The sequence below is a fragment of the Pogoniulus pusillus genome, chromosome 2 (assembly GCF_015220805.1).
Source record: "Pogoniulus pusillus isolate bPogPus1 chromosome 2, bPogPus1.pri, whole genome shotgun sequence".
Lineage (NCBI taxonomy): Eukaryota > Metazoa > Chordata > Aves > Piciformes > Lybiidae > Pogoniulus > Pogoniulus pusillus.
Genome location: NC_087265.1, coordinates 42,041,874 through 42,285,666, shown reverse-complemented (window position 1 = coordinate 42,285,666; position 243,793 = coordinate 42,041,874). Strand labels below are relative to the sequence as shown.

The window sequence follows — 243,793 nt, the reverse complement described above, 5'->3', positions numbered from 1 at the left end:
TGTTGTAGTCCTGACCTGGTGTGACAATCCTGGAGGCAGCCAAGGCACAGACATGGGATGAGGGGGTCGTATTTGTCAGTCACATTCTCTGTCTTCCACATTCCCGTGGGAGGAGGACTAGCTATAGTGGCACACTCCTCTCCCCTCCTACTTCTGCGAACCTCCAGCTTCTCACACCTACACTAGTTTGGCTATTCCAGATGACTCCCAGCACTTAGATGCTGCTGCTGCTAGTGCTAACACTCCAGGTGACATGGGAACAGTGAATCCTATTTCTTTGAAGATTACCATCATCTGGTCACTTTAGTAGGAATTCTAGATTAACTTAGCTATATTGCCTGTCACTGCAGCAGCAACCCTGGGAGGAACTTGTCCTTCCAGAGCTGCAACCGTGGCAGCATACCACGGTGCCAGGACATCCTCCATTTGCAACTCCAGGGCCATGCATGTGAACGGAAAACACCCAAGCTCAGTCCAGAAGGACCTTCCCAATTTGGCACGCTTAACCGACAAGCACTTTGCCTCAGTGGAAGGCCATCTTCTCTAGCCAGCCTAAGTCACCCATGGCTTCACGCCAGCCCCACCACGGCTGCTGGAGCTGCGAGCACGGAGTGCGCAGGCCGCCAGGGGCCGGGAGCCCAGCTCCTCAGAGAGCCGGGACGGGGAGGCGAGCACGCTGCCTGGCGCACCCCCGGCCCGTGTGGCAACGCTGCCGCGGGCCCCACGTCTCACCGTCCCACGGGCCGGCAGCCCGGCCGCAGCACCTCGCCCCCTACCGGCGGGGCGGCCTGGCTGTCCGCTCCCTTGAGGCGGCGGCGGCCTCGCCTCGCCTCCCCCGCGGGGCTCGGCGCAGAGCGCGGGGTGGCGCCGCGGTGAGGCGGTGCGGGGGCGGCGGCTCCTGCTCTCCGGCACCAACCGGAAGCGCAGGGGACGGAGCGGGAGACGCGGTCGCGCCGGTTCCAGCCTCCCTCGGCGGCTCCGGGATCGGCGCTGCTCGAGTCCCGCCAGCCCGGAGTCACTCGGGGAAGGTGAGGAGGGCGAGGTGCCCCCTGCTACGCCTGGGGCGGGGGTCAGCGCCGCGGTCGTTGGCAGTTTCGCAGCGTGGAGGGAGGTGGCGGGCAGCAAGCAAGGCGCAGCGCGTCCGGAGAGCGGGGCCGGGCAGTGGGTGTCCCCACTGGGTTTGACGTTTCTTACCCGCTGAAGCAACTTTGAAGCTAGTGGAGGGGAGGCGCTCGGGCCGCCTCGGCGCACGGCCTGACCTTGCGTGGCCTCGGGGGCAGCCGCCGGCCGGTCCCGCGGCACTGGCTGACCACCCTCCCAGTCCTCGGGAGTCAGCGGCTCCCACGCGCGTCCGCGCACCGCGTCAGGGATCCCGCGGGTGCCGCCGGCAGAGGGGCCGTGGCTCGCAGGTCAGGGCGCGAAGTGTCCGCGAAGGGGCACCCAGGAAGGCGAGGAGTGCTGGCTGTGCGAGACGGCCCCACGCGGTAACGGTGCCATCAGCTGTAGTCTTGCGTGGGGGGCCGGCTGTGGGACGTAGGCAGCCGGCGTCCACTATCCTCGCCACCCCTCCACTCCTCAGCCCGTGTTTCAGACACGCTCGCTATATGTGCACCTGCTATGTTTTTCTGCTGGTTTTGAGCCTAAAATCCCTCAGGTTGGAATTGGAGGTGTTGCTTTCCTTCCTCTCCATTTTCTTCTTTCCCTGCTATTGTTTTCAGTGAACTGGTACTCTTTTTTAGGCTATCTTTGCTCAAGTTAGTTTCTTGCTACCAGTATGCCTCCTCTTTTTTTCAGCATGCGTGTGTGAGCCATCCATTACCCCTCTATCCGTTATGCTTTGCTGCGACTTTTAGTGGCAGAGCATTCAGGAAAAGCCATGGATCATTACTTTTTCTGAACTCCAGCAGCAGGAACAATTTGAAAGCACTAGATGAGCTGGGTCACCGCCTGAAAATGTCATAGCTTTCTGCTAGAAGCATGTGGTTTGATGTTTTCAGGACTTCTGCCCTGAGATTTGAAGTCCTCAGAAGCCTACTCGTTTTATCTATCAATAATGTGCTTTGCATAGTGGCGGCATTGTGTGAATAATGCTAACCCAGGAGAACCCATCTGACTTAGGGAGAAGACAGAAACACGGACAAAACCAAGGCCCGGATCTTGCCGTCATGTGTGTGCAAAGATCCGGTGGCTCTTGGGGCCAGGGTGCAGGTTTAGCTGCCCCTGCTGTTGTTCGGGTTGTTGCATGTGTATTCTTGGCAGGCACCGCTGACAAGGTGTAATGTAAGCAAAATAAGCAGTTTAGGGTTCCTTTAAGATAAAATGATTTCTATTTAAAGCAAAGCCTTTAAACCCTTCGGTCTCTTCCTTTAACACCAGCCAGCGTTGAAAATAGTTTCTTTTCCTGAATTACTCCAAGTGTTTAGGCTGAGTTGAGATCTTTTTCCGTAGCGCTGATGCTTATATAAATTCAAATAAAATTAGAAATGTTATTAATGGAAGTTATGCAGAATTCTTAGGTACTGACAAAGGACAGGCTCAAATGTTGTTGCTTCTGTAACTAAGGTAGGCAGGCCTCCAATCTCACCATCTGCGGGGCTGCTGCTCAATCTGATTAAGGAAGTTTGAGAGTTGTAGGAGTTATTTGCTTTATTTTGACTTACTGGGAGATTAGAAGGTTAGAATGTATTTAATTTGGAATTGTGCTTGGAGTTTGTTTGCATCTTATCTATTAGGAGTGAATGATAAGATTAAAGGATCTTTAAAACTTCTTTCTGCAGTGTCTCTTGCAGCTTGGGATCTCTGTAACTCCTTTTCATTTTTCTGTTTATACAAGGCAGTAGTTAACTGTTCTTCGGTGTTTGAGTTTTGGTGGGGTTTTTTTGATGGATTCTTTTTGGTTGGTTGGTTTGAGATGTTTTTTCTTTTTTTTTTCCTTTTTTTTTTCTTGTTTGTTTTTTGTGTGCATGTGTTTGTTTGTTTTAAAGGCTAAATAAATATGCTCCTGCAAAAATCCAGGTTGAAACGCTCAAGGACTGTTGAATACAAAGGATGATTCGGATCTAAAAATGGATGGTCCTGAAAGCAAATGGGCTGTTTTCCCAAATAAGGAAACTTGGCACATTCTGCTGTGTATTTTAAGATAGCACAAGTGTAGTGTGCTACTACTTTATTGGCAATATGTTGGCAGAATGCCTTGCTGAAATAAGCACTGAATCCTGCTTTGTGGAACTGCATGGTGTAGTGGGGGCAGCAAGCTCTGTAGTTAGTCTCTTTGATAAATTACAAAGGGTTTTCCTGAAGTAATCAAATATTGAATCAGTGTCAGGTGCATGTGCAAGCCAAAGGATGCAATTAGCAGTTCTGCAGCCACGCATTGAACAAAATATGAGTTGCAGTGTCTGTGCAATTTGTATTAAATTCTTTCCCGTCTCTTGTGAGTCCCTCAGTGGAAGCTCTACATGCTCCAGGAGTAGTACCTGAATGACGGATAATAGGGTCTTCTGTCTTGTACACGGAATAGAGTTGAGCATGGCAGCATTTCTCCTGCAGCACAGGGTGGTTTGGGGGAGCTGGCAGGTGCAAGCCAACGTGTTGAATTCTTCCAGTGTTGCTATGCTAGGATGCAGGGCAGGGCAAACTGCAGGCGGGAGGATTTGCAACACATCTGCCTGGGTGCTTGGGCGTTTCCTAACCCTGGGGAGATCTAGGAGGAGCAGCGTGTGTGGGAGCTCAGCAGGGTCCTAGGAGGGCAACGTCATGCAGATTACTCCCCTGAAGTGCTGTGTAATGAGAACAGGTCAGGATGGCTGATGGCTTCCTATGTGGAGCAGTTATTACTGTACTGAACCAAGGTTGTGGCTTTAACAGATTGTGGCAAATTGACTCTGCATAACACAGTTCTGACATGCTAAATAATAATATTAAATAATGATAAATAATAACAAGTTAAATACTGCAAGATGCAGCTTGCACCTGGGATTTTTTGTGTGTGTGAAAGGAAGAACTTCTTAGAATATGCTTAAATAAGTTACTATGAGGAAAAAAATAATGTCAGGGGAAAAGATGAAGTACTTGTTGCAAGATTACAAGCTCATGTTAACTACTAGAACTAACACAAAAAGGAGAAAATGACTTTTTTTTTTTTTCCCCTAGAAAAATCCCATGCAGATAATTGAAATAACTGGCGATCAAATTAGTTCTCGAAATGCCTGCCATTCAGTGCTTCTAGACTGTCACATTTCATCAACCACAAGCACCAAAGTCAGTCAGTGTTAGCATTCCCCGCTGCTGCGTGACAGCAGTGATTAAATAGTGGACGTTGCGCTAGTGGAGGAGGACGCTGCAAATGCCAACCCTTCCATGTGCTGCGCGGTCTGCCGTCATGCCCCCAGCCCCAGGCCTGGAGGCTGTCACAGGGCACTTGTTCTCCTGGCTGAAGAAGCGTGAGGTGTTGCAGTGACACGCTTGCAAATGTAGGACCACGGAGTTTAATGAAATACTGGATTTATTTTTTTCCCCCCTTATCTAATGGTGTAATCTCAGATTGTTAAGTATCTTTTAAAACAGGATGACAAGTTAATAACCGTGTGTGGATTTGTCACATGCAGTTGTTACACTAAACAGTTGTTTTCTCAAACATAACAAAGAAATCGATCTCTCTAATTGAGGATTAACCACCTTGCTGCTGAAAACATGAAGTAATATTTGAGCAGGTCTGTTCTTTCATCTAGAAGGAGGAAAACGGTGCACCTCACTTGAGCTGTCATTAATTACAGATCTCTAGCTTAAGCATGTCCATTGTAAATTTCTTATACTTCCTCTGGAAAAAAAAATCATCTGGAATAACCTGGTGAAAACCAGTGGAGCATTATTTAAATAATATTCCTTCAGTGTACACTGAGGCCTAAAGCATCTGCAGCTAATAGACCCCTGTAGATAAATTTGGAATCAGAAAGGTGTTAAAAGAATGAAGAGTAGCTTCTGCAATTGCGTAGATGTTTGGGTAAAGTTTTAAGCAGCATGGAGAATCCATCAGAAAAGTACTCATTCATCAAGCCTCTGGTGTCCTTATTGTGCCTTCTCGAGGTCTGTTTTCTGTAAAGTCTTGCAATCAACGCCTTGTTCTATGTTAGCATAACTTTTGGAAGTCAAATCATTTGCTTGTTTATAGGAATGATTTGGTTTTTCTGGGTGAACAGTAAGTTTAAAATAACTTGATAGTTCTTCAGAACTATTGAATTCAGATAGTGAAGGCCAGAAATATTTGTTTTCTGTGAGTTATTTTTCCTTTTGCTTGGTTTTCTGTTCCTTTTGCTATCCCAAACTATCTGTTACTGGCTGTTCAGAGGTCCCTGTTAAATATATGGTCCAGTCAGTGCATATGCTTTTGCCTATAAAGTAACATTACTGTCCTGAATAATTTTGTTGTCTGTAAGGAGATTATTCACTGGAGTACAATTATACATGTGCATAAATCTGTGCAGGGCTCTGGCCTTGAAGCATGAAGTCTCTGGGCTGGGAAACTGACTTGGTGTTTTTTTCCTCTATAAACTGTGACATATGTTTGAGACACAAGTACACAGCGTTTACTTGGAGCAGCTGCTGGAGTAAACAAGGCAAACGAACTTTTGTTTCTGAAGACTTGCTAATTTAGCAGCACTGGCAAAGACTAAGAAGTTAAAACTGACTTTGCTACCCTCCTAATATGCAGGAGAGACCAATTTTCTTTCCTTTGAACTTTTTAAAACGCTAATGTGTGCAGGGCTGTGCAAAAGATGGCTCCAGGATGGCAGGAAATACAATGTCAATAGCAGCAAGGTTAAAACAAGAACAGAAGGTCAGCAGAAGAGTTCAGACACTTTTACTGGGGAAGGAAGCTGGCAGAGTACTGGCGAAATGAACTTTATTTCATGTCCCACAGAGTAACCCCTGCTCTGACTTGCAGAGCTGTGTAAAGAGCATTTGAGTTCTCTTACAAGAACTTTGCAGGCCAACTGTCAGTGAAGGGCATGCTTGAAGCCTGCTCCTTCCTAAATATGATGCCTTCTGTAAGCATAGTAAAGTTGTAAAGCTGTCATGATCCGGTCAGTGCTCATCTTCACCTTTATGGGTAGTGAAGAGATGTAGACTGAAGCAGGCAGTTTCAGATAAGGCTCTGAGTTGTCATATGTTCTATGTAGAAACATGTTGATGTCTTCTCTTATTTGAAGAACAGCTACAACCAAGTAGTGCCAGAAAAGTCTGGTTAAATGATAGTTAAAATTTTTAATCACATTAGCTGCACAATCAGGAGAGCTGGGAGGAAAATAATATCTTTATGTTTGTTACAGAAGGGACTGGGATGCAGGGATTTTGGCAGTGGGCAGTGCTAGGTGCATTACAGGTGCATTTCCCAGCTCTGGACAAGACTTAATGTGTGAATTCCCCCTCCAAAATCTGTATAGATTAGAGGCTTCCAGAAGTAACAGTATGTTTTGGTACTATAGTTAGACCCATACAAACGGAGGTGTAATTTTCACCAACAACCCAAACCCTCTCTTTTCTGGAGGAGACTTGCTTTATTCAAACTTATCTCTTTAATCGTATACTAATAAGTTTACGTTCATGAATTGTAAGCGTACTAACTTTTGGTGGCAGTTAAGCTGCTTTGTGTAAACTAGCACATCTGAAACGATCCCACATCAGGCTTGCAGATGGTTCTGTAGGGTGCGCTGGGTGCTGCAGTCCCACCAAAGACCTGAGGGCTTCCTGGTCTTAGACAATAAAAGAAGGGAAAAAAAAGAAGCAAATGTAGTCATTGTTCATGCAATTAGGTGATAATGTTTCTTAAAGTTTGCGACGGGCAGAAGCTTTATTGCTGTGGAATCGCCGCGAAGGACGTTCTGTTCCCCTGGCAGCACAACTGGGATCATCTCTTGCAACTGCCGACACCGACCTTGGCACGGACTGCAGAATTTCACATATTGTAGCCCAGATGAATTACCGTGTATTTGTGCTTTGTTACAACATGCAAGCAGAATTGAGTCACTCGGAAAGAGACTTTTTACCATGCCCAGGTTTTTCCACATCCTTGTACCAAACGCTCCTACCTCACCCCAAACGCCGGCAGCAGGCTTGGTGCGTGCCGAGGCGCCATGACCTGCCTGCGGGAAGGCTGCCGGCGTGGCTGGGGTGGCCACCGCAGCAGGAGAGCCAGCATGCCTGGAATGCCTGAACTCCTAGGCAAGCTTGTAGCAGGGAGCATGCTTCTCATCCATCGGCACACTTCACATGCATCGGGGAAGGCAGTGACGTGCTTGCCTTTCATAGAGCCACTTCCAAGGTGTTCAGGAAACTTCAGTATTGCTCTGAGGAATGTCTGTGGTCATCTTTTCCCCTCCCAGTCGCTCCTAATAGCTCGTGCAAACTGTGCAAATATTTGCACAGCGTGTTGGAGTGCGAGTTCCCAGGATCTTTTCCTCCCGTGTCCCACAGATTTACTGTAGCGCGTTTATGGCAGCCGGGTCTTGTTTTGGCGTGTCTGAGCACGGGTAGTAAACACCTTAAACCCACGGAGCACGTGTGTTAATGAAGGCTTTTCTCTTCGCAGGTTTTGCTGTGGTATATTTTGTCATTATGAGATGTCGTCTACCAGTGCTTCATTTGTGCAAATTAGATTTGATGATTTGCAGTTTTTTGAGAACTGCGGTGGAGGGAGTTTTGGGAGCGTCTACAGAGCCCGATGGATTTCTCAAGACAAGGAGGTGGCTGTAAAGAAGCTGCTCAAAATAGAGAAAGAGGTAAGAGGGCTTTTTTAACTTTTACTTTACTTTGTAAACAAGGATAGCAGGTTTTTTTCCTGCTGTCTTCCATCCTTTAGATACCTTGGGCTTTTTTTTTTGGTTCAGCCCAGGGTGTCTCTGATTAAAGTGCTATCAGTTTGTTGTTTCTTTACCGTTCTCCTCCACTTCCCTTCTTTAGCACCTCCTCTCTGCTTTGGCCCTGAGGAAAGAGTTAGATTTTTAGGTTTATCTTCCTCTTGATCCTCAGCTTTGCTGGGCCTGTACAGAAACAAAATGTATATGATCCTCATATTGCTCCAGTCTGCTTGCTGGTCACCACTGCCGAAGCAGCAGTAAGGACACACCAATGTGGTGATAGACAGCACAGTTACTGGACTGCTGTTCCAGCATCCCTATTTCTAAGTTATGCATGATATCCTCAAAGTGTATCCTTGTTGTGTTGTTCTTAAAAGAATGTAATCGAACTGGAGGGGCAGCCCAGGGGGATTGCAAAACACTCAAAAGAGTGGAAAGTGGGAGTGCTGTGGGAGCATGTGTATTGAGAGGAGGTACTGGACAATATCTATCAGAATGACTTCACAGAAAGGGAGTGAGTGTCTTCCAGCACAAAACTGTTTATTTTCCTTCAGCCTTGTTACTTGCAGCGTAGACTAACAACAACGTGTTACAGCTGGGGGGCAAGTTAGAGTGGGCACTTTCCCTTGAAAGTTTTCTGAGGAGGCAGCAGAGAGGCAAGTGGTGATACCTGAAGTCCAGAAAGTTTTTCCAGAGCTTTGCTCACAAACCCTGCAGAATTATAAAAGATCCTCAGCTTTGCTGGGCCTGTACAGAAACAAAATGTATATGGTCCTCATATTGCTCCAGTCTGCTTGCTGGTCACTACTGCCGAAGCAGCAGTAAGGACACACCAATGTGGTGATAGACAGCACAGTTACTGGACTGCCGTTCCAGCATCCCTATTTCTAAGTTATGCATGATATCCTCAAAGTGTTTTAGGAAGATAGAAGCTGGAGAGCAGCAGCAGCACTAGAGATAATTCACTTAGCAAATAGTAAGGTACCAAAGTTCATCCACTGCTGCAGCAACTGGGTTAGTGTGGTTACATCATGGTTAGCGATGTGATAAGCGTGTTTGATTATGATTAAGCAAGTTACTGTCTAAAAGGATTGTGGAAGGATCTCATTATTTTGTTGGGATAGTAGGAGGTGTGTACTGTCTAGTGTCAGTTTGAACCATTCCCTTTGTATATCTCTTGATATTAACAAAGACTAAAAATAAAGGCAAGTGAAATCAGTGCTGTGAAGTATGTGGCATGTGAGGTCTACTCCTGCTAGTAGACCTCAGTAGTGATTGGTGAAGTATCATTATTGAATGGGTCTGGTTCTGATGGGATTGTATAGGAGTCTGTGCTAGACCTGTTGCTAGATACTGAAAGTGTTTTGGAAAGAAAATTAAACCCCAATATTGCTACATCTTGTGATGGCGTAAACCTTAATTTATGGTTTGGGATGGGAAATGGTGGAGAAAGTAGGACAGTCCTTATGTATTGCTTGACACAGTTGGACTATTCAACAAAGTTGTCTTTTTTTTTAAACAGACAAATACAACACTCATCTTAACAGTAATGAAGAGTAGGGATTGCACACTAGGAAAAGGAAACCATACGCTGGAAAGAATTTAGTATGATTTAAGGGTTTATTCAGCGATTAGGGAAGACTTGCAACTCATTAAGAGCTTATGTGGTGGTACTGTTAGGCAAATTAAGTTAATTCCCCTTGCATATCCAAATAAGGAACAAGTCATTTGTAAAAACCCATGCTTTAGCGTGGTATGTGGCGCTGAGGACGTAGGTGGTAAGCGGTAGGTGCAAACCTTGTTGTGTTGTTCTTAAAAGAATGTAATCGAACTGGAGGGGCAGCCCAGGGGGATTGCAAAACACTCAAAAGAGTGGCAAATGGGAGTGCTGTGGGAGCATGTGTATTGAGAGGAGGTAATGGACAATATCTATCAGAATGACTTCACAGAAAGGGAGTGAGTGTCTTCCAGCACAAAACTGTGCCTTCAGCCTTGTTATTTGCAGCGTAGACTAACAACAACGTGTTACAGCTGGGGGGCAAGTTAGAGTGGGCACTTTCCCTTGAAAGTTTTCTGAGGAGGCAGCAGAGAGGCAAGTGGTGATACCTGAAGTCCAGAAAGTTTTTCCAGAACTTTGCTCACAAACCCTGCAGAATTATAAAAGATGTTTACAAAGTTGCGTTTTCCTATGAAGAAAATGCTCTGCTTGTTTAATCTAATACAGAAAGTTATTACAAAGTTGAGATCTGAAGCCAGACAAATTGTAATGGGAGACAAAGCACAAATTCTAAGGAGTGAGGATGAGTAATGCTTAGAGCAGACTACAGACAGGAGGGGCGAAGGTGGAGAATCCTTTCCATCTCTTGTCTTCACATTAGGGTGTCTTTTTGAACAATTGTTTTTGTCAAATTGTTGAGCTCAACACAAGCAGCTTGCTGAAGTACGGTGGCCTGTGATGTTCTAGAAGCTAACTTTATTGGCCTAAAGGTCTCTTCTGACCCTACTGGCTGTCGGTGTGTTTACATATGTGGTGTGTTTATCTGTAGTGATGACAATAATGAACATCTGTGACTGAACCATGATGAAAGTCATGGCAAGTTAACGACTTTCCTGACAGTAATCAAAAAATAACTTTCCATAACTGTATGCATCTGTGTTTAGTAGATATTGGGATAGTCTAGAAAACTAATTAGTGCTCTTTCTGGTGTATTTGAAAAGAAATGTCCTTTTAACTCCATGACTACTTGTCTCATATTTCTGTTCATGGCTGCCAATAATCCATAACAACTGATTAAAGGCAAAACAGGAGAGCTGGGAAAAGCTTGCTCAGAGGAATTTTGTGTTAGCTGAATCCAAGGGCACAAGCCAAGTCAACAGAACTGTGGTATCATTCTGCAAGTATGTTGTATCTGTTTTATTTTATTAAACAAGCCAATCAAACCCAGCAAAGATCTTGAAAGCTCTGTGTTAGCCAAGTGGCTAACAAGTTCTAACATGTAAAGCAAAGCATTTTTTATTACAGTATATCATACTGAAATATATGCTCAGAAAAGCTTAGAAACTTGGAAGGGTGTTGCTCAGAGAGATTTCTTCAAAACTCTTTAAAATTTGAGAAATGGGAAGACTTCTGCAAAGCATTAACCCTTTACAAAAAGCAGTACAATGTGAGTGTGTGGGAAAACGTGTGTGTATATGAATAAAATGCAGTTAAATAGGTGTGCTGAGAAAAATATCCTGCAAGGCCTTGATTAGACTATCATATCTGAAACTCTGTAAAAGACTTCTGTTGATTAAATGAACCACAGGAGTGTTTCTTATATGATTAAATAACAGAAAAAGAGAAAAGGAAAGGACATTTTGCTGTCTAGTCCAAGCACTTTAGCGGTTTTAGGTTTTAAGCAAGGCACAGGAGTTCCTTGTGAATTGTTTTATGGGAAGTCAAACTGCTGACGTGACATTTATGATGCATGTAGAGGGAACAGAAATGCCTCCTGTAATAGGATGCGTGGCTGTTCCTTCTGCCCTAAGTGATAATTACGGGCACTCCTTGAAGAAAATAGTGCACCTACTACTCAGGATGTTAGTTGTTATTTTTGTGAGCAATTTCTGTGAATTATTGGATAAGCCCATCATTTGGTTCACAGTGAAATGGATGGGAGAGATTTGACCCAAAGGCCTTATTCTGCAGATTGCCAGCAGTTCTTTTAGCTGTATTATCTTGAGCAGGTAACTGCTGAAGGGAAGTGTTACAAGTGTTGTTTTATGCCTTGCCACGTTAGCTTTTCGCTGAATAGCACTCACCTCCTTTGCTTGTACATCTCTGAAGCTCACCTGGTATTTGTCACTGCTTTTGAAAGCTGTGCTTTTGGTGGCTGGCATCTGAACTGGAATGTGGCTCTTCCCTGGGAGATTTAATACTGATGAATTTTTACCTGAAATGTAAATTTATTTTTAATGCCACCACTCTTTGGAAGTGCCCCCAAGATCCATGAATGGCCTCTGTGCCATTGATGGACAGCAGTATGGTATCTGATTTGCTTGCTTCAGCTGTTACAACCATGATACTTAGGTGCAGGTTTGTTTGGTTTCACACAGTAGAGTGGTTTCTGGAGTTCTTCAAAATGCTGGCAGCGATCTGTGCAAACTGCAGCAGAGTGATGGAAAAAAAACTGAATAAACCATAACTGTCATCTTACTGGGAACTACATCTGGTGGACTAGCAGGACTAGCTTGTTCATAAAAGATGTTCAGTTGAGTAGGATTAACTGTAGATGCTTTGTTCAGTCATGCCTGTGCAGTGTGTTTGAGTTTTATGAGACTCAAAAGAATAAGAATATGTTTTTGCTTCGTATTTGTTTTGTTGCTGTGTTTCTGGGAGTCTGACTGTAATGGAAATTGGTTTTATGTTGTCAGATTTTCTCATACAGTACATGTACAATAATGAGTCTTCTTGTGCTTTGTTAAAACTTTTCATATGGAATATAATGCAGCTTGCCCACGTTTTTTTTTATTCTATTATCCCCTTCTGGAGGGGACTGTCCAGAAGATATGAATTGTGTTTGTGCCTTATGAGAGGGATGAGTTAAGTATAATCACATGCATGTCACTGGACTTAGCTCACTCATGTTTGTAGTCCTAAGAGGGAGCATGTGGTAATTTTAGTGTAGTTTATTAAAGTAAGGACTGGGAATGACTTTCAAGAGTAACAGGAGAATAACAACAGAGTAAAATAGAGCAAAACATACCAAAGTTGATGCTTAGCCCTGACAGGAATACAAATAGTAAGTGTTCTTTTTGCTTGCGTTTTATAGCTGGTATGGGTGCTTGGGTGTCAGCTTTGAATGACTCCACACTGGGACTTGGCTGTAATGAGGGGCAATTTCGATGCTTTTTTGTTAATTTAGGAGCTCCTGCTCCCTTGTCCCTCTTGTGTCTGAGTCAGCAATTATTGAGAGTGATTCAGAGTAACAGCTGCCAGGAAATGCCTGGATTTACCTGGCTCCGGCTTGGAGCAGGGGAGAAACAAACCCTGTGCTTCCAACTCATGGTCCTTAGATGCAGGTGTTCTTGCTAATGAAAGGGCCTAGAGGTACCAATATCAAAGCACATAAGATCTAGATGTCAAATATATGAACCTTCCAGAGACACCTGCACTGATACTGGAAAATGACAAAGTTCACAAAAAAGGAAAGGTTATATATTCCTAGAATAAGTGATTTTGTGGGAGCCTTTCCAGCCTCATATTAATTTTAAGAACCAATGCTCTATCTTGTTAACAGCTATTAGGAAAGAAAACTATATTTATCACAACAGAGGGGGGGATAAAATGTTTTTGCTTCTGTTTTAGAGAGTTGTTCCTGGTTTATATTTTACCAGTGGCTTAGGGCACTCCTCTTGGTGCTGACTAGAGTATTCCCAAAAGGTATCAAAAGAATGCTCAATAAACTTTCTAGACTGCAGAATTTATCAAAAGGGGCTCAGGTGTGCCCCAGCTGTTGTATATTTCTGTATCTTGCAGAAAATAGAGTTTTGGATGGGACAGAATTCTGCAGTAAGCCTCAGACCGCTTTTGAGTTTGCCCTATTCTTGGCTTTCATTCAAGGGATATTTTCTGGAGGACTTTATTTTGTAAATGAACAGTAGATTTTCTCAGTGGGTGCCTTGAACAAGGCTACATTGTAAGTGTTGAGTGGAATGTGCAACCAAAATTATACAAGAATCCCATCGGTGTTTGGGAGATATCAGTATAATGCAAGAAGATGGAATACAGTAACTCTGAGGAAGGACAGGTTTTAGTTGTGTTTTGTCTGTCTTAAGAAGAAACTTTGTTCCTCTGTGTCTCTGCTTTCCAAAACCACCTCAGACACCTAGCAATCCCAGCACAGAAATCTATTTGTCTGTGTTTTGCTACATTTTACTCCAGTGATTTCTTTCAACTTGTGTATTGAAAACATTTTTGTAGCAAGTTTTTCGTTAGATGAGTAACATCTTTCAGAGTTGCTTCATGTAAATCATGACTCTTTGTAGTACGAATTCTGTGGCTTACTGAGGTTTTTTGAGCAGCTGAATTTGAGATCGTTACTTGCAGTGGTTGTGTATACACATTCTTTTAAGTCAGACCAGTTTTGGCTTAATTTGATGTAGACATCGGTTTTGATGAAATTGACTTGTTAGAGCCTAGACTAGCAATCTGTGGCTTCAAAGTTACTTTAGGTCACTTGAGATTTAGTGACTGTCAGTGTTGTCATCTTAGCTTTTGATAAATGAAAAGCAGTTTCACAAGTGCTGGGAATCTTGCTGTATCTATATTTAAGAAGTTATTCTATCCTTTTAGTAAACTCCCAGATTTTGTACTGAAATTGTAGAGTTAGGTGCACACATCCTTCTGCTGACTGGTGGTCAGCTTGGAATGACTGCTGCGTAAACAAACTTGATAAATGGGAGAATTCATAAGCTAAGATGCACCACATTTGTCTGTTGCTTCCTCTACCTTGGCTCTTGAATTGCCCTGCACTTTGTCAGCTTGAAGCAAAATTACCTTGCTTATGCTCTGGTGAAGAATGCATGTGCAGTTGCCAGAGCTTTCTGGAGGCTCAGGAAGTTAGTGTTACCTGATCTCTGGGTTAGGAACATGTCTGTGAGGTTTGGACCCTTCAACCTCAATTATGTTTATTTTTTCAGAAGGTATATGTGCTAGTTTGAAGCAGGCTAGAATGTTTTGGTGAGAAGAACTAGATTACAGGCTGTGGAAAGAAAACAGTGGTGATGTCTACTTCGCTCATAGGCTTGCTGAGATGTATAGAAACATAAGTCAAAACATAGATAAGACACTCGGCATCACTCTCATTGGGGCTGTTGGCTGAGCTGCATCTCTCTAACCTCACCCTCCATTTTGGACTAATCCACTTTGCTTCCTAACCCCCTGGCTGAACCTCCATTCTTCCTTGGGACTGGGGTAAGCTTGAGAGGGGTAGGGGGGAAGGTGAAGGGGCAGTTGAGAGCCCCTCCTGGGGTCTCAGGTTTCTGGGAGGGCTGTTGTGTTTCTGTATTATCTTTTATCTTGTGTATTTCTGTCTGTAACTGTATATACTGCAAATATCTGCTTGTATATTGTACTAGCTGTAAATACAAGCTTCATTCATATTTCCAGAGCCAGCTGAGTCTAGTCTGAGTGATTTCTAAAGTGGGGGGGGGGGAGGCAGGGAACACCCAAACCATCACAGTATATCTTCAGGTGTTTTTATGCCAGTTTCCTGCAAGTTATGAATACAAGTTGCTTAGAAGAGGGAGACAGTCTGTCTCATTTAAAAATCATTCCTTCATATCCTTTTTGCTCTCCACAATATGCAGTCTGTTAGGATATTACTAAATATTTTTTCGTCTCATAATTAGTTTAATTCCATTGTGTATTGTCTTAATTGTTCTGTCAATCTGCTGCTTTGAGAGGAAGTTACCAGTAGATAAATAGCCACAATGAAGAATATTTTCCCTTGTTTTTCTTTAATTGTGCTTTAGGTGCAGTTGTTATTTTGTAATTCGGAGGAGAGGTTGTGTTGCTTATTTCTTCATGCCGGCAACCCTTGACATCAAATAGCAGTTCTTTTGTTTCCCCTCCCACGACATTCTCTGACCCTGAGCTTCTGTTGAAGTGATCAACTGCAAAATAGTATTTTTGGATGTTTAAGCTGCCCTGAAGTTTTCTTTTAGAAGTTTCATACATAGGGAAGAAATCCTTTTCTCTGAAGGTAGGCTGTTGCAAGGTCAAGCAATTGAGGGTTGGTTCAAGTTAGTCTTATTTCTACATATACCTAACCATGAAGTTTTTCTTAAAACAAGATTACAATACAAAAATCTCACAGCAGATGAGATCTAGTGGTAACTTTAGAGTACAGTAGTAATTGCATGTTTGAATCTCTAGCTTTTAGGGACAGTGGACAATTTAAATGTCTTTGACCCACACTGAAATCTGCTGGTGTGGCAGTCACTGGAGACTCTTAAATAATTCATAGAATCAGTCAGGGTTGGAAGGGACCACAAGGATCATCTACTTCTAACGCCCCTGCCATGGGCAGGGACACTCTACTCTAGATCAGGCTGGCCATATTCTCATCCAGCCTGGCCTTAAACACCTCCTGGAACATAGAGAATGGCAAATTATAGTGATGCTGTTAGGTTTATAGAAGTATTCTTCGAATCAAACTGGCTTGCTGAATGCATGTAAGATGATTGAAAAAAAAGTCAGGGGTCTGTGCCGGTTTTGATATGATCTCAGTCTGGGACCATCAGTCTCCTGCAGGGCTGTTTTTCACAGATGTATACAAAGCTGAACACAAGGGCCATGGTCTTTGCTTGGGGACCCCAAACGACTCACCACACACAGGGTAGTAATGGAATTTTAAACAACTTGTTTTCTCTTAAGAGGATAGTAAAACACTCAATAGGACTAAATATGCTCTCCTTTACTTGCCTTTTTTTGGTCCTTAATTTTTGACTGGCTGCACATAAGTCATACAAGGGGCTGGGGCACAAGATCTCATCTAAACAGTTGAAGAATATATATATATATAAAAAAAACATATTCTAACTTTAGGAGAAGCATCAAAATGAATCTTTTTAATTGTAATGATGCAACTAAGGCTGTAAAAGTTACTTCACAGTTACCTACTGCCCCTTCTTAAGGTGCTGATAGAGAAAGTTTCCCTTTTAAGAGGATAATATAAACAGTCACAAGGAAACGCTCAGATCTGTTTATGTTAGCTGGAGTCTGCAGAGGAGCCCAGAGAACAGCTTCAGCATTAATTCTTTCTCTTGTACTCAATTAATTGTGTTAACACACTGGAGAGATAAGACCAGTAAAGGTGAACATGGAGCTGCTTTTCTGATCCATCTGCCTCCAGACTACTCTGTTTTATGTGCTTGATTTGCTACATTTTGGCTACTGTGGAAGAATCTTATTTGCAAATACATGCTCATTTATTAGACTAATGTTGAGTGAATCTACATTCTGCATAATTTCTGTATAAGAAAGCCAGTTCCACTGGGAAACTGAGCGACTTAAGTAACACTGACCATTTATGTACCTCCTTAGTCCCCTCTGCAGCTTGGCTGCCTAGAGATCAGGGCAGTCTCTTGTGCACAGGAGGGTGTCACCCTGCAGCTGCATCTCCCCAGCAAGGTAGTGCTTGGCTCCCAGATATCACTTAAAGGGGACAGTACAACATGTCTTCATTTCTTCCACATCTGGTTGCTCATTTATTTTACTCCAGAGCTTCTGAAAATTGATTTTTTTTTATAACTAAATGCTGCAAGCAGGGGAGAAAAAAAAAATATGTCATGATCCACACCTGACTAAATATCTGTAGATTTTGTGTGTCTAAGTTTCCAGTAGCTGCATCAAAAATAAACGTGGCTTGTAAAAACCCCTGAGCTGCTGTAGGAGACATGAGGAAGCTACTGGTAGATGCAAGAAGACAGCTTTAATTTGCTTTGTACAAAGGTCGTTGGAGGGTGGGAAAACCAAAAGGCAGTCATTCATGCTGGTCAGGTGCCTCTTTTCCATTTGAGACTGCAAATTTTTGTCTGGCAGGGGGAACGGGAGAGGTAAGTTGTTGTTCTGGAAACTTGTTAAATTAATCTAGTTGTTGCACCTTCAAGTGAGTGAGTGACATTTTCCAAGAGGATATTTTCTCTTCCTTGGAAACATTGTGGAGCAGAGAATGTGTAGTATATGCTGTGTGCAGTTATATAGGGATAAGCACAGAAATCACTGTCTAATCATTTAATAACCTTAGTTTTAGTAATGTCAGATGTATTAGAGGCAGCTCTGTTAGAAGTCATGGCTTGTAAGTAGCGATTGGTGGTTTTCCCTTTTGGTGAACTGTGTACTTTCAGTCTCCTAAAGCAGGGAAAAGGCTTTTTACTCTGACCTCTTTGTGATGTATCTGTGTATGCCGAGATGCTGCACATGATTTAGGTATGTAGCAACAGAGGGGTCAAGTTTTGAGCTACTGAATTGCACTTCGACCTTTCTAGGACCTCCTGTAAAAGTTTGTGAGGGCCCTAAATGCAAGTACAAGATCCATGCCCCTCCCCTCATTAATACTGCACATTTTGGTGTTTTGCTCTTAACTTTTGCTTTTTTTGGTTGTCTATGTAGTTGTACCAACGTCTCTCCTGCAAGTCAGTGTCTCATCTGCTCTATGCAGAAGTTGGCAGTAATGTTGTTTCTGGCATGGTTGCAAGTGGTTTACTGAGTTCCTACTGCAAACTGCTTTCCTGTTAGTTCTGCAGTTCTGGAAGGAGTCCTGCAATTTTTAACTGACTGAGAACAAAGTTTAGTCCTCTTGGGGTAAACAAGCATGACTGTTGTTACTTAATATATTTGAAATCTGCAGTATGAAGGCTCCTGCCTTTTCACTGCTGTGTTGCTGAGCTATACTGTGAGAAGGGAGAGATTTCTCTGCCCGTTACGGCTGTTACTGACATGAACATGGAGTAACAGCACTAATGAAGTGCCTGGCTCAAGAAATTCAGGGTAAGTGACTCTTGATTCTGTAACAACGCCGGTATTGACTGTTAGCTCTAGTGACATGGTCGCTGGCTTGAAACTGTGACCTGAGTTTCCATTTCAGGGAAGAAGAAACCCACAAACTCATTTCAAAGACCAGGACATCTGCTTTGTTTGTCTTTTAAAACCCATGTTCCTGCCTTTCTGCTTGGTCAGTGTTTAGAACCATTAAAACAGTAAATGTGACATGAGGACTGAGATCCTGCAGCTAGAGCTCCTTTGTAATTACATATTCAGCTACAACAGTACAAAGGAAAATGAGAGTCCCTTTTCCTTTATGTACCATATTTCAGTTTTCCCTTAGTTTTAAATTGGCATTTTGGACTATGTTCGCTGGAGCCACTAAAGAGCTTATCAGAAAAGGAAGGAAACAGAGGGAGGGAAAGAAAGATAGATTTCCAAATGACAACCTTTTGAATAGTCCAAGTTCAATCCCTAAAACAAAAAGTGGAATCTTTTTTTTTTCTAAATAATATGCTCTACAGTCTCACCTCTCATCTCGAGCAACATGAAAGAGCAAGTAAAAGAGATGACCCAAATCACAGAGTTCCTTTGAAAGAAGAAATTCAGCTGTTTTGAACACTTACAATCAAAGGAAGTGGTTTCCCTAATTACATGAACTATGTGAAAGCTCTCAGAATAGCTCTTCCACCCCAGGATTCCTTGCACTTTAGAAGTTTGCATAAAAGCTCACATGGAGAATCAGATGCAAAGTGTTTGATTCAAATTTTATTAGGCAGAAGTGAGCACACATTCATATCTCTGGGTTTGACAGCTGGTTGGGTTTGGACCACAATCCTGAGTTTGATGGATTTCAGTCCTATACTTTAAAATCTTTCACTCTTCAGGTTCTCCAGTGAGACACTCCTTTCAAGAGAAAAGTGGTAATGAAAAAAAATGAAGAAGGTAAAGAGGGGGGTCCCTTTGTGAATTATCAGTGAGGATTCCTCACCCTGATTAGGCTGTTCATCATTGTTAAAATCCATCCCTGTACACAGCTTTTAAAAGACTGAAAAATTGTACTTCCTCTCATTTTAAAGAATCTGTATACATTAAAATATATATTTAGAAGAATTGGGTTCTATTTCAACTGATGAAAATTCTGAATTCAGTAGAGACTTGGAACAAAAAGGCAGTGTTTTCAGAAGGCTGTTACAGCTTGTGTTCTCTTTTTGCACATATGCAATAATAAAGTTTTGTTAGTCTAAGTGAAACACTGAGGACACATATGAAATTTCCTTCTTAAAATGGAGTTTTGCTCTTTTATTTTTTCTTTGGTAGTTTGGAAGTAATGGGAGAACCTGAAGCAACATCAAGATCATTGTCAAACATAGGCAACTTAATTTAAATGCATCATTGACCTGATTGAAATTCCCAGTTTTCTCCAGAGTCTTAATTTTGGTTTTACTGTATAGAGAGATGTGTCTCAGACAGTGAAACTTTGTGATCAGTATTGCTAGAGAATGAGTTTGCTTGGATGAAGGAGGCTGTAGCCAGGTGGGGGTCAGTCTCTTCTGACAGGCAAGCAGCAACAGAACAAGGGGACACAGTCTCAAGTTGTGCTGGGGAGGCATAGACTGGATGTTAGGAGAAAGTTCTTCCCAGAGAGTGATTTGCCATTGGAATGGGCTGCCCAGGGAGGTGGTGGAGTTGTTGTCCTGGAGGTGTTGAAGCAAAGCCTGGCTGAGGCATTTAGTGCCATGGTCTAGTTGATTGGACAGGGCTGGGCACTAGGTTGGACTGGATGATCTTGGAGGTCTCTTCCAACCTGGTTGATTCTATGAAACCTGAAGGTGGCATGGAAAATGCTATTTGCTTGTATCTGATCCTTGATGGAAGTTGATTTCTCCCTATATATTCATACAGGTTTTTGCATACCTCTTGGCACTGAAAAATGGGAAGCCGTGATATATATATTTTTCTTCCACCACAAAGGAAGTACTGCAAATTTGGCACTCCTAGGTCCTGGATCCAGCTTGTGAGCTGTTATTTTTAATAAACTTAGCTAATCTAATCCTTGTCCTTGGAGCATAAATGAAACAGTCACTGTTTCACTGCTAGAACTATGGGCATTGCTACAACAGGAAGAGCATCACCAATTCTTTTTGCGGCACTCTGATTCAGGCTGGACTTGTCATTAATTGCAGCGTGTTGTTTCATCTCTGTCTTTTCAGGTAGGGCCTGTTGGAAGGAGGTTTCATTGACATGCTGCACAGCAGGGCACCCACCCTGAAATTTCTGTGGCCTGATGTGATGCAGCGTTTCTGCTTCCTTTTTGCTGTTTAATTTATTGCAGGTCCTCAGGAAGCACAGTGCAGGGTGATGGAGGAAATAATGCAAGTCTGTTGTTTTGTAATGACAAAGATGATGCCTGTTTTCTATCTAGCCTTTGAAGTGTTCTTAGTACCCCACTGAGGTATGTGTGTGGTATTCCTCTCATTTCTAAAGTGTCTGGGATTTTTCTAATAAAATTATGAAAGAACTCAAATGAAGTCTGAGGGTGAAGATTAATGGAAGTAGAAACTTACAAATGGAGAAATACCAAAGCTGAATGTGATTGCAAGATGTTCTTTCTCTTTACATGTTTATCCTAAAATGCACTGTGGTTACATAGCAGAGTGTTGTTGCACTACTGCTACCTTTGCATTCAACTGTCTTCTGCTTATCACTTTTTCCTACATCTGTTCTTTTAGAAAGGTATTTCTGAGAAACATTTTGTTTGTGCTGGAGAATGGCAATCAGTGGCATGCATGATGCTAGCATGTGTGATGCTGTGATTCTTCCACATTCACAGTTCTCCTTAAGAGGAAATGTCCCTGGCTTGTACATCTGCTGTTAGACAGCAGAGGGGTTGTAGCAAGTCTCATGCATTGTGTTATCTGTTTGGCTTGTGATTAAGTTTTGCTCTTTCTGGTGGATTTGAACTGCAGAGCTAAGGTTGTGGCACAGAGAATGGTAGAGGTTACAGTACTTCTGGTCATTCTGTCAACTGTAGGGAAGGAACTGGCTTTTCTGCTTTTCTAGAAACAGGCTTAAAGTGAGTGCTCATTAAGAATACAACATTTCCCCCCCCCTTTGTTACATTGCAGTTTTCATTATCAAGTTTGATAAAATACTTCAGTGAAAAGATCTTAATTGCTTTAGAGGAGCGGCTCAGGATCCCTAAGTATAATTGCTGCTGTCTCTGTGTAATTGTTCAGCAGAAACCACTGTATAATAAGGTTAGACTTGTTCTTCTAAACTGTCTTATCCACATTCCTTACTAATACTCCACAGACCTCAGAAAAATCCCTGCTCCAGCTGACTATGAACATTGCCTTTCTTCAGATAGCATTTCTCTCTCATTATTCTTTCCTCTGTTGCTCCTGAGGGCTGCAAGAGACTCCTCGAGAGGGGATTGGTTTTACTCATCACTACCTTACCAGAATGTCTTTTCAATGAAGTGCTCGTGAGACTTACAGTGACATTGATCTCAGATACAATCTCTTTGTATATTTTCCCATTTGTTGGATCTGGAAAGATTCAGGTGCTGTGAATTGGCCATGATATCCACTCACCTGTGGAGTAAGCAAGGAGTCAGAAAGCTTTATGCTTGTTATTCCTTTGTATTTTAGAGACATGGTGGGTTTGGTTACTGTATTGTATAGTCAGAGCAGGCTTATGTTCAAAATGATTGTGAGCAAATGGGAAAATTTCCCAACATTGAGAGCAAAACCTGATTGCTGAAAATAAACTGCTCTATGGAAACTCAGGTATTTCAAACCTACTGTTGAGTCCACTCATCTATGGTTTCTATTCAGTTGCTGGTATTGCTCTGCAGCTGGAGGCAGCTTCTTGCTCTAAATCTGCCTGAATAAAATATTTATAACATTGCAGGGTATTGCTCATTCCTGAACTTTTGTATCATTACAAATACTTTGTTTATGAGACTAACCCTAGTGGAGTGTAAATTACTCTTCTTATTTGTGGCAGATTATCATTTATCAGGTACCTTAGTATTAAACGCTGATACATTCTGCAGCATATAGCTTAGGATTGTAATGTTCCTGTCAGATATGTCTGAACATTGTGGATTTCTGTGTGAAAATGAGCCATTTGTCCATTATCTTTGTGCTTTGGGTTTTTTTTTTAGTTGTTGGGAATTCTGTAAATGGCAGTGTAATCGTAGCTCAAAATGCTGTTTTCATGCTTATTAAACCTTCTGTAAGGATTTTCTGCAGGAAGTGCCTTTGTCTATTTTTATCCTAAATGCTCTGACTTCTGTTAACAGCCTTTTCTATCAGTGATAGAAAGTTTTTAACCTCCATCATGAGGAAGACCAACGTTATGATGCTGCAATGGCTAAGATTCCTGCTGGGTGGGCTCCTTGTGGTTATTACACTAAGCTGATGCTTGTCAGTGGCAGTACTGAGCCGGTTAATTGCTATGACTCCCTCTCTCTGTGTAAGGCAGAGGGTCTGCTGACACATCACAAGGGCATATCTCCCTGTGGTTTTTGGAGGGACCAGCTTTCCATGAGCTGAGCAAGCCTTTACAGTGTTTTGTCAGGCATGTTCTGAATTCACTAGATAATTCTAATCTCATGGCCTTCATTTTGTCCTTAAAACTACCGAGTTATGTTGAAAGGTTGCTATAAAACATTGCAGTAGAATATAAAACCTTCTCTTTTCAAGTGGTCAATATCCAATCCATTTTACTGTTAATGTGTCCTACAGCATTCCTTACCTCCAAAAAGGTTTGTACTCATTTGCATGGTGCAAATAAATTACATAAGACAGGGTGAACCTGTAACAGCACATAATAAATCTATGCCCATTTTCCTTCATTGCTGTACGTTATGATAGTTCAACAGAATTAAAGTATCTTGGTAATGCAGGGTTTTGTTTTTAATCATCAAGATTGCAAGCTAAAAGTCAATATCAGATATTTAAACTATGTGTTTCTGCCACAGTATTTAAAAAACAAAAATTTTTTTCTGTGGTGATATAAAACAATGGACTTAAAATAATGATAAGATTATTATTTAGCAATGATAATTTGTTTGTTTCCTTTATATTTCCACTTTTAATCTCTGGGACTTGTAACAGTGCAGGCCATAATTTTGGATGCAAATTTTGTGCTTTGAAACATATGCTGAATCAAAATATTTTTAAATACATGTTTTGTACATCATTGTAGATGTACTTAAAAGAATTTAATTCTCTTTGTGGAAGTGCTGGTGGCATCAATCTGAGAATGTAATTTAACTCTTCTTTTCTGCGTGGTTTGTGAAATACTATCCCTATAATGCTGAATACGTGGCTGTGATTTGGTCATATACTACTGACTGGCCTATAATGCTGAATATATATATACACTGGATACTGGCCTATATATATTGGCCTATAATACTGAATATATGGCTGTGATTTGGTCATATACTACTGACTGGCCTATAATGCTGAATATATATATACTGAATACTGGCCTATATATATTGGCCTATAATACTGAATATATGGCTGTGATTTGGACATATACTACTGACTGGCTGATGTATTAGGCTTATAATACTGAATATCTATATACTGAATACTGGCTTATATATATTGGCCTATAATACTGAATATATGGCTGTGATTTGGACATATACTACTGACTGGCTGATGTATTAGGCCTATCATACTGAATATATATATACTGGATACTGGCTTATATATATTGGCCTATAATACTGAATATATGGCTGTGATTTGGACATATACTACTGACTGGCTGATGTATTAGGCTTATAATACTGAATATCTATATACTGAATACTGGCTTATATATATTGGTCTATAATACTGAATATATGGCTGTGATTTGGACATATACTACTGACTGGCTGATGTATTAGGCCTATAATACTGAATATGTATATACTGGATACTGGCTTATATATATTGGCTTATAATACTGAATATATGGCTGTGATTTGGACATATACTACTGACTGGCCTATATATTAGGCCTATAATACTGAATATATATATACTGGATACTGGCTTATATATATTGGTCTATAATACTGAATATATGGCTGTCTTTTAAGGCACAGCAAATGCTGACAGAGTTTTAACTTCTTAAAGGGCTATAGAAAATAGCTTTTATTTTCAGGTAAGTGATCCTCTAAATTAATGCTGAAAAAGGACTCCAAACTTACACATCTCTAAGTGATATGCAACTATAGTTTTAAGAGCTGTGACTCCCTCTTAAAAGGGGTGATAACATGGTTGTTTTGGAGGGGTGCCCATAGCACTCATCAAAGCATGTGGCAACTCTGCTTATTTATGAGTTAAAAATCTCACTGAAGATTCTTTGGCTTTGACATGTTCATGTGGTTTTCTTACTGCTTTGTTAGTATCAAAGACAGTTTAATAGTTTTAACTGGGTAATGAGCATGCTTTCCTTGTTTGCTTCTTGGGGACCTCAAAGCACAAGATTTTTTTTTTTCTTCTTACAGAAGTTTGTGAGAACTGACAAAGCAATAGTCAGAGTCCTAATTTTTTTTTTTTTTGTATCTGTTTGATACTCTTTTAGTGTTTAAAAGCTGCAGTCATTGCCCTGTACTCAGCACTGGTCAGGCCACACTTTGAATACTGTGTCCAGTTCTGGGCCCCTCAATTCAAGAGAGATGTTGAGATACTGGAATGTGTCCAGAGAAGGGCAACAAAGCTGGTGAGGGGCCTGGAACACAAACCCTATGAGGAGAGGCTGAGGGAGCTGGGGGTGTTTAGCCTGGAGAAGAGGAGGCTCAGGGCTGACCTCATTGCTGTCTACAACTACCTGAAGGGGCATTGTAGCCAGGTGGGGGTTGGTCTCTTCTGCCAGGCAACCAGCAACAGAACGAGGAGACACAGTCTCAAGTTGTGGTGGGGAAGTATAGGCTGGATGTTAGGAGGAAGTTCTTCCAAGAGAGAGTGATTGGCATTGGAATGGGCTGCCCAGGGAGGTGATGGAGTCACTGTCCCTGGAGGTGTTCAAGAAAAACCTGGATGAGGCATCTAGTGCCATGGTCTATATGACTGGATAGGGCTGGGGGATAGTTTGGACTGGCTGATCTTGGAGGTCTCTTCCAACCTGGTTGATCCTATGATTCTACAAAAACCCTGCTGTAAAACTCTTCTTAGTAGTTTTATATTTCTGCAATTCTTTATGTACCCCTTAATTCCTTGCATATTGAGAGTAACATTTGTTAGCAATGACACAGCATCAATTATCTTAAACTGTGGCATGATAATAATCCAGAAAGAGCCAAATTACACAAACTGTTTCTGTATCCTGCTCATTAAGAATTGTATTCAGTTTACCTTTCAAAAGGACAGAAACAATAAATTACCTGCTATGCTTAATTTCTGGCTTCTCTCAAAAGCTTAATGCGATTTTAAGAGTCATCATAAGGTTGTATATTTATGTTAAAGCATGTAAACCATGTAAATACTTCACAAAAAAAACAGGCAGGTTTTTTTGGCTTAATGATTTGTCATGTAATTGTTTTAAAAAACAATTATGAGCCCACTGAATTCTAAGATGCTTATTTTCCTACTGTTTTGTAGCTGAACTATAGCTTTAGATGCTGATTGTTTTAGTACTGCACCTGTCAAATGATTTTCTGGGCTCATTTACCTAGAGAAACCAGTGCATTGTAAGAAGCATCATCCCCTATTAGACATCAGTGAATTCACTGGAGAGTGTTCCTGGAATGGGCACAGATTGAGTATATGTTTGATTTCAAACAAAAAAAAAAAAAAACTAAAGGTTTGGGTTTGGTTTCTGTATCCTTTTTTTTTAACGTGGTTGGCAGTAAATAGAACAATTTTAATAAAACATCATCTGGCCTCTTCTAGCTGCCCTTATATTAGACTGAGCTCCCTGGAAGTAGCTAAGTTGCATCTCACCCAAGAACCTGACAAAGGTCAAGGCCTTTAGAATGCTACAAGAAATATATTTTCAGAGCTTCCTCAAGTGTGTCTAAATATCTCCTTAATAAACGTGGCAAATATTTCTTTGCAAAAGTAAATAACCAACTATTGTGCAGTGTAACAGAAAATATTATAAGGCAGTTAAGGAAGTTAAATTAATCACATTCCTTAAGTAGCTAACTATGTCTAACCCTGTAATTTTGCATGGAGTGAAGGTGCCTCTTGCTGTGCAATTAACTGATTTATTAACAAGAGAGCAGTTTGGATTCTGGCTGGCCCAGTGGTCTCACAAGGGGCTGTAGCTATTTATTGTGTTAATCCTAAACAAGCATGCTCAGACCCAGGGGAGGGATGGATGTACTTTGCTCTCTCTGGCCAGCAGCTCCAAAGGGACCTTGCAGAAATGGTGATTAAGTTGCTGTGGATCTGGTTTGCCTGGACCTAAGCAAAACAATATTTTGATACTGAAAAAAATCTCTGGACAGATGTTCCTTTGCAGATCCAGCTGTGCTGCTGGAATAGGCTGCTAACCCAAACCCTTGATCACTTCTCTTGACACCAAGTGTTAGTCTGACAACTTTCTAGCATATTTTAAGGGAGGACTGGAGTGACTAAAATATGCTGAGTCGTGTGATCTTTGCTAACTTTAGCTGCCTTGGGACAGGGAGCTCTAACAAGAGCAGCTGCGGCTAGTATGAGTAGCTGGCAGGCAACAACACAGCTGTATGCGAAGTGCCTCTGTCCACATCCTTACTGCCTTTGTGGTGGCAATTAAAGATCTGATGATACTGCCTTGTCTGCATTCCTGAGTAATGCCTGCTCAGCATCAGGCGGCTGTTGCCCACATCTGCAGTCTGTGCTGACCTTGAAGATCTCATCAGAGCTAAGCTGTGTTTGCTGTTCTTGCTGCTCTGGCATTGGATGGAGCAAAAGCTAAGACTTGTGTCATCCCAGTGAACTGAGGCTTGTGCTGCTCAAAATAAGACCACACTGTCGAGGTAGCTTACTTTATCCCCTCATATGCTGCCAGGTACATTCAAAGTCTATGTTAGTGGCTTCTGTTCAGTAGTTGCTGAACACAGACAAGGCCTAAAGGAAGACTCTGCTTTCAGCTGCTGAAAATACTGAGGGAATGAGTATTCATACCTAGTTGTTTGTATTAGAATATTTAGAGCAGTACTAGCAAGTCTAGAGGCAGCTGCAGGGCTGTCAGTCATTGATGATGCAATCAACATTTTCACATGTCAATAAGCAGAGATTAAACAGACATAAAAATAAATTAGCCTTTAAGCACCGTGTTCCGTATCATGCTTCCCACATTTAACTCCTCTGCAGTCACTTTGTGTGTCTGCCTGTGTCTCTACAGCATGGAATTTGTATTCACATGTAAGAGGTGTGCCATTCCTTCAACTAAGCACATTCTAGTTCTGCTTTCATCCAACATTTAGAAAGAAACCAATAAGTAAAATCTTTCACACACACACAAAAAAAAAAGGTGATATATTCAAGTACCTGAAGACTTGTTACCTATTACTGTGGCTTTAGGAAGAAAACTGAGGCTCACTACTGTTCTGTAAGATAGATATAGCTTTACCAAAGGGACTGTGTTGTGCCCAAGCCAGTGAGGGCTGAGTCCTTTAGTGGCCTTCTGGCATCTGCATGTCAGAATTTTCTTCCAAGCGTTTAGACATTTTGCATTTAAGTGTGAGTTCCATGCCTGAAGATGATTCTAAATATTCTTGTAAGTGCCTAAAAGACCTTTGAAATACTGGTCTTTAACCATCACTTTGTAATTTGCTATCTGAAAGCCAGTCTTTCATCGAAATATGGTGCCTTCTTGTCAAGAAAAACTACAAAAGCTTCAAAGATGTGCATTGACTTGCATCTGGTTCTCACTGTAAGGAATAAGTGTCTTTAAATTGGCTAATAGAGTTCACAGCTGATCTATAGCAACTGAAAAGAACAAAACATGAAAGGAATAGTCTAGAATTGCTAGTGCTAACAACAGCAGAGTGATTAGAAGTGTTTAGAGGTTATTTTTTTTCAGAAGTAATAGTCCTTAGAAAGAATTAGCAATTTTTGCCCCTCTTAATTTGGGATATTAGTGAGCAATTAGTAGGTACCTTTCCTTGTTCTTAGCTGGAGGCTTGCTTTGGTGTCTGTTAAATTCCAATTTAGAGTGTGAACCTCAATGTAAAGATCATAGAATCATAGAATCAACCAGGTTGGAAGAGACCTCCAAGATCATCCAGTCCAACCTAGCACCCAGCCCTAACCAATCAACTAGACCATGGCACTAAGTGCCTCATCCAGTCTTTTCTTGAAGATCCCCAAGGACGGTGCCTCCACCACCTCCCTGGGCAGCCCATTCCAATGGGAAATCTCTCTCTGTGAAGAACTTCTTCCTAACATCCAGCCTATACCTACCCTGGCACAACTTGAGACTGTGTCCCCTTGTTCTATTGCTGGTTGCCTGGGAGAAGAGGCCACCCCCCACCTGGCTACAATGCCCCTTCAGGTAGTTGTAGACAGTAATAAGATCACCCCTGAGCCTCCTCTTCTCCAGGCTAAACAGGCCCAGCTCCCTCAGCCTCTCCTCATAGGATTTGTGCTCCAGGCCCCTCACCAGCTTCGTTGCCCTTCTCTGGACATGTTCCAGCACCTCAACATCTTTCTTGAATTGAGGAGCCCAGAACTGGACACAGTACTCAAGGTGTGGCCTGACCAGTGCTGAGTACAGGGGCAGAATAACCTCCCTTGTCCTACTGGCCACACTGTTCCTGATGCAAGTGTTGGTGTTAGCTTCATTCTCCTTGAGTGTGATTTTAGTGTGTGATATATTGTAAACAAACTAATCTTAGAAAAGAATTATATTTGTATTTTCACATAACAAAAGCACTGTATGTGAGTATGTCTTCTGCAGTGAAGGACTCTTGGCCCAGTGCTTCCAGCTTGCTTATTCATTCCGTGGCAGCACTAGGTGAATTAGTAGGCCTGGACTTTGCTGGTGGTGTGGCTGCTGTGTAGCCTTTCCTTGTTGTCCTGTGGCTTTGGTGGAGTTTTATTGGATCCAGCAGCATCTCGTGTGAGATGAAGGATAGTCACTGGGTTCTACACATTGCTGCAGTAGAATAGGGAGCTAGGTGTGTTCATCATGTGGCATTTTCAAATGTTCTCCAAAAAGATTCATCTAGTGCTACTTCTGTATTCAGGACCTTAATATATTATAGCACAGGAAAAATTAAATGTGAAACCAGTCCATTTAATTCTATTGACCTGTTGAGATATATGTGTTGTAAACATCAGCAGGTGGTGTGCACAGTGCTTCAGAGACATTGATTTTTAAGAACTATACAAGAAGAGGAGCTATTCTGCTCCTCTTGACCAAGGTCTTAAAGAAAACATGGTCTGGATATCTTTTCTAATGCTCATGGCATGGTATTCCTATCTCATTTCTGACATTCATGTAGGCAGCCAAGGAATTATGCAGCAGTAATGCTGGTAGGAATTAGAGGATATTCACTGCTTTAATATTTCCTAAAGAAGAGAAAAAGATAACACCAAAGTCTTTGAAGCACTGCATTTGCTAGCCCATGGAGATGGAGTTTTGAATGACTGGGTGGTCATCTGCATCCTGCAGGCTACTGAAAGAGTTTAAAGGTACAGCTTGTGAAACAGGCAGTGCTGCCAGCGCTAGAGAACCCTGCTTTGAGCGGCTGATGGGGCAGCAGCTGGAGGGCACAGCTCCTTCTACCAGCAGACCCCTTGCTGATCAGACAGGTCTCTTCTCAGTTCCCTTGACTGGCTGTGGGAGCGTTGCTGTTTGCCTACAAGTGAGTCTTCTTACATTTGCTTAGATAGCTGCCAGTTAAATTACTTTGTGGACTTTGCTGAAAATAACATATATTTAAACCCTTATTTTTCTGGTATTGTGAAAAAAGATGGCTCGCTTCAGGGTAACACTCTTTGCCTTGCTGAGCAGGTTAGGCAGCATGAAGAACTAATGCAACCCAGGTTAACTTCAAAGCCATAGTTAAAGATTTAATTGAATGTGTATAAACGTTGGTGCATCAACTAAGGATAAAGGTCTTCATCTGAAACAGTGTTGAAATTACTCAGAAAAGGCTTTAAGCAACAACACCAAAAAATGGAGCCATCTGACACCTTTATCTGTAATCGTGGTTACACACATGCATCCTGTACCAGCTATAAAACATAGGCCAAGCAAATCCAGCTTTGCTGTGCCTATACATTTATTGCAGCAGCACTAGCTGATGTACCACTGCTTTCTGCATCAAAGCTGCTACTGTCTCCCTGTTTTCTGTGAAGCTACAAGGCTACAAAATAATTTAATGGGCAACTATTTAAGCAAACGTGGGAAGACACCTGCAGGCAAACAGCAACACTCCTACAACCAGTCAGTGGATCCAGAAAGGAATCTGTCAGATCAAATACTTTGGATAAATTCAGAAGAATTAGTTATCATTTTGTCCTTGTTAAATGCTCTTTGGCTGGTGTAGAGTTAACACAATCTCACAGTCTTAAAGTAGTGCATTGCTGTGGAGAAAAATATACTATATATGTATTATAGATCAAATATACAATCTGTATTTGCATAATAAATATGTGTAAATAATGTCTTTTGAGTGTGTATTTAATATACTACAGATGTGAAACTCTTGAGAGACCTTGAAGGAGGTATCTGGCCTTTTGTCTCAAAAACCCACAAGGACTATGTCTTAACTTTCACGGATTATTCTCTTGCAGTCTCTTTCTCCAACCTTGAGCCATTGTTCAAGTGGAATTGGAAGGTTTTGTGTATTTCTCCAGAATTTTGAAACATCTGCAGTCTGCTCTGAGGAGCAGTTTCAACTGCACTGCTGGTGATTTGGCAATCTCAAGCACGCTTGCTGTGCGTGTTCGAACAGACTCCGCAGTGCATGCCTGGAAACTCCACTTTTCCAGTAATTATTGGATGGAGCTGTGTGTGCATGGCATGCTCTGACAGCCTGCAGCGCTGGGCTTGCTGAACCCAAAGTGCTTTGTGCATAAACACCAATTCTGGATAGGACTGCTGCAACTCAGCCAAAAATTCCAGGACTTTCTTTGAACAAAGTTTTCCAAGGCGTTCAGTTTTTCCAAAGCCTTAGCTTTTACATCTGTGCTTTGGCCATGAAAGAATAGTTTGAAAAGTTTTAGGGTTTTTTTCCCTAAACATACAAAGTAAGGGCATTGTAGCCAGGTGGGGGGTGGCCTCTTCTCCCAGGTAACCAGCATAGAACAAGGGGACACAGTCTCAAGTTGTGCTGGGGGAGGTCTAGGCTGGATGTTAGGAGGAAGTTCTTCCCAGAGAGAGTGATTTCCCATTGGAATGGGCTGCCCAGGGAGGTGGTGGAGTCACCATCTCTGGAGATGTAAATGAAAAGCCTGGCTGAGGCACTTAGTGCCATGATCTAGATGACTGGATAGGGCAGGGTGCTAGGTTGGACTGGATGATCTTGGAGGTCTCTTCCAACCTGGTTGATTCTATGATTCTACGATTCTATTCATCTGCCAAACTCTCACGTGAGGTTTTCAAATGCCAAGCATTTGTGTATAGTTATATATTGTGTATCCACTTGGGTATGAAATAAGATGTCATAGTAAACATCCCATTCTTAGCCGTCTAACTTGTTCCTTCGTAGTTGTCTAACTTGTTTGCTTATTTGTTTCCAACAGGCAGAAATACTCAGTGTGCTCAGTCACAAAAACATCATTCAGTTCTATGGAGCTGTCATTGAACCTCCAAATTATGGCATAGTTACAGGTAAAGATTTTTCTCTGGCCTTTGTTTGATTCTGTGAAACTGCAGTGTTACAAGGTATTGATGATTGTTCTGTGCACCTTTGAATGTTAGAGTGCTTGGCACCACCTGCCTCAGTGTAAATGGGAGTGCTGGAGGTGGGCACTAGACTGGGAACGCGGCCGGTAGCGGCAGAGGCAGTTGGAGCCTGGGGCATTCTTAGAGCACAGACTCAGCCATCCTTTGTGTAGAAGCTTTCACTGTGTTTTCTTACCCTGTTCTGTGAATTGTTTTTGTATTTTAACTGATCTGTGACCCAAGCAGAGGTTTGCATGACAGGAAATTCTGGCATGTTCTGTGAAAAGCAAAGGTCTGCTCAGAACAGATCACCATGAATTCTGCTTCTAATGAAATTAGAATTGGGAGCTTCCCAGCTGTGGAAGGGAGCTTTGAATAGAGTCATTAAACATCCTAAGACAACTCCTTTTATTGACAGGAAACTAGTTTTGATTTGTTCCAACATTCCTAGAATTATGCAGAGGTTGGGTTTTGTGGCTTTGTTTTGGTGTGGAGTTTTGGTTTGGTTTGTTTTTTTTTACTATGGCTGTAAGCTTCCTTCTCTTATCTTTGGTTTTGGTCCAGATGTAAAATTACATTACAGATAATGTAATTTCTCCCATTCCTGTATGGGAGAAACTAGGTAAGGTAGTAGTAGAAAATAAACTCAAAGCAAAGAAATCTTGGCTAAAGATTCTGAAATTTTCTACTGAAACAAATACTTGGAGAGGTAAAAAACATGAAAGTGTGTATTAGAAGGCATGTTTTGGCATGCTGTAACACTTCAGAGAGCTTAATGCAGAGAGTGGTCTTTGCATGTGGCACAATATGATACCAGGATGAAACACTGCCATCACATTTTTATTAATTCTCAGGTGGTGGACAGAACCTGTGAAAATTCAGTTATTTCTACCTGTCTCTTAGACATCTGATTATCACAGCAGATGGCAGTGTAAGCCGGTGGGAGCACGGCTGAGACGCAGCACTGTTCAGAGTATGGGGATCTTTACTTGCAGGAGTATCAGCCTACTGGAGGTTATGGTGTTGCAGACATTACTCCAGAGGTGTGTGGGGGTGACCACAGTCTATACCAATTAAGGGAATCTATTGGTGTCAGTATATGGGTAGGAACTTGAATACCATCCTGAAGCAATAAAAATAACAGAAAATTAGTAAGTTATGTAATTTTACTGTAATTTATGACATAAGTGTAATAAGTCTATACCAGCAAGCAGAGTAACAAAGAAGATGCACCATCAGGAACTCAGTAATGATGTCTGGATCAGAAAGCCCTCAGTTTGATCTCACGAAAGGTCAGTGCTCAGAGGATGTTTGACCTGCTTGCCAGTCACAGGACAGACAGTAGCTAAAGTAGTTCATTATGTCATTTGGAATGAGGACACTTTAACCATGTGTGAGAAAGAGACTATGCTATGTAGTCCAACTAGTGTGTTACTTGAGGAGCTCTGATTCCATCTTGGCTAAAGAATATAAAGCTTTTTCTCAAAAGCTGCATCAGTTCTCCCTGCAGCTCCTAAGGAGACTGAAGTCCCATGGGTTGGAAAGAAAGCAAGGCTCCATTTCTCCACACCATTTTCACATGAGAGACTGACTACTGGGAAAATAAATGTTAATTGCACTTGAAATATCTTTTAGAAAGATTTTTACTTTTCTGGATGGCCTTCAGTGTTACAGACTTAATCTTGCACTTAGTCAAAGATCCGTTTCTTAGGGGGGAAAATCCCAAGCAAGAAGAAATCCTGAGAAACTAATGTGTCTCCAGAGTGATGGAGATCCCTGGAGGTCTTCAAGAAAAGACTGGACAAGGCACTTAGTGCCATGGTCTAATTGACTCGATAGGTCTGGGGGATAGGTTGGACTGGATGATCTTGGAGGTCTCTTCCAGCCTGGTTGATTCTATGATTCAACAAGCATTGGCACGTACCGAGTGTTAGCTGCACATGAAGGCTTACATGGGATGGTCAGAGAGTTCTCCAAGGAAGGCTACATCTGCAGTAAAAACACATTTTCCTGCTGAGATGTAAATGTTAGAACTCATCATCCTGCTTGGCAAGCTGCTAACATGGATCACATAACTCTAGATACCACTGGCTGTTTTTTTCCGCAGTCATCTCAACACAGGTCATTCAGATCTGGGTTTTTTGGGTTTTTTTGACTAAAGCTGCCTCTTCCCAGAAAAGTTCTCAGAGCTTCTCTGCCCCCCAGTCTGCACAGAAATGTAAGGTGTATCCCATAGCCTATCACAGCATGGGTCCAGTCAGGCATTCAGAGCTTTTCTTTCTAAAGCAAATGCCTCTCTCATGTTTTTGACAGAAAAAATCCTCACTATATAGGTTCCAAATCTGTAAGTTCCTAGTAAAAAGCTGTGGCACAATAAATATATAAAAGAAATACTAAAGGATCAAGCTTTGTTGAGTGAAGCTTGCTTGCCTCTGTTCACACAGATTGGCACAAGGCTTGGGGAGCTGAGTTGTCCCTGACCCTGCTGGATCAAATTATGCATTGTAAAGGCATGCAAAGTGTGCAGCCAACCTATTCCCGAAGAATCCATTTATAAGACAGATGATGACATCATGGGTAAAAAAAGCTTATGTTTTAATGAGGAAATGTGCAGGTCAGCAGCTTACTCCTCTTTTGGTGACATCAGAAGCAATATTTCTGTCTCCTGCAGAGGCTCCTTTCAACAGGAGATCCTGCAGTAATGATCCAAAACTAACTTGACTTCAGTGTGGCTTTCAATGGACTTCCTATTTTCTCCTCCTTTCCTTTCATTTAGTGCTGGAATATTCTCATATGGCCCACCATGTTCTAGGCTGCAGATTCAGTCTTGTCCCAGAGCTTCCTTCCCCACACATCAGTCTAACAGTGGTGTTGATTTCCTTGATGATAGGCAATGTTTGGTCGGAATTCTTTTAGTGGATTTGGCCTATCATCTCCCATTCATTGATTTCACATTACAATTGGCAGCAATTTGGATATATTTGATGTTTATGCCTGCTTTGAAATAGCTGAAATTAAACATGTACTAGCTGAGTTTGCCACTTTAAGTAAGAAAGTAAGTAGGTTTTTATTTGTGCCCAAGATGCATACTGAATAGCCTTGGCAAACAGGGACAATAGGCTTGAAGTTGCTTCTTGAATCCCCTTGGTCTTTGTGCCGTTTGGCTACACTGGGTGCCATGTGCCCACTCTGTCCTGGCAACCTGATAAAAGCAAATGTTTCAACTCATAAACTTTGTGTTTTCAGTGAAACATAAATGAATAGTAAAGAAACTTAAAGCCTATTTAGTAAATATTATTCAAAAGAGCTACAGCTTTTAAGTGACTGAATGTGACCTGCAGCACATGGAAATCTGCCCTTCTTACCTCAGGGGTAGACCTCTAGTTTCATGCTTCCATTTTTTTTTCATGAACAAATAATCTGATTTGTTAAAATAACCTTTTTATTTTTTATTAATGGGGCTACATTTCTGTGCAGTGCTGCTTACCAGTGGGGAATATCTTTTTAAACAGTAAGAAGGATCTTACACAACCAAACTTAGTTATCTGTTCTTCTGATCATGGGCAGAAAAATCACTGTTATGGAAAGATATGTTCTTCCAAATATGGGAATATTTCAAGTGATGTCAAAGTGGCACTGTGGAGGTTTCAGTTGTCTGTGGTTTTACACTTAAATGTGTGTAGGTTTAACTAGCTTGTTATTCCAGCTCTGAGTCCTGTGAGCTCTGACAGTTGGACTGGATTCCACCTGCCATGGCTGCAAACACCAGGGGGCCAAACAAGTATTTTGTTTGTGCTAACAAAGACCTGCTGTGGATTTCTGTAGGTGTAGTTGAGGGAAGTTTGGAAAAAGATTTGTTGATCATCAACAAGGAACATCCAGAACTTTTTACTCTGGAATTTTAACTGCTTTGAGCTTTCTTGATCTCAGACTTTCCTAATGCCTTTTAATTTTGGTGTCTGTTGTTGATACTTGATACAGGTTACTGATTCAATGATTTTACTTTTGTTTGTTTTTTTTCCCCTTAGTAGTAGATTATGTCTGTGTTGAGATAATCAACAAACTACCACTGTCCTGCTATAGTACTAATATAGCTGCTGAACCTTTGTTCAGTTCTTTGTCATTAAGCTAGAGACTGACTACTTTCTGGAACTGGGAAGAGTTTCCATGATCTTTCAGTGTAGCCACAATACTTTAGAATGTCACATGAGTTTGCTGTTTCTTTAACAGAGTATGCTTCTGCTGGCTCACTGTTTGATTACATCAACAGTAACAAAAGTGAAGAGATGGATATGGATCATATCATGACCTGGGCAACTGACATAGCTAAAGGTAAGTATGATGAGCAGTGCATTACTGTCCTACACAGACAGCAGCGAAGTGTACAGTTGGAGATGCTTTCCCTATGTAGTCAGGAAAGCCTTCCTGTACTACCTTATTCATACTGGGGGAAAAACCCACAAGACCAACCAAACATTAAAAAAAGCAAGCACCAATCACTATGTTTTTTTAATATGTTCCTTGGTTACTATGAATCTAAGATAATTTCTGGAGTGAAAAAGGCTTCTGTGAGCCAGTTTTACTTCTGGCTTGCCCCTAACTCCCAAGAGGATAATTTTGCGGATGTAGAGTAATTATGAGGTAAAGTGCATAATTATCCTTACATTTGATTTGAATTGGGATGTTTAAGGGCTTACTCTCAGCAAACATACTGAAAGTCTTCATATAATAATGCAGAACGAGCTCTTTCATCCTCTGTGTGCTCTGTGACCACACGAGCATTTGTGTAAACTAATGAACAAACAGTAAATTCATGGCTTCTCTGTGCAGACACCACCTCAGAGGAAATAACTAAATATGACCCTACAAAGCATTAACATAGCCACTTGGATGCTCTGAGAGATATGTGAGCTTTGCTTAGTGTCTTTTCCCCAAAGTAGATCATGGGAAGCTTTGCTTCTCCCGCAGCGTTATCAGTATGATATATGGGTGTGCTGACTCCTGATGACTACAATTAATAGGAACCAAAAAAACATGACTGTTGGCCACGCTCAGCCTGCCTAACTAGATTGTTCCTTTGTTTTGTGCAGGAATGCATTACTTACACATGGAAGCTCCAGTCAAAGTAATCCACAGAGATCTGAAGTCCAGGAATGGTAAAGTAGCAAAAATGGTTTTGCTGTTACCTGTGAATATGATGTTTAAATCTGTATTTGAGCTTTGTGAGTGTACAGAACTAACTAATACCTTGACTTCCATCAAGTCACGCTTGTTAAGACACAGAAGAGCATGTTCCCACCTCTCCATCCTAAGCCTGTCAGTTTTGTTACAGTCCCTGACATCATTTAGAGCACAGTGGAGGGCTCTTTGAAGTTTTGTCTTCCTGACCATGATAGTACCCATTATATCAGCTGTCAGACAGTGCCTGGACACTCTTCATTTCCTTTTCCAATGTAAAAAGATTGAGTTCCAGGAAAGGCTGGCAGACAGCAGGTGCAGCAGACTGGATAAGGCCTGTTGTTTCTTATCTGAAAAATCTTGTATTTACTGTGATCTGGTTTGAGTTTTGACACATATTCATGCACTCACTGTGGCACCAGTCTGTACTTAGTGAACATTTATGACATTTGCTGAACATTGCCTTTTACCTGAAAGTTTGGCTACTAGTAATGAGATAGAAGGGTCACAGATTTTAATTACGCACACAGGGAGATAATAAGAAGAGTCTCAATCTCACCTCAGATGTAACTTTTCTCCTTCTGTTGATGAATCTTTCAGAGTGTTTCATATTAAGGCTAACTACATTGAGAGAAAGGGACTTTATTTTATTTTAGCTATAGTTATTTTGCTGTCTTAGAACTCAGTAAGGGCTGGAAGGTGTTGTATTTGTTCAGAGGCTTGCAGGTACTCAACAAATGTTCTCTAAAGTTTCTCAAAGAAACCAAGACAGTCATGCATGTTCAGGTGCTGGCTTACCATAAGATCATATTTTGCTGCAAAAAAATATTGTGTTTATTCTTGTAACCTATTGTTTGTTTTTTGTTTTGTTTTGTTTTTCCATTTTCAGTTGTTATAGCTGCTGATGGTGTGTTAAAGGTATGAGCACTTTAATTCTTTTTAGAGTCATGCTGCTGCTTGACTCAGATGTTTTGACACTTAATGAATGAGGTTGATACTCTAATATCTGGGGTTTTGTTGTTTTGTGCTTTTTTCCCCCCAGATCTGTGATTTTGGTGCCTCAAGATTCCACTCCCATACAACACATATGTCATTAGTGGGCACATTTCCATGGATGGCCCCAGAAGTTATCCAAAGTCTCCCAGTGTCTGAAACATGTGATACATATTCATATGGAGTGGTGAGTGTCTCTCTCCTCCCTGTGTGTAGTAGCATGACAGAAGCAAGAACATCAATTCTAAACGAGGGCAACAGAAGAGATCAGACTTTCTTTCAAGACTGACCCACAATTTATAATGATGTGCTTGCAAATGATAGGAAGATAGATAGAAAGATAGTGTCTTAGTAAGATTTTTATCAGATTGGATTAGCAGCATGCCAGTCTAGGAAGCACATGCTTTACCACAAGTAAAAGATCAGTACCTGATCGAGGGTAGGGTGTCCCTGCCCATGACAGGGAGGTTGGAACTGGGTGATCCTTGTGGTCCCTTCCAACCCTGACTGATTCTATGACGTATTCAGAATACATCCAAAGGCTTGCTGGAGCTACCAAACAATCTGTGTCACTCTACTTGTGTGTTTAGTGGAGAGAAGAGAAAAATGTTGTGTTGCCATTAGTGTAAATATGAACTGATTAGCATTTCACTTTCCATTAAATGAACTGTCACTGATTTGATATTAAAAAGTATGCCCCTTCTCCATGCTTACTTGTTTAAAAGACCCTGCTATCATTTGTTGGGAAAATAGAGACTGAAGGAGGTAGAGGCTCTGTCTGAGAGTATACAAAAAGCCATCATGGCTTTGTCATTTTTTCTGAAGAGGGAACTATCAGTTATGGTTCATCAGAATGTCAACTTTGTGGGTACAATAATGTGAATTATTTCACTTTGTCCACAGTTAAACTCTAACTTGGATTTGCTGTGCAATGCAGAACAGGCTAGAAGTAACCCTACTGGTCAGACTGATTGTGTGTCTAGTCTCACAGCCTTTCTCTGACAAGAGAACAGCAGTAAAGGAAGGGAAGCGAGGTTGTAGTTTCTATGCATACTTGGGTATTAATATTTTTTACTGTTGTATTCAACAGTGAGTGGTATAATGACAAATTCTTTCAGTATCTGTCAAGTACTGCCTCTTTCTGTTTGAGAGATGGGAGGAGATAGATGTGAGGGAGTCAGTATGGTTTTGAGCTAGCATTTGTGGCCATACATAGCTAAACTGATGTCCCAGTGGAAGATAACAGTTCTTTATAGTGGAAAAAAAAAAGAGAGATGATGTGGCATTGCTTACAAATGAAAAGAGAGAGAGAGAAGAAAAGCCTATATAGTCAGATTCAGAATCCTTGCTTGCTTAACTGAACTAAGTCACAAGCAGTAAGAGAACATAAGCTAACAGATGTTAATGTAAACTGTTAGTGGAAATAATCACATATTCTCTGAAAGGAAACATTCCAGTTTCAAAACAAAGCAAAAATACTTGAGGAGAAATTCCAAATGGTCTTAATAGCTCAAACTGCTCACATAGTTATCTTGGTGTAAATTGACTTTAAGTGACATAATAGAATTGGCAGAAGGTAAGAAACTGTGTAATGCTTTATTGTGTCAGGTATTACCAGAGCCTGGGGAACAGTCTGTTGCACATAGTTTATTTTTCCTTGTCTAAAAAACAAAACTCCTTTGACAGCTCCATGCTTAGAGATAAAACTCAGCTGCTCTCTCTATGAAAACAGTTTGGTGTTAGAATATTTTGATATGGTGATGGATCTGTAGTGCCACTATTGGTATACAGTGCCACATATAAGTATGCCTAATAATATCTGACCCTTATTTTCTATTATATTTGCTTTGAGATTGTCTTTTATTGTGGGTAGAAGCTTATGGTTTCATGATCACTTGGGAAAGAATTAATCTTTTTATAACTCCATTCTTGTAACATCCTTGTTTTTAGAGGAGATACAGGGGTAGAAATGAAGAGTGGCAGTGGCCCAAGTTCTGTTGATGAAATTGCTGATATAATGGGGTTACACCAGCAAGAAATTGTCAGCCACAACATTGAAAGTTAGTTGAAATCTCCCTATAGTGTTAGACATACAGAGAATTGGCTAGGAGACCGGAAAAAAAAAATCTTAGCAAGGATATTTTTGTCTCTTCAAATTATTATCACCTATGAAACCAAAATTGAATGAATCCTTTTTCAAAGTCTAACACTTGCCAACAGCTTTTGTGTCAGAGAGACAAATCTGATTTTCTTCAGTTAAAGTCCTGTTAACAAAGAACAGAATCTTTTCAAATGTAAACTAGTAAGATGCTAGGAATAGATACTCCGTTTGCAGTATTTGTCGCCTTCCCTGTGGTTTTCCTTTGTTTATTTTCTGCCTTCTTTTTGATTTTTTTCTTTTTTTTTTTAGACTGGCTTTTCTTTCTATGAACCAGTCTGTGATTTTAAATGTTCTGCTTAGGGTATGCCATAGTGTTGGTTTTTTTTTTCCATGAAGTATCAAAGTCCTTCTGCAACCTTAAAGGTCTGAGTTGGTCCTTTGCTGAAATGAATTTTCCTCTTTGTGAGCAATTGCCTACATATTTATAGCTAATGTTCAGATTGGTTTGTCCTACTCTTCATGGATGGTTAAACAGGTCTGTATATTCTCTTTGAGATACATAGTACATAATATAAAATACTGCCATGAAATACTGAAGTTAAACATTCCAGGAGATTTATTACAGTACAAAGATGGATCTTGCATTTTCCTTCTGCCATGCTGCGATTCTCTTTCCTAACCCATTTCCAAATTTGTTCTCCAAACAACAGATAACAAGTGTTACACGTGATCAACCCAGAAATCGACTAGCATGTCATTTATGTGGCTCAAAAATGACTCTCTGCTTCTCTTCCAGATACAAAAGTGTATGTGGAACCACAATGCTCACTCTAAAGTTGTTTCGAAATCATGAAGATACATGCACAGAATGCATTATCCTGACAAAATTGTTTACAGTGTAGTTCAATGTGTGTTTGTGCATCAGTATAAATGTTTTTAATCACAGAAAGCTCATACAGTGTAGCTGAATTATTTTAACAATTACAGGAACAAAAAAAGTAAACCCATTAATTTAGCATAGGTAGCAGCTGTTATGCTGTTATGCTCCTAGCAATAGTTTGTACAGCGCTTTGGCTATGACAACAGATGCTATTTATAGTGGGAATGTTGGCCAACTCCAGGGGTTATCCCTTACTCTTTCTGGAAAGAATTATGAGATCTTGAACTTCCACTTGGATCAATGCAGAGAAGAGTGACCTAAGGGCAGTACAAGAGTGCTCATGCTGTACTTCTGCTAATTGTTGACTCCTAACTCTCACCTCTGAATCACCTTCCCTACCAAGCAAAAACATTTCTTTCAGTGAAGGTATTGAGAGTGTTTGTTTTTTCTTAGATTGCTCATTCCCTATCCTATGTGACACTTTGAATCTTTGTTAGTTTTGCACTAGAGTGGGTATGCAGAAGGCTTGTTTTGGATTTTTTTTTCCTTTTTGTTGTTGTCTCATAGTTGAGAGGATAGGAATTGAAACACACAACTGCTCTGACAGAAGTAATGAGCTTTTCCTGAAGACAATATAAAACATATATAGGATAAACGCTCAAGCATTTGGCTCTCCTTTTGTTTCTTTGTATGCAAAGAAGAGCTGAACATTTTCAGAGGCCACAGCTTGCAAAGCACTATGTGAAATGATCTTGCTTTCTTTTCCATCGTTATGTCTAGTGTGACTATTTCTTTGTAAGCTCCTGCTGCTCCATCACAGAGATGTAATGGGATCAGGAAAGCAGGTGATCCTCACCATCAGAGATAGGAGGAGATGTGAACCATTCCTGTCTCAATTAAATTACACCAGAAATGGAAGACAGAATAATTTGCATGAGGTGGGCTTGATAGAGCCAGTTCTGAAAATGAACAGTGTCTCTCACAATAGAGTGGCTGGGGCAGATGAGACTGACTTGCTTTTTCTGCTGCTGAATGACCTTGGGGACAGGAAGAGACAAACAGGAATGCAGAGGATACCATAGCTCATAATTCAGGGTAGCTAAGTCAGGAAATGAGGTTGAAGCTCCTATAAAACCAAAGATAGAGGCATGTCATCATTAGAAGGAAAGGCTTTGTCTACACCTGAACATGAAACAACATTGTTAGAACATTTTCTAAACCTGTGTAAATAAACACAAGGATTTGTGACACACCACTTTAATAGCTTTTACTTCCTTCTACTACTAGTAAAAAAAAGACATTAAGAAAAATGTTTCATATTGTGTCAGATTGCTGTTTTTATCTTGAGCTATGTGCAGTCTTGAAGTGTTTTAAGATAGCACTGTTGGTTTAGGAAGGCAGTGATCTGTATAGGTAGTGGAAATAAATACTGAAAGTGTCATGATAGCAACTCAGTGCAAAATGTTCTGCACAGACTTTACATGCATGAATGAAACAAGACCACACTTAAAATTTACAGTCTTCTGAAAGAAAGCTAGCAGAGCATTACAATTTCCCTGCTCAAGGCTCTTGGAGACATTTAACATGTTCCATAATGTTCATTACTTGGCAGATGTATTTAGATACTGCTCTATCTGATGAACAAACTTGAGTTTCTTCTCTCTGGTACAGCCATAGAGATAAGGTGGTTCAGCAAGGCTGCTCAACTGCATGTTTGATTTGGTCCAGGGGCTGGTGTTTTGTACAGTGATCTTTTTGTCTGAAGTATATAGCACTGCTATATTTTTCTTTCTCTCCTAGTTAAATGTCTCTCACTACCAGCAGAGAGATGATATTTGGAATTACAAATCGAGGTGCCTTTTTCTTGTTTAGGTTTTTTTTCAAAGGAATTAATTGAGGCAAACAGGAGAGCTAAATACTTCTTATGATAGCTTTCCCCATACATTTCTTATGAGGGGAAACTCTTTTTACTTATTTTTCCAAGACACCCTTACCTTTGCTAATCAGTCTTCTGACTCAGGCAGAATTATTTAAATAGGTCTATTGATGGAGTATCCTGTTCACTTGATTAAAGGCCCAACTCTGCTTCAATGCATTTTTTTCTGCTTGAGCAGCATCTGCAGTATTCTTGCATTTTCTTTCTAATTACCTTGATAGCTGGCCAGAATCCATTCAAAATGATGTCGCTGGAATAAGCTGGGGTACTAACCAAAATAGTGAGGATATAGAGACTTGTCTAAGAATTGTAATGCATTGGATCAGAGCCTATATAATAAAGGATACACTTTTTGTTGGTATATGAGCAGCAGAAAAAGTTTGTATGTGGATCTTTGTAGCAAGATATGTAGGTGAAGTTCCAATTGAAAAAAAATAAAAGTAAGTTCACAGGTGAAGGTACAAAAGCGCCTGTCAGATTGGCTGAACTCCAATATGCAGTCCCACTGGCAGAAAAGCAAGTTGGATTCATTGACTTGAAGCCTTCTTGGTGATGCCAAACTCTTTTCTACAGAGTAGCTTTAGATTTTGGGGTACTGTGCTACCAAAATGTTAAAAGCTTGTGAGCTTGGGAGATCTTTTTATGTCTGACAGTGTGACTTTAAGATATTGAGAAGAACAGAGGAGTTTCCCATATGCTGTGTATTTTTTTGTTTAATATAATCATGTACTTGGAGATAAGCAATTATGGTTTTGCTTTCAAAATTCTCTGTAATATTTTCATAGGAGTAAGAGACCTTTTGGATCATATTTTGACTACCAGGAAACAGTATATGCAGTCGTACAGAAATATTTTTTAATGCAAAATGTCTACAAAGTAAAGATACGTCTAGTCGGGGCTGAGAAGCAGAGGAGGAGTTCATTGTCTTCCCAAGTCTCAAGTGCCAAATGTGAACTATGTAAGGTACTAAGAAAGTAAAAAGAATTTTCTATGACTCACAAAATTGCAGAGAGTGGACCCCACACAACCCAGTTTTTCATCTGGGTTTTCTGTAGAGGAAAAAGCAGAAACGTTCAAATTAATTTAGTGAGAGGATCTTGCACACAAACACTGGTCCAAGTTCCTGCAAATGGAAGCTAGTTGCCTGATAATTGGATACAGAATAGTGCTGTATCAAGGTTTAATAACGTATTTAAAATACAAAGTACAGAAATAAAAATTCTTTTCTTTTTTTCTGTTCCAGGTTCTCTGGGAGATGCTAACAAGGGAGGTCCCCTTTAAAGGCTTGGAAGGATTACAAGTAGCTTGGCTTGTAGTGGAAAAAAACGAGGTAAGACTACGTTTCTACATTCAGGTACATAGATCAGAAAACAGTATTGGGGTTTTGCAAAAGACTTTTTCATCTTCTTCAAATTGAAAGTAAGTTCACGCGTATGGAAAGATTAGCAGTAGGAGCTAACACAAAGGGTCAAAGTGATGTTATTCCTCATGAATGGACCCTTTACATCTAATTGTTGCAGCTTCACGTCGTGATGCTGTAGATCAAAAATTGTACAAGTACTGTACTAGTTTCTCAGTCTCAATTGTAAAACCTAGGGGTTTGTTCTTAGTGATGAAAGAAGCCATTGCGTCCAAGGTAGGGGAACAGTTTAACTCCATCTCCTGCGTTTAGGACATCTTTTTACTGGCCGGGAGTTGATATATCTGTAAGAGACCTTCAGCTACTTCAACTTAACTCTCCCAGCAGGAGTCACTATAGTACAAGAAACTGCCGCTTAGATGAAAATTTCAAAAATAAAAGAAGAAAAAATAGTTTTAAAAAAAGAGAGAAATTACAGTTTTGCCACCTACGTTCAACACTACATTGAAGATGAGCTCCTCACTGGTATCGGCAAGGCTGTGGCATAGCTGCAAGCCTCCTCACGCAGAGTCTTTCCATTTCAAAAGCACTTCAGTGGTGTAAACACCGTTTGTACAGTGTCCCCAGCCTCGCTTTTCTTCTTCTCACAAATTGAGGCTTTCAGTTAGTTGGACATGTGAGCATATATCTGAACACATAGTCCCTTGACATCAAAGACAGTAACTACATTTAAAAAACATTTAAAGTTGCGACCGTACCACACACAGACAAGCATGGAAATCCTCCACAAAGATGAAACCTCCTCTATCTAGACACAGCGGAAGCTTGGGAAACATTACAATGGCGAGGTAGTGGCTGTACAATACAGATCCCTATTATTCTACATAAACTATTTCTCAAAATGCTTCAGAGTGAAATGGAGGAGTTAGGTTTCCTCCTCTTAGGTTAAGTTTTTTCTCGGTGGTGGTTTTTTTTTTTTACCCTCTCTCTTTTTTTCTCTTCTATTTGAGGACTGGGTTAACGCCACTGAGTAATTCTGTGATGTATCAATTAGTTGGAAATGCTACACTAACAATGTGGAGATTAAGGCCGTGGTCTTCTGTGGTCTTTATCAGGGCAGGAGGCACATTAAGACTCTTGTAAATTAGGAAAAGCCTCCATACATCAATTTGAAGGAGGAAGAACAAAGCCTTCCATCAACAGTATTTATTTCCTATACCTACCATGTTCAGTTTTATGTAAGAGGTACAGAGTGGCACTGGGAGTGCTGTAAAGAGATTTAGTCAAATACTGAAAGATGTAGGGTACAACACTTTGCTCTACAGTTTTCCAGAGCAAGGAACTCTCCGAGATACAGTATAAACAAACTGTGGACTTGATGACTATTTTATTCATGGCTGAAGAAAACTAAAGGGTGGCATTTTCAGAGCCAGATGCTTCTCTGTCAGACACCACTAGCCTGATGCTATCATCTTCTCTGGAAAGGTGCCAGGGGGCTTAGAGGGCATTAACACTTACTTAGGTAATTTTTTTTTCTGCCCAGGACTTAGGAACAACCCCAGTGTAAGACTTGTGAGCTACATTTCTTCATAATTTCTGTGTCCCAAAGCAAGTGGGAGGGTCACATTCTGCTCTCGGTGCTATCTGTTGACATCAGTGGTGTTGCATGGTTCCAATTCAACACAGAATCCCACCACTGTTAAGCGTGTGCTTAATTTTTTGCACTGGAAGGCCCTTGTTAAAATGAGTGTGAGACTGAAGCCAAAGCCTAATTGCACAGGGTGAAAAGTCCCCCATTGCAAAGCCTCAGTCCAACAAATGAAGTGGATTTTAATTATTCCATATGAGTCTTCTGCAACTTCCATAATTTCACAATCCTGTTTTAATCTGGTAGAGTTTCTGTGTGACTACAGATATTTTTTACTCCACAAAAGAAAACCATGAGAGTTCAGATTACTCTACTTGTGATCTCATAATAAATTACCACTGAAAAATGTTATCTTTATCAGAATATAACACTCTTGGACATGCTATCTCTATAATACTTGCTAGGTAAAATTCTGCACAAGTGAGACACCTCTTAAGTGCTGATTGCAACCCTTCTGGAACAGTGAGGGTTACAAACAAATACTGTAGCAAGATGAGCCAGGGTATTTTTAGGCTAATGACTCAACTAGAGATGAAGAACCAGTACAATTTGTTTATGCATTGTAAAAATTTCTCTGTGTTTCTTCTTCTTGCACAGAAAGATTTGCACCTTAAAGTCTTTATTACGTTGTTTTAATAACCATACTGCTGCAGTCCCTGGCTCTGTAGGGCATGTTTCCAGTTTTCATGGTGCTCAAATGCTTGTGCAGCAGAATTTGTTAACTCTTACTTTGGCTGCTGTGGCTTGTAGGGCTTTTCAGGTTGCATTGCAGTAACATAGTGGTATAGTTTGATACAACTTGCTCTGCTTAGCTTCTGAAATGCCAAGAGTAGGACAGAACAGAGGATCTTCCTGGCAGCTTGATCTTAGCAGGACTGTACTACCTGGCTCTCGCCTGTTACAGGACAGGGAACCCTTTTTCCAGCTTGACTTCTCTTACATTTGCACCCATTTTTCATTGAGGAACTGAGATTTTGTCTACATATTTTTAAAATTTAGTATGAAACATCTGAAGTCAGTTAACTGCCTCAGCAATAGCACAGGCATCTCCTTATATGTGTAATGTTGTTGAGATGCACATTTAGTCACAACCAGAGAGGCTTCGGTGTTTGGGTGTGTGTATACGAGAATAGATTTAGGCTGCCCACTGTGAAGGCAGATTCTTTGAATTAAAAATCCTCTAAGACTGACCAAAGGAATATTTTAATAGTTTAAAACTCTCAACAAAGAAAACCAAATAAGCTTCAAACAAATTTTTTGTAGTCAGTGGTCCTGGCTGTACCCAGCAACTCCTTGTTTACAGTCATCATATTTATATGGGTTCACTGTGCTCTGTGACTGCTCTCTGAGATCTGCACATCCTCATTAATCCTTTTGGCCATAGGCTCATGAAACAACTCTTGTATCATGTAGAGCTTCACTTAACTCTTTTTAATTCAGTTACTGTTATCTATATTTCAGCCATTTGCTATGTCATACGTGATTATAATATTGTACAGCTAAATCTTCTGTGTGGGAGAAAGGAATTAAGGTAGAATGTATATTACACCTACCTATCTTGACAGGCATCTTAGAATACCATGGAGCAACCTCCACAAACTATTATGGTTTAGTATTAAAAGTTGTTTGCCTTATTTTCACCTCCTTGTCAGAGTTTTCTTAAACAGCTCCATTTGTGCATTTGTTCTATTCCTTCTTAATAGGTTTGTTAATGAACTTGTACATCTTGCTAGTGTTAGCAGATTTGGTTTTTTCACTTTAATATGTCAATTCTCAGGCTTTATGTTGCATTTCAAAGAAAGAAGAGTGGATTTACTTCTTTCCAATGCATTGCTTTTATGGGAAATCTGTTAGTAACAACTTAAAGGAAAATGCTTCTAATAACTGGAACATTCTCTCTCCTTTAGAGATTAACCATTCCAAGCAGTTGTCCCAGAAGTTTTGCAGAACTAATGCACCAGTGTTGGGATGCTGATTCAAAGGTACTTTAATTTGTGTTTTATTTCTGCACCACCTCCCCCATTCTTGTTTTGCTAAGTGTTTTAGTGTTTCTCTGTGGGACTAATGCCACTGCTGCATGCTGGTACAAATATAGCTGAGGCTGGGGAGGGTGTGTGTTTTGGTTGTTTTTTTTAATGTGTTTCTATGTTTGTACTTAAATGTCTCACTTTTAATCAAGAGTTACTATGCTGCTGACTTCCCTGACTACTCAAGACAATACCCGCAAATAGGGTGAGATGGCAAGAATGTAGCCATTTTGGAGCAGGTGAAAAATTGCTCTTTTTTATTTTCTGTCAGTAGTTAATAGCTAATCATTCTTGGATGTACATAAGCATCACATGAAATATCTATTTCAGAGTCCAGCTTTGATGACTTCCTTGTGTGGAAAACATGTAAGGAATCGGTTAATCCATAAAGTGTGTGTAAGAACAGCAGCAACAACACATTCAAAATTAATCTTAAACTTTTCCTAGGTTTTACCCTTAGAACTTTGAATTATTAGCTTTAGAATGATTATACTGGATTAATACAATAATAGAATTATTGTAATACACTGATTAACCATGAAAATGGAGTAAAACTATGAGTTAAAGAGCCAAACCATTGTCACTATTAATCTGCTCCTACAGGAATAAACCAAAATGGAAATGAAAGATAGTTTGTGTTTGTAGATTATGAGAGTTACCTTCTTTAAACTGACTTAAACAGAAAATTGACTGGAAAAAGCTTGTGGACACACTAAATTTACTAGCAAATATTAGCATCCACTTTCTTGCTTAGGAAGGTACCTCGGAGAGAGAAGGGTAGGTCAGGAAAAAAAATTAGGCTCCTTTTCTCAAGTCAAGGCAACAACAAGAACTTTCCCAAGGTGAATTACAGTGCTTCAGTGTCCTAAAGCTAGAATTTGTTATCACCAAAGAATAGTGAAGACCAATAAGAGAAAAGAAATTTGCCTTCTGGGTTTCTTCTTTCGTTTTGTTTTTGGTAGGAGCTGCTTTCCTACAGAATTGATGATCACTGTGTGGTTTTCACAGGAACACCCATTTAAATGCTATTTCTCTAATGTTTCTATCTTTATCCTTTCCACAGAAGGAAAGGGAGAAAAGTGCTTTGAGTCTTTGAATCTACAAGTAGGCTGTTTAAGTTCTGGGTCAGTAATTGCTGAAGAGCACTTTCCAGTGATAATTACATATCTTTAATAACTACTCCAGAGCAGAAGCATCATTACCAAATGCCACAGAATAAGAATTATTGGAGACTCTTTTCTGTTACTGAAGGACATACTAGATAAACTCACTCTCTGGTTTGCTTTAGCCATATATGTAAGTGTCCAGAAAGCTGTTGCTGTTTTTTAAGGAGAGGGAGGGATTTGCATGTCATAAAAGAAAGTTGCTTCATCTATCAGATTGAGTTCTGTCTGCCCAATTAATTCAGCTAGACTGATGTGGGCTGATTCCTAGGAGCATTACTCCCTGAGGCATCTCTCTTGTGGGCAAAGAATTAATCTCATGTTAAATGTTTTGGGTTTTTTTTTCTGACAGTCTACTTTTTACTCTTTTTTTTTCATGCAGCTTCTCTTCTGTTAGGCAATTATAAATGCTTTGTTCACATGACTGAAATGGAGTAATCTCTGGCCACAATTTGGGCATGTGACTTATTCAGTCACGTGTTGGGAAAGGATCGCTACTTCCAGCTCTCCAAATGCCTTGATAAAAGGCTGTGTGGCCTGCATGAGCCAAAAGATGGAGCACGCTCCTCTAAAATACTGCTCTGTGTAATGCTCTCTTTTTGCCAGGATTAGCTTTAGCAGATCAGAGAGTTGATGCATGAACAAGTTTCTGAAGGTCAAGTAGGGGTGAGCTTGAGGACGTCAGCTGCTCAAAAGCAATTGCTAATGTGCATGCTTTTAGCCTGCAGAGAGCATGACGTTTAGGATTCTTATCCCTCAGGAGAGAGAGAGGTACATTTACTATGGAGCTAGGGGACATACCTGGAGAGTTGCTGCAGGGCAGCTGGCATGTCAGACACTATTCACACTGTGACTTCCTCATGGGAGTGGCCCAAGTTATTAATTTTGCTTTGAATTCTTATGAATCTCTTCTTACATGGAGAAAAATGTCAGCAGTGCATTGTTCTGTATGAACTTTGTAATGGTAGTCTTTACACAGTTTAAACTGTTCTAGTTGGAACAGATCCTGGTGAGTTCAGAGCATTTTACTAAAATGTTAATTACTAATTAAGTAACTAATTATTACAGAACAATTTCTGTGGTAACTAAGTATCTTAAATAACTGCTTCCACATGTTAAAATCCCTACCAAACAAGATGCTTTTGCATGGGATAATTGTACAAACAAGGCTGCTCATCACTGATGCCTTTGTTTACTGGAGATACTTGCTTTTGAAATGCAGGTGAGTGGTTCTTTCTCATTTCACAGTATCACCAGTATTGGAAGAGACCTCATAGATCATCAAGTCCAACCCTTTACCACAGAGCTCAAGGCTAGACCATGGCACCAAGTGCCACGTCAAGTCCTGCCTTGAACAGCCCCAGGGACGGCGACTCCACCACCTCCCCGGGCAGCCCATTCCAGTAGCCAATGACTCTCTCAGTGAAGAACTTTCTCCTCACCTCGAGCCTAAATTTCCCCTGGTGCAGCCTGAGGCTGTGTCCTCTCGTTCTGGTGCTGGCCACCTGAGAGAAGAGAGCAACCTCCTCCTGGCCACAACCACCCTTCACGCAGTTGTAGACTACTCACTTGTCCCTTCAAGTTTATCCCTGTTCTATGTCAAAAATATGTGTAAATTATTTATACTTTAATAAAAATCAGAACCCTTAGGTCAGAGAAGGAGCAAAAAACCCCATATGAATTAAATGTCCTGAGTTTATGCAAATCTCTTTAGTAAGAAATATCGAGTGGAAGGAAACAGTGAAAATATTAGCTAGAATTATTTCTAGAGGGACATATAATTTAAAGATTTTTGTATGAGACATCACAGATATAAAGGGAAATAATTGTCAAAGACAACTCATGCCTTGATATTTTAAGAATGTTGTGTAAGGAGTGACTTGAGATGCCTGACTTTCTAGAAAGTGCTAAGCAGTCACCTACCAAAAATACATTAAAAAAAAAAAAAGGCTCAGCTTGGGTTTCCAGTTTCAACAGTCACTTCTTGCCAGTTTCAAGCGAGATATCAGTCTACATTTAGAGTGCATTTATTAAATCTGAAATTATCCTGGCCTGGGGGAAGAAAGAAAGCAACAAAACCCACATGGTAGTGTCTGCTGTGTCTTCTTATCAGCTCTGCCTCCAGGGAAAGCTGGTACCTGCAAATCTGGCTCGTGGCTGTTCACAGAAACTGAACAGCCCGAGGTGCCCAAGCTTTGTCAGTGCTGTGTGACTTATTCCGGCTCTAGCTGTGTAACTCAAAAGCTCCTTTGCCTGTAGTGTAGGACCCAAAATGTGTGTGTTGCTGCTCGTCCCTAAATGGTCAATTGGCACTTTTCACCCACCCTTTGTAAAAGCCCTGTTCTCTGTCATATCTCTTACTTGGCTTGGTTGTAGCTACTGCTGGCTGCGCTCACTTTGTGCCTTTCCTACCCTATACTTCCCAGTATACCCCTGAGAAAGAAGAAGCAAGCAAAACTCATGGAATTGTTTTGTAAGCCATAGAATGGTAAAGGTTGGAAGTGTCCTCTCGAGATCATCTAGTCCAACCCCACTGCTAATGCAGGTGCACCCAGTAAAGCCATAAAATATTGGAATTAATGCAGCATGGGGATGTTTTCCCTTCACCTGATCCTGAAAATCAAATTAGTTTAGTACAGGCACGTTACGCCCCAGCCAGTGCATTGGACAGTATGCAGCAGTAACAGTAACCCTGGTGTATTGCTGGGGACCTGCATCTCCTGTCTAACACTTTACTTTCCACTTGGGAAGCTCTTCAGTCACCTCAACAGTACATGCCCACTGAGGTGGTTACAAGAGACGCAGCTAAAGCAACAAGCAGGGTGTGGCAGCTGTAAGAAGGCTGCTGCAAAACTGCACCGGAGTTGTCCATCTTGGTGGCAGGGATGAATTTTGTGCTCTGTACCCCCAGCATAGCACACTCCCTGATGTCCTTCCAGGATGTGTTCAGAGGGTTTGATCAGCTGTGGCAGGTCCTATAGAGGGAGGACTACTACCTCCCCCATCTCCCCTGTAAATACAGGGAGACTCTTCTTGGGTGTTCACACTGGGACTAGATCAACAAGTGCGAGAAATGTGCTGCCGAATAGGCTCCTGCAGCCGTGCTGCTTGTGTGCTGCTCCATGGACGCTAGGCTGGGGGCCAAATTGTGTAAGCATGTGGTGGCTGGGGCAAGAGCTGTCTGTGGCAAGGAAATCTGCATAGCTCATGCAGCTGCCCACTGCGTGAAGTCATGGAGATGGACCAAAAAATGACAGACAGAGCCCCCAGTTACAGTCGAATAGTGCAGCATTACAGTATAAGAGAACTTGTCTCTTTTTTTTGTTATTCATTTGACACTTCTTCATGCTATTTGACATTTAAAATAAAGGAAGTGTCTTTCTTTTATAATGTGGAAATCACTTGGATCTTCCAGGGAGAGACACCTCAGCATTGTTCCTAATTGTTTTTGTGCTCCCAAATTAAAATGCACGTTTTAATTGCGGCATCTGTAATTTTAGCAGAAATGGTATAATTACAGGCATGATAGAGAGAGAATGTGCATCATCCCCTTATTATGTATCTACATTTTGTTTCAGCCTTTTGTCTCAACGTTGTCTGGGGTCTGTCAAACAGACTAACAGAATCAGCGCTCTCTCTCGAAACACGTTTGACTGTGGTTTTTTCAGTTACTATCCTACTTCACAGCTTCCTTTTTGGGACTAAGGGGAAAGCAGAAAATATGGAGAAGTTCTAACAGCTTTCTGTGACTAGGGAGCACAGTGGGAGACCCCTGGAACAGAAAGTTCAGTAAATGAGCCTGGGACAGAAGAGCGTAGACACTGCTGACATGAACTCAGCTGCTAGGCAAGACATCTTCATCTGAGATCACTCTTCATCTTCCATGGCAGCTCTGGAGGTAGCCAAGTGAGAGGCTTTTCCGGGAAGGCTGTCTTTCTCTGCCTGAGGGCAATTGCAGCCAGAAGCCAGCTTTTGATGAGCAGTTCAATAGCTCATTAACCTATTAAAGACTTTAGGTTACTACCTGTAAAAGGCCATCTCTCTAATTCTCTAATTGCCAGTTGCTAATGGGTTCAGCCTTCTCTTTTTGGCAGCATTTTCCTTCTTAGATTGAGGAAAACTTTATTCTAAAGAACCTTGACTGTTGTTGATGCTACCAATGTTGTCTGATGCTCCTGTTGAGCACCAAAGGGTTTTACTGGTAGATATGGGAAACTAAAGTAAGGCTTGAGTCCTACTAGTTTATGTGACTTCCCAAACCAACTTCTTCTTTAGGGAGAAAAAAGTAAAAAAACAGTTTAGAAATTTACAGTCCTCTTGTAGGATGCTGGATTCAGAAAGCAGCATCCCAGTTTCTGTGGCTTGCAGTCTTTCAGCCAAAAAATTCCTGCAAATACTTTTACACAGCAGTAGTTGCCTATGAATGCAAATGGTGTGTTTTGGTGTTTCTTTGTCTTTAGAAAAGACCATCTTTCAAGCAGATCATTTCAATCCTGGAATCTATGTCAAATGACAGCAACCTTCCAGACCAGTGTAACTCATTCCTGCATAACAAGGCAGAATGGAGGTAAGTTTCCTTCCTCTCAAGATGAAATGATGTGCTTTTCCTTTGAAATGCTTTAAGTCCATGTTTTTTTTTTACATCAGACTCCAGTGATGATTGGTAGAAAATATCTGTGCTTTCAGGTGTTTTTGGAGTGTAACTTAACTTTGCTGTTTTTCAGGATTTTCCAGAATGTTATGAAACATGTCTCAGGAGCCAATACACTTAGCTGTACCCTGTTTTTATTGTTATACCGGTTTAGGTGTCATGATAGTTATGGGTTTGTGATTCCCATCTTCAAACTAATTATGGATTTGCAGTCAGTAGCATGAGGGCGAAACTGAGGGCATACATGTGTTTGATGCAACTTCCACAGAAGGTTTGAGGTTTGAAAAGATAAACTGCATTACAAACATCTTCATTTCAACTCAACCCTCCGTTTGCCATCAGTTGTCTGTGTTGTGTCATTTTTAGTGCGTTCTCTCCCTTGCCTTGACTTTGTGTCCATGCATTCAGCATCTACCCAAGGCAGCCCTGGTTTTGCATAGTGCATTTGACTGTGATTTTTGTTCATAAGTGCTTATAAAAAGAAATAGGGGGAGACTTTACAGTAAAAGCTTCAGCCTACTTTCTCTATGTGCCGAGACTTCAACAGCCTGTTCCCAAAGCTTGTTTGTTGGTTAGAAAGCTGCTGCTGCACAGTGCGTCCTGCTGTTTGGAAAAGAAAATTGAGAACAGATCTGCATAGGCAGGAGATTTTTAGCAGACGATCCTGCCTCAGTCTATATTAAGAAGCGCTGGCTCTGCTCCGGGTAAGCGGGGAGCAGGGATACAGAAAGATTCCCTCCTGCAGCCAGCGCGGGGATCGCAGAAACCTGGAGCAGGGCTGGGTGCAGGGTGGCGAAGAACGCACGGGAATGGCGCTCCTGTCAAACACGGCTTCCCACGTTTCTCCGCGGACTTCCAAGGAGAAGCGAGATGTACGGTTCTAGTCGGGAGAGTGGAAAAAGTGAGCTGGCGATGGGCCGCTCCCCGGTCACATGGCGGAGTATAAATAGCCTGCGCCGGGACCGAGCCTGCTCCTGCCCGGACGCGGCGGCGGCCAGCGGCCTCGGGCGGCGGTGGCGCGCCACCTGCTGGCCACAGCGCCCACCTGCGCCTCACCGTCGCCGGCCCGGGGGCAGAGGACCGGGCCGCGCTCATCGCCGCTACCTCGCAGGGCTGTTGAGTGCCGCATCCCGGCAGTACCCGGCGCTCAAGTGTTTGTCAGTGATGTGCTTCTACAATACATAGGTGTGCCCTCTCGCCCCCCGGATTCACGTGCTAAAGGCCTGGGACAAACGGCTGGTATTTAAAGTATGAACAATCCTCCATTGGGCACTGTTGTTTGTGCACGCTGTGGGCATCGTACGTTGGGTTTGGTAGCAGGCACAATACAGAGAGCTGGAGGGAAAACGTTCCTCAGTGAGGGGTTTTATACACACCTCTCTATAGTAAAATATTTAAAGGATGAACACATACTCAAATTCTGTTAGGAAAAAGCAAATAACTAAATAGGCAGCACTGCAGGCTGGGGACAGAGTGGCTGGAGAGCAGCCAAGCAGAAAGGGATCTGGGGGTGCTGGTAGATAGTAGCTCAACATGAGCCAGCAGTGTGCCCAGGTGGCCAGGAGAGCCAATGGCATCCTGGCCTGGATCAGGAACAGTGTGGCCAGCAGGACGAGGGAGGTCATTCTGCCCCTGTGGTCAGGCCACACCTTGAGTCCTGTGTCCAGTTCTGGGTCCCTCAATTCAAGAGAGATGTTGAGGTGCTGGAACGTGTCCAGAGAAGGGCGACAAAGCTGGTGAGGGGCCTGGAACACAGCCCTGTGAGGAGAGGCTGAGGGAGCTGGGGGTGTTTAGCCTGGAGAAGAGGAGGCTCAGGGCAGACCTCATTGCTGTCTGCAACTACCTGAAGGGAGGCTGTAGCCAGGTGGGGGTTGGTCTCTTCTGCCAGGCAAGCAGCAACAGAAGAAGGGGACACAGTCTCAAGTTGTGCTGGGGGAGGTCTGGGCTGGATGTTAGGAGGAAGTTCTTGCCAGAGAGAGTGATTGGCATTGGAACGGGCTGCCCAGGGAGGTGGTGGAGTGGCCGTGCCTGGAGGTGTTCAAGCAAAGCCTGGCTGAGGCACTTAGTGCCATGGTCTAGTTGATTGGAGAGGGCTGGGTGCTAGGTTGGCCTGGCTGATCTTGGAGGTCTCTTCCAACCTGGTTGATTCCATGATTCTATGAAATCTTGCCAATATAGCAGTATAAAACCTGTGCTGGTTGACATTTGATAACATTAAAATTCTTTTACTAAACTGATTGATTTCTTGGAGTGTGACTCAGGTAGCCCAAGTGTTTCTCAGAAATGCTATTTTCCTGCACCTGAATTGCTGAGATGAGGAATGGCTAACAGAGTGTTAATGAAAAGGCATATAGAAACAAGAATTTCATAGAATGGTTTGGGTTGGAAGGGACCTCATGGAAAAACTTATTGTGGAGACTTGTGCAGAAGATAAATTTGGCATACTTTATTTGGAAGAATAAGTACCTGGGAGAGAAAGAAATATAAATATGAGAGACAAAATACGCATTCCTAGTGGGGCTTGATTTGCCTTAATTTTCTAAATTAAGCAAAAATTCAAACACAAAGTGCAGAAAGAACTCAAGTTGTGTGGGGACTTGCTCAAGCTGGGTGAGGGGGGCACCTTCTTACCTCAATTCCAATAATGGCTGCCTTCCCTAGTGCAAAAGCCTGGATTGTCATTACCTCATGAAGGGTAAGCCAAATTAATGGCAAGTGTGCAAGAAATATGCAAGTTAATGTAGATGAACACTTGTGTGCATAAAGTGATCCCAAAGGATAAGCTAAAGCAGACAAAGACCACTTCTGAGAATACTTGTAGCAAAGTTTAATGTTTTAACTTCTACATGGGAAAAAAAAACTTTGCTTTTCCTCATTGCTTTTTTTGTTTGTATGGGTTTTTTTTTTTATCCCATAGTGATTTGCAAAGAGATTTGAACTAGCAATAGAGAAAGAATGAGATATGTTACCATGAAATAGGGAATTTTAATGATGCCTGGCTATCAGAGCCCTGGAGAAGGGTGGGCTTGGGAAAAGCAAAGGTTATGCTTTTCCTTTGAGGGACCTCCAAATTAGTGATCCAGATACTGCACTTTCACAGAGGCACTGCTCTTAAGTAAGCAAATCAAAGCTCAGAAAAACTGGATTACATTTTTTCCCACTCTTAAGAAAAGTCAAGGTGAGGTTCTTTTTTTATAGAGACATGCAAAAAGTGCATCTGTGACAGCAAGTCCTCAACATCTCTGACTGGTGTGAAAACTGACAATGGGCTGATTCTATACATGAGTGACAGAGGTGATAATATTGAGGACACTTTGACATATCTTTAATGTGGCCTTACTTGCAGCATGTACTGCTCTTGATGTTTATATTAATAATTCATTTGAATTTGTCTAGTCTATAATTTCCTTAAAATAATTAAGTATCTTCACGTTTTTGTTATTTAATAAAATAGGGACACTGTTGTGACTAAATTGCACCATTCTGCCTTATGTTTAAGTTCTTATTCAGTGATGTTTTTGGAGCTCTTTCTCGAGTCACAGTAAAAAATGGCTATTGAGGTAATGATGTTCCAATTCAGTGAGAGCTCACATATATCTGCATTTAGTCACATACACTAACAGCATTTCTCCTTCCATCCTCTTCCCAGAAGTGGCTGTTCTAATGATTAAAATAGTCTATTAGCAATACTTGTAGTATCAGTAGTAATTGAAGACTTAGGAACAAATGCCAGGCATTGTATTTAATCTGTGACTGTTTATCATTTCTTATAATACAGTATGTGTTCTTTGATGTCACAGAATGAGATTATTCTAGAAAAGCCAGTAAACTCAGACTGCAGAAGTAAACAAATCCACATGCCCTGCCATGTATAATGTTTCAAGCTGCTTCATTTATGAAGTAAGACTCATTAACTGGGCAATGTACGGTAGCTTTCTCTTTAATTACACAGTTTTATTATAGAGTGGAATTATTTTTCAGAATGCAACTGTTTTCTCAGACTGACCTTTTATTGTAAGAGGTGTTTCTGTCTAATGAAGAGAGGTAATTATAGCACAAAGTAGAATTTTGACATCCAGGAAGCTATTGTTACTGGGACCTTCTTAGTGCAGAATGTTATTTAAAAGAGAATTTACATATGTGAAAAATTAGCACAGTAGCATACAGCTAGCAAGAGAAGAGAGAGAGAAACTAAGAGAAGCAGCACTTGCAACTATCCACAGATTGCTCTGGAGTTTCCACAGTAGGCATGTTAGCATAGAACATGTTGCTCCTGAGAGAATGGGTTCATGGTAGGGAAATCAGTTTTTGGAGAGGAGTCACTTTCTGATCTTCCGTCAAGCGCTGTTTAGTTTTGTTTCCTTATTGTGTCTTTATGAGGACGTGTGACCACTTTCTACCCGGCACAGAGATGAGCCTTGACCTTTGCATGCCTAAATATGACAGAATTTTGCTTGAAATCTGAGGCATAACAATTGTGAGGGGCATTTTTTCTGATGACCATGTTGAACAGCATGCTCAGCGGGATTTAAGTGTGCTAAATGCCCTTGCCCCAGGTGGCTGATTTTTGCAGTAGAATTAAACATGGTAGTAGAGTTTGTTAGTTATTCCAGCTTTGAATCATTTCAGTGTACTTTGCAACCATTCTGGGAGAGATGTATTATTAAAATATGAACTCTAGAAATAGATTTGAAATAATTAACCATTTTTTTGAAGTAAGGTATTTGGGTGTGCGTTTGTGCACATCAAGAGCTTGAACTCCTTTAGGTTGATACTTGAGAAGAGCTTAATTATTCCATGCTTGGACAGGAGATTTACAGGAAGAAATAATTACCTTTCTTTCTCACACAGACACACACCCAAAATAAATATGTATTAACAAAGGGAAAATGTTCTGAAAGCTTGAGGAGCAGATTTGGCATTGTGGAGTCCCAGTGGATGTCTTTAAAACTCTCTTTAGAATCTGTTTCCTTAGGAGCCCTCTCTTTCTTATAGGCTGGATATTAGGAAGAAGTTCTTCACAGAGAGAGTGATTTCCCAATGGAATGGGCTGCCCAGGGAGGTGGTGGAGGCACCGTCCCTGGAGGTGTTCAAGAAAAGCCTGGATGAGGCACTTAGTGCCATGGTCTAGTTGATTGGCTAGGGCTGGGTGCTAGGTTGGACTGGATGATCTTGGAGGTCTCTTCCAACTTGGTTGATTCTATGATTCTATGATTCTAGTAGGAAAATGAAATGCACTGGTATGGACTATTCCCACAAAAGTGAGTAAGAAACACCTGAAAGTCAGCACAGAAGTGGCAGGCAGCACACAGTCAAAGAAACCATTTGCTAAATATTAATACAACCTCTGATACAAGTGGAGCTTTTTCTTTGATTATACTGTAAGCAAAAGATGTGGCTGAAATTTAGTGACAGAATTCTTTTTCTGTACTTTCTAGTGTACAGCCATGCATTTGTAGGGCAAAACTTTGTTGAAGTTAAAAGTTTCCAGGAGCAGTTCAGTTCATATGTTTAAAAGATACTGTCCCTCAGAAAGCATGTCAAAAGAAACCGCTTTGTTAGGGCTTGAGGTAAGTGCAGTGCAGCCCAATCAAGGCAGTATCTGAAGCTTCTTACATTATTGCCTTCACTTCCTGCCTTTCTTAATTTTCACATTTTACTTCTTTGTGCAAAGCAGAGAAAAGTAAACCAAATCCTTCTATTAACCATTTCTAACTTGAGAAGGCTGTGTTTTTAACCATTTGCAGGACCATGCCATTGCTTATATTATTGCTTTTATATCTTCACATAAAGAAAGAGGAAGGTAAGTGAGAAAAACACCTCAGTACTGCCTCCTGTGTATTTGGAATATAAGTCCAAGTAATATTAAACTCAGGCAAATGGGCTTCTTAGGCTGCCCACATTGTGTTAGTAATGATCATCCTGCTAGCAGTTCCTGATGCATTTTCTTTATGGTTAAGGTCATGTTTCATGATGTTAAGAGAAAAGATGCTGTTATTATGTGGTGTTTTACCCTCTTAAATATTACTTTTCTTCAGCTGAAGGTATTATGGTTATTCTCAGGTATAAACGTTGCTGGTTGTTCTTAAAGCTCTGAAAGGCTTTGCATTTGCTAATAATTAAATGAACTGCTTGAGTTAGTATTGTACTTTTTCAGCCTTTCACATTTAATTAACATGCAAGAGGAAATTATGAACAATTTATATCTGTCAGGAAAAGACAAAACGTAACAAATTGTCTCCGTGCAGATGTGAAATTGAGGCAACCTTAGAGAGGCTAAAGAAACTGGAGCGTGATCTGAGCTTTAAAGAGCAGGAATTAAAGGAACGGGAGCGACGTTTGAGGATGTGGGAGCAGAAGTTAACTGAACAGTCCAATACTCCTGTAAGTAGACAATAATTCAACCTTTCACCTGTCTTCAGAAAGTACTCAGAGCTTTGTCTCTGTAAATCTAAAGACATGCCAAGGAAAGAGTGCCTCTGTTTTGTCCAGTTGTTCATTTGGGCTAATTAAAGTCTATTTTATTATGTGACTATACTGTTTACACAAATCTCATCTAATACATTCGATATCAGATATTGCTGATAGTTCACATTGTGCCAGGGGCACCAGAGTAGCTCCCCACTGATTTAATTACAGTTCTCAGCATTAAAAGTTGATTGCATTCAATAAATCCATTTTTTTAACTAGAAAGTTGTTGACTTTAATGGATGCAAGATTTGATCTTAAATGTTGAGAACGCTTTGTTTCTTGCAGAAGAAGGCTTGAGAAGCCTATGTAGATGGGTTTTTCTTGTCTTCTTTGAGAAGCAAATTTCCATTCACTGAAAAAGGGGGTCAGAATTTGAATTTAAAGTGTTAATTTAGGGCTTTTTTTCCATAATTATCGTTAACATAATTGTACTGGCCACTTATTAGCTGTTAGGATTGCCACGTGCCTATTAATAAATTGAATTTAAAAACTTCCTTGGATTATCTTGAACTTCTTAATGAAATATGATGCTCTTTGCAGATTAACACAGGGAAGACCACCAGATTAGTGCATTTCTTAACAGAATTGCTAAGAAAAATACTGCATTACCTACTTGGTTTTAAAGCACTAGCCAAAACAGTACCAATTTGAGATCACAATAGTTTGTGGTTCTTCTTATGCCCAGTTTTATCTTGCTTAAAACCTTGATTCCAACCAGACCCATTTACATGCAGCTTGTTTTTAAGGCATAGCTAATTGCTGTTGTTTGAACGGAGTATCACAGTAGTTTGTGGTTCTTCTTATGCCCAAATTTATCTTGCTTAAAACGTTGATTCCAACCAGACCCATTTACATGCAGCTTGTTTTTAAGGCATAGGTAATTGCTGTTGTTTGAATGGAGTATCACAATAGTTTGTGGTTCTTCTTATGCCCAAATTTATCTTGCTTAAAACGTTGATTCCAACCGGACCCATTTACATGCAACTTGTTTTTAAGGCATAGCTAATTGCTGTTGTTTGAATGGAGATGCATTCGTGGTCCAGCTAGGAATATGCAGGAGTGAAATAATGAAAAATGAATGTTTTCCTATGTGCAGATACTGTGTGTTCTTAGTAGATACCTGTATGCTTGCTTTAGCACTTGCAAACTTCCAGTAACTGAGCTGCGGGCCATCATCTATCCTGAGCACAGCATGAGACACTGCCTTAATGAGCAAACCTTTTCACAAGCAAGGCCCTAGGGTTTTTTGTGCTGTACTTGCTTATGACTTTTCACTTAGAGCTGGCATTGCTGAAAGAACAAAGCATTGTGCTAAGGCCTATTGTACTAAGCATGAACTATCTTTCTGCATAACATTAACCCTCCTATTGCATTTAAATGCAATTTCTTCTAATAGAGAAATGCATGTTTGGTGTTTTTTCATAGATCTGTAGTGAATGGTTACACAAAAACAGCTTTAAAAAGAGCCCCTTTGTTGGGGGGAGAAATTACTATGAGCAGAAATTGTCTTTTTGAAACAGGATTGTTTTTTGGATAGCAAGTGAAGTTCCACAAGGCACTAGTTACAAATCTGACTGTATTTAAAATTGATACCTGTAAATCATTAGCAAGATACCCCTGCTGAAAGTTGTAGCTCTAGGACTCAAGTGCCTGTCTCCTTCCCTTGGTTCAAAGTGTGCAACAGGGAGGTAGCTTGATTTTTAAGCTACCCCGACTGTAAAAACAGTAGTAAAGATACAGCAAATAGAGCAAGCAACATAGCTTAAGGTGTCCCCTAGGCTTATATCTGGTTCTTCACCAGCTTTAGGCCTTGTTGTGTCTTAGCTGGTACTGTCATCTGTACTTTAATGCCCTGCAGTCACTTCCTCCTTTTGCTCTACAAGAAAGACCAGAGGCCAACAGATACTATTAAAGTGGTGTGCAGAAGAGAAATTCAGTCCAAGTGAAAGGAGAACACCTGATTCTCTGCCACTCAATTTCCCAGTGTTTTAAGACTGACAGAAGCTTCAGCATGTGATCCTTCATGGTAGGCATCTATGAGTGGCAGGCTGCTCCTGCTCTAAAAGATGAAATACAGCTTTACACACATCCATGAGAGAAGGATAAGGCCAATCTTTTCACTTTTGTGAAAATAGTGTTTATTCCTGCTCTTGTTTTGACCCTATTTCTGCTGTCTTGCACAAGAGACACCTTTGGGTCTGATCTTTGCAGATTCCCTGTGTGCATATCTCTAAGAGCCATAGTTATGGTCCATTCACAGCTTACCCACTGCCAGGCACCGCACAAACACTGACTCAGAAACGTGTTCTGGAGGAAAGTTGTTTTGCAGCTTTGCTGATTTTTATAAGGTACTCTTCCCAGGTATTAGGTGATGCTTTTCCATGGCTTCAAAGTGACTAAAATTCCAACAGCTGATGGAAGCACCTACCTGGTACTGAATCCTATGTGGTGGGCATCTTGTTTCTGTGGTTACAGCTTGGTTTGAAAATACTACTTCTCTTTATCAGTAGGAGTTTCTGATGTCCTTCATCTGAGTAGCACTCTAGTGATGGTGTAATTGTTTTTTTTCTGTACAACTAAGACTACAGAAGTTTAGCTGCAGGTTCTTTCATCACTGAGCAATAGGATGCATGAGGAGTATTTAGGGTGCCCCGTCTCCCCATCCTCTTAGTTATTTTCTTAAACCACAAACTTTTGTTAACCACAGTGCTAACAGAAAGGAAATATAAGCAAGGTAGGACTTGAGAGGAGCAAGAGAAAGATACTGCCCTTTCCAACGATAGACAGTTTGCCAGGGTTAAGTGGTTTTGCCAAGAAATGGGCATTCTGAGCAGCTCAGCTGTGGAGCCTCCACTATTAACCAGTGCATCACCATAATCACCTCTGTAACTCATTGTGACCAACTGCTGCTGACTCTTGTCAGTTTCCTGCCCATGAATATTGGGCAGGGAGTTTTGCAAACAGCTTTGGAAAGAAAGGCAAGTCCAGGTGTTCACACACAGCTGCTTTAGCATGTAGTTTAATTAGACAATGAAACTCCTGAGTTGTTACTAGCTGTGGAGAACAGGCACCCATGTCAAAGAAATTCTGAGCCTGGCCACTCTGAAGGGACTCCTATCATTATTTAGCTGGAGAGAGCACATTTCATTTGTTATTACAAACAGACTGGGTCAGGAAAATGCCATTATCTGTAGGTGAAGTTTGCATCAGTAGAGATTTAAAATTATATAGACCAAATGGCAGTTATCTATGGAAAGCACTCAGAATGAAAATAAGGCAACACGACCAAGCTGAAAAAGCTAACCAGCTGAGCAGACAGCCCCCTTTCTACTGCCTGCTCCTCCCTGGGACAGCTTCCAGAGGCAAGGTGCTGGTGTGGGCTGGAGGCCAGTTCCTGCATCCTTTGCATTGGTGAAAAGCTCGTTTCTGATTGTGGCCGTTGCAGGGTTACCTCTTCTTCTCCTTTCAAGCATACGCTTAAAACCATCTGGCACAAATAACACTGATGCTGTTATTTCTGACCTTTAGTGAGCTGCTACTTCTGCACCAAACTTTGGGAGCATGTTTGGGTTCTCTCATCCTAACATGATTTGTTCTTCAATCCTGAAAAGTTCAGTTAAGCAACTCACTCAGACTTCTGTTGTACTTGCATTGCTCTGGGAACCAGTCCACCTGGCTGGGGAATATCACACTGTGTTTTTTGCTGTACGAAATGGAGGATTGAAGAGTTTTGAACCTTTTGTCATGAAAGCTCTGCTACCTGTGGTTCTTGCCGTGTGACTCAGTGATTTTGCACTTTTGTTTAAGAACAATGACCTCAGAATGAAGCTCTCTGGTTTAATGAGTTCTTACTTGATCTCTGTGTTGAAATGGACTAATCGTTGTGCCTTCTGTTGATTGCCAACTAATATGGTGGTGTCTTTTTTCTTCATTTTTAAATTGGTTCTAACTTTCACTTTTGCTCTGTCCTTTCCTCCTTTAAATAGTTTTTCTTACCTCTTGCTGCAAGAATGTCTGAGGAGTCTTACTTTGAATCTAAAACAGAGGAGTCAAACAGTGCAGAGATGTCATGTCAGATTACATCAACAAGTAACGGGGAGGTAGCTGGCATGAACCAAAGTCTGAAGGCCTTGATGATGACGGGCTTTGGGGATATCTTCTCTCTGAACCAAGCAGGATCTGTCCTGCATTCTGGAATGCAGATAAACATGCAAGCCAAAAAGAATTCTTCTAAAACCACCTCTATGAGAAAAGGGAAGAAAATCAACATGGCTTTGGGTTTCAGTGAATTCGACTGGTCAGATGATGAGGATGATGATGATTATTTTGATGACACAGATGAAAGCAGTGAATGAAGTCAGCTGTAGAATTAACTCTGACGTCAGTTTTAGCAGAACAAAACAATAAAGCTTTAGAACAAGAATCCTGTCAGATTGGTTTGTTTAAATCCTGTAAAAGAAGGGAAAAAAAAGGTTAAAAAAAAATAAGTGAGCTGTTTTCCAGCCTGAGCTTGTTTGTAGAAAGACATGTTTTTTTGTTTAGATTGTGATGGCTTATTTCTGCTTTGATGCAAGTTGGAACTAAACTTTACAAACCTATTGAGATTATTAGTATTTTAAGAACCATGATTATATCTGTAATTCTTGATGCCTGATTACAGAAACTCTGGCTTGATAAACTAAAGATCTGAAAACATTGGAGGAAACCTCAATGCCTGTAATGTACTTCAAATTTTTCTTTTGTATTTTTTGTTATTTCCTTACCCCTTTAATTGTCAGTTGTGAATATGTACTTGTCCTTCCAGATGTGCTGTTCTCTATAGTCTGTTCTCTCTTACTGTTGCAGTGAAAGGGTTTGCTGCATTTCTAATTTAATGCTGTTTTCAAGGTAGTGTTGTGAGACATCACAAATATGTTCCTAGGATGAGAGGAGTTTGGTTGATGGCAAAAGAGGGGTTAGTTTAATACACAGTTTAAAAACTGAATAGCAGCAGAATCCAGATAATCCCTATTAGTGGATGATTTGTATAAATGTTCCTCTTTCCCCTGGTGTATGTGCATGTGTATATAAATTCACTCCAGCAAAGCAAACTGCAATCAGACCTCTGCATCTATTATAAGATATTGTGATCTAAAAGCTAATTTTCAGTTATGTTGATGTAAATCCAGGAAGCCTCATTAACTATAGTGGGCTTATTCTTGTACCCAGAAGTAAAAATCAGTGAGTTTTGATTCTGTTGCATCTCTTAAAACGTGTGTGCTGCCCTTATGAAAGGACAAAGAGAAGTGACAGTGACATTTTGGCTTGGGTCCTACTACTGTGGCCTATGTGAAATTCTCCATGATGGCAATAACCTGAGGATTATTTAGTAGTCTCTGTGTACCTGTTTTACAGCTAAATCACTTCTAAAGTATTGCCACTGCTGTTGTGACTCACCATAGAACTTGGTGTAACAATCTGCTGCAATAATTGTCTGCCAGGCACTTATGTCGAGAGCAGTGAGTATGTTTCTCCTGATGACCCCTTTAGTGGTGATGCAGAAGGAGGGAGGGAAACCAGTGCAAACACAAATACAGGTTAGAAAGGAAGATGTTGTAACATATTTGCCCAAGGAAGAAGGGCAGCATTTCAAAAGAAAAAATGCTGCTGTCTAGTTCAGCGACAGTGGGAGTAAGGCATCAAAATTTCATTCTCAATTACTGGAGGGCTTTCTTTTGTGAAAACTTCTGGTGTTGAGTGGCTTCTTTAATTATAGACTTGCCTCTTGCACAGATCTATCCTACATATTATGGTGATTTTGTAGATAGCTTTGAGAAAAATAGATACATTAGATAACAGCAGGCCCGAAATCGTTACTTGTTCACTCAACAAAAGAAGAAGTTCTTTGAAGGAGTTTTTTTAGAGTGATGAGTGGGCATCTCTTGGGGTTGTGCAAGAGAGTTGTTTTATCCTTAAGCATCAGCATTGGTCTGGTAACCTGCAAGGCAGTGAGTGCTGAGCTTCAGGCTAGCCTCCTCCACTCAGTTTGCACAGAATTAGACCCTTCAAGATACTTAATTTCTGTAGGGCATCATCCCACATTCTGCCTTCTACCTAACACTACAAAATACATTGGCTTGACTTGAACCCTCTTGTATCAGGAAGCTTTGCTCATGACAGAATTGTAATTTAAATGATGTCGTAAGTTCATAGAACATGCCAAGGAGAAACTTGCTCCTTTGGCACAGGTAGAGATGGCTTCTTAGGTCTGTCAAAGCAACCTTACTTTAGGGGGAAAAAGGGACATGGATGGCCAAATAATTAAATGGAAATAAGAGCAAATAGGCTGTTTCCAGTGCAGATCTCTGCTATTTTTGTAAGTCTGTGTCTGATAACACCCACAGCAATCATACTATTTTTGTCACAGCCACTTTGCACCCAGGAAAATGTGATGGATTTCTGTAATCTAATATTTGCACTTTAGATCTTAAGATGTGTGTCATTGTGCGTGAATTACTGCACGCCACAAGCAGTGTAGCATTGTTCAGCTTTTAACTGAACACAAATTTGGTTCAGTACATTTAGTATCCAAAATCAAAACCCCCAGCTCTGTCCCTAGCACTGATGTTTTGCACTTGTTTAGCACTTGACAATCTCAGAGCACTTTGGGCACATTTATATTTGCATAAGTTTTAACTGACTTTGTAAATCTACTCCTTATGGAAGTAAAAATAGTAGTCCTTAAGTAATACGACACAGGGTTACATAGTTGCCAAACCATAAGATTTAAGTGTCCTCAAGGTTTTGTGCTAACCTAACCTCATAACAGCGAAATAGCATCAGGATTTAATGACATGCTCATAGAAATTTCTGCTTTCTACTTAGATCTGGTATTTTTAGTACAGTAAGATGGATTTTTTTCCCCCATCCCTTTTCCTTATTCATACTTTATTTGTCAACTATATTAGGCTATATTAAGGAAAAAATTAAACTCTTGTAAAACTTAACTGTGTTTTCAGAGTAGCAAAGGTGGTCTCTGGGTTCTAGAGAAGGTGATAACGTAACAAACTCTTCTGCTGTAGTTCCCTTGAGACAGTGTTATGTTTGGGATATTGGCTTTGCTTGTTAGAAAAATAACGGTATTGGTTGCATTTTTGCTTTCCTATGATGACTTTTATACCAGATGTCTCCAGTTTACAAGCCAAAAATCATATACAAGAATCAGGCTGCATTGTTTCTGCCTCTGATATGCTTCTCACTAGATAAAAGCTTTGACGATAGCTCTGGTGGGCAGGTGTGTTGTCTGGTGGAGGTCAGAGTATTTGATCTTCCATACCCAATTTTGTTCTGCTGTGCAACCCAATCTTCCACCTGTATCATCACTAGGTTATGCAGATTTCCACAACAGTCCACAGCCACATAGTGTGTCAACTTAAGAAAGCACTAACCAAACCCAGTTTCCTCTGCTGGCTGTAAAGCTCTGGAGGCATCTGCAGTAAAATAATATTGCTGCATTTGATGGTGGGAAATTAAGAACCAGGTCTGAACTTTGTGTTTTTATTGGTTATTGTGTTGCCAACATTGACTTAAGTGGATAAATGGCCAAAGAGAAGAACTGGCTTTTGGCTTGCTTAAAGATAGAGAGTGAGCTGGGACCAAGGCAGGATGTCCAATTCCCTTTCTTTTCCTTCAGCAGTGGGGACAAAATGGAAGGGGAAATTAATGGAGGAAACTTGCAATCTAGTAATTTTTTGTGATGATAACACCCCCAATTCCTTGGAGTAGCAAGTGTCCTAAGGTATGTTCTGTAGGTGTTGCTGAATTCCCAGCTGGCTGTGTGCTGCCAGACATGGAGATTGTCCCCTCTAGGTGGGAAGGGCTTCCAGGAGGAGAGGTCTGGCACAGCTTCTTGTCATGTAGTCACATTCTTGACATTTGTTTATTGTTCCAGTGGTTTTGTTTGATGTTGTGATTCCCTTTCCCTCTGGATTTTGAAGTGGTTGTTCTGAGCTAAATATCTGATGCAATAATAGTTGATAATGCTGTCAGCAGGAGTGGTAAATCCATAGGGTGCACACAGCTGTTAAATATTCAGCAGCGCCACTGTGTGCCTTTAGTACTGTGGTTCCTTTTTCTGTAATCAGGCAACTTTTACAGGGTTTTAATAAGACCTCTACCTTGACAGGGATTTCAACTACAGTCCTAGGTAGAATGTTCAGGTAGAAAAGTAAGTTCATGTAGTAATTTTCACAGCCCTTAAACTGCACTGGTAGGAATCTGGAGGAAAGACAGACGTTTCCCTTTCCCCCAGACTTCGACTTAGTGCCCACTGTAAAATCTGCACAGAGATTTCTGATGTGTGAAAATTGAACTTTAAAGCTGTAGAACCAACAACTTCTTTAACCATTTTATATTGTGTGCTAAATATTCATAATGCCTTTTCAAGTCAGATATAGTCCACTGCATTTCTTGCTTTTGCACTACTGAAGAAGTTTTGTACTGAATACTAGGAGTAAATGTTACTTACACTTCAAGTGTGAACCAGTGAAATTTGAATAGAAAATATTTTCACAGCGTTAGAAAAACTTCATTTTCCCTTCTGAGAAAAACAAAGCTGAGCGCAATGCCTGTGCCAAAACTCATTCTGTAAACTGAATATATCATTTGTGTTGAACATGTGATGTTACACTTCTGTGTGGTAAAACCTTACAGCGTCAGTTACTCTCTTTATTTCACTTGACATATTATGTCTTGGTTTTGTTTTGTTTTGTTTTTTTTCACACTGTGGATTTGATTTTCCAGTGTAAAACCAAAGCAAACAAACAGAAAGAAATCATGCAATGTATTCAATTTCCTCAATTGGTGTCATAAACTTTTCTTTTTGATGTGAACTTTTTTCCTTTTGCTTCTCTTTGTTCCAAACTTCTATTTTGCAATAAACATTTTGACAGTAAATTTCATGCATCTGTGTCCCTGTGTAAAACGCTGGTGTTTCAAGAGGTTCCTGACTGCCCGCTGGGTTTAAGTCACTTTTCATATCATTCAGTCTGTGACATTTCTCCTTTGTTCTCTGATCTTTCTTTTTAACATTCTGCAATAACACAGAGCATATTCTGCTACTGGTTATATTTAAACATGGGAAGAGGTGGAAAAAAAAAAACCTCAATTGTGTAACTAAAAATACAGTATTTGACTTCTGCGGTGAATGATTCAGTCATACAAATTGCTGTACCAGGCTCCTCCCGCAGCACCAGCTGGTTTGGCTATAAGCACCTACAAAAGGCACGACCCACTGCCTTCTTAAGGGTACTTACAACTATTGCTTGCCCTCCCTTGTGCTCAGATGCTTCCCCCAGCACTACTTTTGCCCCACAGCATCCTGCCCAGGCTGCAGGTAGATGTTAGCATAGGGAATGTCTGACTGGCAGCAGATTGGCTGAAAGCATGGTGTAATAGCAAGAAAAAGTCAGAAAGGTCTCTTTTTCTCTGGCAGATGCCTCTTCCCTTCTGCAACTTGACCCTGATGCTGTTGGCTCTGTCCCCTGTGGGGAAGCAGTGGGCAAAGGGATAGGTTTGAGGGTCCCCCATGTCCTCCTAACAGAGGTGACTTCAACTGGTCTCACGGATGGTTTGTGTCCAGTAAGGTTTGGCTGAATCACTGATGGAGGAAGAGAATCCGAGCAGTCCTCAGAAGTGAGATGGGCAGCAAAAAATCATAGATAAGGAGACAGAAGTCAAGGGGTGTTGGGCAGTCACAAATTCTTCCATGGGAGTTTCACGTGGATGATTCAAAGGGCATTTCACAGCCATGACTGAAAGGTGTGGGTAGATGATGCTCTACCTGTTCTGGTGCCTGGAGAGCCAGGAAAGTGCTCAGGCACATGTTGGGCATCTCAATCCTGGGGCTCAGCGTTCAGCTGGAGGCAAGCAGAATGAGTGCCTGCTGGGGTGGCTGTGGGGGTGAGGGCTGTGAGCTCACCGGTGGCAGGGCACTCTGGAGAAGGTAACAAGCCCATGGGGGCTGGTGGGTAACTGAACAGTCTCTCATAAGTCAGTGCTGTGTATATCAAATAAGTTTGCAACTACATGACTGTATTGAGCTTTTGGGAGACACAGTCCAAATACATACATGTCAATTAATGTTAACCCTTCAGCTGGATAAAAGTGCCAAGAAGGTGAAGCCTGGGGATCCCACATGCTCAGATGAGTAAAATGGCAATCAGTATTAGAGTGATGACACCTTCTCTGTCAGTTTTCAAATCATCCCAGAGTTTCACTTAATGCAGCCATTCTCCTGTGCACCCTCTGTGGTTTCCTTGTGCTTCAAGAGCTAACACCATCTTGCATACAGCAAAGCGTGCCTCTCCTGGGCTGCAGCACTGGGGGAAGCTGGGAAGTGCTGCACTCCCCCAGCCTCAGGAAAGCAGTTACAAAGTGCTATCAGGAGCCGAGAGACTTGCTGTACAGAAGTACTAGCCACAGTGGCCCAACTCCAGATCCTGCTTTCATTGCTGTCTGGTGACAGTTTTCCTTCCTTTTGCAGAAAAATACCCATCCTTCGGGAGAGAGGCATAATTGCAGCATGTCACTGCAGAAATCAGGTGGTACCCATTGTGCCACAAGCCAAGAGGAGAGGCAGCTAGAGAGCCCCTACCATCGGATTGTTTACTTCCTGAATTGTTTCTGTTGGAGATCTGCTGATAATTTTATCTACACAAAGTGAAGGAATTAACTTAGCACTGCCACCATGCTGTTGAAACCAGTCTGTGGTCAGTGGGAGTCCAAAGTTTTAGCGTATCAGTATGAGAGATGCAGTCTGAAGGTCTTGCCCTTTGCAGGGAAAAAGGAGTTGGATAAAATCAGCCACCAGAGTAAAATTTGTGTAGAGGGGAGGAAAATGGTCAGACGGTTTTCTTTTCAATTCATATCTCTCACACAGTTGCTGCCCTCCTTTGATATTTGTGCGTGGACCGAAGAAGATGTGGTGAGTATTTTGTGTTCATGTGGCTAGCATTGCACTGCTGGAGCCTCCTACAAATGGCAGTGGGTGCAGAGGGAGGGAGAGCCGGACCAGAGCATTTAGGTGAGGTTTTATTGCTATTTGTTTGGTGAAACTTGTGTCCCAGAAAGGTTTTCAAATGACCCCGAGTAAATAAATAAAGGACCCAAGTTACTTTTATAAAACAGCCACATTCTTCAGTGTCCAGAAAATAATTTGTACTGGGAGCTATCAGGAGTGATCATTTAAGGAATGTGGAAGTGCCCCAAGATCTGTCTAAGCAAGACCTGTCCTGGAGAGGAGAAAATGGGTTTGAAAGTTTTATCCCACCGTGTGCCCCCAAGATGGCAGTTCACTGAAAGCTAAGTTTTTTTCAAGGGATGTGGAATCTCTTATATATAATAATGGCACTGAGTCTTTTTCACCTGTTCCATTCAGTTAAAAGGCTGAATGAGAAACATCCATGATTTATGTTGAGGATAGAAATGTGTGATTTTGATGCCCCTTCTAGCACCTTCCTTGTGTTGTGCATCATGAGGTTGTTCAGCTAAAGTGTGAAAGCCATAACAGCCCTGATTCTTTTATTTGCAGCCTGTGACAGATCCCAAAGTTTCTGGTTCAGTCATTTCTGTTGTTCTTTCTAATGATAAACTGAGGAAGGTGGCTGCAAAGTAGAAGGCAATTACACAAATCTAAATAACAGTAATCACTTGCATTGCTGAATTTTGAGTCCTTTAACCCAAAGTTAGATATATATATTGTAAAATACCACTTAAAAAAGAGCAATTACTTGTGAACTCCAAAGAACTTTAATATAAAATGTTGGTAATGTGAACTTGAAGACTGATTCCTCTCTTTTTGCAGTTTTTCTGGATGCAACAACTTACTAGAAAAGGTAAAAGCCGTTCACGTGTACCTTCATATTCACATTGATGAGTGTGTATACATTTGCTCATCTTTCTCCCTCTCCAGTAAAGCACCCTATGGATTTCTGAATAACCTCTCTTATCTTAAGGTGATGCTTCTGGTGAAATGAGTGTGTATGCCAGCTTGTTTAAGGAGCATCATATCACTGGGAAACGATTGCTTCTTCTAGAAGAGGAGGATTTAAAAGACATGGGAATTGTTTCCAGAGGACACATCATCCATTTAAAGGTATTTAGCAGCATATGTTGAATGTTGCAGTAGGTTATAGTGTGTAAAGAAGGAGTGTGTGGGGTTTTAGTCATATTAATAACAACAACAACAAAAAAAACCCAAATATCAAATGTATTTGGTGTGAATAAAAAACCCAAGGTGCCACAGGTCAATTACCGTGGGTATTAGGGTAAGAGAATCATAGAATTAACCAGGTTGGAAGAGACCTCCAAGGTCACCCAGTCCAACCTAGCACCCAGCCCTAGCCAATCAACTAGACCATGGCACTAAGTGCCTCAGCCAGTCTCTTCTTGAACACCTCCAGGGACGGTGCCTCCACCACCTCCCTGGGCAGCCCATTCCAATGCCAATCACTCTCTCTGGCAAGAACTTCCTCCTAACATCCAGCCTATACCTACCTCGGCACAACTTGAGACTGTGTCCCCTTGTTCTATTGCTGGTTGTCTGGGAGAAGAGACCACCCCCCAGCTGGCTACATCCTCCCTTCAGGTAGTTGTAGACAGCAATGAGGTCACCCCTGAGCCTCCTCTTCTCCAGGCTAAACAACCCCAGCTCCCTCAGCCTCTCCTCATAGGGTTTGTGCTCCAGGCCTTTCACCAGCTTTGTCACCCTTCTCTGGACACGCTCCAGCACAGGGAGAAAGCCTGATGCAAGCAAGTTCCAGTTTATTACACCCCAAGCATGGGTTTATATACTGTCTTATCAGAAGGCTACATAACAGGGTTACAAATCCTGTTAGACTCTAATTGGTTACATACATTTATGTTAGGATCACACATTAATTGCTAGGACACATGAGTTACGTATTTCTTATCTTCTAACAACACAATAACTTTTCTTAACAAAGCTATATTATCTAGCCCTTCAGAGGATATATAACTTAATCCTAAGGAGACAGTTATGGCATCTAGGTAAGAAAACAAGCACCAAGTTGTGCCAAGCTGTGAAGGCCATAAAGCAATTAGATTAGAATAATAGAATTGTAGAATCAACCAGGTTGGAAGAGACCTCCAAGATCATCCAGTCCAACCTAGCACCCAGCCTTATCCAACCAACTAGACCATGGCACTAAGTGCCTCAGCCAGGCTTTGCTTCAACACCTCCAGGGACGGTGCCTCCACCACCTCCCTGGGCAGCCCCTTCCAATGCCAATCACTCTCTCTGGGAAGAACTTCCTCCTAACATCCAGCCTACACTTCCCTTGGCACAACTTGAGACTGTGTCCCCTTGAGGCCTCTTGTTTTACACAGACCACATCCCTTTCAGAGGCACTTGGATGCTACACTCACCCAGCTCAGTGGCCTGCTTTCAAGCCCATGGCTTGTGCTTCAGTGTACCAAATTCAGACGTTTCTACAGAATCTCTGCATGGAACATTGCTGTACCCAACACCAAGTTACAAGTCCATGTGGATCTAGACCCCAAAACAACCAAAGCATTTTATGGGCCATGAAAATGTGCTTATACTCTGTTGGTGGGAAGGTGGCCAGAGTCATGATGCTTAAAGCCGTGCTCCCTTTATGGCAGTGATACAGCATCTTTTATGCCAAACTTAGAAGAGGCCACACAGCTAACTTTGTTAAGATTGGTACATGTGGAAAGCACAGATAGGCTAAGGCAGTGTGTAAGGCACAGAGAGGTTTAAAGCTTAGAAAAAACAATTATAGGGTCAGCCTCCTGCGGGCAGCAGATCCTGCCCCCTTGCAGCTGGACGTGGGGGTTTGTTTCATCGCCTTAGCTCCTGCCTCCGAGATGGGCTCAAGGATATTCTTTGCAGCATTGGTTGCTCATGTTTATCAAATCGTGTCCTCTGTCAGCAAGAAATCCACCCACAATACTCCACTGTGGTACTTGTTTTTTTTGTGGGCTGGGCTGTCAGTGCTGCTGAAGATTCACCTCGCAGGGCTGTTCTCCTGGCAGAAAGCCTTGGATATCTTCAGAGAGAGTTCTACCCAAAGATTTCTTTTTAGCTGAGGGAGGAGCAGATATGAACACAGTTGCTTGAACTGGAATCTCTGAACTCCTCACCTTTCACATCTCATCTGTAGCAAAAAACATACTTTGACTAAAAAAACCTCTGTTAGACAACTTTAGAGCTGTCTGATGGCCAGGTCATTTTGCTTTTAAAGCTTTGTTTCACAGTGTTTTAACTATCTTAAGTTTCTAATGAGTTAAGGAAATAATGTTGTGGAAAACATGATCATGACAGTATTAATAGTATTATTATAGTATTAACACAGCAGCATCAAGAGTATTAATACTGTAGCCACAGTAGAGGGTTAAGTTTCCTGGCAGTCAGCTTTGGAAAAGGATTTCTGTAAAAGCAGAATCTGTAATTCTGTTGGATCTCAGTGGCTTCACACCACAATTTCCTAGTAAAGAGATACTTGCATCCTAATTACTAATCCTGCAAATTCAGCTTCCTAAGTCACACAGATTTATTCCCCTTTTGCTTATCAGCCATTTTTTCCCATGACACACACCATTACTGATATATTAATTTACATTTCCTGCAGGGAAAATTATTGTGACTTAATAAAGTGAATAATGCCCAAAATGAAAGATTCCAGCTTCCTGGGTTGATTGAGCATAAATAAAAACAACCCAAACAACCTCCTAAACACCTCTTTCTCTGATTAAGCAAATCTGACTCTGAATGTGCAGTGGGACTGACCTACCACAATAGTTTCCAGAACAGGCCTGTCTTTTGAACTCTTCTCACATGCTCTCTTTTATCTGTAATGGCAAGCACAGTGCACACAGAGTTGGATAGTTTGCCATTCTGAGATCTGCATGGTGAGATAGTGAATAACTCTCATCTGATTTTGTTAATTACTTTTTTCCTAGACTGCTATTGAGAAGTTAACCCAAGACTACCTGAACCTGTTTCATTTTCCACCATTAATTAAGGCAAGTCTCATTGTTTGTATAAGAAGTGCTTTTCATGTTGGTGTGAATGCTCTAACATTCTCATGTCTCAAGTTGCCTGCTTTTTGTGCAAAGGAGAAGCAGCAGTTTCTGCAGAGTGTTGTGACATATGCAGAGGGTCAGCAGAGGTGATGGGTCACATCAGAACAATAGGTTAATAAAGTTCTTTTCAAGGAGGTTCTCAAGATTTTATCATAGAACTTGTAGTATTGAATTAGAAGACTGTAAGTTGTGATTCCTTTGCTGTCATTAATCAGAAATTACCTTTAAGAGCCATTCCTCTGAACTACTACTGCCAAAGAACAGCAGACCCCTAGCCCATCACTCCTCAGTTTGGTAATGTTACAGGATAGAAGGATGATTTATTATGTCTGCTCACCCTTGTGTTAACATGTTGGTTTCCTGGTATCAGTGACAAGAGCCATGCGAAAGGGAGACACTGTTTGGGAACCTGGGGGTTGCCAGAGCAGATACTTTGCTGATTTAATTTGGTCAGCTAATCAAGCAGTTCTAGACCCCATAGCTGCTTTAGTCATAATTTATTACACAGCCATAGAATAAAATCCACTTAAATTGAATTTATGTACAGTGAAACTTCCCGAAGGGGGAAATGAAAGTCAGGGCTTCGCTGCCATGCCAAATGCAATTCCAGTGGCAGTGGCTGCCAAGGTCCTTGCATCGGCACTGTGCTGCGCCGCAGTGGCTCACCCAGGAGCAGAAGGCATGCAGTGGCTCAGCCAGGAGCAGAAGGCATGCAGTGGCTCACCCAGGAGCAGAAGGCATGCAGCATCTCCCAGGTGCCATTCACTGCATGCCATAAACCCATGCAGAAGCCCTGGCTTCTCTTGGAGTGGCATGACTTGGGCCAAGTCATGGCTCCTTCCTACTGCCTGCCAGACTTGTAGCATCTGAAAGGCAAATCCTTTCTGCAAGCAGAGGCCTTGCCCCTGTGTCCTGGAGGTTGTAGGTATGAACCATAGAATCATCGAATCAACCAGGTTGGAAGAGACCTCCAAGATCATCCAGTCCAACCTAGCACCCAGCCCTAGCCAATCAACTAGACCATGGCACTAAGTGCCTCATCCAGGCTTTTCTTGAACACCTCCAGGGACGGTGTCTCCACCACCTCCCTGGGCAGCCCCTGACTTTGCCTTTTTTTTCCAGGGTTCTGCAGATGAAGCTGAAGAAAATGTAGAGAAGGTCGTGAATCTTGAACTTGTTTTTGGTTATCACTTGAAGCCTGGAAATGGTCCAAAGGTAAGCTGGAACGACTACGTCGGTTGGTTTGGTTGAGTCACTACTCAGGGGGTCTGGTATCTTCTGGACACACACAAAAAGATAATATGCTGTGAGGAAATTCTTGTTTTGTAAAGTGTAAAATGATGGAGAACTGCATCCCAGAGCAGGTGAGGGGAAAAAAAGAGCACCACACAAAGCTGCTTTTTCCTTGTGAACAAATGTTTTAACCATAATTGTTGTATCTTGGGCCTTAGCTTTGTTTCTCTTATCCAAATGGGTGTGAAATAACATCCATTTGTGCCAAAGAACCATTCACCATTGAGCAGTGCCATATCCCTGGTGTTAGTGGGCAGTCTTGGCAGAAAGGTGATGTCTTTTTATGCAACTAAGAGGAGTCTGGAAAATGTGTGGTATGCATAGCTGCTGGCTGGAGAGGCAAGGACTGGTTCTGGTGGTGACCATTTTCACTCACAGTACTGGGGCAGGTGGGAGGGGTAGATAGAGCACATTGCAGGTGGCAAAACTTCTGTGCAGTGGTTGGTAAAAGGCAGTTGACAGCATGCCACACACTAATCAAACCTCAGCTCCAGGCCAAGCTGGATCAAGGATGCCTCTTTCCACCCCATCTAACGGGAGCATTAACGACTCCAGATGTTCCAGCAAAGCATTCCATGTTGTCTTTTCTTGAGAGTGAGGTTTGTCCCATTTTTTTAATCCAGCCTGCCACAGACCCCGAGTTCAAGGGTTTTAGAATTAATCATCTCTGTGGAAATGGTGTGCAAAGCATTTCTGAGTTCGAGTCAGGGGTTGTGACAGCAGGATTTGTTTCCTTTTGTATTTGATAAATCTGCATTGTGTGTCCACCCTAAACTTGTGGGTGGCTGACTTTCATCTTGTGTTGTCTGGCTGCTTTACTTTCAGGGTGTATTGTTTGCACAAGTCTCTTGATTTCTGTACTTGGTGATGCTTGCAGAGAAAGCATTTAGGTTTGTACTTAGTAGGAACTTGGACTCTTACTGAAATCGTTTCATCAATCTGAAAAAGCTTTTTGCTTTTTGTCTGGAGATTTCCCCTTTTTTTTTTTTTGGTTGTTTGTTTCTTTTATCCTAAGCACTTTTCTTTTTTCCTATGAAAATCTTCTTTATCACTATGTGAATTACTTAGAGCATCTCAGTGTTGTTGAGTGCATGTACAGCTGCTTTTTTTGTGGGTGTGCTTTTTTTCTATCCCATTTGCAACTCTACAAGGAACAAAAAGTCCATGAAATAGCTCATATCTCACTTCCATTTACAATATGGGTTGTGAGCCATAGTGCAGGGAGGTGGGCAACCTCCTCCAGGAAGGAGCAAGAGGAGAGAATAGACCTCTGAGTGCTGGAAGGAAATTCAGGTTGCACAAACACTGCCTGAGTTTGAGGACAAGTGTTTCAGCTGTGATGGCAGAACTTGCAAACGAGACAGTGTCTGTGGGACAGAAGCTGACTTCACAGTATCACAGTATCACCAAGGTTGGAAGAGACCTCACAGATCATCAAGTCCAACCCTTTACCACAGAGCTCAAGGCTAGACCATGGCACCAAGTGCCACGTCCAATCCTGCCTTGAACAGCTCCAGGGACGGCGACTCCACCACCTCCCCGGGCAGCCCATTCCAGTGTCCAATGACTCTCTCAGTGAAGAACTTTCTCCTCACCTCCAGCCTAAATCTCCCCTGGCGTAGCTTGAGGCTGTGTCCTCTCGTTCTGGCACTGGCCACCTGAGAGAAGAAAGCAACCTCCTCCTGGCCACAACCACCCCTCAGGTAGTTGTAGACAGCAATGAGGTCTGCCCTGAGCCTCCTCTTCTCCAGGCTAACCAATCCCAGCTCCCTCAGCCTCTCCTCGTAGGGCTGTGCTCAAGGCCTCTCCCCAGCCTCGTTGCCCTTCTCTGGACACGCTCAAGCATCTCAGTGTCCTTCCTAAACTGGGGGGCCCAGAACTGAACACAGTACTCAAGGTGTGGTCTAACCAGTGCAGAGTACAGGGGCAGAATGACCTCCCTGCTCCTGCTGACCACACCATTCCTGATGCAGGCCAGGATGCCACTGGCTCTCTTGGCCACCTGGGCACACTGCTGGCTCATGTTCAGGCGGGTATCAATCAGTACCCCCAGATCCCTCTCTGTCTGGCTGCTCTCCAGCCACTCCAACCCCAGCCTGTATCTCTGCATGGGGTTGTTGTGGCCAAAGTGCAGCACCCTGCACTTGGAGCTATTGAACCCCATCCCATTGGACTCTGCCCATCTGTGCAGGCGGTCAAGGTCCCGCTGCAGAGCCCTTCTGCCCTCCAACTCAGTCACATCTGCCCCCAGCTTAGTGTCATCTGCAAACTTGCTGATGACTGACTCCATGCCCTCATCCAGATCATCTATGAAGATGTTAAAGAGGATGGGGCCCAGCACTGAGCCCAGACTTGTTACAGGGCTTCCTCAGTGGGCCAGCACAGTGCTGATAGAACCTTTGGAGGTTTCTGACATGCCAGCTGAGGTCTCTTTTTTTCTTGCTCCTGCATTCCCCGTGACTTCCTCTCTGCTCTGTGTGCTGCCAGGCCCCTTCCTAAGGAAGCCATTTCCTCTGCAGTCAAGGGTGTGTGCCAGGGGTTCTTTCCCTGGCATCCAACCTGCCGCACTGCCTGTGTCCCCAGTGCTGTCCCACGGAATGGGCAGTGTGTCACTTGAGTTTGCCTGGGCTGGAAACTTCTGTCTCAGATCTGCTTATTAGCTCCTACATGCCTGTGCTGGTTTGAGGCTAATTTTTACTGAGAGAAATTAAATCCTTAGCTGTGAGAAGAAAGAAAGAAACCAACACATGCCCTATATCAGCATCCTTCTGCTGAGAAACACAACTAGTCAAAATATAGATGAGACACACACTGCTCAGCTCTTCACTTCAGGCTGTGCCTTCTTTCTGGCAGTCTGGTCTCTGGCTGATTCTGCCTTTAACTCTCTCTAATCCACCTAACCCTTTTTCCTCTAACCTCCTTGCCATCTTTTTTTGACATCTCACCTCAGATCTCCAGATTTATCATGTGAGATATACATGGGTTGATCTGGTTATTTCTGAAGGGAGGGAATCATAGAATCATAGAATCAAGCAGGTTGGAAGAGACCTCCAAGATCACCCAGTCCAACCTAGCACCCAGCCCTGTCCAATCAACTAGACCATGGCACTAAGTGCCTCATCCAGGCTTTGCTTGAACACCTCCAAGGATGGTGCCTCCACCACCTCCCTGGGCAGCCCATTCCAATGCCAATCACTCTCTCTGGCAAGAACTTCCTCCTAACATCCAGCCTAGACCTCCCCCAGCACAACTTGAGACTGTGTCCCCTTCTTCTATTGCTGGTTGCCTGGGAGAAGAGGCCACCCCCCACCTGGCTACAATGTCCCTTCAGGTAGTGAGGGGGAAGGAGGTTTGGGTCTGGAGCCCTCCTGGGGACTTTGATTGTTTCTGGGAGGGGTATTGTGTTTCTGTGTTACTTTCAATTTGTATATAACTGTATCTAATTGTGTACATCTGCTTGTATATTGTGCTAAGCTGTAAATACAGCCTCATTCCTTAATTTCCAGCTGTCTGAGTCTAGTCTGGGTGATTTCTCTTAAGTGTGGGGGGGCAGGTAACTCCCAAACCATCACAATGCCTTTAAAGATGTTGCAACTAAACCAGTATTCAAAAGTGGACTGGAGGGAGTAGATTGAGTTTTCAGGCAGGATGCTAGGGCCAATGTAAGCATAGAACAAGGGGACACAGTCTCAAGTTGTGCCAGGGGAAGTATAGGCTGGATGTTAGGAGGAAGTTGTTGGCAGAGAGAGTGATTGGCATTGGAATGGGCTGCCCAGGGAGGTGGTGGAGGCACCGTCCCTGGAGGTGTTCAAGAAAAGCCTGGATGAGGCACTTGGTGCCATGGTCTAGTTGATTGGATAGGGCTGGGTGCTAGGTTGGAGTGGCTGATCTTGGAGGTCTCTTCCAACCTGATTGATTCTATGACAGTTTGCACTGAACATAACACTACCAAAGGCTGCTGTGGCACATGCAATATAGAAAACGGGGCTTGCTTGCTTGCTTCTTCAGAAATCCCTGGATGCAATCTAATAGCTCCCCCAGAGGCTGCTTTAAGCCAACTGCTGCTGCCATCTCAATTCGTTCCCAAATGAGTTGGAGGTGCTGGGTGAACCAGGATGGAAGGGTTTAAACTGCTTTTACTTTACTGTACCGTTTTTGTAAAATAGTGGTGCCTGTTCCTGTAAAACTAGGTCAGCAGAATCACCTGAGGTTGTGCCTTCCACCATCTTTGCAGCTAAAAAGCTGCCCTACATCAGTTTAAAAATAAATTCCTCAAAGGAACTTTGCTCTAATCAGTCCCTGTAACCAGCTGCCTGGCTAAGAAGCTTTCTTCTGTTTTAGCCACGAGGAAAAAGAGGCAATAAGCTCAAATCTGGGTTGCAAGTTGAGAACATGTTTTTCCTGGGTGATGTGTAGACTGCTAGACCTGTGCACTTTAAATGAGAGTTGTTAGGCTCAGGTGAGAGCTGGTCTAGTGCAGCAGGACAGCCTGCACTGACAACAGGTCATGCTCTGAAATTTTACCCTAGGCTGGCTCTGCACTGATGTCCTGGGCTGAGTTCCCACTGTAGTGCAGCTTCTGTTGTAGCTGTACCCAGAAGCAAGCCTACCCATGTGTTTGGAGGTCACCCCACCAAAGCATGGGACAGGACAGACATGTAGGACAAAATCACCCTCCTGATGTGAACTAAAGCTCGTGCAGGTGCAGCCTCAGTGTGCAGCATGGTATACCACAGTGCCATAAAAGTACTGGATGAGCTGATCCAGGACCCAGAAACCATTTGACAAGTTGAGGTGGGTCAGGAATGTGTCCTCCCCCCAACTGTTGAAATTTACCAGACTGGCTCAGATGGCTTGGAAGTAAGATGAAGCTATATTTACTGCAAAGCAAAGTGGGCAAGCATATATATACAATATATTTACAAGGATTTACAGATTAAAAGTAACACAGAGTGCTAGTTTGAAGCTAGCTAGAATGTTTTGGTGACAACAACTAGATGACAGGCTGAGGAAAGGAAACAATGGTGATGTCTACTTCACTTATGGGCTTGCTGAGATGTATAAGAACAAGAACATAAATGTAGAGTAGCTCTCTGGGCTTTTTGGACTGCACTTTTCTCTCTAACCTAACCTGCCATCTGTGTGACTAATCCTTCTGTTTCCTAACCCCCCTGGCTGACCCTCCAATCTTCCTTGGGTGTAAGACAAAGTCTTGGGTAAGGTAGAGGGGTGGGAAGAAGGTGGAAGGGCAGTCGGGAGCCCCTCTTGGGGACTCAGGTTTCTGGGAGGGCAGTTGTGTTTCTGTATTACCTTTAACTGTATATTTCTGTGTATAAGTGTATGAATTGTAAATACCTGCTTGTATATTGTGCTAAGCTGTAAGTATAAAGCTTCACTCAATTTCCAGAGGGGCTGGCTCTAGTCTGGGTGATTTTCCAAAGCGTGGAGGGTGTGGGTAACACCCAAACCATGACATACAGAAATCCAAATTCCCTCCCAGACAAAAAAAAATGCCCAGAAGGGGCTCAAAGCTACCCTCTCTTTCCCCTTCTACTTTCCCATAACCAGCAAAGCTTAGGTTGTTGTTTGTTAGTGGAGAGATTAGAGCGAAGTGAAGAAGTGAATAGGAGCAGCCTCGCAGAACTGAGTGGGACAAATTATTTACATTTTGGCTTTTTATCCCTTTCAGCAAACTAATGAATGATACAGACTTCAGCATTATTTTCTTTTCACAACCATAGAATCAACCAGGTTGGAAGAGACCTCCGAGCTCATCCAGTCCAACCTATCCCCCAGCCCTATCCAGTCAACTAAACCATGGCACTAAGTGCCTCAGCCAGGCTTTGCTTGAACACCTCCAGGGACGGTGACTCCACCACCTCCCTGGGCAGCCCATTCCAATGCCAATCACTCTCTCTGTGAAGAACTTCCTCCTAACATCCAGCCTAGACCTCCCCTGGCACAACTTGAGACTTTGTGTTTGTGTTCCAGGCCCTTCACCAGCCTTGCTGCCCTTCTCTGGACACGTTCCAGCACCTCAACATCTCTCTTGAATTGAGGAGCCCAGAACTGGACACAGGACTCAAGGTGTGGCCTGACCAGTGCTGAGTACAGGGGCAGAGTAACCTCCCTCATCCTACTGGCCACACTGTTCCTGATCCAGGCCAGGATGCCATTGGCTCTCTTGGCTACCTGGGCACACTGCTGCCTCATCTTCAGCCTACTACCCACCAGTAGCCCCAGGTCCCTTTCTGTCTGGCTGCTCTCCAGCCACTCTGTCCCTAATTTCTCTCATTAAAATATTCCAATTAGCCTCAAACCAGCACACAAGCACAGGCTAATTCAGATTCGTTTGGCTAGTCAGAGTACAGCACCACCTCAAGGGTGGGGATGATTCCTTGGGGTGCAGATATCCTCTCCTTGGCTACCCTGCACCCCATCAGCACAGCACTGCACCTTCTCCATAGGTAGGCAGAAAGTTAAAGCCCTTAGGAATGGTAGTGCCTTTTGGCAAGGATCCCGATGAATCCATTTCACGATGGCATTTGAATGCTCAGCCTTGTTCTGCACACTGAAATCATAGAATCATAGAATCAACCAGGTTGGAAGAGACCTCCAAGATCATCCAGTCCAACCTATCACCCAGCCCTATCCAATCAACTAGACCATGGCACTAAGTGCCTCATCCAGTCTTTTCTTGAAGACCCCCAGGGATGGTGCCTCCACCACCTCCCTGGGCAGCCCATTCCAATGGGAAATCACTCTCTCTGTGAAGAACTTCTTCCTAATATCCAGCCTATACCTACCCCAGCACAACTTGAGACTGTGTCCCCTTGTTCTATTGCTGGTTGCCTGGGAGAAGAGGCCACCCCCCACCTGGCTACAATGCCCCTTCAGGTAGTTGTAGACAGTAATAAGAAATAAGTAATAAGAAATGCTGACTTCCTAGTTCACAACTTTACCAGCCTCAGATTTGTTATCTAATTTAAACTGCATCTTCTAGTGGGGGTTATGTTGGTTTCCACCAGCTGACCAATGCAGTCATTTCATTACAGTTTCTTTCCCTTTTTAGCTGCATCTTTGGAGGAGATGAAAGCTCAGTTGACCTTTGTGCTCTCTGAATGCAGCAGGAGTGAGCGTTGCAAGGCTAACCTGGTTTTTAGAGGTTTCTCTTCCAACTCTTGTAGCCCAAGTTATGTGGTTAGTTTCATTTACTTCTTTTTAATGACCCTTCTGTACACAATCCCCAGTGAGCTGAAAGGTGACAGATTTAGGCATTTTATAATATATATTTTTCCACAAATTAAAAAAAAAAAGAAGAGGAAGGCACAGAGCACACAGTACCACAGTATCACAGTATCACCAGGGTTGGAAGAGACCTCACAGATCATCAAGTCCAACCCTTTACCACAGAGCTCAAGGCTAGACCATGGCACCAAGTGCCACGTCCAACCTTGCCTTGAACAGCTCCAGGGACGGCGACTCCACCACCTCCCCGGGCAGCCCATTCCAGTGTCCAATGACTCTCTCAGTGAAGAACTTTCTTCTCACCTCCAGCCTAAATCTCCCCTGGCGCAGCCTGAGGCTGTGTCCTCTTGTTCTGGCGCTGGCAATTAACTTCAAGATACCAAAGACCCTAAAAAAACCCCAAAGCCTGGGAATTGTGTCTTGAGGTGAATCACAGAACTGCGGAGGGACTTTTGAATGGCTTTCTTACCCTAGGTGTCTCATTAAAATTCCTCAGTCAGGGAAAGGTGTCTGAGCTGTGTCAGCTCCACACTGATGGATGACCCAACCCCTTAAGATGGATGGTTGACAGTCTTTTAGTCTCCTGTTGGTGTGGTCCTCCAAAGGGCAAATTTCACTATGCCTTTGAGTGGTTTTGGTTTTCTACCAAGCGTGGCCCAACCTAACCTGTATCTAAACACAACCCTTGAAGCTGGCTCACCATTTTGCCTTATTTTTCCCCAGTTTCTCTCCCTCCATTTGACAAGGTAATGAGCAAAACCTTTTCAAGACCATCTGCTAATAGTGTGAACTATTTTCTAGCCTCGAATATCCAAACTGGGATATATTCTAATGCTGTTATTGAAATGTTGTTGATGGTTTGGGTGTTACCTGTCCCCTTGCCTCTTTTGGAATCACCCAGACTAGACTCAGCCAGCTGGAAGTTAAGGAATGAAGCTATATTTACAGCTCAGCACAATTTACAAGCACATATATACCCCAAGACATATATACAGTTATATACAAGTTAAAAGTAATACAGAAACACAATACCCCTCCCAGAACAATCGGATTGCCAGGAGGGCTCCCAGCCCAAACCCCCTTCCCTCTCTCTCTTTCCCTCCCTTCAGAAATAACCAGATCAACCCATGTACATCTCACATGATAAATCTGGAGGTCTGAGGTGTGATGTCAAACAGACTACAAGGAGGTTAGAGGAGAAGGGGTTGGGTTGGATTAGAGTTAAGGCAGAGACAGCCACACAGACCACCAGAAAGAAGGCAGAGCCAGAAGTGAGAGCTGAGAAGTGAGTGTCTTATCTGTATTTGACTAGTTGTGTTTCTGGGCAGAAGAATGGGTGATACAGGGGACTGTTGGTTATCTGTATTTTGACTAGTTGTGTTTCTGGGCAGAAGAATGGGTGATAGAGGGGACTGTTGGTTATCTATATTTTGACTAGTTGTGTTTCTGGGCAGAAGAATGGGTGATACAGGGCACTGTTGGTTATCTGTATTTGACTAGTTGTGTTTCTGGGCAGAAGAATGGGTGATACAGGGCACTGTTGGTTATCTGTATTTTAACTAGTTGTGTTTCTCAGCAGAAGACTGGGTGATAGAGGGCACTGTTGGTTATCTATATTTTGACTAGTTGTGTTTCTCAGCAGAAGAATGGGTGATACAGGGTACTGTTGGTTATCTATATTTTGACTAGTTGTGTTTCTGGGCAGAAGAATGGGTGATAGAGGGCACTGTTGGTTATCTATATTTTGACTAGTTGTGTTTCTCAGCAGAAGAATGGGTGATAGAGGGCACTGTTGGTTATCTATATTTTGACTAGTTGTGTTTCTGGGCAGAAGAATGGGTGATACAGGGCACTGTTGGTTATCTGTATTTTGACTAGTTGTGTTTCTGGGCAGAAGAATGGGTGATAGAGGGCACTGTTGGTTATCTGTATTTGACTAGTTGTGTTTCTCAGCAGAAGAATGGGTGATAGAGGGCACTGTTGGTTATCTATATTTTGACTAGTTGTGTTTCTGGGCAGAAGAATGGGTGATACAGGGCACTGTTGGTTATCTGTATTTTGACTAGTTGTGTTTCTGGGCAGAAGAATGGGTGATAGAGGGCACTGTTGGTTATCTGTATTTGACTAGTTGTGTTTCTCAGCAGAAGAATGGGTGATAGAGGGCACTGTTGGTTATCTATATTTTGACTAGTTGTGTTTCTGGGCAGAAGAATGGGTGATACAGGGCACTGTTGGTTATCTGTATTTTGACTAGTTGTGTTTCTGGGCAGAAGAATGGGTGATAGAGGGGACTGTTGGTTATCTGTATTTGACTAGTTGTGTTTCTCAGCAGAAGAATGGGTGATACAGGGCACTGTTGGTTATCTGTATTTGACTAGTTGTGTTTCTCAGCAGAAGAATGGGTGATAGAGGGGACTGTTGGTTATCTGTATTTGACTAGTTGTGTTTCTCAGCAGAAGAATGGGTGATAGAGGGTACTGTTGGTTATCTATATTTTGACTAGTTGTGTTTCTGGGCAGAAGAATGGGTGATAGAGGGGACTGTTGGTTATCTGTATTTTGACTAGTTGTGTTTCTCAGCAGAAGAATGGGTGATAGAGGGGACTGTTGGTTATCTATATTTTGACTAGTTGTGTTTCTCAGCAGAAGAATGGGTGATACAGGGCACTGTTGGTTATCTGTATTTGACTAGTTGTGTTTCTCAGCAGAAGAATGGGTGATACAGGGCACTGTTGGCTATCTGTATTTGACTAGTTGTGTTTCTTGGCAAAAGAATGGGTGATACAGGGCACTGTTGGTTATCTATATTTTGATTAGTGTTTCTGGGCAGAAGAATGGGTGATACAGGGCACTGTTGGCTATCTGTATTTGACTAGTTGTGTTTCTCAGCAGAAGAATGGGTGATACAGGGCACTGTTGGCTATCTGTATTTGACTAGTTGTGTTTCTTGGCAAAAGAATAGGTGATACAGGGTACTGTTGGTTATCTGTATTTGACTAGTTGTGTTTCTCAGCAGAAGAATGGGTGATACAGGGCACTGTTGGTTATCTGTATTTTGATTAGTGTTTCTGGGCAGAAGAATGGGTGATACAGGGTACTGTTGGTTATCTGTATTTGACTAGTTGTGTTTCTCAGCAGAAGAATGGGTGATACAGGGGACTGTTGGTTATCTGTATTTTGATTAGTGTTTCTGGGCAGAAGAATGGGTGATACAGGGGACTGTTGGTTATCTGTATTTGACTAGTTGTGTTTCTCAGCAGAAGAATGGGTGATAGAGGGGACTGTTGGTTATCTGTATTTTGACTAGTTGTGTTTCTCAGCAGAAGAATGGGTGATAGAGGGGACTGTTGGTTATCTGTATTTTGACTAGCTGTGTTTCTCAGCAGAAGAATGGGTGATACAGGGGACTGTTGGTTATCTGTATTTTGACTAGTTGTGTTTCTCAGCAGAAGAATGGGTGATACAGGGCACTGTTGGTTTTTTTCTTCTCACAGCTAAGGATTTGGTTTCTCTCAATAAAATATTCCAATTAACCTCAAACCAGCAGGAATGTGTGGTACCAGGGTAGATATAATGTTAAAGCTACTTTAGAGGGATGCTGCAACCAACTCTTCATGTGGAGAAGCCTGGGCTGGCAAAATGCAGCTGGTTCCAGACAGTACTGCAATAGTAGTTAGTTGTTGCTGGAATGCAATTCCACAAGTGCTTAAGGCTGCTGGTGCTTCTTCTGCCTCTCCACCTTCCCACTGCCTCAGCGTTCATGAAACCTTTCATTACTTTCTTAGAAGTAATTCCTAGTTCAGACAGACATGACACAATGTCACCAGTTTAATTTGGTGTGTTAGGGTGCTTCTCACATTACAAATGGGGGGGTGGGGGAGAAAGGCCAAGGTCTAAAACATGAAAATCCATTTTTGTAGTTTATCAGTGTCCCAGTTTAGGGCCACCAGCTACCTGGGACTGGAGGACAGAAATGCTATTTACTCCATCTGGGGAGTGAACATTAAGGTGTTGCACACTGATTGGAAGTTTAAAGGGAGATTCTGTTTACAGGTGCATATATCCAAAAGGCAATCAGGTAGAATGAATACATGCACAAACTAGGCCAAGTCTATCAGACTAAATTAGAATCCTCCACCCCTTCCACTCTCATCAGACCTAGGAGTAGGCTGAATCTGCCTCAGCAGGCCACATGATGCAGCTCAAAATTCCCTGCCAGCTAGAAACCATCTCCCCTACACAAACCACGAGATAATTAGGGATGCCTCTCTTCCCAGAGAAAAGAAATGAAGGGAAGACAAGCAGGGTGGAGAAGAGAGTGATAGCAGCCAATGTTACAACATCCTGGGAGGACCAGGTCCATCCCTCAGACTGGACTTTGTCTCTGTGGTCATCTTAAAGGAACCTGCCCCCCTCCTCACTACAGTCAGTCATACATATTCCTCATGCTCTGTAGATGTTTTAAATCACTAAGTAAAGCTGGCAGAGAAATTAGTTCTATCTGACCTTTCCTTTGCAAGATACTTGCAAGTACTGTCTAATGTGGTGGGTTTTAACCTTATCTCAAAACCTTATCTTCTGAACCCTCTCTAATTACATAGAATCATAGAATCAACCAGGTTGGAAGAGACCTCCAAGATCATCCAGTCCAACCTAGCACCCAGCCCTATCCAGTCAACTAGACCATGGCACTAAGTGCCTCATCCAGTCTTTTCTTGAACACCTCCAGGGATGGTGACTCCACCACCTCCCTGGGCAGCCCATTCCAATGCCAATCACTCTTTCTTGGAACAACTTCCTCCTAACACTCAGCCTAGACCTCCCCCAGCACAACTTGAGACTGTGTCCCCTTGTTCTGTTGCTGGTTGCCTGGCAGAAGAGACCAACCCCCACCTGGCTACAACCTCCCTTCAGGTAGTTGCAGACAGCAATGAGCTCACCCCTGAGCCTCCTTTTCTCCAGGCTGCACACCCCCAGCTCCCTCAGCCTCTCCTCACAGGGCTGTGTTCCAGGCCCCTCACCAGCTTCATCACCCTTCTCTGGACACGTTCCAGCACCTCAACATCTCTCTTGAACTGAGGGGCCCAGAACTGGACACAGTACACAATGCCTGTGCTTCTTCAAGAAGCACAATGCTTTCACTACTAAAAGACAATAGTTAATACAAGAGTAGCTGTGCCTGTGTGCCATTTAAATATAACCAGCACCACTAAGACCTGGTTCAACCTGCTGGCTGAGGAGGTGGATCAGCAGTCAGCTGTTAGAAGTTTAGAGCAAGTGATCTGAGCCCCATGTACTTTATTTCAGAGAGGCTTCTCTGGACCACATACTGATTTTACACATGATGGAGCTGGTACAACTCCACCGTTTCCATTGGGATTGTTCCCAGATGTGGCATCCACATGCAACTGAGGTCAAACTCAAGCCAATGCCTCCTTTTAGAGTCCTTGTGTAGGCAGTGATGAGCCAGAGACTCCTATCAGAAATTATTCCATAATCCTGAAGAGGCAGACAAACTTTTCAGCTAGTTACTTTGCTCATTTGACTTCCTAGACTTTTTAATCTCAAGCTTTGTTATACCTTGGCCACTCTGAATTAACTTGCTACTTTCCATATACTGTATCTCATGCATAGAGCCTCAGTGAAGGATGCATCTGCAGAAGGCCAGGCAAGTTCCCTGTGGTCTGTAGGCTTGGCATGTCACAGTATCACAGTATCACAGTATCATCAGGGTTGGAAGAGACCTCACAGATCATCAAGTCCAACCCTTTACCACAGAGCTCAAGGCTAGACCATGGCACCAAGTGCCACGTCCAATCCTGCCTTGAACAGCTCCAGGGACGGCGACTCCACCACCTCCCCGGGCAGCCCTTTCCAGTGTCCAGTGACTCTCTCAGTGAAGAACTTTCTCCTCACCTCCAGCCTAAATCTCCCCTGGCACAGCCTGAGGCTGTGTCCTCTTGTTCTGGTGCTGGCCACCTGAGAGAAGAGAGCAACCTCCCCCTGGCCACAGCCACCCTTCAGGTAGTTGTAGACAGCAATAAGGTCACCCCTGAGCCTCCTCTTCTCCAGGCTAACCAATCCCAGCTCCCTCAGCCTCTCCTCGTAGGGCTGTGCTCAAGGCCTCTCCTGACAAAAGCCTGGAAGAGGGGCCTTTGTCCTCAGCATGCACAGGACAATGTCCTGTGGCCCTGATGATGTGTTTCCCAAGTTCCTGCACACCCTTGGTCCCGTAGTTGACTGCAAGCCCCTGTGTGTGAGGTGTAGTGTCTGCACTGGCAGTGACATGGTGCCTGCACGGCCCCAGTGCTGTTCTCATGAGCAGCCCGATGGGAAATGCCACCGGAGCCCCTCACCAGGACTGGGTCAGAGAGTACAGGAGGGCACCCCTGTCGCCCTCAGGGAAGAGACTTGTGTTTTTTCATCCCTTACAGTCCCACGGTTGCAGGCAGGCTGCTCCTGTGGATGCTGATGGCTGTGACTGCAGCAGTCCTCATTGGCTTCCGATCACCTGGCAAGAGCAGCTTTTGGTAACTCCTCCAGCAAGGGCCACGACTGCCATCATCACAGAATCCTCCATCCTGGCTGTCACTCTTTTTGGGGCAAAAGCCCCCAGTATGTAGCAGCATCCCCAGTATGCTCCCCTCCAGGGCAGCGCAGAACTTCATAGTGCTGTGGAGCGTTCAAGAAAGGCACTGTCCCAGGACAGCTATTTTTGGTAGCGCCAAGTGGTCTGCAGAGGTGTTAAAGAGGCCCTGGGCTTCTGCAGGCAGAGCTCCTCCCAGTCAGAGCCTCCTGCCCTGCAGAGGAGCGAGGGCTCCAGCTTGCAGGAGAGGCACCCAGGCAACTGGTAACATAAATACATCTTTTGCTTGCTTTGTTTCTGTAGGTTTTAAGACCATCTCTCTAGGAAGGGCTCCCCTCCACCCCTCTTTTTTTCTGCCTGCACAGCTGAAACAAAACCGGTGGTGGAGCCACCTTCTCTCACTGGAGCCTAGCTGGCAGCAGCCTGCCCTGACCTGAGACACCAGCCATTGTTAAGGGTATAACACATTTACATATTTTGCAATAAAACATCAGTTATTTGCATTACTGTGTCAAGTTTTATTTGATTCTTTCACCTAAAAATGACTCATTTTCCTTTCTTGTATTTTAAAAACCAACTACTCTAAGCTTGTTTGAGAATAATCAAAAATTGCCCATTTAGCTAGAAGTCATTTTCTTTTCAAAAGGCAAATGTTATTTAATCTTTCAGCTGTTCATTGTGCCATCATAAATACTTTCTTTTCAGCACAGTTGTGGGGACTGAAATGAGCCCACTAATTGCCTCCCATTTCGACTGACATGTGGTGGTTTAGTGGAAAGAGAACACAGCGGGGAGAAGGAAATAGGAGGCTGAGAAAATGAGAGCTAATTATTTTCACTGCCTCATGTCAGGCTCTGTGTCAGCCTTGTTTTTACAAACTGGAAGGTTTAGCACTAAATAAAACAAACTGGCGTCATGTTTTTATATACTGGCAGTGTCATGGAAGCAGCTGCACATCTCAAAGACAATATAATGCCTGCATTCGCATGGACACCATCTGACAGCCACTGTGAGCCACTGCTAATGAGGATATCACAGTGGTGCCAAGTGAAAGGTGCTGAATTATGTATGATTCTTCATCAGTGCAGCAATAGTCCTGTACATCATTATGAGACATTGTTTTGCTGAAGAGATTAAAACATTCTTAGTTCCAGACCCTGCAACCTATACACGCTACAAGAGGTTATTAATGGAATTTTTAGGGAGAGTTTCTTGTGGATTTCTTTTTGGTTAAAAATATCCCATGGGACAAAGCCACGGTGGGTCATGACACTATATATATAAAGAAGAGAAGCAAATTAACCATAATTGTGTTATCTTCCTTTAAATCCAGAATAATAAAATATAGTGTGGCAGGGTGATACATAATGATAAATAACCCAAGTGCTGTCACTAGATGTTCAACTCTAATGCCTTTAAAACAGCAGGTTTCAGCAGCTGAGATAGATAATAGCTAAGAATGTAAAGGAGCTTCTAGGGACCTAAATCATCAACATGCTACTACTTTTAGTACCAGCATGACCAACATTTTTTCTTATTTGTTTCATCTTGCCTTACAGCTTACTTTTCTTCCAGTATCCAGTTGCCTGCTACGCTGCCGTTCCCATTTTTCCTTCAGCCTTTAAACAAAACAAAACACACACACACACACAAAAAACCCCACAAAGTTTATTGCAATCACTGATTTAAAATCAAATCCTGGGTTTGGACTTCCTAGAAAAAGGAGATGTCTTCCCAGCAAGAGTTTTAAGCTGTTGTTGTGGGGGACATCTGTTGTTTTAAAGCTTATTTTAATTTCCTCCTCTATTTTTTTGTTGTTGTTGCCGATGTCAGTGCATGTGGGGTTAAAGGAGTGCTGTCACCACAGTAAGCCTGAGACATAATATTGTTTAAAGTGTCCTTATTTTCTGTTTGGAAGCTGGAGGAGTAATGCCTCAAAATAACAGGTGCATTTGCTTTTCTTCTCTTCTTCACAGAGAGAGTGATTTGCCATTGGAATGGGCTGCCCAGGGAGGTGGTGGAGTCACCGTCCCTGGAGGTGTTCAAGCAAAGCCTGGCTGAGTGCCATGGTCTGATTGATTGGATAGGGCTGGGTGCTAGGTTGGACTGGGTGATCTTGCAGGTCTCTTCCAACCTGGTTGATTCTATGATTCCATGATTCTCCAAGGCCATTTGCAGAGCTTGCTGGTTTATTGGCTTTGCCAAGGTGCTACTGGGAAACGTTCTTCACACAAAGTTTTGCTGGTCGCCCCTCTCAGTTCTGAGAATAGTAACAAAAGAAGGTGATGCTGATGTTTTAATGCTGGAATTATAAGATGTCCCAGGAGGTCTCTTTGCAAGACTGGTGTAAATACATTTACCAACCAGGTATTTTGAATGAGCTGTTTCCAGATTACTTTCCCACATACGTCTGGGACTAAGTGCAGTCTCAGTCTTGAGAAATCTTGTGGCCCCAATTCATCAGAGAACTGAAATAGTTACCCTTGGTTAGTCTAGCCACATTTTTGCTTAAGTGGCTGAGCATCTCTCTCCTGTTTCACTGCTCAATAAGAACCCAGAAGTCAGTTTGAAAACAGGGGAAGTGTGTCCCTTTCTGCAGCACACAGGTCTGGCATTATTTACTGTGTGGCTGAACAAAATGGTTACCGAGTTTGTAGCCACCTACTTTGCTTGGATATTTCCTAAGTGCCTTGATTCAAAAGTCACCCAGCTCCCGCCTTTTTCCTTCCTTCTCCTTCTTTCTCTTTTCCTTTCTATCTTTTCTATCTTTTTTTTTCCCTCCCAGCCTTCCCTTCCTTTTCTCTCCTCTTTTTATTTCTCTTTCTGTCTTTCTCCTTTGCACTGATGATTTTACACTAATGCAAAATGAATAGCTTTCCAGAGAAAACACTACACATATCTTTGAGTGAGCAAGGAGAAGACACTCAAGTGTGGAAATCTGCCCTGTTGGTATCTGTGGTGTGGCTGGAGAGAGAGGACTCCAAGGAGGACTGAAGGTTTTGGGGCTGGATTTGAAGGGCAGGAGAGTGCATTTCTTTCTCTGAAGCTGCGGTTCAGAGCCGAGGAAGGCAGCGTTTGTGCAGGGCTCAGCATCCGCAGCTGCGTGGGGCAGCCTGATTCGTTACTGCATGGAGAGGGCTCCTGCGTTGCGTGGCGGATCTGACAAGGGGGTGGGCATTCCTGGCAGGTGCCCACCGCCAGCCAGACCCTGCATTTGCACAGCTTGTCAGCCTTTTCTTTAGAAACAGGCGTTTGAGTTACCTTTTTTATTAACACGAGCTCACATTTGTCAGCTCGGGTCTGGAGGGAGATGTGAGTGAACAGCACAAAAACCTGAGTCGTGAAGGCACAGGAACCCTGGCACGAGGTGCAGCTCTAGCTCTTGAGCGCTTGGCATTGGTCTCGCAGCAGGAGATGCGCTGAATGAACTGGAGGATAGGATTTTATGTCACTGTTTTTGTTCTTTCCTTGGCTTGGATGTTTTTGTAAAAGGTATAGATGTCATCTAGCACCTTGTCTCTACCCTTGGGTTTGACTGCAATGCAGAATCCAGGCAGCATGAATTTAGGAAGTCCAGCAACAAGGGCAGCGTGAGCCAGGGACAGGAGCACATTTTGGGAGACAAAGAGGAGTCAAAGATAACTCAGTTCACTGTTCCTGCTCAGTTACACAGCACATATGGTTCTCAGCCAATATCAGGGCCGGTGCACCTCTTCTCTGCGAAGGGACAGGCATAAACCTGGATTAGCTCACAACAGAAAAACGACCTGCAAAGAGATACAGTTCATGGTTAGGAAACAGGCACTGTGTGACCTTGGCAAACTTAACCAGGCTGCCCAGGAAGCCAGTGACAACTGGAACCTGAACTCAGTGCCTCCAAGACTCAGTGCAATGTGCTTGACCGATGAACTGCTGTTCCAAACACTCAAACTGGCACCGGGGCGATGCGAAAGCCAACTGTTATGTCCACTCTGCTCGTAAAACACAGAAGTGTTCAATGGGGATGGATGGACACACAGGGCCAAATGCTTTCATAAGCATAATCTGTTGATGCTGTTTGGAATCTGTTGTACTCCAGTTTTCTTTTATCTTGGAATTGTCAATTCAGTGCCTGGCTGAAAGCTTTGAGACTTCTGGGGCTGAGCTCCTACGTTACTTTTATGAGAGCCACACGTGCAAACGCTAGCAGATAATGGCATGTGCACATGGACACTTTCTAGGCTGCTGCACGTTTGTGTGTGCAAGCCTTTGGCCCTAGTGGCCATCTGTGTCCCCACCAAATGCTTCTGCATTTTCTTAGCAGAATGGAGGAGAATGTGAGAGTGCATTGGCCCAGACGGAGGCACACAATGAACACAGACTCTCCTGCATCCCCAGCAAGTCTGGAGGAGCTCCTGCCTCTGTAAAAGGCAGATCCCCTCCTGCCTGTATGGAGATGGGGGGCTGCTGCCTCACTGCAGCCCCCTCAGGGCATTGATTTTTGGAGGAGTTTATTGCACAAGACAGTATCTAATCCTTAGAGAGCACCTGCCAGGCACACCAGCAAACAGTGGCTGGTTTACACTGTGGAACAGGCAGTCTGTGGTCCCCAGTGGGAGCCTCCACGGTCACAGGTATGAACCCCCTCAGCCAGTGCAAGATGACCTGCAGGATGCTGCCAGAGCCATCAGCTTTTGCAGCCTCATACCCGTACAAAGTGTTAGATGTTGTGTCTGTGTTCATTTTATGGGATTACTTAAGGATACCTTTTATTAGTTTCATTTATTAAACTCACTGTGATTTTTCTAAGCTGAGCTTGCTTATAATTAATAGTGCCACACTGGGCACTCAGGATGCTCAGTGCCACACTGGGCACTCAGTATCTGAAATAACTGAACTGTAATAACCAGCTCATCCTCTTGCCTGTTATTTGAGTGACTGTCTTAGCAGTGATTCACAGACCCTCTGGTCATTTATTCCCATGATTACTGGGAAGATGTCCTTGGGGCTGGCTGCCAGCACAGGCTGTGACCCTGAGAGACAGTTCCCACCACTGCCCTCTGCCTCCACCACCAGGTGGGTATGCAGAGCTCCTATGCCACCCACTGGAATGGGCTGACTGTCCTGGGGACTTTTCAGAGATCCACACCTCTGAAAACATCCAGACCTGTCAACGTGGTGACTGTGTCTTGGGGACAGCTAAAAGGGAAGCAAGCAAGAGAACCCAAGGGGGTTTTTTCCATCACCACTTTTACTGGAAAATGTGCATATCCTAAAATATATAACTGTTTCTTTTCTTTCTTGTTGGATTATTTCCTCCCCATATATTGAGGATTAGGTTTTGGGTAGTTTGAGTTTTGTTTCATTTTGTGGTTGTGGGTTATTTTTTTTAATTTGTATTCTAACAATCCAGCATTCTGGTTTGTTTGTTTTTTTATTATTCATAGGATTGTAAATGGAAAATGTACATGGAGATGGACGGGGATGAAATTGCAATAACCTACATAAAAGATGTGACATTCAACACTAACCTACCTGATGTAGAGATTTTAAAGATGACAAAGGTATTTACAGCCTTAAAGCTTTCACGAATTCAGAGATCTCAAACAAAGACATTAAAATACCACAGCAGTCGACTTTTGTGCTTGTCTCTTGACAGCTTTTAAATAAAATGCACATTTTAAACAGATTTGTATCATAATAGGAAGTATTTTGGTTCTCTTTTAAGCTGACAATAATGTTAACAGTAGAAAAATAAGAGAGTGAACTGATTTATATTTTCTTGTTTTAATTCCATGCTATAGCCTCTGAATTTATTACCTCTTTTAAAGAAAAGAACGTTCAAAAACTACTTTCCTTTACAAGAGTTAAAAAAAAAAAGTGATTTAAATTTCCAGTTTGAAACTTCATGTGATTTGTCTGGCTCTTTTTTTTTTTTCCTTCTCTATTATTTTTCTTTTCTTTCTTTTTTTTTTTTTTACATGATTTGAGAACTTTTGCATGGTTCTAAAACTCCCTCTTTCATGCAATGATGGGTTGCAGAGACTGAACTCCATCTGCAGACAGTACAGCACTGAACATCTGTCATTGAGTGTCACTGAGATTTTACCTTATTTCAGAACCTGACTGTAAATATCTACAAGCCAGCATTTGGATAGTTTCTACTGAGGAGGCTCAGGGGTGATCTTATTACTGTCTACAACTACCTGAAAGGGCATTGTAGCCAGGTGGGGGGTGGCCTCTTCTCCCAGGTAACCAGCAATAGAACAAGGGGACACAGTCTCGAGTTGTGCCAGGGTAGGTATAGGCTGGATGTTAGGAGGAAGTTGTTGTCAGAGAGAGTGATTGGCATTGGAATGGGCTGCCCAGGGAGGTGGTGGAGTCACCATCCCTGGAGGTCTTCAAGAAAAGCCTGGATGAGGCACTTAGTGCTATGGTCTAGTTGATTGGATAGAGCAGGGTGATAGGTTGGACTGGATGATGTTGGAGGTCTCTTCCAACCTGGTTGATTCTATGATTCTACCCTAAGCCTCAGAAAGCTTTGATAACAAAGAGGGCATTCTTTTTGCTATTGTTTTAATTTGGCTCTATTTAACTTGCTGTTATTATTTTAGTTTGGTTTTATGAATATGATCCACTTGAAAATAGCTTTAAAAGAAAATGATTTCTACAGTAAAAAAATGTACAGCTTGGTCACTAATTAGAATGCTGCTTTAATGTGCACTGATAAACCACTCCAAACTCCGCAGCCCTTTAAAGTCTGAATCTTGGGGGTAAAATTCTGGGAGAAGGTTTGGTTTGTTTATTTTGTTTTCTAAAGGGAAAGATGAAAAACAGATTCTCAGCAGTCAGAATTTTAAGGAAAATAACTGTATTTGACAAAATTTGACAAGTATTTGACAACAAAGATTCTCATATTCAAGTCATGCTAAGACTATTTTTATAGTCACAACCCATTTGTGATCCTTTTGTTTAATTCTTCTCATTTTGTTGCAGGGCAGTGTTTTGTTTCATCTTCATCTTGGACTTTTTCATTTTTGCTTCAAAAAAAAAAAAGGAAAACAGAAAAGAAAAGGCTGAAAGCTAAATAAACCCAATAACTAGATACAACAACATTAAGTTTTCACACACTTCAGCATTTTTATATATACAGCAGGGAATATCCTCATGAATGTCTGGGTTATTTAGAATCATAGAATCAGTCAGGTTGGAAGAGATCTTCAAGATCAGCCAGTCCAACCTAGCACCCAGCCCTATCCAGTCATCCAGACCATGGCACCAAGTGGCTCAGCCAGGCTTTTCTTGAACACCTCCAGGGATGGTGACTCCACCACCTCCTTGGGCAGCCCATTCCAATGCCAATCACTCTCTCTGGGAAGAACTTCCCCTAATATCCAGCCTGTACTTCCCCCTGCACAACTTGATACTGTCCCCCCTTGTTCTATTGCTGGTTGCCTGGGAGAAGAAACCAACCCCCACCTGGCTACAACCTGTTCTTGCTGGCCTCTGTATGGCTAGCAGAAAAAGACCCTGTACATGTACAACAAAGATTTATGCCCCCATGGAAACATTCTATGTTGCCTTACCTATTGCCATAGAACTTTCTCCTCTGATTCCTTTTGTAAACACAGAGTAATTCTAAAATATGTTGTTTCATCTCATATGATTAAAAGCAAAAAAAGAGAAAGTATTGATGCTGACAGTACTGAAATGGATGAAAAGAGGCAAATGTTGGAATAATCTTGGAGTGTCAGGAGATGAAGAGCAACTTATAAAACTCCCAACATGTTTGGTTTTCTTTATTTTCAGCCACCCTTTGTAATGGAGAAATGGATTGTGGGGATAGAAGAACATCAGTCTGTAGAATGTGTTGTTACCTATGAGGTAAGCCCTAAGGGACAAGTGAAAACATTGTTTTATCCAAGATCAAACCTACATGGGAGATCAAACCTACATGAGAGGTGTGGAAATAGCATCCTTTGAATCATAGAATGAACCAGGTTGGAAGAGACCTCCAAGATCATCCAGTCCAACCTAGCACCCAGCCCTGTCCAATCAACTAGACCATGGCACTAAGTGTTTCATCCAGGCTTTGCTTGAACACCTCCAGGGACAGTGACTCCACCACCTCCCTGGGCAGCCCATTCCTATTGGCTTTGTTATATCCTATAATCAGGTCTCTGCAGCCTGCAATTCATTGTAAAATACAAAGTATAGAGCAAAAGCTGAATGAAGTTTACAGAGCAAGTGTCTTCAGACAGCTGCCTAGGATGGCTATGAAAACTCCTTTTACTTGAAGCAGAATGGTCAGTTGTGTTTACATGACTTGAAGAGAGCGGGTTTTACCTTCTCAATGAAGTGCTAATTAGGAGAGTAGAGACAACAGGAAAAGAAAGAAAACAAGAAGTCAAGAGTAAACTAAGATAAAATGAAACTCAGAAGACTATTTAATGTGATATAAATTAGCCTTTATAAAAAGAGCTTGCAGTTACTTACAGAAATGTTTTTGTAAAGACTGATGCTGCACATCACAAAGAGGCTAACAAACTTGCCCAGCTCTGCCCTGGGCAAGTACTCAAGCAGTGATGCGCTGGGGACCTTGCTTGCTTGTCTCAGAAGTGAAGAAGAGTAGTTTTCTTTCAGCCTGAAGTTTCTTACAGTAGCCATAGGACCTTAACAGCAAACTGGAGAGCTTGATATTCCAGGGAAGTTTTTTGGAGGGTCCCCCTGCAGAAATACCTGCTTAGCTTACCTCTTTTAGCAGAAAGCACTGCCCACTTGGCGCTCACATTTACCACATTTACAGAGCTAGTAAAATACATTTTTGTGTTCGTAGATTTTATCCACCACTTGAAACAGTTATTCACTACCCCATTTTTAGCATAATCACAAAATACCAGCCAAAATTATCCAGAGTCTAAAAATACTTGAGAACTGGCTCAGTGGTTTTGCAAAAGAGGCTCTATATTGCAAATGCTGCTGCAGCCCAGGCATTAGTGGAACTTCCTTCACAGGGGAGGTTAGTGGGTTGTGTGTTGCTATGTCCTCATATGTGTTATGTTCTAATGCATGTTGTGTCCTTCCTGAGCAGAGTGACGTTAGAGCTCCCAAAATGACCAGGCACATCCAAGCTATCTGCTGGAGCAAAGTGAAAGTGCAGGATGAGGTTGAGACAGTACAGCTCATCATACAGACCTCACTCCCCAACTCAGAGGGGAACACACGGAGCAGATCCAACTCAAGTAAGTCATTACCTGCAAACATTTATTGATGAAGACAATCATCAGTAAAGCAGCATGCTGAAAGAAGTCCATGGTGATTAGCTATAGCTCTTTTGTCTGTGACACTAGTCTCTTGCAGCTGTGCATCAACAACATACAGCTCAGATACTTTCTGCCCCAAAACCTGAAATACCTCACATCTTCTAGCAGTAAGCAGCCTTAAATCCTGACATATTTTCAACCCCTTCCTTGAATCAGCTTTGAATCAACCTTTCAATCTCCTCCAGTGACCTGTAGAAGGTCACTGGGAGAGGTGTTTCTGCCTGTGGTCCAGGCTTCTTCTCTTCTCTGTTGGCGCTGGCACGTGTGCACACATCCACAGTAGCCTTTCAGCAATGGAAGGCCTGCAATTCTCCAAAATCTTCTTGTGGACACTGGACTGGAGGATCAGCTGGCAAATCTGCCCTTCTCCTCCAAATATTCCCCTCTTCACCATGACAAGAGAGTGCTCAGCTTTGTGGAGCCAAGTGTATCAGCATAGCAAAAGGATTTGGACTGAATTATAGCACTCACACAAAGCATGCAGGGCCTGGAGTGAAGATGTGTTAGATGTCAGGAAGGCATCTGCTGGGAAAGAAAACAATCTCACACATCTCTATCCTCTGTTGGGAATAATCATTTTCCACATTCATTTTGAGGATTTGGGGAGCCAGTGCTTCCAGCAGCTTTTATCCTGGCTCTCTCTAACTCATCAGGAGTGTTTTGACCAGCTCTTTCCTCCTGCTTTTGGCCACCCAGAACATAGGCAACTTAGCAGAGATGTGCTTGCATACAGGATACCTCTTGGAAGAGATGTGTGGGTGCAGATTGCTCTTGCTCTTGCAGGGGAGGCACACATACCAAGGCCATAGCCTCAGAAGCTGCATGTAAGCTGGCAAAAAGTCCCCTGTGGGTGACACACCGTTTTGACAGGTACGTGCTGCCAGCCTGGTGGACTTCATAGGTGCACCCAACATCTCACTCTGCTGTAAGGAAGTGTGGAAATCTCACTGCACTCTTCTAAAGATCAGCATGCCTGTGCTGAGCCATTCCTGACTCACCATGGTCTGACCTTCGGAGCAGCATTTGTTACACCTTCTGGGGCTTGACTTGTTCAGTGAGACACATTTAATAATACAGTGGGCTCCACACTGCAGCCTTCATTTCCTAACTAAAGTATGCTGCTAACATAGTCAAATTCAGATCAGTTGACACTAGCACAGTCCTGCCTGAAAAATCTGCTGTTCCTTTTAGTAAAGGTGTTTGTTAGCCAAAGCTGTTTTTCTGATTGAGTTGACAGTAAAGCTGCAAAAATGTTTGGGATGGGACAGCTGAAGGGCAGCACAGGAGCTGGAACAAAAATACAAGTCAGCAGAGGGTGAACATCTTTGATTTTCAACACTACTGGCAAATACAGAAGAATGGCCTCATGAATTGAGAGGTGCTGGATTTAGGCTAACTACAGGCATCTAAACCAGGTGTTCTTATTCCTTAAGAACTGTGATGTGTTTGCAACACAACCTTGCTTTGTAATACAGATGGGACCCAAAGCGTGTCCTGAAAGGTGTATTTTTACTGTAGATTAGCTCTGCTGATGGAGGTTGCCCTGATTTTGGGGTGATAAGCTCTACAGCCATACCAAAGTGTGGTGTTGTATCTTCACAGGTTGGCTCTGCCGCAGTAAGCCGAGCAGCTTTCACTTTTTTGCAGTGAGCGGTGGGAGAGCTTGTCTGTCCCTCTGGCACTTGGAGAAGTTACACGTATTGTCAGCACCCAAGTGAATAGGCACAGTTCAGAGGAGGTGGGTTAACAGCCAGCGTGAAAGCTGTGCCTCAGCTCTAGCAAACCTTCTGTCTGTCTTCTTTACCAGACCACCTACCCCAGATTTAAAACACCACCAAATCCAGGCACAAAGGTAAGGGTAATACCTGTCTTGAGGTTAAAATAACCAGCAGTGAAGGTACTATAGAATCATAGAATCAAACAGGTTGGAAGAGACCTCCAAGATCAGCCAGTCCAACCTAGCACCCAGCCCTATCCAATCAACTAGACCATGGCACTAAGTGCCTCATCCAGGCTTTGCTCCTGGGATGGTGACTCCACCACCTCCCTGGGCAGCCCATTCCAATGCCAATCACTCTCTCTGGCAAGAACTTCCTCCTAACATCCAGCCTATACCTCCCCCAGCACAACTTGAGACTGTGTCCCCTTGTTCTATTGCTGGTTGCCTGGGAGAAGAGGCCACCCCCCACCTGGCTACAATGTCCCTTCAGGTACTACCTCTATAGCCTACCCCAGAGAGCATTTAATTCAGGGTACAGACTTGGTGGTTCAGAGACCACGTGAGGGAGAAGTCCCCCAGCTCACAAGAGGTGAGAGGCAGTCTCACAGAGCATACTGGGAGGTCCCTGCTGAATAACTGGTCCCTGGGCTGGAAACTGCAGCTAGCTATAAGGAGCAGTGACTGAACAGATTGAAGGTGCTGAAGGGAGCACTCCCTCCCGGTTCAGGACAGCATCAGCACTGATCAGCGTCAGCACAGAGCATGTGATAGCCACCCGAGAACTGAAAACAAATGAAAACTCAGGTCCAGAGCCCTTTGCTTCCAGGTTGGTGAGGTCTGTGTTTTACATTCACAGCCTCAGTTAGGAGGGCACAGGGGAATGGCAGAGGTGACACTGTTGAGCAAGCACATTTCAGCATGCATGTTCTTTTTGAAACCACGGCTTTCCAAGATGTTAAAAAGCAAAGAGTCGATTCTCATCTGTCTGTGAAAGGAGGTTCATCTTTCAGTGCAGCCGGAGCTATCTGCTGTGGTGGTGTCACACTTGCACTTTGGCAGGAAAGACAGTTTCCTTTTGACATATTTGACATTAGGTTGAAATTATTTAAATCACTTGGGATTCAAGCAAAGTATGGGGAAAGGAAGAACGTAAAAGAGCATCCATCACATCTTAACAGGAGTAATCCTACCAAGGATAGAGCCATTACCCAGCTCCCATAAAACCCCACAGCTGATGCAGTGTTGCAGCAAGAGGCAGAGGTCCCACAGTGTAGGGAGTATTTCTCTGGAAAACCATCAAAAGGCAAAAGAGGAGCTGGAGTCCTCTGTAGAAGACAGTAAAAGTTTTGGTTATGTTTATGCTGCTTCAAGCTGGCAGGATTATGCTTTCATGTTGGAATGATATTAGTGGTCTTGAAGGACAAATAATTCAAATGTCTGTTCAGCAAAATTATGTAAGCTGCTCCCCATGGGTTTTCAGTCAAAGCTGTAGCCTTGGACAAGAATGATTCCTGGTCCCTGCTCTACCCATGAAGCAGCAGCGCCTCTGTCTCTGCACTCAGCTGCAAGCAGCATGACCACACTGGCTGGCAGACATGCAGGTGGAAGGTGATGCTGCAGTGGTGCCAGCACCTTGGGGTGCCAGCTCCGCACCTGCTCTGGAGATCTCCAAGCTCTTTTGCAATGAAAGCTGTGGAGAAATCTACTAAAGCAGCCAAAAGTGTCTCAGGGTTAAATACTCTGGAAGGCACTTGAGAGAGGGAACCCGCCTGATCAGCTAAATGAATGATTCAGCGAGTGTCTTCTAGTCTAGGCTACATAATGTGCACTGGCATCAGTAATACTTGTGTCACTTGCTATTTTAAGAGCTCGATGCTATGTTCTATCATAATACTGAACGTACTCAAACCTAGAAGTATTTGCTGCAAGACTAGCTTGAGATATACTGAGGTTCTTCTGAGAGGGATTCTGGTACCTAACCTCACCCGCACCTTTGGTAAACGAGAGAGTGGTTTTCCATCGGTTCACAGAGATCTGACTCCATGTCGGTTTCCCTGCCAGGTATCGACAGCCAGTGGATGGAGACACTGCGGATGAACCAAATAGCAAAAGCCGTTTCTCTCCAGCACGGCCACCCGCACAGCCCAACCACCGTCACCCACTACCTGCCCTACCTTCGCAGCCAGGACACCTATGCTGCTGCTGTGCGGAGGACGCGCGGCCCCGTCACCTACCAGATCACATCAATCAGCCACTCCAGAAACTCCTCTCCCCTCTCACACAGCTTGATGAGAAACCTCTCGAATCTGCATATGAACTCGAAAGGCAGCAGCACTTCCAGCACGGCTTCTGACACCCCTTCGGAAAGGCACAGGTCTGCCGACAAAGGCAGAAACGCCTCTCACAGCGCTAACTCCCGCAGCTCCTCGGACGGGCGGCACAGCGGGACAAGCTCTCCAGTGCCTGCGCGGCACTCGGGCAGAGCCTGCAGGACTTCCTCGCCAGTGGGCACCCCGGCCTCCCAGCACCGCAGGTACCCCCGCAGCCCCTTCCAACCCAAGGCCATCCCGGGCATGCCCCCGCAGAGCGAGAGCGAGCCCCGGAGGCGTGAAGCGGAGAGCAGAGTCAGCGAGGGGGGCTGGATAAAGGTGCAGCATGCGAAAAAGCCCCACAGGCAGATCAGCGGCAAGTTGGCGAAGGAGAGGCCGAGGGGGAGCTGGCGGGGCCGGAGGACGTTCTGAGCCAGAAAGCTGCCTCTTTATTTAACAGACGCTTCAACCTGGAGCAGACACCGCCCGCTGCTACTTAACGCTCCCCTTAACTCGCCACCCCGAAGCCGGAGCGCCATGCCCCTCGCCGGCCACCGCGGCCGGCCAGTCCCAGGGCGGGGCTGCTTGTTCCACGTCCTCTCACAGTGCCCAGAAACTCGATTTTGGTTTTTCCTCCCTTCATTTGGCCGTTCGTGTTCTCAGCTGACCTGACAGCCACTGATTTGCTTCATATTTCCGTAATAAACCCAGTATGGCACGGCTGGGTGCCACAACGAACGGCTCGCTATCTCATTCTCAGGGAGGGAGTTGTGCTGCTCAGCCTCCCCTTACCTCACATACAGTCTCCAGGCACCAAGTCCGGCTCTGAGCAGGGTCTCCTCACCCTGTGCTCAGACTATACGAGGAAGTCATATTTTTACCAGACCAGCACGGTCTGAAAAAACAGGGTGACAAGGTGATTCTTCTTCAGGTCAGCTCCGGTAGCTTCTTCGCTTCTCCACTTCCAGCTTGCCAGCCCCTGTCAGGAATTTCTCACCTTGGTCTTTATTAAAAGCCTCAATACCAGCTACCTGACACCACTGAGCACAGTCTGCCACATACACAGTTGTTGAAATAAGAAGGAGAAACAAAAAAAAAAAAACAGGCATTATTCTTTTGAGGGAAAAGCTAAAAATGGAAGGAGAAAAAGGCACTGCTTTTATGATAGTTATATCTAACCCCACTGAGGTCTATGATAATGTTTACCTCTGGGCAGCAGGCATTTTTTAATTGAATTTTTAAATGTGGTCAGACTGTGTTGCTTTTGTCTTTCAGTCTTCAGGTAATAAAGACAAGGTCAGCAAAGTTTCTGATTAATGTGGTCTTTAGCTCCACTGAGAACAAAGACACAGCTGTAGACTCGCTCGTCATCAGAATGTTTGTTCTTGGCCTTTTCACTCCAAGTTGATTTCACACAATTAAAAAGAAAAAAAAAAAAAAAGAGGGGAAAAAAAAGTATAGGGTTTCCCAAGATACAAGAAGTAAGGGAAAAGAAAGGACAAGATGAAAGAAGATGAAGCCAAAGCAACACTTGGTACCTTCTGAAAGCCCAGAAACTGTGAATTAGAAAAGCCTTTGAACAAGGTGCTACAAACCATCCGTGCCAAACAGAGCCTGCTGGCACGCAATTGTGAGTGATGCTGGAGGAGCTGCTGGCACATCACCCCCTCAGTGACCCCCATCACCATAGCCCCATCGCTGAACATTCAAAAGGACATGTAAATTCCTGGCTCCACACAAAGACCACTCCAGAGGGTACATGTAGTTCTTTTTCCTCTGATTTCCACCAGCACTAGTGAGGGCTGAGCCCCATGGTGAGTTTCCCCCACCAGAATGAACTGGGGCTCACATTTAATGAATTCAGGGCAGGATCCACCAAAGCCAGTGGAGCAGGACTCAGCTGACACCACGTGTCAGGAACTGAATCTTTGCCATTTAAGCACATTCTACTCTTGTCAGCAGTTAAAAGCAGGTAACGCAGTAATAAGATTTACCTGGAAGTGAATGGAGCTGCGTGTGAAGCTCTGTGGTAACAAAGCATGCTGCATTCTTGTGCCTTCAAACCAGCTGAAAGTGTGTTAGTAACCCATCTTCTGGCCCTGGTTTACTGAACCTGACAACAAATTTGGAGCATGTGGGCAACCCACCACTGGATGTTTCTCCATCACAACTTAGTGGGAGAATAGGGTTTTGTCTAGATTTGGAATCCTTTCCTAACATTTCTTGCCATGTTCAATGTGGGCTGGAGAATACAAGCTGATGTCAACCACACCAGAGAGCATTTGCTAGAAATGTGCTTGGTTTTAAAATCTGAATATGCATCTCAGGAACCGAGATCTTGTTTCACAGTTGGGCCTGCACAAGTCCTTGAATGAAATAGCAAGAATTTGGAAGGGCACATTTCTCTTCCAAAGTGATGAGGATTGTGGTGTGGTTGCACAAGCTTGAAAACAAGGCCCTGCTCAGCAGACATTGTGGCCAGTGGTGGCAATTCAAGATCTATCAGCTGCCTGTGGTTGACTGTCAAGATGTCCATCAGGATTCCTCTGTTGTTTGTAAGCAGTTTAATGCTGTGCCCAGTTTTAATCTGCTATGTACTGTCTGTCCCCATCTGTTGTATTGAAGCGTTCATTAGCATTTAAAGGAGGAGCGGGTGGTATTGATCACACCTATCAAACGATCATGTCATAGTGACTGATTAGAACTCTTCTTGGTTAAAGCAATGGTAAGTGAACTCATAAAAAAAAAGTCTCAGTAAGGTCTAGTTTTCCATCTGATTTTTGTCACTCTTAATGTGGCTGTTTGCCATTGGAATGGGCTGCCCAGGAAGGTGGTGGAGTCGCTGTCCCTGGAGGTGTTCAGAAAAAGCCTGGACAAGGCACTTAGTGCCATGGTCTAGTTGATTTGCTAGGGCTGGGTGCTAGGTTGGACTTAGAAGTCTGTTAAAACAAACAATATTTAAGTACTGATATGCATAGGTCTGCATACTAGAAGCTGGACACACTGCCCTCCATCCACACCTCAGCAGTGCTACACCCTCCCTCCTCAGCTGACTCTGCAAGTAGCACGAAACACCACAGCTGTAGAGCAGCCTCTTGTTTTCCTGCATCTCCTTTCTCTTGGTATCCATGTCCCCATGCACTGATGTTGCTATTTTCTTAATCCTCAAAAGGTACCTTGGTTTTCCTTTTCAGCAGTTTAAAATGTTCTGACTTATATGAGACCAGCTCTGGGACATCTGCTGGAATGCATGATGAAAAGTGTTAAGGTGGTGGAGTTGCCATCCCTGGAGGTGTTCAAAAAAGACTGGATGAGGCATTTAGTGCCACGGTCTAGTTGACAGGGCTGGCTGATAGGTTGGACTGGATGATCTTGGAGGTCTCTTCCAACCTGGTTGATTCTATGATTCTATGATTGAATAACTCATGAAAGTAAATTCATAACTGGAAGTTTAAAGTGGGGAGAACATTCACAAAATCAGATGCAACACTCTTGACTGACAGAACTTAGACTCTGTTCAGCAGCATTTTACTCTGGATGTTGTGGGAATCATGAGAGTTGCTCAGCTCCCTCTGAATGCCAAACATCATCAAAAAAGGTTTCAAGGTGAACAGGAGCATCTCTCTCCACACGTTAGTTATTAACTCTGCCAGTGGGTTGGGAGGGTGGAAGTGGTGCTCACCTCAGACAGGAAGAGGAAGTTAACCTCAGCATTATGGTCCTTGGTTCCCTGAAACCTTATAGGCTTTCCCCCTGCAGCTGAAGTCCTGGTGTTATGAGTAAAAATGATACTGAGACAGCCTTCTTTTTCTGCCAGCAGAATGTATGGTTTCATTTTGTTAAAACAATGTGCAAATCCACTGAAGGTGATCGTTGGCAGAGGTGACAGGCCACTGAAGGGGCCCCAACAACATCATGAACAGCTCCAGGCTGTTCCTCACCCTAATCCCTTGTGACATGAATAGACCATCAATCCATCCTGGAGCAGCAGAGCTGAGGAAGTCACTTTTTTATGGCTTGGGCAAGTATTTCACCCAGCTCAGTGTTTGCTTTGGGAGGTGCTGTACTGTCTTGTAACATTTCTAGTTGTTGCTTTGGCCTTATATTGATTTCAAAGCAAACACCAGAATTTTATGCCTGTGCTGTGCTCATGAAGAAGATAAATGGAACTAATAGTCAGAGAGGGGAGCTGAGGTTCCCGTTCAACCTGTTTTCACTGGAGAACCTGGCTGCTGGAGTTTAAGCCTGTGCAACTGCTGCCACAGTACAGTACCTCTGTGCTAGAGAGGAACCTAGTTATACTGGGTGGGATGGGATGTCCATGGGTCCTGGTCATCATGTGCAGATGCTGCTGAGACCTTACTGCAGCAGGGGAGATGCCAGTTCCTGTCTGTGTGCCTACCTACACCCAATTTTCGGTGATGCTGTGTCAGCAGACAAGACACTGCCATGCTCCCAGGAAGAGTGGTTTGCAGTGCTAGCATTCATGGGTGTTGCTGCTGGATGATTACTTCTGTAAAATGCTAGAGAAAGCAAACCCAGTTCCCATTCAGTTGGGATGGAAGAGTGCACATTCACACCTCTCCCTGGTGCTGCCACAGCTGAGCTAATGCCCCGCAAGAGTCTGCTTCCTAGCTGGCACTGGTGTGAAACAGGGATGTGGGGGTTTGGACACAGTTTCCTTTTTAAAGAAAATATTTGGTACTGCACTTTTTCTAACCTGCTCCCACTAATTATTTTCTAGCAATTGGTCATATGTGACAGCAATGCCAGCCTCCCTGGGCACACAGCAAAACCTTATATGCTGACCACTGTCTGGAAACATACGAGGCTGATTTAAGGCGCAGAAGTCGTCCAAACCCTGTGTCCCACTTCCCTCCTCACTCTCAGCTTCTGTCTAGAGCACCTCTCACTGCTTCTTCTGCAGCTCAGCTGCCAAGTATCAAACCCTCAGTCAGCATTAAGACTTTCTATAAAATTGCTGCCAAGAATATTGGACCATGCATCAAAGATAAGCACTCGATTTTTGTGACTACACCAGAGAATGCACTTATTATTACTGTTCTTCTTCTTTTCTATATTAGTATCATTACTACTACTACTTTAGGCTGGGAAAGAAGGGCAGTTGCTTTTGTAATTGTGGAAAACCTCCAAACCAAGAGACCTCCTGCCACCTTGCATCCTTAAAATGATAAAAAATAGCAGTGCTACCTCTGCAAATTACCTCTGGCAGAATGTGTCTGTATATATGTCCACCATAGAAGGAGTTTTACATAATTTTCTGATCTAAGTGCCAAAGCTTAGCAGTTCAAGCCAGTTTGTTGCAAAAAGCAAGAGGTTAGGAGAAGTTTATTACGGCAATAGCACTAATAAGGCTCTGCCAAGATCATGTTTGAGTACATGTAAATATAGGGCATTTGTGATGAGCATCTCGGAGGATGGAGGAATGGCAATGGGAGGCAACAGCAGCCTAGGGCTGCTAAGAGCCAGGGGTAAAGCCTGGGGCCCCTCTCTGCAGCTGCCACCCCAGCACCACCTGCACTTCCTGCAGCCACATCCCACTGTTTCTAATCCCATCACCCGCCTGCCTCCAGGGTTGATTACCTCCCTCTACAAGCTTAATTTAGGTGGTTTCACAGGTGCTGCTGAACTGCACACATGAACACTTTGCTATGTAAAATTAAGAGGCTTGATAAACCTGGTGCTCAACACATACATTTATTTTCATGCCTTGGCAAGAAAGGTAAGGGCTCTCTGCAGCAGAGACAGAGCATTTCCCTTATGCTGTAAAAACAAACCAAAACCAAAACCAAACACAAGAAGAGCCTGAAACCTTGAAGTGCACCCTGGAGACCTCTTGGCAGATTGTAGCAAGCCCCTGGGAAGGCTTTCCACCTGTCCCACGACTACCTCCTTTCTGTGGAAGCTGCCAGGAGAAAGGCTTCTGAGGAGAAGGTTAAGCCATGACATGAACCCCCACTCCCATCCTCTCCCAGCAACGATGTGTTTTACTAAAGGCTGGTGGGGACAATGCAAATCAACATTCACAGAGGCAGAGGTGATGCTTACATAAAAGGAAAAAAAAAACCAACAACAACAAACCAGGCTGCAGTAAGCATTTTTGGTTATTTTCTGATATCCTCCTGTTTTCCACAACTGTGCATTTGCAGAACATTTTGTAAGCAATTTCTTTATGACATGTCTTAATCTATTTCGTGTTTTCAAAGGGAAATACCAATCAAAGCCCAAGATTGAAAGTGCCAGGATTTCAGCTTTTAAAAGTGACCACTGGGTAGCAACAACAGTTACTTTTGATCCACCTTTATTTTTTTAATGCATTTTGTGGAATGGCTACAAGATACTCAAATGAGCATTGTAATTACACTCCCATAATGTCCATTGCAGTGCTCTGGGCTCAGAAGGATCTCCTACAATGTATAGTTAGAGCAATCATTAAAATTTCTATCAAAATTGCCCACATTTCAGCCATTCTTATAGTGTGATAATGAATATAGGTTCCTAGAGGCATTTATCAACTGCACTTTTTTCTCTCCCTGACCTGTATGTATGCCTTTGGGTTTCCTTCTCTTCCACAGTTTGTATGGTCTCACCAGTTTGTGTCATAGTATCAAGTAGGAGTAGCCATGATCACCTTCAAGTCTATGTGTAAGATGTATTTGCTCCCAGCCTTTACTAATATGGAACTTAGAATCACAGAATCAACCAGGTTGGAAGAGACCTCCAAGATCATCGAGTCCAACCTATCACCAGCCCTATCCAGTCATAAAAGCACTTAAAGCACAAGGAGCTGTTCAGTTTGGAGAAGAGGAGGCTCTGAGGTGACCTCATTGTGGCCTTTCAGTATCTGAAGGGGGCCTACAAAAAAGCTGGGGAGGAACTTTTTAGGATATCAGGGAGTGACAGGACTAGGGGGAATGGAGCAAAGCTGGAGATGAGTAGGTTCAGACTGGACGCGAAGTTTTTGAGCATGAGAGTGGTGAGAGGCTGCAATGGGTTGCCCAGGGAGGTGGTTGAGGCCCCATCCTTGGAGGTGTTTAAGGAGGCCAGGCTGGATGAGGCTGTGGGCAGCCTGCTGTAGGGTAGGGTGTCCCTGCCCATGGCAGGGGGGTTGGAACTAGATGATCCTTGTGGTCCCTTCCAACCCTGACTGATTGTATGTTTCCACCAACCTGTTAACCCCAGCTACTTCAGCATCTCCTCATAGGGTATTGGCAGGCAAGTGTTTGCCAACTCCAGGAGAACAGGGCTCTGTCACAATTAATGGCTGCTTGGGAAGACAAATGCCATCACTCCAAACATTCCCCTTCCTTCTTTTTTCTCCCAGGTTTATATGCTGAGCATGACATCATATAGTATGGAATATCCCTTCAGTCAGCTGGGATCAGCTGTCTCAGCTGTGTCCTCTCCCAATTTTTTGTGCCCCCCCCCCCCAGCCTGCTGACTGGTGCAAAAAGCAGGAAAGGCCTTGATGCTGTGCAAACACTGCTCAGAAGCAATTAAAACATTCCCATGTCATCCACACTGCTTTTAGCACAAACCCAAAACATAGCCCCATACTGGCTACTACGAAGAAAATTAACTCGACCAGCACAACCTCACGTTATGTTTTGTGCAGTAGTGTTAGCCACTGGAGGGGGACATGAACAAATACATATGCTTGATCAGATCCTTTGCAGAAATACACCTTTCAAGAGAGAGGGAAAAGCAATTAGTGTGGGTTATAGGTTACTGATTTACAATTTACATCATAAATCAATGTCTGATTATTTTAATGCAAAATGTTTTTAGCTTCGTTTTATTGCACGAACAGTTTCAATAACACACTATAATTTGCTCAGATAAAGAGGTGATTGGACAGCTCTTGGAGAAATTTTTTAATTACTGTCATTAGTGGCTGCAATCTTACTCTTTTCTGTGAAGCTAACGTACATGTTCCTGCATTGTGCTGCAGGTACTCTCTGGGCATAAGAGTCCAGACTCTCCCTTTCTTCTGAAATGCCTGCATTGATGAAACTGCTGAAGTGCAAGTCTCATCACAGCAATTACTAACACCACACAAACATGCTGGTTTAGGCAGGCAGAAATGTACTTCCTCAATATTATAAAAGAAGAAGAAAAAGAAAATTATAGCATAAAGTGTGTTGTCCACAGTTAAGGGAAGAAGCACACAGGAGAGCCAAGGATGGGGCAGCAGTAGTCACTGCTGTGTTGCGATTCCAACCGCCAGAATCTGTAGGGTGACACAGGGAGCAGAGCTTGTTCCTCCTCCCAGCAGACCAAAGGTCACATTACCGTTTCTGACAACGGAACGGTTGTTGTCGAAGGCAGAAGTTCATGCTAGTGCTTCAAGCTTTTAATATGTAAACAACTTTGATTCTCCCCCAGATGAATGCAGAAAGTGTTGCAAGCCCAACCTACTGCACACCCCTCTACAGTATTAGCCAGTTCCTTTAGCAGGTCTTCCAAGGGCTACTAACAACTCACTTCAAGGACAGACAAGAATTTAAGATACTGCTTTCTTTTAAACACTTGATAAAATACTCTATAGATAATCTTCGTTGACATAGGAGCCCTGACAGCTGAGCTCTCCCTATAGCTGGGCAAGAGGGGACATGGAAAGGCAAAGTAGCACTGGACAGGCAAGACCCAGAGACTGGGGGGCCAAATGGGCAAGGATGTTTTCTTCCACTCAGGTTTGCCTAATCTCAGTTAAATGTGGCTGAAAATATGCTGCTTACCTGGATTCAGCCTTGCATGTCCTCACTGACAGTAAATAGCTGGACGTAGGACAGTGGTGCTGGCTATGTCTCCACAAACATTGAGAAACTTTTTCAGTCATGGTAAAGCCAATTAGGAACATTTGTTGTATCTACCCACCAAGGGCATCTGGGCCCTGCAGAATGGCACAGAGGCATAAATGGCATGAAGATGGAAACAGGAGAAATGACAGCAGCAGAGGTCACAACAGCCATCTCATGAGCTACGGACTTTGATATTCTGGTACCCTGCACTTTATCACAGAAGAGAAGCCCCTGCCCTCCACATACTTCCCATGCATCTTTTTCCTTTCCTGCCCCTTTCTGTCCACTCCTCTGTAAAATATGTGAGCTGACATGCACAGGTTTCAATTAAGTAATTTTTTCCCCCATATTACAATAAAAGAAGCTGAAAACACAGTTCACAAATTTTCCCAGGGTCAGTTTCCTGCTCTGGACTATTAATTTCAAAGCCACTTGACTAGATACATTGTTTGAAGAATGCTGTTTCCATTAAACATTAAATGGAAAATTAACTGCAGTCTGAAGTTTGGATTCAGCTAGCTCCACCATTCCATGTGATGCTTTTAAAAGCTGTGAAAGCTGGATATTTTTCTAGTAATATCCTGATTATCATGAATGGGCTGTTGCTGCTGAGAAACTGGATCTCCTCTCCCATGTAAGTAAACTAGCACTTGTGATTTGTTTTGTTTTCTGAGAGAGATAAAATTACATAAAAATCCAAGAAACAGTCACCCTTTCCAACCAAGCTGTCTTGGTTGGAAACTATCTGGGTGGAATCTGCCACTACTGTGGATTAGAGTGTGGATTGAGTGTGGAGAAAACTCTGTGTAGTTCGTATGCTTTTGTGCACGCACCGAGAAGCCAGTGGTGGAGGTAGGTGGGTAATTATGGGCTTATTTTAAGTGGAGATTCTTTTACACAACAGATTGCAGCACACATAGGAAGAACAATACCCACAGAAAACCTCTGCAAAGGCTCTTGTACTCTATTGTGCTGTAGCCTATTTAGAGACTTTGCCTTAGAGATGATTCCTGGTTTGCTTTACAGAGATGCAGGTTTGCTGCGGGCTGCACGTGTGCGGGGCCTCCCCTTGTGCAGACAGCAACGCGGACTCGCCTGCTGCAGGGAAGGCACCTGGAGACGCCCATCAGCTACAGTTGCACCGGTACTGAGCCCTGATCAAACCACAGGATGAATGGAGGATTATAGCAAACAACGAGGCCACAAACCCCACACATCTTCAGGGCTTCTCCTGTTATTAATGCTGCCAAATACTGGTCTCACAGCTGTTACTTTGCTGTTTAACATCTGCATTTGGTTTAATGCACTGTTACCAAAGTCACATAAACCGGTTTACAACGTAAGACTTTGTTTGCAAAGGGCAGCGCAGCCAACTTAACACTCCTGTACTCCCAGGGAGCACTGGCAACGGGGTACCGTCTGCAGTCTTACACCCAAGGCGGAGTTGTGTGCTTAGTGCCCCGCCAAAGAAGCACCCCACTTAATGGGGCAACAGAGGAAACAGTTCCCATTGTTGGGTGAGTTTCCTAGTGGCCTGCTCTTTTCCGATCACGCCCGGCAGCTCTGTGCTCTGCAGGGCTACTCGGTGTCCCGGGGACACGCAGAGACTGCCGCACCCCGGGGACAGCTGTGTCACAGGTCCCTGCCTGTCTTTGGCGGAGAACCCCCTCTGCCGCCGGACACGAGCAGGTATGGGGTTTTACACCAGAGTGCTGGGCACAGACCCAGCACGTAAAAGCACCAACTCCCTAACAGCGAGCTGGAGCCACCGGAACTCCTCTGTCTCCTCCCCATCCCGAGCCCCCCACAACCCTCCCCCCTGGCACGCTAGTCCTGCGGCGCTCCAGCCGGCAGCTTTTCGCGCCACAGCGCAGGTCCTTGCAGCTCCACAAAATTACTGCCGCCAGTACAAAAAACAATACAGAGCCCGCGTCTGGTCCCTCTGCGGAGACCTCGAAATAACTAACGGAGTCCTCTGCAAAGATGGGTGGGCGGTCACAAGACGGGCACGCCGAGTGGCCGATATCCTGAGCGATTGCGATGCATCTGCCAGGACGTGGGCGCCAGCGCGGGAAAGGCGCAGCCGGGCCCCGCCCCCCGCAGTCCCAGCCACTTTGGCGCGAACCTTCAGTTCGCCGCTGCTCGCCTCGCTGCCGCCAGCATGGGTCTGCCGCGCCCGCAGGTGAGCGCTGCGCGCAGCGGGGGTGGCTCGCCACATGGCTGCGGGGCGGTGGTGCTAGGGCGTCTGTGGTGCTGGGAGGGTCGGTGGTGCTGGGAGGGTCGGTGGTGCTGGGAGGGTCGGTGGTGCTGGAGGGTCGGTGGTGCTGGAGGGTCGGTGGTGCTGGAGGGTCGGTGGTGCTGGAGGGTCGGTGGTGCTGGAGGGTCGGTGGTGCTTGTGACCGCGCGCTCCAGAGACAAGCGGGACTGTGGTGAGGTCGAACGAGGCGGGGGGAGTCTTTGGACTAGAACTCGGCGGGTAGCCTGGGGGAGGTGATGTGGGAGCAGCGCTGCCACGCAGGCCGGCAGCCGCGGGCTTGCTGCTCTGCCACGGTGTTGGGGCTCCCCGGGCCGGGCGGTGCCCTCCCCTTCCCGGCCGAGTTGGAAGGCCTGGCTTGGGAGGCACGCTTGGCCGGGGCCAGGCGGGCAGACGCCAGCCCCAGCGCCCTGCTCCTGCTCCCTGCTGTTCCCTTGCCGCCGGGGCGCGCGTGGGGCGGGAGGTGCCTCGCGGCGGGGGCGGGCGGCACCGCGGGGCGCCTGTGGGCGGCACCATCTTGGCGGGAGCGGGAGGCCGGGAGCGCCGCCAGCGGCCTTGGTAGGGGGCCGCGCCAGAGGCGGGGTGTTAAGTGCCTATGGTGCATGCAGGTCTCCTGGCCTGGGCTTCATAGCGCTGACCGGCCCCGTGTTGGACCCTGTCCGGTGTGGCTCGGCCTGCTGTGGCGGAGTTTCTCCGCCTGGGCGCCCCCAGCCTCTTCTCCCTCTTCCCCGCCCCCCGCACTTCGCCCCATAGGGTGGAAGGCGGCACCAGAAAGGGACCTTTTGGTGTTTAAGGGCACATCCGTGCCAGGGCCGGGAAGCTTTTCCGCTCCGCCTCAGCACCAGCAATGGCGTGAAGCGTGGGCAAGCCTCGGGAGTGCTGCGGTGCCACTCCAGCGAGAAGCGCACAGAGCGGTGCTGGGGGGAGGACGGAGGTGTTTCAATTGCCCTGGCTAGTTACCGTTGAAACTGTACTTTCAAAATGCGCTTGGATGGGCCTGTGAACTTGTCAGGTTAGACTGCTTGACATGGGCATCACCGAAGCGTGGGTGCAGCAGGTTTGGCCTTCGTGTTGCTGCCACCCTGGGGAGGTAAAAGGGGTGGTTAACAGAAACATTCCCTGGGAAGTGAACACCTGAAGCCCATCCAAAAAAGTGTTTCAGCTTGGTAATAAAGTTCAACAAAACGGCAAGCTGTTGTGCCTAGAACAGGTGTTTCAGAGCTTTTTTTTCCTGAGGATATGATCCATAGCCCTTCCTTAACTACATTATGAGTTTGCCTCAAGCAAGAAGTAGCACAGTGTGGTTCTAGGTACTGTGTACTTCTTTTTCCAGCGTTGTCTAGAATGAGTAGGGAAGGTAGGGTATAAACGTTGTGCCTGTTTGCACTTGGTTGGTTGTGTAAAAGAATTCTTTCTGAATGCTCTGAACAAAACTCACCTGTAACAACGATCAGAAACGTATGCGAGCAGGGAGTCTTCCCATTTCTAACTTTGGCCATTGATTTTGAACTTGGCAGTAATTCTTTGGCCTCGTATTCAACGCTGTTGAACACCCTAAAATGTTCAAGCCTCCTAAACTTCGATTTAAGAATGTTCTTAAAGCTAGGATGCTACAGTGGCTCTCTATTAAGTGCTGCCATGCTACAGTAGCTCTCTTTTATTAAGTGCTGCCACGGTCTTTTTACAGCGCCGTTGTTCAGGACGGAGAAACCTCACAGCATTCCGAAATACGAAACTGATTCCCATGGAAACATCCTCGTCCTCTGATGACAGTTGTGACAGTTTTGGTTCTGATAATTTTGCAAACACAGTAAGTAGAGTACAAGAACAAATAAAACTGAATGTGCAGTGATAGAAGAGCTTGCAAAAAAGTGTAAAGCTAGTAAATGTTTTGTGCACAATTAAAACCTCTTTCCTTACATTTTTGTCTAGTAGTTGTGAATCTGTGTTACATGCTGTAATTTCATTTTGCTCATCACTTGTGCTTCTAGGTGGTAATTGCTGGAAACAGATTAGCTATTTATTTTAGCCTTTGAAATGTCACCTAATCTAACATGTCTGGTAATTTGCAACTGCAGTCTTGAAACCTCTTGTTAAATGCCTTAACTGTTTGGGTTATTTCTTTATTTGAAAAGCTATTTGCTTATACTGCACTTGTGAATCATTTTCTATACAACTTCAGTTAAAGGATATTTTATTCTTCGTAGAAACGCAAGTTTAGGACAGATACTAAAGAAGAAATGGCAAAAAATTTTCATGAAGCTTCTGATGCTGAATCCTGTGGCTTTTCAGAAAATGAGATTCAAGATGCATTGGTAAGACAGTTGATTTTAGTTTGCAGTTTTAAATTCTTACACTTTCTTCATTGGAAAATGATGGCAGCTTCATCTGGAAAGTTAAATGTTACAAAGGAGCAGCATTTAGTTGCATGTACAACCTAAGTAACCACAGTTTTACTTTTCTTGCATTAAAAGCTCCCAAGCTTCTGACCTTTGCATGTTCAGAATAAAATCTGCCACACGGATTTTGAAACATAATAGCTCTTAAATCTGTGCTTGCTGTATGTTACTGTTTGACTCTACCATATTTTCCTCAATATGACATGTTAGTGGTAGCCCATGGAATGTAGGAAACCTGATTAAAACTCCAGTATATATTGACATGCATTCAGGCTGGCACTTTGTAACAGAAAATGCTGTACTTCTTTAGCAGTAGATAATTAGAGAGAGGTGGGGAAACCTGGCTTCCTCCTTTTCCTTAACATCAGTGCAAGACCAGTTTTATTGCTTGAAAAGACTAACAGTTGGTATCCAGTAGAGAAAACAGAAGCATAAAATGGGTCTTTTAGTAACTTAAGAACATAGAATCAACCAGGTTGGAAGAGACCTCCAAGATCATCTAGAAAAGGAAAAAAAAATCTACTGGGAAGGAGGCATGTCTGAGTTAAGTAATACACAACAGTAAAGGGAATAAACAGGAGACAAATCTGGAATGGATGTAGAAGAAAAAAAAGAATCACTGACTACACAAAATGGGCATCCAGAGCAACATGCCTGCATTTGCAAAGCTCTCTGCAAATCAGGATTGCTATTTGAGATTTGTGCATGTGAGGTGGGAAGCCTATTAATGACCTTACTTGAGTAAACCTGGAAGTCAAAACCTATTGCAAAATGGACCTTTAACTACAGAAATTAATTTCTATCCTCACAGAACCCCTGGTTCTTGCAAAGGTTACATGCAAGGCATCAGAACTTCAAAAATAAAATAGTGGGATTAATTATTTCATTTGCTATAGAATGAAGCTTTCACTGCATCATTGATGCTGTGAGATGACTCTTTTTGGCAGCTTCTAAGCTTGAGTTTGACCCTGTGCTGAGAACTGTGTAGTGGATTATTTTATTTTTTATAGCCAAAGAGAATATGTTGCAAAATGAAGCCCTGTAAAGGCTTCTTACAGCCTGTTAAGGCCCTGTAAAGCCTTTCTCACATACAAGTTGTATTTGCTATTAGACTTGCAGGTGACAGGTAAGACTGCTGTGACTGAAATCAAGCTCCTTTTTCATATGTTTGTTGTTGTCCCTGAGGATCTGTTTTGGTTTTGTTGGGTTTTTGTTTGTTGGTTGTTTTTTCTTCTTCAAGCCCCCTTCTCTTCTTAAGGAATCATAGAATCAACCAGGTTGGAAGAGACCTCCAAGATCATCCAGGCCAACCTAGCACCCAGCCCTAGCCAATCAACTAGACCATGGCACTAAGTGCCTCAGCCAGTCGTTTCTTGAACACCTCCAGGGATGGTGACTCCACCATCTCCCTGGGCAGCCCATTCCAATGCCAATAACTCTCTCTGGCAAAAACTTCCTCCTAATTTCCAGCCTATACTTCCCCTGGCACAACTTGAGACTGTGTCCCCTTGTTCTGTTGCTGGTTGCCTGGGAGAAGAGACCAACCCCTACCTGGCTACAGCCTCCCTTCAGGTAGTTGTAGACAGCAATGAGGTCAGCCCTGAGCCTCCTTCAGGCTAAACACCCCCAGCTCTCTCAGCCTCTCCTCCACACCCTCCAAAGAAGAAACCAAATGAACAAAAAAGGAAAAAAAACCCAACCAAACAAAAAAAAAAAACACCCAAAATACAAACCACAAACACACACCAAAAAGCCCACTACAGCACTGGGAATGGAGGTGCAGATGTCTAGGTTAGTCTTCTTCAGCGCTCTCAAACTGTATTTAATTGCAGAGCAACTCCCTTGAATTCATAGGCTTTCATTCTGGTTTGTTGACAGAAACTGGAATCAGATTCAGAGAAGAATGGCAAAAGTGCTGCAAGTGAGGTAGCTCAGAGAATGCGGAAATGCTCTGTTTCTCTAAAAGTCATGAAGTTTACACCTCGAATATCAGAGAGGAGGACGGCTGAGGTGGAACCTCTTCCTGAACAGCAAACGCCTGCTCCAGATTCAGACTCTGATTCAGAAGAAAATGGTGCCATGTTTTTAGAAAAAAGAGCTCTAAACATCAAAGAAAACAAAGCAATGGCAAGTACTCGGCACCTTCCTGGATGCCCTTCCTCCCCCTTCTCCACCCCCTCAATTCTTAGGGGTCCTGTTTGGTTGAGAGAATTGCGTGAATGCATGAAGTAGAATTTACATTTTTAATATTAAAATCCGATACTTTATGTCCACTGGCACATGAAAATCCATAAGTTAAGTACTTCAGTGGCCTAAAGAATAGGGCTACAACACAGTAAGTTTGAGCATTTTCAGCTTACATGCAGTCACTAAAATATAAATGGACATAAAAAGTTGAAGAGTGACTGCATTGCCTTTAAGTAACTGTACTTCAAGCCAATTGCCCTAATCTAATAGTCTGTAATAACACATAAACACCCTCTTAAGGCTCTGCTTCCTCTTTCTTTCCTTTGTTAGCTTGCAAAACTAATGGCTGAGTTGCAAAATGTTTCTGGTATCTTTGATGGAAGAAAGTCGTTGCCAACTGTGAGTCAGGTAAGTAGAAATGTACTACATTGGCCTTCAGATTTGAGAGTCAAACTCTGACATTACAAATGGGAATCTCAATTGAAAAAATAAGACCTGTGCATCAAAGTCCAGTCCAGAATGTTATTGCTTCCCAAAACAGGCATCCTCACTGTGCAGTTCTCTTTGCATTTGCAACTGTATAAAGCAGAACAGATGAATTCATGAGGGTTAGATGTCTCCCCCAGGCCAATAAAATGAAAACTGTGCTGTGTAAATACATATTTAAACAAAGGCTGGAGGTAAGGGGAGTAGCTCAGACTTTGAAGGTCAAGCCTGAATATTCTACAAGTTTGGAGCCTTGAAAAAAATGCTGACATTTCGCCCATCTAGGTCAGTGAAGAAGGCTGGATTGTGGTGAATCATCAGTGTAATAGCCTTCACTGCTAACTTACCTGTAACCTGTGTGAAGTGGGAATGCTGCTGAAAGTTGTAACCCCTCACAAACTGGTTCTGCTGCTGCATGGAGGTGTTACTTTATCTTACTATCCTCATGTACACAGATTTGCTTTTGAGTATTTCTTTGTAGCTAGCAGGATGCCCAAGGTTAATTTTCCTAGAGTGTTTTTCAACCTTATGTTTTCTGACTGGGACAGAGTGGGGCAATGTCATCTTTGGGAAAGACAGAGGGAAGGCATGTCTTTAGCGGGGAACAATCAGAGTATGGACAGGAGCTGTCTGACTTTTCACTTGTTTCATTAGAAACTTTTTATGTTTTTCCAGGGACCAAAGCGACTTCCAAGGCATTCATTACCCAGAAGTGCTTTGAGGAGGAACCCAGACAGAAGTTCACGGCCTCACACAAGATCCAGATCCCTAATTGAAGGTCCTCCTTCTCCTTTACCAGAAGAGGAAGATGACCGGTACATCTTGGTAAGAAGAAGAAAGATGTCCGATGAATACCTGGAGGTATGTTCAGTTTCTTGTTTTACTTGCAGGCTTGGGGGGGGTTTGTTTGTTTCTGTTGGTTTTTTTCCTTAACCCTTCAAGAAAATAGGAATAGCTGATCAGAATCTTCAGTATGCTTGTCTTGGGTTCTAATTCAAATTCCCAGAGACTCTAATAAATTTGATAGACCCAATAATTTGTAGAGTGTCCTCCCCTCTTCCCCTTCTTTCCCAAAGGAAGGGGTTAGATATAGGGAGGGAGAGAGGTAAACACACACGAATAAATGAGTCTCGATTTGGAAGTTAAAAGGAAACGTTTAACAATAACTTAGAAAGGTATTGGAGGTAGGGAAGTTTACAAAGGATAGGGAAGGGAAAATAGCAAAATACAAAAGGTATAAATACAACTCGAGTTGTGTGATGGTGGCTTTGCCTCGTGTCTGCCACGTGGTATGCAGGCAGAGATGTGTGGAGAGAGGGAGAGAGTGGAACAGGAAGCCCCTCTCCTTTATAGGATAGGAAGTGGGGGGGAGTGGGCTAACCATCGCCTGGTGGTGTGACCCACCCCTGGGGAGGGGTCAAGACCCCTAGGGTCAGGTTCAGGGTTACTCCCTCTGGAGTGTTAACCCTATACAATGCTGTAGCCTGGGAAGAAGTATAGGAAAAGAACATTTTCCCTGCCTTATGCTTGATAAGTCACTTCCTCTTGCACTCCAGCAGGAATTAAGCAAGATCCAGTAGCGTTTCTGCACCTTGAAGCGAAGGTGCTAAGGCTGCATCCATATTATTTGCCTTCAGGCATATGTGTTCCCTCTTAAGTACACAGTGGGTATTTGAGACTTTGGCATTGCTTTGAATATCCTGCTTGTTTATGTAGAGGTTTTACTGACACTAATACAAAGTATTCCCTTCACTATTCAGCATGAAGCCCAAACTCCCAGGAGGGGTCACCGTGGTGCCATGGCTTTTCCACACGTTGTGCGCCCTGTTGAGGAGATAACAGCGGAAGAGCTGAATAACATCTGTGGGTCTGCTAGAGATAAAGTGTATAACAGGGCCACGGTAAGTACATTCCAACTCTGTGAAATGCATGTTTTGGGAAGTCATTTTCTTGCTCTTCCCTGCTAGTGGTTTAGCATCCAGCAGACTCTCTCAACCTGAGGGGAAGGAAGGGATTTTTGGGAGAAGTGTGCCTGAGTTCCCCTAACTGAAAAGCCATCTTTAATCCCTGTTCTAGGGATCCACCTGTCATCAGTGTCGCCAGAAAACCACAGACACCAAGACAAACTGCCGTAACCCCGACTGCGTGGGAGTGCGGGGGCAGTTCTGCGGGCCCTGCCTCCGCAATAGGTATGGGGAAGACGTCCGAACGGCTTTGCTGGACCCGGTAAGACAGTCTGGAGCTTCGACTTCATCGTGCTTAACTTGAGCAGAGAAGTGTGTTGGTTACTCACAGCGAAAGAGAACTGCTTATACTGCTGTAGTGCACAGTGCAGGCCTGGTTTGACTCAAACTGAATCACAGACTTGTGTTGTGTAGAAGGTGTTGCAGTTACTACTTCTGTAGCTTTATTCACGGGAGTGACCTATAAGGAGAGAGCAGCTGCCAAAACACTTTTGTGTTTTAAACGTAAGAGTAGTGTTCTCACTTGCTTTACATTAGTGCCTAAAGCTCTGTGGAAAGGAACAGTAACGTGGATGGACAAAGTGCTGCTGTTGTGGGCTGTGATGTAGTGCAGGAGCTGGGAGCAGAGTGCTTACTGTGGCTGTGTGAGAGTTTAATCCCTCCCAGACTAAGGAATATGTACTTGTGCACTAGTTTAGGCAGCTTCAGCAGCACTCATGTTCACTGCAGAGCTTGGTGTGGAGCCAAGGCCCTCTTTGAAGTTGTGGGTGTGAATGGTGTCTGGCATTAGTTTGTTAAAAGGCATGTTGGCTCTTTTATCTAGACCTGGAGGTGCCCACCCTGCCGTGGAATTTGCAACTGTAGCTTCTGCAGACAGCGAGATGGCCGATGTGCTACAGGTGTCCTGGTCTATCTGGCCAAGTACCATGGCTATGACAATGTCCATGCCTACTTGAAAAGGTAAGTATGCCATTGTTAGTGGCATGGCTCTGCACTAAATGGGATAAGCAGCTCAAAACTAGGAGAGGAGGGCTCTTGACATCCTAGTTTGTCAGGTAAATATCACGATACCTTGACTACTGTGTCCAGTTCTGGGCTTCTCCATTCAAGAGAGATGTTGAGGTACTGGAAGGTGTCCAGAGAAGGGTGACAAAGCCGAATGGAGGCCTGGAACACAGCTGTGTGAAGGAGACGCTGAGGGAGCTGGGGGTGTTTAGCCTGGAGAAGAGGAGGCTCAGGGGTGACCTCATTGCTGTCTACAACTACCTGAGGGGAGGCTGTAGCCAGGTGGGGGTTGGTCTCTTCTCCCAAGCAAGCAGCAACAGAACAAGGGGACACAGTCTCAAGTTGTGCCAGGGGAAGTATAGGCTGGAAATTAGGAGGATGTTTTTGCCAGAGAGAGTGATTGGCATTGGAATGGGCTGCCCAGGGAGGTGGTGGAGTCACTGTCCCTGGAGGTGTTCAAGAAAAGCCTGGCTGCGGCACTTAGTGCCATGGTCTAGTTGATTGGCTAGGGCTGGGGGATAGGTTGGACTGGATGATCTTGAGGTCTCTTCCAACCTGGTTGATTCTATGATCAGTCCATTCTGCCTTCAGAGAATTTTGCCATGAGTTTTTTCTGACAGGTTTGTTCCTACCAAAACAAGTGGCATATCCACTGTCATCTTTTGGCTCTCAACTTCAGCTGTGTTTATTGTCAGCCTTCCACTAATTTGTCTAAAGATTTTTTCCAGACTCTTTTTCTACAAGCTAACTTTTGTTTCTGCTTGTCTTTATAGTCTGAAACAAGAACTTGGAATGGACGACTGAAGCTATGACTGCCTTTAAATTACATTACTCTCTCACCAGTGTCATGTTGCCTACAGTGAATCGCTTTTAATCAAATTAAATTCCAAAGCTAGTGCCTTCTTTCCTTCCCCTGTTGGGTAAAAAATGACAAAGAATTTTCACTTGCCTCGGTTCAAATCATATTTGGAAGACCTGTTTAATAGTCTTTGTGCACATGCCATTGTTTTCTTTTTAGAAACTTTGCAAATCAGATAGCACCAGTCCTTGCTTTCATGCCAATAACTCTTTTTTTTTTCTTTCTTCTTCCTGAAAGGAGATGGGGCTTTAAGCCATTATTTTCACGCAGTGATCTGTGCTTCAGGTTTATATATGCTTTCAAGTTGATCACAAAAAGATACTGATATGCTGAAAATTCAGGGCACTGTTCCCCACGGAACCAAGCAGTAAAGGATATGTGCTTCAGGCCAACTTCTGCTGCAGTACAGATCTCACTGAACATAAATGATCAAATAGAAGCTAAGAATTCTCTAAACCAACAACACGTTCTTAAGTTCAAACAGGAAGCCCTAAAAATTGCATTCAAAAAGTCTCTAAGCATTAATACTTGGTTTTATAGAGTACTCAAAGTGCATATTGGCCATTTTAAGGATGATTACCTGAGTAACTTAAAAACTACAGCAGAAGCAGCTGGAGGTGGCACTTCTTATTTTTGCTCACATGATCAAATGATCAAATAGAAGCTAAGAATTCTCTAAACCAACAACACGTTCTTAAGTTCAAACAGGAAGCCCTGAAGATTGCATTCAGAAAGTCTCTAAGCATTAATACTTGGTTTTATAGAGTACTCAAAGTGCATATTGGCCATTTTAAAGATGATTACCTGAGTAACTTAAAAACTGCAGCAGAAGCAGCTGGAGGTGGCACTTCTTATTGTTGCTCACGTGATGCCAGTGCTGAAAGCTTCCACAGCACCAGCACTAGCAGCACTGCCTGGTGTTGACAGCGATAGGAGCATACTGGTGGTATATGCCATGGAGTGACAGCTGTCTAAACCAGAATACCCTTAGTTGAGTTACTGGTTTTGTGAGTTCTTTTATTCCCTGCTCTCCCTGCAACTGACAAACTACTGCACTAGTCCTGGGGAAGAGGGATGCTTCCAGACCAGGATTTGAGTAAAGTAGAGGGATAGTTGTTGGCATTGCTGTTGGCCTACCACCAGTGGCCAAAAGGTGGTAACTTGAATTTCCTTATTTAGGAAAAGGGCCAGTGACAAATAATCACTGGAATCAGAAGCCTGGCTTTTTATTTTGTTTTTCCTCTGTAAAATCTAAAAAGCAAGGACTTAGTAAGCCACAGTTCAAAGTGAGTGAATTCCAGTTGCATAGAGCAGTATAAACATAAATACGGAATGGTCTCAAGAGACACCCTGGCTGTAATGTCAGATGAGGAAGAATGATTCATCAAAAAGGCCTTTAAAAATAGATAAGAAGGGGCATGTAATGGGTTGCATACAGTTTGTGAATGCTTATGGAAGTGGTTAGTGCTGCAGTCTGTAGCTGGCTCCACATGACTGTCAAACAGTATTTTGCTTGTTGTTAACGAACTGAGTACAGCAAAACCAGCTCAAGAATTCTTTGTGTGGATAGGTTCTTCTGTGCTTGGTGCTCTATAAGAGGAGACGCCATGAAAACTGCATCAGGATAACCCCAAAGTGTAGAAATGCCCTTATTTTGGTTGTGGAGACTACTGTATAAGCTCTGGAATGCAGTGGTCTAAGTAACATACAGGTGAATAGTAGAACGAGCTTGTTTTTGTTGAGCGCTAGAACAAAACGTGGGGTTAGACTTTTCTGCTTGCAGAGTATTTCCACTATGTGTATACATAAATGATCCACAGTTTATACCTTTCTGGGAGGACAAAGGAATTTAGAAATGAAAGAAATTAATGTCTCAGACTTCCAGTTTCATAGCTCATCTGTCCTAGTGAAAATCTCCTGTCCTCTTGGTTTTTGTAGTGTGAGAGTTACACAATCTGAGGTGGAGAGTGCTTTACTCTCTAGGTACATTTCATGAAGAAGGAACTCTAGACATATGTGTTCTGACAGATAAGAGCAACTTTTCTTCTGTTTGCTGGACTTGCCTTCTAGAGCTTGAAAGGACTGTGGTAAAAGGAAACCCTTGTGTCCCATCGGTGAGACTGCTGTATTTACTCAGTTCTACTACGTTCTGTACAAAGTGTTTTATTTTTAAAATAAAAAACATTGGGGGTTAGAGTTTTTGCCTCTTAACTGTGTTTTAGAAGTCTGTACTTAGATTTTTACCACCTTTCAGGTTAACTTTTGTTGTGAAGTAAAGGAGTAAACTACTCCCATCATTCCTTGGAGAGCAGTGGGATTAGGACACCTTTCTCTCCCCAGCCCCATGTCACTGAGTCAGGCTTTCTCTGATACTCTTGCTGCCTGGATTCAGTTGTTTGGTACCCAGTGTCTGAGGGCAGAAACCAGATGAAAAATGCCTAAGTAACTTACCTTATGAGCTCTCTGCTGGAGCAGACAATATTGCCTGGGGGCCTTTGCAGGCGAACAGTACCAAACACTTGAACTTCTTGCTTTTGCGTCAGAGTAGCTGGGTCTAGAGAGCACAGTCATATGAGACTGTTAGATCGCACAAAACCGACCTGCAGGGAGAGGAAATGAACTGAGTGGTCAAGCAGAGTGTGGAGCTGTCCTCAGTACCATCTACTGTACCAAGCTGTATGGTGCAGCAGACACGCTGGAGGGAAGTGATGCTGTCCAGAGGGACCTGGACAGGCTGGAGAGGTGGGCACAAGCCAACCTCAAGAGGCTCAACAAGACCAAGTGTAAGGTCCTGCATCTGGGCCGAGGCAATGCCAAGCACAAATCCAGGCTGGGCAGTGACTGGCTGGAGAGCAGCCCTGAGGAGAGGCACTTGGTGCTGGTGGATGAGAAGCTCAACATGAGGCAGCAGTGTTCACTTGCAGCCTGGAGGGTCAAACAGATCCTGGTCTGCATCAGGAGGTGTGTGGCCAGCAGGGGAGGTGATTCTCCCCCTCTACTCTGCTCTGCTGAGACCCCACCTGGAATATTGCATCCAGTTCTGGAGCCCATATTACAAGAGGGATGTGGAGGTGCTGGAGTGTGTCCAGAGGACGATCAGAGGGCTGGAGCAGCTCTGCTATAAGGACAGACTGAAAAAGTTGGAGCTGTTCAGTCTGGGGAAGAGGAGGCTCCCAGGTGACCTTATTGTGGCCTTTCAGTGTCTGAAGGGGGCCTACAAAAAAGCTGGGGGAGGGACTTGTTAGGCTCTCAGGGACAGGACTAGGGGGAATGGAGCAAAGCTGGAGATGTGTAGGTTCAGACTGGACGTGAGGAGGAAGTTGTTCAGCATGAGAATGGTGAGAGCCTGGAATGGGTTGTCCAGAGAGGTGGTTGAGGCCCCAGCCCTGGAGGTGACTATACCAGCAGTGTCAATGGTAGGTGTTTGTTAAGTTAAATATGCAAATGAACCCCCAAGCTTGCTTATACTATCACCGTACTGAAAATTTTACTCTCTACCGATGAAATTGGCCAAAACCTCCTTACTGCCAGAAGATTTTCTTAGTTAGTATACAGTAATGTTATTTGTTTCTTCTCTGTCTCAGTTGCTTTTTAACTGAGCCAGATTGAAGCATTAAGTCTCTTCAAATAGTGAAATATTTTTGTCTTCCTTACCTATTAAGCAAACTATGTTTTCATTATATTTAAGCTAATAGCTCTGAAGTGTAACACAGACTGTACATTCCAGAGCAACACACTCAGCTGCTTAGCCAGTTAACATTAGTGTAGGCAGCTGCAATGGAAATTCTAAAAATAGGCATTAGCTTTGGAGCCTTTCCCCTCTCCTTTCCTAGCCTCATGGGCTAACAGACCTTTATTTTGCCTGCCAGAAACCTAAAAAGGTATTTTGAAGAGAAAAGCAAGGAGATGGTAACATAAAGCATTTGCTTGGATAGACTAATGAGCTCCAAAAGGGAGGAATGGTTGCCATCTAATAAAAAAATGGCTTTCAGTGCTCCAGGGTGAAGGAACGTTGCTGACTTTGAAACCTTATCCGTAATACACAATGTGCATCTGAAACATTTGGGCGACAAGAGTCACCCACTGACCTCTGCTGGCATAAACCAGTTTGTTCTCTTACAGGTTTTTGTTACTGCAGCTTTTGCATGGCTAATGGCATAAGCTAGAGACTTTGGAAATATTGCCCACTGCTCTTTTGTGGCCTTGGCTTGGCAAATGAAATGGTGAGTTAAAAGATAATGGCTTTTTCTGGCAAGTCTAGACTGGCCAGTCTATGGTTTCTTACATAGCAGCAGCCAGATAATGCTGGAGCACCTCTCCTATGAGGACAGACTGAAAGTGTTGGGGCAGTTCAGTCTGGAGAAGAGAAGGCTCCCAGGTGACCTTCTTGTGGTGTCTCAGTATCTGAAGGGGGGCTACAAAAAAGCTGGGGAGGGACTTTTTAGGCTCTCAGGGAGTGACAGGACTAGGGGGTAAGGAGCGCAGATGGAGATGGGTAGGTTCAGAGTGGAGGTGAGGAGGAAGTTGTTGAGCATGAGAGTGGTGAGAGCCTGGAATGGGTTTCCCAGGGAGGTGCTTGAGGCCCCATGGCTGGAGGTGTTTAAGGAGGCCAGGCTGGCTGAGGCTGTGGGCAGCCTGATCTCGGGTAGGGTGTCCCTGCCCATGGCAGGGTTGGAACTGGATGATCCTTGTGGTCCCTTCCAACCCTGACTGATTCTATGACTGTGTCATAGGTAAACGTGGCTGTGTGAACTGCAATCATTAAGAGAAAAGCATTGCATTTTCATGCTGGAGTCTCCCTCTTCTTCATATAATAAGTGTGGGGCTCCTAGATGGGTGTCAACACACAAACCCTTCTGGGACAGAGGTCGCAAATGGGATGGGAATTGTATGTTTGAACCCCAAAATGTAATGATTAGTGGTAGTGGTAGGACTCTGAACTGGGAGTTGAAAGGAGAATTGAGAATCCTAGTGTGATTGCCATCAGAAATGACAGGTATTGAATTCTTAAGAAAGCATATCTAGAATGTGGAGCTACAGTCATATTAAGCAAGATCTGCTTGCTGCTGTTTAGTACAGGCTTTCTTCCAGCTAGAATTGACGAAGCTCTGGTTGTAAGGATGGTAGACATTTCTGTTCTGCAAAAAAAAAAAATAGACCAGAAGTCATAGTATGGTCAGGATGGGGTAAGAAGGTATTGCACCTCTCTCTTTTATTAGGAGTACTTCAGTAGTATTTGTGCTGATGACTTGAACTAGACAAAAAAATAAATCAATTGTACCATAGATCTTGCTGCACTGAGACCTACTTACACCATCTTTCCCCTTGAGTATGTCTGCAGTAAATCTGAAAATGAAACAAAATGTTACTAAAATCATAGACTGGTGTTTGGGCTCAAGTTAGCTTTAAACCCTGACCTGTCTGATAATACCATTGAAGGCAGGGGGAATGAAATTATGTGTTAGGTTTTGTCAGGAGGTGTAAATAACAGAAGCCTATGACAAGCATCCTTCTTTTCTTCCAATCGTGTACACAGTAACAAAGCAATCCTACCAGCATTCATTTTGCCTTGCTTTGCCCCCTTTTTAGCTTGAATGCCTACATAAAATGGTATGTTTGTGAATTGCTACATAAAGCAGGCATTCACAACTGACTGCCACCAGGGCTGAGGGAGAGAGGGTGCCCACAAATACATTAGTTCTTATTGTTCATGTTTTCAGAGAATTAGCAGTTAGTCTGCTCCCTGAACATCCAAATAAACTCCTGCTTGAAAATAAAACTATTGGAAGGCCAACCTGGTTGATTCTATGATCAGTCCATTCTGCCTTTAGACCATACTGAAAACCTAAATCCTTTGGACTTCAGATAAATAGGCATTTTGTATGTTATTATATAGCCGAAGAGAAAGAGGAAGTTCACCAAGTGTCAACCAGTTTGCTTAATGCCTTGGAGATTCACCATCTTTAGATGTGCTCTAAAGTTCCAGATCTAGAGGCTTAGCTATCGTACTACTCATGTGAATGAACATAGGTGCTCTTCTCTTATGTGATTCTCTTCTTACATAGCTTATTAGCAGAATTTAGCAGTAGGAAAGGTCCTGTTTCTTAGTGCTTTGTGCTGTGGGTTTTTTGTTGTTGGGTGCATGGAGGGGGGGAGTTGGTTTCGGTTTTGAGTATTTCTTTTTGAGGCTGGTTCTCATGTGAATACAAGTGATAACAGTGAATCATCAGGAAAAAAAAAGGGTGGGAAAAAAAAAAACAACCTTTGGAAATAAGCCAGAGTCAAATTCTTTTCTCGTGCTCTGTTCAATCTGCTTCCTCTCTAAAAGAAAACTTTCACATTAGCAGAAAAATAAATGCTTAGCCAGAGTTCTTTTTGTGTCCCTTTCAACAGGGAGAAGAGGATGAGTGTGCTGAGCTCAATGCCCATGCTGGCTTCCTCCTGCCGTGGAGAGTTAACACTCTGAAAGCTTTTTCTTCCCCCTTTATTTCTGTTTCCATTTAATTCGTATGAAAAAGTTGTGATGTTACAATTTTAGTATTGGAAACCAAGAACAGGGTTTTGTTGTGAAGAACTGAACTGCTTTGATAGAATCACAGTTTTCTCTGGGAGAAGTAACTGCTGTTTTTTAATGGTTTCTCTGGCTAGAAAACAGCATCTGCACTACAAAGCTCTGAAAAGTATCTCCACTAAATAAAATCATACAAGTGTATATATATGGTATTTACGTGCCCATTACAGCAAATATACTATTCTGTCAGAGCCTTCTGGTATGCTCTTAACCAAGATGCTTTTTTTCTGCATTTGTAAGGCCAAAATCTTATTCATAGACTTATAGAATCAAACAGGATGGAAGAGACCTCCAAGATCATCCTGTCCAACCTAGCACCCATCCCTAGCCAATCAACTAGACCATGGCACTATGTGCCTCAGCCAGGCTTTTCTTCAACATCTCCAGGGATGGCAACTCCACCACCTCCCTGGGCAGCCCATTCCAATGCCAATCACTCTCTCTGGCAACAACTTCCTCCTAACATCCAGCCTTAGCCCTCCCCCAGCACAACTTGAGACTGTGTCCCCTTGTTCTGTTGCTGCTTGCCTGGGAGAAGAGACCAACCCCCACCTGGCTACAGCCTCCCTTCAGGTAGTTATAGATAGCAATGAGGTCACCCCTGAGCCTCCTCTTCTGCAGGCTAAACACCCCCAGCTCCCTCAGCCTCTCCTCACAGGGCTGTGTTCCAGGCCTCTCACCAGCTTTGTTGCCCTTCTCTGGACATGCTCTAGTATCTCAATATCTCTCTTGAATGGAGGAGCCCAGAGCTGGACAGAGTAAACATATGTTCCTATCATGGTTGCAGTTAATTTTCATGAAGATATGCAGACTTACCCTCAGCAAGAAATGCTTTCTCCTTGCAAGCAGAGTTAGTCTATTTCTTCAGCCTACTCACTATTTTGTTTGGGCTGCAGTGCATAATATACTTAAGAGTTGATACTATGGCAATTTAGTTGACAATGTTGTCCTTGTTTCCACTTTCCAAAAGCTCATATCCAGTATCTGATTTTTTTATTTCAGTTCAGTTGAAAAGTTACAGATGAGAGGTACAGTTTAACTGATCTCAGGCCTAAGTAACTTGGTAATTAAGCCCAACTGCTGAAATCTAGCTTCTTTTTTACCTTGTGTAGATTATGTTTAACATGCTGGGATCCATCAGGAAACATGATTCTTGCTAGCTCTTAGTGTTCCCTGCTGTCTAGTGAAACAGCCAGAGTCACTGGAGTGCTGTTGCTCCTTCTGGTATGCCACAGCTTGCTGTACAATGTGCAAGAAGACCTGGACTTTGTAAAAGTCCTCAGAAGTCCTTGTCATAAATGGCTTAGTTTGTACTGAATGCTTAATGCCTCCCCACAGTTAAAAAACCTAAACTCCATTCTGCTTCAGTTTCTGAGCAATGATTTCTCATTTGCCTGGCACCTAAACCATGCTTACTTTATCCCTTCCAAAATACAGTTATTGGAGTAGAGGGGAGGTACTGGAAGTGTTAAGAGCACAGTAGCACAGTTGCCTTTTCACCTGCAGTTTCACTTGCTCTTTTTCTCCTGTACTGAGTTCTGCAGTGCTGCAGTTGGCAAGTTTCTGGGTCATGAAACATCCCAAAAAGGAGGAAAAGAAGCTGTTTTTTGGTTGCTTTGTGCAAGGCTCATTCAGCAAATGCCACCAACTCTCACCACTAGTGAGACAAGGGGGTCATGTTTTGTTTGACAGCCTATCCAGAGACACAGATGTTCACCAGCCAGCGTGGGTGAGACTGAGCTTCCTCCACATCTGGCACAACAGAAACCTAGGTACTAAAGGGACTTTATGAGAGCTAATGTTATGTGCCATGACACACAGATGCTGTGGAGTGAAGCAGCAACTACAGTGGAACTAGTCCTACTGTCCTGGCCTGCATCAGGAATGGTGTGGTCAGCAGGAGCAGGGAGGTCATTCTGCCCCTGTACTCTGCACTGGTTAGACCACACCTTGAGTACTGTGTTCAGTTCTGGGCCCCCCAGTTTAGGAGGGACACTGAGATGCTTGAGTGTGTCCAGAGAAGGGCGACGAGGCTGGGGAGAGGCCTTGAGCACAGCCCTACGAGCAGAGGCTGAGGGAGCTGGGATTGGTTAGCCTGGAGAAGAGGAGGCTCAGGGGTGACCTTATTGCTGTCTACAACTACCTGAGGGGTGGTTGTAGCCAGGAGGAGGTTGCTCTTTTCTCTCAGGTGGCCAGCACCAGAACGAGAGGACACAGCCTCAGGCTGTGCCAGGGGAGATTTAGGCTGGAGGTGAGGAGAAAGTTCTTCACTGAGAGAGTCATTGGACACTGGAATGGGCTGCCCGGGGAGGTGGTGGAGTCGCCGTCCCTGGAGCTGTTCAAGGCAAGATTGGACATGGCACTTGGTGCCGTGGTCTAGCCTTGAGCTCTGTGGTAAAGGGTTGGACTTGATGATCTGTGAGGTCTCTTCCAACCTTGGTGATACTGTGATACTGTGATAAAGTTAATTGCTTACAGTTTACTTGGAGGTAATGTGTGAGGGGGAAGGTTGTATATTGCTCAAAGTCAGAGAGGCTGTTCCGATGACAGTAGCTGCTCTGCACTGCACTGTACTCATCCAGGTGAAATTTTGTGGAGGCCAATTAGAGTTTGTAGCAAGGAAACTGAGAGCTACTGAGCTAAAGTCTCGAGATTTCCCAGGTTTCCTTACACAAAACAACCAAAGAAGAAGAGGCAGCTTATTCAAAAATGACTGCTAAATAGGGGGGAAAAAAATGCCTTTCAGTTATCTTGCCCTTGGTGAGCCTGGGGTTTGCCCACACACCTTTAAAAAGAATTGCTTGGATTAAAAAAAATGATGGCACAGGCCCAGCAGTGCTATTTGTTCATATAGATAAATTTACTTTAGAATTAATCTCTCTGCCAACCAGAAATGAACCTTATCAGACTTTGTTGCTGCATCCAGTTCTGGAACCCCTATTACAAGAAGGATGTGGAGATGCTGGAGTGTGTCCAGAGAAGGGCCATGAGGATGATCAGAGGGCTGCAGCACCTCTCCTCTGAGGACAAGCTGAAAGAATTGGGGCAGTTCAGTCTGGAGAAGAGAAGGCTCCCAGGTGACCTTCTTGTGGCCTTTCGGTATCTGAAAGGGGCCTGCAAAAAAGCTGGGGAGGGACTTTTTAGGGTCTCAGGAAGTGACAGGACTAGGGAGTAAGGAGCGCAGATGGAAATAAGTAGGTTCAGAGTGGAGGTGAGGAGGAAGTTGTTGAGCATGAGAGTGGTGAGAGCCTGGAATGGGTTTCCCAGGGAGGTGCTTGAGGCCCCATGGCTGGAGGTGTTTAAGGAGGCCAGGCTGGCTGAGGCTGTGGGCAGCCTGATCTCGGGTAGGGTGTCCCTGCCCATGGCAAGGGGATTGGAACTGGATGATCCTTGTGGTCCCTTCCAACCCTGACTGATTCCATGGTTATTTTAGTGCTTGAGCTATGGAATTTTATCTAAGGTGGTACCATAGAGCTGGAGCTGCAGAAAACATTCTTATATGGCAGAAATTTGCAGAGTTTTCTGATTCTGAGCTCCTCTCCGGTGTATATCCTAAGACACTGCCAACGCATGCCTTTTGTTACGGTTCAGAGAGGCTTGTATGCTGAAGTCTGCAACTGCCAAAAGAGGTGTAAATGATGCTGGAAGGTAAGTCTGATTTGCAGCCTTAGTTCTGCATAGTATATGTTTGTTTATTTTTCTTAACCCTGACAGAAGAATGTTTGATCAAGTGATCCAAAAGGAAAAGAAACACAAGGCATTGTTTGTTCACGTTAGTTCTCTGTGATAAAATGCTTTGTTGTATCCTGCTAATATGTGCTGAAGTTTTTCACTTTCAAAATCAGACACCAGACTAGGGCAGGAAGCTTTCTTGAGAGCTAGGAGAAAGACTCAGGTTGCAGCACCTCGACCTCCAGACAAGCCCTTTATCTTCACTCATATGCATTATTTTACTTTTGGCAAGAGATACCCCAATTCCTGTTTTGCCATCTGCTCTATGGCAACTGGCACTTCAGAGGGCTGGCTATTTATTGCTTACTGGCCATGGGTAGGACTACAGTAAATTCTGTACAAAATAAAAAGCAATGCTCACTGACATTCTATGTATTGAAGAAAATAATTGTTTATGGCACTCAGCTTAAGCTGTTCCTGGTAATCACGTTGAAAAATACAATATTTATTCATTAGATCAAATTTAATGAGGCCTCCTGGCAGTAATTATAAAAATTACTGTAGCAGTAAATTACTAATGAGTTGTGATGTGCTTCCTACCTGTGAGGAAGGACTGGGGGTTGAAAAACCTGATATCCAGACAACACTAGGGAGGGCGAGATCTTGAGGCTAGGAGTCAAGCTCACAGCAGCGCGGAAGTTGTTCACTACATCTGAATGATTAAAAAAGAGAGGTAAAAATAGCAGAGAGACTCATAAGCAGAAGTTTCACTCTAAAGAGACAGTAACTCTAGGTTCATTTCCAAACCACCACGTATAGGCAAGGGGAACAGTGTTATCAATGGCAGGAACAGGCGCCTTTGCCATATGTACATCATCTTGCCTACAAAAGCAGCTGAGGTGACCTAATTTACTGTAGTAGATCTTAGGCTAGGAACAACTCCTCGCTTTCTAGTTGATAGAAAGTTTCATGCAAAACACAACAAAGAGGACAATGTTTTCTTAGTGCCCTTAAATCTTCAGAACAGTCACCTAAGATGTGGAGCTAAGACAAAGGTTGAAATCCCCCACTAGCTTGCTTTGATGTGGAAGTTTGACCCGAATTTCTTTCTTCTTCTGAGACAAAGCTTTAAGGAATGCAGAGGCTTTTGGTAGCAAATGGTATGAATAACACCAAGGTATAAAGGTATAAAAATGGTTCCCCTTCTATCAAAGGTCCAGGTTTCTGCTGGGTACAGGGTGTTGCAGCAGGAGCAGAGGCTGGCTAGAGGAGAGTTCTGCTGCACATTGAAATGAATGCACAAGGGAATTGGTATATGTTTCCCCCTGCAGCTTGCAGGGGTGCCATAGTTTAGACACGTGGCAGTTGGCATTGTAAAACAGTTTATAGTCTAGCTTCTAACAAATACTTGCTGCAAAAGATTGATCCTGGGTTCAAACGTTACCCAAAATCAAACAGAAACTAAGGCTGTGGATTTTAATCTCTCACAGCACAGAGCAGCTCTTAAACACACTGATGAGGCTACTGAAGAAGATTGCAAAAGTTTAGCGCAATTTATGTCCTCTTTTGGGTACGTTGCACTAAAAGGAATCAGCGGGCATTGATCTTCCACACACTTGTACCCAGTGTGAAGCCAAAGGGGAGAGAAATGTGTCCAGCCACCCTTAAAAGGAGCAGCAGTGTAGTTCCCTTGCACACATCCTACTTCTGTGCAGACATGCTCTGCAAAGATGCTGGGGTTTGTGGAGCTATGGTTTTCCTGAGCTCAGAGAGCTCCTAAGAGTCAAGCATTGCAGTATTGAACCCAAGCCTCTTTTTGGCTCTAGCCTCACACCTAAATAAATATATACATTCAAAACCACGTGCAGCTGGGTCTTACAAAACCTTACGCAAGCCAGTAAATGAATAGCAACAAGTCTGCATATATAACAGGACTATTTTGCAGTTTCCAGTTTCAAGAAAAGGGGTACACCTTTGTTACCCTCTCTCAAAGGCAGTGATTTGCAGTGATTTAGCAAATCCACATTATGTAGCTTCTTGCCGTTGAAGACGAAGAGAGCTTTTGTCATGATGCAGTTACAAAAGACAGTATCTCTCTGCCAAGCAGAAATTAGCCTTATCTAACTTTGTTGCTATAAAATCCACAGAGCCTTGTCTGTCTATGCTGTTATGTCACCATGACAGAGCTAATGCAGTCATGCTGCAGGCAAAAAAAAAAACCCATCCATTTTTGGCTGTGAAGATGGTATCTCGGCTGCTGAAGTACTGAGTTCTTTCCCTAGCACTGCCAAACATTTCCTCGGTGACCTCAGGAAATTCAGGCTCTCCCTGTTTCCCTTTTTAAAGCATGGAAATCCTCTCCAGGCTTTCCCCTGCAAGTCTGGTCCTGTCTGGAAGGGAAAATAAAGTGTGGGGGTTTTATTATTAGCTAAACTGAATTTGGCAATGGACAGATGTTCACTTTGCATACAGCTGTGCTGGCTGAAGATGTATTTTTCTGTCTTTCTGGAGCTGTTGTGAGGCTAAATTAACAGTGATGGAAAATTCTGTGGTCTTCAGATAGAAAACACTTAAGAAGTAGGAGTTTTCGTAGGTTGGATTTTCAGACCTGCTGTCAGCCACAGATGAAATCAGACTGAAGTTGTGGGCTGAAAAAGCTGAAGCCCTGAACTCCAATAGTTTACATGAATGTAGAAATGGTTCATGGCTAGCACAGGAATTCAGATCAATCTATGTTAGAAGCTCTCCAGTAAATACAAAAGGTGGACTTGGTGGAATGAGCTTTTTTCCCCCCTTCCCCCTCCCTCTCCTTTTCTTTATTTCTTTGTTTTATTTTGTTTTAAACTGCAGCACGCAGGTCTGAGGACAGATGCCCAGAAGACTACAAGCTTTCACCACAGGCTGGCTGACTATTGTCTTGTGATGCAAAACAGGTTTTCAGTCAGTATTGTGAATTCTTGTGAAGTCTTACAGTGGCAAAATGGGAGCAATTTACTTAATGTTTCTTCTTCTACACTTATGAAATTAATTTAATGTCTGTGGAGGGGGGAATGCTGTGGAACTAAACCTAAAAACTAAATAATAATGATGAAGCTTTTAAGTGAGAATGTCTCACAACCCGACATAAGTACTAAGATTGTTGCTGTGCACTATTACTATAATTAAATTGCATTATACTATTGCATTAAACTAATCTGCCAGTAATACCATGCCTAGCAGTAAGATTTTATCACATAAACCTCATGAGCCTTTAAACTTCTGCATTTTTGTCTTGACAAAAATGCAGGGGAAACACAGAAATTGGAGCAGCAGAATATAACATGAAAAGCTACAGCGGTGGATAAAGGCCATCTGGTTCAACGTGCCAGTCCTTTTAAAGCAGGGGGGTTAGAGTCTTATAATACATTTACCAAGAGGGTGGAACACGAGATGTATGGGTGAGGTGCCTGCTACGACTTTTGCAATACTGGGTACTGATCTGAAAATCCATTTTTGTGTTTTCATGAACTTGGGAACACGTCAGGTGAAATCTGAAGCTGCTGAGTGTAAACTGTTAAGAAAAGCATGCAAATAATAACTGAAATAATGCTGCTAATATTTTCTCTGACCAGAGGCAATACAAAAAAATAATGAAGAGGCTACAGATGATTTAGACCATGACTGGTGAAAGAAGACAGCTGATGGGAGGGATGCAGCTTTTAGATTAGTGTTAGCTCGTGCAGACCCAGGAAGCAGTAATATTTTTCAAGCTGAAGACCTCACTCCTATCCTAACAGATCAAACCATCACTCCGATGAGCAGATCCCATCCTCTCTCAACCTGGTAAGATACTGTACATTTCTTCTGGTGCTAGATCTTTCTCAGATGGGTTGCTGGAGCTTTCACCTGCATCCAGTTGACAGCTATCCCTTTCTCACCTTTGCAATCGATTGCTCCTTTTTGTTGCCATGCACAAAAAATAATTACTTGGATTTTAGCAGAAGTTATCAAAGGGAAAAAAAAAAACCAAGCAGGTTTCTGTCCCTTGGTTTACCTCTTCCATAGATAGCATACAATCATACAGTGTAAAGTTACTGTGTGCCACACTGCTGTGACTGGAACTACAGCATTTGCTGTGCTGCCCAATACTCGCCTCTGCCTTTAAATGTTCACTGAGCCATCCTGGTCTGCATTCCTTGTGATCTAATTGTGCACGCAATGTGCCGGGATGGCCACGGTATTCATTAAGGATTCAGAATGTATACAGGGGTCCTCTTCTAGCTCCTGGGGGTAGGAATAGGATGAAAACACGATGAGACTTTATTCTTACAAGACCGCCACCCCTTGTCTCTGGCAGCCTCAGGAGTGGGAATTAGCCTTTGCAGAGAGGTTATCATCCATAATACATATTTATGCTGTGTCCATCGTGTGTAAGAATGCTCTCAGTAAAACTTAAGTCTAGGCTGTAATAATACTTTGCACTTCTTTGTTGCCTTTCATCCGAGGGTTTCATTGTGCCTTTAAAAGCTTTCATTAACTAAAATTCACAGCCCCGTTGTGCAGTAACTGTGCATTAACACCTCCACCATATGCAAAATTCAGTTCATAGAAGGACTGATGTAAGTGGTTTAAAACGCTGAAAAGAAGGGGCAGGGGGGTGAAGGGGGAAATCCTTGGAATTGATTATTCCCACATCTATGAGCTAGACTTGTGTTTTCTATCTAAAATATCTTAGAGTGATGCTGTGACTGCATTTTGCTCCATCTTTAAAGGCTGATGTGTGTCAGATTTTAGCATTGTCTCAAAATTCTCAAGGCATTTGTGTCCAAGTTCATTTATTATCTGCTGGAAACCTATCCTTTGATAACTAGATGCAGATGTAGCAATGAGAGTGATATAATTGCCTGTAGAGCTAGGTATGATTTTTCACTATTGTTAAGCTACAGGGTCTAGTTCCTCAGGATGTGTGTGACTCCTGTTAATGCCAGTTACACACATTCCCGAGAAGAGAATATGCCCCCAGTGCTGCAGCGTCCTTCGTGCATAGCCTCCAATCCTCTACAAAGCTTACATTTCACAGGATTCAACAGTATTGGTTCTTTTGGGATCAATGAGAAACTCACCACCCATCTCCAGTATCTCTGAATTACAGAGCAGAACCAGATCAAACGCAGAAGAGTTCCCTCATTTATCCTGCCTCTGTAGCACATCAGAGCGCGTGCTGCATTCATTTCGTGTAGGCGGGATGGTGTCTAATGTACTCTCTGACCATATTTACAAAGGATTAACCTGTGCCTGGTATTGCTAAAAACTGATTGAGTTACAATACCTATTTTATTCTACTTGTCTCAACCATGCAAATAATTCTGCTTGGCTTTGACGTGAGTGATTCTTGCTGGACTGCAATAGGCTGCGCGGTATCGGTAGCCTCGCTATGTATGACAGCTTTTTTTCTCCCCAGCCAATACTTCTCAGCACATTGTATGATCTGCGTCTGAGAATCTGAACCTGCAGTGAAAGTGCTCTCTAATAGAATGTGCTGCTTAGCAAACGTGGCAACACTGAGGATTTGAACAGGGTGCTCTTGCTTTACAAGTGTTTAGGAGCAAACCAGGAGTAGAAGGTCAGGAATCTACAACTACCTGAGGGGTGGTTGTGGCCAGGAGGAGGTTGCTCTCTTCTCTCAGGTGGCCAGCACCAGAACAAGAGGACACAGCCTCAGGCTGCACCAGGGGAGATTTAGGCTGGAGGTGAGGAGAAAGTTCTTCACTGAGAGAGTCATTGGACACTGGAATGGGCTGCCCAGGGAGGTGGTGGAGTCGCCGTCCCTGGAGCTGTTCAAGGCAAGACTGGACGTGGCACTTGGTGCCATGGTCTAGCCTTGAGCTCTGTGGTAAAGGGTTGGACTTGATGATCTGTGAGGTCTCTTCCAACCCTGATAATACTGTGATACTGTGTGATACTGTGAATCACAGGCACCGGCAAGGACCTAAATGCACTCTGTACCTGGCGCCTACCACACTAAGAAGGATGCAGTGAGTGAAGCTTTTGGGCTGCAAACAATTGCAGCCCACTCCTCCCACCAGCCCCCAGTTAAGTGTACATATATATTAAAATACTTTGGCAGAGGCAGTATTTAGATTATTTGCTTTGTGTAGGAGAAGGATTAAAAGGAAATACAAACGAACAGCTTAGCAATGGGGAATTTTCACCCTCATCTGCAATACCTAAAGAAAGCTCTGAAATGTTAATGGAAATTTAAGAAGTTGATGGCTAGGATAAAGCTGGGGAAGGGCAGACTTCAGATAGGATAAAGCTGGGGAAGGGCAGACTTCAGCTAGGATAAAGCTGGGGAAGGGCAGACTTCAGCTAGGATAAAGCTGGGGAAGGGCAGACTTCAGATGAAGGGTTAGGGATAATTTACTAAAGATCACAGCCAGAGGGTAAATGACCAAAGCAAACACAGGAAAACCTTCAGAGATGTGACAGCTACACTTAGGGTTTCTTCTCACCTTGATCTTCAAACATGGGATTCAGGGTGTGATTCGGTTTTGGTGTTTTGGTTCATTTTTTTCCCCCATTCTGTACCTGTCCTGGGACATCAAATCCATGAAAAAGCTGATAGAGTTTTCAGTGTCTAACATGTTCTGGCAGAAACGAATGGTGGTAGTTGATTATAATTTTATTACTTGTCTAATTGCCTTTAAATTTAAGAAGTTCAGCCCATTTTGAATCCTGTTCTTGATACTGTGTTGGTTTTTTTTTTTCCTATAACTTGTGTGTCAGATGTTATTTGTTGTACCATTAGTTCATGTTATCTGGGTATAGGAAAACAAAAATCAGTGTGTGTAGGAGGGGAGGAAGCTTCAGCAGCCCATCAGGCAGTTTTTCTAGTTCATTTTCTTCCCCATTGTTCAAATACTAACTCAGAAGCTTGCATATGTTTCTTTTCCTTGCCAAGACAGTGGTACTTTTGCCCTGGCACACATTAATGTTTTTTTCCCTTTTCTTGTGTTCTGAGTGCAGCTGAAAAACAAATTCCTCTTTAACAAGCAACTTCCTTATAGTAAATTTTTTTCCAGACTAGAGTTATCCTTTTTTTTCCCCCCTTCTATTTAATTTCAGCACAGCTCTGCATTTGTATTTTTAAGTACTGACAAGTGAATAGCAGCAAGTGCAGCAATATTATGTGCCTATGGGCTTTCAGAACAGCCCCTCTGGAACCTGTCTGTCTCAAGGAGCCACAGCAGCAACCGTGTTTCAAGAGGAAGCCAGACAGACAGCAGGTCAGTATTCAGGAAACGAGAGTGGCTCCTCTAAAAGAAACCCAACCTCTTTTCTGCTGTTCCGTGTGAATTACACTTAATGGTACCCAGAGATTTTCATGCAAGTTACAGAGATTTCATATTCCTCCCTGAAATGTAGCTCACTGCAAGTTTTACAGCAGCTAAATAATTTGCTGCTGGTTTTCTCACCAGTGTAAGGCTTTCTCTAAGTGGAAGCTGGCTCACTGAAGGCCATAGGAGGACACGGACAGATGGAGGGATGTGTGTGTACATGCATCTGGAGTTCTTTTGTTCTCTCCCAGTTAGCTTTGATTGTTAAAACAACCATTTCAGTAATCTGCTGGATGGCTTTGCAGGGAAGAAAAAAAAAAAGATATCCTGGTCTTTGCTGCTCCTGGAAGAGAGGTTGTCATAATGTTGCTCCCATACTTGACTGACAGGCACCTCTGCGAGCACACAGCATGTTTCATCTCAGAGCACTCGATGAATATCCTTACTCCCCACTCTGGACCAGCCCACCTCTACTTGCAATGCTTCTTGCTTTTTCTGGCAGGATTGCAATCCCTGCCTTTTGTTCCTCCTTCTCGGGAGTTAATACCTCCCCACCTTACAAGTCAGCAGTGGATTCTGTCAGTTAAAAACCCAAATAACAAACCCTCCTACCCTGAAGGCCCTTTTCCTTTCAAGCATGTATTTTCCTAGCCTGCAAGGGAGTCAGTGCCATAACCTTGAGCTTTCATGGAATAGTTTCTGAGCCTGTATCTGTGTATTATGAATATCTTCCAAAGGGGGAATGAACAGTCCCTCTTCTTGCAGCTCCTACATTTTGTGACTTCCTGCCCACCCCCTGCTACCCTCTGCTCCTTACAGGCCCCTACACTTCATCCCCTCTGCATGTAATGTCTCCTTTCAAATCCTCCCACACTGCTGCTATCACCTTAGCCTGCTCCAGCTGTTGCCTGCCAACGCAGTCACAGCCCAGAACCCAAATGTATTTGCCTCTGTTGGGCTTCTGCAGCTTTCCAGAAAGCTGGATAACCTGTAACACAAGCTTCCAACCTTCCTTTTCCATCCATGCTCTGTTTTTCTTATCTGTGGGCTTTTTCCTCTGAATTCCTGTGGCCTGAAAAAGAAAGCACCCGCTTGTTTTTTTTCTCCCATATACCCCATTTAACATAACAGCCATCACATCCCCACGTTTCGAGCTGAGGTCTTTTCTGGTGCTATTCAGTGTTGCTTCTTCTCTCGTAACAAGCTTCTATTAAGAAATGCTAGACACATCTTCTCCCTTGGGGATAGTTGACTGTCTCTAACCCAGAGACAGGAGACTGCTGGCTTAGGGGCAAGAGGCGACTCCTACACAGCTTTGTGAAATAGTAGGTGACATATGGGGCCAGCTTATAAAGGGAAGCATTACAACAATTCAGGTTCATTTCAGAGATGCAGAAAAGGATCCTAAAGACGAACTGAAGATCTGAGATTATCAGGCGATCTGACTTCATCTCCTTCGTTTAATCGCTCCTGTTTGCTGCTTCTGAGATGTTTGCTGAGCCCACAATGCTTAAACTCTTTTGCATAGGTTTTTTTCCCCTTCACCTCCTCACCCCGTCATGCCTTACTTTGAAACAGCATCTGCTTAGGAATCAAAGGCTTTTATGTGACGTCTCAGATGGTGGCATGTCAGGTAGGTATATAAAAGACAGAGGGATTTGTAAAACAGTGAGGATAAAACTGTCCAGATGACTGAGGCCTTCTCACGCTTTGCAGCATGCATAACACAGCGGTATAGAGAGGACATCCTTCCCTGTAGGGGGCTCACGGCTCCTGCTACTGACAGAAATTACTATGGGCTTTTTAGATGTGACAGTGAATCCAGCTTTGTTGTCAGCCTCTGTTGTTTGTTTTTTCACCTTCCCAGACCCAGGAGACTGATAGCCAAGCAGACCTGGCCACTTCACTAGTCATGTCCATGCGTAACCTTTCCAGTGCTCCTGACGGACCTCCCTTTCACAAGCTCCCTAGTCCCTCCCCATACACGCTCTGTTCCAGCAGGGGGGATTGTCTTGGAGGCCAGCTGTGTAACAGAGCATCTCCTGGCAATGTTTTTGCTCCTTAGTGACTCACTGCATTTTGCACCTGAAGGCAAAAGATAATCTGTCACCTCAAATCCTCCAAGACAACTTCTGTATAATCAGTGAGTACTTTTACCCTCTTTTCTCCAAACATGAATTTAAGGTCCAGCTTGACTCCCCCGTTCATTTTGGGTTTTTTTTCAAAGAAAGCAGCTGTGTTGTCCTTCAGGAAAACAGCTTGTAATTTAGCATTACTGCATTATATCCCCTAGGCAACGCTTTCTGTCTTCAGGACATGTATTTATCGCAGGCATCGCAGTATCTCTGTGGTGCTTTAGATTTCCATCAAGAGAGGCTAAAAGAGAATTTAATTCTGTAAAGCTCAGACTGATCTTCACCACAATGTACCTCTGGTGCTTCCCTCAATGTCTCCTGCTGAACAGGATCTCTTCTTCCTCTCGTGATCTCTTAGGAGTGAGGGCTTACTTTGCCTTCTAGCACTGCCCATCTTTGTGCTAGGCAGAGCTCTTCTGTCCACTGGTCAGCTCTCCAGATGTGGTTAGATCTATCAGCTAACGGTTCTTTCTTTTACTCAGGAGGCTTCTGAGTAAAGGTTGGTGAATGTCAGCAAATAAACAATTGGATGGCTTTTCACTCTTTATTCTAAGTTTCTCTTTTACTGTTATATGACAGCCATGGAGAGTAGGCAGATGGACACATCTTAAAAAGAGATGAACAGAAACATGATGGGTCCACTACTTGCTCTGAAACATTTATCTTTTCCATGCAGGCTGTTTTGTGAATTGCTGCTCCTTCTGGTGATCATTTCATCCTTGAGCTGGTGATCATTTCATCCTTGAGCTCAGAACACTACCCCTCATTGTGACAGATTCTGATCCCAAAATACGCAAGAAACCAAGCTTAGTCTTCTGAGTAGGAACCACATACTATGTGCTATGGCACTTGCCAAACCATCAGCACACACAGCTGGAGGGGGAAAAAGCAAGCAGGCAACGAAGAAGTGGGAATGCAAATTGTAGAGAAATCTTCCAAACTCTGCAGTAATTGACAAGGTAAATGCAAGGCTCTTCCTGCTTTTCATTATGCTGGTAGGATCAGTTGATGATAAAAAGCTATTCTGAGTTACACAAGAAGGTAAGATACTTGCCAAAATTTTCTCTTTAGTTTCCATTCTATTTTCTTTATGATGGACGAGAAGCACCATCCCTACTGATTGACTGTTGGCATGCGACTTACCACTGAGCAACTGTATGTTGATGGATAAACCAGTCTCATCCAAGTGTCAGGAAGATTATCAAAAAAAGGAGCTGTCTGCAGTTGCTCCATCTCTGAGGAGATTGCCAACTCACCCTAACAAAAGAAAACGTTAGTGTGCTATTTGCGTCTCACAAAGAGGCTGTGATAAGATGACATGATAAATGATAGAGGGCTTTTTTTTCCCCAGCAAAAACACATAAGGTAGCTAAATCGTCAACTGTAAAGAATATCTTGGCTCTTACAACTAGGATGAGTCATTTATTATTATTATATTTTTTTTAAGTGGAAATGGTCAAAAAAACCCCAAATCAGGACTGTAGGTTCTGGTTTTTTTCTGTGCTTTTTCAATTCATTCTAATTGCATTAAGTAATTGTATGATATAGTAATTCATATACATACACACAGAGGCACCCACCTACGCCTATGTACGGAGAGAAAACCAGAAAGGGCCAAATTACTAACTTGCTTTCAGATATCCCACAGAAAATTGTACGTGCAATCAAGCAACCATTCTGCTGGCTGGCTTGCACTAATGGCTATTTGAGTGCCCGTGTTTTGTTACTCTGAATTAAAGATCGAAAGGAAGGTAATTCTAGGTGGTGAGAAAGGAGGTCCCTTAAAAAAACCCAACAGAACTAGCCCTAGAAATTAGATTTTCAGTACCTTGTCTTGGAGTGGCATGAATTAGCTACATCTGTGCATGTATATACCTCGATTGTGTAAATTGCTGGTGATGCTTTAGAGCTTACTTGGTTGCCCAGTCCCATGATTTGAACCTATATTAAATGCTAGTGCAGCAGGTACATCGCTGTTTGAGATTGGTGGGTGTTATGAAAATGTGTCCCTGCGTGGTTAAGGACATTACATGTTGCTATTCAGCACTCTGTTGGCATTGAAAGGCACTACATAAAAATGCCAAAGACATCTGATGAGTTACTCGTGTCCTTTTTACCTAGCTTCACTGCACTGACTAGACACACAGTGGGATCAGGACTTGGGTGTTGCTGTTACCACGCCTTTACTTGCAGTTAATGACCACCTCCTAATGATGGTCAAATGCCACATACTGATGTCTTTGTACATATTGATCATTTAACATGATCTGAAATGAGTACCTTATCCAGTGGGGATCTAGATGAAGGAGAGTTCATTTTGGGCATCTGAGGTATCAAACGGCTGCCTCCCTTCTCTCCTAAGGTTTACCTAAAACACACATGAACACACACTGTAACTAGGAGCCAGATCTGTTAGCAGTTAGAACAGAGGAGCCAAATTTCTGCAATGGCAGAAGAATGTCCCTATCTTACCTCTCAGTCTGCACTCAAACAGGAGTCAGACTGTAGTGATTTGCTTCCTAGTATAGAGAGAAAGAGGGAGGATTTCAGTCTCCTGAGCGATTTCATGGTACTTTTTTTCCCCACATAAATTAAAACAGATCATCTGATGTACAGAGATGAGTTACATGTTTGGAGTAGGCAGTTTATGAAAGCACAATTTTTTAAATCAATGGCATCAGGAAAAAGCTCTCCAAGTCCACTCACAACTGCCTATTATTGGTATCTACACTGATGCTGCTTAAATGCATGCATCCCCAGAGATTAGTGAAGCAATGCACACGTATCTTCAGACCAAAATGAAGTTCTTAAAGAGAATGACTTCCCTCATTTATCAGCAGATCCAGACTCTCATATTCTGGAAAACAAATCAGTTTATGTGAAGAGCTTTCTGCTGGTGTTTGGCTAAGGTATCTGATCTTAACTTTCTTCAAGTTTTTTTTTTCCCTGTATGTTAACTGCCTCAGCATTTACCTTTAAGAGGTACCACACTACCATGAGACACTTCTGCAATAATGTAAAGGGAATGATAAACTCTGCTTTCATTGCAAAAAGTTAAGGTACACAATTAATGAAGGATATGGAGGATTTATTCTGTGAGACGGAAAACAACCTGTGCAGCAACATTTCATGCTGCTAAAGCAAATTCTGCCTGCTTGTTTGCAATTAATGGCATTTTTTGCAACCTGACAAAGGTTCCTAAATGGACTAACCCTATTAATATAACACTCGAGCAAGATCACTTTTTCCTGTGTGGTGCAAAATAATGTATATATTTATGTCTCTCATATACTAGAGATCACTCATTAAAAAAATCATATTGAATCCTTGTAAAAAATAAGCATTAAAATACCTAATTCTATTGAAATAGGTGGCCACAGGGGGGGAAAAAAATAACATATATATATATATATATATATATATATATATATATAAAAAAAAAACTAGAGCCACCATACCATCTTGTGACAGATTTTCAGCCTGCTCTGTGTTTTGACTGACCTTGTCTTCCACAGCTTGGGATACTCCTTCCCCAGTGAGTGGGTATTTGAATTGCAGCTCTAATAGCAGACAGAGCATGTTGTCTGCAGTCATTATTACAAAAGCAATCTCCACGTTGGGGTGCAAGCCATAACGCATGGAGCATTGAGGAGGTAGCATTTCATCCACGTTTTTATGGTGACTTTCATAATCCAGGCTTGAAGAGACTGAAAACCCAGAAGCAAGCACTGACTTCCTATCAAACTGTCAAAGAAATAATAAAAACCCTGTCACTGGTGGCAATTCTCGCTAGAGAGAATAAGGAACCTGCTTAGACATAAATGAAATTGTTCTTTCATGGAGTCACTGTTGAGAACAAGACTTTATAACACTTTTATATCTGTGGAAATTAATCTGTTTCCCATTTTAATTAGCCCCTTCATGTCACACCCAAGTTCTGATGTTTGCAAGGAAAGAAAAAAAAAATCTAATATGAGTGTTCTTCAGTTAGAAAACAGAAGAGAGATCATTTTAATTTACAAATAGATAGAAATTATTAAAAGAAAAATGTTATTTCTTCCAAATTATAAAGTGCTGTTCTCTGGTATAATATCATTCTGTGTGGCAACTTATTAAATGAAGCAAATTATGGCAGCATCTCTGAAAAAAATACCATCCTTTGCTGAAAGGAAAATGAATGATAGTGTAAAAACTGCAAAATAAAAAGGTAGAATATGTTCTTTTAGGCCATTAAAAGAAGTATGTATTGTCTATTTGACAATCAATACACTACCATAAAATAAAATGAGAGCTGTGGTATTATCATAATAATTCCTGTTTCAAATGGTTTGCTGAGAGCCAAATAGTACTTTTTTTTAATGGGAAAGAATGATAAATAGTTTAATTCAATATCCCACACATCTGTATATACAAGCTGAAATTCCCTTGCAACTCGAAGCTGTTAGGAAAATATTTTAGTGTCATCCCAACTTTAAAAACAACAGACCCGTGGGAGTACATAGATTTATTTACACCTGTACTGACTTAAAACTCAAAATGTTATTCGATGCTTTTAAAGTGCTGCTGTGAGATGTTAAATTACTGCTGAATTCTTACTGTTCTGAGATACCTTTCAACCTGCCAAGATGCATGAAGATGATGATAATAATAACAACAGTGGTAGTGCAGGGGTTTAAAAACATTAATGTGGGGCTCATTTCTGCAAGAGAAATTCCATTTTCACTAACCCCCGTTTTATGAATCAGCATTTCTGATGCAACAAAGTGAAACAATAAAAGTTAAATAACAACAGGTTTAGGTGGGATGAGAAAGGGCAAATGAGCTCCTGCATTGTCAGGATTTCTGCAGAAATGGTAGGGAAAGAAACAGCTCTTGTACATGGCAGTTCCCTCTCCTTCCCCTCCCCGGGAAAATTCCTCCTCTTGTTTTTACTGTTCACTACATTTCCTTCTTTTATTCTTTTTTATTATTTTTTTTTTCTCTCTGATCCCGTCCTTTTGTTCCCCTTCCCTGCTCAGATGCTTCTCCTTCCTCCTCGCAGCGGGAGGCTCCCGGCAGCTGGGGACGCAGAGCCGCGGCCGTGATGGCCCGGGGCTGCCGTTAGGTAAGCTGCTGCTGGCTAGGGGCACCGGCGCCGCAGAGAGAAGATGGAGCCCACAGTTTGCTGCCATGTATGTACGGGGCCTGTTTCACCCCTGCCTTCCCCTTCGACGTGCTTCTTTCCCAGGGGCAGGGCGGGCATGAAACCCCTGCATGTGGCGGCGCTGTGACCTTCCTACACCTGCCTTGCTCAGGGCTGGAGGGGAAGGAGGAGGCGGCGAGACGGCAGATGCGTTCTCCGGTGAGGATGGAAGGCAGGAGCCACCCCTCCCGGTTGCGCTCGGCCGCCTGGGCTGGGAAGCAGAGGCGTAGGTGCTGCGTAGGTGCTACTCACTGCCGGCTACCTGCCTCCCACCTCCCTCCAACAGAACGCTGAGCTTAGGGAGGGTCCCTCTAGCCACCTGGCAATGGTAGTCACAAACTGCCCCAGAGAGAGGGCAGGGAGAGGGCGTCCTTGCCTCCCTCTTGCCGAAATAACTTTTGTCGCCCACAGACACTTCATAACTATCGCTGCTCAGTTGCAGCCTCGCTGGCGCAGCGTTGCAAGTCGTCTTTGCTACGGGATCAGAGGTCACTGCTGCAGGGGATCAGGGGCTGAGTTATTAACCTGCAAAATCTCTGTAAGATGTAGTTCCTCAGAAGTGTACTTGCAGCCATTTCAGTGAGTAAGGAAGGCTGCTTAACGCGGGCGTTTGCTTTCCCCAGGCACAAACCTCCGGAGCGGTGTGCGGACGCAGGTGGTTGCAGTCGGCCGAGTCGCCTCCAGCCCCGCTGGTCTGTCACTTCTCCGGGACTGGTTTCTGCTCTTGTCAAACCCCTGTCCTCAGGATGGAAACTACAGAAGAAAGTGCAGCACGTTCCCCGACTCTGCTGACACTGCTTCAACAGCGCCTGACGGCTCCATGGTGGTAACGAGGGGGCTCACAGCACAGCCTAAGCACGGGGCTCTGGGACGGGGGCGGGTGACAAAGTTTCCCCTCAGGCACCTGAGCGTTTGGCTGTGGAGTGCTGGGGGACAGCCCTGAGCAGGTAGCCTCTCCCTGTCGCCAGCGTCCATGCACACGTCTGCGAGAGGAAATCCCCTCCGAGCTATCGGCTGGCATCACGGCTCCGTAGCCCTGGGCAGGGTCAAAACCGGAGCGGCGCCGCGGCTCCGACCACTCTGCCAGCAGAGGCGAGCTGAGTCCCCTTTAGCCGTGCAGCCGCAGGCCTGGCACAGCATGCTGCCGAAACCAGCCGGGCACCCCGGCTGCTGGGCACCAGCAAGTGACGGGCGACGCCCGCCACGGCCACGGCCGGCGGCGGCGGGGGGTAGCTGCCGGCAGGGGGCGCTCTGGCTTCGAGAACGCTCTGTGGCTGCTTTGGCTGCGTTCCGCTCTCCGGCCCCCCACGGAACGGTGCGGGTCGCCGCCACCCCACGAGGATGGGGATGGGCGGCTGTGCTGGGGTCCCGGCAGGTAGCGAGGATTCGCGCCGCAGGGCAGCGAAGAAGTCATGACCTCGAGGGCAGAGCCTGGCCACCACCCTAAGTGGTCTGCGCCTTGAGGGCGCCGAGAAGGTGTGGCCCGGCCCTGTCCGGCTCAGCAGACGGCAGCACCCCGAGCGCACCTGCCCCGGAGTAGCGCGGAGCGGGCCGGGAGGCAGCGCAGTCATTCCGAGCGCCTGCCCTGCCTCGCCCGTTGGGCCGGTGGAGCCAGTGCCCTGCAGAAGTTGTTGGGAAGCAGGTTTTGCCCGTGCTGGCAACCGGCTGCTTGCTTTGTGCGTTCTCCCGGCACTTGGGGTGATTGCCGTTCGGTGTGCCGGCGGCTGGCAATTTCCATCACCCCCCACCCCCTTTTTTTGTTGCTGGAAGAAATGACTCTAAACGAGGAAAAGAAGAAAGGCCTTTGTGATTTCACCAAGCTTTTGTAGGACACCCTTTTAACGGCAGGCTTCAGACAGAGTTGGGTTGGGTTTTTTGGTTGGTTTGGGTTTTTAGTTGGCGAGTTTACACGCGTTCAGGTTGATGCGCTTGCTTTAGTGCGGTTGTGTGGTACGGAGAGGTTTGGTGGCAGAGCTACTTGACTGACCATGTGTTTGATCATAGCTTATAATCACTACCTGTATACACCACCTGTGTTTGTATGTGCTGAGAGTCAGTAACACATTTTTCTTACCACCCCCTCCCCCCCAAAACAAAGATTAGAAAGGGCAGAGGAAAACTTCATAACCTAGCAGCCAAAACACTTTTCTTCTGTTATGTATGATCCATACATTTTTGGATCAAATCCTTATTGATGCCAATTACCATAGTGAACCTTACTGATTCCTCTCAGCTCAAGGCCTGGTTCTAGTGCATGGCATACTCCAAAGATGTAAAAGCTGTTCCAGAGACAGAAAAGGCATGGTCTGACATTTCAATAAAAATCCAAAGTACATCCTTATTCTGTGCTGCAGTAATTAGCTGTGTGACTGCAAATTCCCTGTTTCCCATGCACATTGGTACCTTTTTAACCAGATGCTGTATGTGGTGCATTAAAAACAAAGTCATTTCTTGTTTGATTTATTTTTATTTTTAATAGCTGTGTCATTATTTCAGCCTTGGATATGTGCACGAATCTTTTAAGAAGTGAAATGTGTTTTGTTTCGTTATTGCGTAACCTGTAAAGGCTTTTACAGTGACATCACCGTTTCAGGTGCCTTTAAAATTGGAAGTCACATTTAAAAAGTTTTATTTCTGTGCTGTTTTATTGGTCAAATTTATCTGGTGCTGCGTGGTGATAAGGCAGCGTTTCAGGCAGTGGCTTATCAGTTATTTTAATAGGAGGTTTACTAAATGGCCCCTGGAATGAGATGTTCTTTAGGAGAAGGGGCAGGTTGCCCATACTCAAAACCAATCACCCTGCTGACTTCCTTCCCTGGGTTTCTTCAGTAATTTCTCTAATGTGTTGAGCCTCTTTGCTATAAAATAAATATTCAGAGATGGGAGGGAGGGGGAGAGGGAAAAAAAATAGGACTCCCAGTGAGCTATTGATTTGAAATATGAAACATTTTATTGATACAAGAAAAGCCCAGACATAAGGAAACAGTTTGATATTGCACAGTATTTGGGGGGGGGGGGGGGAAGAAAAGAAAAAAGTGTGCATCTGTTTAGCACAATATACTGCATAATGACAGCAATCTTCCCTGTTTGTATCTATTCATCTGATTATACAGCAGAACAATTCTTTTTGCTACCTATTTATTTACTAAAGGATTTTTTTTTTCCCCCCAAATGGGTAATAAATTAGTAAATCAATACCGTGCTTGGGACAATCTGTTACTTGGTTGCAGTTCTTGTTTTAATGTGATACTGAGTGATACTTGCATATACAGATGAAGTTCCATGCTTCCCTTGTGGCGAAGACAAAGGAAGTTTTAAATCATGATTTGGAGCACTTTCATCTAGGCACATGTTATTTTGGAAAGCTTCAGTTTTTAACACTGCAATGCAGTACTGATGTAATGAAGGGCTATGATTTACTTGAAGTATAACCCAGTGGCCTTCTTTTGATGCTTTTTCCATAGCTATTTTCTGCTACTGCTTCCTGTCCTTGACCCAACGATACATTGTGAGGCTCTCCTGAGTTGATCGTAAATTCAAACTTGTTCCCTAAACAGAACCACTACTTCAAGCCCAATAACGAAGTGTTCAAACAAGTGTGTGTTCTACACACAGCATTTAAATGGCAGCACGTTGCCTGAGTCACCAAAGCGAAAAACAAAAGGATCTAAAAAATATAGCTTCAGTAAATCAGCTAGGATATTGTGTTGTATTCTGCGTTGGTAAAATACTGCTGCCTGAAAAGTGGAAACCCAGAAGTGGAAAATTGATTCCTGCTGATGAATTAATTACCTATTGCCTGTATAAATATTTCAGTGCCCACAGAAGTGGGTGTGTTAGAAATGTATCTGAGGAAAAAAAAAAAAAAAAAAAAAGAGAGAAATTAAATTAATGTCTGACAAAAAGTCTCACATTACACAGAGGCAATGCAAGGGGCTAAACAGAAATCCTTGAACTGGCCATGGGAGGTAGCCTGGTCAGAGGAGAGTTAGCAAGTTTTTAGCATATCTGGGCAGCAGGATTAAATCAGTTGCTCAAGGATGTTTATTCAAGGTTGATGCACTAATAAAATGCAGAAAAGCAAACAGCTACCTCTTACTTCAGAAAGCAGCTAGCATTCACCTGGGCAGCTGTCTGAGTCGAGCACTGTAGCTTCCATCAGACGATAGTGTGTGTTCCAGATGTAATGCCGTCTGTGCATCAACATGTGACAGCCCTCGACGGTCATGCAAAGACCTAATTTATTTCTCTGGTTGTGGTAGTTAGAATATCTAGCACAGGTCATATTGTTAACCAGTTTGGTAGATAATTTGCATTATTTCATGGTAAGTTCTGTGTTTTCTTATGATTGTTTGCAGCAGGGTCTAGTCCATACTAATTTAATGGTTCAGAGTCAGTAAGGGGATGAGTTCAGGAGATGAACACTGCTGCTGCTGCTGCTTCAAAAGTTTTTGTCAGCACTGGAGACATTTTGTTTAAAGTTACATTTGGGCAAAGTTCCTGTAAAGTAAGAATCACAGCTGACAGAGCCTTGGGGAGAACAACAGTTAAAGTGTAAGATCCACCTATGAGGCATGATTATTTTTGTCTTGGCCTCTGTTTGGCAGAGGTCCAAGTACAGCATACACCAGGGTCACTGGCAGTGGAAAACATGTCCTTCAAAGGGCCACAGCTAGTAACACAAACTGACAGCACGAGCCATCCTGATCTGCTATCTCACATAATTACCAGGTTCAGGAGAGAAGTTTTTGCTTTTAATTTTTTTTTTTTTTTTTTTAGAATTTTCTGATTGTTGCTTCTGTTTGTCCTTTCCAGAAGCCTTCAGTGTCTCTGCTCATGTAACAAAATTTATTTGTCTTCTATACTTGAAAAAAAAAACTATATAGAATCAGTACACTTGAGCACAAGCTTGTAGATTTTTTTGCACCAAAGTATTGTAGACACACTGTACCCTGATTTTTCTCCACGTAAAGTTAGAGAGAAAATCAAGTAGCTGCTGAGACAGTAGTCAGTGTAAATTCAAGGAGTTCACAAAGCATGAGTTTATTTTTCTGTATTTGAGAGCTTTAGGACAGACCAGCTATGATGAAATTAGTAGAAAAAATTTGTAATATTTATCAGTGTTGATTTTTTTTGCAGAAGCTTGCTTCCAACCTGGTTGATTCTATGATTTTCTCTGTGGTGAAATTCCCCTTTTAAATTCTAAAGGTTTAGAATTGTGTAATATAGACTTCGGGTATTGTAAGGTTAAATCCTAGCCATACAGAAGCATTTCTTACAGTCCATGAATACACTCACAGATGGTGAAATGTGTCAGCTTGCAAGACTGGCTAAGCCTTCACCAAAATAGGGACAAAATTCAGAATGTAAAGGTTTTCTGAGATGTCTGTCTTTACAATTTAAATACAGATTTTTGTGTGTAAGCCTTTTAGTGTGTCAGCAAAGCTAGAAACACCGATTTATGCAGAGGAAGAGCGTAATACAATATTATAAGGTGAGTTGAACTCTGCTTTCTGTTCTAGTAAGAAATTGGCTGAGCAAAAATATGTGGTGAAATGCTTAACATTTCAGAGTGCATAAAAACCACATGTAAATTGTCCATGTCTGAAAAACAAGAAGGGAGGTCCACGTTTCTTGCATCGTACAGGGATGTGCTGTGTTCTGGTGCTTGGTGTTTAATCCAGAAGTGCATTCTGCTATGTGTTGGTAGGAAGCGTTGAGTTATAACCCATCAGAACAGCAAAAGATAGGATGGAAATAAAACAAACCAAACCAGGAATTTTGAGAGGGAGGGAAGGAGTTTCCTTGTCCCCGGTGGAGTTTATTGTTCTCTGGAAAGAGGTAAACCAGCCCTGGCTCATGAAGATACTTTAGACTAGGAAATGTTTTGCCTTTGAAGTGTACTAGATTACATGGCATTTCAAATAGTGTTCATGGCAAAAAATACCCCTGGGATCACCTTACAAGAGCTTTATTTCTTGCTTGCAAATTAGTCAGTTCAAAACACTTCTCCTCTCATCTCTGCCTTCAGCACCTTAATACCACACATGCGTTTTGTAAAATAGAGGATAAGAATGAAAAGACCTTGGACACTACAGTAAAACAAACAGGCAAACAGAAACCAAAAGAGCGTAAAGGCAAGAACCAAGATGAGTTTCAGCCAACAAGGAAAAGAATGAAATTTTGGTGCTTTTTTGGAGGCATTTCAATAAACCCTCTTTTTCCCATTTCAGCAGGGGCTCACTGAAGCAGCTGTGTTTCCCACATGGCAGGCAGACAATAGCATCTAAATTATTTTTAAGAAAGCAGTCATAGCACTAAGCACTCACTACTACTAAATTCATCTTAGAGGAGAAGGGTGGAGGAAGAAGAAAGGTCAACAAATGTATCAAGTTCTTTGTGTAATGCCTTGCTGACATTTTCCAACTCCCTCAGCTGACTTGTTTTTAATATTTTTTTTCCAGAATCCCAGTGAAATGCAGTAAAGGATTTAAGGTTATTGTCTGTCTCTCTCTAACTTCTGACATCTCTTTATAACAAGAAAGAGTCACAGCTAACTGTAACAGGAGGGCAGCACAATGAATCCTGGTAAGACAGGGAAGGGGGGAGGTTCAACTTTGCTGCCCCTTTGCCCCTGTTTCTTCCTCACAGAAGTGCCATCTGTTCCTAGTTCTAGCATGCATGCATTAGATTTCCATTCAGTAATAACTAACACAGATTATCAAGTGATCTAAAGCACTATCAGCATTAGCAAGTCTTCGTCAGCTTTTTGTTTGCACTTCCAGAGATCTGCAGATGAAATGGGTATGAGCAAGTGCCTTAACTGCCTGGAATTATTTTGTTCTCTCTTAGAGGATGATATAGTCAAGGTGTGGAGCATGACCAGAGTGAGGATATTTAGATACATGAGTCAGAGATGAGGCACGGTCAGCATGGACGTTTAGCTTCTCCAGCCTGAATTCAGTACGCTGATCTCTATTCTTAGTGCTGTAATGCATAGTAATGCAAAATCAAGTCACAGCGTGTTGGGAGAGGCTAGATGGTATTAAAACATGAGCCTGCTTCAAAGGAATCTGGAAATGTCTTTCTTAGGCTTCACAGTCAAATTTGTTGCATTCACAGGTAAAAAGTCCATCAAACACCATCCAGTGCAGCAAACTCAGTCTGAGATTAAAAAAGCCAAACCCAGTGAGAACGTCTTCCTGACTTGCTGCTGGTGCCAAAGATCGCACAGTTATGCCCAGTTGTGCCTGATGTCTTATTGTTGAGAGTAATAGGGTGCAGCAGCAGGTGTTGGTGAAGGAAAGGCAGCTACAGTGTGCTGTTTGCAGCACAGGGCAGTGATTAAACAGTAGGTGCCATGAGATTCCTCTGTCCCAGCCATTCAGGCATTTCAAGGCTCTTTTCCTCTTGCTTTCTATAACTGAGTATTTTAGCAGTCTCGTTTCTTCATTTTCTCCCCTTTGCTGCTGCTCCCTGCCTGCCTTGTTACTTAAAGCATTTCAGTGGCCAGAAATTGACCATGTTGTCGGATGCCAGCTTTCTTCCCAAGGGCTGGGGAAGGAGCTCAAGCCTTGGGGAAGCATGGCCAGAGCTTTAATAATGTAAACAAACTTGTAAAATAGTTCAAGAGGGCAAAGTCAGGAAAATGGCTAGCAAGTAGCTTGTGCTTTTGACTGACTTATTTTGTGCAAGTCAGATATTACTTAAGCTGTATCTGAAAGCTGCAGCTGATCTGTCTGGCAAACCTACTGATGTCTGCATTGTCAAAATACATGAGACAACATTTCATTTCTCCAAATTTCCATTAATTTCATTGCCTTATTTTCTTTCTTTCTTTTCCTCCTACACCAGCGTGACATTTTTGAAGCATAGTTCTAAGAGCATAAATTGATCAAATGATCCAAGGGAACTCCCTGTAGACATCCATGATTTAATGCTAGATCTGTTCTGAAGGTTGGCGTGCCTGACAGTGACAATGGGTTTAACCACAGTTAATTTTTAGATAATAAATATAGTGTGGTGGGGTTTTTTTTCTGAGTCAAGACTATTTTGTTTACACAGATCGATCAGAGATGTGTCAAATAAGGGCAGGGTCCAGCCATGCATGGTGGTGAGCATTTTGAGCATCATAACCTCAACCAGGACAGAAGGTGCTTGGCACTTTGTTGGAATTGGCACGTTGTACGTGTCCTCATGGGTTGCATGTAGGTGATTTCCAGGTGACCTCAAGGAGACTGGGCAGGAATTCACTATTTGGATGATTTATGGTTCTGTACAGTAGATACTCTCTGCTCTAAAAACAAGTAGGGCCAGCAGCTGAATCTGAATCTCTTTGTCCTCTCTTTCCCTTCTCTATTTGGGATTTCACTTTCCAACTCGCAGCACATGCACTGGAAGCCAAAGAAGCCTCTTTTATTAGGTTAATGTTTTCATCCTGGTCCTGACTCACATCCATGCAGGCTTTGGGCTCCTTTGCTCTGTAGCCATTTATCACTCTTTTTCAAAGGGAAGAAGAATCTCCTAGTATGGGTGCAAAACTTAAAAGAGGTCTGTGCCGAGAACACAGCTGCACAAGACTCAGCATACTTCTCAGAGACAGAATACAGTGAAGGAAAAGATGGCACTTCACGCTAAATCCTTATACAATACTCTTGCCATTCAGACTGAGGTCTAGGAGGAATATATACATGTGTGCAGCAGCACTCAGCACATGAAGAGCTACTTTGAAAGTACATGTGGTTCCCAGTGTTTGAGATGATGATGGAGAGTGGAGAGCAAGAAAATGGTCTGTCCCTGCAGAGGTGCCCCCCAAAGCCACAGCAATGTCTGTGAAATCAGACTTTTCAGTCCTTAATGAGAAAGCAGTCTGGACTGGCTGAGAGCAAACTCAGTTTGTAGGAAGTGTTTCAGGCTGACGTTCGTTGCCTGAGGAGGAAATTTCAAGGGGCCTTGCAGAGCCAGTTAGCAGCATGAATAGCTCAAGCTACAGCAAGGTGGCCTGAGCATAAGTACATGACCCTGTCCCTATTCCCTGCTACTATGGTGAAGCAGACAGGCATGCAGAAGGAGCCTGAAAATCGTTAGGCAAAGAACTGTTCTGTGGTCTGCATGGCCTCATGCACAGGTATATACACACAGAGTTGTAAGTGGGCGCTCATGCAGGGTTCATACTGTACTGGGAGAGCTAACTGTGCTCTGAAAGTAATCTTTTCTCTTTCAGACAGACCAATGTGAATGATAGTTGAGGGTGTAACGCAGGTAGGCAGTTAGGGGCTTTACACTCAGCCTCACGTTGACAGAGGGTTTTGCTCGCTGTACTGCCCTGTGAAGTACAACAGTAAAAGCCTGTGACAGGAGGGAGAGAAGGCTGTAAGCCAGTGGTAGCACTGGATTAAAACAGCAGCATGCAAACACGCTGACCTCTTCCTGCGTGGTAACCTTGAGTGAGAGATAATTCACTGGATTGATTTTATTCAGCTTGTCCGTGACAACACAGAGCACAGCAGCATGACTGCAGCTGCGCAAAAGTGCTCGTGAGCTTCAGTGACCTTTACGATGTTTATTTCACCTTCCAGGTCCTTAAAGGTACTGCTGATGTTGAGAGGTAGCATTAAGCTCAAAAGTCTCCTTATTGGCAAAAGGTACACCATCTATGGACCTGAGGATTTATTGTTACTCTGATTAATGTTTTGAACAGTTTAATAGTCAAAATTACTTAGTGAATACAGGAAGGGCTCATTAAAAATCAAATTGCTGCACAAAATTTTCCCTGTTCTCTAGTGTTGGCTTACTCCTCCAGTGCTCCTTCGACTCTTAGGATTAAGGCTTCAGTGTTTCTCAAAAGGAACATAGAAATTATAGAATCATAGAAATCACAGAATCAACCAGGTTGGAAGAGACCTCCAAGATCATCCAGTCCAACCTATCCCCCAGCCCTATCCAGTCAACTAGACCATGGCACCAAGTGCCTCATCCAGGCTTTTCTTGAGCACCTTCAGGGACGGCGACTCCACCACCTCCCTGGGACACTTCTCACACACTTATTTGCTATGCACTATCCTTGATGACTTGGGGATATTAATGAAACAAGAAGACACAGCCTCAAGTTGTGCCGGCGAAGATCTAGGCTGGATGTTAGGAGGAAGTTTTTGCCAGAGAGAGTGATTGGCATTGGAATGGGCTGCCCAGGGAGGTGGTGGAGTCGCTGTCCCTGGAGGTGTTCAAGCAAAGCCTGTCTGAGGCACTTAGTGCCATGGTCTAGTTGATTGGACAGGGCTGGGTGCTAGGTTGGACTGGATGATCTTGGAGGTCTCTTCCAACCTGGTTGATTTTGTGATTCTATGATTCTTAAACTCTACCGTAGGTCTGATTGACCTGTAGTTCTTCATTTCCTTCAAGCACCCAGGCAATAAGCCTTCAGTTTTCATCACCGATATGATCTGCACATTCAGGAGAAATACTGTGATTATTAAAATGAGAGCTATAGCTTGTAGAACTGAGTTAACAATTCCTGTAGCTGTGGGAGAGCACAGTGTAACCTATAAGGATATAGCACAATAAAGATCAGATGCTTGAGTGTAAGATACATCTATCACACACAGACTGTCAGGCAGGTTTTACAGGAGGTAATTCACAACAATTTCTAGGATCAGATCTGTACACAAACACAACAAGATCCCATATATATGATTAGAGATTTATTAGAAACAGAAGGAGAAATGCTGTAATCACATCTGGTCCACTTCTGAGCTGAGCAATCATCTGAAGACTGGAAACTAGTATCTTCACATATCTATTGCATATTTCAATGCTACTTACTGGCATTCTGCTGAAAAGACTCACAGGATTATTCCATTTCCTTTGACAGTCTGCACATCTTTAATATCAGAAACACTTGTTACACGTTTCCAAAATGACTGATCATCTTCTTGGTATCTCAAAGAACTTCTCCATCAACTTGAGGCATGACTACGTGTCTTACATGTATGATACGGTGTTTCCACCATGTACTAAACTGAAGGTACCTTTAAATACCTCCAGTGCACCAGTACATGAGTGGTGCCTTAATTACAAAAAATAGGTTTTCCATGGGAACAAAAAAACAAAAGAGATTGTACCTTGTTGAGTCATCTTTTATGCTTTATAAAAACCACTCCAAAATTTCAGCCATACAAGTGCAGGCATTCCTATCTGGGTGACCTGTTAAGCAGGGTCACGAGGCTGGTGAGAGGCCTTGAGCACAGCCCTACGAGGAGAGGCTGAGGGAGCTGGGATTGGTTAGCCTGGAGAAGAGGAGGCTCAGGGGTGACCTTATTGCTGTCTACAACTACCTGAGGGGTGGTTGTGGCCACGAGGAGGTTGCTCTCTTCTCTCAGGTGGCCAGCACCAGAACGAGAGGACACAGCCTCAGGCTGCACCAGGGGAGATTTAGGCTGGAGGTGAGGAGAAAGTTCTTCACTGAGAGAGTCATTGGACACTGGAATGGGCTGCCTGGGGAGGTGGTGGAGTCGTCGTCCCTGGGGCTGTTCAAGGCAGGATTGGATGTGGCACTTGGTGCCATGGTCTAGCCTTGAGTTCTGTGGTAAAGGGTTGGACTTGATGATCTGTGAGGTCTCTTCCAACCTTGGTGATACTGTGAATTGAGGGAAGTGCAGTACTCCTGGAGAAGCCTCAGCTCCTCTGCCAATATTTCATCACCCTCGTGGTAAATATTTTTTCCTATTGCCTGGTCAGAATTTCCTATGCTCTGACTTGTGCTGCTTGCCTCTTTCTCACCTTTGTGCACCTCTGAGAAAAACCCACCTCTGTCTTCTTTGTAGCCTCTTATGAATTATTTTTAGCCAGCAGTAAATCCTGCTGTTCTCTTTGCCTGTTCAAGGCTGAAGAAGCACAGCTCCCTCAGCCTCTCATTGCATGCTACCTTTGCCAGCCTCCACTGGATTAGCACCAGTAGGTTAATGTCTTTCTTGGACTGTAGGAGATACAGTAATTAAATTCTTACTTTTTATTTGCTACATCTATTTTTGTTCATGTGCTTACTGACAATGTAAAGCTTTTATTCTACGGCTGTACCCTCTTCTTGCATTTTCTCCTGTTCAGTTTGGCTGTGCTCCTGTTTCAGCTTTCCTCTGAAGAACACATTTCTCCTTGGACTGCCAGTTCTTTGGTTATCTTTCTGCCCCTAATCAGCCAGCCCATGTTTCAGCACGTCATAACATTGGTGTTATTTTTTTAACTAAAAAGAAAACTTTCTCTTCATTTTGGTTTTTAATTTTTGCAAAATCTTGTTCTGCTTCCTAGATACATCTGCAAGAAGCTGGAAACCAATGGTATGGTCCCCTTTGAAGGGCTAAATAACACACTGGCCTTGAACCAGCAAAGTTTAGTAAAGGGAATTCTTTTGATGATGATCCTGGTTTTGAAAACTGGAAGAGTTTGTCTCTGCAAAATTTCTGACAGGACTTGACCCTGGTATATTGTCCTGGATACCCCAAATTCCTCCCTTCTCCCTCCTGTGGGAGAAGAAAGGTGCAAAAACCTGCTCCCCCCCCCTCCCTGCAGCAAAGAGGGGCAACAGAGGGTCCTTTTGCTGCTTGTGGGTGACCCGTGCAGATGCCCACGCTGAAAGTGGGCTGGTGATTGGCTGTGTTTTTGTGCCTAGTAATGGTCAATGGCCACTTTGTCTAGGAGAAAGGGATAAATAGAGCAAGGCTTCCCACCTTGGGGTGCTTCCTGCCTTAATAGTTCCCATCCGGAGAGTCCCCTGCCACTGCGAAGGACAAACTCCTGCCGTGACTGGACCATCCCTGCTTTGGACGGCTCGCCCCCACTTGCACTCTGTTGTGCAAGCCAGCAGGCTTAGTGAGCCTTGGGTCCTTAGAGAGTGAGAGCCGGCGGCGCCTGGACCACCCTCTCTCAGAACCTATTAGTAGCTAATTGCTGGCTGCCTCCCAGATGGGGAACTCTAGCAGTTTTTGGGCTCTCCCCTACCATTGTGAGGGCAACATTGTCCTGTGACCATCGCACTCAGGAAGAAGTGCTCGAGACATTTCTGAGTTTGGTGGCTCTGTGACTCATCTCGGACTTCAGTGGCTTAGATCTCTATTATTGGACATTGCTGGTGACGTCACAGGCTGCTCCTGCATAAAGAATCCAGCAAGGGATCTTTGCTGAGTGCCTACCCCACACCCGTGAGTAGTTTTTCCCTTCATCTTCTGCTCAGCCTAATTGATAGTGGGGTAAAGCTGTGTTTATAGCTTAGCCTGTTCCATTTCCTTACTTCCTAAATCTATAGTATCCTTTGTAAGATATTCCTGTTTGAACTGAGTCTGCTAATAAACTAATTTTTTGTATATAGATTTGGAGGTGGGGTTCCAGGAAAAGAAAATAATGCTGATTTTTATCTTTCCTGACTTGGCCACATTAATTCCCTGCCTCCACAACACATATCCGGCTATGGAATGCTCCCGAGTTTCCACTGCATTCAGTGAGAACAGAGGATACTCAGGGGTTTGCAGGAAGTATTCCCCCCACTATTGAAGGATCAAGCTGTCGAAGAAACCACTGCTGCTAAGAATGTGACCTCTTTGGGTTCTTAAAATTATTTAATTAAGCATTGTAAACAGTAGAAAGAGCACAGCTGACAGATCATTCTAACAAAGGCAGTGGAGCTATAATTATAGGTGTCACAAAATTTAGTACAAAAGATGGTGTTTCCAAAATTCTTCCAAGTGGTTAAAAGGCTGAATAAAGAAGAGAAGCAAGCAAGTTATCAGGGCAGTAGGTTGTTTTTTTTTTCTTCTCCTAAGTGATTTTTTTTTGTATGTGTGCTAAGAATAGAGTGAAGGCATAGCAAGCATCTTGCTATTAAATTTGGCTGTGACAAACAGTGCAGCTGCAAGTAGTGTGCAAGAACATCTATAGCATCATGACACATGCAGAACCCCTCGCATTGAAAGCCTGACATTATGCTGAAAACAACTCAGTGGTAGAAGCAATGTAAAAATAGTTTATATAATCTTGCTCCTCCTTCTCCTCTGTTCTCTTTTAAATTGCATTAATGGATTATGTCACTTCTTCATGATGTCAGTTAAAAAAAAATCACAATATAAAGTGACTAAGCATTTCAGGATTGTCCCCTTCTTTCACTAATGGTTAGAATGTCTTCCCTGAAGAAACACAAAGTTTAAAGAAGAAGAAGTGGCAGCAGAAATGTGCAGAGCATACTCTAAGGGGAGCTTGACATGGCTGAAGATGCAATTTAACTCTTCAGAAATCAAGGGGTCATTTTCTGTGTCTGAATCTCGTGTGATTGTTCGGTTCAAAGCGAACAGTAGGATCGCTACCAGTCTTTATTCACCCATGTAAGTGAGGAGAATATCCTTACCTGACATTTTGTGAGTTCCCACAGCTTACTGTTCAGCTGCAGCTATTGTGGAATTTGGTTAAGAGTTTCTTTCAGCTCCAGGTGCTCACAAAGAAGGACTGTGCCTTTTTCAAAACACTTGAAAGCTTTTATTTTCCCCAGGATTATTTCAACAAAATCTTTGTTTCCTTCTTCCAAACGTTCTACTGTTTGCTCTCTGAAAGAGTTTCTCTGCAGTCTTCTTCAGATTTTCCTAGATAAGACATTTTTGTAATGCCAGCACGAACACTGAGTCTCCTGAAGTCTGAGGCTGTCTAAAAACTACGTGAGGATAATACCATGACAAAGCAAACACATGCGTGCTGTTAATGCATTAACTTGTTTCTTTGCAAACCTATTTCTTTCAGTCGTTAGGACAGCTCCAAGAACATTTGCACGTCATGTATGCAGATTGCAAGGCAAGCCTGAAGCTGTCAGAGTCACCCAGCTGGGTCAGCGCTTTCAGCTCTATGCCCGTTAAACTCCCGCGACCTGATTGCGACACCACAACCCTTGTGAGAGATTTCCTTCATGATTTTATTGATAGCTTACATCCTGACTTTACTGACTTGCTGACACTCTTTGGTCGAGTCCTTTAAACTCAGCTTCATTTGCCACCTGAACAAAGCTTTGTTTTCCTATTTCAGAGAGACATACTGTGCGTAGATGAGAAGGTTATTAAAGCACTCCAGTGATGGAAAAGATAGGCAAGAACAACTGATATCACCTGATAATATTTGCTCACTATTAAGGGTATGCTTATCTCTTCATTAAATTAGATGTTATTTAATTAAATACTAGGAATTTAATACCCACTTTCTGGCATGCATGTTTGATAACTGCTTGTAGAAGATACATAAGCATGTGCATCACCACAGCAGAAAGGAGTGATGTACAACCTGCAAAGCAGTTATGAAAGGCTTTTATTAGCTCTTCAGTATCCCTGACTTTCATGTGGAGAAGAACACATCCAGTGGCCAGATGTTGGTGCAGTCAACTGCGTCCACTCCAAACTAGAACTGAGTGCCTGAGTGGTGCATCTTGCTCAATCATCTTTCTCTTGCTGTGCTTATGACCATAGCTGGTTGTGATGGTTTGGGCTCTTACCCGCCCCCCCACACTTTGTATTTGCCCCAGCTACCTCAGACGGACCCTGGGAATATAGATGAAGCAATTTATTTACAGCTAGCAGAATTTACAAGCAGCTATTTACAATATATACAGTTATATACAATTATATACAGAAATATACAAAGGATAAACAATACAGAAGCACAACTCCCCTCCCAGAAACCTGAGTCCCCAGGAGGGGCTCTCAAACCACCCCAACACCTCCTCCGGCCCTCTCAACCTTACCCCAGTTCTCAGGAAGAAGAGAGGTGCGGCCAAGAGGTTAGGGAGCAAGGTTAGTAGGAGCAAGGTTAATGAGATGTGACCAGGTCTGAAGGCAAAGGAAGAAGTGAAAGACAAAATGGAGAAAGTTTTACTTCTTCTTCCCAGAGTTCTCAGCATAACTGTGAGAGAAGGAGACACCATGTTTTCATTCCACTGCCTGTTATCAAGTTCTTCTACCAAAACATCCCAGCTTGCTTCTAACTAACACACTGGTCTCTTGGGTAAATGGTCCAATAGGTGCAAACAGCTCCAAGTAGTCCTGGGCTCCAGTTAACAGAGGAAATGGTGATACAACCTTAAACAAGTTAACACTTAAAATTAATTCAGATTGTGTGTTCCTCTGAGCACAGTGAGGAGCATGTGTGTGTGTATCTGTGTATCAGGCTTAGCCTACTGAGGCCAGTAAAGGGTACACTGTGCTGTGAGGTCTCCAGAATGTGGAAGTGCTGTTCCAGTGGCCTGTAACAGATGTGAGTGACACAAACACTCAGGAAATATTCTCAGTCTGGGCTTTCCAAATGTTTCTAAACTGACCTCATACATCCTGAATTACAGCAAAGCTGATTCAGGTTCTTTATGTCTAAAATTCCATTGAGAGAGCAGATTTGGAAACTCTCTGTGAAAAATCAGTGTCAAAAATACTGAAACCTGCTGTCCTGAGTGCAAGAGGAGCAGCCTGGCAGTCAGTGTGAGCTCAGTACCCTTTCTGCTCACCTGCACGCTGGGTAAAAACCACACAGAATTAGTTGTGCCAGGACACAGCTTATTGCCACATAAAGAACAAAACCTCATCATGCATTCAGACTCAGATCTGCAACCAATATTTTCAGGACAGTCTCTTTCTGAATCTCAGCATGCTATGAAAATGCTTGAAGCAAATGCTCTTGTGGGAGCAAGAAATGAAAGATGCCTTTCCACACTGGGCTGGTGCATGCCACTAGGTCAATACTTAGCATAAAGTGCTTTTTGCTTATCAAGGCAGTGTGGGGGTGTGTGCTAGTTTGAAGCAGGGTAGAATGTTTTGGTGAAAAGAACTAGATCATAGGCTGTGAAAGGAAAACAAGGGTGGTGGTCACAGGAGGATGCACGCTCACTGTGGCAAGCAAAACCAACAGGCAGCTTGTAAGGTAACATGAGAAAATGAAGGTGGCAGTAGTGAAGAGGTGGAAGGTAGAGTACTGAGTGGGGCACTGTGATGGCTGAATTCAAAACCGTTTTGCTTCTCAGCTTGAACTTTTTAATTAAGGAATTTCACAGTAATTTTGACTAGGCTTAAAGAGTAGTAATTTCAGTGCTCTAGCTCACTAAATACTTTCTTGCAGCCTAACTAAGCAGCAAAGGTCGGAGCCAAAGGAATCAGTGCATTAACAGCACTTTCTCTCCAGCCCGCGCTGCAGCTAAGTGCTGTCCTGTGGCAACCTTCTTGGGGGTCAAGTGATTTAGAGAGCTTAGATAAGGCAGGTAACATAATAGGCTGGGGTTCAGGATCCCTATGTACTCAGACACAATCCTGGGTAGCAGAGGTTGTGAGGAAATATTTTCTGTCATTTACTACAGGGGCAGAGGAGGGAAGGGAGGACTCCTGGAAGCTGTAGGAGGGAGGAGCCGTAGGTGCAGCTGAAATAGAAGGAGGGGAAGGGCTCAGGAATATAATGAGGAGGTGGGTGAAATGACACCGGAATAAAAGGGTGAGTGAGTATGTGAGATACCCACTCATCCTGGCCTTCCTCTGTTCAAAGCACTCCCTCAAAGTGCAGGGTGGGTGGGGGGGGCACAAGACTTGAATAGAGGGGATGGATGTCAAAATATTTCCATAAGGAATATAGTGTAATAAATCAGAGAAAATGAGCAGAATGGAGAAAAGGAGCAAACAGCAGGAGGATTATTTTTATTCTAAGTGAATGATTATGCCTCCTGGGTATTTACACATGAGGATAGTAGTGAGTTGGAGAGGACTGTTCCACTCAAATTGTAATCACAGAACTGTAGGGCATGCAAGGGTGTAAATAAGATAAGAAAGGGTCAAATGGACAAGTAAAAATCCTGCTAGTCAGCATGTGCAGGGTACTGCAGTCCTCAGGAGTTAACAATCATGCAAGTGCAGGAGACAGCTTTCAGAGAAAGGTACTTTGAATACTTGCAGACCATAGATAACTGCTGGAGAAAATGAAAGATTATTAAAAATACTTTGAACTTAAATAACTCACAAGTACTGGATCGAATACAAGATCAATCATTTCTTCCAGGCTGTCTACCAAAACAGGGCCTGCAGCAAGAAACACCTGCTCAATAACATGCACCGATAGAAATTACACCAGTATTGGGCTGGCAAAAGGCAAGGGATACAATGCCAGTCACTGTATCCCATTCATTATGCTTTGATGAGCTTAAAGTGGGAAGGTGCTTTAGCAGGGTTGTAATGGTTCCTGGAGCATTGAAAAATTACCTTGTGCAGCACCACCTTGGCCATTGGAATGGGCTTCCCTCAGAGGTGGTGGAGTCACCATCCCTGGAGGTGTTTAAAAAGAGGCTGGATGAGGCAGTGCCATGGTTTAGTTAATCAGAAGGTGCTAGGTGATGGGTTGGACTCGATGATCTTGAAGGTCTTTTCCAACCTGATTAATTCTGTGATTCTGTGACCAGGAATTCAGACAGAAAATTGTTGCCATGTTTGCTTGATAGCTCAGCAGCTCTTTTTACTCTCTCTAGTACTTGTATCTGCCAACTACCTCTTTCCCTATGTCACTCAAATAGGCAACTTTAAAATCTGAACCAGGTTTAATGTTTGTCCATTTGATCTCTGCTGCTGAGGGCTGACCAGTGTATGCTGATGATGACTGTGTATGTGAGACCAGGGACTTTTAATGTGGCCATGGTATTGCTTTGCACAGCCATCACTTTTCCCTTACGCGTTTGCTGTACCATCCATCAGTAACTGGATCAAGACCTTTTGTTCCTGGAATAAGGACTTGGAATAATAAAGGTTAATTCTTAAACTCCTAGTTAGAGAGGCTAGTATGTCTCAACATTCAGTTACTTGGGTTTTTTTGTAAGAATAAGAACCATTTCTCACGGTTTCACCTCAAAAGCCAGGGAGAAAAACGTGAGGATTCCTGCACTCAGTCTATCAGTCTTCATCTTGCCTGAAGAGGTTCCTGAGAACTTAATGCTGGGGGATTGCAGAGCTCATCAGTTGCCCCTTCAGCAATTACTATGGGAACCTTTGCTGGTTGTGCTTTCAGATGTTTAAAATTACAGAATCATGGAATGTTAAGGGTTAGAAAAGACCTCCAAAAATCGTCTAGTCCAACCTCCCTGCCAGAGCAGGATCACCTAGAGTAGGGAGCACAGGAACACATCCAGGTGGATTTTGAATGTATCCAGAGGAAGGAGACTCCACAACCTCTCTGGGCAGCCTGCTGCAGTGTTCTGTCACCCTCACAGTAAAGAAGCTTTTCTTTATGTTTGCACAGACCCTCCTGTGATCCAGCTTGCATCCTTTGCCCCTTGTCTTATCTCTGGACATCCCTGAGAAGACTCTGCTTCTGCCTCCCTGACACTTGCCCTTCCCATGTTTATAAGCACAAACGAGGTCACCCCTCAAGTCTCCTCCAAGCTAAAGAGACCCAGTTCCCTCAGTCTTACCTCTTTATCACTTTATTCATGAGCTTGTACTTTATTTCCAGCTCGTGTGGTTGTGTCACAAGGAGACTTCTATCACTACTAGCTACTTCTGCCTAGGTGAAGCTGAGGCAATCCTTTGGTGGCACAGAGAGCCACGCAGCGCTATCCAGATGATGTGATTTATCTGCTAGTATATAGGAATATAGCAAGGAAAAGAGAATACCAAAGCTTTAGTGCCTTGATGTCCCTACCAGTCAGTGTAGTAAGTTGAAAACGAGTGCAAAACCTCTGAGTTATTTTCCTTAGCAGCCTGACGTTAGAAGGGACCAGGACAAAGAGACGGGAACTGCCACCACATGCCATTTCCCCCCCTTCCCCAGACAAGCTTTCTGGCCAAAGTTAATGATTCATAAGATTCTGCACTGATTTCATTGCGAGCTTCCACATTTGCATAAGTTAAAGCTTATGCAGCTTCTGTAGGGAGAGTCTTAATGAAATTGCAGGACAAAACATCGATACGATGTAATTACAGCAACTTACACGAAATGGTTACTTTAAACTTGCTCCGAGTGGCTCACAGTGGAGCTTTCACCCGACACACCTACAAAACAAATGAGTTAATCACAATAGGTGTCGTTCTTCATTTTTCTTTCAGTCATTCTGTCTTTGTAATTAGCATGAGAAGTATCCTTCAGTCAAAACTAGCCACCTGGAAAGTTTCGGCTTGTAACATGCAGCTTTTATTTTTGGGGTGGTGGTGGTGGTGAATTATGAATGTGCAAAAAAAAAAGAGACCTTTATCCCCACACTCTCTTCTTGGCATGATTCAAGAATGAATGAATGAATTTTATTCAAGCTTGGGGAAAAAAAAAAATTCATATTTCAGCTGATAGAAAGCATGAAAGATTTCAGCTGAAAGGGATTATTATTTCTTGTTTAAAGAATACTAAAAGCATGGGAGAACAGCAGGTTAAGACAGAAGTCTCAGTGCAGCCTAAACTATAACAATTGCTAGCAAGCAGATACTATATGCAGGCACTAAATCTTCCTTTGTGCTGCCCTGGTGCACAGTGGTAGGGAGAGAATAGAATAATAAAAGCTGGTCCCCTTATGCAAACAGTGGAGCATAGCACTCAACAGAATATAAGAAGAAGGTGAGCCTGCCTACTGTTCTGGCTTACTAACCATAGGTGTCCCCTCTAGTTCCAGTCAGCTAGCAAATGTATAGAATCATAGAATCAACCAGGTTGGAAGAGACCTATAAGATCATCCAGTCCAACCTATGCCCCAGCCCTAGCCAGTCTAGACTGTGTCATGAAGTGCCTCATCCATTTTTTTCTTGAACACCTCTAGGGATGGCAACTCAACCACTTCCTTCAACCACTAGCAAAGGTGTGATGGTTTGGGTGTTACCTGCCCCACTCCCACTTTGGAAATCACCCAGACTAGACTCAGCCAGCTCTGGAAATTTGAGTGAAGCTTATGTTTACAGCTTAGCACAATAATACAAGCAGATATTTACAGTATATACAGTTACATACAGAAATATACAAGGTAAAAGGTAATACAGAAACACAACAGCCCTCCCAGAAACCTGAGTCCCCAGGAGGGGCTCTCAACTGCCCTTCCACCTTCTCCCACCCCTCCTCCCCAGCCCAACATTACCCCAGTCCCAAGGAAGAATGGGGATTCAGCCAGGGGGTTAGGAAGCAAAGTGGATTAATCAGAGAAATGGCAGAGAGGCTAGAGAGAGAAGAAAATGCAGCTCCAAGCTCCCCAGCAGAAGTGACTTATCTATGTTTGGATTCTTATTCTTATACATCCCAGTAAGACTGTGAATGAAGTAGACATCACCATTTGTTTTTTACAGCCTATAACCTAGTCCTTCTCACCAAACCATTCTAGCTAGCTTCAAACTAGCACACAAGGGGCACATTTTGGTCCTTTACAGAAGCATATTTTACCAATTAATTTCTTTCAAATATACTGCTCTGTTAAATAAAGTATTTGAAGGAAGTTCATATGAGCAATGTGGTAGTTTAACAGGTCAAAATATAGAACAAAATAGAACAAAGGGACACGGCCTTAAGTTGTGCTAGGGGAGGTCTAGGCTGGATGTGAGGAGGAAGTTCTCCCCAGAGAGAGTGATTTGCCATTGGAATGGGCTGCCCAGGGAGGTGGTGGAGTCACCATCCCTGGAGGTGTTCAAGCAAAGCCTGGCTGAGGCACTTAGTGCCATGGTCTAGTTGACTGGCTAGGGCTGGGTGCTAGGTTGGCCTGGATGATCTTGGAGGTCTCTTCCAACCTGGTTGATAAATAGAATAGAAATAAATAGAAAGAAGTTTAAAAAAAGAGAATCTGCTAGATTTTTCCCTCTGATTAACCATGTGTTTTTAAACATCCAGAGCTGTGAAGAAGGTTTTACATGCAGCCCCACACTTGCTGCTTTTCAAGCAAAGCAAGCAGAGGTTTTGGCTCATGTCAATTTGAATTTCTGAGGGCTGGGTGTCAGGAGAGAGGAGACACAGGCTCTGCTCACTTGCTCCTTGTGACAGGACAAGGAGCAATGGATGTAAGGCATCACAGGAGGTTCCACCTCAACACAAGGGGAAATTCTTTACTGTAAGGGTCACAGAACACTGGCACAGGCTCCCTAGAAAGGTTGTGGCATCTCCTTCTCTGGAGCCTTTCAAGGCCTGTCTGGATGCATTCGTCTGTGATCTGTGCTAGATTGTGTGGTCCTGCTCTGGCAGAGGGGGTTGGACTGGATGATCATTTTGGGTCCCTCCCAACCCCTGACATCCTGTGATCCTGTGAATATAAGCTACCACAAGAGCGAGAGACTGATCTGGCCCACATCTGCATTGCATTTTCTCTTGTTCCTAATGCATCTCTGTTGATAGGGCCAGGACTCCTTTTCTATCTAGAAATTGGGATTAAAGAAATACTCATCTACTAACTGTTCATCAAAAAGCTGCCTACTGCTGTGGCTAACTGTGCTAGTTTGAAGCTAGCTTGAATGTTTTGGTGAGAAGAATTGGATTACAGGCTGTGAAGGGGAAACAATGGTGATGTCTACTTATAGGCTTGCTGAGATGTATCAGAAAAAGAACAAAAACATAGATAAGGGAGTCACTGTCTGGACTTTGTGGGCTTCACCTTTCTCTGGATGTTAGGAAGAAGTTCTTCACAGAGAGAGTGATTTCCCATTGGAATGGGCTGCCCAGGGAGGTGGTGGAGGCACCGTCCCTGGGGGTCTTGAAGCAAAGCCTGGCTGAGGCACTTAGTGCCATGGTCTAGTTGATTGGATAGGGCAGGGTGATAGGTTGGACTGGATGATCTTGGAGGTCTCTTCCAACCTGGTTGATTCTATGATTCTATGATTCTCTAACCTAACCTGCCGTCTGTGCTACTAATCCATCTGCTTCCTAGCCCCCCTGGCCAATCCTCCAAACTTTCCTTGAATATAAGGCAAGATCTGGGGTAAGGGAGAGAGGTGAGAAAAAGGTGGAAGGGTGGCTGTGAGCCCCTCCTGGGGACTCAGGTTTCTGGGAGGGCTGTTGTGTCTCTGTATTACCTTTTAATTTGTCTATTTCTGTCTATAACTATATATATATCATAAATATCTGCTTGTATATTGTGCTAGCTGTAAATAATAAGCTTCATTCAATTTGCAGAGCCACTGAGTCTAGTCTGAGTGATTTCCAAAGCGTGTGTGGGGGCGGGTAACACCCAAACCATCACACTAACAACAGTGAGCACTTCAGTATTACCTGATGGATTCACACTGATTGAAAGATCAACAGAAAGGATTTGCATGTGGCAAGCTTGAAGATAAAAAAAATCCTCTTCTAGTCTGGCACGAGTTGACTGTTGCAAGTTGGATTTGGCAGTAAGTGACTGAAATTGAGTTGTCAGTGTCCTCTTGCACAGAGGAAGAAGTTGTTTTCTGTCTGGTGCAGATGCAAGAGTTTCTGTGGGAAAACAGACCATAATCACGGTTCTGAATGTCTCTGTGGACTGGTGATATGGCTAATACACAGATCAGTTGTGCAAATTCAGTCTCAGCTGGATGGGAAATTATTGAAAATGGTTGTTGTTTGATTGATATGAAATGAGTTGTCAGCTTGATTCAGTGTCTCCAGGGCAGATGTCCACAGTGTAATTGGCACCTGTCAGAAGTAAAGAATTCCTTGGTGCAGAGTAACAGCTACTCATGCAGCCACCCCAAATAGACCTTGCATGCCAGAGCTCTGAAAAGAAGGCAGGAAAAAACAGTTGCTACTTTTGAGCAGGATCTTTTATGCCATAAAGTCAGTAAGGGATTTGACATGACACTTGGTGCAAGATTTTCCCTGGGGTCCTGGCTAGATGCTACCAGCTCTCTTGTCGTTCACTCAACACTTTGCCTAAGAATTAAACACAGACATTTGGTTAGTTGTTGCCATGCTAAAGGTGCATTTATAAAGACTGGCTAATAAAGAAACTGTAAATACCTTCTTATTATACTAAACGTTGTGAACAGTTTTATTTTCCTATTCCTTGAGCAGTTCTCCTCACAGCAATAACTTGACCATGCCACCAGGGAACTGAGAGTGTCTTCTCAGCAGAAAATAAGGCCAAGGAACAGCTGGGACTGACAATACAGCAGTGTCAGGATTACACTGTTTGTTAATAGTAAGCAGGATCCTATTGTTTACCACAGGCCAGACTAAAACGTGTTTTTCCTCCAGGCCACCAAATAGCTGTCATATGTTTGTTACTGCCCCTGACTGACAGTGGTATAGCTGACAGGAATGAATTCCATTTCCCATCACCAATCTTATTTCCCATCACCAATCTTTTGAGTTCATAGAAGCATAGAATCAACCAGGTTGGAAGAGACCTCCAAGATCATCCAGTCCAATCTAGCACCCAGCCCTAGCCAGTCAACTAGACATTGGCACTAAGTGCCTCAGCCAGGCTTTTTTTTCACCTCCAGGGACGGTGACTCCACCACCTCCCTGGGCAGCCCATTTCAATGCCAATCACTCTCTCTGGGAAGAACTTCCTCCTATCATCCAGCCTAGACCTACCCCGGCACAACTTGAGACTGTGTCCCCTTGTTCTGTTGCTGGTTGCCTGAGAGAAGAGACCAACCCCCACCTGGGTACAGCCTCCCTTCAGGTAGTTGTAGACAGCAATGAGGTCACTCCTGAGCCTCCTCTTCTCCAGACTAAACACCCCCAGCTCCCTCAGCCTCTCCTCACAGGGTTTGTTGGACCACCTTCTTCATGGAGCTGGTGCTTTGGGAGGTACCAGCTGAGGGCTTTCCATTAAAACACATTTTATTGTCTTCATCTGGTGCATGACTGAACTTCTCTTCTTTCCTTTCATTTCTGTTTCCTCCTGTAGATTATTTTTCATTGTTCCTCCCCACCCCCAATATACACACACTTTGCCTTTCATCTCTCTGTGGATGCTGTTCCAGTGCTTGTCAGGCTCAGCAGGAGGGCTATGGTAGAACTAAACAATATGATATGTTAGGTGGAAGGAAATATTATTATCAGATGCCTTAGAACAATCATTTGTTGTCACACTCCAAAGAGGTCTGCTATGCTGCTTATCTTATATTCTGTATTAGGTACATGGTGTCATTTTACAGGCATTATTAATCACTAATATATATATTACACTTTCAGCCAGGATGTTAACATTGTAAATGCATTCATCTTGCTTCTCTTTTTAAACAGAAATAGCCTTTCTGCATTGCCCTCCCTCCCCTCTAGTCAATAAATCCTTTCCATTGATTCAGCCAATAACCCTAAGCACTGTTTTGTATTTTAAGTTCCACTACCCACACTCAGCCATGTAATTTTGCTTAATCACAAATGGCTCTTCTATTTTTGCTGGTTTACTGCAAGTTTGGTTTTCAAACTCAGCTTGAAGGTACTGGGTAGAAAAGCGCAAAACCCATAACGGCAGCGAGGTGCCACGAGAGATTTCCTACACGTGTGTGCACAGAAAGCAGCCTCACCAGGAGCTGAATGGTAAGTGAAAAATCCACCAGTGAGTGTGGATTCTCTTAAGCCAGCCTGGCTCAACAGACAGCATGGATTTTTTTTTTTGGGGGGGGGATAATTCGTGGCTTTGCCATTGCTTATTTTCTCTTGAAATACCCATCGCAAGTCTCAGAGAGATAATTAGGGAACTATCACATTGCTTAACTAAGTAGTGCAAATTGTTTTATATTGTATGTACCCTAACCCAGGGCAGTATCATTAGTGCTGTCTAATTGCCACAAATATAGCCACCTCATTTTAATAAATTGCTTGCATTGTCAATACATCCAATGGACTGTTTCTCCTCGTGTTCCTGGATGGGTTAGTTACCAGGTAATCTTACAGTTAATACGTGCCACAATGAGGCAAAATGTAAGGAAATGCAAAGGTCAAAAACATGTTTCTATTATGAAAAAAATGAATGATAATGACATAATTTTTTCAGCTCATCAGGTTCTTTGCTAAGTGCCTCTGTTATTGCCAGATCAGTAGTGTATAACAAAGAAGTGCTTTCTGTAGGCTGCTTCATTAGCCTGCCCTGTAGGACCTCACCTCAGACCTTTCACTAATCTGTTGGCCAGCTCAATAGCCTTGTTAGTTCTATTCACTTCTTCCTGGCAGCGGATTTTCTCAGCTGTAGCCCTCTCAAAGGCAGTGGTTAAGGTAGCCAGGATTGTGTCTAGTTCCTTCAAACAAAAACAGTCAGAAACAACTTTGGGCATTGTAAGAACCTGCACAAATACTTACGCTGTCCCGTTTTGGTTCTGAAAGTTAAGTGGCGCAGCACAAGAAAGGTGTGAACATGGATGGTGCTCACAGTTTTGTCTAGTTCGTGCTCCAAAGGTGGATTCAGGGGAAAAAATGTGGCTGATCTTCTGATTTCCTCTACTTGTTCAGAACAGCCTTCAAAATGAAATTACAAGGTTGATCTTTTGTCAGTAAAAAACTGAATGCCACCCCCCTCTCAGGGGGTTCTGAAGTGCACTGTATTTCATATTACAGCTGTATATAGGAGAGCAAAAGCTTGCAGTGATTGTTGTTTGGAAACTGAAGAGAACAGAAAAGGTTTAAAGATGATAAAATACTTGGAACCATGTGAAGTCAGTATCCTTTGCTGACTTTCACTTAGGTGATGCTTCCCAGTGCACAAACCATTTCTGGAAAATGAAGTCTGAAATCCCCAGCCACCTTAGGTTTGGGATCAAGCAGCTCAGTGTCTGGTTCATCAAAGCATTTAAGCACACAAACAGTCCCACCGGGTCAAAGCCCTAGTTAGTCTCAGAGGGAGGAGTGGAAGATAATTCTGCATGGATGATTGAGCACGGCAGGCAACTCAGGAGAGTCGCAGGCAAAGTACTCAGTGACTCTGGGTGCAGAAGATTAACTGGCTGGGGAGCTGAAAAATGACAGATCAGAAAGGTGCTGCAAGATCCCAAGGTAAGTGAGGTACTCAAGAAGAGGTGTCATTGGGTGTACGTGGACAGAATAAGCAGCTGGAGCCTGGCCTGTTTGGGCAGGCAGTGAAACACAAAGTAAAGGAGATGTGCTCCCTCCAGCAGCAAATGCAGCTTGGCAAACACATATCCATGCAGCTGAACTCTGGTATTCCCCAGGGAAAGTTAGAGATTAGAGTGGCTCCTGGAAGAGGCCTGTGTTTTGTCCCTTCTGTGCTGATGCTGAGCTCTGTGCACCCTGTTAGACTACTGATGGACATCCCTGGGCATTTCCCTAGAGTAATGCTGAATGAGTGTCTAAAAGCTCCTCGTTGCTTCCTGCCTGAAGGACAGCATGAGGCAGTATCTCACGTGTGTTACAGGACATAAAAGGGAACTAGGCCATGGGACAGATAGATATTTCATAGAATGAATCATGGAATGGTTTAGGTTGGAAAGGACCTCAAGGATCATCCAGGTCTAACCCCCTGCCATAGGCAGGGACACCTCCCACTAGAACAGGTTGCTCAGGGCCTCATCCAACCTGGCCATAAACACCTCCAGGGAGTCTGTGGAGAAGAGAATCACAGAATCTTTGATCACATTCTGTGATTCTGTGCTCTACAGCCTCCCTGGGCTACCTGTGCCAGTGTCTTGAACACCTCCAGGGAGGTTGTGGAGCACAGAATCACTGCATGTGATCAGGCATTTCATTGTGAAGGTTTGGAAAACCAAAGTAAATTACAGAGCAAACATTTCTAAACGGTGCTCAAAGGTACTGTCTAAAGAAGGAGGAGTTTTGCAGCACCCACTCCAATCCACAGGAAATCAGGAGCAAGCTGAGTGGGGGCACATTACCTGCCTTCATCTGCCTCTATGCAAGGTGAGAGTAGGCAGCACCAGTGTTAGAAACACATCATAAAATTATAGAATCAGTTGGGTTGGAAAAGACCTCCAAGATCATCCAGTCCAACCTATCCCCCAGCCCTGTCCAATCAACTAGACCATGGCACTAAGTGCCTCAGCCAGGCTTTTGTTGAATACCTCCAGGGACAGTGACTCCACAGCCAGGCTGAGTGGGGCACATTGACCAAATCCTGCCTCTTGCTTCCTTAGGCACTGAAGATCCAGGTGCTGGCTGAAAGCTTGCAGTGTATGAAGACAAATGTCCACTGTGATCCTGAAGCATGCCATGTGGCTGCAGAAGCTGAGGATGTGGCCCAGTCATTTACCTGAAACTTAAAAATGTGAGTGATAAATTATCCTGCCACATACCTTTGTTTTATCCAATGAATCAGTCTGGAAATGCCCCAGACAGAAAAAAAAATATATAAGTAGTTGAATTTTAGTGGCTTTAAAATTAACAAACCCAGCTTTTAAAATACATCTAGTGGTCCTGGTCCTTTGGGCCAACCAAAATTCTAGGTTGCCTTGAGATTTCTACCTCTTAGTGCAGTGCACTTCTACAAAGCTTGTTGTTTGATATGTACATGTGTTGTCTATACACAAACGACAGCTAAATGCTTAGCAACAGGTCTGCAAGTGAGATCAAGGACCAGCAGTTAGGTGCTGAACATAAGGGGACAGGGAGAGAAGAAAACATAAAAGCTACCTGCTGTGCTGAGCATGGATGCTGCAGCCCTGATAGTGCGGAGTGGAACTTGGATGAAGCTGCTTTTAGCAGGTTATTCAGGAAGTGGTAACTGCAGTTTTGGCTTTACTGAGCCATGCTGAAATACTGTGTGCTACCCTGCTCTCAGCCCATGCTATGTCAGGCAAAGCTTCCTGTAAAAGAGAAAACATGTAAAAGATGTATCTGAAGCAAAAATGTAAGTGGACAACGGCTATCAACAACAACAACAACAAATGGACAACATCTATACAAATTATAGATAGATAAATATATAGATGAAGCTGTGGATATAGATTATAAATATAGAGATAGATGCAGTTAAATAATGGAAGAACAATTCCAGTTCATGTGGGACAAATCCAGGACTTAGAGGAGGTGCCAAAAGCAGTGACAGTGGTGGTGTGTGGATGGACAGGAGCCAGCTCCTCCACGGTTCTCAAGGTTTTATCATATGAACCAATGCCTACCTCTTGTGGTGAGAGCCTGGAATGGGTTGCCCAGAGAGGTGGTTGAGGCCCCATCCCTGGAGGTAAGGATAGACTGAATGAGGCTCTGGCCAACCTGGTCTGGGGTAGGGTGTCCCTGCCTATAGCAGGCAGGTTGGAACTAGATGATCCTTGTGGTCCCTTCCAACCCTGGCTGATTCTCTGAGTCTACCAGGAAAGGTACAGAGCTCACTATTGGGTACCACTTCTTCCCTCTCCTCTTTTTTCTACCTCACTGGCAATATGAGCACCCCATTCTCAGTTCACCTGCTCAGCTGGCAAGTTGTCTGTGATGTGGAACACATTTAGTCAAGGACAGCCAGGCCAAACTGCAGGGGAAGAGCAGAGCTGCACAGCACTACTCCCTATTCAAATGGAAACCCAGAGCAATCAGGCCCTTAATGTGTTACAATTCATTCGACTATCCACATTTTTGACTTTCTGTAAATAATGTGCTACATGGATAAAAAAAGATACCATTTTTCCTTCTTTCCTCTGAGTTACTGATAACAAGTTCCTTCCCTCACAGTTTGTGCATATAAATGTGATTAATGTGAAAAAAAAAATTAAAGTGCCAAAATACCTTTTTTTTCCCTCTCTCTCTCTCTTTTTTTTTTTTTTTTTAAAGCATTGCCCTTTTCAAAACAAGGGGAAATTCAGTATAGTTTCAGTGCCACAGTGATCAAACAGTGTCACATCACTATGGCAATTGCTGCCCAGGCCAGGAATACAGATCAGCTTTAATTGTGCAACGCCTTATTGCTGGTGCATGTCAATCAGAACCTATGAATTGAGAAAAATTTGCTCTGTTCATTCTGTTAAATGATGTATCCAATTAAACCTGTTAGAATTCATGATCTTCAGTCAAGGTTAAATGAAAGTAGTTACTCCTGTCAGCTAGGTGATTAAATGCTGCCTACATCAGGCACATTTATGTGCAAAATTAAAATTTTGGTATAAAGCATGAATCTTTATGCATGCCAGTTAATTATCTTGTGCTTCCTCCATTTATTAAATGCCCACTGCATTTCTTCTTAATCATCAGCTCCCTTGCAAAACTTATTTCATACTCTACGTTGTACCAAATTTCACTGTTTAAAATGAAATGCTTTCTCAATGAGAACTTCCTCTTTTCAAGGGTTTGGCTGTTGCTATGTTACTACAGATGGCCATTAACAGGGCTGTTTTTAGTCGTTATGGAGAAGGTTTGTTTATGTTGTTTTGGTCAATTCTGAGGGAGCATTTGAGTTGCTGATGCTGGGTAGTTCCTCCTTCCCAGAACTGCTGGAGTTCTGCTGCCTGTCAGCCAACTTCAGCACACAGCAAGGCAGCAGGCAAACTAAGCCTGGTTGGGCTGCTTCTGCTTTCTTGTACAGGAATGGAAGGACAACAGGGCAGTGCAGCATGACAGAACACATGTGCCCGCAGCCACCACGCCTGTGCTCCCCACTGCCCTTAGCAGAAGGGCCAGCGAGTCCAGGCTGCATCAGCAGTACCAGAGACACCGCAGCCACCAGGCAGGGCACCAATGACACCTCATACTGAGGGCTCAGAGGGTTGGCACCTTTCGTCCTGATAGTCTTCAGAACAGTATCTGTGTTCCCTTGGGTTTGGCAATGTCATGTGTCCTATTTGCCCTAGGCAGCTACCATATTGCAGTATCGTATTTTCATTGCAAGAAAAATGATGTGTTACATGCTTGAATTAAATTAAATTGCATATTTATAGATATAAGACACAGTACTGGCAGGATTTAAATGCTATATGAATTGAAGAAGCAGAATACAGGTGTATTACGGTGATTTGTAGCTGAAACATTTGCTAGAAACACACACAAAGCAGAGCAATACCAAATGCTAATTTAATACCCTAAGATAATGCTCTGTGCTCTTACAAGCACAGTTTCACCTATTCCATGTGAGCATTTATCCCCTTTCATTATGAAACAGCATTAAGAACCTTTGTTACAAGCAAGCCACATAAAAATAAATATGTCATACCACTTCACGACTGCTAATGAATAATATCATTTAAAACAGCCTGGGAAATAAACTAGTCTAACATGTTCTACTAAACTAGTACCATAAATATGCACAAGGTTGTTATTAAAGATAAATGCACACAGTAATTTTCTACTTGGAGGTTTTACAGGTATAATTTTGAATCATAAAATATGGTTTGGGGTTTGTTTTTTTTTTAAACATATCACAAAGATGGAAACCAACCAGAAAGTCTGACTGGCAGTGACTCCTTGAGATCAGTGATGTCTCCATCTACTGTCTTTGGGGGGGGGGGCAACGTAAATGGTATTGTGCTGGTGCAAAGCTGCAGGGTGGGTGATGTGATGAACTTGCTCGGGGTTGCAGCAGGGAGTGTCTGAGCATGAGGGTCTTACACTTCTGCCTGTACAGGAGTGTCTGAGCATGAGGGTTTTACACTTCTGCCTGTACAGGAGTGTCTGAGCATGAGGGTCTTACACTTCTGGCTGTACAGGAGTGTCTGAGCATGAGGGTCTTACACTTCTGGCTGTACAGGAGTGTCTGAGCATGAGGGTTTTACACTTCTGGCTGTACAGGAGTGTCTGAGCATGAAGGTTTTACACTTCTGGCTGTACAGGAGTGTCTGAGCATGAGGGTCTTACACTTCTGCCTGTACAGGAGTGTCTGAGCATGAGGGTTTTACACTGCTGGCTGTACAGGAGTGTCTGAACATGAGGGTTTTACACTTCTGCCTGTACAGGAGTGTCTGAACATGAGGGTCTTACACTTCTGGCTGTACAGGAGTGTCTGAGCATGAGGGTCTTACACTGCTTGCTGTACAGGAGTGTCTGAGCATGAGGGTTTTACACTTCTGCCTGTACAGGAGTGTCTGAGCTTTAGGGTCTTACACTTCTGGCTGTACAGGAGTGTCTGAGCTTTAGGGTTTTACACTTCTGGCTGTACAGGAGTGTCTGAGCATGAGGGTTTTACACTTCTGCCTGTACAGCAGCCGTGTTTGCAGAGATCCTGCAGGTGCCAGCAGGTGCCCCAGTGCTCGGCCAGCACAGGCAGGAGTGCTGTGGGCAGCTCAACCTCAACTTCTCGTTTCTAAGGGGGAGCTCGTTTTTCCTTACCGCGTGTGCCTTTCACAGCGCCTAAAGTGTAGAGATCTGTTTCGCAGCGCGCAGAGGTACGAATGTCACACGGGAGACTGTGCCCAGCCTGCGAGCCTCCCTGGGAAACCACGGCGCAGGCAGCAGTGGTGGCTGCTCCAGCTTTGCCTTCCCAGCCAGCATCAGCCTCTGCCTCAGACTCCAGGGAAGCAGCGGCAGACAAAAGACTCCTCCTCTCCTGCTCCCTCAGCAGCTGCAAATAATGGACTTCTCTTCCCTGACAGCTGCAGAGAAACACACAGATAATTTCCCCTTTTTCTGCTCATCAAATATAAGCTGTAAGTTAAACCCCAATATCTTTAGGTACCTCGACAAAAGAAGGGAAAAAAGGTGGAATCTTCACACTCATAGAGAGTAATTCCTCGGGGGCTCTAGCGGGAGTTGGTGATGCTCCAGGGAAAGCAGCTGGAGAATAAGCCTCTCTCTGCAGCTTTTCTGGGGTGTCTGTGGCTGAACTGGACCATCTAGGAGTTACAGTTATAATTCCTAGTCTTCTTTCTCCACATGTTCATCCTTTCACTCCGGTCCTCCAAAACCAGATATCATAAGCTGTGGACCCCTTAACATCACCCCATGAAACCACACTGGCAGGACAATTTATTTCTGCTCAAAACAATTTCCCCCCCCATCTTAAAATTGTGGCTGTTAGGTTAACATCCCATTGAGATGAGAGAAGAAAAGAGCTGCAGTTTGGGGTTGTGTCTAACCTCTTAAGGAAGGCAAGCTGCACTGGTTCATCCTCAGCATACTGTTCTATATCCATAAGAGCAAAAAAACCACAACACCTTCTTCTTGTTAGTGGCAGATTCAATTGCTCAGAAACTGACTGACACCGATAAGGCAAACACTGCAGTCTGCTTAAACAGGCTTGGCCACAAGAGTGTGTACCCAGATATGCTCTGCTTTATTTGATTTCACAAGCAAAATTTGCCTTTGATGCACATATAAAGCGATGCAAAAATAAAGGAAATTGGCATGGAATTAGGTATTTTTAGTAGATAGGTTTACAAAGAATTTGTGGTTTGGATTATAGTCATTTTCAGACAGCTTACTTAGAAAGCAATTAAGTGTATTTTATCCATTAATTCAGGGTTGGTGGTTGGTTTTTTTTTTGGTTGTTGTTTTGCATGGTGCTAGTGAAACAAAACTAAAAAAACTATGGAATGGAAGGAAGTTGTTGGGGTTTTTTTGACTGAATATTATAAATGAAGAGAACAAGGGTTGTTAATGTTTGTCATTTTCCTTATCTGTACACATGAATATGTTATATCCTCATTTCCATTGCAAATGGAACATCAGGATGATCATGGCAAACTGAAATATACTGTATGTTTAATTTCTTCGTGTCTTTGGAAATACCACTGCCAAAAAATATGATCAATTGATGGTACTCTTGTACTAAAGCTTTGAAAATGGAATGAATTAATGCTATTCATCCAGAATAAAGCAGGCAATGGATTCTAGAGGGTCATTGTTATTCACTGCTGAAACAAAGTCAGCCTATAGAGCCCTGAACCATGACTGGGCAATTGTGCAGGGCACTGTACCAACATGTAGTCGCCTTGTTCCTTGCACACCTCTCTTCCACCTTGCTCCTATTTAATGAAGCAGCAAGGAGATGTGACTCCTTACTGCAGCCACATCAGTAAGTAAACACTGAAGAAGGAGGAAAACAAGTATTTGAGCTAAGGGACAAGGTTGTCCCAAGAACAAACACATATAAAATGCCTGTGAATGCATTTAGTATGGCAATTAGGAGATTTCCATCTATCTCAGCAGTAAGGTTCTGGAGTAGCATTCCTATAGGAGCCATGTGGCACAGGAAAACTCCCAGGAGTTAGAGAGAAGCTCACTCTGGGAGAGGGCTTGCAGGCTTTGTTTCCTGTCTGCTATTTTGCCTTTACTTTGCAACGTGCATTAATGTCTCCTCATCTGTCCCTAGAGAATTCCAAAATACATGAATTAAATGAAAATTACAATGACAGAGACTGCTTAGCCCAAAGTTGTTGGGTTTTTTTCAGCATAGAAAACAACCAAAGGAAGAAAAAGTTGCAAGGTCAGGCATCAACTCTGAGCTTATAATGACATTTGAAGGAAGGATAAACTCTTCATGTTTGCCCAGAAAATGAAAAACACATAGAATAAATACACAGGAATAAAACCATAGGATGAATATATACCAGGAAGGAAAACTACACCTTTCTGAACTGAGTGGACCCAACACCCACGCTCACTTGGTCTTACTGCTAATGGGACGTGAGGTCATATCCTGATAACCCTTACTTATGCAAGTAACCCCACTAAAATCAATGGGAACCCATGACTGTAATGACTGCTTCCTTGTCTGCGCTAGGGAGTGCAAGGTCAGGTCCATTTTTCTGTGCAATATTGGATGAATGCTAAAAAATCAATATCTCTATTGAGACTTCTTCTTTTGGAGTAAAAATAAACCTGGATCATTTGGAGTTCAAATGCTCATTGTTCCTGGGTGGTTTCATAAACTCCTTTTGAAAGCAAAATGGACAAATGAAGATGGAGTGAAATGCTCACCTTTCTGGTGTGTTTTACAGCTTGTTGTCATAGCTGGCATTGTAATGCCAGGAAGGTGAAAGGCCACTCTTAGTTACTTTGTATTTATTATTAGTTAATAATAGAGATAAGCTCAAGGTCACTGTTTTAGAATACTTTTGTTTTAGCAATTCACTCTGTTCAAATGACTGAGGGATGAAGGACAGCGGAGGAGTAGAGGGAAAGGAATACTGGAACCTATTGTTTCAGGAATTTTATCATGTCATGGAAAATTTGTCATCCTGCCATAGAAAATTCAAGGGAAGGAATTTCTTTTTTAGTCACAGGGTTTGAGTGCAGTCAAAGAAATAGAACTCATCATTATGGAGCATTGTTTTGGTACCACAGGCAAAAAATTACTCAGGTGATTGTTGTACTGCAGTCACTATAGAGCACCTTCAACTGTAGTTATGTTTAATGCACCTAAGCCTAGCTTGGTATTTTTATTCTTAGTTTGCTACTAATTTAACACCGACACCTACTTGTAATTGTGTCCCAGTTGATTTTTTCCTGCTGAAATATGTTAAATCCCTGTGTTTAGTTGCCTTTTACTTCACTTCTGATGGGTCAAAAGAAAATCCAATACATACAAATAAACTATCTTATTAATTTTCTGATAGCTGTGGGTTGTTCTGCACCAATGGCAAGCACTTGTTGGCTTGAATGAAGGTTTAAGACCCAAGCAAAGGGGGAATTTGGTGCTAGGGAGCAGCTGCCATGAGATGGTGCTGGGGTCTGTGCCTTCTGCACTGCTGCTGCCTGGAAAAGCACCTAGGGGTGCTGGTTGACAGCCAGCTGAAGATGGGCCAGCGTGTGCTCAGGCACCAAAGAGGAGAACTTGAATGGATAGGGCTGGACTGGATGATCTTGGTTGGATAGGTTGGACTGGATGATGTTGGAGGTCTCTTCCAACCTGGTTGATTCTGTGATTCATTATTTTTTGTTGTGATTGTGAACACATTTCGGCAGAATTCAAACAGTGGTTACAGAAAAAGGTCATCTCACAGAAAATTCTTTTAACCTTGATTATTATCACATAACTCAGCAATATAGAGTCTGTTAAATAAGAGGCTAATGAATAGGAATTGGTGTGCTTTCACTCACAGAGAGTTCTTTACGTTATTGAGAAAATACATCTCAAATCCATTCTGTATCCACAGAAGCCTGGATCATAGAATCACCGAATAATTTCAGTTGGAAAAGACTTCTAAGATGGTCAGTAGGACCATTGACTTGGCACCATCATGGCTGTTAGACTATGTCTCACAAAGTGCCATATCCACACCTGTTTTTGAACACCTCAGGGATGGTGACTCCACCACCTCCCTGGGCAACCTCTTCCAATGCCTGACCACACTTCCAGTAAAAAAAATATTTCCTAATATCCAATCTAGACCTCCCCTGGGGCAACTTCAGGCCATTTCCTCTCATTTGATCACTTGGTACTATGGAGAAAAGACTGACCCCCACCTCACTACAACCTTGGTTGAGCCAGCTCAAATATTTCCCCCAAGAAACTTTATTTACCAAGTATTAATGGAAGGATCAATTCTGTTTCAGTCTGGATGACCATGAAATAAAACTGCTTTGATGCTCAGGGTTCAGCTAAGGTGACCATGTAGTTCCTGGGACCAATGCAGAAGTCTGAACTTACCCTAAGATTCCAGCCCAGCATGCTGGGGAGCAAATCGAAGGATGTGTTCAGTGCTCGCTGCCTTTACCCAGCCTTGCACAGCTTGTTGCTGTGATGGTTTGGGTGTTACTCACCCCCCACACATGTAAGAAAAATCTTCCAGACTAGGCTCAGCAGCTCTGGAAACTGAATGAAGCTTTATATTTACAGCTTAGCTCAGTATACAAGCAGATATTTACAATATATACAGAAATATGCAAGTTAAAAAGTAATACAGAAACATAACAGCCCTCTCAGAAACTTGAGTCTCCAAGAGGGGCTCTCAACCACCCTTCCACTTTCATCCCACCCCTCTACCTTACCTCAGATCTTGCCTTATGTTCAAGGTGAGTTTTGAGGGTTGGCCAGGGGGGTTAAGAAGCAGAAGGTTTAGTTAGCAAGCTAGGGAGAGAAGTGCCTGCAGCCCAAGTCAGAGAGAGACTCTCTTACCTGTATTTGTGTTCTTGTTCTTATACATCTCAGCAAGCCTATGAATGAAGGAGACATCACAATTGATTCCTTTTCACAGCCTGTAATCTATTCTACTCACCAAAACATTCTAGCTAGGCTCAAACTAGCCCAGTTACCCGTTCACTGTGTGACACATTAGCTGTGACTTTGTCTGCTCTGAACAAGTGACTTAGTTTGGCTCTATGAATGCTATCAGCATTACTGACAAAGCAGTGCTCTGCAATGTGTGACACTAAGCTCTTGTAACTTGTATTTACCTAATAATATATACTTTTCAGATACACTATGGTTGTTTCCAGAGCTGAATTACTCACACAACGTGTTTACTAGCACTGACATACTTAAGAGCAAAAAAAGAGATGCCACTGAAAGTCCAGGGGAACAGTTGGGGCTGTTAGCACCTCATGTGAGTGCTATGGCAAGTATCATAGATTCAAACAGGTTGGAAGAGACCTCCAAGATCATCCAGTCCAACCTAGCACCCAGCCCTGTGCAGTCAACTAGACCATGGCACTAAGTGCCTCATCCAGGCTTTTCTTGAACGCCTCCAGGAATGGTGACTCCACCATCTCCCTGGGCAGCCCATTCCAATGCCAATCACTCTCTCTGGCAAGAACTTCCTCCTAACATCCAGCCTATACCTCCCCTGGCACAACTTGAGACTGTGTCCCCTTGTTCTGTTGCTGGTTGCCTGGCAGAAGAGATCAACCCCCACCTGGCTACAGCCTCCCTTCAGGTAGTTGTAGCAATCACCAGCATCTTCATTGTGTGCTGTGCTTTACTTCATTACATCATTGTTATATTATTAATTAAAAAACCCAAACCAAAGCTAACCCAGAACCCAAAGCAGTGGACAACACAATATAGTCTGTTTTTTTAACTGTGCTGGCTGCAAGTACAAGAATAAAAACATTCCAGTTCATGGAAAAATATAACAATCAGGCATCCAACCAGTTCAGATACTTCCATACATCTCTCTGATGTGCTAATATGATAGAAGAGAAGACTGATAAAGGACAGAAGAAATGCTAAATATGCACCATGACAAACAGTGAAAAATTAAGTATTGTAACTAACATTAATTACACTCCAGTAAGATGAATAGGCTGCTCATCATTAATGAGAATGTACACCTTTGTCTAAGTTTCACATCTACCTGTGATAAATGTGCTAATGGCAGTAAAATACATCATAGTAACATTTGAATTAGCAGCATGCTAATAGATTGACATACAAGTATGAATAAGGCATTTAATCATAAACATTGTACCACACCCAACTGCAAATTTTCTGGGTTTTTTTTTTTAGTATATAGCAAGCAAAATGGATAAACATTATAATCTTATTTTAGTTTGTGTTGAGATAATCTAATAGTATTATCTCTCACTAGCCCAATATTTGTAATCCAGATTGTTAGGTGCTAACGTGGTGGTTCTGGGGAGACACTCAGGCACTTTAACTGAACAGTAAGGGGGATTCCTGAATAGAAAGGGTGGGGCTTGATCTCAGTACAAACTACCCACTGACTCTTGCCCATGTGGCAAGGATGGAATAGTCAAGCAATCTTCATGATGAGCTGACTCCAATGCCTGTTAAAGGATTGACTTTAATTTATGCTTAATGAAAATCAAAGCAAGCCCAGCAGACTGCAGTGCTTATCTGTATCTTTAGAAGCCTTTCTTAGAACCTGCAGTGTGCCCAGGTGGCCAAGAGAGCCAGTGGCATCCTGGCCTGCATCAGGAATGGTGTGGTCAGCAGGAGCAGGGAGGTCATTCTGCCCCTGTACTCTGCACTGGTTAGACCACACCTTGAGTCCTGTGTTCAGTTCTGGGCCCCCCAGTTTAGGAGGGACATTGAGATGCTTGAGCGTGTCCAGAGAAGGGCGACGAGGCTGGGGAGAGGCCTTGAGCAGAAGCCCTACGAGGAGAGGCTGAGGGAGCTGGGATTGGTTAGCCTGGAGAAGAGGAGGCTCAGAGGTGACCTTATTGCTGTCTACAACTACCTGAGGGGTGGTTGTAGCCAGGAGGAGGTTGCTCTCTTCTCTCAGGTGGCCAGCACCAGAACGAGAGGACACAGCCTCAGGCTGCACCAGGGGAAATTTAGGCTGGAGGTGAGGAGAAAGTTCTTCCCTGAGAGAGTCATTGGACACTGGAATGGGCTGCCCGGGGAGGTGGTGGAGTCGCCGTCCCTGGAGCTGTTCAAGGCAGGATTGGACGTGGCACTTGGTGCCATGGTCTAGCCTTGAGCTCTGTGGTAAAGGGTTGGACTTGATGATCTGTGAGGTCTCTTCCAACCCTGGTGATACTGTGATACTGTGATATTTCTAGTGCCCTTCCTGGCAGAGCAGCACAGGGGGGACTGAGATGGGCATGCAGCACAGATGGCCAACAGAAGCAGAATTAAGTTCAGATCTTCTGGGTCCCTGCACAGAAAGTTTTCTGCTGAGCTATTTTTGGAAGGTTGGATCCTCCAAATGAAGCATGGCCATGATACACAACCCATTCTCACTGTTTAAAAATAATGTATGACATTCAAAACAGTTTTTTTTTCTCTTTAGTACATTTTCATATCTACAAGCACAAAGTGGGTTCTTTCTGTTAAAAAAGAAGCAAAATTTAACATTTTTGGCACGAGATTAACTCTTACCTCCTGGACTAGGGTCAACCAGATCCTGGGCTGCATCAGAAATGTGACCAGCAGGTCAAGGGAGGTGGTTCTCCCCCTCTACTGTGCTCTGGGGAGATCTCACCTGCAGTACTGCATCCAGTTCTGGAGCCCCTATTACAAGGGGGATGTGGAGATGCTCGAACGTGTCCAGACAAGGGCCACGAGGATGACCAGAGGGCTGCAGCAGCTCTCCTCTGAGGACAGACTGAAAACATTGGGGCTGTTCAGTCTGGAGAAGAGGAGGCTCCCAGGTGACCTTCTTGTGGCCTTCCAGGGTCTGAAAGGGGCCTGCAAAAAAGCTGGGGAGGGACTTTTTAGGCTATCAGGGAGTGACAGGACTAGGGGGAATGGAGCAAAGCTGGAGATAGGTAGGTTCAGGCTGGACGTGAGGAGGAAGTTGTTGAGCATGAGAGTGGTGAGAGCCTGGAATGGGTTGCCCAGGGAGGTGGTTGAGGCCCCATGGCTGGAGGTGTTTAAGGCCAGGCTGGATGAGGCTGTGGCCGGGCTGCTCTAGGGTAGGTTGTCCCTGCCCATGGCAGGGTAGTTGGAACTAGATGATCCTCGTGGCCCCTTCCAACCCCAACTGACTGTATGATTCTATGGCTGTAATGATGTTAGCAATCCAAGCATCATGTGCAGTAGCAGCTGAAAATTTGCTTGCACAAATGTTGAGTTGAACTCTGGGTCACGGAGTAATCTTCTTTTACAGTTTTAATCATAACTGCAGAAACGTATTCCTTATCAAAATTAATATGCTTTTGCAGAAACCCATCTACCTAAAAGAAAAAAAAAAAAAGAAAAGAAAAAGGAAAATCTGGTAAAGAATTACTAATCATGTAATAAAATGTGAAGCTTGTGGAAATCTCAGTATGTGCTGCAAAAATACCAGCTTGATAAGTCATGGATCAGTAACAGCAGGGGCAAAACATGGTTCAGATCTGATTTTCTTGTATATTTTCTAAAGGTTAGCTTAGATATGTCTTCTGATACTAGAACTGTTTCATAAGTATCACTCCATCTTCTTTTCATTCTGAATCCCTTTGTACACAAACTTTACAGTTTCTACCTGGGGTCTTTCTCATTGTGTGGTACTTTCCCTTTGCAACTGAAGGTGTTCTTACCAGAATATATAAACTACTTCTTCAGCCAAGAGTTACATCAGTAACCTGTGATTTATGGGGAAGGAGCAAGAGAATCTGTGTATAGCCTATACATTCTAGTTGATGTTATGCAGTTGCTATGAAAGTCTTGAATCATGGAAGCCCTCATTACATTGGGAATCCACCATTTGTTTACAAAGGCTGCATCGCTTCCATCACAGACAAAGCACAATAATGAGTTGTTATAACCTTAATGATAACCTGTTCAAAGAGCTCTGGTACAATTAATTGGATGAAGTCTAAGGAAACCAGCTGAATAACTACTCTACCTGAAATTCAGAGCAGAATAAAGGCAGGCAATCTGCATAGACTGATATTAGGAATAAACAGGAAATGTAGGTAGCAGTGATGGGTTCTATGATTCTATAGACCTAAATATTATTGATGCCAGATGTGCTACAATTTGGATGTTTATTGCAATCAAAGGAACACAGCTGTGAGAATCCCTTCCAGAGGCACTTCTGTAACATTCCAGTGGCAAGGGCAACTGAAAAAAAAAAGAAAACAAAAAAAAGCTTTGGAAAAAGACCTTCCACTTTCTGCCACAAGTCAAATTCACTGCAGCAAGCTACAGAATTTCAAGTGTTAAACTTACTGTGCCCTGGGCGGAGTCTGAAAGCCTCACGCAATGAAAGCAAGCAATAGTGAAAATTCACTGAAGCAATGTGTTTAAACCCCTTTAAAGTAGTCTGTTATCACATCTTGCTCTTTTTCCATGCTGCCAGATGAACCACAGTAGTGCTCTGCAGAGTCTGCATACCTGGCTCTTCCCAGATAAGCAATTGACCATTTGTGAGCCACAGGAGCAGAGCTGCCTGTTTTCATAACTCAGAGAGGTAGGCAGGCAGAAGTCAAAGCACTTAGGGTTTAAAATGCTGCAGTAAAAGCATCAGCATTTATTCAGCAAGTCTGAATCTACAGGTTTTACACCAAGAGCACTTGGTGCCATGGTCTAGCCTTGAGCTCTGTGGTAAAGGGTTGGACTTGATGATCTGTGAGGTCTCTTCCAACCCTGATAATACTGTGATACTGTGAACTGTTCTTCTTTCCAAGTCTTCCCTTTGCTGGAGTTAATTGTGACCTGAAAATGTTAGGTCTTGCTTTAATAATAAATTGCCTACCAGTTTTTTCTATATCTCCCTCATGTAAGCAGAGAGGTTGTGGAGTCTCCTTCTCTGGAGGCTTTCAAGGCCTGTCTGGATGTGTTCCTCGGTGATCTGTGCTTGATTGTGTAGTCCTGCCCTGGCAGGGAGGTTGGATTTGATGATCTCCTTGGGTCTCTAACACCCCCTAACATCCTGTGATCCTGGGATAAAGCTGCAGCTAAGGTGTGTGAAAATGTTCAAACCAGAGTGTTAGGAGGTTTAACTAATATGAAGTCTAAAAACTGAGACTTAACAAGGCCAAGTGCAGGGTTCTACACTTTGGCCACAACAACCCCAAGCAGCACTACAGGCTGAGAGCAGCCAGGAAGAAAGAGACCTGGGGGTGCTGGTAGATAGTAGCTGAACATGAGCCAGCAGTGTGCCCAGGTGGGCAGGAGAGCCAATGGCATCCTGGCCTGTATCAGGAACAGTGTGGCCAGTAGGACAAGGGAGGTTATTCTTCCCCTGTACTCAGCACTGGTTTGGCCACACCTTGAGACCTGAGTACAGTTCTGGGTCCCTCAATTCAAGAGAGATGTTGAGATACTGGAATGTGTCCAGAGAAGGGGGACAAAGCTGGTGAGGGGCCTGGAACACAGCCCTTTGAGGAGAGGCTGAGGGAGCTGGAGGTGTTCAGCCTGGAGAAGAGGAGGCTCAGGGGGGACCTCACTGCTGCCTACAACTACCTGCAGGGAGGCTGTAGCCAGGTGGGGGTTGGTCTCTTCTCCCAGGCAAGCAGCAACAGAACAAGGAGACACAGTCTCAGGTGGTGCGGGGGGAGGTCTAGGCTGGATGTTAGGAGGAAGTTGTTGGCAGAGAGAGTGATTTGCTTTGGAATGGGCTGCCCAGGGAGGTGGTGGAGTCACTGTCCCTTGAAGTGTTCAAGACAAGCCTGTATGAGGCACTTAGTGCCATGGTCTAGTTGATTGGCCAGGGCTGGGTGCTAGGTTGGACTGGATGATCTTGGAGATCTCTTCCAACCTGGTCAATTCTCTGATTCTATACAGAGACAATTAAATCAGTGAGCTCACAGACACAGAAAGCAAAATATAGTTCACATGGATTTTTTTGGTTACATTTATAGAAAAGAAAAAAGTAATGACAAATTCTAAAGGGCAGGCCTGGGGGAATATTGCAGTTTTGCTTTGGTTAGACTGTCAATATATAGCATATAACACTCAGTTCTGGCCTTTACTTTGCCTGAACAACTCCCACCAGCATCAGTATGTTCAGACTGGCTGCAGGGTACAATTTTCCCATGGCTCCCATTGCCATTTTCACATGGATAATGCTGGGTGTTTTTAAGCCCAGTATATTTAGGATTAGGCATGACCTTTTTATGCAGGTTCATTTTCTGATTTCAATAAATTATCTTGGTGATCTAGCAATTTGTTAGCAACAGCCTGATAAAGAAGAATAACATAGAGCTTTTGCTCTACACCCAAACTATGCAAATATTGGATATCTCAATAATGTGTTTTGCAAACACTGTTTTAAATGTCTGTGATCCTGGGGGTATTGTAGCTGTTCCAGAATACAGGAAACAATTAATCTCTGGAGACAAACAATATTTAATTGGACTAATGACTGATTTACTGACACAAACTCCTCTTGAAATGTGCAGTAATCTGTTTTTTTTCCACCAGGGACCAATGTTTTTTTCTGAAATAGATCAGTTTAAAAGCCAAAGGAACAAAGAATTTGAGATTCATTACTTTGCAGAAATGTAACTTTTAAATATTTAATCTAAATGAGATATGAACTCTAGTGGGGTGTGATGGTTTGAGTGTTACTTGCCCCCCTACACTTTGGAAATCACCCAGAGTAGACTCAGCGGCTCTGGAAATTGAGTGATGCTTTATATTTACAGCTTAGCTCAGTATACAAGCAGGTATTTACAATACATACAGTGATAGACAGAAATATACCAGTTAAAAGGTAATACAGAAGCACAACAGCCCTCCCAGAAACCTGAGTCCCCAGGAGGGGCTCCCAACCACCCTTCCACCTTCCTCCCACCCCTCTACCTTACCCAAGACTTTGCCTTATGCTCAAGGTGGCTTGGAGGCTCGGCCAGGGGGGTTAGGAAGCAGATGGATTAGTCACACAGGCAACAGGCTAGGTTAGAGAGAGAAGTTTATGCAGGCCTGGACAGAGAGCAACTCTGTTACCTATATTTATGTTCTTGTTCTCATACATCTCAGCAAGCCTATGAGTGAAGCAGGCATCACCACTGTTTCCTTTTCACAGCCTGTAATCTAATGCTGCTCACCAAAACATTCTAGCTAGGCTCAAACTAGCACAGTGGGTCAATTTTTAACTTCATTGTAAGCAATGACTGGTTTTGTCTTACATGGGCTAGGCAGTGCTGGAGAAAACCAGAGGGGAAAAAAAAAGCAGAGAACAAAGGCTGGAGCACAGACTTGATGCTCTAAGTCTCCTTCGCTGTGACTGCAGTGTTGCTACTGGGGACTGTCACTTCACTGCTGACAATAACTGTTGATTCACTCACCTGAAGGCATCCTGTGTCGTGTAGTCTTGGTTTTGGCCTGTCCCATCCTCAGGGATTGTAGAGTTGCTCTGCTCCTGGCAATTAGAAAAGAAATCTACAGTATTTTTTCCTTCTGTGAAAGGTTCTGAAAATGTTTGTACTTTCCCTTTCAGTGATACAGGGCATAAGGGAAATACTTTATCATCTAGGAAAGTTGAAGATCCATTTAACATTAATGATGAAAACATTTCTTTACACATTTAACAGCTATGGATGTACAACAGCTCCAAGGCTTTGGAACCTTAGTCTCATCAGAGATCACAAGCTCACAGGATGTTAGGGGTTGGAAGAGACCCAAGGAGATCATCGAGTCCATCCCCCCTGCCAGAGCAGGACCACACAATCTAGCACAGATCACAGAGGAATGCATCCAAACAGGCCTTGAAAGACTCCAGAGAAGGAGACTCCACAACCACTCTGGGGAGCCTGTGCCAGTGCTCTGTGACCCTTACAGTAAAGAAGTTCCCCCTTGCGTTGAGGCAGAACCTCTTGTGCTGCAACTTACACCCTTTGCTCCTTGTCCCATCACAGGCAGCAAGTGAGCAGAGCCTGTGTCCCCTCTCCTGACCAGACCTCAGATGTTTATAAACATTCATTAAATCCCTTCTCAGTCTTCTCCAGACCAAAAAACCCTCAACCTCTCCTCATAAGCCATGCCCTCCTGTCCCTTAATTATCCTTGTAGCCCTCCACTGGACCCTCTCCAGCAAATTCCTGTCCCTCTTAAACTGGGGAGCCCAAAATTGAATGGAGTATTGAAGATGAGGTCTCAACAGGGCAGGGTAGAGAGGGAGGAGAACGTCCCTTGATCTGCTGGACACACTCTCCTTAGTACACCCCAAGATCCTATTGGCTTTCTTAGGCACAAAGGCACATTGCTGTCCCATGGATAACTTGTTAGCCACCAGGACTCCCAGGTCCCTCTCCCCTGGGCTGCCCTCCAGCAGATCACCTCCCAACCTGTACTGGTGCAGTTTATTATTCCTCCCCAGATGCAGGACTCTGCACTTGTCCTTGCTGAGCTTCATTTGGTTCCTCTGTGCCCAGTCTGTCCAGGTCTCGCTGGATGCCTGCACAGCTTTCAGCTAAGTCAAGTCTCCCAGTTTGGTGTCATCAGCAAACTTGCCAAACAGACTCTGTCTGTCTGTTCTCTCATCAATATCATTGATGAAGATGTTGAACAGGACTGGACCCAGCACTGATCCCTGGGGAACTCCACTGGTTACAGCTCTTCAGCTGGACCTAGCACCATTGATCACCACTCTTCGAACCCTGTCTTGTTCCTAATCCACCTCACTGCCTGCCCTTCCATCCAGAACATCTGATTATTGGGACCTCACACAGAGTAGGTAAGATTAAATATCCCCATGCTATCCCATGAAGCAAGGCTTCAACTTTAAAATATGCTAGCACTTAACTGGGCCTCAGAGCTTGCAGGAGTTGCAAAGGATACAATATTGGAACTGAACATTTGGTGCCTGACACTATTTGGTACATGAAATTAATCAGCATGATAAAGTGTTGCCCTCATGCAGTATCAATAGCCATCTTTCTTACCTGGTGTGAAATCAATCCTTCACTTGAAGCAACTTTCTCTTGGTCACTATATCTTATTTCTTAGTGACAAATGGACAGGATCTGCTACAGAGGAATCCAGCACCAAGGAGATGAGGCAATGAAAACAGGCATGCTGTAAACCTCCTGCTGTCTACCTCTTTGGCATTTCAGAGCTGCTGTCACCAGCTGTTTAACAGAATGATAGGAGTTAGCATTTCCCAAGCCTCAAGCAAAGCAAACAGAAGCCTTTCCCCCCCTTTTCATACATGGGCATTAACTGGGAACTGCAGGCCTCTGAGTCACAGCAAGAACAGGGTACACTGTTGGGTAGGTGTTGGCTCCTCTTATGACTGCCTATCTAACGTACATTAGAACAAGCAAGACTGAACACCGAGTTTTCAGCCTGTGGTTGCCTGATGCAGCCCAGTCCAAACAAGTCTGATAATGACAGCCCTTTCAAGAGCTGTTGGAGAGCTGCATTAATAGTACACATTAGGCTGAAATTTCTGAAGCTTCTTTGGAGAAGGATTTTCTGCAGCACCCCTGTGTGGAATTTGGGTTTTTGACATACATCTCGGAGCCTTTGTTTCCTTGAAACATACTGACATTTAAGAACTGTATTCTTTGGCTATTTTTAAATATGTCACTTCTGCAGAAATAAAATGGCAAAGGGGCTTGCAATTAACTTGGGAGTAGTTTTGGAATTTGAGAAGCTCCTGCCATTTCTGTGATCTTTGGTATTTTTCTTGAAATGCCACTAGAAAACCCATGTCTAGCAATAAAACCTCATTTGCTTCAACTCTTCAAGTGTATCACATGGTTTGCTTTTCTTTTAAACGTGCTCACATGGCTGTTTTCAACTGCATTCTTCAGGTATATCTTCACAGTTGTCCAGTCTCAGCCCTCTGGAGATGGCCCTCCTCCTCCTGGAGACACAAGCCACTGCAGTGCTGCATCACACTGGTTACAGCTCAAGTGGGTTCAGGAAAGTTTTTGATTCTGCCAGGTTTACCTAAAAGCTGACAAGATTACAAAGCTTAGTTATTGTGCTAGTTTGAAGCTAGCTAGAATGTTTTGGTGAGAAGAACTAGATTACAGGCTGTGAGAAGAAAACAATGGTGATATCTACTTCACTGATAGGCTTGCTGAGATGTATAAGAATGTAAATATAGATCACAGTATCACAGTATCACCAAGGTTGGAAGAGACCTCACAGATCATCAAGTCCAACCCTTTACCACAGTGCCCAAGGCTAGACCATGGCACCAAGTGCCACGTCCAACCTTGCCTTGAACTGCCCCAGGGACGACGACTCCACCACCTCCCCAGGCAGCCCATTCCAGTGCCCAATGACTCTCTCAGTGAAGAACTTTCTCCTCACCTCGAGCCGAAATTTCCCCTGGCGCAGCCTGAGGCTGTGTCCTCTTGTTCTGGAGCTGGCCACCTGAGAGAAGAGAGCAACCTCCTCCTGGCCACAACCACCCTTCAGGTAGTTGTAGACAGCAATAAGGTCTCCCCTGAGCCTCCTCTTCTCCAGGCTAAACAACCCCAGCTCCCTCAGCCTCTCCTCGTAGGGCTTGTGCTCGAGGTCTCTCACCAGCCTCGTCGCCCTTCTCTGGACACACTCAAGCATTTCGATGTCCTTCCTAAACTGGGGGGCCCAGAACTGAACACAGTACTCGAGGTGTGGTCTGACCAGTGCAGAGTACAGGGGCAGAATGACCTCCCTGCTCCTGCTGACCACACCATTCCTGATGCAGGCCAGGATGCCACTGGCCCTCTTGGCCACCTGGGCACACTGCTGGCTCATGTTCAGGCGGGTATCAATCAGTACCCCCAGATCCCTCTCTGTCTGGCTGCTCTCCAGCCACTCCGACCCCAGCCTGTATCTCTGCATGGGGTTGTTGTGGCCAAAGTGCAGCACCCTGCACTTGGAGCTATTGAACCCCATCCCATTGGCCTCTGCCCATCTGTCCAGGCGGTCAAGGTCCCGCTGCAGAGCCCTTCTGCCCTCCAGCTCAGTCACATCTGCCCCCAGCTTAGTGTCATCTGCAAACTTGCTGATGCCTGACTCCATGCCCTCATCCAGATCATCTATGAAGATGTTAAAGAGGATGGGGCCCAGCACTGATCCCTGAGGGACACCACTAGTGACAGCCGCCAGCTGGATGTGGCACCATTCACCACCACTCTCTGGGCTCAGCCCTCCAGCCAGTTCCTAACCCAGCACAGAGTGTTACCATCCAAGCCATGGGCTGACAGCTTAGCCAGCAGTTTGCTGTGGGGGACAGTGTCAAAGGCCTTGCTGAAGTCCAGATAGACCACATCCACAGGCCTCCCACATCCACCAAGCAGGTCACCTGATCATAGAAGGAGATCAGGTTAGAAAGGCAGGATCTGCCCTTCCTAAACCCATGCTGGCTGGACCTGAGATCTTTGCCATCCCTCAGGTGCGCAGTTATTGGCCCCAAGAGAACCTGCTCCATCAGTTTCCCTGGCACTGAGGTCAGGCTGACGGGTCTGTAGTTCCCAGGTTCCTCCATCCCACCCTTCTTGTGGATGGGGACCACGTTGGCCATTTTCCAGTCTCCTGGGACCTCTCCGGTGAGCCAGGACTGCTGGAAAATGATGGAGAGTGGCTTGGCCAGCTCAGCTGCCAGCTCTCTCAGCACCCTGGGATGGATCCCATCTGGTCCCATGGACTTGTGGGTGTCCAGATGGCTCAGCAGGTCCTGAACTAATTCCTCATGAATTTCCAGGGGAACACACCGCTCCCCGACCCCATCCCCCAGTTTAAGAGGCCATTTGCCTCCTCCTCCTCTCTCCTTACTGTTGAAAACTGAGGCGAAGAAGGCATTCAGGACCTCTGCCTTTGCTTCATCATCAGTTATAGTGTTCCCCTCCTGGTCCAGTAAGGAGTGGAGGCTCTTCTTGCCCTTCCTTTTAGCATTGATAAATTTATAAAAGTGTTTTTTGTTAACTTTCACGGAAGTGGCCAGCCTAAGCTCTAGCTGAGCCTTAGCCTCTCTAATTTTTCTCCTACATAGTCTGGCTACCTCCTTAAACACATCAGGAGAAGCCTTCCCCTCCTTCCAGAGGCAATACACCCTCTTTTTCTCCCCCACTTCCTTCAGGAGCTCTTTGCTCATCCAGGCTGGTCGTCTCCCCCTGCGGCTCATCTTTCGGCACGTGGGAACTGCCAGTTCCTGTGCCTTCAAGAGCTCCTGTTTAAAGTAAGTCCAACCATCCTGGACCCCTTTGTTCTCAAGAACTGCTGCCCAGGGGACATTGGAAATAAGTTCCTTGAGCAAATTGAAGTTTGCCCTCCTAAAGTCCAAGGTGTAGGTTTTGTTGAAGTGCCTCCCTACCTCCCTGTATATTGAAAACTCCACTAAGATAAGACAGATGCTCTCTGTCTGGGCTTTGGGCTGCATCTCTCTCTAACCTAACCTGCCTGATTAATTCACCTGTTTCCTAACCCACTTGGCCAACCTGCCAATCTTCCCTGGGTATAAGGAAGCCTATGAGTGAGTGCCATGATCTAGTTGACTGGATAGGGCTGGGTGCTAGGTTGGACTGAATGATCTTGGAGGTCTCTTCCAACCTGTTTGATTCTATGATTTAGACATCACCACTGGGTAAGGGAGAGGGGTGAGAGAAGGTGGGAGGGTGGTTGAGAGTCCTCCTGGTTTCTGGGAGGGGAGTTGTGTTTCTGTATTGCCTTTTAAACTTGTATATTTCTGTATATAAGTGTATATATTGCAAGTATCTGCTTGTATACTGAGCTAAGCTATAAGTATAAAGCTTCATTCAATTTCCAGAGCTGCTGAGTCTAGTCTGAGTGATTTCCAAAGTGTGAGGGGGTGGGGAACACCCAAACCATCACAGTTATAACCATAGATCCAGATTTACAACTGGAAGAAGAACGCTGTCCATGGAGGTGTTCAAGAAAAGCATGGACGAGGTACTTAGTGCCATGGTCTAGTTGACTGGCTAGGGCTGGGTGAAAGGTTGGACTGGATGATCCTGAAGGTCCCTTCCAAGCTGGTTGATTCTATGATTCTACCATACAACAAGAAAGAGAGAAACATTACTGTATTTAAAATATTTAGGGCAGCATTTTCTGCTTTAAGAGTAGGACCATATTTAATGAGGCCATCTTCAGATTATTGTGTCCTGGGGTACCCCAAATTTCTTCTTCTCCTCCTCCCCCCCTCGCCCCCTGAGTTTGGATGGGATAAGAAAGTGTGAAAACTGCTTCCCCCACCTCACCCTGTGGGTCTGGAGGGGGAATAGCAAAAGGCACCTTTCCACACACGGGCTAACCTGTGTGGAAGCCAACACTGGAATCAGGCTGGTGGTTGGCTGGGTTTTTGTGCCCAGTATAAAATGGTAAGTGGACACTTTGTCTAGAAAAGGATGAATAGAGCAAGTGAGAACAGGAAAGGGTTCCTGCCATGAGAGGCCCCACCCTGAGAGGATCCCACCTCCAGAGTTCCCTGTCTGGCAGGACAGGTTCCTGCCATGACTGGACTGTCCCTGCTTTTGGACAGCTCCAACCTTTTTGGGTGGCTTTCAGTTTTACCCCATTCCTGCTTTTGGGCAGTTCTCCCCACTTTTGCACCCTTCTGTGCAAACATGCAGGCTTGGCAAGCCCTGGGGTCCTTTGAGAGAGAAACAGCAGTGTCTGGACTGGCCACTCTCAGACCATATTAGCAGCCAGCTTCCTGGCTGCCTCCCAGACTGGGAGATGCTAGCAGTTTTGCTGCTGCTGTGAAGCCAGCATCATTCCACAATTACCCCACTTGTGGAAGAAGTGCTCAAGATATTTCTGAGTTTGGCAGCTCTGCCACTCCCCTTGGGATTCTGCTGCATGGACATAAACTATTGGATATTGCCTGCAGTGTCAGAAGGCTGCTTCTGCAGAGGAATCCAGCAAGGGACCACTGTTGAATGCCTATCTCACCTCCGTGAATAAGACCTGCTCCTCCCTTCATCTTCTGCTCAGCCTGATTGATAGTGGGGTAAAGCTGTGTTTATAGCTTAGCCCTTTCCATTTCCTGACTTTCTAAACATCTAAATTTGTCTATAATATCCTTTTCTGAAGAAATTCCCCAATCAAACTGAATCAGTAAATAAACCAACTAATTTTTTTTTTAATATAGTTTGGGGGCAGAGTTCCAGGAAAACAAAATTATTCTATTTTTATAGTTCCTGACTTGGCCACATTAATTCCCTGCCTGCAAGACATCTTGTAACTGCATCATAACTTTTGCTTGGCTAATATCAGCCTGGAAAATATCACACCTCCATTTTCACACCCACTGGGGTTGTGCTGCACGGCAAATAACGATTAAAAGCAAATGCATTTACGACCCAATGAAATCAACATATTTACAACCCAGTCCAGCTCAGGAAAGCCCTCAGCTTCAAATTCAATTGCACAGGTGCAAATGACAGCCTATTTAACACTTGATTTAAATTCCAAGGTTTTACAAATTAAAGAGGCTTATTATATATGCCATACTTCTGGCTCTGAAGGATACCATTTCAATATGAAAGCTATAAGATCTGTGAGTAGTCTATGCAGTTAAATGAAAACATCATTGGGATTTCTTAAAATGTAAGCATTCTAAGAGAACTTGAGGCACACAAAGTGTCAGTCACAAATATGATGAATTTGTATATTTGCCAATGCACAGGTATTTGTAAAGGCAAGCATGTGGAATCTGCAACATACTGCCTTCCCTAATATTTTGCATCTCTTGTTTTCCACTAACACTCAATGAATACACAAGCTGAAAGCAGAGAGAAGTGCTCTGAGGAGGACTGTCACCAGCATCAGCGATGCTAACAAATGCCTGGCATTTCAATCAAAAGGAATGCATGCACTGGACGGAAAGAACCAATGGGAGTTGATTCCCAACAAGCTGCTGTGCCAAATCACTTGAATTTATGCCCAGTGGCATAATTTCACAATTGTGAACTAGCTGGAAGTTTGGATGCACGTCCCTCATTGTGAGTATGGCCATTCTAAAAAGGGTGAATTAAATCAATACAAAGCTTCTTTCAGTCAGATGTGAAGGCTAACAGAAATGTGTTCTAGTTCAAAGCCGGAGAGCAGACAGTGACACTTGTTACTAAACATTAGCTGGCAGGCATGACAAAAAGACAAGACCTGAGACAGCAGTCCCCATGTTGATGGGGTGTGTATCACTGGTGGAGGCAATCAAGAAGTTACACTGTTTTCTAGGTTACTCATCTTTCTTGGCAGCAAAAGTGAAACAGGAGGGCTCCCAACCCAAACTCTCCTTCCCCCTCCCTCTTTCCCTCCCATCAGAAATAACCAGATCAACCAAGTATGTCTCGTGATAAACCTGGAGATCTAAGGTGAGATGTCAAAGAGACAACAAGGAGGTTAGAGGAAAAAGGAGTTAGGTGGATTACAGAGTTAAGGGCAGAGTCAGTCACAGAGATCAGACCACCAGAAAGAAGGCATAGCCTGAAGAGAGAGCAAATAAGTGTCTGAGAAGTGTCCAGGGAGGTGGTGGAGTCACCATCCCTGGAGGTGTTCAAGAAAAGCCTGGATGAGGCACTTAGTGCCATGGTCTGGTTGACTGGATAGGTCTGGGTGATAGTTTGGACTGGATGATCTTGGAGGTCTCTTCCAACCTGGTTGATTCTATGATTCTATATTTTGACTAGTTGCATTTCTCAGCACTAAAATGAGAGATATTAACTATTGTTGTTTTTCTCTTCTCACAGCTAAGGCTTTGATTTCTCTCAGTAAATATTAGCCTCAAACCAGGTGAAGCTGTCTCCTTAACCTCATACCTCTGATACAGAGCTAGAGTAGAGTTGCCATTGTACTCCCTTCTATCAGCCTTAGAGGAAGAGAACAGATTATCTTGTTCAGAAGTGCAGCCTTGAAAAATGAGCATGGATCCATAGGTATTCAAGCAGTAGAAATTTCTCTTAAAATGCCCCTGCTCCACACATTGTCTAGATGCTAAAGCCAGGCCAACTTTGAACTTGCAGCTACTCATTTTCACAGCTTCTCTGAGAGGCTACCATCTCAGGGGAATAAAATCATAGAATAAACCAGTTTGGAAGAGACCTCTAAGATCAGCCAGGCCAACCTAGCACCCAGCCCTGTGCAGTCAACTAGACCATGGCACTAAGTGCCTCAGCCAGGCTTTGCTTGAACACCTCCAGGGATGGCAGCTCCATCACCTCCCTGGGCAGCCCATTCCAATGCCAATTACTCTCTCTGGCAAGAACTTCCTCCTAACATCCATCCCAGACCTCCCCCATCACAACTTGAGACTGTGTCCCTTGTTCTGTTGCTGGTTGCCTGGGAGAAGAGACCAACCCCCACCTGGCTACAGCCTCCCTTCAGGTAGTTGTAGACAGCAATGAGGTCACCCCTGAGCCTCCTCTTCTCCAGGCTAAACACCCCCAGCTCCCTCAGCCTCTCCTCATAGGTGCTGTGTTCCAGGGCCCTCACCAGCTTTGTTGCCCTTCTCTGGACACGTTCCAGCGTCTCAACATCTCTCTTGAATGGAGGAGCCCAGAACTGGACACAGGATTCAAGGTGTGGCCTGAGCAGTGCTGAGTAACAGAGGAAGAATAACCTCCCTTCTCCTAATGGCCACACTGATGTAAGCACTGGTCCTGCAACTCCCCTCTCTGATGACTAAAGCTGAAGTATGAACAAACAATCACCACATATGCATAAGTATGTTTGTGCAGATGTAAATATCCTTATATTTGGGTTTATACATACATGGGTGTATTTATATTACCATCATACAAGACATCAGTTCAGTTCCCTTTTGCATGGATATTAGTAGGTTTATGTGCATCTTGTTTATGATCAGAATTACATTGTTCATTATTAGTTTTGGGCTCCCCAGTTGAAGAGGGACCGGGATCTGCTGGAGAGGGTCCAGCAGAGGGCTGTGAGGATGATTAGGGGACTGGAGGTGATGGCTTATGAGGAGAGGCTGAGGGACCTGGGGCTGTTTAGACTGGAGAAGACTGAGAGGGGATTTGATAAATGTTTTTAAGTATCTGAAGGCTGGTCAGGAGTGGGGGGACAGGCTCTGCTCACTTGCTGGCTGGGATAGGACAAGGAGCAATGGGTGTAAATTGCAGCAAAAGAGGTTCTGCCACAATACAAGGGGGAACTTCTTTACTGTAAGGGTCACAGAGCACTGGAACAGGCTCCCCAGAGAGGTTGTGGAGTCTCTTTCTATGGAAACTTTCAAAGTCTGTCTGGATGTGTTCCTCTGTGATCTGTGTTAGATAGTATTGTCCTGCTCTGGCAGGGGGTTGGACTCGATGATCTCCTTGGGTGCCTTCCAACCCCTAAGATCCTATGATCTATGATGACTTTTTCCTTTACCAAGTTTCTCTGTGTACTGTCCTATTTCGTGAATCTGTGCCTTGGTGTCTTTCTCTGATGAAGTTCTCTCTCTCAAACAGCAAGCTTAGACCTCTTCCATCTAAATTATTACAGCAGAGAATTGGTAATTAAGTTTTAACAAGATTTAAATGATATTAAAAGCAGACAGTTAAAAGGAGACATCGCCTCGGGCTTTGTTGTAAATGTGTATAATTATTTTTAGTCCTCTGGAGTATGCATGATTGTGTTTCTGTATTTATAAAAATACTGCCCTGGAGGCACCAAAATGAATTTTATAGTCCACTGATTTGCATATTAATGTTAGTCTTGTGGTGTTAAGTGTATCTTCTAGAAAATAAATATCCATGGCAATTACTGAAATTTCCAAGGAATTTGATAGTATTCTTGACCCAGATTAATTAATAGATATGATTTCAGAAGGTAAGCTGTAAAGACAAAGTAAGGAAACCAGCCCAGCACTGTGATAAACATACAAGAGAGAGATGACCCAGGTGAACTAAACACAACATGTAGAGGTTTTAAATGATTTTGAATCACAACAGTTTTGGTAAATTAATGTTAAGTGAAGATGCAGAGTCTGATCTAAAGCTCTTTGAAGACACTTTTGTACATTTGCCTTCCTACAAAGGCTGGATGTCAGGAGGAAGTTCTTCACAGAGAGAGTGATTTCCCATTGGAATGGGCTGCCCAGGGAGGTGGTGGAGGCACCATCCCTGGAGGTGTTGAAGCAAAGCCTGGCTGAGGCACTTAGTGCCATGGTCTAGTTGACTGGATAGGCCTGGGGGATAGGTTGGACTGGATGAGCTTGGAGGTCTCTTCCAACCTGGTTGATTCTATGATTCTAAGTCACTCTGGAAGATCCTGCTCTTGATCAACTGTCCTGAGATACTTTTCAGAATGAGAATATAGATCAGGGTTAAAAGGTACTACTTGATAGAGCCCAAAACTGTAATCAAGGGCTGGAAGTGTAATGGCCAAAGTTTGTATCACTGGCACAGCAACCTCTCTGATTAGTGGTGGTAGATCATGGATGTGGAGCCAGCTCTTCTATGCTGCTACATACAGGAAGTAGTAGATTAAGATTTGTTGCTCTCATTTATGACTATACCCTGTAAAATCCAGTAGAATCATGGTTGCTTTTATCTCTTATTTGTCTTGCATTTAGCAGTTTTTAAGAGGCATTTTCAAAGCCAGAAGTCCTACTCCTGCCATGCTAAGTGTTGGCTCTCAGAGCTTTTCTAGACAATAGCAGAATAACTATCACACTATCATACTTGTTCACAATCCAGACCTGTTACATATATGTAGAAAGAAATCTCACCAGCCTTCAGACAAAAGACAACGAACTCAATGGGCAATTTCTTTGTGCATGGGTGGAAAAACTACAATTGTTAATAGCACCCAGCCCTAGCCAGTCAACTAGACCATGGCACTAAGTGCCTCATACAGGCTTGTCTTGAGCACCTCCAGGCACGGTGACTCCACCACCTCCCTGGGCAGCCCATTCCAATGCCAATCACTGTCTGCCAAGAACTTCCTCCTAACATTCAGCCTAAACCTCCCCCGGCACAACTTGAGACTGTGTCCCCTTGTTCTGTTGCTGGTTGCCTGGCAGAAGAGACCAACCCTCACCTGGCTACAACCTCCCTTCAGGTAGTTGTAGACAGCAATGAGGTCACCCCTGAGCCTCCTCTTCTCCAGGCTAAACAACCCCAGCTCCCTCAGCCTCTCCTCAGAGGGTTTGTGTTCCAGGCCCCTCACCAGCTTTATGGTCAGAGGAAATATTTTTACACATCATGATCCTGCTCTAGGAAGGAGAAAGAGTTTTGCAGGCAAATATTCAGAATTGCTGCCTGTTTTAAAAAAAATTAATTGCTGTTAATATTGGGGATCAGTTACTGTTTAGCTTGACTGTGTGTGTGGCAGGAGAATGAACAGATAGGAGATGAAGAGATGTGATTGCCAAAGGAGCCTTCCTTGTCTTCAGTCAACATGTAGCTTCCTGTCACAATCACAGTGCTCTGGGACAGCCCATTCTGGCCACCTGAGACACAATACTGCCATCAAGGGCAAAATGATTGCCATTCAGAGAATCACAGAATGGTAGCATCACAGGATTAGGGTTTGGCAGGGACCTCTGGAGATCTTTGAGTCCAACTATCCTGCCAGAGCAGGACCATATGAAATTGGAGGGGACCTCCAACCTCTGCTGCCAAAGCAAAATCAGCTGGGGCAGGCCACACAGGAATGTGTGAAGCTGGGTTTTGAAAGTCTCCAGAGAAGGAGACTCTACAACCTCTCTGGGCAGCATGTTCCAGTGCTCACTCACCCTTACAGCAAAGAACTGTCACAGATGAGCTCAGTTCACTAGAAGAGGATGATATCCAAGTGGCCCTTTTGGTACTCCAAAATGAGAAGAAAACTCAAGTCTGAATTTGTTGAGACAACATAACTTTGCCCTGTCCCTTGTTCTAGGATGCCTGCACTGTGAACTGTCTAGCTGTAAGAAATGTGAAGGAAAAGATTATCTTTAATCTACACAAAAGCAGCACCTCTGTGATGCTGCTTACACACAGTATCAGTGTCTGTGTATCTGTGCAGTTGCATTGCTCATGTAATACTATAGAAAGCTGATTTATTACCAACTTCTTGCTCGAGGAGTTTGCAGCCCAGTTTCATACTTTGAATGCCTCATTATACAGCAGCTGCACCTCTAGACTCTTCCTTTTCTGGGTGGTGTCATTTTGAAGTAATACATTATCAGTTTCCATCATCTGGTGATGCATTACCAGACTGAATCAGAAAAACAGCTGGCTCAGTCTCTCAATCCTTGGCGTCCAGCAACAGCTGACTGCAGTGATATATTACACAAACTCTTCAGTCTATCATTGTAATACATCAAAAAAAAGGCACTGGTATGAAGGTGTATTACTCAAAGAAAGGCAAAGCTGAATGAACCTGTCCAGGAGAGGAGTTCTGGTTTGATTATGGAATAAAAGTTACAATATGCTGCTCAGAAAAGGTTTGTGACCTCCAAAACTGTGTTGCATTGATGAAATGCTATTTGGATGCATGTAGATGATATTGTAGGAGATCACGTTGTTACTCGGTTTGCTAAACAGATCAGCAACCAGAGTTGGCTCAAAATCACAGAATCATAGAATCAATCAGGTTGGAAGACACCTCCAAGATCATCCAGGCCAACCTAGCACCCAGCCCTATCCAATCAACTAGACCATGGCACTAAGTGCCTCATCCAGACTTTGCTTGAACACCTCCAGGCATGGCAACTCCACCACCTCCCTGGGCAGCCCATTCCAATGCCAATCACTCTCTCTGGGAAAAACTTCTTCCTAACATCCAGCCTAAACGTCCTGCAGCACAACTTGAGACTGTGTCCCCTTGTTCTGTTGCTGCTTGCCTGGCAGAAGAGACCAACCCCCACCTGGCTACAGCCTCCCTTCAGGTAGTTAGGCCACCCATCTTTAGATGCTTCTGTTAATGCCCTTAGCAGTTAACAGTTTTCTGAAGAAAGTTTTTGTGACATATGCTAAAATCAGAGCATAGCATCATATCACTTTAATCTATGTGTGGTGGTTTGTGGGGTTCTGGGTGGTTTTTTTTTTTTTCATTTTCTGCTACTGTTCACTGCTCTAAAACATAACAGAATATTTCACTTGGAGGGAACCTACAATGATTACGTAGCCCATCTGCTCCATCTAAAAGTAGAGAAAACTTTTTGAGTGAAACTTGCAGCATGTGAGTTTACATTACTATCAGAAAAAAAGGGAGATTTAATTTCATGGTAAACTAAGAAACTGAGGGACATACCTTTTCCTGCTCCATGTCTCTGTTCAGTAGAAGCAGCCAACATCTAATGTTCTTTAGCAGGCATTTGAGAAGCTAAGCTGATGTGAGATGGGGACAGTGGACAGCAGTTAGTTTAGATAGCATGGTATTTGGTAAGCATTGTGAATCAAAGTCATACCTGAGAATGAACATTTCACCAGTATCTTATATTCTTCAGCATAGTTTTAGCTCTGAGTTGCTATTTACAAGAAGATCTAAGCAGTCCTTTATCTATGAAAGAGATAGCTCAAATTGATACGCATGAAAAGAGCCCCTGAATAGAATACACAGTTTGATGGTTTGGGAGTTACCTGCCCCCCCACATTTAAGGAAATCACCCAGACTAGGCTCAGCCAGCTGGAAATTAAGAATGAAGCTATATTTACAGCTTAGCACAATATACAACCAGATATACATACACATATACAGTTATATACAAGTTAAAAGTAACACAGAAACACAATGCCCCTCCCAGAAACAATTGAAGTCCCCAGGAGGGTTTGTGACCCCATTCCCCCTTCCCCCTCCTTCTTTCCCTCCCTTCAGAAATAACCAGATCATCTCATGTATATCTCATGTGAGATCTGAGGTGAGATGTCAAAAAACAAGATGACAAAGTTAGAGGAAAAAGAGATTAGATTGGATTAGAGTTAAGGCAGAGGCAGCCACAGAGACCAGACTGCCAGAAAGAAGGCACAGCCAGAAGTGAGAGCTGAGCAGCGTGTGAGAAGTGAGTGTCTTATCTATATTTTGACAAGTTTCATTTCTCTGCAGAAGCATGTGTGGTATAGGGTACATGTTGGGTTTTTCTTTCTTCTCACAGCTAAGGATTTAATTTCTCTCAGTGAAATATTTCAGTTAGCCTCAAACCAGCACACACAGCAAGAACGGTTTAAAACCATGATTAATAGTAAGAATGGGCCTTTAGCATTTGCTTTTGTAAGCCTTGGAAACAGTTTAGTGTGTTACAGATTTAGTTGTGAATGTGGATGATGTGTCCTTTGCTGCAATATCTTACTGTATGGGTGTTGTGGGAGGATGCAAGTGAGGATTGAGGACAAGAGAGACATGGGATGACACATGTAAACACTGGTTACAAAAGAGCAGGGAGGAGAGGAATTGATTAATGGACAATATCCCATAAGCATGCCTCAGTGAGGGGACAGATGAGACAGCTGCCAAGATCAAGAGTGACTCAGGGAAAGGATCTTACTGGTTTTTAAAATATCAAAGTCCCACAGAAATTACCTTTTCAGTACAATGTGAAAGAGCAGCTCCATAGCAGCATGAACACCTCAGATGTGCACCTTCTTTATCATACAGCACAGGGAATAACTGTGGCCTCCCTAGTTTTCCTTACTGAAGCAGTGACTGCATCTGTCCCAGCTGAGAAGAACACAGGAAAGTAGCAATACTGTAAGAGACAGAACAGACAGAAATTCTGTGCACTTAGCCATTTCCCAGTGTCACCTGCCTGCTACTGGAAGCAGAATAAATGGGAAATAAGAATAGGGTACTGCTTAAATTGTTCAAGGAAAATCAGCAAATTAAGAATTTATACTCTGGTTGCACTTGGGAGTATCTTTGCTCAGTGGCAATGCAGCTCAGCTCTATAACTAGCTGACGTTTTTTGACTGAAAGGGCTGGATTTGTCTGTGATGATCTGATCTAGTTGAAAATGTGCCTGCTCATTGCAAGGGAGTTGGACTAGATGGTTGGACTAGGTGTTGGAGTTGCTGTCTCTGGAGATGTTAAAAAAAAACAACTGGATGAGGCACTTAGAATCATAGAATCAACCAGGTTGGAAGAGACCTCCAAGATCATCCAGTCCAACCTATTATCCAGCCCTATCCAGTCAACTAGACCATGGCACTAAGTGCCTCAGCCAGGCTTTTCTTGAATGCCTACAGGGATGGCAACTCCACCACCTCCCTGGGCAGCCCATTCCAATGGCAATCACTCTCTCTGGCAACAACTTCCTCCTAACATCCAGCCTAGACCTCCCCCACCACAACTTGAGACTGTGTCTCCTTGTTCTGTTGCTGCTTTCCAGGGAGAAGAGATCAACCCCCTCCTGGCTACAACCTACCTTCAGGTAGTTGTAAGACAGCAATGAGGTCTGCCCTGGGCCTCCTCTTCTGCAGGCTAAACACCCCCAGCTCCCTCAGCCTCTCCTCACAGGGCTGTGTTCCAGGCCCCTCACCAGCTTCATTGTTGTCCTCTGGACACATTCCAGTGTGTCAACATCTCTCTTGAACTGAGGAGCGCAGATCTGGACACAGTAGTCATGGTGTGGCCTGGCCAGTGCCGAATACTGGGGAAGAATAACCTCCCTGTTATGGTTCAAACAGATACATAAATAAGCCCATTTTAATGAGACTAGTGAAATAATTCACTACACCAAAGCACACCCGAACTGTAGGTCACTTTCAAGAGGCACACAGAGAACATAGGCTCAAACTCTTAAAATGGTTGTAGAGCTGAATTTTATCCTGACTTTTGCTACCTGGTGAATTCAAGACAAAAATCACAGAATCACAGAATTTCTTAGATTGACTTATCTTAGGATTTCTTAGACTGAAAATGAGCAAATCAAGGTCACCTACCAAGCATGTTCCAGGAACTCAGCACAAGAAACCCTCCAGGGAAGGTCACTATATTTTATTCTCTTCTAGCAATCAACTTGAAGTTAGCATAGGACTTGATTCTTGCATTTTCTGCAGTATCAGTGCAATATCAGTGTTCCACTGCCACTATTTGGACAGCTGAGTTGTTATATTCTGTTTCCATGAAAATGATTTCTTGTGTTGACTACGCTTGCTCTTCATTAATTTCTAGATTATAAATCATCTGAAGACCATCAGAAACATTATTAGCAACTTGTTGTTAACCATCTTCAATGCACTGAGAAGACCAACAATCCCCAACCACAAGTGTCAGCATATGAAGTGCTGCTCAGACATTTGAACGCTGTTTCAAAGGCTCCCGTTGTATTACCAGTATGATAATTATTACAGCAAATGATAAAATACTGTGAAATTGCTGGGCCCCCCCCTCCCTTTAATAACATAAATAAAAGGAGCAATTAATTTCCTACAATAAAAACAGGCAATACAATAACGTACAAATGTGGAGTTTCTTCATTATTGCATCAAATTGCAAAAAGGAAACATATAATTTCAAAAGGCTCATAAGCAAAAATGGAAACACAGCTGATGTTGCGTCAGCACGCAGCACAGAACTGTGAGGCTTGCACTGCTCACAGCTACTCTCCTCAAATGAACCAGTTCACATTCCTAAGTGGAAATACACAGCACAAAGGAACTTCTCCTTCTTTTATTTCTTTTGGGAAAGGCTATACTTCCAGAATTTAAGGAGTTTCCCAGGGTATTCCTTCTATATCTGGTTAGACCACACCTTGAGTACTGTGTTCAGTTCTGGGCCCCCCAGTTTAGGAGGGACGTTGAGGTGCTTGAGTGTGTCCAGAGAAGGGCGACGAGGCTGGGGAGAGGCCTTGAGCACAGCCCTATGAGGAGAGGCTGAGGGAGCTGGGATTGGTTAGCCTGGAGAGGAGGAGGCTCAGGGGTGACTTTATTGCTGTCTACAACTACCTGAGGGGTGGTTGTAGCCAGGAGGAGGTTGCTCTCTTCTCTCAGGTGGCCAGCTCCAGAACGAGAGGACACAGCCTCAGGCTGTGCCAGGGGAAATTTAGGCTGGAGGTGAGGAGAAAGTTCTTGACTGAGAGAGTCATTGGGCACTGGAATGGGCTGCCCAGGGAGGTGGTGGAGTCGCCGTCCCTGGAGCTGTTCAAGGCAGGATTGGACGTGGCACTTGGTGCCATGGTCTAGCCTTGAGCTCTGTGGTAAAGGATTGGACTCAATGATCTGTGAGGTCTCTTCCAACCCTGACGATACTGTGATATCTCTTAAGTTTATAGCATCAGCAGCTGCTTAAAAAGCTTTCTATCGTGCGTGGTTGTGTTGATAAGTTTATTGGCACATCTTATGACAAGATGGCAATAATGGTTTCAGCATGCTTCAGAACCGGTGTGTGTCTCTCCCCGCTCCGTTCATTTACCAGATGCGCGATTAAACCTTCTTTCCGCACCGCTATTTTGGTCTGTTTGGTTTTAGGTTGCTGAGAAAAGGTAACACGTTTTCTTTGACATCTCATGCAATTTTACAAGTATTCAGGGCACATTCCCTGCTTTGCATGGAAAATGTATTTGCACAGTTGTCAGAATGATGGACAGGGAGAGAATGATAGGAAGGAGCACCAATCTTTGCTTGTTATTACATACAATAGCCCAGTAGGAATCATGATGTGTTGGTGAGACAAACTGTGTCCCATTCTGGAACATATTAAGTTTGTCTCCAGGACACACATGACTTCACTAGGGTGTCTAACCTCATTCATAATAGATGCTAATCTTTTCAGGGCTGACTGATGACAGCACTTCCTGCCCTTCACGGAATTAGAGCTGGGTTTTATCAAAAGACTCAAACTGCCTGCTAATTAGACTAATTCCCTTCATCATGAATTATTTATTTCCATTGGTAACCGACCACTGTGACATTAATGGGTTCTGCTCAACTTAGTTTCATACTAATATACACTATAAGTTAAATGTTTAAAAACTCCTGATACTTCACTCCAGGTCAAGTGTATCTTCATGTAACTCTTGATGTTTTCAATAAAGTTTTGATAATTAAGGACTGCTAGAATAAAGTGCTCATGGCTTAGGGAAAAAAAAAAAGGGAACAAGAAAATGAAGAACATTTTAAAAATAAATCAAGTCAGGTTTTATCCCCAAAACGTGAGGTAATGCATATAAATTCATTTAAAGTTACTTAAAAGAGCCCTCTGCTACACTAATAGGATTTCAAAGCAGTTCATAGCACTCAGTGTATACCCTTAGCCTGAACACATAGTGCCTGCATTATTCAATGGTCTCACTCAGTGCAAGTTTTGATGTTGTAGTATCAAAAATAATTTCTGTACCTAGGTAACAAGTATCAAATTTGGGCCACAAGGATGATCAGAGGGCTGGAGAACCTCTCCCGTGAGGACAGACTGAACGAGTTGGGGCTGTTGAGTCTGGAGGAGGCTTCAATGTGACCTTCTTGTGACCTTCCAGTGACCTTCCAGTATCTGAAGGAGGCCTACAAAAAAAGCTGGGGCGGGACTTTTTAGGCTGTCAGGTAGTGACAGGACTAGGGAGAATGGAGCAAAGATGGAGGTGGGGAGATTCAGACTGGACATGAGGAGGAAGTCCTTTGAGAGAGTGGTGAGAGCCTGGAATGGGTTGCCCAGGGAGATGGTTGAGGCTGCATCCCTGGAGATGTTTAAAGCCAGGCTGGATGAGGCTCTGGGTCAGCCTGATGTAGGGTAGGGTGTCCCTGCCCATGGTAAGGGGGCTGGAACTAGATGATCCTTGTGGTCCTTTCCAACCCTGACTAATTCTATGAAATATACAAACACAAAGTAAAGAATATACGAACAGGTGGCAGCACTGTGGACTAGTACTGCAAGGTGGAGAAAGCCAAAGGCATGGGTATGTCTTAGGAGCAGGATCTGAGCAGAACAATGGACGTCATCTATGCAATAGACACAAGGTATCAACAAGAGAATTGATGGTTGGATGCTGGTGTCATTGCTCAGAAGTTTTATGAACAACAAAGGGAAAATCTGTGGAAGAGCAACAAAATGTTAATTTAGAAAACATGATGACTGGGAAAAGATTGAGAACAATGTTCAGAGAAGAGATGAGAGTATAATGACCTCATTGCTGTCTACAACTACCTGAAGGGAGGCTGTAGTGAGGTGGAGGTAGGTCTCTTCTGCCAGGCAAGCAGCAACTAAACAAGGGGACACAGTCTCAAGTTATGCTGGAGGAGGTCTAGGCTGGATGTTAGGAGGAAGTTCTTGCCAGAGACAGTGATTAGCATTGGAATGGGCTGCCCAGGGAGGTGGTGGAGTCGCCGTGCCTGGAGGTGTTCAAGAAAAGCCTGGCTGAGGCACTTAGTGCCATGGTCTAGTTGACTGGACAGGGCTGGGTGCTAGGTTGGACTGGATGATCTTGGAGGTCTCTTTCAACCTGGTTGATTCTGTGATTCTATGACATCTTCAATTATGCAGAAAGATATTACAGATAGGCTAAGGATCAGTTTCCTTTATGTCTACCACAAGCAGGACAAGAAATAACCATTTCATTCTCAAACCATGAACATTTAGCTGAGAAACTGGCAAAAGGGTTCCTAGCTGCTAGGCCATGCACATGAGCAACCTAGATAAGAACATGGTGGAATTCTCACCACTTAGGGATTTTGACCCAGACTAGCTAAACAGAAGACTGAAGGCTTAGGTGTATATGAACTCAGCTCAGTCAGAAAACCATTTTTGTAAGGCACAAAGAAAGGTCAGCTCAGTTATCATAACACAAACTTCTCTTATCAAGCTTTACTTTAAAATTCTGTTGTTTTCAAAGAAAAAGCTCCTACTGAAAAGTTGTGATTATTTGAATGTTTCTCAATGATAAGTGTGTCTATTTTAGGGAAATTCTGTACAGAGTAGCATTTTCATTTTCTCTAACTTGCGAATCTTATCCACTGTCATCACAGGCAGTGAAATTGACTTTCACACAATTAACTAATGGAACTCCTTCCTCTTAGCCAGGTGAGGGTTGGTCTTTTCTCCCAGGCAACCAGTTACAGAACAAGGGGACACAGTCTCAAGTTGCGATGGGAGAGGTTTAGGCTGGATCTTAGGAGGAAGTTGTTGCCAGAGAGAGTGATTGGCATTGGAATGGGCTGCCCAGGGAGGTGGTGGAGTCACCGTCTCTGGAGGTGTTGAAGAAAAGCCTGGGTGAGGCACTTAGTGCCATGGTCTAGTTGATTGGCTAGGGCTGGGTGCTAGGTTGGATCTTGGAGGTCTTTTCCAACTTGGTTGATTCTATGATTCTCTTAGCTTTCATCGCTGAGGAGTCCTGTGGTATGGTATATCCCTTTGGTCAGTTTGGGTCAGCTGTCCTAGCTATGTTGCCTCCCAACATTTTTCCCACTCCCAGCCTTCTGGATGATGAGAATAAACATTAGAAAGGCAGCTTGGACGCTGTGTCAGCTCTGCCCAGCAGTAGCCAAAACACTGATGTGCTATCAACACCTTTCTAGCTACAGGGCACAACAACTATGAGGGTTGTCACTTAGATAATTAACTGCATCTCAGACACTTCCAGTACATCTATCTACCTAAACTCTTTGCAGACCAAGAGACAAAATGCCATTTGGTCACTGATGTCACCTCTGAATCTCTTTCTGCAAATTTAAAGACTTTCCACACTCTACAGGGCTCAAAGTTTCAATATATTCTCTCCATACTCATGAGTACAGGGTTCATATTCTTACTCATTTCACAAAACAGGTTTCATTCCAGTTTGATAATCCTCCCTGTGAAATATGAGAAAGCTGCACACAACATATCAAAAGGATCAATACAAGGCTTCTCTGGGGTAATGTCTGTAATTATGATATGAGTGTAAAGTAATAAACAGCAGAAGACAGTTGGACAGTTTCTGCCCCTTAGCCTAATAACAACTTGGGCTACGGTATATTTGAATCTTTCAGGTGGTAACCATAAAAGCACACATATCTTTCTAATCCATAGTGATAACACAGAAGTTTGAGGGAAATGAACAGAGATGATATTCAACAAGCCCGTGTACATTTCCATCACAGTGTGAGATACTTTGGCTGTGAAAATAAAGGTGTTATTTTTCCACTGTCGAAATAATGCAGAATCAATGAGAAGCAACTGTGAGCCTCGATGACATCAAAGGCTTTCTGTTGGCACTCACAAACCAAATGAGCAGAGCTCTGCTGGATTGAGATGTCAGCAGAAACCCCAAGATGGCATTACAGCCTTGTTTTTCTAAGTTGTAGTTTTCTGCAATAAGTATATCCAATCACCCTTCTATTTTCATTTTCTCTCCCTCTCTCTCTCTCTCTTTTATGGTTATCTGCCCTGCTCTACCTGCCTTCCAGCTTTCTTTCACCCCATTGTCCCACCTGCTGCCCCAACCATTGTCTTCTTGCCTTTCTCTGCTTTCTCATTTACCTTCTTTCTTTCCTGTGTCTCTGACTGCCCAAATCAAAACAGTTCTGGAATGGGTGACTTTGCTCAGCGTGTTAGCAGCACTCCCTAATGTCATTTCACCAGCACAAACTTCCTTCAGCACTCTGTAATGACTATCCTAATAGGCCAAAAGAAATGTCACTCACCTACCACTCATTATTTGTATAGAACAAGAGATTTTTAAGTAGGTCCTGATGCAGCAATATGAAATAGCTTTCATTTCAGAGCTAATAATACCCAGCACTTGAACAGAGACTTCCATTCGATGTTCTCAAGCCGTTTTGCAGGCATTAATGAGTTATGTCTCACAAGTGAGTTCTGACAAACAGGTTATTCCCATTTCACACGTGGAGATAACTGAGGAGAAAAAAAGAGAGGTAATTTGTTATTACAACATCTCTCAGGGCCTTATTCTTCATTGCTGTATTTGAAGAGTTTCTATGGCTGACTTCAAGCCAACAGTGAGTAAATAAAATTAAAGAGCACTCAGATGTTCCCAGCCTCAGTCCTTTAATAAGAGATCCCTTCTTTTTATACAGCAGAGTACGTTCTCCTTGCAAGCTGGCATATAGACACCTTTGGGGACATTTTATGTCATAATTATAAGTTGCTAAGGAAAAAGATTTTGTTCTAAATTGCTCGATCATCATAGATTAAATCCAGCCAACTCATCTTTTAATTAGAATCATAAAATCAACCAGGTTGGAAGAGACCTCCAAGATCATCCAGTCCAATCTAGTACCGAGCCCTGTCCTATCAACTAGACCATGGCACTAAGTGCCTCAATCTTTTCATGAACACCTCCAGGGAGGATGACTCCATCACCTCTCCCTGGGCAGCCCATTCCAATGGCAAACCACTCTCTCTGGGAAGAACTTCCTCCTATACCTCCCCTGGCACAACTTGAAACTGTGTTCTGCTGCTGGTTGCCTGGTAGTTGCAGAGAGCAATGAGGTCACCCCTGAGCCTCCTCTTGGAGAGTTCTTGAGGGAGAGTGCTTTTTAGAATGGGACATGAAAAGTGTATTGTATTGTCAAAAAATTGTGACCAGAAAGTTATCTTTTCAGCATTCTGAAAACCAGCCAAGATCAAAATATAACAGGGCAGTGGGCAGACAACTGTTGCAAAACAGAATCATAGAATCAAATAGGTTGGAAGAGACCTCCAAGATCATCCAGTTCAACCTATCCCCCAGCCCTATCCAGTCAACTAGACCATGGCACTAAGTGTCTCATCCAGGCTTTGCTTGAACACCTCCAGGGACGGTGCCTCCACCACCTCCTTGGGCAGCCCGTTCCAATGGCAAATCACTCTCTCTGGGAAGAAAGAATTTGGATAGACTGCTAGCTCCAATTTGCTTGAATTAACAACTAAAATTAAGAGTGTGTGGAGGGCTACTGAAACTGTTCCTGAACACATGCTTGTCAGGACTGACTGTTATCATGAGATGTGGCAAAAATGATGCCTTTCACATCAGTTATGAAGGATCAGTTCTTTGTAGTTCCTCTTAGAAGTTTTTGCTTGTTTGATAAATTGGTATAAGAACAACTACATCAAAACATAATTAAATTTATATAGGATTAAATGTACATTTAATTAAATACAGAAACTAAGACACCCCAACAAAAGCAAATGTTGCTTTTAGCTGCCTTTCAAGAGGAGAGCCAAAAGGCCAGCTGCCTTAAAGAGATGTAAACTATGGTGGATCCTCTTGCACCTCTCCAGGGAAACACTTTACTGCTCTGAAATGCCTGCACATCAACATGTGCAGCATGAGGAGTAAACAGCAAGAACTAGAGGCGTGGGTGCAGTGGCAGGGCCATGATCTCATTGCAGTTACAGAGATATGGGGTATGGTCTGCATAATGTGAGTGCTGTCATGGACTGCTACATACCTTTAAACGCAGACCAACATGGCAAGGTGGTGGAATTGCTCTTCTTATGAGAGAGCAACTGGAATGTAGTGAGCTGTGCCTAGCAGAAGAAGGACAACGTTTTGAAAGTGTATAGGTAAGAATTAAGGGGCAGCAAAGGTGGGTGACATTGTACTGAGTGTTTACTGTAGGCCACTTGATCAGCTGTCTACAGACAGCTTAGAGTAGCCACACAATCACATGCCCTGATTATCATGGGGCACTTCAACCAACTTGGTATTTGCTGCAAAGGCAACACAGTGCAGCACAAACAGTCTGGGAAGTTCCTTCAGTGTGTTGCTTTTTTTTTAGATCATGTTCACTGAAAAATGGAGGAAGTATAAGGAAGTCTTGATGAAGGGCTGAGGTGATCCTGTGGCATTGCATGGGACTCAGTGAACAACCATTTGAGATGCTAGAGAAGCGGAACAGAATCAGACAGGCAAGTTATTTTGAGAAGCAAAGAGAAGAGGGGGAAGTCAGCACGGTGGGTCTGTGAAACCAGGGGTGAGGGACAAAGAGATACAGAAGCCAAAAGAAGAAGAAAAAAAAACAGCTAGGTTGAGCAGCCACTCATCCTGATTTGCTACAGAGGAGTGAAGAGGATCACTGGAGTGAGAACAAGGGAAGCTGCACTGGTCCAGGCACTTCTCTCCGTTGAAGAACATAATTTGTTCCTTGATTTTTAAGTGTCCTTATGCTTGTAACACATAAACCCACTACTTAATTTCAGAAGAGAATTTATCTCTCCTTTTTATCCTTTCTTTTTTTTATGGGCATTGCCTTGAAGGAAATGCTGACCAAATACTTTTGTATTATGTCACAGTGTTCCCTGCAAGTATGAGGTCCTACGGCACAATATATGTAAATCATCCATCAAAACAAAACCACTGTCTCTAGTACCAGCCCAAAAGCAAACCTCCATAAGAAGCATATCCGACACAAACACCATCAGCTATAAACAACATAAAAATATACTTATAAATAAAATCAAAATGAAAAATAAATAAACATATGTGACCTCATGTTTAGCCTGGAGAAGAGGAGTACCAGGGGTGGTGATCTCATTGCTGCCTATAACTACCTGAAGGGAGACTGTAGCCAGGTGGGGGTTGGTCTCTTCTGCCAGGCAACCAGCAACAGAACAAGGGGACACAATCTCAAGTTATGCCATGGGGAGGTCTAGGCTGGATGTTAGGAGAAGGTCTTCACAGAGAGAGTGATTGGCATTGGAATGGGCTGCCCAGGGAGGTGGTGGAGTCACTGTCCCTGGAAATGTTCAAGAAAAGCCTGGATGAGGCACTTAGTGCCATGGTCTAGGGCTGGGTGCTAGGTTGGACTGGATGATCTTGGAGATCTCTTCCAACCTGGTTGATTCTATGAATTCTATGATTCTATTTACAAAGCTTTTGCATTTCTCTGTCTAGAGGAACATCCTATTCAAATTCCAAACTAGAAGTTGGAAAACAAATATGCTTGGATGTATGTAACACACACATGAAAGCCTCATGATATCTAAGTCCTCTCCTCTTCTCCCAAGGCTGTCAGCTAACTTATCCAATCCCTGCAGGAAAACTCTTCTCCTCTTTGGAGTTGATGAGATGGGCTTCACAGACACCTGCCTGTCTACAACATCTGACTGCTGCTTTTGAAATAAAAGAACAAGCCTGTGATTTGTTACAAGCCACCAACAGGCATAAAAGGCACCTCTGCAAATTCTTTCAATGATGGATTGTTTGCAGAGCATTGCTTTGAAATCAGCCTCCATGCTAAAATGAACAATTAGTTGCCACAAACCCAGCACTGCCTCAGTTCCACATCTGCATATCATTCATCAGAATGGAGCTCATGTTTCACTGGACATTTGGACATCATCAGAAGCAGCACACTGTTCAACATCAGGGATCATACATATTGGCTGCCAGCCACAGCCACGATTTGGAGGCATTTACAGAATTGTCTTTGTATGTGGTCTTATGAGGAGTCAACTGACAGAAAACTTCACATGGAACTAGTGGATGACTACAGTGGCCACCCATTGGCATACCATTTAAGCTCACCAGAAATCCAGTGACCGTAACACTCAACACTTCAGTCTAAAGGGCAATACATTTGATTATTTATTTTTAATGACAGGAGATCCACGCTCAGCTTCTCAACTGAAGTTATGCTCCTCATCATAGAATCACAGGATTTCTTAGATTGGAAAAGACTTTCAAGCTCATGGAGTCCAATCATTAGTTTCACACTGAAAAGTCCTTGACTAAACCAAATCCTTCAGCACAACATCTAATCGCTATGAATCGTTATGGTTGGATCATTGTGCTAGTTTGAAGCAGTCCAACCTTCATCCCAGCAGCTTTAATCACTAGACCATAACCTCAAGAACCACTTCTACTCTCCTTTTAAACACCTCCAGGGATGGCAACTCCACCACCTTCCAAAATACGCTTAAGGTTAGGCACGTAACGAATGTGCCTTTGGACAAATACACATGGGTAAATCCAGCAAACAGAAATGAAACTCCTTTTCACTTCCTATCACCATCTAATTCGAGGAAGCTATGACTAAGAGATGTCTGATTTGGAATCACAGAATCAACCAGTTTGGAAGAGACCTCCAAGATCATCCAGTCCAATCTAGCACCCAGCCTTATCCAGTTGACTAGACCATGGCACTAAGTGCCTCATCCAGGCTTTGCTTGAACACCTCCAGGGACACCAACTCCACTATCTCCCTGGGCAGCCCATTCCAATGGGAAATCGTTCTTTCTGGCAAGAACTTCCTCCTAACATCCAGCCCAGATCTCCCCTGCCACAGCTTGAGACTGTGTCCCCTTGTTCTGTTGCTGGTTGCCTGGCAGAGGAGACTAACCCCCACCTGGCTACAGCCTCCCTTCAGAGAGTTGTAAGTAGCAATGAGGTCACCCCTGAGCCTCCTCTTCTCCAGGCTAAACACCCCCAGCTCCCTCAGCCTCTCCTCACAGGGCTGTGTTCCAGGCCTCTCAGCAGCTTTGTTGCCCTTCTCTGGACACGTTCCAGCACCTCAACATCTCTCTTGAATTTAGGAGCCCAGAACTGGACACAGGATTCAAGGTGTGGCCTGACCAGTGCTGAGTACAGGGGCAGAATAACCTCCCTTGTCCTACTGGCCACACTGTTCCTGATCCAGGCCAGGATGCCATTGGCTCTCCTGGCTCATGTTCATGATTTGGTTTATAACATGCAATGAAGCAACTACTACTGTTTCTGTAGGTACTGGCCTGTGAGAATTACTTTCAATATAAAGGAACAAACAACAACAACAAAAACCAGATAGTAAAACTATGATATTTATGCATGAGATTTTTGAACCACTCAATGAGTCATTTTAGGGAGCAATTAACTTTCCTTTTTATGTAGACGCTTTTTCTTCGTCTGCCACCTTTTTAATAGTCCTTTGCATAAATTGGTAAAATAATTTCTTGCTCCCTCAGAAACAACAGCTGCATTGTGAACTCCTGAATTGGCATGTCTTTGGAATATATTATAATAATTCTGCAACTGCTGCCATTCCTGTCAAGCTTTCAGTCGTACAAAGGTTGCTTCAGACATCCCACCCTCCTTCCTTCTTTCAGTCTTATTGCTGATCTCAGACTGTCCAGCCACTTGCCCTGCTGTCCCAACTCCTCTCACCTTCAGTTTCAGCCTTCTCAAGATCTTGACACAAGTCTCCTTCCCTTGCCATTCTCGAGCGTGTCCAGAGAAGGGCGACGAGGCTGGTGAGAGGCCTCGAGCACAGCCCTATGAGGAGAGGCTGAGGGAGCTGGGATTGGTTAGCCTGGAGAAGAGGAGGCTCAGGGGTGACCTTATTGCTGCCTACAACTACCTGAAGGGTGGTTGTGGCCAGGAGGAGGTTGCTCTCTTCTCTCAGGTGGCCAGCACCAGAATGAGAGGACACAGCCTCAGGCTGTGCCAGGGGAGATTTAGGCTGGAGGTGAGGAGAAAGTTCTTCCCTGAGAGAGTCATTGGGCACTGGAATGGGCTGCCCGGGGAGGTGGTGGAGTCGTCGTCCCTGGGGCAGTTCAAGGCAGGGTTGGATGTGGCACTTGGTGCCATGGTCTAGCCTTGGGCACTGTGGTGAGGGGTTGGACTTGATGATCTGTGAGGTCTCTTCCAACCTTGGTGATACTGTGATACTGTGATACTGTGAATTGGACATGAATGTCTTGTCCTGACTTTTCAAAGTTCTCTGTGGCCTATCCGCTCATCACTGACCCTCTCATGTTGAATATCAGGTCAGATCTTGCTTCCAATTAGTCTGTGATCCAAGGTACCTTCCTTTAAGGTAATGTTTTCCAAACAAGAGCAGTCATGCTCTTTGTGTTGCCTCACACCTGGGGAAGGCATTGCCTATCTCTATCTGCAAAGCCTTCATGTTCAGCCTTATTAAATACCTTCTCAGATCTCCACTTTGCCTTCAGAAACCACAGCAAGAGCCAGATTATTCCTGTGCTGTGTTGAGGTGCTGGAACGTGTCCAGAGAAGGGTGACAGAGCTGGTGAGGGGCTGAAACACAAACCCTGTGAGGAGAGGCTGAGGGAGCTGGGGGTGTTTAGCCTGGAAAAGAGGAGGCTCAGGGGTGACTTCATTGCTGTCTACAACTACCTGCAGGGAGGCTGTAGCCAGGTGGGGCTTGGTCTCTTCTGCCAGGCAACCAGCAACAGAACAAGGGGACACAGTCTTAAGTTGTGCCGGGGGAGGTCTAGGCTGAGTGTTAGGAGGAAGTTGTTGCCAGAGAGAGTGATTGGCATTGGAATGGGCTGCACAGGGAGGTGGTGGAGTCACTGTCCCTGGAGGTGTTCAAGACAAGCCTGTATGAGGCACTTAGTGCCATGGTCTAGTTGACTGGATAGGGCTGGATGCTGGGTTGGAGTTGATGATCTTGGAGGTCCCTTCCAACCTGATTGATTCTATTATTCTATGATTCTATTCTATGAAATGATAACAAAAACAATAGGAGGGCTTCCTAGGAGCCCTGCTTTGGTTTTGCCTCATTGGTGTCAGTCCTCTAACAGCGAAACACATTTTTTTTTGGCCCTATCTTGCAGCACCTCACCAGGAGACTTGCAGCTGACAACTCAAACCTGAGGGTCCTGCAAAGACAAAAATCAGTCAAACAAACAACACCCCCAAAAAAGTGAGCTGCAAAGCTCACATCAACTGAAAAGTCCTGGTCTGTCAGGGTGGACCTTTCTCATTTCAGGCAGAGTTGCAAAATCTGGCAAAATTGTACACAGCTGGTGGTTCTAATTCATTAACATTTGTTAAAGAGTTTATTCTCCTCATCACTTTCAAAGTCCTGTGTCATCTACTAAATCATAGAATCAGTGTTGAGGATAGGGAAGAATAACCTCCCTTGTCCTACTGGCCACACTGTTCCTGATCCAGGCCAGGATGCCATTGGTTCTCTTGGCCACCTGGGCACACTGCTGGCTCATGGTCAGCTACTATCTACCAGCACTCCCAGGTTCCTTTCTGCCTGGCTGCTCTCAGCCACTCTGTCCCCAGCCTGAAGTGCTGCTTGGGGTTGTTGTGGCCAAAGTGCAGAACCCTGCACTTGGCCTTGTTCAATCTCATCCCCTCTGCCTCTGCCCACACATCCAGCCTGTCCAGGTCCCTCTGCAGGGCTCTCCTACCCTCCAACAGATCAACACCTGTTCCTAGCTTGGTGTCATCTGAAAACTTACTGATGCTGGACTCAATCCCCTCATTTAGATCATCAATAAAGATATTGAACAGGACTGGGCCCAGCACTGATCTTTGGGAAACACCACTAGTGACAGCTGCCAACTGGATGTCATGTCATCTACTTGAAAGTTGTACCTTACTGACAGAAAGGCCCTGCTGGGTTTCACAACCTGGGCATGGAGCTCTTGTGAAGCACGTTATTCTTGGAGAAATAAGCAATAATACTCAATTTGCTTCATACCTCTGACACAATATTTAGCTCTGTCAGTTAAATATAATTGCTCTATTGTGCAGTGTTAGTGCTGTTGATAAGTGCAGATTGCAAGGAAAAACTAAGTTCTCTTAGAGTGATAAAATCATTGCATGTTAAGAAAGCTGACCTGAAGGGAGGCTGTAGCCAGGTGGGGGTTGGTCTCTTCTCTCAGGCAAGCAGCAACAGAACAAGGGGACACAGTCTCAAGTTGTGCTGGAGGAGGTCTAGGCTGGATGTTAGGAGGAAGTTGTTGGCAGAGAGAGTGATTGGCATTGGAACGGGCTGCCCAGGGGGGTGGTGGAGTTGCCATTCCTGAAGGTGTTCAAGAACAGACACAGCCTTGTTCAATCTCATCCCATTGGCCTCTGCCCACCCATCCAGCCTGTCTAGGTCCCTCTGCAGGGCTCTCCTACCCTCCAACAGATCAACACCTGCTCCTAGCTTGGTGTCATCCGCAAACTTATGATAGACTCAATCTCCATGTCCAGATCATCAATAAAGATACTGAAAATAAATCAATCAAGATATTGAAAAGTTGGACTTCAAACATTTTCAGTCTTCAAACACTCAATACAGCCTTAACCACTGAGTTTCAAATATGTTCCTGATAGACTAGAAGCACGAATGTGCATTTATGACATCTCAGACAACTACACTCTCCAACTCAGATAAATCTGTTGTTTGTTTTGGCCTACAAGGCAAAGATCTGATGACAGTGGAAGATTCTGCAGCAGAAACCAGAGGCCACATATATTTTTCCCTAATCATGCAATCCTTTCTAGAGTATTCCTAAGCTCATAGAAACTATCTGAGGAAGATGGTTCTTAATGACAGTATCCAAAGCTCCCAGATGCTACATATGAGACAGTCAATGGCTGTGCAGTTCACTAGAACTGTATTTTGTAATTTATTTTAATGTATTTTGTAATTTATTTTAAAACAGAATCAGGAGATGCTTTGGCATGTTTTTTGCTGTGATTTTTCCCCCAACATGAGACAGGCATTTCAGGAGCTTATCTTGATTTCACAGAAATTTATCTGAAACTAAAACACATTTTCTTATTCATAGAATCATAGAATCAACCAGGTTGGAAGAGACCTCCAAGATCATCCAGTCCAACCTAGCACCCAGCCCTATCCAATCAACTAGACCATAGCACTAAGTGCCTCATCCAGGCTTCTCTTGATTCAAACCAATTTAGAAATGAAATAGTATGAGTTTCTATTTTTAAAGACAACTGAAATTAAGAATCATAGAATCAGTCAGGGTTGGAAGGCACCACAAGGATTGTCTAGTTCCAACCGCCCTATCATGGGCAGGGACACCCTACCCTACCATCAGGCTGACAAGAGCCTCATCCAGTCTGGCCTTAAACACCTCCAGGGATGGGGCCTCAACCACCTCCCTGGGCAACCCATTCCAGGCTCTCACCACTCTCATGGTGAACAACTTCCTCCTCATGTCCAGTCTGAACCTACCCATCCCCAGCTTTGCTCCATTCCCCCTAGTCCTGTCACTCCCTGAGAGCCTAAAAAGTCCCTCCCCAGCTTTTTTGTAGGGCCCCTTCAGATACTGGATGACCACAATAAGATCACCTGGGAGCCTCCTCTTCTGCAGACTGAACAGCCCCAACTCTTTCAGTCTGTCCTCACAGGAGAGGTGCTGCAGCCCTCTGATCATTCCGGTGGCCCTACTCTGGACACACTCCAGCATCTCCACATCCCTCTTGTCATAGTGGCTCCAGAACTGGATGCAGTACTCCAGGTGCGGTCTCCCCAGAGCACAGTAGAGAGGGAGAATCACCTCCCATGCCCTGCTGGCCACACTTCTGATGCAGCCCAGGCTCTGGTTGGCTTTCTGGGCTGCAAGTGCACACTGCTGGCTCATGTTGAGCTTCTCGTCCACCAGCACCCCCAAGTTCCTCTCCTCAGAGCTGCTCTCCAGCCAGTCCCTGCCCAGCCTGGATTTGTGCTTGGGATTGCCTCGACCCAGATTCAGGACCTTACACTTGCTCTTGTTGAACCCACGAGGTTGGCTTGTGCCCACCTCTCCAGCTTGTCAAAGAAATTGAGGTGCCAGACCTCGAGTGGCACCACTGGGGAGTGGCACCAGGGGTGGGATGAAGTTTAATTGCATAACAGCATTAAGAGCTGAAATATCAATAGTTCATTTTAGTCAACAAAACATTTCCTTCAGCCTGAGAATTCAGCACACATTTCCTTCCTTCAGCCTGAGAATTCAGCACACATTTCCTTCCTTCAGCCTGAGAATTCAGCACACATTTCCTTCCTTCAGCCTGAGAATTCAGCACACATTTCCTTCCTTCAGCCTGAGAATTCAGCACACATTTCCTTCCTTCAGCCTGAGAATTCAGCACACATTTCCTTCCTTCAGCCTGAGAATCTAGCACACATTTCCTTCCTTCAGCCTGAGAATCTAGCACACATTTCCTTCCTTCAGCCTGAGAATCTAGCACACATTTCCTTCCTTCAGCCTGAGAATCTAGCACACATTTCCTTCCTTCAGCCTGAGAATTCAGCACACATTTCCTTCCTTCAGCCTGAGAATTCAGCACACATTTCCTTCCTTCAGCCTGAGAATCTAGCACACATTTCCTTCCTTCAGCCTGAGAATTCAGCACACATTTCCTTCCTTCAGCCTGAGAATTCAGCACACATTTCCTTCCTTCAGCCTGAGAATTCAGCACACATTTCCTTCCTTCAGCCTGAGAATTCAGCACACATTTCCTTCCTTCAGCCTGAGAATTCAGCACACATTTCCTTCCTTCAGCCTGAGCATCCAGCACACATTTCCTTCCTTCAGCCTGAGAATTCAGCACACATTTCCTTCCTTCAGCCTGAGAATTCAGCACACATTTCCTTCCTTCAGCCTGAGCATCTAGCACACATTTCCTTCCTTCAGCCTGAGAATTCAGCACACATTTCCTTCCTTCAGCCTGAGCATCCAGCACACATTTCCTTCCTTCAGCCTGAGAATTCAGCACACATTTCCTTCCTTCAGCCTGAGAATTCAGCACACATTTCCTTCCTACAGCCTGAGAATTCAGCACACATTTCCTTCCTTCAGCCTGAGAATTCAGCACACATTTCCTTCCTTCAGCCTGAGAATTCAGCACACATTTCCTTCCTTCAGCCTGAGAATTCAGCACACATTTCCTTCCTTCAGCCTGAGAATTCAGCACACATTTCCTTCCTTCAGCCTGAGAATTCAGCACACATTTCCTTCCTTCAGCCTGAGAATTCAGCACACATTTCCTTCCTTCAGCCTGAGAATTCAGCACACATTTCCTTCCTTCAGCCTGAGAATTCAGCACACATTTCCTTCCTTCAGCCTGAGAATTCAGCACACATTTCCTTCCTTCAGCCTGAGAATTCAGCACACATTTCCTTCCTTCAGCCTGAGAATCTAGCACACATTTCCTTCCTTCAGCCTGAGAATTCAGCACACATTTCCTTCCTTCAGCCTGAGAATTCAGCACACATTTCCTTCCTTCAGCCTGAGAATTCAGCACACATTTCCTTCCTTCAGCCTGAGCATCCAGCACACATTTCCTTCCTTCAGCCTGAGAATTCAGCACACATTTCCTTCCTTCAGCCTGAGAATTCAGCACACATTTCCTTCCTTCAGCCTGAGAATTCAGCACACATTTCCTTCCTTCAGCCTGAGAATTCAGCACACATTTCCTTCCTTCAGCCTGAGAATTCAGCACACATTTCCTTCCTTCAGCCTGAGCATCCAGCACACATTTCCTTCCTTCAGCCTGAGAATTCAGCACACATTTCCTTCCTTCAGCCTGAGAATTCAGCACACATTTCCTTCCTTCAGCCTGAGCATCTAGCACACATTTCCTTCCTTCAGCCTGAGAATTCAGCACACATTTCCTTCCTTCAGCCTGAGCATCTAGCACACATTTCCTTCCTTCAGCCTGACAATCTGGCACACATTTCCTTCCTTCAGCCTGAGAATCTAGCACACATGAGGAAGCACATATGTAAAAGTATCCATGTATGTAAACATGTTTATACAAGAACAGCTGCCACCTTGTTAAATACTACCAGAGAGCAAATTAAACTCTTGCTTTTAAAAAGTAAGCCTTGAAAGAAAAGTGTCCGGAGGCAATGCTCAAAACATTAGCATACATACTGCACTAGAAACTTGCTTTTTGTTTTTATTTGCCATTTTCTCATGTGAATGATAAGAAATTCAGCTGTCAAAGGCCTTTTAAAGTGAATATCACTTCAGCAAGTCTTACAGACTCCGGTACTATTGTGTATTGCCAGCTCAATTATTTTGTGTCCAACTTCAGCAGTATTTATGACATGCTGTCGGTCTGGTTTGTGTTCATCATAAGATATTGGTGCATTTTATCCACCTGAGACAAAGATCTAGTCATAAATACTTCATGACTCGACTCTACAGACCAATCCATGATGCACTGAAGCATGTGCACAGCTGGATGTACACACAAGGCACAGCATAAAGAGAGACGGTAGAAAGACACAGCTCTAAAAATTAATGCGAGTTAAAGAGACTTGAAAGAAAGACCACATCTCAAAAGATCTTTTGGAATGATATTTTAGAGAGTAATCTCAGAAGTATTCTGGAGGGTTGGTGCTCTTTCACCTTTTTCTTTCCTCCAGGTTTGCCAGTTTTTCCCAGTCACCAACCAGCACCTCTGCAATTTCCAGCAGCCTCGCTGCTGGAAGCTGGGTGCTGTTGCATTCAGGTTTAGCATCATCTGGCGAGTGCACACTCCATCCCAAAATAAGAATTGTTCATTATTTATCCTTTGTTTAGTTCAGAATAGTGCTGTCTGTTTGCCCTAACATTAAGCACAAGTAGGTTTATTCTATCCACCATTTTAGTATGAATGACGTGGCTCTGCCTCGCTGCATGTCAGGCAACAGATCTACTTTCTTTGTATTGCTTCTTCTGGGTAAAACAGGGATTCATGAAACTTTGTACAGGACTATGAAAAATTCCTCTGAAGATTTCTTAGAATCATAGAATCAACCAGGTTGGAAGAGACTTCCAAGATCATCCAGGCCAACCTAGCACCCAGCCCTAGCCAGTCAACTAGACCATGGCACTAAGTGCCTCAGCCAGGCTTTGCTTGAACACCTCCAGGGATAGTGCCTCCACCACCTCCCTGGGCAGCCCATTCCAATGCCAATCACTCTCTCTGGGAAGAGCTTCCTCCTAACATCCAGCCTAGACCTCCCCCAGCACAACTTGAGACTGTGTCCCCTTGTTCTGTTGCTGGTTGCCTGGAAGAAGAGACTGATCCCCACCTGTGTACAGCCTCCCTTCTGGTAGGGAAGGCCTCTGCCCACCCATCCAGCCTGTCAATGTCCCTCTGCAGGGCTCTCCTACCCTCCAACAGATCAGCACCTGCTCCTAGTTTGATGTCATCTGCAAACTTATTGCTGATGAACTCAATCCCCTCATCCAGACCACTGATAAAGATATTGAACAATATCTGATCCTTTAATCTTGTGTGAGTGACTTTAGGAGACCAGAAAGCAGCTTCAAGACTTACATTCTTGAAGCAGCAAATACCTTATTTTCACATTTAAGTGTATCCTATAAATACTTAAACATTCAAGCGTCATGAAATTTACTTGTCAGAAAGAACTGGTTGTCCTGGGTTTGTCTAGGATAGGGTCAATTCTCTTCAAAAGATTTTGGGAGGCCCCTCATGAAGTTGAACAAGCCAAGAGGGTGTTCCATATCATAAATGACAGGTAGGTGGGGCTGGTGGCATGAGTGGTTGTGGTGGTTCTCTGGCACCCTCCCCATTGTCACATTTTGTATGACTTACTTTTGTATATCACTGCTTACTATTGTCATTATTCACAGTATCAGAGTATCACCAAGGTTGGAAGAGACCTCACAGATCATCAAGTCCAACCCTTTACCACAGAGCTCAAGGCTAGACCATGGCACCAAGTGCCACGTCCAATCCTGCCTTGAACAGCCCCAGGGACGGCGACTCCACCACCTCCCCGGGCAGCCCATTCCAGTGTCCAATGACTCTCTCAGTGAAGAACTTTCTCCTCACCTCCAGCCTAAATCTCCCCTGGTGTAGCTTGAGGCTGTGTCCTCTCGTTCTGGTGCTGGCCACCTGGGAGAAGAGAGCAACCTCCTCCTGGCCACAACCTCCCCTCAGGTAGTTGTAGACTATTCCTGTTCCTCATTCATTCTGTGTATTGTTCTATTAAACTCACCCTAATTCAATCCTTCCCATCCTATGGCAGGGGGCATGGTCTTGTGGTGCTCTGTTTTGGTTGGGCTTAAAGCCATGACAGTGGGTCACACTTACAACCATGTTAAGTACAGATGACAGGAATGCAGAAGTGGATCCAATGACTCTCCACTGGCAAAGCTTTGTGAAACTCTACAAGAGATCAGAAATCAAAATGTGTCACTTTTTCAATTACTGGTTTCTCCAGGAAATCTAAATGAGTAATAAGAGAACCTACCAGGGCTTCCTTTAACTTTCTGGAAAGAGGCACAGTTCCTGAGTGCCATCTGAAGATTCCTGTTTGAAGGTCACTGCTTGGAGAATCTGATAGTGAACAGGACAGTGAAGATTACAGAATTATCCAAAGCTATCCATCATTTGAATAAAGGGAGAGCAGCAGGTATTGATCAGTTCTCTAGAGAAATGTTGCAAAGGGATGGAAAGATCAAACCAGAGGTTACACTGTCTTGGAAAGGAGTGAAATCAAGGTCAAATGACAGAGGCAAGGCAACAAATTCTCAGTGTACTATGCACATTGTGAAATAGTAGAAGGGATATTTCACCAATTGGAAACACACCATGGAAATACATCATGTGTCTAAAGATGAGACACAGTAATGCCAAAACATCATCCCAGGACAAGGCAAAGGGAAAACAGGGATCACAGGATATTAGAGGTTGGAAGGGACCCAAGGAGATCCTCGAGTCCAACCCCCCCCTGCCAGAGCAGGGCCACACAATCTAGCACAGATCACAGAGGAATGCATCCAGACAGACCTTGAACGTCTCCAGGGAAGGAGACTCCACAAGTTGGGATAAACTTGCAGAGCCATTAGCGTAAAAGCCAGCTGTATCTAGGGCCTGTCTGCTGCAGACCTGCAATCACTATCCATAATTGAACAGGACTTACCAAAAAGCAAAACCCAAAGATAGAAAATATTGTACCTAAATCAGATGAGAATCGTGGAATTTCTGAGAGGCAGAGAAATGCACTTCCCAAGCACTGATGCTTTTCATTTTGCTTCACACAACTTTGCCCTCCATTTGTGCCAATGAGTGCCTTACCCTTCACACCTGAGCTAAAACTGTAGAGAATTAATTTGAAAGGAAAGGCCCAAACACAGACCACAGATCATAGAATCAACCAGGTTGGAAGAGACCTCCAAGATCATCCAGGCCAACCTAGCACCCAGCCCTATTCAGTCAACTAGACCATGGCACTAAGCACCTCAGGCAGTCTGTTCTTGAACGCCTCCAGGGACAGCGACTCCACCACCTCCCTGGGCAGCCCATTCCAATGCCAATCACTCTCTCTGGTAACAACTTCCTCCTAACATCCAGCCTAGACCTCCCCAGCACAACTTGAGACTGTGTCCCCTCATTCTCTTGCTTGTTGTCTGGGAGAAGAGGCCAACCCCCACCTGCCTGCAACCTCCCTTCAGAGTAACCAAACAAATGCTGGAAAAGTGGCTTGAGCCAGACCGTAAATCTTAAGCATTTTGCAAAAATATGAAGCACGGAGCTACACTTAAAATCACATGAAACAAGCTATGCCTGTGTCATTTTTCAATTAAAAAAAAAAAATAAAGATCACATTACTCAAAAGCCTGAAAACTTTAATATGACTTTTCAAATAGAAAATTACAGGAAATTATATGCCTGCACTATTAATTCATCTGAAATTTATTTATTCCTATCTTCAAAGGAAAATGAACCATGAAGAGTCCCATTTCTTCCCATGACTAATGACATTGCAAAAATCAAGTTGAGTTCGGTCACCTGTTGATTTAGTTGGGGCAATTAACATGGCAGGAATTATAAAATATGTAGTTGTTTTATTTCCAAAAAGCCCCAGCCACAAACTCTATGCAAATCAGTTAAATTTGGGTTGTAATTCGGGCAGGAAAATCTTCATAAAGAAGCTTATGGGCAATTCATTCATTCAAGAGAAACAGAAAATTGGAAAAGTTCAGCCACAGAATGACTTTGCCTCACAAATAAAAGGCAGCCCAGAGCCCTAGGGAATGTTTGTGTTACTCACAGCAGTGGAGGAGGAGTTTCAAGATAGTCCCTGACTCCTTTGTGGCAGTGTTGGAACTGTTCAGCATCTTGATAGCAGTTGAGAGGCTTCTAGATCTTCTCGGGCTCTAGCAGGGTGCTGGGGAAAGGCAGATGATCTCTGACCTGATCCTGGTTCCTCTTGGCAGAGAGATTTGCAAAGGTGCAGGCAGAATCTCCTGCAGATGTGCAGAGAGCACAATGTCATAGAGTCACAGAATCAACCAGGTTGGAAGAGACCTCCAAGATCATCCAGTCCAACCTAGCACCCAGCCCTAGCCAGTCAACTAGACCATGGCACTAAGTGCCTCAGCCAGGCTTGTCTTGAACACCTCCAGGGACAGTGACTCCACCACCTCCCTGGGCAGCCCATTCCAATGCCAATCACTCTCTCTGGTAACAACTTCCTCCTCACATCCAGCCTATGCCCACCCCGGCACAACTTGAGACTGTGTCAGTGGCACTTCCCACCACGTTGTGAGGCACTTACTGCCTTCCCTTGGTAAACTCGAGGCACTTAAGTTTCCAGGTAGTTCAAGTCCAAAATGTCAGGGCTGAGCTGGTCAGAAGCACAAGGCAGAGCAGAACACATAGACCAGAACAGCAAGCAGTGAGGCAGAGGCAGCACACCTGCTTACAGCAGCTCAATTTATGTTATTTGCCCAAGTGTAATGGCTCTTTTGGCCACAGAGATTCACCAATCAAGATGGCATTTGCAAAACTGACCATAATAGGTGAAACCAGGGCTTGCTCACCCTTATTTGGGCAAGACATTAACAAGTACTTGAACAGCTGTGGGTACCTGTTTATCACTTTGGGAGGGAACATAATGGCCCAAGCCTTTGTTTTCCTCCCCACCCCTTGATTCCCCCATCAGCAGAAGGGTGAGTCAAGCCAGTCTTAGGCCTGTTAGCCTTCCACAACACCTGTATCTGTGCTGAAGACAACAGCATAGGTGAATAAGCATTTGGAAGAGATTCTAGGTTACTCCATGTGTTGAAATTACTGTTTTACAACTGAACACCTACCGAGAGAATTGTAACAAATAGGTGAAGCATTTTCCACTGAATACTCTCTTCCACATCATCTCATAGTGATTCTCACCACGGTTCTAATTGGCAAAATAAATCTGGTTGGTGAAAATAGAGCCATCTAAAACCGAGCTAACATATCCTTACTTTGGTTTCATTCTCCAACCCAGGGAAAAGTCCCACATATTGTGCATGGTTGCTTTAGGCTAAAAGCCCTGGATAAGGCATTCTCATGCCTGTAAGTGTTGCATAGATACTATGACAGAAGCGTTTGGATTGCTTTCAGCAGCACAGCAGTATAAGTAACATGAAACTGTATGTGCTTTTAAAATACTCTGGATTGTTTGAGGGTTTTTCACCCCCTTATGCTGCCTTGAGTAACTCTAACTCAGTGCACTCACACTAACACAGTCAAACTAATCCCATGTATCTGCTCACTTCCCTCATAAATCTATGTTTCTATTGCTGTCAACAGCAGAGACAGAGGTGGCTGTGTTCATCGCTCTTTACTTTTCCCCAGGTGTCAAATTTGCCATTCCTAAAGCTGCAAAGTTATCACAGTATCACCAAGGTTGGAAGAGACCTCACAGATCATCAAGTCCAACCCTTTACCACAGAGCTCAAGGCTAGACCATGGCACCAAGTGCCACGTCCAATCCTGCCTTGAACTGCCCCAGGGACGGCGACTCCACCACCTCCCCGGGCAGCCCATTCCAGTGTCCAATGACTCTCTCAGTGAAGAACTTTCTCCTCACCTCCAGCCTAAATCTCCCCTGGCACAGCCTGAGGCTGTGTCCTCTCGTTCTGGTGCTGGCCACCTGAGAGAAGAGAGCAACCTCCTCCTGGCCACAACCACCCCTCAGGTAGTTGTAGACAGCAATAAGGTCACCCCTGAGCCTCCTCTTCTCCAGGCTAACCACTCCCAGCTCCCTCAGCCTCTCCTCGTAGGGCTGTGCTCAAGGCCTCTCACCAGCCTCATCGCCCTTCTCTGGACATGCTCAAGCATCTGCAACTTCCAGAAGTGCGCTGAGGAATGCATCAGCACCTGTTACTGCGGAAAGAATGCTGGGCTTGGAGATACCAAAAAAACCACCCAAACATTAAAAAAATAATTAAAATGTTTCCCCAGTGTCTTCAGGAAGCACAACGAAAATGAAACAGCACTCAACTCATGTTGCCTTCTGGCATCACTTACATGAAGTTTGATTCAAGATTCCAACAATACCTAACCTCTTCACTCGCCCTGCTAAAGTGTGCCTTGTTCAGAATCATTTGCCATTAGTTAGTCTGCTCAGGTGAGTTACTGCAGAAAGTCCATGGGAGTTACTGTGGGATTTACAGTGAGAAGTCAGTGGCTATATTTACTTGCAGAACCTATTTGAGTCAGACATGTCTTTCCTTTTTAACCCAATTGGAAGGGTAGCTACTCTTAAGTACCCATCAAAATCAGTAAGAACATGATTTTGTCATTTCAAAGGATTTCTACAGAAGCAAACAGAATGGAGCATTATGATCTGAAGTGGACTTTCCCTAATTCACTTTTCTATTGCAAGTAATGTGGGCTCCTCAATTCAAGAGAGATGTTGAGGTGCTGGAACATGTCCAGAGAAGGGCAACAAAGCTGGTGAGGGGCCTGGAACACAAACCCTATGAGGAGAGGCTGAGGGAGCTGGGGGTGTGCAGCCTGGAGAAGAGGAGGCTCAGGGGTGACCTCATTGCAGTCTACAACTACCTGAAGGGAAGTTGTAGCCAGGTGGGGCTTGGTCTCTTCTGCCAGGCAAGCAGCAACAGAACAAGGGGACACAGTCTCAAGTTGTGCTGGGGGAGGTCTAGGCTGGATGTTAGGAGGAAGTTGTTGCCAGAGAGAGTGATTGGCATTGGAATGGGCTGCCCAGGGAGGTGGTGGAGTCACTGTCCCAGGAGGTGTTGAAGAAAAGCCTGTCTGAGGCACTTAGTGCCATGGTCTAGTTGACTGGCTAGGGCTGAGTGCTAGGTTGGCCTGGCTGATCTTGGAGGTCTCTTCCAACATGGTTGATTCTATGATTAAAAGGATGATTTTATGAGGCATCCTATATAACAGGATCCTGCACATAAAAAGAATAAATCAATACATTGATTTTTCCTCACTAACAAAGATAATTTACCACAAACACTGTATTTATTACAATTCAGTCTGCTGTAGTTCTGCCCAGTTGTGTTAGTTTTACAATTCAGTCTGCTGTAGTTCTGCCCAGTTGTGCTAGTTTGAGGCCAACTGGAATATTTTAGTGAGAAGAATGAGATTATAGCTTGTACATTGTGCTAAGCTGTAAATGTAAAGCTTCATTCCTTAACTTCCAACTCAGCTGAATCTAGACTAGGCAATTTCATAGAAGTGGTGGGGGGGTTTCTTCTTCTCCTCATACTTTTACTTCTTCTTGTTTATAAACTGAAAGATTTTTAAGATCTGCAGCTGCTTTTAATTATGCTTCTGCATTGACTCACAGAATCTTCAAACTTGAAGTTCCCAGAGTGCATCCTAAAACAAATCATCTTAGGGATCTTCATTTTTCTGCTGTAGTCAAACTTACATTTTTTTAATCACGTTGAAAACAATCAACCCTGGTCCCAATTTTCACTATAATACTGTAACCATAAACTATTAATGGTTTCCTGACACCCCCTTCACATTACTGACATCCCCTCACAAGAGACTGCCAAGCCAAACTGCAAGGCTCTCTTTTATCTGACCAGAGCATCAAGAAAATGAAGAAGGGTTGTTCTTTTTCACTTTTATTTATTTATTTGTTGTTAATAGGTGCTTTTGAGTCACTAAAAGCTTTCCATCCTCTCATCCTCTTATCTTTTTCCTCATCTTCAGGCTTGTTCTCACCTAGAACAGGCTCTTTCCATGTTCTTTTACTACTTCAATCAGAGTGATGGTGGTACTGACTTGGGGTTACTCAGCCTCTTTCTCTTGGATGGAAGTTAATTTCATGCTTTTACCCAGAATTTCACCACAGGCACCTCATTTTCTCAGCTCATCTGAGAACTTCTTTCTTTAGTGATGATCACTAGCACATCTTACCTCAAATGTGAATGTAAACAATGACCCCTGAACTAGAGGAAGCACAAAAGGGGGTGAGCACATAGAATGGTAAAAAAAACAAAACTATTAAATCTATTTCTTTCATGACAGCTTTAACACTTACAATTGAAATGTAAAAGGTCGGGCTATCACCCACAGGCCACAGCTGGAGTCAAAACATCTTCCTCTGCAATGATAGCCATGACTGACATTTGCTTCAGGGTCAAAAAGGGATCCAAAGGTTGCTTTTGTTTTAATATGTCCTTTCTTTTTAGCTCAGAAGTAAAAAAATTAAATGCCACTTAGGTTTGGTTTGATTTTCTTCTTCCTTTTTTCTTTTTTTAATCAGAAAATGTTATTGCATTTAATTTAACAAATAAATGGGGACAGAGTGGCTGGAGAGCAGCCAGGAAGAAAGGGACCTGGGAGTACTGGTAAATAGAAGGTGAACATGAGCCAGCAGTGTGCCCAGGTGGCAAGAAGAGCCAATGGCATCCTGGCCTGGATCAGGAACAGTGTGGCCAGTAGGACAAGGGAGGTTATTCTGCCCCTGTACTCAATGCTGGTCAGGCCACACCTTGAGTGCTGTGTCCAGTTCTGGGCTCCTCAGTTCAAGAGAGATGTTGAGATACTGGAATGTGTCCAGAGAAGGGCAACAAAGATGGTGAGGGGCCTGGAACACAGCCCTGTGAGAGGCTGAGGGAGCTGGGGGTGTTCAGCCTGGAGAAGAGGAGGCTCAGGGGTGACCTCATTGCTGTCTGCAACTACCTGCAGGGAGGCTGTAGCCAGGTGGGGGTTGGTCTCTTCTGCCAGGCAACCAGCAACAGAACCAGAGGACACAGTCTCAAATTGTGGCAGAGGAGGTCTGGGCTGGATGTTAGGAGGAAGTTCTTGCCAGAGAGAGTGATTGGCATTGGAATGGGCTGCCCAGGGAGGTGGTGGAGTCACCGTCCCTGGAGGTGCTCAATAAAAGCCTGGACGAGGCACTTAGTGCCATGGTCTAGTTGACTGGACAGGGCTGGGTGCTAGGTTGGACTGGATGATCTTGGAGGTTTCTTCCAACCTGGTTGATTCTATGATCAGCCTCAGCCAGGCTTTTCTTGAACACCTCCAGGGATGGTGACTCCACCACCTCCCTGGGCAGCCCATTCCAATGCCAATCACTCTCTCTGCCAACAACTTTCTCCTAACATCCAGCCTAGACCTCCTCCAGCACAACTTGAGACTGTGTCCCCTTGTTCTGTTGCTGGTTGCCTGGCAGAAGAGGCCGCCTCCCATCTGGCAACAGCCTCCCTTCAGGTAGTTACTACAAACTTAGAGCAATTATCTTTCAAATTGTCACCTTTTTCAGTCTTTATTTCCAGGTTCCTCTTCCTTCTTTTCTCCTATTACTTACACTCATTTATTCCTTTCTTCTTTCTAGAACTGACCTTATGCATCTCTCTGAGCTTTTATAAAACTTTTGCCTATATAATGCCTCTCCACACTTTGGTTCCATCACTTCTAATTTTTCCTGCTTCTCTTTGTTTTATTCCTTCTTCCTTGCCCTAGTGTTGATTCCTTAATTGCCTTATCTCAACACCAGTTTTTCACTTGAGCTTCCTCTAACTATATCCACCCCTAGTTGGAATGGCTTTCTTTTGTCACTTGCAAATATTTATACCCTTACAGGAGGAGGAAAAAGGGACAAGAAATCTTTCTCTTTGTGTATGCAACTCACTGGTCTCTGCCTGGTCTTTTTCAAATCCAAACTTCTAACATGGTGGACAGCAAGCAAAATACTGACGTGTGACACTGCCAGCAGCCACTGGTGTGACCTGATGACTCGATGTGGTGTTGCAAAAGCACAAGCTACTCAGGGAGTTATGGTCTCCAGCTCAGAAATCAGCACAAAGCCTCCAACAGCAAGGAATGTAACTGCCATGATGTCAGTAGGGTTCTTTTCAAACAGAGTTGCTTTTGCCACACTCTGTGCTTCATCTGAGCCACAAAATCCAACTTGGCTGCTTCTCAGATAAGGTTCCCTTGCAGCAGATCTGTAGCTAAGATTTCTGTTTCCAAGATAAGGGATAGACTTGTCTGACTTGTGAAAAGGAACAATATGAAGCCTTTTATTTCTATGGTCACTATGAATGGGAAAGCAGAATAAATTAGGATGTCAGAGTCTTTGTTTTTCACAGTTTTCCTCCCTGCAGTTTTATGTTTTGTATTTTAAAGTGATAAGAGAGTCAGTCCTGATGTCTGTGATCTCAGGGTGGCAAAATGGGACCCACTGCAGTTAATGTTGCTAGGTACAGCATAAACAACAAGTGATGATCTTCACAAAACCCACATTTCTAAGAGAATTTTTGGAAATAATATCACAGAGATTAAATGCTACTTCTAATTTTTTAATCAGTTTCTCACAGACAGCAATGTACAGGTGCCTTGACCTTAAACTTCAGTAATTATTATAATTAAAGAGCTAATACTCCGTTCACAAACGTCTGCTGCACTATCTCTATTGTCTAAGCCCCATTATTCTGCATGTACTTCCTTTTCTGTTGCCTGTTTCTTTGGAAGCCTTCCAAGATTTGCTCAGTTATTGTTTAAAGCCTTTCTCAGTATGTTACTGTGTTGGTATTTTGTGCTCTGCAGTCTATGACTTATGGATTTTTCCAGTTTTAGAGAGGTATTTTCTATATCCATTCACAGACATTATTCATCCTCTACCTAACAAATATAATACCCTTCTAATCAATCATTACTGCTACCTCCCCAAATAAAACCATCCTTTCTTTATTATGTTAAGCAAATTAGTCAAAATGAATGTTTTGTACAACTTGCTGCCTTTTTTGGTCTCTTGGCTCCCAGCCTGTCTCACTCCTCCCTCCTTTTTCTTACTTCCTTTATCAGTAAGCCCTCCCCATATATCTCAGCTGTATTTACAGGACTATTTGATCTTAGTAATTCTGTCACCAGAATGAAGTTTACAGAAATGAAAGACTTGGGTTTCAAGAAAAGACTGGATGAGACAGTGCCATGGTCTAGCTAGGGCTGGGTGCTAGGTTGGACTGGCTGGTCTTGGAGGGCTCTTCCAACCTGGTTGATTCTATGATTTCTCACCAAATTAGCTTTAAATGGTTTTGGTTGGGAGGAAGGTGCACACACTGAAGATAAATTATCTCAGCTGTATATACAGGACTATTTGGTCCTATTAATTTTGTCATCAGAATGAAGTTTACAGCAATGAAAGACTTGGGTTTAAGCGTGTCTGCCAAAGTGTATCTTTATCCAACCCTGTATTTCTCACCAGGTTAGCTTTAAATGGTTTTGGTTGGGAGGAAGGTGCACACACCGAAGATAAATGATTTAATTTCTGTTTCAGGCATTAAAAAAAAAAAAAAACTAATGTACTGATTAAAAAAAAAAGTGCTGTGTCCTGCTTTACTCTATAGGTCATCTCAGATAGAAGAAAGATTGGTTCAATTCCTTCTTCTGTCTGAGGGGTTTTGAGCTGCATCTCCTGGAAGAATTAACTGTCATATTATAAAGTTTTCATATTATGGGATAAAGACTCTCTCAATCTCTCCTACCAGTGCTATTCCAGTTGCTTTAATATCATAGAATCAACCAGGTTGGAAGAGACCTCCAGGATCATTCAGTCCAACCTATCACTCAGCCCTGTCCAGTCAATTAGACCATGGCACTAAGTGCCTCAGCCAGGCTTTGCTTGAACACCTCCAGGCACGGCAACTCCACCACCTCCCTGGGCAGCCCATTCCAATGCCAGTCACTCTCTCTGGCAAGAACTTCCTCCTAACATCCAGCCTAGACCTCCCCCAGCACAACTTGAGACTGTGTCCCCTTGTTCTATTGCTGGTTACCTGGCAGAAGAGACCAACCCCCACCTGGCTACAGCCTCCCTTCAGGGAGTTGTAGACAGCAATGAGGTCACCCCTGAGCCTCCTCTTCTCCAGGCTGCACACCCCCAGCTCCCTCAGCCTCTCCTCTCAGGGCTGTGTTCCAGGCCTCTCACCAGCTTTGTTGCCCTTCTCTGGACACGTTCCAGTATCTCAACATCTCTCTTGAATTGAGGAGCCCAGAACTGGACACAGGACTCTAAGTGTGGCCTGACCAGTGCTGAATACAAGGGCAGAATTAGTGTTTTATATAACTCATATATAAACAATTTGTGAACTGACCTTCTTGTGTAATTTCCATGGCAGAACATAAACATGCCGAGATCTCTTTCATCTGCTTCATAACAGCCTGAAGACTTGCTTCAGTCAGGCACGTTGGAATATACCTCTCGTGAAACATAACTGCAGCCTGCAAGACAGACATTTACAGAGCTTGCTAAAGAACACCACAAGTGATGTGTACTCCTTTATGGGAGAAATGCAATAAGTAATATCAAACTGATCTGTCAAAAATGTACTTCTGCCACGTTCCTATATGTCCCTCCCTAAAACCATAGATGCCCCCCCCCTTTTTTTCTTTTCTTCAATCCATGTATTTTCAGAAACAATGTTTTCTTTTATTCATAAAGTGTTCATTAATTAAAGCAAACCAATATTGGCAGCAGAGATGCATCTGTTACTCTTAGGAATCTCCAGGACAAATGCTGTTTTGTGACGTCTGTCTTACTATTGTCCTAATGGAGCAAATGGCTAAAGACTGAGTTCTTTCTGATGTATATGTGTTATATATGCAATTAAGTGCTATAGTGAAGAATCACTGGCAGCAGAGATTATTTTAATGGATGTACAGTATTACTTTAAACTAAGTCTTCACCATCTGTTCATCTTCATTATAAATGCAAACCCAACATATCTTGCATTAGCATCAGAAAATGGGGAAATATCAGTGACTGAAATGTCCATAGATATCCTTTGTGCACTACTGCATGCATCTGTGCCATTTTTCCTCTCCTCTTCCAAGCAACACAAATTGGGAGGGGAGAGGAAAGAAACAAATAGAAAACTGCTTATTCCTCATTTTAAGTGATATTGTCATATGAGAAAAGATCTGGGATAAAACGGTATCTGAGTTATAGGACAAAATAATCCCACTGAAATCATCACTGGCGTAATACTGAAGAAAGATAGTGATAAACAACCATTTAGATTCCTAATTCAGGCTCTCTAGAGCGATTCCAGCCTTTGCAGTGCTGGAAATTCTGACACTATAAATTAGATTGCTTTTTTTGCCAGGGGTCTAACACCAGAAACAAAAGTACACCCAGAGCTTTACGCGGTAGGTACTCTGCTTTCTCTTCTGCCTAAGCCTCTGGATATTCTTTCCCCTTGCACCTCTGGGACCAGATGACATTCAAACACGTCTCACTGAGAAATTCTGGCCCAGTTTCACCTGCAAAATGCTTTTCAGGTTTGTATTGAGAATAAGTTTGTTTTCTAAGTAATCCAGACACTGTTTAGTATGATAGAACGAGAATCACTGGTGCCAGTGCTGTTCAGTGTCTTCATCAATGATACAGACAGTGAGGTCGAGTGCACTTTCAGCAGATTTGCAGGTGATAACAAGCTGAATGGTGTGGCTGATAAGACTGAAGGAACAGGATGCCATCCAGAAGCACCTGGACAGGCCAGAGAGGTGGGCTGCGGAGAATCTCATGAGGTTCAGTAAGGCAAAGTGCAAGGTCCCTCACTTAGGTCAGAGCAATCCCTGATAACAGTACAGGCAGGGGAATGATGACACTGAGAGCAGCCCTGCAGAAAAGGACTTGAGGGTACTGGTGGATGAGAAGCTGGGCATGAGCCAACAATGAGACCTCGCCCGGAGTACCACGTCCAGCTATGGGGCCTCCAATACAAGAGAGATATGGACCTGCTGGAGTGGATCCACAGGAGGGCCCCAAAGATGATCAGAGGGCTGGACTACCTCTCCCATGAAAACAGGCTGAAAGAATTTGGGCTGTTCAGCCTAGAGAAGAGAAGGCTCTGGGGAGATCTTATAGTTACAGTTCAGTATCTGAGGGGGACTTGCAGGAAGGCTGGGCAAGGACTGTTTAGAAAGGCTTGAAGCAATAGGATATGGGGCAGTGGCTTTAAACTGTAGCAGAGAATATTTAGGTTGGACATAAGGAAGAAGTTCTTTACAACCAGAGTGGCAATATACTGGAAAAAGTTGTCTAGGGATGTAGTTGAGGCTCTGTTCTTGAAGACATTCAAGATGAGACTCCATGTGGCTCTGGGCAGCCTGACTTAGTTGGAGGTGCCCCTGCTGACTGCAGGGGACTTGTACAAGATTACCTCTGAGGATCCCTTCCAGCTCAATGCAATCTGTGAACCTGTGTCCTCACAGGATTATGATCCAGAATAGAGAGAAACTTGGGGACAACTGCAACCCAGTAGGTTTCAAGATACTAATTTGTACCAAAAAATCTGTAAAAAAACTCTGGTAAGATTCCATCATCTTCAAGTATTCAAACTAGTCCTCATCAAACACGAGGGCCAACATCCAACCCATTGTGCAAGCAAGATGTGTTCAAATCCAAGACTCTGATCTGGCACATTCATCCTGAGATAACCCATTGCATGACATAAATGTACAAGAAACAAAAGTGAGAATATACAGCTCTCCACATTATATAGAATATATGCATAGAACAGTGTAAGTCCAAACTGAAGAGACAAAATCAGCAGACAACCTCTTCTTGTAGATCTTCACAAGTAAATGATAAGCACTTCAAAGAGATGGCTGGCATAGTGTCATTAGAAGGATGATCAAACTCAAACAGAGGGATGCAGGACTCCTTCCTAGGGAGGTGGTGGAGGCACCGTCCCTGGAGGTCTTCAAGAAAAGACTGGATAAGGCACTTAGTGCCATGGTCTAGATGATTGGCTAGGGCTGGGGGATAGGTTGGACTGGATGATCTTGGAGGTCTCTTCCAACCTGGTTGATTCTATGATTCTATGAACACTGTATCAGTTGCAACTCATAGAATCAGCCAGGTTGGAAGAGACCTCCAAGATCATCCAGTCCAATCTATCACCCAGCCCTAGCCAATCAGCTAGACCATGGCACTAAGTGCCTCATCCAGGCTTTAACTGTCTACAACTAGAGTAAAAAAGAAAAACTTTTATGCAAGTCTTGAAATAGATTACTGAAAATTGGATTGGAGATGTATTTCCCAAATGTTGGGTTTTTTTGCTTTGAAAGTTGCCAGAAAAACTACCACAAATGATTAATGCTGATCTATTTTTTTTTCCCCCTAGGGAAATATGTTTGGCCTTATATTATACCATCTTATATAACAATATCAAATATGAAAATCAAACTCATTCTGTCATAAACAGTGTTTTTACTGATTGCATGTCATTATGTTAAGCAGCTTCTTCTAACAGTGTCGCAGAGGTGATTTAATAGCTCCTATAACTAAGCTTCCCAGGTGACCTCTCACCTCTCCTGATGAAGCCTATTCAAAACCTACTGCCCTTTGCTCATTTTACCATCTTTCATTTCCAAACTGTTTTGATCATAAATACTTTTGGCAAAATTCTTTCCTCTGAGCAAATTTTTCTGTGGACAACTCACTCCATCTGAGTGAGGGATGCAAAATGAAACATTCTTATCACTGTTCCTGTTTTTATTGTTGTTATTTACCTGAAACCACCATGTCATCAAAAAGTGTAAGGAATCACCCATCAGATATCTGACATCTGTGTAAACTGCTGCAGTTTCCAGCTTCCTCCTTTTAGCACTGAAGGAAAATGTGGCTCTGGGAAGGAAAAATCACACAGCTGATTTTTAGCAAACAGTTAGAAAAGAAAATCTATCTCCTAAGAATACCAAAAGGAAAAAAGAATGCTTGAAAATGTTATGATTCCATTCAAATAATGTCCAACCCCCCCACTATTCTATATAGAACGAAATACATGTAGAATCATAGCATCAACTAGGTTGGAAGAATCATAGAATCAGCCAGGTTGGAAGAGACCTCCAAGATCAGCCAGTCCAACCTAGCACCCAGCCCTGTCCAGTCAACTAGACCATGGCACTAAGTGCCTCAGCCAGGCTTTGCTTGAGCACCTCCAGGGACAGCAGCTCCATCACCTCC

At 43.6% G+C, this 243,793-nt stretch overlaps 2 protein-coding genes across 3 annotated transcripts; both read left to right on the top strand.

Annotated features, from left to right (window-relative positions):
• The first annotated feature begins 862 nt into the window (after positions 1-862).
• MAP3K20 (mitogen-activated protein kinase kinase kinase 20) lies at positions 863-106,960 on the top strand. 2 transcript variants are annotated; one of them, XM_064162538.1, is made up of 20 exons: positions 947-1,028; positions 7,589-7,778; positions 32,085-32,172; positions 36,457-36,558; positions 37,317-37,382; positions 38,294-38,322; positions 38,447-38,584; positions 44,558-44,644; positions 48,230-48,304; positions 53,973-54,079; positions 60,412-60,547; positions 71,553-71,597; positions 72,477-72,507; positions 72,628-72,767; positions 75,617-75,679; positions 76,862-76,954; positions 96,292-96,408; positions 98,654-98,728; positions 99,936-100,086; positions 103,949-106,960. In XM_064162538.1, the coding sequence occupies exons 2-20, from the start codon at positions 7,620-7,622 to the stop codon at positions 104,626-104,628; spliced, it is 2,382 nt and encodes a 793-aa protein (XP_064018608.1). In that variant the 5' UTR covers positions 947-1,028; positions 7,589-7,619; the 3' UTR covers positions 104,629-106,960. The 2 variants fall into 2 exon arrangements, with proteins under 2 accessions (XP_064018619.1, XP_064018608.1); XM_064162549.1 differs by lacking the exons at positions 71,553-71,597; positions 72,477-72,507; positions 72,628-72,767; ... (4 more) ...; positions 99,936-100,086; positions 103,949-106,960 and adding an exon at positions 64,621-69,568 and having other exon boundaries at positions 863-1,028.
• An 8,050-nt stretch (positions 106,961-115,010) lies between these two features.
• Positions 115,011-126,368, top strand: CDCA7 (cell division cycle associated 7). Its single transcript, XM_064162527.1, has 10 exons — positions 115,011-115,200; positions 116,960-117,082; positions 117,480-117,587; positions 119,550-119,798; positions 120,189-120,266; positions 121,020-121,205; positions 122,105-122,245; positions 122,421-122,570; positions 123,132-123,268; positions 124,087-126,368. Exons 1-10 carry the CDS (start codon positions 115,180-115,182, stop codon positions 124,115-124,117), a joined length of 1,224 nt encoding a protein of 407 aa, XP_064018597.1. The 5' UTR covers positions 115,011-115,179; the 3' UTR covers positions 124,118-126,368.
• The last annotated feature ends 117,425 nt before the right edge of the window (positions 126,369-243,793 follow it).

What these genes read in the sequence shown, in the direction of transcription:
- MAP3K20 (XM_064162538.1), top strand. Translation starts at nt 7,620, where the DNA reads ATGTCGTCTACCAGTGCTTCATTTGTGCAAATTAGATTTGATGATTTG. An exon ending in GACACATCATCCATTTAAAG is followed by an intron (nt 72,768 to 75,616) that starts GTATTTAGCAGC and finishes CTTTTTTCCTAG; the next exon opens with ACTGCTATTGAGAAGTTAAC. An exon ending in AGCCTGGAAATGGTCCAAAG is followed by an intron (nt 76,955 to 96,291) that starts GTAAGCTGGAAC and finishes TATTATTCATAG; the next exon opens with GATTGTAAATGGAAAATGTA.
- CDCA7 (XM_064162527.1), top strand. Translation starts at nt 115,180, where the DNA reads ATGGGTCTGCCGCGCCCGCAG. An exon ending in CTGATAATTTTGCAAACACA is followed by an intron (nt 117,083 to 117,479) that starts GTAAGTAGAGTA and finishes TATTCTTCGTAG; the next exon opens with AAACGCAAGTTTAGGACAGA. An exon ending in ATGAGATTCAAGATGCATTG is followed by an intron (nt 117,588 to 119,549) that starts GTAAGACAGTTG and finishes GTTTGTTGACAG; the next exon opens with AAACTGGAATCAGATTCAGA.